Below are 274,634 nucleotides of genomic sequence, written 5' to 3'. Positions count from 1 at the left end.
TGGCAAGAGGCCTCAGTTCCTTGCCAAGACGGCCTCTCCATATGGCTGCTTGAGTGTCCTCACGACACAGCAGATGGCTTCCTCCGGAAGGAGTGACTCAAGAGAGAGGGAACAGGCAGAAGCCACCATGTTTTTATAACCTAGCCTCGGAAGTCAGATACTATCATTTCTGTCCCATTCTATTGGCCACACAGACCAATCCTGATACGCTGTGGGAGAAGACTACACAATGGCACGAATAACAGGAATGAAGGATCATTGGAAGATGGGTACCGCATGCAGTATATGCATGTGGGATTGTGTGTGGGGTTGTGTTTGTGCATGTATATATGTGTGTGTTTGTGTGTATATGTGGGTTTGTATGTCTATGTATATAAGTTTTGTGTGTATATGGATGGATGACTATGTTTGGATATGTTTTATGGTATGTATATTTATTTGTGTATGTGTGTGCCTATGAGTATACGTTGTGCATGTGGTTGTGTATGTGAAGTTGTGTATGTCTGTGTGTATATGTGTGTACCTGTGTATGTGTCATGTTCATGCATGTGTGTGAGGTATGTGTGTGTGTAGGTACATGAATGTGTGCGTGTGCATGTACATTTTTGTGTATGAATGTGTGCTCGTGCACACATGCAAGAGTAGAAATGTCCCCTCCGTGGAGGAAAGCAGGAGCCAGGAGTAGGGACACTCAGGGGAGGAGTGCCTTTTATTACTGAGACAGTACATGGACCATAGGGATCTAGAGCCCGGAGAACAAGCTTTTGCTCACATCCAGAGTGTGCAGAGTCACGGTCCTCTCTGCATTTGGCTCCCCTCTGTCAAGGCTTTCTTTTTGGTTCATTTTTGTTTGAACATTTCAGTCTTGCCTGAGCTGTGCCCTAAGGGAGCAAAGGAAGGGCTGTCTCTATTCCCTGGAAGCTGAGTTCAGTGGAGAGTAGCGCCTTCTGGGGGAAACCAAGGGAGAAGGGCCAGGGCAAGGAGATTTCCCTGAAGAGCCCAATTGACTGTCTCATCTGTTCTATGCCCAGGGCTGATCCTGAGCTTCTGGGGTTGATTAGGCAAGAAGGGGGCATTTCATGACTTCTAATAATGGAATCATATTAGAAGCAACTCCTCTCTTCTTTTAATTTAAAATGTTTCTGGTGCTAACTTTTGTGTTTAGAGGACTTTGTGCTATTTTCTTTTCCCCTCTTTAAAAAAGTATTTTTACCTTATGATTGTGAAAAGTAATACAGATAAAGTGGATAAAATATAAAGGTGCAGCTCAACAGATTATTAGAGTGTGAGCGACCATGTCATAATCTCCAGGTAACAGAACATTGTCAATACCCCAGAAACATCTCCTTGTCCCTTCCAGATTATAACCCTCCCTCTTCCGTCCTTACTCCCAAAGTTAATAATTGGTAGGGTTCCAATTTCATTTTTCCATATGGACATCCAATTTTCAAAGCACAATTTATTGAAAAGACCCATCTGAATTGCCACTTTTTATCACAAATCACGTATAAGATATTCAGTTGTCTCTACTGGTTTTATTGGTCAGTCTACTCTTGAACCAACAATATGCTGTCTTAATGACTACAGCTTTGCAAGAAGCTTTGATAACTGGTAAGGCAGCCATCTTCTTCAAAGATGTCTTAGCTATTTCCATATAGTATATTATATATATTGTAGAATCAGCTTGTCAACTCACACAGAAGAAGAAAAGCAAGGAGGAGGAGGAGAACCCATGACATTTTTATTAGGGTTGCAGTGAATCTGTATATCAATTTGGAGGATAACTTATATTTTTACAATATTGAGTTCCACATCCACAAATAACACACATCTTGCAAACGGTTTGGACCTTATTTAATTTTCTCTTTAGAGATCCTGCATATTTTTTATATTTATATGTAGATGCTTGATTTGTATGCTCTGTAGAAGTCATCCTTTGAAAATTTCATTTTATAGACATTTACGGCTGGTATATAGAAATAGAATTGATTTTGTACATTGAGTTTTCAGCCAGCTATCTTGATAAGCTCTCTTATTAATTCAAATAATAGATCTTTTGGATTGTTCTATATAACACATCATATCGAAAGGAAGTTTACGCCTCCCTTTCCAGCCCTTCTACCTTTTATTCCTTTTCTCACTTTATTACCTCGTTAAGGACCTACAGTACAGTGTTGAATAGAAATAGAATAGCGGGCATCCTTGCCTTATCTCAAGAATTCTAACTTAATTTAGGTTTCCCCAGAAGCAGAGCCTAGACAAGAATCTGAGGGCAAGGAGTTTATTTGGGAGGTGAAGGAGAACACTGGTAGGGGTGAAACGAGGAAGAGAGGGTGGCCGATAAATGGGGTGTGTTACCAGGCTTGATAACTGGAGCGTAATCTTATTGGAGAGACTCTGCAAGCCAGTGTAAACTACACACATCAGAGTTATCTCACCCAAGACATGTGAGAGCTGGGGTGTTCACACACAAAATCTTGCCAGTCACCGGTTAGAGCTGCTCTGGGGTAGAGAGCATCAGTTCCCAGCATTTCCAACTGCTGTGTGAGTGGGAAACTAGTCAAGCAGCAAGAGAAAGCCTGCGGGCAAAGAAGTGCTGATATTGGCAGTTGGAAGTGGGACCAAGTACACTGAAGTGGGAAAAGTGAGAGACACAGGTGGGTTACCCACAGTGTCTTCTATAAAAACCTTCAATATTTTATTTTACTCTGTTGTATTTTATTTTTTAATGTCCTGTCCTAGGGTTCCAAATGTCCTTTGTTTAATTCAACAGTTTATTATTACAAGTAATAGCTGCAGTCCCCATAGGATATCACCAGCTGCCTAGTTCCAAATCTCTCTATGCATCCTCCAAAAATCATGCAGTTCAACAGGAGAAAGAAGGAAATAAAAATACTCATTACTGGGATTTCCCTGGTGGTCCAGTGGGTAAGACTCTGTGCTCCCAATGCAGGGGACCTGGGTTCGATCCCTGGTTGGGGAACTAGATCGCACATGCATATGCATGCCACAACTAATAGTATGCGTGCTGCAACTAAAAAAAAAAAAAAAGGATCCCGTGTGCCACAAGAAGATCCCACATGCCTCAACCAAGACCTGGCACAACCTAAATAAACAAATTTTTTTTTTAAAAAACTCATTACTCATGCTTACAGCGTAATTAGGAGACAGAAAATACTACAGACTTTGGTGGTAAAGTGCTACCACCTGGTCTCTGCTGTTCTGAAATCCCGTTATATCCACATCAACACTAGGGAGTTCCGTGCCGAAGCAGCCTTCCCTCCCCTCTCGTCAACCCTGCCTGCAAAGGACAGCTCACCACTGCCTTCCTCAGCCGGGGAGAGGCTTGGTAATTATGATACAACAGCATGTGCGCTTTATCACCAACACACTTAGCACTAACAAATATATACAACTGCAGGTACTTCGAAAAAAATCCACCATATCGGCAAACTACTAGCTAACTTAAGAGAAAAAAGGAGAAAGAACAAACACAAGAAAGAGAAGGAAGGGCTTCCCTGGTGGCGCAGTGGTTGAGAGTCCGCCTGCCGATGCAGGGGACACGGCTTCGTGCCCCGGTCTGGGAAGATCCCACATGCCGCGGAGCGGCTGGGCCCGTGAGCCATGGCCTCTGAGCCTGCGCGTCCGGAGCCTGTGCTCCGCAACGGGAGAGGCCACAACAGTGAGAGGCCCGCGTACCGCAAAAAAAAAAAAAAAAAAAAAAAAAAAAAAAAGAGAAGGAAGAGGAGGAGGAGGAAGAAAAAGAGAAAGAAAAAAGGGAGAAAAAATAGGGAGTGGGGAGAGAGAGAGAAGAGAGAAATTATAGGGAGAAATTATTAACCAGCGGGGGACAATGAATAATAACAGACTGCTTTAGAGAACTGTGCAAATAAATGTGAACACTGAGATAACATGACTAATTTCTAAAAACATAAAATTTACAAAAATTGATGCCATTAGAGGTAGAAAGCTTAAGTACACCAATTTCCACACAACAAAAAGAGAAAGTTATGAAAGAACTTTTCCACAAAGCAGCATCAAGTCCATATGGTTTTGCAGAGGAAATCTACAAATTTTCAAAAGTCAGATAATCCTAATGCTATTTAAATTGTTCAAAGCATACATAAATAAATTAATAAAACCAGGAAAACTTACAAATTATTTTTATGAAGCAAGGGTCACATTAATACCTAAACCTGAAAACACACCAACAAACCCTGCAAATCAATCTTATTTATGAATATACATGCAAAAATCCCAAATAAAGTGAAATAAAATGTTGTCAAACACAATTAATGACCCATTAAAAAATAATATGAAGTGACCAAATGGGACTCGTTCTGGGAATAGAAGTATGGCTTGATATTACGAAAAATCATCAGCATAATTCTCTATGTTAATAGGTCTAAGAAGAAACAATCAGATGATTATGTACCAGACACAAAAAGCACATACTGCATGATTCCATTTATATAAAATTCCAAAAAATGCAAACTAATCTATGTGACAGAAAGCAGATCACTGGTTGCCTGGAGCCCAGGGGTGGAGAGATTGATTGATTGCACAGGGAGTACAAGGAAACTTTTGGGGGGTGATGGAAATGTTCTACACCTTGATTGTAGACATGGTTTCTCAGGTGTACATATCTGTGAAAATTCATAGAATTGTATACTTTAAATGGGTGCAGTTTCTTGTATGTAAATTATACCTCAATAAAGTTGAAAAATATTTTAAAAATCAATAGCCTTTACTAGCTACACACTGGGGACAACATCTGTGATGCACATACCTAACAAAGGACTTGGATTCTGAATATATATGTACATACACAAACATTCAGAATATAAGTTCTGAGTGTGTGTATGTATATTCAATATATGAATCAGTAAGAATAGGATAAACAGTTCAATGTAAATTGGCAAAATATTTGAATAGCAACTTCACAGGAGGACATCCAAATGGCCAATAAGCTCATGAAAAAGTGCTCAATATTACTTATCACAAAAATGCAAATTAAAATCCAATGAATAGTCTTCTCACCTCACACTGGTCAGAATGGCCATCATCAAAAAATCTACAAACAGTAAATGCTGAGAGGGTGTGGAGAAAAGGGAACCCTCTTGCACTGTTGGTGGGAATGTAAATTGATACAGCCACTATGGAGAACAGTATGGAGTTTCCTTAAAAAACTAAAAATAGAACTACCATATGACCCAGCAATCCCACTACTGGGTATATATCCTGAGAAAACCATAACTCAAAAAGACACATGTACCACAATGTTCATTGCAGCACTATTTACAATAGCCAGGACATGGAAGCAACCTAAGTGTCCATCAACAGATGAATGGATAAAGAAGATGTGGCACATATATACAATGGAATATTACTCAGCCATAAAAAGAAACGAAATTGAGTTATTTGTAGTGAGATGGATGGACCTAGAGTCTGTCATACAGAGTGAAGTTAAGTCAGACAGAGAAAAACAAATACTGTATGCTAACACATATATATGGAATACTAAAAAAAAAAATGGTTCTGAAGAACCTAGGGGCAGGACAGGAATAAAGATGCAGACGTAGAGAATGGACTTGAGGACACGGGGAGGGGGAAGGGTAAGCTGGGAAGGAGTGAAAGAGTAGCACTGACATATATACGCTACCAAATGTAAAACAGATAGTTAGTGGAAAGCAGCTGCATAGCACAGGGAGATCAGCTCGGTGCTTTGTGACTACCTAGAGGGGTGGGATAGGGAGGGTGGGAGGGAGGTGCAAGAGGGAGGGGACATGGGGATATATGTTTACATATAACTAATTCACTTTGTTATACAGCAGAAACTAACACAAAATTGTAAAGCAATTATACTCCAATAAAGATGTTAAAAAAAAACCCAATGAGTTACCACTACACACCCAACAGAATGGCTAAAATTAAAGAGACCGACAATACCAAGTGTGGGTGAGGGTGTAGAGCAACTGGAACTCTCATACATTTCTGGTGGGTGTGTAAAATGGCATAGCCACTTTGTAAAATTGTTTGGCAGTTTCTCATAAAAACAAGCATGCATCTACCCTATAACCCACCAATTCTACTCCTAGGTATATATCCAAGAGTAATGAGTATTTGTCCACAAATATATAAGAATGTGCATAAGAGCTTTCTTCATCATAGCCAAACAGTGGGAGCAACCCAAATACCATCAGTAAGAGAATGGATAAGGAAACCATGGTATATAAAGGAATAATATTCAGCAATGAAATGAAAAAAAAAAACTATTTCCACATGCAAGCACATAGATAAATCTCAAAAACACTATGTTGATCAAAAGAAGCCAGACAAGTTGAAAAAAAAAAAAAAAAGGAATCCGAGAATCTGGACCAAAAAAGAGTATATATGGTTCCATATGTGAAATTTGTGGAATGCAAAAACAGACAAATCTATAGCAATGTTTTGTCAACCTTCTGTATCCTTTTGTTTTAGGTGTGTCTCTTGTAAACAGCTATAGTTTTTTATCGAGTCTGACAATCTTTGTATTTTAACTAAAATAGTCCACTTATTTTTTAAGTAACAACTTTGAGATATAATTAGTCCACTTATTAATGTTATAACTAGAGATATTTGGGTTTCAGTTTACCACCTTAAGTGATTTCAATTGCTTCACCTCTTCTTTTTTTTCTCATTTCTCCTTCTTTTGGATTGAATTTTTAAAATTTGTTCCCACATTTTTACTATAAGAATGTTCAAACAGGGCTTCCCTGGTGGCACAGTGGTTGAGAGTCCGCCTGCTGATGCAGGGGACAGGGGTTCGTGACCCGGTCTGGGAGGATCCCACATGCCGCGGAGCGGCTGGGCCCGTGGGCCATGGCCGCTGAGCCTGCGCGTCCAGAGGCTGTGCTCCGCAACGGGAGAGGCCACAGCAGTGAGGGGCCCACGTACCGTAAAAAAAAAAAATTGTGCTAACTGGTGTCTTTCCAAATTTTTGGATATCAATATGAAAATTAATTTTTATATAAATATGACCATTTAAGTTTTTAAAACAATATGATGCATAAAACAATAATATTGCTTGTGGGATTTAAAATATATATGATTAAACTGTATGACCACAATAGCACAAAACTCAGGAGAGATAACCTGGTTAAAGTGTGCTAAGTTTCTTGTAATGTCCAGGAAGAGAGTGAAGGAATCAATCAATACTATCCATTGACTTTTCCTATTTTGATTTTTTTCAGTGATAATTGTTTCTTGGTAATGGTTAACATAAGTAACACCAGTGGCTGCTAAGTGAAGTGGATGATGCAGGGCGATGCTGAAGGCCGGACTGTGTCCTTCTTTTGGCAGCGCCTGGGAAAGATGGGGAGGGACTGGGGGAGGGAAACAGCCTGGGCTGCACAGGGAGGCTCTGGGGGCATCTAATGTTGAGCACCCAGACCTCAGAGGGCTGAGCTGGGCTCCTGAACTACTCTGGGATGGGAAGGACTGGGGATGGCAGAAGTGACCTTCCCATAGTGAACCTACCATCTCCACCCACTCAGGCATGAGCTTAAAAAAGAGAAAAGAGATTTGAAGTCAGGCCTCCATCAGCTCCCAGGATTTGCAGGCTCCTCTACCTGTACCCCAGCTGCCCGGTCTGTTCTGGTTCCAGAGGTTTAAGCCGGCTGAACGCCCACGCCTCCAATCTCCAAAGAAGCACAACAGAATGAGTTTGAGTGAAAAATCCACTTTAATAATCCAGCTTCAGCTCAGCTGAGAACTTCCCGTCTCAAGGGCAAGAGAAGTCTTTCCAAGAGGCCTCAATCCACTAGGAGGTTACGGCTCAGAGAAGGGAAAAGCTCAAAGAAGCCCTAAAATAGAAGGTAACATGGAATTTGAGATTAGTGGAGACCAGATGGGGGTGCCCCACTGCTCACCGTCCACCAACATGGCCCCAGCTAGAGAGGAAGGCATAGCTGCCTCACGCACACTTGACAACTGCCCCAGGCTTCCCATCCCTGATCCCCTCTCTGACATTTCATTATCCTCTGGGGGCTGATCAGGGCCCCTGTGCCTTGAGAAGAATGGGGACCCTTCTTTTCCTACATGGTAGCACCAAGACAACCAGCCCCATGACGTAGGCCAGCCACTCAGTGACGGTGACGTTGCCCCAGCAACCAATCCAGGCACTGGATGGGGAAGGAGCCCAGTTGCTACGGTGACGGGTGGGGTGGGAGTCACCTTGAAGAGAGTGAGGGTCTGGAGCACTCCTGTGGTACAGGCTGTCTCCCGGATGGAGTGCATGGCCAGTTGGGGGCTGCCTAAATCCAGCACCCGCAGCCCCAGTCGAGAAGCCAAGATAGGTCCAATGGTGGTTCCGCAGGGAGAGTCATTCCGGACCATGAGATCCTGGGGAGGGGAGGAGAGGTTCATGAGCAACATGAGGTGTGTGTTTATTAAGGCCCAGGAGGAAGTCACCTTAGAACTGCAGGGCTGCAAGGGGTCTGGTACATCGTCCACTTCGACCAGCTCGGAGGGTGAATGTGACCAGCACAAAATCACAAAGCCAACACTAAACGGCAGGCCCAAAGGACAGCAGATTCTGAACTGGTCCCATTCTCTGCATCTGCATTACCACCACCCTAGTCCAGCTACCATCACATTGCCTCCCATGTAATCCACTCCCCACATGGTGGGCAGAGGGATTTGAAAAATATGTGTATCCTGTATGTCACCTTGTTCCTTAACATGCACCCCTCCCTACCCACACACAAAGAAAAATCACTCAACAATCTTAGTGGTTTTAAAAATATGGCTATTGGCATTTTTAAACTATTTTATTTGTATTCTGGTAAAAAAGTAAATAAGAAAATCACAATATGATGTTAGACATCAAGATTTTCCACATAAGGGAAAAGAGAATTACAAAACCAAACAGAGTAATAACTATTCTTTCTTAAAAAATGAGAATCACAGTATTAACTCACCTTTTTAAAAATACATATATTTTTTCCTAGCCATGTCCATAGAAATGGCTCCAAAGCATTTCCCCGCCCCCAATAACAATGAACACTCACGGTGCCAGACTTTGGTCTCTAACCTCAGTGTCCATCAAAAGCTACCAAGTCTGGGGAGAGAAATGAACAAGACGAGCCTGCGATTTCTTATTGTGCCAGAAAGCAAGACAACTTTCCGGAGTCATGACAAAGGCCACAGGAGTTATGCTGAAAGGGCCCCCACTGGTCAAAGTCATGATAATTGGAGCATGAAATAACATGATTACAGTGGACCAGGTTCACACTGAACCAACGAAACTGAACCACTGAAAATCTATGATTCTACGTAACGATCATCAAAAAAGGAAAAGAAAAGAAAAAATCCTCGTGTTTGCCAGCATCTGAGGCAGGCATTAAAACACCTCACCTTGAAAAGTGGTTATTTAAGGGAAAGAATAACATTTGTCCTGTCTTTCCAGGAGGAACCATACTTTACAATAACCAAATGGCCCTCCTGATGGGGGAAAGTTCTACTTCACAGAAGAATGACAGCTAATAAACGTAAAAGGAATAAAAGAATGGGGGGGGGGAATTTTTCAGTAAACTCTAATGAAATTATGGATTTAGGCAAAGATTATCAATTGGTGCTAAAACCAGACACCTTTCTGGTTGATGGGGAACTCATCACTTGCACAGGTTTACTATCCAATCAAAAGAGGAAAACCTCCAGATGGTGGAGGGATTTGGGGGGCACGCCCCCAAATCCAGTGATCAATCTTATTATCGCTAAGAGTGAATCACCAGATAATATGTGGATGACGCAACAGGAAGAACACACCAGTCACAATGACTTCTGGACAAAAATGTTTAACTTGAATCCACCGACCCTTTAGATATGAATTCTAGATTATAGGAGATACAGCGGCTAGAGGCACAAGCTCAATGATGCCAAGAGGAAGCAAATCCAGGAAGGAAATTATAAGGGAAGACCAGCCTGGTTTCTTCAACAAGTCAATGTTACTTAAAGAAAAAGAGAAAAAGAAAAAGGAGGCGGTGCAGCTGTGCTAGATTAGCAGTCAGATATAACTTGTGGTCCTGAACTGGAAACTAAAGTGGGACAAACAACTGTAAAGAAAGTTTTGGGGAAAACTGGGGAGAATTGAAAATGATCTGTACATTAAATGAGATATATATTTAGTGAAACAAAAATTCACTGAAATGGAAAGGTGGAGAATACTGAGTGAAAAAATAAAGCAAAAGATATATCTAAAATGATTTCATTTTTTTAAAAAACGTGTGTTAAGTATATACATAGGAAAAAATCTGGAAGAATATACACAGATCTCTGGGGATTGTTTTATTTTCTCATTTCCACTTATATTTTCTAAAGTATACATGTCCTGCTTCTGCTGTAAGCCATTAAAGAAAAATCCCCTAACATCTTCCTACTGCCTTAGAAGAAAATCCAAACATCCTTCCACAGCCTAGAAGGCCCTGCATGACTGGCCTGGGCAGGCTTCTCCCCCGTCTCCCTGCTGCTCTCACCCTGGCTCCACCACTCTGGCTCTGGCTCCCCCTCGTAGACCAAGCTCACTCCTGCGCCCCTGGGAGCTTCTGCCCTTGTTCCCTCTGGCAGGGATGCTACTCACTTCTAGCTGCCTTGTTCTCAATACTTAGGTCTCAGCTCAAGTGTCACCTCCTCAGAGAGGCCTTCCTGAGAATGGAACGACTCAGCTCTACAAGGGGGGCGTGGCCCTGTGCAGCAGAGAGAGCCCTAGGCTGGGGATCATTGCAGGGTCCTAGTCCTGACGCACCAGGACCCGCCTGCTATGTTTGTCACTGGAGCACCTGAGCCCCAGTCCCTGATATATGTATTATCCTAACATGTGTATTATATATTGCTTATCTCCCTATCTCGTTCTCTTCGACTAGATGTGCCATTGACGATGAGTTCCAGGTTTCTCGGCCCTGAACTTCTCTAATGGAAGCCGCCAGGGTGTGTAAGAGAGACACAGAGGAGCTGGGGGTGCTGGGTAGGGAAGAGGCAGGAGTAACCCACTATGTGCCATGAGCACACTGTACCTTGAATTCCATTTTACAGGTGTGAAAACTGGATATCAAGGCGTATTAGGAGATGAGCCCAAGGTCACAGACCAGCACCATGGCAGAACCAGCACTGATCCCAGCTCTGCCTATATCCAAACCCCAATGCTCCTCACTCTACTGGGACACCCACCCCCCACTAAAGACTATCTACAAGGCTTCCCTCATTGGGGAGCCATCTGCTTGTGCCCCCCCCCACTCCCTCCATCACCCCTTCCCAGGTAGGGCCCACCCTCACCTGCAGGGGCACCCCGACACTGCTGGCCACCTCTCGGATCAGGGCCTCTGAAACCGCATTTGAGGCGTAGCGTTGCTTGCTGTTCACCTTGATCACAGGGCCCTGGGGAGAGCAAAACCAGGAGTCAAGAGTGAGGCAGAGATGGGTGAGAGGCCCAGAGGGAACCAGATTAGGGCCCGGAACCAGCCAGGCCTCCAAGTCCCCAAGGAGAAGCAGGAGCCCCTCACCTTGTGGAATAAGGGCCGGTGGTTCTCCTCATGCTTGTCCCTGTAAGAGACAGAGAAGGGATGGGGATGGCAAACAGGAGCTGGGCCTGTCAACACCCACCACTCTCCCATAGCAGACATCACTAATGGATCACAGCATTCTTTCCCACCCAGCCCAGCAGGACCTGAGAATCATGCTAAACACAGTGCTCCAGGCAGCCTCCAGCTACAGATGGAGATAGATTTGCAGACAGAACCTATTTGGATTGGTTAGGCACCCATGACTTTGACCCAGCTGAGCCTTGGAGCAGTCAAAATAAAGTCCCCTCTGAACGTCCTGGCAGAACGAGGAGGAAGGGGAAGGGGAGAGGCCCAGGCCCAGGGCTGAGCCTGAAGGCAGGTCACGCTCGGGTCTCCGGCTGTGTGAGAACGGCGTGCCTGGCACGGGAGACTCACAGGTAGTTGGGGTGCACGGCGTGGGCCATGTCTGCACTGATCATGTAGGACTTGGGGATGGCTTCCTCAAAGGCCGTCAGGCGCTGGGGTGAGGCCGAGATCCGCCGCAGCACCAGCTCCGTCAGCAGTGACTGTGCACCCTGTGCGCTCTCCGACCCCACCTGGCGATAGCAGAGGCCTGGCTCTAGGGGTCCGGGCTCGGGGGCTGGAGCTGGAGGCCAGGCAGAGGGGCCCACTACCCAGACTGGCCCAGGACCCCACTGAGTCAGTGGGTGGGGAATGGGGACTGTTATCAGCACCTTCCCAACCCTGTGCCACCAAAAAGCTGATGGTGAGCTGGGGCCAAACTGATCCTTGGCCATCTCCGGGGCAGAACCAGCACTTTCCAGTCTACTTCCCTTCTTGGTTCCCTTCCTTCTGCCCTGACCCTCACATCTGGGGCTTAGCACAGGTGCCCCACCTAACTGGTCAATCTTCTTTCATGCATGTGACAGAGGCTGCTAACTGTCCACGATCCCTTCTATGACAGAACACCCGAGCTGTAGCTGAGCATCGGACCGCCCAGCTAGAGATGACATTCCCAGCTTCCCTTGCAGCTAAACATGGCTATGCCAAGTTCTAGGGAAAGCAGGCAGTGATGAATGCCACCTGTGGGTCATGCCCTTAGAAGGATGGGCGGACACTGTCCCTTTGCCCTTTTCTTCCTTCCTAACTCAGTACAGACACGGTAGCAGAAGCTGGACAGCCACCCTGGACCCTGAGATGGACACCATGTGTTTGGGGTGGCAGAGACCTGTCCTGAACTGCTAACTCTGACCTGTGTGGTTACTGGAGAGAACTGTGCGGCTGTGTGGGCTCTTCCATGGCGTCTGAGCCTGCACCCTAACCCAAGCACACAAGGAGAGGACCCAGCCTGGGCTAAGTCCTGGGGCCACCAGGGTGAAAGGGCAGAGTCCCTGTCCTCGAGTAGCTCACCACACGGCACACAGAGAGACGTGAGAGGTGTGGTCACGCTAAGAGCAGACACATGCTGATCCAGAGGGGACACTGAGCGCTGAGGAAGCACAGGCAGCATCCCACCTGTCTTTGCAGCCTCCAGTACAGCCCTGGCTCGCCGCGGCTGCTGGACACGGCTGGCTATAGAAGACTCTCCGGAGGAGACCCTCCCCAGACCCCCTCACGTACCTCTTCGTTGTCGTACAGGGCAATCATGCGCACGTGAGGATCCGCGGCCAGGGAGGCAGGGGCTGCGCAGGAATCGATCAAGGCCTAGTTTGGGGAGAGAACCAGAGCATCATCCTCCCCACTCCTCCTTCCATAACTCAGCCCACCAGCACCTCGGGGGTTCACACTCGCCTGCCGGCTTCCCACCGTCATGGCTGGAGTGAAGCGGGCTCAGCCTGTCACTGGCCTGCATCTCGCAGGGCGCTGCGTGGTGAGAAGACATGCAGGGCCCTTTACAATGGGATGGAGAAACCCCTCTCTGAGTGTTCTCCCCCACACAAAGGCAGGAGGATGTGTAAGACGGAGGGGAAGGGCTGAGAATCCTGGCAAGTCAGAAGGACCACACAGATCGCGTCAACTAATCGGCTTCAGTGAAGAGACTGAGGTCCAAAGAGGAGACTGTGACTCCGTGAAGGTGACACGACTGGCTGGCTGCACAAGTGGACATGGGTCCCACGTCTGGCTCTGGTCTCAATTACAGCCCACAGTGTGTCTCCAGGAACAGGATGGGGCACAAAGGAGAGTATGAAAAGGACAGAGGGAGGAACAGGGATGAGACGTGAGAAAGAGAGGGCAGTAACCAGGGTAGCAAGACGGTAGGGAATGTCAAGGTGACCAGGAGGAAGAGAGACCACACCACTGACATCGCAAGGCTCAAAGACGGCCGGATGGGCTTAAGCCAGGGCTTGGCGGGGAAGGCGAGCAGGGAGCAGAGACAGAAGGATGATATTGCCATGTGGGATTCGAGAGCCTTTCCTATGAAGCAAAGATTAGCTTAAAGGAGAAGCAACAGGAGTAGGGTTAGGACAAGACACTGTGATGCCCTAAACAACCACTCAGCCTTCCCCCTACCTCAGCCCCTGGCCCCAGGCCAGTGCAAGGATGGGGCCAAGAGGAGCGATGCTGACGCTGCAGCGTTTAGGCCCCTCCCCATGGTCCACCCTGCACCAGGGGCCTTCCTATGACCCACAGGGCTTGAGGCGGCCCCCCCGCCCCAGTGCTCCTGGGGGTGCCCCGGCTCCTCACCTGCAGGGCACAGAAGCAGCTGTGCAGATTATCCAGCCGAGGGGCAAAGATGAACTCCTCATAGGCCCCACCCAGGACCTAGAAAGACAGGACAGTCATCCTGACCTTCATCCCCTCCGCCGGACTCACCCTCTTCTCCCAGCCCCAAAGGGCCTGTGCTCGAGCGAGTCTCCTTGGTTCCTTGTGCAACCTCTCCCAGCCCCTGGCCTAGAGCAAGCATTAGGAGCCCGCTGTGCAGAGCTGAGCAGAGAATGGAGAAGCGCCGGGCTGGAGCTGAGGGATGGGAGGGTGAAGGCCCGTAGTTCATGACCAGTTCCTGTGGGACAGGAAAAGGGAGGGACTGAACAAGAAAAGAAGAAGGAACACCAAGGAAATAAACAGAGGAGACCAGCTGAGAAACAGAAGCAGCGCATGTTCAAACAAGGCCGAGCGTCCAAAGACACAGCAATCTCCTACTGTCGGCAACTGGGAGAGACACAAGGACCGGCTCCAGGAAGAGGAGGGCCACATCCAGGCCTCTTGTGCTCAGAGGTCTGGAACCAGCACAGGTCAAAGTGGACAGGGACCCCTGTAGCAGAAACTCCTGGGGAATCTGTGGAAAGCTGATGCCCAAACCTCACTCTACAGTCAAGTAGGTAAGTCTGAAGAGGGAAACCTGCCCTTTTTGAGACCCACTGCCCTGGAAGCAGAGCGGGGTGGTGTCTACTGGGAAAACACGGGTGAGAGTGATTGGGGGACTGGCAGAGGTGACGAGCGCTTGAGGGGACATGCTGGGAACCCAGAGGTCCCCACCCACGAGTTCCTGCAGCTGCTCCTCACCGCAGGCTGAGTGTCCGCAAGACACAGCTCCATCTCCAAGATGTCCTCGGGGCTCAGCCCCAGATGGGCACAGAGGAGGGACATGAGCACTGAGTGGTGCCGGTCATCCTGCAGGGCAGAAGGATGCTGGGAGGAGGGTCCGCTCCCCCCTCTCTCCCCTTCTCAGAGGCCAGTCTCTTCCCCCCTGCTCACCCCTTCCCATGGGCAGGAGGCTCTTACTACAGCACTGAGAGGGCCTGGCTCAGGAGTCCCCTTCTCCAGCTCTTCCTGGACGGCTGTAGCAAGAATGGGAACCCTGTGGGGAGACACGGAGTGGGTGTGTGTGGGGAGGACCGGAGGACACAGCAGGGCGGGACACCCCTGGGCTCAGGCATCCCCTGATGGGGAACTGCCCTGGTCCTTCAATTCCCAGCTCGCTCCCCACATGGCAGGGCTGTGAGGGCCCTTGGACATCAGCTGGGTCCCAAGAGTAGAGCCTGACAGTGGCCACCGTTAGGTAGTGGTCTCCCAGGTCCCAGCGGGGCCCCTTCCATCACCTGGTGCCACACCCTACCCCTCCCAGTCACCACAGCCTCCACTCCAGTCTCACAAGTGCATCTCCACGTTGGGGCCAAAGTTCTCATTGACATTTCGCTGCAGATGGATGGCCAGGTGCGGGATGCGAAGAATGGGCCGGTCCACGTGCACCAGCCGCTGCTCCAGCCGGCCTGAGGTAGGGCACTGTGGCCAAACAGGCGGGTCAGCCCAGGGTGCCCTCCCCCAACTGCGGCTGGTTAAATCCCCCACTTCACCCAGACTAACCAAGGTGGTCCTCTGACCTGGACTGCCCCTACCCCCCTTTCCCGGGGTGCTCTCCACAAGTTCCCTGAAGGAAAGTGACAGTTAATCTTCAGGCAGCTGAAGCTGAGAGCCTCCCAGATCCAACCCCAGTTCCCACCTTGACAATGACACGTCCAGCCAAGGTCAGGTCACGGTCAAACCAGGTGCTCCAGATTCCACCACCATAGGTCTCCACACCAACCTGCTGGAAGCCCGCCTGGCTGCGGCGAGACCGCCGTTTCACCTGGGTGGGACGATGGGGAATAAGAATTCAGCGAAGGCCACCCGACACGATTTGGAGATGAGACAGACAACTGACAAGCTAAGTGACAGAGAAGGGCCCCAAGTGTGGAGGAAGGGGGTGACAAGTCTTCCTCCCTGCTCACCCCCTGATGCCTCCCCTCCCCAGCACAGCCCCAGTTCCTTACCCGGAGGCAGGGGCTGTCCGTGTGGGCCCCAATGAGGCTGAAACCGTTGCCAGGAACATACTGGCCACCCACAGCAAATGCGATGATGGTAGAGGAGTTCCTGGTCAGGAAGTACTGGGGTGGCGGTTTTGAGTTGGATTAGCCAGTCAGCTGGCGCAGGACTTCGAGCCCCCGCCTAGGTTCCTGCTTCTCCCACCCCACCCTGGTACCTTGCTCTCGGGCTTGATATCCCAGCTCTCCGTCTCCTTGAGTTCATGGAAGCCAGCCTGGAGGAGGCGGTTGCGGCACTCGGCCACAGCTGTAGGGAAAGAACCCTCTCACAGCGATGGAAGCCGGTAGGAGGCACACCGGCCCCCACCTGCCTCGGCTGCCCTGGTCACTCACCGTGGAAAGGAGAGGGGCTCCGGTTCACGAACTTGATAAGTTCCCGGGCCGCTGCTTGCACCGCCTCCTTGCGGGCCCTGCCGCTCATGGCCACCTAGCGGAGGGGGCGCTCAGATTCCTACGAGGTCTAGGACCCCTGATCTATCTAAGCTTCGGGAACTCTCCCAGCCAATCCCCACGAAGTGACCGCTCCAAGGCTCAGACCTCTGCTTCCGACCCTTTCCTCACCGAGGGACGCAGATGCCGGGCCTCCAGCCAACCAACCAACCCCCAAAGTACCACAACCCGCGCTGCGCTCCCCGCCCAGCTCGTCCCGGACGGCGCGCCCCCGAATCCGAGCTTCAGCCCAGCCCCCCCAAGTCCCGCCCCAAGTGCCTGACCAGCTGGAAACCCCGGTCAGTTCTCAAACTCCGAGCTCGCAATCGGGCCCCTAACTCTGGGCCGGCCTGTACCAAGCGCGCGATCCCATCCCGGAACCAAAGCCCTGTTCTCTAGGGAACACCCCACCTCGGTGTCTCGCAGGCCACCCTTTAACAACCCCAGGAAGGTAAGGTCACCCGGGGCCGGACTTTCGGTTTCGTTTAGGGTCGGGCGGAACCCCCACGTCAGCAAGCGCGCTTCTGAGCTTGGGCCCGAGCGTGCGCCTGGCCGGGTCTGCGATCGAAGTTCGTGCGGGGCGAGCGGTGACCACCTACCTGCATGGCCTTACGCGTGGGCCTGAGTCCGCTCGCACGGCCCGCCCCCACTCCCGCCGCCCTCCCCGTCCCGCCCCGCCCCCGCCGCTCGCTCCGCCCGCCCCGCCCTCTCCACGGTGGTAGCGGGCGCCCTCTGCCGACCGGGAGGTGCTAGGACAGCCGGGAACCGCCAGCCCCCGCCCCTCCCCCGGGTCAGGGAGTCCAGGTAAAAACGTCCCTGCTAGCTCACCTGGGCCGAAGGGTGCTGTACAAAGTGCTCTCTCTCTCCACGGGCACCCTGGTGATAATAAAAGCAACGTGGCTAATGTTCATGGAGGGTTCACAATAAGCTTTATGATAAAGCTTAATGTGCTAGCCTGTTTAATCTTCACCACTGCCCTGTCAACTTTATATCTTTACTGTCCCCATTTTATACGTGACCAAACCGAAATACAGAGACGAGTAACCTGTCCAAGGTGGTAAGTGGCAGAGGTGGGGTTTGGACTCAATTAATTTGATTCCCGGGGCCTGGAATAACCCACTTTCAGACCTTCACTGGGCTTTTTTCTTGGTAAACGTTACGTTACATGGGAGGTCCCTAAGCAACAGAGAAATTAATGACTTGTCCAAGATCACATAGCTGTTTGGATACATCTGGAATTTGACTCTGACATCTGTACTCTTTGCCCTTCTTAAAACGACAGAAAAAAACAAACTCCATATGTTCTTGGAGGCAATTCCCATATTCCTGTGTCAAGAGTGGTAAGTAGCAATTTAAAAAACCCAGGCAGGGACTTCCCTGGTGGTGCAGTGGTTAAGAATCCACCTGCCAAAAAAAAAAAAAGAATCCACCTGCCAATACAGGGGACATGGGGTTGAGCCCTGGTCTGAGAAGATCCCACATGCTGCAGAGCAACTAAGCCCCTGTGCCCAACTACTGAGCCCGCGTGCTACAACTACTGAAGCCCACACACAGCAATGAAGGCCCCACACAGCCAAAAATAAATTAATGAATAAATAAATTTAAAATAAATAAATAAAACCCCAGACACACACCAGTCAGAAAGGCCATCATCAAAAGATCTACAAACAATAAATCCTGGAGAGGGTGTAGAGAAAAGGGAACCCTCTTGCACTGTTGGTGGGAATGTAAACTGGTACAGCCACTATGGAAAACAGCATGGAGGTTCCTTAAAAAAAACTAAAAATGGAGCTACCATATGATCCAGCAATCCCACTCCTGGGCATATATCCGGAGAAAACCATAATGCAAAAAGATACACGCACCCCAGTGTTCATCGCAGCACTATTTACAATAGCCAGGACATGGAAGTAACCTAAGTGTCCATCGATGGAGGAATGGATAAAGAAGATGTGGTATGGGCTTCCCTGGTGGCGCAGTGGTTGAGAGTCCGCCTGCCGATGCAGGGAACATGGGTTCGTGCCCCGGTCTGGGAAGATCCCACATGCCGCGGAGCGGCTGGGCCCGTGAGCCATGGCCGCTGAGCCTGCGCGTCTGGAGCCTGTGCTCCACAACGGGAGAGGCCACAACAGTGAGAGGCCCGCGTACCGCAAAAAAAAAAGAAGATGTGGTACATATACAATGGAATATTACGCAGCCACAAAAAGAACGAAATGATGCCACTTGCAGCGACATGGATGGACCTAGAAATTGTCATACTGAGTGAAGTAAGTCAGACAGAGAAAGACAAATATATGATACCACTTTTATGTGGAATCCAAAAAAATGGTAAAAATGAACTTATTTACAAAGCATAAATAGAGTCACAAATGTAGAAAACAAACTTATTGTTACCAAGGGGGAAGGGGGGGAGGGACAAATTGGGAGATTGGGATTGACTTATACACACTACTGTATATAAAATAGGTACCTAAGCAGGACCTACTGTATAACACAGGGAACTCTACTCAATACTCTGTAATGACCTATATGGGAAAAGAATCTAAAAAAGAGTGGATATATGTACATGTATAACTGATTCACTTTGCTGTACAGAAGAAAGTAAAACAACACTGTAAATCAACTATCCTCTACTAAAAATTAGTTTAAAAAAAATAATAATAAAACCCCAGGCCCCTGCCTAGCCATCGATTCTGATCAGGACTTTGGTGGCCCCTAGGTTCAAAACAGGGGCCAACTACCAGGGTTGTTATCAACATTCCAGGGATTACAGGTCGATGGAGCAATCTGCCGTTTATGTACTGGAGTAGGAATGTCAGGGGGGTGGGGAGTAGTTGGAAAGATCCTGCTGCCCTCAATTCAAAGGAGTAGATATTGCAATGGAGTATTCAGGAATATACACACTAGGTGATGGGTTAAATTCATGGCATTCCCTAACCATTCACTGCAATGCCATTATGTATAAAGTTTCACTGCTGAGCGGAACATGGAGAGAACATTCTTGTTCTCTGAGGAGCCAGAGGCTGGCTGCTGGGGAAGGGACACACTCAAGGACACGGGTAAGGGAGAGGGACTTAAAAATCTTTAACAGGGGGCTTCCCTGGTGGCGCAGTGGTTGAGAGTCCGCCTGCCGATGCAGGGGACACGGCTTCGTGCCCCGGTCCGGGAAGATCCCACATGCCGCGGAGCGGCTGGGCCCGTGAGCCATGGCCGCTGAGCCTGCGCATCAGGAGCCTGCGCATCAGGAGCCTGCGCTCCGCAACGGGAGAGGCCACAACAGTGAGAGGCCCGCGTACCGCAAAAAAAAAACAACTTTAACATTCTGATCACAAAAAAGAGTACATGTTCACAGCATTGCAAATCAACTATATTTCAATTTTAAAAAAGTGAAAATTAAAAAAAAAAGTGAAAATAAAACTTAATTCAAATAAAAGTGCATTGTCTGATAGTTAAAAAAAGAGTATATGTTAATGTGAGCAATTCAAATATCAACAAAATGCAAAACTTAGAAAGTGAAACTAAATGTTTGAAAAATGGAACAGCCAGTCTTAATAAAAACAAAACCAGGAATTCCCTGACGGTCTAGTGGTTAGGACTCCGCGCTTTCACTGCCAAGGGGGCAGGTTCAAGCGTGCCAAAACAAAAACAAAACAAACAAAAAAACCCAAAATCCTCTTAAGAGACCAGAAATCTACAGCAGACATTAGTAGGGAAATATAGAAGTGTCCCTGTTCAAATCAGAAGCAAGGTACTGATGAGCTATTATCACTGGTAGTCAGTGTGGACCTGCAGTCAGAGCCAGTGTCACAAAAGAAACAATTATATATAGAAAAGCACAGTCTGTCACTATTTGTAGATTATTTGATTAGCAAGAAAATAAAGAGACAAGCTGTTAGAACTGGAAGAAGGGGTGGCCTGATTGGAAAAATCATCGGCTTTCCTGTACAGTAATCAACCAGAAAATATAATAGTAAAAAGGTCTTATTTACAAGAACAAGAAATACTATTAAATTCCTAGGAATGAGCACATGCATGACCCAATCTCACTGTAACCAGGGAAATGCAAGTTAAAAATGAGATACCATTTTTGATTTGTCAGATTAGCAAAAATGAAAAAGATTGGTAATATCAAATGTCAGAGAAGGCTTGGAGTAATGGAGTACGCTTTTCTACCCAATTTCTGTGGTGTGAACGTTACCCGTGGCTGATTCTAAGCTACCAACGTGAACTGAATGTGGAGTTGGGAAGGAATGTGGAAAAGTACACCATTGTGTAGATTTCCACCAAACAGATGTAATAGACACAAATAACCTTAGGAACATAGATTTATAGTAAAATAATTAGGAAAGTGATGATTTTTGAGTATTTATTATCTCTGTTTGTAATATAATTTATTTAATTGTAAGTTTAAATAATTTCATTTTTAATGATTACTGTGTTTCACACTAGGACCACAAAATTCCTGGAAATTTGACAATCAGTTCTTATGAGCTGGTCCAAGTCGGTTCTACCACACAACTTCACCCATACTCTACACCTTTGTTCCTCAAGTTGTGATTCGTTGACCTGGGAATTTTTCAGAGATTCAGAATCTGAAGGTTTACCCCAGACCTACCGAATCAGAATCTGCATGTTAACAAGATCCCTAGATGATCTGAATTCACATTAAAGTTTGAGACACAGTGTTTCAGAGTACCGTATGGCAGTAAAAAACAATGTGAGGTCAATCTTTACGTATTATCATAGGAAAAAGGGCCAAATTTATTGAGTGAAAAAGAAAGTAATTTCCAGAATAATATTTATAGGACAAGAGTATTTTGGTAAAACTCTCACAGTGAGCTAAATTCCTAGATTTTATATAAATATGTATGTAAATTCATGGAAACGGGTTTGGAAGGAGAGTGGTCATCTCTGGATAAGGAAATGGTATTGGGTATGAAGTGAAGAGTCAAGGGGGGACCTCGGCTATCCAGAAAAAAGTCTCTGAGAATCATTCTTGCCCTCAGCCTCCAGAGAAAACCTTCCCTACCAGCCCTTAGTTGGTGTTTACAATGCTACCATTATTCATTTATCTTCTTGGTTTAACAACTATTAAAGTGCAAATGCCTGTGAGTTAACATAGCAGTAGGTTACACATTTCAGTGTGAGTTGATTTGATATGTGGGTCCTTTCTGATCCATCAGTTTATGAGAGAAGGTTCCTAAGTAGTAATTTGTCACATAATGCATTTGGGATACAGAAGACCAAAGCAAAGCTGTAAGGAAGAGAAGGCATGTGGAGTGTGTGGTGTGTGTGTGTGTGTGTGTGTGTGCACGTGTGTGTGTCCTGCCCTGTCTGCTAAAATGGATGCAGTGAGGAGCTGAATCAGATGATCTTGATTTCCTGATGCCAAGATAGCCCTGGGTATCTCATTGCTGGTAGATATCTTGGTTGTTTCAATAAGTAAATAATTTGCTTCTGGGTAGAATGATAGGCTCTTGCATAACACGGTACAATTTGTTCTCTTACGTTGTTGTTGGAAGGGCACTTTAGTTTCCAACACGTGTCTTCTGCTCAAGTCCTATTTTCCAAGTAAGACTCAGCTGAGTGAGAACTGCAAATCCCAGGATGCCTCGAGATAAGTAGCTCAGGCAATATTATAATTTTCAACCAATCATTTTCTAGGAGGGAGGTTTGAAAAGCATGTTATATAGTTACAAAGAATGAAGTGCCTCTACAGGTACCATTTCCAAGATATATTACTAAGTGAGAAGACAAGGTGGTGCAGAATAGCTGTTATGGCATGCTGTCATTCGTGAGTATAAATACACAGATACACACATATTCTTATGTGTTTAATGTATGTCAGGAGCCACAAAAAAATGGTAACTGACTCTGGAAAGGAGAACTGGGGTAGCTGAGGGCTGGGGAGGCGGGTAGAAGAAACACTTTCTTTATCCTGTAAAAAGGGTTCCTAGGAATCCTTTTGCACTTTTTGAATTTTTTTCCCTATGTGTGTACATAGAAAAACTTTAAAAAACTAAACTAAAAAGTAACAGGTGGGGGCTTCCCTGGTGGCGCAGTGGTTGAGAATCTGCCTGCCAATGCAGGGGACCCGGGTTCGAGCCCTGGTCTGGGAAGATCCCACATGCCGCGGAGCAGCTAGCCCCGTGAGCCACAATTACTGAGCCTGAGTGTCTGGAGCCTGTGCTCCGCAACAAGAGAGGCCGAGACAGTGAGAGGCCCGTGCACCGCGATGAAGAGTGGCCCCCACTTGCCCCAACTAGAGAAAGCCCTCGCGTAGAAATGAAGAGCCAACACAGCCATAAATAAATAAATTAATTAATTAAAAAAAAAAAAGTAACAGGTGGAAAGATGATCTTTAAATACTTTCTGTGACCATAATTTTTGTTTTCTTCTGTACCCTGAGTTGGTCAGCATTTGTTGGTTAGCATTTAACCCTAAAGCCTTCAGTTTAAAAATACCTACTCAGGGGGTTCCCAGGAACTGAGATCCCACAAGCGTGCGGCATGGCCAAAAATAAAAAATACAAAACCCCACTTAAAGCTGTATTATCATTATCGGGACTTCCCTGGTAGTCCAGTGGTTAAGACTCCGTTCTCCCAATGCAGGGGGCCTGGGTTTGATCCCTGGTCAGGGAACTAGATCCCACATGCCACAACTAAGATCCAGCGCAGACAAAGAATTTTTTTTTAAAAGTTACATTGTTTATTTAAAAAAATCCATATTATCCTCTGATATAGAAATTGTGTCGTTTGTGTTGGATGGAATGTTTCTTTTGATATTGATATTTTAAACAAAAAGTAAACTGCGAACGAGGTAGGGAAACCCTCAGAAAAGGGTACCCAACTCTATTACTTCCTCACCTACACGAGAACTGCAAAGTAGTGATCCTACCTCTTCCCCGTTCCTCACTCTTCTCGTCTCCACTCCCCTGCGACCCATCATAACTCATGTGTTCCATCTGTAATCACTCATTTGCACACACGTCCGTGTTCCTTGCTTGCTCTAGGTCTGCTTACTTGTCTGGCGAAAACCCAAACGCTGACAGCAACCAGTTCCCCATGCCTCATGTCTGCACCTGGCCCATAGTAGATATACAATGAATATTTATTGAATGGATGAAATTTCTTAAAGTGATTGTTATTTGTGAGAAATGGCCCTCGTAGAATACTCCCCAGCAATAAAAAGGAACAAACTATTGATAACCGCAGCAACTTGGATGGATCTCATAGGCATTATGCTAAGTGAAGAAAATGACAAAATTATAGACATGGAGATCAGAGGAGTGGTTGCCAAAGGCCAGGGAAGGTGGGGGAAGGGATGGGTGTGACTCTAAAAGAGCGGCGCAGGGAACATCTTTATAGTGGTGGAATGGTTCTGTATCTTGATTTTTTTAAAAACTCTTTTTAGATCAGACTATTTTTTACAAATATTTATTTATTTATTTGGTTGCACTGGGTCTCAGTTGAGGCAGGCGGGCTCCTTAGTTGTGGAATGTGAACTCTTAGTTGCGGCATGTGAACTCTTAGTTGCGGCATGCACACGGGATCTAGTTCCCTGAGCAGGGATCGACCCAGGCCCTGTGCATTGGGAGTGCGGAATCTTAACCACTGCGCCACCGGGGAAGTCCCTGTATCTTGATTATAATAGTGGTTGCGTGACTACACATGTGATAAAGTTAGGGATGCCTGTTAAAATACAGGACACCCAGGTAAGTTTGAATTTCAGATAAACAAAGGATAATTTCTTAATATAAGTGTGTCCCAAATATTGCATGGGATATACTTACACTAAAAATAAAATTTAACTGAGTGTTCTTTATTTTATTTTATTTTTATTTATTTATTTTTGCGGTACACGGGCCTCTCACTGTTGTGGCCTCTCCCGTTGCGGAGCACAGGCTCCGGACGCGCAGGCTCAGTGGCCACGGCTCATGGGCCTAGCCGCTCCACGGCATGTGGCATCTTCCCAGACCGGGACACAAACCTGCGTCCCCTGCATCAGCAGGCAGACTCTCAACCACTGCGCCACCAGGGAAGCCCTGTCCTTTATTTTTATTTGCTAAGTCTGACAATCCTGGATAACATGGCATAGAACTGTTCACACACATTTCACCAATGTCACTGGCCTGGTTGTGATACTGTACTGTAGTTGTGTAAGAAACCAGGTGAAGGGTACACAGGACCTCTCTGTACTATTTTTGCAACCTCCTGTGAATGTATAATTATTTCAAGATAAAAAGTTTTTTTTTTTAAAGGCCCTCAAAAGAAAACCAACTGTTCCTGTGATAAAAACAAAGAGATATAGGGAAGTGCTGGTTATTAACCTTGGGAGTTTTATGCAGCATTGTAAAACCAGCATGTCACATAGGTCTTAAGATGTTTCCCTCTCAAATGTCAATGACCTTGTGTAGTTATTGACAGTATAACAGAGTGGTTAAGCACGCGGGCGCAGGAGCAGACACCCCTGGGTTTAAGTTCTGGCTCCTTCATTGACTGGCCATTTGCAGTGCTGTGATGGAGCCAGCTCACACTCTCACCCTTTCCAACTCCACATTCAGTGACTTCAGGCTGGTGGCTTGAGACCGGCCTGGGAGTATTTACACCACCGCAATTGGCACATCCTACAAATCAGGGCTTTGTTCTTTTCCTCCAGAGAGCTGACTGTTAAACATTTACCGTCATAACACAGATATTGAGCCTCAGTTTACTCATCTGTAAAATGGGGGAAGATAACAGTAATAACCTTATAATGCTAGGGGAATTAAATGACATAATGCATGTGAAATGCTTATCATTGTTTGTCAAATAATAAATGATCAGTAAATGTTAGCTATGATTACACACTACTATATAGAAAATAGGTAAACAACAAGGACCTAGTGTATAGCACAGGGAACTATATTCAATATTTTGTAATAACCTATAATGGAAAAGAATCTGAGAAAGAATATATATATATATATATATATCTGAATCCCTTTGCTGTACACCTGAAACTTAACACAACATAGTAAATTAACTATACTTCAATTAAAAAAAAAAAGGTTAAGAAAAAGCTGTTATCATCTCTCAATCTTATCTCTCATACTAAACTGTGAGCAACTTGAGGGCAGGTTTATGCCTTACTTTGATACCTTTAGTGATTGGCACAGGGCCCGAAACACACTGAGTGCTAAACATATGTTTAGGAAATTAATGAATAAACCACAAATAGTAGTGACTTGAGGGGCTACACCTCCAGAAAAGGCACATTTCATCAGAGGCGTTTTAGGGCACACTCCTTGATCTTTAATCTTGGAGGTTTCAGGCCCTGTAGCAGGCAGCTGGGGAGTTCTGGGGAGCACTCACACCCACAAGGCTAGTGGCTACCCTTGCAGGCGTGGCCCTGACCCCCTAATGTGCCCCTGCAAAGCCGGATCATGCCCCCAGGTGGCAGGGAAAGACCCTCACCTCAACTTCTAGGAGCCAAGATGGGGCATTTCTGTCTCCGAACCTCCCTGACTAGAGGTCATTTAATCCTCGCTGGATTTGGCCTGTTTATTTTGGTGAACAGGGCTGTTTACTTTCAGTTCGTATTTCTAGGGGTGCCTGCTCATTTTTCTTCCCTATTATGTACTCTTTGCAAGCACTTGGGTTTGAGTAAATATGTCTACAAAGATCCAGGGACTGGCTTATTCTTTGTCAGGTATTTTAATGGCCTTTAAACAGTGTCTGCTCAGGTAAGCATTTTATAGATGAATCGAAAAGTTAGAGAATTCTGTTCTCAGTGGCTACTGACTCCTTCCAAGCTGACGGCTGGCCACCAGCAGCCTCTGAGTCACGGCTTTTCATTAGTAATAAAGTGTCAAAAGCTGACACCCATCTCTGGACAGAGAAACCGACCAACCCTGGTCAGCCAGATACGGGACCTGGGGACTCTGGTAGGTATTTCCACTCCAGGGCAGTGTTTAGGAGAAGAAGACCTAGAGTGCTTTTTAAAGTGCAGATTTCACAAGCCCCACACTTGAAAATTCTTCTTCGGAAGATTTGCACGAAGGCCCAGGGGATGTGCATTTTTAACCATGCTGCCAATAATTCTATCTTTAGACCATTCTGAGAAACACTGATCTAGATTCCCCAAACCACGAGTGCCAATGGGTGGGCTGCCCTGGAGCTCAGTGCCCTGTTGTGGGGTGACACGGAGAGAAGCTAGGGAACTAGATTGGGCTGTCTGGAGCATTTCCTTTTTTTTTTTTTTTTTTTTTTGGCCTCGCTGTGTAGCTTTCAGGACCTTAGTTCCCCAACCTCTCAGCAGTGAGAGTGCGGAGTCCTAACCACTGGATAGCCAGGGAATTCCCTGTTGGGAGTATTTCCATCACCACTTAGCACACTGTTCTGCCAAAGTTAACCAAGAGGATGATGAGTATGTTCTGGTGAGCCCCTTGCTCAGAGTCTAATTTCTCAGCAACTTGAGGACAGGGACGAAGTCTTGTTCATCTTTTTATCCCCCGAGTCCCTGAGACAGTGCATGGCTCACAGCTTGGCGCTCTACACTGTCTGGGACATTCCCACAGGAGAATACAGGCCTAGAATGCAGCCCTGGTTATCTCAGGGTAGCCTGGGAGCCAGTTGTTGGGAATGGATGTGGCGGAGAGGTTGAGCGTCATGGTCACCCCTGGCCGCCTCCTCCCGAGCTGAGGCCGGGTCTGTCAGAGGCTGAATGGACACCACCATCTCCTCCCCCTGCCTTGGCCCCTTTGCTCTGAACTGCAGGGTCCTGGTCTATCCCACAGGGCCCATTATGATATCATCAACGCAATTTGAAACAGTAAGGTCCTCACAGCACCCAAGGGTCAGTCTAGCCTACTGTGGCCAAGGGTCTACATGATGACCCTTGACCTGGGGAAGGCTGTCCTGTATTCCAGGAGGCTACAGCGGTCTATTTCCCCTGCTCAGACTGTGAGCTCCAGTAGGCACAGCCCTCGTTGGCTTTGTTCATGCTGAGTCCTTAGTGTCTAGCACAGTGCCTGACATGTAGTAAGTGCTCAAAGATTCTTTTGGGTGCACGAGTACATGAATGAGAGGCTTGGCTGGCTCCAGCCATCCATTCATTTATTCATTTGACAAATATGTTTTGTGTACCTGTTGCAGGTCAGGCTCTTGTCGATCTGAATAAAACTTCTTTTCTGTCCCGAGGAGCTCCCAGCCTGGTGGTGGGATGCCAGAGACACATCCTTTGTGTAATGCTCCCTGACAAGGGCTCTATCCAAGGTCTAACGGAGATGGGGTTGCAGGGAGGAGCACACGGTGGCAACAACAGGCTCTTAAGCCAGAGAAATGGTACGTGGTCTGGCAGGATTTCCCCGGCCTGGGTAGGTGAGCCCCATCGGCCCCAGGGCTCTGCCTGTGCGGACAACCAGGCTGCTTGTTTCTGCTACTACTGCAGCAGGGTGCATCTATAGAAGCAATCTATAGCACACCATTTACAGCCATAACGAAAACACAAAAATCAATCCCCAGCACTCACTCCCATCAACAAACGTGCTTGCAGAGCCTCGTGAGTGTGGCGCACAGCTTTAAGGTGCCACGGGAGATACAGGGATGAAAAAGTGAGGACTCTGACCCAGGGGACTTTGAATCTCCCTGGGGAGACAGGACACACGGAAATGAGACGATCAGTCACACAGAGTGAAAGAGTATATGCCAAGTAGTGAATGCAGGTTCTGGAACTGCACTGCCCAATACGCCAGCCACCAGCCACCTGAGCAGCTTGAAATGTGGTTAGTCCGAATTGAGAGGTGCTGTACGTATAAAATAATGTATACATTAGATTATGACAAAATATTCATATATCTCAATTTTTGACCATTGCTTACATGTTGAAATAATAATATTTTGGATACATTGGGTTAACTATATTATTGATCTCACCTGTTTCTTTTACCGTTTTAGAAGGTGGCTACTAGAACATTTGAAATGACATATGTGGCTCCCGGTTACATTTCTGTTGGACAGCACTGGTCTAGGAGTTGAGGGGACCCAGCGAGGGCCCAATAGCCTGTGCTACTACAGTTGGGAAGAATTCTGAGGAAATGGAACAATTAGGAGAAAGCAACAGAATACTGAAGAAGGGTGTGGAAAGACATTTGAGAAGTTTGATCATGAAGGGGAGGGGAGATGGCAGCTCAAGGAGGCAACAGAGTCCCAGGAACCATGTACACATCACCGACCCAGCCCTTCCTCCCGTTCCTGACATCTTCCAAAAACATGGTGGTACCTCCAGTCACCCTCCCATGCAATGACTCTGGAGGAAGGCTCCTTCCTCTCAGTCCTGGACAATGGGGAGTTGGCCTGTGAGCTGGGGTTAGATGCTAAGTATTGGCTGATTCGATCCCAGGGAAAGGGAAGTGGTGGGGGAAGGGAAGGGAGCTCAGGGACCCCCGTGCTGGTGGAGCTAGGAGTTCGGTCAGTGTTTGAAATGGGGAGGACTTCTCAGAGGAGCAGAGTGGGAGGGGGAAGTCAGCCCTGAAAGCCGGCCAGACAAATCATCCACTGTGGACACGTCTCATCAGGAGACATCAGGCAGCCTGGATCTGACGTTCCTGCCTCTGCCCTCCCACTCAGCCACACGGAGACGCCGTAAACACTCAGATACAAGGATTAACTCTGCATGTGGCGTCTGGGACACTGTGAACAACTCTCGGCAGCTGTGTTTTTGTCTGTGTTAAAATTGATCTTTCTAACCCCCAGCACCTAGGATGTGGGGCCTGGTACACAGCCAGTGTTCAATAAATATCGATGGATGGAGGAAGGAAGGAAGGAAGGAAGAGAGGGAGGGAGGGTGAACAAAATACAAATCTGTCACAGCCCAGAAGTAGATACTTGGAAGGGGCTACACTTGTTCTATGCTAGAGTTTTGGATGTGGGCAGCAAGAGGGGTCTCTCACAGGCCAGATCCCATAGTGTCCAGGTCAGAGGAGAACCGATGCCCAGCACACAGCTTTCCACCACCCAACCTCCCAGCCGCAGGGCCCTGGGCCCACAAGCTTTGAGAGACAGTGTATGTCCAGGCTGTAGCCTTCCTGGGTTAAAGCTCTGCTCCTAGTCTCGTATCCTATTAAGTACTTTTTAAAAGTCTCTTACGGCCTCTGTAAAAGGAAAGATGATGTGAAGAATTCCAGGAGGGTTGGATGAGCCTGTACAGGGCTGGGGGTGGCTGAGTTAGTTCCTGGACCAGCAAAGGAAGGACTCCCGAAGCACACCAGAAGCCTGCAGTTTTCCGATATGGCCACTGGAGGGCACTTCAACCATGTAATACCAGCTCTCCTCCACCTCTCTCGTCCTTGGAGAGCCCAGATTTCAACAAAAGTTTAAAAATCATCACAGTAATGATAGCTGTCCTGGTTGAATATCCAATAAGGGGCTAAACGCCTTAAACATATATCATCTCATTTAATATCCACTACAATTGTGAATTATTTTAGCTATTTAGGAAAAACTGAGGCTTAAAGGAGCCGAAGAATTTACTAAAAACCCCCTAGCTAAATACAATTTGGGAGTAAGAACCTGAACCCAAGCCCTTGGGCACCAACCATAAACAATGAATACACAAGAAGCTGAAAAGGAGACTGGATAGAAGCAGAGAGTCTGCTACACAAATATCATTACTGAACAATTTACCCATCTATGAAATTGGAAGACCGCTTACAGATAATTTGTACGTTTCATACAGTAAGGCTTCTTTTCCCCCCTGAAATGATGTAATTAAATAAATGAAGTGTTTCACAATTCATGGTGTCTTAACTTGGAGGAAATAAAGTCATTGTAATACAAGGCAGGAAAAGATATTTTCGTTTAACACTTAAATAGCACTTACCATGTACCCAGAACTGTTCTCAGCACTTTATGTAAAGTAACTCAATCCTCGTAGCCACCCTCTGAGGGATGCACTATTATGATCCCCATTTACAGATGAGCAAATGGAGACTTGGAGAGGGAAGCAACCTGCTCAAGGTCACATGGCTGGTGTGAGGCAGACCTGGGATTAGGGGCCCAGGCAATCTGTGGAATTTGGGAAACCGGGCTTAAGCTGGCCCTTGAGTGGGGAGAGGGTAAGAGTTTCATAGGAAGAAGTGCACTGTGGAGATGAGGGTATTCCAGGCAGAGGGAATTAGCATGGGCAAAGGCTCTGAGGAGGTGGGAAAAGACGAGGTGAGGAATCAGGGTCGTGTCAGGCCTGGGCTATGGAATCCACATGGCAGAGACTTGCGCAGCCAGAGCTCCCTGGGGCCTCCTAGGGGTGGGGAAAAGAAGAGGGGAACAGCAGGAGTGCCCGGGATGGGGCTAGGTGGGGCGGTGCTCCAGTGCAGGGAAGAGCTGAGGCCACCCTGCCTCCACCCTGCCCCTCTCCAGGGACCGGCAGTTTGGGAAGTGCAGTGTGTGCTCAGGAAACAGTCAGATTGCATTACAGGGAAGATTAAAGGAGCTAAATTGGGCCTGGGGCTGGGGGAGGTGTGCGAGAAGGTAAAAGCAAAGGGCCAGCAGCCGGAAGACCAGGAGAGGCTGCCGGGAGCTAGGGGTGGGGGCGGGGATCCCACATCGGGCAGGAAGCCCTCCTGACCCCAGTAAGGCTGGAATGTGGGGTCACCAAGCAAGGGCATCCTCACTTAGAGGGAGCTGGGGGACGGATGGGGGCAGAGACCCAGCAAACCCGGCTGGGGGTTGGGGGGCAGGGACCCTGGGGGAGGTGGAGACAGACCTGGAGGGGGAGGGGGAGGGGAAGAGGAGTGACCTGGAGAGGAGGGGAAGCTGTGGGCAGAGACTCAGCCGGAGCCCCGTCCGGAGAGGGTGTCTGGCACTCCAGACCCGTCCAGGCTGGGGAGTGGGGACACAGGCTGCCAGTCGGGTGTTGATGGGGAGCCCGTTGCACTACACTGAGAAGCCGCTGGAAGTGGCCTGGGGCCCTGGAGCACCCTCCTGCTGTCCCAGCTCCCCCTTCCCAATCCCCTCCCCCAGCCTGAGTGGCAGCGCCGGCTGTGGCCCCTCCCAGCCCCCAGGGCAGGTGGTCAGTGGTCTATTTTGGTACCCAGGATGGCTGGGGAGCCTGGGGAAAGGCAGAGGGAGAGCCTGGCCCATCTTTTTGAGGCTGGATGGGGAGGGGGCAATGGGGGGGGGCTCTCTGGGACAGTTGGGGGGTAGAGTTCTGAGCACTGTGGGTGGGGAAACAAAAACTCCAGTGCTCTCCGTTTTCAACAAATTGTATCTCTCAGGACCTTTAAAATTGGGAAGAGGAGTGTATCTGGGATGTCTTTAGGCTCTGGGGCCTGGGAGCTGGGCAGTGGGAATCCCCAGCAGCTGACAGTAGACCCCAGAGTTTCTTTAGAAACTTGAGGCCACAGGACCAAGCCCAGCCCCCAGTCCCAGTCTTCCAGGCAGCCTCTCCAGGACAGAATTGTGGGTACTGTTGCCTAAGGCCTCCTCCCAGGCCTGTTGGGGGCAGTCTGGGGCCAGGGTGCCCTGAAGGGAGCCTCTCCAGCCTGAGGGGGAGCCCCAGTGCCTGACTGGCCTGAGGGTGGCACAGGGCAGAGTGGCCCCTATATTCCCCAGACAGGAAATCTTCAGTGCCCTCCAGCTCCTGTGGGATGAAGGCCAGAGTCCTCTGCTGCTGGTCCCTAACTCCCTAAAACCTGCCCTTTCCAAGCCCAGCCCCCTCTCTGGAGGGCAGTGGAGTTGGGGAGAGGAGCTGGGCAGAATGTCAGAAGGGATTTGTCCACTACTGGACAAAGGACTTTTCAGTGGAGATTCCCAGGTAAGGCCAAGTTAAAAGGGGAAGGACCTAGAGCTGAGCCTGCCAAGTCAGTCTATGGCAAGGACTTAGCGACCACACAGAGAAATGAGCTGGGTTTCTAGCAGCCATGGACTAAGGCTCACAACCTGTTTTTACTTGCTGTGCCACCTTAGGGAACTTACCTAACCTCTCTGAGCCTAGTATCCATAACTGTAAAATGAGGTGAATAGTTACTTCCCACTGTTGTGAAGATCAGAGATGCAGTGATTTTATATGGCAGGTGTCCAGAAGACCATGCCTAGTATACGGTAAGTGGTAGCTACGTTATTATCAGAGGCAGCATAGCCTGTGATAGAGAGATTTGGAGTCAGGCAGTCTTGGCTGTGAATCTTGGCCCTCTACCTGCTGTTCTAAAGCAAGGACTCAAGCTAGTTCCTGGACCTCTATGAAACAGTTTCCTTATCGGTCCAAAGGGGATAAAATATTTTAGTAATGGCTGGCACCTACTGAACGCTCACTGTGTGCCAGGCACTGTGCTAAGTGCTTTACGGACAATTTCTCATTTAATCTTCCTCAAATCCTATGCTGCTTTATCATTTTACAGATGAGGAAACCGAGGCTCAGAGGGGTGAAGAGTGGTAGATCCTTGAACGCGGGCAGCGGCCCAGCAGCTGCTCCCCAAATTCCTCCCCTTGTCCCTACGTCCACAGAGTCAAATGGAACTTAGGCCATTGACTGTCTATCTGGACAGGTGTGAGAGGGTAGATGAGTGGGGCTATAAAAACACTGAGAGACCAAGAATGGGTGTCTTCTGGAACCCAAGACTCAACTTTCATTGTGTATTCGGATGATTCAGAGAATGAGCATTTGAGCCAGCAGTAAGAACAGCTCAGGGTGCTGTAATGGGCTGTGGTCTGGAGTGGCAGAGAAGACCCCGGGGTCTGAGTGGACTCCAAGCTGACTGTGACTCAGTTGGCTGGAGGAAGAGGCGGCTGAGCCTATAAGGCTATAGATAGCAACTGTGCATAGCGGCCCTGTGAGGTCATTGCCAGCCTGCTCAGCCCCTGTTTAAAGCACTCTACAGCCTCAGAGGATGTAGAAAACCTGGAAAGCACCCAAGACAGCAGCGATATGACCAAACTGGAGGGGCTGAAACCAAAAAAAGCCTATGAAGAAAGATGATAGGAATGGGGATAAAGCAGGGAGAAGAGAGGGCTGAGTGATGGCACTAAGAACCTGGCAGAGAATTCCAGGGAAGAAAGGAAGCTGCTTTTCTCTATCTGGGCTAAGGTCTAAGAAAGAAAGAAGGGGCTTACATTTCAGCAGAGGGATTAGAGTTAAGCCTTGAGTGACTCTCTAGGGTGTGAGTCTGTGGGTAGGTAGAGAAGCCCATGAAATTCCCTTCCACGGAGGATGGAGCAGGGCTCAGTGCCACCCTACACCTTCTCAGCTGCTCTCAGCTCACCCTGACACCTTCCCACTCCAATTCTCACACCCCTGCCCCTCTTCCACCCAGATATACCCTAGTCTGGTCAAAGAGAGTTTTCTCTTGTTCTTCTTGGGGGTTTCAGCTGAGGGGAGGGTGCGTGTTTGTGCTGGGGAGAGAGGGCTCCCCTGCCTCCTTAGGAAATGGCTCAGGACTGGGGGGATTTGGAGAAGTTCAAGGGTATCCTCCACAGATAGCTGGGGATCGTGGGGAGGTGGCTGGATGTGGTGGGGGGAGAGATGTGCGGGGACAACTGAGACTCCAAGAGCCCAGTAGGGGGTGGGGGGCTGCATCCATTTTGTTGGGCAGGACCAAACGCTCACACAGTCAGGATGGGAGCCAGGGGAGAGGGAGGAGGAGAGGCCGGGCAGTCAGGGGCAACCTGGGGGGAGGGAGAACGTGTGTCCATTTCTGCTGGCAGGTGTAGCCACGTCTCATCAACACATGGTGGGACTGGGTCTGTTCTGGGGATGCGCCAGTGTCTGGGTTTGGCTTGATGATGAGTCTATCTGAGCAAAAAGGCTTCAGAGGAGGCAGCCCAGGGAGGCAACTCTTCAGAAGAAAGGGTCTCTCTCACTCCTCTTTTGGGGGTCAGAATGGTGGGGGGCGATGTCCAGGATATTTCATTTTAAGCAAGGAGAAACTGAAACCCAGAGAGGGGATGCCGCCAGTCCAAGGTCACTCAGCTTATCCAGGGCTGCCCAGGACTCCGGCCTCCTGACTCCCGGCCATCTGCTGCTCCCAATGCACCAGGATGCCTTCCTGGGGACCTTCCCTTCGTGCTAGCAAAGCCCCCTCCTCTGCCGTCTCCATCCTCCCCGCCTCAAACCTCTTACTGATTCAAATAACACCTGAAATTTACAGGATGCTCAGAGTCCAAAGAGCACTTTCATCTCCACCGTCTCATTAGCTCCTCCCCTTGAGGCTCAGCTTCCCCCCACCTCCTTCTCCCCAGTCTGCAAGGCATCCTATTTGGTAGAATTTGGGAGCTGGGAGGAGGTGAGATTAGCCTCAGACTTCTCCTACTTTGGCAGAAAACCTGCAGCGCTCCATGTCTGTAAAAGGAGTGTGGGGCTGGAGAGTGTTGGAACCGGGCTGCGGAGCCTCCCCAGAGAAGGAGCTAGGTCAGGGGGGTGGGGTGCCGTGAAGGAAGGGGCCCAGGAGAGGGTCTGGGGTCAGGAGGTGGAGAAAATTGGGAGCGGGAGGCTAGGAGGCCTTAAGCCAATGAGATGTGGACGGTGGCAGATGAGAGGGGGTGGATTGCGGGCTGAGCGTGCGGCAGGGGGGTCAGTGCAGCGCGGGGGAGATGAGATTCAGGGAGAATCCTGACGCCACCCTTCCAGCTGGGCCCCCCAACTCAACCTCCCCCTGGTGATATCAGGAAGGAACAATTGCCTCTGGACATTCCTTCCCTTTTACAGTCACTCCAGGCTCCTCAGCCGCCTGTGGAGCTGAGAGGAAGATGGGGGTGGGGCGGGCAGCATGGAAGGGGACCGTCAGGGGGAGGGGCTCTGGGAGCACTGAGGCAGGGAGGGTTCAGCCAGGGACCCCTCCATGTCCCACCCCCTGAGCCCAAAGACTCAGGATGTCAGAAGCTGTGAGTGCTCCAGAGATGACCCAGCCTGATCCCTTTTCACATCTAAGCATGACAGGGCCAGAGAGGAAACAGGAATTGCCCAGGTAGTTCAGATGGTTAGTTGGTGAACTTCCAGGATAAGCACCCACATCTTAGCCTCTGGCTGACCACCCCACCTCCACACCCCCTTGCCTGGGCCTCCTACCTCCCCACAAAGTGCTAAAGTTGAGGCAAGAGCCAGGTCTCAGAGTTCATACTTGCTACACTGTCCCCAAGGCTCTCACGCAATGGCTGTCTCCTGGCCCAGCCCATCTTGGGATGGAAGCATGAGGATGCTGGGAAACAGAAAGAGGAGGAGGATGGGCCCTGGACAAAGGGACAAAGGCAACCCTGGAGGTGGGGGTCGGTCAGTGGAAGGAGGGTGCACCGTGGGGGGGCATCAGCACCCATCTCACATCTGGGATCCTGGAGTAGACCGGGGTGGATGAGATACTCCCTGACAGGGCCAGGTGGAAAAGTTACTTCTGGTTCTCTCCTTTTTGACCTCTTTCAGTTTTTTCCTCGATCCAAATGCCCTGTGCTGGCCAAGTCAGTGTCCCCATCCCAGCGATCTATCCATAACAGCCACCTGCCCCCTATCCATGCCATCTATGGGGTCTGGGAGGTCCTTTGGGTAGCCAGAGCCCTTGTCTTCTAGGGAGCCCTCTGTGAGGTTCAGTGATCTGCCCAGGCCTCCACAGCCCTCTAGTCACTGAGCTTAGGGGAAGGCAAGGGAGAGCTTGGCAGTGTCACCCAGCAGAAAAGAGGCTGTGTGGCTGAAGTGGGGTGAACCCAAAGGAGAGGTGAGTGAGCTGAGGTTGGCAAGATGGGCAGGGCCAGTTCTGTGGGGCCTTGGAGGCTATGATGAGTTTGGGTTTTGCTGGTTCATTAGTTCAGGGAAGGGAGAGAAATTGGGGATGGTGAAACAGGCAAAGTCTCCAAAAGGCGTGAGCACTGCCCCCAAATATTTGAAGACTGGATCTCTGAAAGCGGTTTCTTCTTGCTCTGTTTGGCTCCCAGGGCAGAATAATAGGCATAGCAGAGACATCTCCTGGGTTCAAATATAAGGAAATGTTTTCTAACAGCCAAGCTGTCTGCTATCCCATAACAGAGGCTTGTTAGGTACCCAATACTCTTTGTGGAATGGAATGGGCTGCCTGGAGTTCCCAGGCAGTAGAGGGGTTCAAACTAGAGCAGTGCTTGCTGGAGTCACAGTAGAAACTAGTTAAGCCTTAACTGAGAAGTGGGGGTGTGGGATTGGTCAACCTCATGACCTATGAAGTTACCTCCAACCTTAAGTTTCCAAGATTCTCCAAGGTCAGAGTAATCTGGGAAGATTTCAAGCAAACAACAAGACTGCCTTCCTTCTATAATTGATTTAACAAAATATATTGGTAACACCCATTGTACAAGGGACCATACCATGTACACACATTTATAAATTGTCCCCTTTTCCCGGCAAACCCTGAATGAAATGGTTTGTCTTGGTGGACCTTCCCATTTCCAATATTATTTAGCTCAGGTGAGAGGTGTGACCATAAAATAATGTGAGTGCTACTTTTTTTTTTAGACACCTTACCAAAATTTATATGTTCAAAAGTTTGTCCCAAGGATGTTCATATCAGCATTGTTTATAATAACAAAAGACTGGAAAAAATATAAATGTCTCTGAATAAAAAATTGGCCAATTGGCCATATAAATTATGGTAAATCCATTCAGTGAAATACAAATGAGGAGGGACTTCCCTGGCGGTCCAGTGGTTAAGACTTCGCACTTCCACTGCAGGGGCCATGGGTTCCATCCCCGGTCAGGGAACTAAGATCCTGCATGCTATGCGGCATGGCCAAAAAAAAAAGAAAAAAGGAAAATAAATACAAATGAGGATATTAAGAATGACTCAATACCTCCCAATAAGGATAAAAGTAGGACAAGACAGCTCTCTTGGTGAATTCTACCAAACATTTCAGAATTAACACCAACCCTTCTCAAACTCTTCTAAACATTTGAAAAGGAAGGAATATTTCTTAACTCATTCTATGAGGTCAGCATTAGCCTGATACCAAAGCCAGACAAAGACATACAAGAAAATAAACTACAAATCTATATTCCTTATAAATATTGATGTTAAAATTCTCAACAATATATTAGCAAACCAAATTCAACAGCATATTAAAAGGATTATACACATGATGACATGGGATTTTTTTCCTGGAATGCAGGGATGGTTCAACATATGACAACCAATCAGTATAATATACCACATTAATGGAATAAAGGGAAAACCCCTCATGATGAACTTCATTTACAATAGCAACAAAAAGAATAAAATACTTATAAATAAACATAACCAAGGAGACATAAGATTTGTACATTGAAAGCTACAAAATATTACTGAAATAAAGAAGACACAAAAAAATTGAAAGGCATCCAGTATTCACTGATTGGAAGACTTAATATTGTTAAGCTGTTACTAATACGCAAAGTGATCTGCAGATTCAATGCAATCCCTATCAAAACCCCACCAATGTTTTTTGAAGAAATAGAAAAATTCCTTCTATCTAAAACTCATATGGAATCTCAAGGGACCCTACATAGCCAAAACATCTTGAAAAAGAACAAAGTTGGAGGATTCACACTTCCTGATTCCAAAACTTACTACAAAGCTAGAGTAATCAAAACAGTGTGGTACTGGTGTGAGGACAGATATATAGGTCAATGGAATAGAATAGAGAGCCCAGAAAAAAATCTTCACATATATGGCTAAATTGTTTTCAACAAGGGGAAAAGGACAGCCTTTTCCACAAATGGTGTTGGGAAAACTAGATATTCACATGCAAAAGAATGAAGTTGGACCCTTACCTTATACTATATATGAAAATTAATTCATAATGGATCAAAGACATAAAACTGTAAAGCTCTTAGAAGAAAACACAGGGGATGACATTCTTCACATTGGATTTGGCAGTGATTTCTTGGATATGGCACCAAAAGCACAGGCAATAAAGAACTGGAGTTCATCAAAATTTAAAACTTTTGTGCATCAAAGGATACTATCAAGAGAGTGAAAAGGCAACCCACAGAATAGGACCTCTTGAATTATGTGCCAAGTACATTACCCATCCAGATAAATTATCATTATTTTTAGGAAGTCCAGTTCTAAGCAGTCCTCAGGGGAGTCTAAACTCTTACTCCAGTGGTGCTCCCTGCCTGGTTCAGAACATGGTTTGGAATATGCTCCTCTTTCACCTGCCTTCCAATCCTCAGAGTGTTGTTTCGCTGCCCTCCATGCTAGCAGATCCTCAGGGGTGGAACTGAATTTTGGAAGCAGCTCCAAGTGGTTCAGAGCCAAGTCTGGTAAATGTTGATTTTGACTAGAGAATAGATGGCGTAATTTATTTATTTGTTTTCTGCCTCATTTCACTAAGGAAGCAAGGCCTTGGGGTGGTCCGAAGGGCAATTTCCTTTTGTGGTCTGGAGACTATTCACAGAGAGGAGTCCCAAATATGTTCTGTCCTCCCTAGTGTTGTGGAAATGGTTGCACGGTCTCCTCTAGTCTATTAGCCAGGATTGTTTTGGTTACAAGTGACAGTAGCCAATACCAAGTGTCTCAAGGAAAAATAAAGGAAAAGTTTATTGGCCCCAAAGCCAGGAAGGACACTGGGGAAGCTCACAATATTGAGGGCAGAACTGCAGAACCAGGGCCCCAGGGGATGGAATTTAGGACTTCTAGCCCTGCATTCTCCTCCTCTCTAGGTGTCTCTGTTTCTCCTGGCATGCTGACCTCTCTTTCTTCCTATGTCAGAAAGAACTCCCCGGTGGGCAGGAAACATGGTTACCACAGGTTCCAGTTTAGTAATTCCAGTTCCATCTATAAATTCCAGGGTAGGTCTCTGATTGGCCCCGCTCAGGTCCAGGCCTGCCCCTTGAGCCAATCACTGCAGTCAGAGGGATGCAGTTATAAGACTGACTGGGAGCTGAGTCACCTGTTCACTCATGGTGTGTGTGTGTGTGTGTGTGTGTGTGTGCGTGCGTGCGTCTGTGTGTGTGTGTCTGTGTGTCTATGTAGCAAAATAAGGGGATGGGAAAGAAAGCTTGCAGTCTACTTTGAACTAAAACAAGGACAGTGTTGCCTGGGATGTGCTAAGGATTCATATGATCTCCAAAATTCTCCAGGAGCCTACAGTCTAGTTTGGGAGACAGACACAAAAATAACCAGAACACAGCAGCTTTCACCAACTCGAAGGCTGGATAAGAATACCTGGAACTCCCCACCCACCTCATAAGCTCGTCTCTAGGATAAAAATTAGAAACTGAATGTGAAAGGGCTTTGCAAATACAGCAGCAACAAAGCCCTTTGCAGTTCACCTGGCACATCCACACCCACTCTGGGGTCAGACTGCCTCAGCCTCCTGAGCTATAAAACGGGACTGGTACTACTTCCTACCTCATAGCGTTGTCAGAGAATTGGGGATCATGGGTGGGGAGTGCTTAGCAGAGTGGCACACAATGGGTGCTCAGAATACATAAGGTGTTATTATCTGCATATGGTTACCTGAGCCTCTTCAAAGCCCTAGACAGTAGACACAGCCAGGCTGACCACTCCCACTTTATAGTTGAGGACACAGAGAAGTGAAGGACCTGCCTGCTTGTAATTACATCTGCTGGTAATGGCAGAGCTAGGGTAAGACCAGTCCTCTATTTTCAAGCTTTGCCTTCCAAAAGGGTCAGGCCTGAAAGAGGCCTGTAGAGTGCCAGGTGGAGGTACAGAGAGACAGCCAGCATTCATGGAGAAATAGGGATGTCCTTAGGGGTCAGCCAGTGCCTTGTACTAAGGAGGAGGCCTGTGAAGCGATGGACAAGCCCTCTGCAGGGCTCCATTCCTGCTGGGGGCTTGGAGCGTTATGGGGGTGGGAAGTGATTGGGGCTCATCACCCCAAGCCGTGCTCCGCCATCTGACACCCTTGTCTCCTCAAGTACTTGGCCCTCACCCCGCAGAGCTCGTCTCCTGCGCACTTGTTTCCCGGACTGATATATTCTCCTCTATAAATACCAGCTCTGGTATTTGGGACTGGCAGGCAGCTGTTGCTGCCAGGGAGATGGCTGGGTCGACATGAGGCTCCTGACAAAACACAAACCCCTGGTGTGTGTGGGCGTGGGCGTGGGTGGTGTGAGGAGGGGGATGAATCAGAGAGGGGGTGGGGGAGGGCTCAAGGCGGGCAGAGGCAGCGAAGCTGGTGGTGCGGGGTTGAGAGTGTACAGTTATGTTATAATTGTTATAATTGGAAACTGAGAGCCTACCAGGCCCTTTCTGGAAGTCACCCTGTTGTTTATAAACTTGAGGCGAGGCCCTGCCCTCACCCGGAGTGGGGAGGAAAAGGGCCTTCACTAGTTCAGAGGGAAACTGAGGCTGGGAGCTGGAACCCAGGGGCTAGTGGACACACCTGAGCAGGCGGGCTCTGGCGGGGATGGCTGAGTGCCCCGGGCTGGTCCCCCCCATCCTCCCTGCCTGTCTAGAGACCCTCATCCTCTAGGCCTGGTAGTGGGCTCAGGGTCTTTGCCTGAGCCCTCCTGAATGTTCGCCACTTTCAGAGACTCTTTAGAAAAAAAGGTGATTTGGAGCCTTTCTTGGAAATAGGCCTTGTCCCTTCAGGAAATGACCCAAAGTATCTGCTTGCAGCAAAAAGGAGCCCCTCAAACTACATGGAAGCCTCTCCCCTGCTCTCTCCCCTGCCCGCAGGCAGGCGGGCCTACCTGGGGGCTCCAGACATGCTTGAGCCCTGGGTGAGGCGACTGGCAGGCCTGCCCATCTTCTGCCCCCCTAGGTCCACCAGCCTCTCCCACGCCCCTCAGGGGGCCCCCACCCGCCGGCTGAGGGGCGAAGCCTTCTTGCGGGGGAGCTGGCCTCCCTGCCCCCACGCCAGAGGCCGCCCTTTCCTGGCAGGACAGCGGGATCCTGCAGCTGTCAGGGGAGGGGCGGCGGGGGCTGATGTCAGGACGCATACAAATAGTGCCGACGGCCTGGGGCCCTGTCTCCCCTCGCTGCAGCCACTCTCCGGCCGGCCGCCCACCGCTTCCTCCTCCGCGCAGCGCCGCCCAGCCTCGCCCTCGCCGCCACCATGAGCCAGGCCTACTCGTCCAGCCAGCGCGTGTCCTCCTACCGCCGCACCTTCGGCGGGGCCCCGGGCTTCCCGCTCGGCTCCCCGCTGAGCTCGCCGGTGTTCCCGCGTGCGGGCTTCGGCACCAAGGGCTCCTCGAGCTCGGTGACATCCCGCGTGTACCAGGTGTCGCGCACGTCGGGCGGGGCCGGGGGCCTGGGGTCGCTGCGGGCCAGCCGGCTGGGGGCAACCCGCGCGCCCTCCTCCTACGGCGCGGGCGAGCTGCTGGACTTCTCGCTGGCCGACGCCGTGAACCAGGAGTTCCTGACCACGCGCACCAACGAGAAGGTGGAGCTTCAGGAGCTCAACGATCGCTTCGCCAACTACATAGAGAAGGTGCGCTTCCTGGAGCAGCAGAACGCGGCGCTCGCTGCCGAGGTGAACCGGCTCAAGGGCCGGGAGCCGACGCGGGTGGCCGAGATCTACGAGGAGGAGCTGCGCGAGCTGCGGCGCCAGGTGGAGGTGCTCACCAACCAGCGCGCCCGCGTCGACGTCGAGCGGGACAACCTGCTGGACGACCTGCAGCGGCTCAAGGCCAAGTGAGGACCCAGCGCTCCCAGAAACCCCCTCTCCATGGGCTGGGCGCGGGAGGCTAGGCCTGGGGCTGGGTCCAGCTGTCAGCACCCTGTCGTATGTACCCAGGGAGAGGGTCGTCTACCTGTGTCTCCCCAGGAGGGGAGAGGGACGCCAGGTCTCTCCCCTGTGCCCGCAGTCTGCAAACGAGGAATTTTCTTGGGGACATCATGGGGTGGAAACGGGAGACCTTGGGAGACCAGGTGCTTCTTAAAAAAGCATCTTAAGTTGCTGGGGGTTGGGCAGGCACATGAATGGAGAAAGGAGGCCCATGTGCAGTCAGAGGGAGAGGGGAGGTTGGTAGGAGACAAGGAAACATGGGGCCAGCAGTAGCTGTCAGCTCATCTGTGATGAGGCCCTGCGGATGGGGGTAGAGAGGGCATCTTGGCCCCTGGGCCCAGCTGAAGCTTTCCAGGGGGGAGCGATAAGCTAGAGGAAAGTGGAGAGTGGGTGGGGGTGCAGCCCTCAGAAAGCTTGGAGGACCAGATGGTGGGCTCCACCAGGCTCCCAGTATGTACAGGCAGCAAATGTAGTGAGCCGAGTCACTGGCCCACTACCCAGGTCACAAATGTTAAATGAACACCTGCGTGGGCCAGGCTGGGGCTGGGGCCTGGGAACGCAGAGGTGGATAAAATAGACATGGTTCTTGGACCTCCCTGGTGGCGCAGAGGTTGGGAGTCTGTCTGCCAGTGCAGGGGACAGGGGTTCGAGCCCTGGTCCGGGAAGATCCCACATGCCGCGGAGCAACTGGGCCTGTGCACCACAACTACTGAGCCTGCGCTCTAGAGCCCGCGAGCCACAACTACTAAAACCCGCAACAAGAGAAGCAGCCACCGCAATGAGAGGCCTGTGCACAACGAAGAGTAGCCCCTGCAACTAGAGAAAGCCCGTGTGCAGCAACAAAGACCCAATGCAGCCAAAAATAAATAAACATTAAAAACAAAAAATAGACATGGTTCTTAATCCCAGGGAGGTCACAATCTGGTGGGGACAGAGACTTCCAGGGTGTGGCTCCAGGGCAGAGATTGGGCCACTTCCTGTTCCCTCCCTGTGTGGGCGGGGCCTCCTGTCTCTATCCAGCAGCCAGGCCTCCTTTCTCTGTCCTGAGCCCACTCCCTGGACAGCCCCCAGTCAGTCTTCTCCACTGCCAGTTTTATGCCCACCAACTGTCTGTCCTGCCTGTCTCTGCCAGGATGCAAGAGGAAATTCAGCTGAAAGAAGAAGCGGAGAACAATTTGGCTGCCTTCCGAGCGGTGAGCCCTCTTTGGTCCCCCAGCAGCCGTACCCCTTCTGTCCCCTCTGTGTCGCCCTTGGTCTCCCTCTGCCCTGACCGGGTGATCAGTGACCCTCTCCCTCTCACTTGACCTTCACCAGGATGTGGATGCAGCCACTCTAGCTCGAATTGACCTGGAGCGCAGGATCGAATCTCTCAACGAGGAAATTGCGTTCCTTAAGAAAGTGCACGAAGAGGTATGCCCTTGTGAAAACAGCTGGAAGCGGGGTGGTGGTGCTGGGCTCTGGGAATGGGGGTGTGAGGATACGTGCGGGGCCTGGTTGGGGACTGAAGCCCAGCTGTACCCTGCAGGAGATCCGTGAGCTGCAAGCCCAGCTTCAGGAACAGCAGGTCCAGGTGGAGGTGGACATGTCCAAGCCAGACCTCACGGCTGCCCTCAGGGACATCCGGGCTCAGTATGAGACCATCGCGGCTAAGAACATCTCGGAAGCCGAGGAGTGGTACAAGTCAAAGGTGGGACTCTGGACCCTCTGGCCCCCTCAATCCCAGTTTGGAGGTACTTCCTATGGCTCCATCTTTGGGGAGGAGGGTGATCCGGGGGTCTCATGCTCCCTTGCCCACCCCTACCTGTGTCCTGGTCATCTCAGGAACCCTCTCTTTGCCCTTAGGTGTCTGACCTGACCCAGGCAGCCAACAAGAACAATGATGCGCTGCGCCAGGCCAAACAGGAGATGATGGAGTATCGCCACCAGATCCAGTCCTACACTTGCGAGATCGACGCCCTCAAGGGCACTGTGAGTCCCTGCCCACCTTGCCTGGTCTAGCCCTTCCTGTCTGCAGCTCACACTCTGTGACCTCGGGCCCATCATAGAGTCTCTGTCTGCTCAAATCTACCACAGGGATAAAAAAGATAGGTGGATTCCCATTGGGGCTCTCAGGAATCATGGGACTCCTGCATGGAGGCGAGGAGGCCAAACAGTCATGCTCCCTTGTATCAGTTCTGTTCTCTGAGTTTCCACATGAGACTTCATTTGAGTTCATAGTTCCCTGGCTCAGAAGAGTTTGACAAGTCCTAGACTTGGCCATCTGGGGTTGCCTCCCAGCCCTGAGGCTGTGCCTCTCTCCATCCTGGGCCCCGAGTGTCCCCCCACTACCCCGCCCCACTGCAGCCTGTCCTTGACCCGGGCGCCCCTCCCCTGCAGAACGACTCGCTGATGAGGCAGATGCGGGAGCTGGAGGAACGCTTTGCTAGCGAGGCTGGCGGCTACCAGGACAACATCGCACGCCTGGAGGAGGAGATCCGACACCTCAAGGATGAGATGGCCCGCCACCTGCGCGAGTACCAGGACCTGCTCAATGTAAAGATGGCCTTGGACGTGGAGATTGCCACCTACCGGAAGCTGCTGGAGGGCGAGGAGAGCCGGTGAGGGGCAAGGCAGGGGCTGGCCGTGGGCTCCTGGGGGGTGCTGGGGGCCCATTCCTGCCCTGAAGTGGGGCTCGGGATCACCTTCACAAGATCTGGAAACAATATTATACGAGTCCACCACTCTGCTAATTGCAGAGAATTAACCAAGGCCACCTGGGTAAAAAGTGATTTAATTAATAGCTTTTATAAAAAGAGAAGTATAAGTATTCCCACATCCATCTTCAGAATTAAGAACCAGCAGCATAAAACCATATTCAGCAACCAGTAATAAACCATTACTGCCAATCAAGAGAGAGATGGAAGCGCAGCGGGGAATGATGAGGAAGGAAAGGGAGGGGGCAGATAGAGACAAATAGAGACAGAGGGGCTGGGACACGATAGGCTAAGAGAGAAGGTGCGGAGACTCGTGCTCAGAGGGTGCACACACACGCACATGCACGTGTATACGCACACATATGCTCATAGGAAAAGACACAATGATACGCTCGGAGCAAATCACCTCTAGACACAGAAAACAACATACAACCAGAAAGGGACACGAGGGAACCTTCTTGATTGATGGAAACGTTCTATACCTTGATTTTGACTGGTGGTTACATGTTTGTAGACACTGATCAAAACTCACTGGATTGCACACTAAAGATCTCTGCATTTCACTATGTAGACTTTTTTAATATAAATTTATTTTATTTATTTATTTTATTTATTTTTGGCTGCGTTGGTTCTTCATTGCTGCGTGTGGGCTTTCTGTAGTTGCGGCGAGCGGGCGTTACTCTTCGTTGTGGCGCATGGGCTTCTCATTGCGGTGGCTTCTCTTGTTGTGGAACACAGGCTGTAGGCGCACGGGCTTCAGTAGTTGTGGCACGTGGGCTCAGTAGTTGTGGCACGCAGGCTCAGTAGTTGTGGTGCACAGGCTTAGTTGCTCCATGGCATGTGGGATCTTCCCAGACCAGGGCTCGAACCCATGTCCCTTGCATTGGCAGGCGGATTCTTAACCACTGCACCACCAAGGAAGCCCCTTCACTATGTAAACTTATCATCAATTAATAACAGGTCAATTACTCAACAAAATGATGCCCATTGATACTCACAAAAATGATAAAATCTGAAGTTTAAAAAGATTGGCAGACATATTTAGATACAGATTTATACAAAGAAAGATTTCAGATATTGTAGAATAACATCTGCATATAATGACCCCTTAAGTGGCATTGCATTTTCCCAGCACTAGGCATGAATGGGGGTGGCAGCTCCTGGGACTTGCCCTCAGATGAATGGGCCAGAGGTTCCCAGCCTGCCTGGAGGGTGGGCACACACGGTGGATGTCACCCACAGCTGCCGCTGATACACCCTGCAGTGCTGAGGGCAAGAAGCAAATCCTGGTGCAGTGGAGGGTGCAGTGGGGTCGGGGGTTCTGGTGTCACACCAGCAGGTCAGAGATGGAATGGGTGATCCTTCCAGAAGGGACAGTTCCTGGGACGGCTGGAGTTGGCCTTTGGCCCCATGCCGCAAGCAGTGTTGAAGTCAGTGGGACTGGGACAGCTGAGGATGGTGTTTACAGAGGACCAGGGCAAGCTTTGAGGGGTGGTCACAGAGAGAGATGGAGGGTCCTAACCCTTTGGGGGCTTGGTCTCTCCCCTTTCAGGATCAACCTCCCTATCCAGACCTTCTCTGCCCTCAACTTCCGAGGTGAGTGCATGTTGGCAAGTGGAGGCTGGGGTGGCAGGGGATAGGAGTCCAGCGTGGGCACTGCCCAAGGCCAGCCAGGAGGGGAGGATAGAACCGTAGGGACAGGGCTGGGGTTTGGGGAAGAGAAAGGGGGCTGCTACAGGAGGACGGGGGAGTTTAGGTAGAGGCGCCTTCTAACAGAGGGAGCTTTTAATTTTATTTTATTTCATGGTATTGTATTGCATGACCATGTCCCCTGCACCTTCTGGGAGTATTGAATGGCCACTAGTTTCTGTTTCCTAATATGCCCAAACTCCAAGGTACCAGGGGTGTCCTTGGGGACCAAGCATCAGGAGCAACTAGAACCATATATCCTGGGCTACAAGGCACCCACCACTCACTGTCTGTTTGGCAAGTTGCCAAGCACTCCCCCCCCCCCGCCCCCACCCCCAGCTGCTTGTTGAACACCTCCAGTTTGCTGGAGCAAGACGTTGGGTGCATGCTTTAAAAAAATGAAGCCAAACCTTAGCAAAGCCAAACAATTAAAAGAACGAACTCCTAGGGCATTCTGCCATTCTGATGTTAGTAATATGCAGATCGAGTGGTTTCCAAACCCCAGAGAGCAGAAAAACATGCTATAATAATACGTTAGGAAGCAAGCTGGAGTCCTTGGCAGCTTCGCCTTTCCTAGATCAAACCTTTTATGTATTCGATGTTCATTTTCATCAGGAAAAAATACACGCTGTGCTTCACCGAGTCACAATGTTCATCACATGCTGGTTGCCTGCCAAGGAGAGTCACCAACACCAAACTCATAATACCAAGGGCCTAAATTTGACCCTTCCCATAAAACTCAGAACATCTCTTTTCAGTTAGTAGTTTATCCAGACACCAAGTGTGAGCCTTGCATTTCAAATCGCTTAATGCTTTTACAAGCCAATAATTCTGGGGCATTATAGGGAAAGTACCATCGTTACCATTTAATAGTGGGGAAACTGAGGCACAGAGGGACAAGTGACTGGCCAAGGGCACCGTGAATCAGTCACTGACTCCTCTCCATCTCTCTTTCATTAAGACATCAAACTGCTCATCTGGAGTCTTAAGGGGGCTGGGTACCATGAGGTCCTCCAAAAGAGTATCTTGGTTCTGGGCTTTGGGGTCCCGTCAGGGTACAAATTCATGCAGGGCTCTCCTGCAGCCAGGGGTGTAGAGGGAGTGAGGAGGTGTGTGTGTTGGGGGGTGGGGGTGGGGGAATGCTGGGCGGCCTGGGCCTCGGGGATCCCCTGCCGCCCTGAACCCACTGCACCCGGAGCATATCTGTTGGCTCCTGACCTTATCCCAGCCCTGGGACAGGTCCCTGGGTCTGCAGAGCCACCTGTTGGGTGCTGGGCTTAAGGACAGGTGAGGACATTTTGCTGAAAAAGTAACAGACCCATCTTGAGGGGTTGGGCCTCTTCCGGGCTCTGCCCGGTGGGATCAGGGAAGGACTCCCAGCCACAGGAAGAGCCCAGGTGTGGCCTTGGTCAGGCTGAGTATGTGGATGGATCTGTTATAGAAACAAGCCCCGAGCAAAGGGGTTCTGAGGTCCATACCAAGAAGACAGTGATGATCAAGACCATTGAGACCCGGGACGGGGAGGTAAGTGGTCTGCCTGGTCCCCTTACCCTTGGCGGGGGCCTCTGGGGTGTGTCCCGGGGGCTGTCAGCCAGGTGCTTTCCACCAGCTGTGCTGGTTCAGGCTCCTGCCTGGGGGCAGAGGGGATCCTGCTGTGCTGGGGTGGAGGTGGCCCGGGGCCATGGCTCCGTTCTCTGGCCAGCACTGGGTTAGACTGGGTTTCTCTTCCTCTCCAGGTCGTCAGTGAGGCCACACAGCAGCAACACGAGGTGCTCTAAAGCCAGAGACCCCTCTGCCATCAGAGACCGTCCTCACCCCTGTCCTCACTGCCTCCTAAAGCCAACCTCCTTCTATCCCAGGGCACCACACCCAGACACAGCGCTCCCCTCACAGCCTCTGACCCCTGCTCACCGACCAGCCCTCCCCCACAGGGGATGTGGCCGAACCCTCCCAGGCACAGGGAGCCCCCCGCTGTATGAGGTGTGGATGTTGGAAGTGAGTGAGCCTGGCCCTCAGCTGCCCTTGTAGTGTGCTGGGCAGAGCCGGGATGGAGACAAGGCACAGCAGTGACCCTGCCCCTCCCACATCTGTGACCTCAGGCTCTAGCCCCTGGCTTTGGAGAGGACTCCAGCGCAGGGTGTAGGGACCCCGCAGGGTCAAGCTCAAGCCCCATGGACCTCCCCCACACCCCCTCCCCAGCCTGAGTCAGAAAGGGCCGCATCCTCAGCAAGCCGGGCAGGTGACTAGGGACACAGCCCTCTGCGGAGACTGTGGGGCTTGAGACTGACCCCGTGGTCCACTACTTTCCCAGGGTGGGCTTAGAAAGCAGGGGCTGCAAGAGAGAACCCCCGAAGGTGCCAGATGTGGGAGCAGGAGATGCAGAAGGAGAGAGGGTGGGCGAGATGCTAGAGAGAAGAGAGGAGAGAGGCAGAGAGCGGTCTCAGGCAGGTGGCCGGGGTGCCCACTTCCCTGTGCCTCCCCCTCCCCTGCTGCAGAGGCTCTGGACAGAAACAATAAAAAGAAAAGCACAAGCCTAGCATGGCCTCTGCTGTCTTGGCTGCCAGGTCTCCTCTGGGGAACCCCAGGGCCCCGTCGCACCACCTCGTGAGATGGACTGTGTGCTGCCTTCCTGCCCAGCTAGACTGTCCCCCGGGGCCTGTCACCCCTTCTGTCCCCAGAGCCTTCCAGCCTTGCTGTATGTGTGTAGCATATGGGGGAGGGGGCTGGGCAGGGGGCTTTGGTTGGGGAATCACAGATACCTCTCCTTAGGCCCCAGTTCCAGGACTGACCCCACAGACTGGCTCTGAAGTAGGGCTCCCCCGGTCCCTTTCCTAAAGAAACTTACACTTTCTTCCCACTAAACCTGCATCTTTTAAGCTCAAACCCAGATTCAGGAAAAATAACAATGTTAAGAAAAATAGAAAGCTCTATCTCGTTCTTGGAGAAGAAGACTCGATACTCTAAAGATGTGATGTCAAGTCATCCTATGTTAATTTATAATTTCAATGCAATACAATCTCAATTAAAATACCAAAGGGAAATTTGGGGAGAATTTGGGAAGATGGGAGGGGAAGGTAGGACATATTAAAAAAAAAAGGAAATCATGGAGTGAAACGTTAACACAGGTACGTTAAAGGTTTCTGTGGGGAAACCTTAATTATTCAATATAGGGCGTGGGGGCATTTGGGTAGCCCTGGGCAAGAGCAAGAGTGAAAGCTGTCTGTCTTTTCACTCCTTCCAAAACATAACTTCCAGGTGGACAGAGATTTAGGAAGCTGGATGGATCCACGTAGGTCTCAGCCTTCCAGCCACTCCACAGATTTAAGGGGTTACACTTTAGAGGTGGGAAGAGGGTAGAGATCACAAACATGATAAATTCGGACAGTCTGTAGGTGAAATAACTCTAATGGGGTTTTGCTCTTAAAGTCCCTGGTGTGCCATTCCTAACTGGCTTTTTCCAGAAGCTTCCAAAGCCTTTCTGGTGGCACTTTCTCCCCCTCCTTGGGTGTGGCCTTGGCTCACGAGTTGCCAGGCTCCCCCTCTAGCTTGTGTGGTCCCTCCCTCCAGGAAGGACGCCTTCTTTGACGTATGCTATCCTTCACCTTGCCCTGGGAGCATCTGGGGCTATACCCCATGTCCACACCCTCTGTCACTGGTGATTAATGTCCCTTTCTTTCCCCCCAATTCTCCAACGGAGTGAGCCCTGCAGGCCCCAGAATGCCCCCAATCAACTGGTGGTGGAACCCCAAATGAAATTAGAAGTAGCATTTTCTGTGTCTGCACAGTGGGATCAAGGAGGAGGGACGGGTGAGGGGCTTCTTAACCTCGAGCTTGTTGGGGGCGCTGGAATCAGAGCTAGTCTCTCTGTGAGAGAAACACCTGGGTGAGGTGGGCCCGAGTGGATAAGTGGTGGTGTGTGTGTATCTGTGAGTAATCTCCGGAGCCTCTCACTTCTTTCTTCTTTCCCCTGAATGAGTTCCATGCGCTCACCTACCCCACAAAGGATAAAGGGACACAGAGGTCAGAGAAGGTCTTAGAGTCATCCCTGCCTTCCCATAAAAGGCTTAGGTGCAGGGACTTCGCTGGTGGCGCAGTGGATAAGAATCCGCCTGCCAATGCAGGGGACATGGGTTCGATTCCTGGTCCAGAAAGATCCCACATGCCGCAGAGCAACTAAACCCGTGAGCCACAACTACTGAAGCCCGTGTGCCTAGAGCCTGTGCTCTGCAACAAGAGAAGCCACCGCAAGGAGAAGCCTGCGCACCACAAAGAAGAGTAGCCCCGGCTCGCCACATCTAGAGAAAGCCTGCGTGCAGCAACGAAGACCCAACGCAGCCAAAGATAAATAAAATTAAATCTTTAAAAAAAAAAAAAAGCTTATGTGCAGACTGGTCACTAAGAAGGAGAGAGTGTAGGACTTCTAGACTCTCAGATCCAGACCTCAGAGTCCCCCAAGCAATGACCTCTACAATGTAGAAATCCCCTCCCCAGCCTTGTCCCACACTTTGATGAGCAGTCCTCAGGCTCTGCTTGAATGTCTCTGGGTCCGAGAACACAGTGCCTCCTCGGTAGCCCCTTCTAGCTGGGACAGCTCTGAAGGTCAGAAAGTCCTTCCTTCTTGGCACACATCTGCCCCTGTGACCACTATCCACCTGTCCTCAGAGAAGAGGGGAGGCTCAGGCGAAAGCATTCTCTGAGCAGAGCCTTCCTGGGACTGGAGAGTCTGGAGATTCTAAGCCCTCTGCTTTGTCTTTCTCCTTAGGAGCTGAGCAGTGACGCAGGAATCTAGGGCAGAGGAGACTGATGTGGGGCTCCCAGAGAATGGACAAAAATAAACCAAAAAGGATCTGGGTCTCATGTGGTCATACACATACACCCAGACCTTCAGTGTGCCCTCACCCCGTGCCCACACATGCACCCCATCACTGCCGTGACAAAACCTCTCCCTGCTCCTTGGGACACTGGCATCTCCTCCTTCAAGACTCTGCAACTACCAGGTGTTCATTCACCCTTGGCATTGCTGGGTTTTACCTCCTTCAGCCATGAGTCATGGGGGAAGGGGAAGGGAGTTACAAGGTCAAAGTACTGGTGCTCCAGTGGGAGCATATGAGGTGGGGTTGAGCCCTCGGTCCTGTCTTCTGCTCCTCTGTACCCTACCCACAGCACCTCTGGACCTTCTGCCCTCCTGAGCCTAACCAGAAGACAGTGGGGTGTGTGATTAACCAGAAATCATGCAGTTGGAAGTATTTTATTTTCACTTTTTTTTTTTGAGGTATGCAGGGTTCTCACTGTTGTGGCCTCTCCCGTCGCGGAGCACAGGCTCCGGACGCACAGGCTCAGCGGCCATGGCTCATGGGCCTAGCTGCTCCGCGGCATGCGGGATCTTCCCGGACCGGGACACGAACCTGTGTCCCCTGCATCGGCAGGTGGACTCTCAACCACTGCGCCACCAGGGAAGCCCTATTTTTACTTTTGAATACAAGCAACAAAAGGTTTAATGCGGCATGATGTTTGTTTAATTGTAGAGTACAACCGTATAAATAGAGAGTAACAGATGAGGTCTTAATATGTGTTTGATTCAGTATTTTTTGAGCATATAGACTGTTTTCTAAAGTACTGTGGAGGAAAGTTAAGCTAAATAAAATACACCCTGCCCTCTAGCAGCTCAGAGTGAAATAGGTAATACAGTTCTTATGGAACAGAACCCAGTTGTTACACGTGTTGTTAAAAAAATGTGAAACTCCATGAGAAAAGCAAATAAAAATGCAATACCAGCATGATTATTTTTAAATCTGTAATCAGAATATTGCAAACTCTTCTTAGAAAATCTAGGAAATACAAAATTTATTAAAAGAAAACCAAAATCACTCTACTCAGAGATTAAAAAAAAAAAAAAAAGACCGAATACTGAGAAATGAGAGGGCTCAGGGAGCGCTAACCAGCTTCGCACCGGACCGGTGGGACCAGTTCCAGACCAGCTCAGGCCCCACTTGAGGAGGTGGAGTGGGAAGGATTGTGGAGGCAAATAGGTCCCTAAGCCAAGAACTGAGGTGTCAGTGGGTACTTTCCTACCCTGTCTGTCCACTCTGGCTACCCTGCCACCCCTCTCCCTGGAGACAAATCATTCCACCCATTCACCGCCTCCCTCATTCCTCCTCTGACCACAAGCCTGACCAGGGCACACATGCAAATATATCATAGACCTTTAATTCGACACCTAAAATGTCAGCTACCCAAGGGCAAGATTTTCATTCATTTTATTCACTTCTACATTCCTGGTACCTGGAAAAGGGCTTGGTCCATAGAAGGTGCCCATCAAATATTTAAATACTTGTTGAGTGACTACCCACTGGGCCCTTTTATTTACTTTTCTCTAAATTAAGTGTTTATCAGAAAGGCTGATGGTCCCCACTTCATTCACTGATTCAACAAACAGTGTGCTTTTACCATGTGCCAAGCACATGGTGCATCATTGTGACTTGGAGGAAACTCCCCATGGCCCAGAGAGGTGGGGTGAGCTGTCAAGGTCACACAGCGTATCATTGGCAGAGGAGTACTGGGGCCCCTGCTCCTTGGCCTCCAGAGCGCGGATTTCTTTCCATGACACCACAGGCTTGTGATTGCAAGGCAGGGCAGACTGGCAGTACACACCAGCTCGGTGCCAGGCCACAGGGCACTGTGGGGCCATTCTGAGGGACATATGAGCGCCTTGCAGCCAGCTGCTCTGGGTGAGAGCCCTGGTTAGGGCCTGAGGGCTTCCAGTGTCACAGCTAGTGCAGGCTCCTCCAGGAGAGGGCGTCCGCGACTTGCAAGGGCCTGTACCCTCCCTACCCACACACTCCTGCCCACACCTCAGTGAATGCCGCCATTATGGACATTCAAACAGAAGATGCACAAGCCATGTTCCAGGCTCCGTGCCAGGCCCTTTTAAATAGTTAATATTCATTTCAATATTTAATATACTAATTTAAAGCCATCACAACAACCTACGTCAGATCATGTAATTCCTTGGCTCACAAAATTCTCTGAGATGACTTCTGTTTTCACTAGGAATAAAAAAGCCATGGCCAGGCTTCCCTGGTGGCACAGTGGTTAAGACTCCACCTGCCAATGCAGGGGACACGGGTTCGAGCCCTGGTCCGGGAAGATCCCACATGCCGCGGAGCAACTAAGCCCATGAGCCACAACTACTGAGCCTGTGCTCTAGAGCCCGCAAGCCACAACTACTGAGCCTGCAAGCCACAACTACTGAAGCCCGCATGCCAAGAGAAGCCACCTTAATGAGAGGCCTGCGCACCGTAAGGAAGAGTAGCCCCTGCTCGTTGCAACTAAAAAGAAAGCCCGCGTGCAGCAACGAAGACCCAATGCAGACATAAATAAATAAATAAATTTATTTTTTTAAAAAAAGAAAAAGCCATGGCCTACAAGATTCTAGGTTATCTGACCTCTGCTGCTTGTCCGACCTCTTGTCCCTCCAGTCTCCCCGCTCACTCCCTCCAGCCCCGGTGGCCTCCTGGCTCTTCCAGAGCCCACAGGGCCTATCCCACCTCTGTCTGAAGCAGTCTTGCCCAGACTTCTACCCCGTTTGCCTCCCTACCCCTTCAAGATTGGCTCAACTGCTCCTAGCCAGGCCAATTCCCATCATCACCCTGTTTGAAAGTGCAAGTCCCCCACTACACTCCCATCTCCCTTATCCTGCTCCATTTTCCCACAATACTCATATTCTTCTAATGATCTCTATCATTTCTTTATTTCTTTATAGTTGTCTCCTTCCTCGAATATAAGCAACATGGGGGCAGGAACCCTCGTCTGTTTTGTTTGCTGCTATTTCCCTAGTGGCTAGCACAGTGCCAGGCACACAGTAGGAACTCAAAAATGTTTGTTGAATGAATGAGTAAACCCTGAGTTGGGCTACCCCCAATTTATAGATGAGGAAGCTGAGGCTTAGAGATGTTAGGTGACTTGATCAAGACCATACAGTTCATTTATTCAACCAACCAGCCAACCAGCCAACATTTTATTTGCAGACCACCTACTGTTTTCCATGCAAATTTTTGAGGTACTGTGGCAGGAAGTTTTGGATTATTGGTTTTTAAAAACAGTCTTGAATCCTTTGGTCTTGGTGTTCCATCTGCTTACAATGTCTTCCCCCACATTTTTACTTTTTAGAATTCAATTTACATTTAAGAATTCAATTCAGCATCAGTGGTTGCCTGGGTTGGCGGAGGGGGCGAGGTTGATTACAAAGGGGATGCTCCAGCCAATCTTTAGGGTGATGAGACTGTCCTGTACGGTCCTGGGGTAGCAGATGCACAGTTGTCTGCATATGTCAGAACCAGGAGACCTGCACATCACAAAGAGTAAAAGCTTTAATGTATGTAAACTAAAACCAAAGATTTTATTCCTCCAGGCTCTTGGTCCCTGTAGGCATAATTCAGTATTTAAATTGTTTCTTCTCTGCCCTCTCCGTGCACACACAGACACAAGCACACTTTGACTTGGGCCTCCCAGAATGACGGGGTGGGGGGCGTGGGGGGTGAATAAGTACCTTTTTCCATCTAATGACTCCCGGCTCCTCCTTTGACTCCCCCCTACCTTTCCCAGGCTTCATCCCTCAGGGCTCAAGGTCGGGCCTGGGTCTCTCACCTAAACATTTTTAAACTTTTTATTTTGTGATAATTGTATATTCACATGCAGTTATGTGAACTAGAAACAATACAAAGGGACTTCCCTGGTGGCCCAGTGATTAAGGCTCCGTGCTCCCAATGCAGGGGGCCCAGGTTCGATCCCTGGTCAGGGAACTAGATCCCACATGACGCAACAAAGAGATCGTATGCTACAACTAAAAGATCCCACATGCTGCAACTAAAAGATCCCACATGCTGCAACTAAGGCCTGGCGCAGCCAAATAAAAAAATAAATAAATATTTTTTTAAAACCCCAATACAGAGAGATCCTGTATATCTTTCACCTGTTTTCCCCCAATGGTAACATCTATAGTACAATATCACAACCAGGAAATTGCCATTGATATAGCCCACCTTCTTCAGGTTTTACCAGTTTGCGCACTCAGTGTGTGTGTGTGTGTGTGAACACGTGCATTTAGTCCTGTGCAATTTTACTGCATGTGTAGATTCATATGACTACCACCAGTCAAGATACAGACTGTCTCATCACAAAAGTCTCACTTAGACTTTTAAAAGCAGTAATGTCCTATCTTTTTTTTTTTTTTCGTGGTACGCGGGCCTCTCACTGTTGTGGTCTCTCCCGTTGTGGAGCACAGGCTCCGGACGCGCAGGCTCAGTGGCCATGGCTCATGGGCCCAGCCGCTCCGCGGCATGTGGGATCTTCCCAGACCGGGGCATGAACCCGTGTCCCCTGCATTGGCAGGCAGACTCTCAACCACTGCGCCACCAGGGAAGCCGTTTTTTTTTTTTGTAATGTCCTATCTTGATGTTTCTCAAGGTACAACTCTTAGATGCATCAGAGTCACTGGGCTACTGATGTACCAATTCCTGAGCCCTCCCAGCACCCCATGTTGAACCTGCACCTCTGGGAGTGGAGCCTGGAAATCTGTATTTTTAACAGAGGCCATATTTTGAGAACCATGGGTCTAACTGCCTTCCACATCTCCCATCTCAAATCCACCCTCCACAACTGTGGCTGCTAGAGGGATCCTTGTAAAACACAGCTCTGACCACATTAGCCTACTGTTTAACGCCCTGCCGTGGCCCCCATCAGCCATCAGGATAGAGACCTTAGCAAGCAAAGGTCCTCTTATCAGGCCCCACCTCTCACCTCCACTCACCTCACCCCACTGCGGTTCAATCCCTCCAAACTCCTCTGATTATTTTTTTGGCTTCGCCGTGGGGCTTGCGGGCTCTTAGTCCCCCAACTAGGGTTCGAACTCCGCGCCCTCGGAAATGAAACCGCCGAGTCCTAACCACTGGACCGCCAGGGAAGTCCCCAAAGTCCTCTGATCCTTGGCACACGTCATCTACTTTCATCATGCTCTGATTTTGGTCACGCGGTTCCCTCTGCCTGGAACATCCTCCCCACTCTTCTCTGCCTGCTGCAACTCTATACAACTACCCATTTTTTACAAATGAGGACTTGGAGGTTGAGAGAGGTTTGATGTCACCCAGTAAGTAAGGGCAGGGAGCCAGTCCACCTGACTCCCTGCTCCAGGTCTTACTGTTCACCACGGCTGTCCTGGAGGCTGGGGGAGGCCACTGGTCCCTCTTCCCCAGGGTCTGCTCACCTCCACTTGGGCCTGCCTGCCCATCTGCCTCTCAGAAGTCTCACCCAGGACCTCCTCTCCCTCTCCCCCAGCCGCGTGGGGCTGGGAATCAGGGGCCTGAGAGGAGGGAGGAAGGGAAATGGGAATGAGCCCAAGGGTAACCCGACTCCATGAGTGGGTGGCTGGAGGGGGTGGGGCACACCACGGGAGGGGGCTTGGAACACGTCCTCGGGCACCCCGTTAAGCCAAGGCGGGCGATGGGGGCTCCTAGAGGGGGAGAAGGAGCAGAGTGGAGTCCAAATCCCCTCCTCTGCTGCCCCCTCCCTCCACAGCTCCCTCGGCAACCCGAGCCGGGGGGCCTAAAAATAGCCCCCGAGGCGCAACCGCGGCCGCCCTGGTGACCTTCTGGGTAGCACAGGCCGAAGGCGGGCGGGCAGCAGGAAGGCAGGGCGCCGGTTCCCCAGGACTCATCTCCCAGGGCAACATCCCCCGGGTGGCCCAGTGGCCGTCTGGTTCCAGCGTCCCCCCAGCCCAACTCGCAGAGACCATGCAGAAAACCCGGGGCACGCGAGGCGAGGACGCGGGCACGAGGGCACCCCCCAGCCCTGGGGTGCCCCCGAAGAGGGCCAAAGTGGGGGCCGGCGGAGGGGCGGGGGCCGGGGCGCCAGTCTTCCTGCGGCCCCTGAAGGACGCGGCGGTGTCTGCGGGCAGCGACGTGCAGCTCCGGGTGGTGGTGAGCGGGACGCCCCAGCCCAGCCTCAGCTGGTTCCGGGATGGGCAGCTCCTGCCCGCGCCGGCCCCTGAGCCCAGCTGCCTGTGGCTGCGGAGCTGCGGGGCGCGGGATGCCGGAGTGTACAGCTGCAGGGCGCAGAACCAGCGGGGCCAGGCCTCCTGCGAGGCTGTTCTCACAGTGCTGCAGGTCGGAGGTAATGGGGAGGTGGGGGCCCAGCCTGGCAGGGAGGGCCGCCCACAGGTAGAGAAGGGGTACCTGGGCCACACCGGGGAGGTACCTGTTCATCCAGCCTTCTCGCATTTCTGGCTTCTCAGCTGTGCTGACCCAGGAGTGCCCATCAAGAGAAACGTGCAGGGAAAGGGGTGTCAAGGTAGAGAGGCTCCCCACAGAAGGTCAGAGGTTAAGGGTCAGCATTTGGTAAGCAAAGCCTGAGCCCTACCCAGGCGTTTCTGGGAATTCCATAGTGGGAACCCTCCTAGTTTCCCTGTAGAGGGAGGCTTCCTGGGAAAATTGTTTTCATCGGCTCTGATAATTTAGACTGGAGACTCCTAATCAGCCTCTTACAGGTGCGCGCATGTCTGAAGGATGAGGCCAGCTCCCCTGGTGTGCTGCGATGTTGAGGGCATGGGTCAGAACCCCTCACAGTCCACTGCTAGGGCAGGCTGGTGTGGTCAGCACCAGGCCGGTTGGAGGAGGCCAGTGGGTGGACAAGTACGAACAGGGTGCAGAGCATCAGGGAGTAGAGCTAGGGCTGGGGGCTCCTAGGCATGTATGGAGGTGAGTGCTTGAAAATCCACACGCAAGCACGCCCGTGTGCATGTGCGTGTGCACGTACGGGCTGTGCGGGGGTCTGGTGGTACCAGCAGTTGAGAGGTTTGTGGAGTTGGTATAGAAAGTGCATGGGCCATGTGTGTCTGAAGTTCAGAGGGCATGGAAGGGGGATGCTTAGGCCAGTGTTGGGGCCCCAGCCTGTGTGTGTGAAGGGGTGGATTATGCCCGCATTCCGGGCCAGAAGGGGAGGGGTACAAGACTCGGCCTGGTGCTCAGGGTCCTGCTGGGGCAGATGTGGGTGCAGGCCAGGGCGGAATCTCCTTGGGTCAGTGTTTGGGCTTCCTTTTTGACTTCCTCAGCCCCAAGCCAGTTCTTCTCTAGGCTGAAGACATAGCCTCAGCAGACTGAGTCTTAAGAAATAGAATGCTGGGCTTCCCTGGTGGCTCAGTGGTTGAGAGTCCGCCTGCCGATGCAGGGGACACGGGTTCGTGCCCCGGTCCGGGAAGATCCCACGTGCCACAAAGCGGCTGGGCCCGTGAGCCATGGCCGCTGAGCCTGCGCATCCGGAGCCTGTGCTCCGCAACGGGAGAGGCCACAACAGTGAGAGGCCCATGTGCCGCAAAAAAAAAAAAAAAGAAAGAAAGAAAGAAACAGAATTCTGAGGAAGTAGGCTGCAGCTGGAGGAGATGGCAAAGAGCTTGGGGTCACTGAGTCTGTCCTGGATATTTTCAAGAGGGAATTCTCATTCCAGCTGGGTAGTGTCATATAGGGTACATCCTTGGGGGCTTAGGGGGAGGCATACCATGCCACCCGGGTTACAGTGGGACTTGGGGGCTCTAGCATCCTGAAGGAACTCAGAAGCTGGAGGGAAAAGAAGGCCGCAGGGTGCAGCTGTGTCAGGAGCTGGAGCAGGGGTTCAGCCTCCCTCTGTCAGCATCTCCACTGTCTCTCTGGCCCCGCCCTGCCCACCTTCCTCTTCAATGACACAGAGGGCCAAGGCTGGTTCCTCTTGGCTGCCTTCGCACCTGGCCAGGTAAAGGCTTTCCTTGCACCCTTCTGGGGTCAGGGGCTGGGGCCCATCCTGGCAGAGCTCTGAGCTGGGGAAGGATTGGACTCCTTGGGGGTCTTTGCTCTGATGCCCTCGGCGGCAAAGGGGACTGAAAATAGAACATAAATAAAGGCACAATAGATAGATTGATGAGAATACAACTTGGAGGAAAGAGATATTGGGCAGAGAGAGGAAGCGCTGAGAAGGAGCTTGGTGTCATAATGTTTGTTTAGAGTCAGAAAGGACCACAGAGAACCGCAGGTACAAAGGCTGCCTTTTACAGGTGAGGACACTGTGGTCCAGAGCAGAGGGAGAGGCCATCACTAGCTAACTAGCTGAAAGACGAACAGCTAGTTATGTCCATCCCAGAACTCAGAACCCAGTCCTTTTGGCTTGGGCTCTGGGGGCATGTTACCTCTTAAGTTCTGGAGGGAGGAGAGAGAAAAGGGAAGGGGAGCTGTCCATTGTATGGAGGGTAGCCCAGCCCTGGCCTTTCTGAAGATGAGAGGCTCCTAGCCTGTTCTTGTCCCCCAAAGTGGGGAGAGTGACATCATGCTAGATCTCCCCAAACCCTCTGTAATCCGGGTGGCGTGGTCGGCAGAGCTGAGCCCTGGCTGGGCATACCTAGCCAGAGGCCGGGAGGACGGTCTCCAGGCTGCTGTGGCAGAACAGCATGTTTGAAAAGCTGGGGTGAGGAAAAGACCCTGGGTGCTGGGGGACTGGATTGGGGGCCTTTTGCCAGTCATGTTAAAACAAGAAGAGAGTTGGGCTGCAGCAAGTCACATTTGAGAACTTTTTCATGCTGGTAAAATCTTTGCCCCAAGAGCAGGTTTATAATTATGATTAATTGGTAATAATTCTTAGTAGTATTGATAATTCGTAATAATACGAATAGCTACTATGCCGCTGTGTGGTAGGCAATATGCTATTGTATCCTTTGATATATCATTTAAGTCCCACAGCAACCCTAGGGAAACTGAGGCCCAGAGGGATTAAATGAAGCATCTTGGTTGTACTGATAGGAGGTGGCAAGGCAGGGATGGAAGCCTGGGTCTGTCCCACTGCAAAGAACCACATGCTTAACTACTATGCCCCTCCAACATGATTGGCAAGGGAGGGGCTTTGCTTTGGTGATGTTGGGGGACTGACTGGGTGAGTCTGTCTTCCTCTTCTTCCTATTGCCCGCCCTCCACCAGTCCCTGCCTAGTGACAGGTCCTGGTCAAGGTCAGTTGGGCAGGCAGCTCAGCATTGCTCAGACTTACTCATGGAAAACTTTCTTGGTTGGGATCAACAGCAGGAGGACTTCAGGGTTCTCGAGGAAGTCCAGCCAAGACCTGGCTACAGAGGGAAGAAGGCTGTATCCTGGCTGGGATTGCTGTCTGGCTCGGCAAGACAGGGTGAAGCTAAGGTTCCTGGCGCTCCTGAAGCCTGAGATGTTAGCTCAGGGATAGAGGGATGTTGGCACGGCTGGGGGAGGCTGGGGCCTTGAGGAGACAAGAGGGCTGCAGGCAGGAGAGTCTGGAGGATGGGAAACAGGAGGGTGGGATTTGGGGCGCAGAAATGAGGAAAGACCAGAAATAGTGAAGACGGCAGAGATGCAGGATACTTGCAGAATATGTCACATGTGTAAAGCACCCTATCTCATTTTGGTATTTAAACTTCTAAGCTTCAGGTTACTGTTATGACCATTATATGTAGAAGAAAACTGGGGTTCAAAGAGGGAATTTACCCCAGGTCACATGGCTAGTGAGCTGGCAGGACCAGATCTGAAAGCTGGGTCTCTGGGTCTAGGTCCACAGTGCCTGTCCTCAGAAAGAGAAGTGTGGGAAGACTGAGGCAGGGATCTGTCATCCTGACCATCCTTCTGTCAATATCCCCAAAGCCATCTTCTGCCTCAGTCTCCAAGATAGGCAGGCATGCTTCTCTCTCAAAACATCAGGCTCCCACTTGCATGGGCTAAGGAGCCATGTGCCAATCAAGTAACCAGAGCAAGCGCCGCCATTAAAGCTTGGGGCATGTGTGACCGGAGCAGGAGGCCTGCACTGAAGGATGGGGGGTGAGGAGGAGAGAGCACAGCCAAGGGAGGGCCCAAGCTGACGATGCTCACCGTGTTTGGCAGTTGGAAGTCTCATAGCCAGGGCCTGGGAGACCCTGGTGCCAATCAGAAGGGCCAGAGGTCAACAGATGGTAGTGAACCACGCAGGGGACTTGAAGGCATGGAAAGGAGAGATTAGAGAGAAGGAGAGAAGGCCAATTAGCAAAGGAAAGGTGGTGAATACACCAGGAACTGCATGCGGGTAGATTGTGCAGTGTCATCTTTTTCACCTACAGTGTGGAATGTCCGGATGAAAAGCCAGGAGGAAACTAGTATGGAGTTGGGAACGGGTATTTACAGTGGCCCCCTTCATTCATGCCAAGCCCTAATTAGGGAGAGAGGAGGGGCCAGACAGAGAGCCGTGAGGAGTCCTGGGAGGGAAGAAAGGGAAGAACAGAGAGCGCATGAAGTTAGCCAAAGCCCGTGCAGGAGAACTTTCCTGAAGCTAAGGCAGGCCCTCCCAGGAAGATGCCGAGTGGAAAGCAAGATCGTCACTTCTCCAGTTTCTGGAAAAGGGTCTGCGTCAGAACAGAGGAGGAAGGCTGGAGAATGAGCTGCTCCGGGAAGATTTACAGTCCCCATCCCCCCATCCCCATCCTGTCCACCGGCAGCTCTGTCGTCCCTTCCCATGTGTATTGAGTGCCCACCGTGTGCCAGTCACTGTGCTAGGTGCTTGAGATTTATAAGTGGGGGGGCGGGAGGGGGAAGACCAAAATTCTTGTCCTCCTAGAGATGACATTCTAGGGAGGGGACACAGCTTATATGCAATAAACAATAAATATGTGAAAATGATATAGTATGTCAGAAATACAGAGCTGGGTAAGCAGGAGGAAGGAAGGGAGAAGACCGAAGCAAGGCAGGAGAGAGAGGGGAGTGGGGGTCTGGCTCAGAGGAGGGTCTGTGTGAGAGATGAGGCACGGCATGACGACGGGTTTTCTCTGGTTAAGGAGTAAGGCTGGCGGGGCAGAAGTTGGAAGTCTGGTTTGGGGAAATGGCGGGGGAGCCCAGCTGCCCAGCCTTGGAGGGAAATGGGACATTCTGGGGCCAGCTGGGGCCCCGAGAGCATGCCCCAGGCTGGCCTATGTCGGTGAGCAGTGCAGGCCCAGAGCAAGAACCCAGAATCTCATGGGCCTCTCCTCGGCCCAGCTGTCCCGTCACTCACGCCTGCTGCCCATTGGTTATTTTTGCTATGGAATGTGCCAGCCCCTCGGATTCTCCTGGGCAACAGGGGCTCAAGTTACTCCCTCTCCTCACTCAGCTCCCCCATCTGTGAGTGGGTGTGTTTGGGGGTGGGCAGGGAAAGCGCCTGTGTGAGTCCAGGGTCCTCTGGTTGCAACTGATGTGGACATGCACATGTACCCTCTCATTGCACGTCCTGTGCGTGTGTCTGTAGGCGCAACCTCTGCTTCTGGGGGTCTGGGAAACAGGACCACCTGTAGGCACTGAGATTGTACAAGACATGACCTAAAACTTTAAAGGGCCACAAACTCAAATAACTTCAGGAGCCAAGCAGAAACTGAAAAGGAGCGAGCTGCAGTTGTCAGCAGCTGAATTTGAGCGTGTTTGCCGTGCAAAATATTGGGCAGGCTGAACAAAACTCATCAGTTGGCTCTGTATTTATTTTGGACCCATGCTTTAAAGAAAAAAAGTTAGGCGTCCCACTGACCAATCAGCACATGAGGCTTTATGGGACAGTGGTCAGTAACTCAGTCACAGTGCCTGGGTTAGAATCCTGGTCTCCCAGTTACCGGCTCTGTGACCTTGGGCAAGTAACTTCTCTGTGCCTCCGTGCACAGATTAAATGAGTTTATTTATATCAAGTGCCTAGGACATTGCTCAGTACATACTAAGCATGCTGTCAGCATTAATGATGATGACTTAGTAGTCACATCTCAGAAATCAGATTGGCATTACTTGTGCAGGCTGGGGTGGGAATTTGGATCTGGGGACCCATGGAGGCACAGAACCTGTGTGGCTTTGGCTAAGTGATAGGACTTCTCTGAGCCTTAGTCACTTACCAGTTAAATGGAGTCAGTTACATGTTCATAAGGGTTTCAAGCTCACCGTCTTGTTGTCAATAAGGTAACGTTTATAAAGTGCCTGGCATTTAATAAATGCTTAAGAAACTTAGTTATAATGATTGTTGGGGCGGGTAGTTTTGTGTAGGCAACATATGCATGGTACCAAATAAGAGGAGGACAAAGAAAATTTGGTGAGTGTGCTCACCTGTGAATGAGAAGGTGGGTTATATGTGTGAATAATAGGAGCATCTCTGGGCACCTTAGCTCGTGTGTGTGTGTGTGTGTGTGTGTGTGTGTGTGTGTGTGTGTGTGTGCGCGCGCGCGCGCGTGCGCGCGCCAAGATGCACAAAGTACCTATCATCACGGAACTCGAGGGCCCTCTCTGGCTTTCCTAAGCAGCCTGGGGGGGTTCGCATTCTGGGTACATGTCACTACGAGGATCCTTGCCCTGTGTATGATCTGAGCGCCCCCGCCCGGCGCCACTGCCCTGCGGCGTGTTGGGTACTGCCTAGAAAAGCGGACGCGTGCGCATGTTTGTGGAGTGAGCCAGTGGAGATGCGGCTGACCTTCCGGAGCAGCCCCGCGGGAGGCGGGTGGGGGTGGTGTGGACGCCGCGTTGGGCGGCCAATGAGAGAGTGGCCCGAACTCTCCTAGGGGCCACTGCACCCCTTTCTGTGCCTCAGTTTCCCCAAGTGCCGATGCGGGGCGGGGGGGCCGCGAGTCAGGTGATCGTCGCCCCAGGGGACGCAGGGGAGCAGGCGAGGGAAGGGGCGTCCGGTGGGGGGGGTGCGGACTGGCGGGGGAAGGGCCGGCTCCGGCCGCCGCCGCCGCCGCCGCTGCCGCCTTCCCCCCGTCTGGGCTCCCGCGGCCCCGAGGCTCCTTCCGCCACCGGCGCCGGCCCCCGCCCGCTCCCTGCCTGCTCCCCGCCTCGCCCCCGGCCCCGCCTCCGACTCCGCCCCGCCCCCGCCCGTCCCCTCCTCGCCCGGCCGCCGGCCCGGCCCCCTCCCCCGCCATGAAGAAGCTGTGGGTGAAGAAGCGTTTCCAGGTGAGGGCTCTGGGGGCGGGCGGCGCAGGGAGGGGGCAGGAAGGGCTGGGCGCCCCGGAGGGAGGGCGGGTCGCCGCGGCCGGGCCCGGGGAGGGGGCGCCGGAGCCGCGCCTGCCCAACCCCGGTCCCCGGGGCCGCGGGCCGGGCGCGCTCCGGGGGGCTCCCCAGCCTGCGTCAGGCCCCTCCCATCGCCCAAGCGCAGACCCCTTCAGCGCCCGCGACCCCCGCGACCACCGGGGAGGCCCCCGCAGCAGCCCTCGGCGTGGAGCGCCCACGGGCTTCTGTGCCGCCTCTCGTCTCTGTCCAACCCCTGGCCCCCGCCTGGCTCTCCCCAGCCCCCAACTCCGGAGCCTTCCATCTTCCGGTGCTCCTGAAAGCACCGCGCAGGGATCTGCGCTGAGCTCAATGCATTCCCCAAACCCTGCCCCGTCCTCCGCGGACCCGGGCCTCCTTTCTGCTTTCGTGAGGCTCCGGCCCTTTGGGAGATCTTGCCCTCTGCCCCTTCATCACCCTCCCTTGCCCTCTTGACACCTATCCCAGATGTCTGTCCTTGCCCCAGCAGGAATCTGTGTCCTGGTCCCTCCATCTCTCAGTCATCCAAGCATGTTCCCCCCACCCACCTCAGTCTCTTCCTTCACATCAGTCAGCCTCTGTCTCTGGGGGGTGTCGCTCAGGTCCCCAGTCCTCTGTCCAGCCTTTGGCCCTTAGTCCTCTCTCCTTCCTCCCCGCTCCTCCCCAGAGGCATGCTGGAGCTCCAGCCGGGAGGGCTGATAGGCAAGGAAGAGTGGAGACATTCCATACGGGGGAAGCTAGCTGCCCGGGGTCTCTTCCACTTCCCCCACCCACATTGGCCCCTGGAATGACTTTCTGTTTGATATAGAGGTTTGGACAAGACGCATAGGGAGGTCAGGAGTAAGCCTTCCCCTCAACAACTCATTCTGGCTTTTCTCTTTCAGAAAACCGGCCACTCCCGCCGGGCCTTTGGCCGACTCACCCATGGTGCGTGGACCATGAGCTGCCTGCTGTAACCCATGAGCACTCCTCCTCTCGGTTCATGTCCCTTCATGAGGCACCCAGGCCTTGAAGATGGCCCATGAGATGCGGGACCCCCCACATGCCCACACTCACCCACTCACCCAAGAAGGCCCCTTGCAGCTGAGAGAGGGCCTAGCAGTGGGGGTGAGGGGTTAGCTAGCACACCCCATCATGGGCCTGGGCTTACTGTTCTCCATCTGTGGGCCCTGTGGGGATGAGTTCAGTGCCATGCTCCTATAACCAGTACACGGCTCCTGCTTGTTGTGGCACCCGGGGAGAAACTGAGGCACAGAACCTGATAGAATTTGGGGAAGTTAAAAAATGTGCCCAGGAAACTTTGCTCCTAGCCTGACTACATTTCTGAGGACCATTCAGCAGTAGAAGAGAGAGATCGGGAAGAGGGTGTCTGTCACATCATGATGCAGAACAGATGGGGAGGTTGGTTTGAAAGGAGAGGTCACATGCAGATGCACAATGCAGATGTTGTAATAGAGGGTGGGCCTGACCCTTAATGGGGGGCCTGGGTCTGTGGCTGGGCCGAGCACAAGTAGGTGTGTGTATGTGTGTCCATGTGTGTGTGTGTGGCCAGTGGGAGCACCAGTGAAAGTGCCAAGGATGCCAGGTCGCTTGGGTAGTTAGTCGAAGAATCCGCCGAAGCACATGGGCTCCCCAGTGCGGGGCCCCGTGGAGCCTGCAGGCAGTCAGTGGATGAGAGATGCTTTGCCCATCCCAGGTGTCTCCCTCCCCCCACTTCCATCCCAACAGGGCAGCTCTGGGCACTGGGTAGCCTCATGGCCCCTCTGTCCTGCCTGCCCACCGTGCCCTGCCCCACAAACCCTCTGATAACAGTCTGTCCATGTCTCTCTCCTGCTGCTCCTATGGAAGCGAAGTTTTCCGCTCCTGCAGAAAGCAAAGTTACGGTAGGAAACTGGCTCCTGCCCTAGCCCTCCACTTCCCCACTTCCCTGCGCGACCCCGGCCTCTCCTCACCCTGCCTCAGCTGCACCCTGATGTGTTCCGGCTGGTTTGGGGTGGAGGACAGGCTCGCCCTGCGGTTGGTCGAGTGCCCTGACAGTACGACTCTGAGGTGACTCCCCTTTGTTCCTGGGGTGCCAGGACCCAGAATTTAGAGCCTTGGAACCTAGGACCTTATTATTTGGGGGGCTGCACAGGAACTTAAGTTATCACTGGCAGGGGAGGAGGGAGAGGGGCTGCAGCCCGCAGTCCCCTAAGTGGCCGGGAGGGGGGACTGTAGGTAGCTTTGAGGGCACCACCAGGGAGGCAAGGGTGAGGAGCCAGGGCCCCAGAGATGGAGCCAGGGGACTGGCATGGGAGGGGTCACCCTGCGCCTCTCAGGATGGGCAGCGGGATGTGGGGAGAAAAGGGGGGGAGGAGATAGATGCTGGAAGCCCTGCTGGTGGCGATACGGAGCCTCCTGTGGGGGAGGCAGGAGGTGACAGAGGGAAGAGTTGGAGTCGGAGGGAGGGAGCCCTGCCCACACAGACCCCTTCTGCTCCAGACTCGGAGACGGGCGAGGATGACATCAGCGACGTGCAGGGGACCCAGCGCCTGGAGCTTCGGGATGACGGGGCCTTCAGCACCCCAACGGGTGAGCTCTCTGGGGCGCTCACAGAGCCGGCAGGCGGCCTTCCCACAAGAGGTGCCTCGCTTCACTGTGCTCCTTTCTCTAGGCGGCTCCGACACCCTGGTGGGCACCTCCCTGGACACACCCCCGACCTCCGTGACAGGCACCTCAGAGGAGCAAGTGAGCTGGTGGGGCAGCGGGCAGACGGTCCTGGAACAGGAAGCGGGCAGCAGGGGTGGCACCCGCCGCCACCTGGGCAGCCCAAGGCAAGCACAGGCAACCGGGGCCGGGCCACGGCACCTGGGGGTGGAGCCGCTGGTACGGGCGTCTCGAGCTAATCTGGTGGGCGCAAGCTGGGGGTCAGAGGATAGCCTTTCGGTGGCCAGTGACCTGTACGGCAGCGCATTCAGCCTGTACAGAGGACGGGCGCTCTCGATCCACGTGTAAGTAATGGCCTCACCTGGGCCCGCACTGTCCCACCTTACCATGCCATCCTGCACTGCCCCTCACTGCTCATCAGCCTCCACCCCCCCATCCCCTGCACCATCCATCCCTCTGTGCACTTCTCCACCCCCCCCACCCCGACTGCTTCCACTCCTGGCCCCAGCCACCCACTCTTGTCTTCCCACACGGCTCCATCCTCCTCCTGTGCCGTCACCACCCACACCCTCCTGCTGCCACCTGTCCTGGCTCACTGTGCCATCTCCATGGTCTCGTGGACCCCTCTCTGCCTTCCTCGTCTCCTCCAAAATCTCCACTCTCCCGGGGGCCCTCTCCTGCCTCGCCCATTCAGGCTCCAGTTGTCCCCAGGATCCCCCCCCACCAGGGGCCCCCTCCGTGCCTGCTGTCTCAGCAGCTGCTGCCTTTTCATCTCTCTGCACATTCCTGTTCCCATGTGGGCCTTTTTCTGGGAGGAACTGAACCTTTCCGCACGGCAGCTCCCGGGAGAGCAGGAGGGAGCAAAAGAACACAACCAGGAGACAGAAGCGAGCGAGGCGGTCAGGGGGTAGTTGGGGCCAGGGGCCTGGGAAAGCAGGGGGATGTGAGGTGCGTGGAAGGCAGGGGGCTGGGGCAGGGAGGAATGGCGGCGATGGCGGGGGCCTAGGGTGGAGGCAGAGGGCTGGAGTGATGGAGGTGGCGGCATGTGAGGATCTTGCGAGAGACGCCCAAGGGTGGGGTTGAAGGTTGTCCTGGTAGGCGGGCGGTGAGGAGCAGAGGTGTTGAAGGCATTGCAGCCATTTTTGGAGATTTGAGGCCGGCAGATACAGGAGGGAGTGCTATGGTAGAAGAGGGGAGTGGCTGATGAGAGAGGTATTAGGGGGCATTTGGGGAGCCGATGGGGGGCCTGATTCGTGATGGGTATGGGTGTGGGGGGGAGGTACCATCACGGAGGAGAAAGAAGGGGCCTGGTGGGGGGAGGCGTCTGTGAGAGTGGCTGAGCTTGCTAGTGGTAGGCAGGGGAGAGGTCTCGGGCAGGCGCAGGGGAGGCGCCCTTGCTTTATCTGGTTGGCGTTAGCCAGGCACTCCCGTGCCCTGGACTTGCCTTTTCCTTCCCTGCCTTTCTTTGCCAGGCCCCAGCCTGAGCCTGGAGTTGCTATGGCAACTTCGGAGGAACCCATTTCCTTAGTGATATCTGTGGTACAGAGGCTGGCCTAGAGCTCAAAACTGCCGGCAACAGGCCTCCTCTGCTGTCCCCAATTTCTCTCCATGCCTCACCCAGTTCCCAGAGGCCATTCCTCAGGGACTTTGTTGTCCCTCCCCCAGAGTAGACTCTGCCTCCCTGTAGGTGGCTGGCTGAGGTTCTGCTCCCTAGGGCACTCTGGATTGCATCCCCGCCCCCCATCAGAGGTGAGGTCTGCAGTGTAGGTGGCTGACCCGGGTAGTTTAAAACACTCGGCCATCCCTAGAACTTCTGCTCTTGGCCAGTACCGTACTATTTCTCCTCCCTTCTGTGCTGCCAAAATCCCATTTTGCAGGGAACAAGGGCTCAGAAGCCAGACTACCTGGGTTTCAACCTAGCACCAACCATTTACTAGCTGTGTCACCTAAGTAAGGCACCTCACCTCTTTAAGCCTGTTTCTTCATCTGTAAATGGAGATAATAACAGTCCTGTCGCAAAGGACTGTTGTGAGGATTAAATGACTCAGTGCATTTTAAGCATTCAGTACATGCCTGACACATGACAAGTACTCAGGGAGCCACTTCATAAGTTTTTTTGTTTGTTTGTTTTGTAAATTTATTTATTTATTTTTGGCTGCGTTGGGTCTTCGTTGCTGCACACAGGCTTTCTCTAGTTGGCGGCGAGTGGGGGCTAGTCTTCCTTGCGGTGCGCGGGCTTCTCACTGTGGTGGCTTCTCTTGTTGCGGAGCACGGGCTCTAGGTGCGCGGGCTTCAGTAGTTGCGACTCGCAGGCTCTACAGCACAGGCTCAGTAGTTGTGGCGCACAGGCTTAGTTGCTCTGCGGCATGTGGGATCTTCTTGGACCAGGGCTCGAACCCGTGCCCCCTGCATTGGCAGGTGGATTCTTAACCACTGCGCCACCAGGGAAGTCCCCATAAGTTTTCCTTAAGCTGTCTCTTATGTGTTAGGTATGACGCTAATATCTCAGATTCCTTTTCTTGCTAATTTCTATGCTTGATGTGCCCCTAAGAGTCCAGATGGGGGAAACTGAAGCCCAGCTCTTGGGCATCAAAGCTCTGCAGGTGAGAGGGGCACTCTGGGCTGACCAGCTCCTTCCCTCCTCCTCTTCTCCCACACCCACTGTTCAGGGCCACGCAATAGTTATTCGGGAGCTGAGTTATTCCGGAGCATACCCCTCCGGCGACTTTCTGTGTTTCTTAGGGGGGTTTCCAAGGGCTCAAGGTAACTTTCCCAGGGACAGGACAGAGTCAAAGCCCTGTACTGGGGGCAGATTTATCAAAGGGAACAGGAACCTGGGTTTCCCACTCCAGGGACCCCAACTGCCTGCCACCTGCTGTTAGCACTGCTGAGGGGCTCAGGTCTGAGGAGGTGCTAGGCAATCTCAGGGATAAGGGCATTGCTCCTGGAAAGCTTATGCCTGTTCTTCCAGGGGCACGGTGAAGGGGGTATGTCCTGCTGAGGATGGGCAGGGCTGTGGGGGCCAGCTGGGGGCAGGAATGAGTGGGAGGCTGCATTCCTGAGGGGGCCCCTCCCCATCCAGCCCTCCTGCCTTCCCTCACCCACTTCATCCTTCGGGTCCTAAGCCTCATTCTTTTCTCTCCCACCACTCAGTTCTGTTTCTGCTGTTTCCCAGCTTCTGGGGCTGGGGGGAGGGGGCTGGCCAGAGCCCCTGGGACTGAGTCTGTACCTGGACCCAGCCACCAGCCCAGTCTTCCGGTGCCAGCCTCTCCCCAGCACCTGCTCTGGCTGTGCCTTCCTCTTGGGGGGGGAGGAGGAGGGGCTGGCCCATGTCACCCCCAAGCCTTCCCAGCATGCCCACCACCGATTCCTGTCACGACCTGAAGGTCTAGGAGGGGAGGCCCCTGAATCTTCTGCCCCTCTTCGTCTTGGTCCTGCAGCAGTCTCCCTCAGAGCGGATTGCACAGGGAGGAGCCTGACCTTCAGCCTCAGCCGGCCAGCGAAGCCCCCAGTCGCCCGGCCCTCCCGCCTCCCTCCAAATCCGCGCTGCTGCGCCCACCGTCCCCTCGGGTGGGTAAGCGGCCCCCACCGGGACCCGGAGCCCAGCCCCCAGCCCCCCCGCAACCACCCCACCGGCGCACCCGGGAGCCGGTGCCGCCCGAGGACGCCACCGCGGAAGAGAAGCAAGGGAAAAAGTCCAAGTCTTCGGGGCCCTCGCTAGCGGGCACAGCGGAGTCCCGGCCCCAGACGCCCCTGAGCGAGGCCTCGGGCCGCCAGTCGGCGCTGGGCCGCTCGCCGAGGCTGGTGCGCGCCGGCTCCCGCATCCTGGACAAGCTGCAGTTCTTCGAGGAGCGCCGGCGCAGCCTGGAGCGCAGCGACTCACCGCCGGCGCCCCTGCGGCCCTGGGTGCCCCTGCGCAAGGCCCGCTCGCTAGAGCAGCCCAAGTCCGAGGGCGGCGGGCCGTGGGGCACGCCCGGGGCCTCGCAGGAGGAGCTGCGAGCGCCGGCGGGCAGCGTGGCCGAGCAGCGACGCCTGTTCCGGCAGAAGGCAGCCTCCCTGGACGAGCGCACGCGGCAGCGCAGCCAGGCCTCTGACGTCGAGCTGCGCCTCGCCCAGGAGCTGGGCCGCATCCGCCGCTCCGCGTCGCGGGAGGAGCTGGTGCGCTCGCACAAGTCCCTGCGCGCCACGTTGCAGCGCGCTCCGTCCCCTCGAGAGCCCGGCGAGCCGCCACTCTTCTCCCAGCCCTCCATCCCCAAGACCCCGCGGGCCTTGAGCCCCGCCGCCGCCCAGCCGCCCCCTCCCAGTGTCGCGGGGAAGCCCGGGGATGAGCCAGGGAGGCCCCGGAGCCGCGGGCCAGCGGGCAGGACGGAGCCGGGGGAAGGCCCGCAGCAGGAGGTTAAGCGCCGGGACCAGTTCCCGCTGACCCGGGGCAGAGCCATCCAGGAGTGCCGGAGCCCCGTGCCGTCCCCGGCCGCCGATCTCCCCGAGACCAGGACGAAAGCGCCCCCGGGTCGGAAGCGGGAGCCCCCGCCACAGGCCGTGCGCTTCCTGCCCTGGGCCACGCCGGGCCAGGAGGGCGCTGCTGTGCCCCAGACCTTGGAGAAGAACAGGGCGGGGCCTGAGGCCGAGAAGAGGCTGCGCAGAGGGCCGGAGGAGGACGGCCCTTGGGGGGCCTGGGACCGCCGAGGGCCCCGCAGTCAGGGCAGAGGTCGCCGGGCCCGGCCCACCTCGCCTGAGCTCGGTAAGGCCTCGGGGAGGGTAGAAGAGGTGCTGAGACCTGGGTGGAAGCGTGTCTGGGAAGAGCGAGGCTGCTAGGCAGCTTGCAAGGGTGCGGTGTCCCAGGGTAGGCATGGACCCAGGTTCGAGTTTGAATGAAGGATTGTGAAGGCCCCTTGTGTATAACCTGCCCGCTGGTGAGGCAGTGTGAGAGTGTTTTGTTGGAGGCTGGGCGGAGCCGAGGTGTGAGTAGAGACCTGGTGCCCAGTGTTTGCTATAGGCCCCCTGAGTCCAGTGGCCTGCTGGCCCTAACGGTGGACCTAATGGTGGGGGGAGGTACTGTGGGAACCTAAGGAGCCCCTCCACCCCCCACCCCTCTGTGGGGGAAGAGACAGAAGCCCGTCTCAATAAATAATTGGTCATGTCCCTATTACAGGTGAGCTTTGGGCCAACCAGTTCTCAATATTTACCTTCCCATCCCAGCACCATCTCCTGACCCATCATAGCTGTTGAGATCTGACCCAGCCTGCCTTCTAGCCGCCTCCTCTCTCCCATCTTTGAGTCCCTGCGTGGCTGAGCTGACTGTGTGTTGTCTCTCAGTCTTCCCGTGGGTGGTGGCCAGTAGCCAGAATGCCCCTGCCGCCCCTAACTCTGCCTAACTGAACATCAACTTGGGGCCATTCCTGGAGCGAGACAGAGGAAGCCGTCCTTCGCTCGCTCCCACCTCAGCTGCTTTCTCAGGCCAGATGCCTCCACCCCCTGCTCCTAGGACGCCCTGTCAGTGTCTCTTTCAGTGCCTGTACCACCCCTGGTTGGTTTTTTTTTTTAATCACGTTATTTTTCATTTTAGTATTACTGTCTCAAAATCTTTAGAGATGATTAGGAATCTGTTCATGGTCCTGCTAGCCACCTAGTTGCATATCCACAGCCATGTCCCAGGCATTGTGTTAACTGGGCACTGAGGGGTGTTACTTTATTTTAATCTGTATGTTAGCTCTGCAAGATGTTGGGTGTTATTTATCAGCTCTATCTTATAGATGAAACTGAGGCACAGAGCTTATCTAATTTGCCCAAGGTTATGTAGCCAGAAAGCAGCATAATTGGGATCCTCTCTGTTCTTCTGGCTACATACGCTGTGCTTTAATCTAGCTTATAGAATGTCAGAATTAGAAAATACCCAGAGAAATCCACAACAGTGGAGTTTTATGATCTCTGTGTGTACAAGCTTCCCGTAAGCAGGGACTGTGTCTTATTTCCTGTCGTGTCCCTGGTACCTGTACAGAGTAAGCAGCAAGTGCAGTGTTACTGTTTGATGAATGAACACAATCTAAGCTGATCTTCGTGAGTCCTCTCAGATGGCTACCGGAAGCACCTGCCACTCCCTCTTTTGAATCCAGTGGCATCACTAGTTTGATAGTTCATCACGTGTGGCCCTGTGACACTGTCATTGCTCAAGTCTTGGTTTGCTGTTGGTTTGTCTTCTGTCTGTTTGGAAGCTTGTGAAGTCTTGTGCCCCTGAGAGCACCTTACACAGGGCCTGATCTGCCATCCCTGATGACTGATTTGTGTAAAGACATACACAGCACAGTCCCTGTCGTCCTCCAGAAACCAGCACTCTAACTGTGGCTGAAATTGAGCAGCCAAACCACTGTAGAGTCCAGGCCGCCCTGTCCCGTTTAAGAACTCCCTTCTGTCTTCTTTTCTTTTCTGTCTCAGGACATTCAGGAGAGAGACCCTTTGCTCCCTAATCCTTGCCTTCTAGAAGCCCCTCTCTCTGCGTTTGCCCTCTCTCCCCGAGTCATCCCCACAGGGACCGTGTCCCCTTACCCTGTCACCCATGTCTCCGGCAGAGTCTTCGGATGACTCCTACGTGTCTGCTGGAGAGGAGCCCCTGGAGGCTCCAGCCTTTGAGATCCCCCTGCAGAACGCGGTGGTGGCCCCGGGGGCGGATGTGCTGCTCAAATGTATTGTCACCGCCAACCCCCCACCCCAAGGTGAGCTCTAGGCCTGGAGCCAGGCTAAGATTGAGAGAGGGAGGGGAGATCCCCCCCTCCCTACCCCCCACCCCAGTCCTCAGAGGGCGGGGTAGGGTGGGTGAAGAGGGGAGATCATCTGCTCCATGGGGCTGGCTGGACTCCTCTGTGTGTGTGTTAGGGGAGCTTCTCCAGAATCCCTTGAGAGAGGGGAGGGCAGGCCTGGGCTTCTGTGACTCAGGGGCATTCCTCGGGTTTCCCTAGGGTGGGAGAGGAGTGCCGTGGGCTCTGTGTGGGGTGGGGCGAGGCCTAGTGGGCCCGTTTGGGCAACGGCAACCTAGTTATCCCGCTGCTTCCGCACAGTGTCCTGGCAGAAGGATGGGTCCTCGCTGCGCAGTGATGGCCGCCTTCTCATTCGGGCCGAAGGCGAGCGGCACACCCTGCTGCTGCGCGAGGCCCGGGCAGCCGACTCAGGGAGCTATACAGCTACTGCCACCAACGAGCTGGGCCAGGCCAGCTGTGCTGCTGTGTTGGCCGTGAGACCTGGTAGGGAGCCTGCGGGCCCTGGGGCCGGGTGGGGCGAGCAGTGACCCTTCCCATTCCTAGCCTGGAGCTTGGGTTCTCAACCAGTGTGCAGTCTCTTCCCGCGTGTTGGCTGCTCTGGTGGAAGCATTTTAAATGGCCCTGGCCTCAGGGCAGGGGCCGAATTCCCAGGGCACACACCAGATGGGCCAACTCATGAAGTCATTGAAATTCGTCTTTAGCATCATCTAAATGCCATCCTCCCATGGCATTTTCCTGATCAGGGTCCTGTGGAGAAAGCAAATTATTCTTCAGTCTCAGAGAAAAAGAGTCTCCCAGCTCAAAAGGCTTAAAAGCCATCAGGAGTCTTCTGAGGCCATTTCCTGTCTACAACGGTCACCCTCCCCACCCCCACCCCCGCAGTAAAGAGAGATGCTTTTAAGTGCCACAGCCCTCCCCCACTCCCTTGCTCTTTCTGTGGAACCCAGAGCCCTAAAGAAGGTGCAGCTGAGAGCGCCTTTCGGGAGGTGGCAGTGGCTGAGGCTACCTCGTTTTCTATTTTTATGAAAGTCCTTTCTGGGTATCAGACTACTTCCTTTGGATTTAAGCCCATTTTATTTCAGGTTGAGGAGTGGTGTCAGTGTGCATGGCCAGTTCAAGTCATTCAGGTTGCTGGGCCTGACAAGGTGCTAGCCCTGGGCGGGGAGTGGGGGGGGCGGATAGGTGAGGCTGGGTGGGGGGTGTTCCAGGAGGAAAAGTCTCAGACTCAACCCTTAAGGATATTATCACTGGGTAGTGAACTTAGATCAGAGGACCTGGGTTGGCGGACAGTGCAGGGCAGATGAACTCAGTGCCTAGGACAGCCAAGTGGTCGGTCAGTGTTGTGGGATGCTGGACTGAGAGACATCAGAGCCCTGAAGGGGCCTGGGAATTAGATGGGCAGCGGGTGGGGCCGGGCATGCCTGGAGAGGGAACAGCACGTACTGTTCTGTCCGCTTTCACTCAGTGCTGCAGGAGGCAAGATTACAGAGCCCGATCTGCTGTGGTCCTGGGGCCTCAGCACCTTCACGATTGGGGAGTTCTTGGTGGCATCTGACCTGAGTCCCAGTCCTGCATTAGATCCTTTGGGCCGCACATGTCTGGCTCTGCAGGACTGCAGGCCTCCCTCTTCCTTAGCTTATGTACACCTCCCAGGAGCCCGTGTGTTAGGCTTTCTCCTTCTCCTCACCCCTCCCGCCACGCTGAATCATACCCATCCCTCCACTGCATGCTTCCGTCCTTCCATCACCTCTGGGATCTGCCTTCTGACTCAGCTCCCAGCTCCCCTTAGGTGGCTCAGACCTGGCTCCAGGACTCTGGTCAATACCTGGCTTGGGCTGAGATTTGGCACGGGGTTGTGAGCGGGTTGCCCCAATACTGGCTTGGGGCCATTTGGGAGCCTTTTAAGGTTGGGAAGGAGGCTTGGGCAAGGCAGCTGTCAGCACTTGACTGGGAGTTCTGCGTTCGCCACGCAGAAGCTCCCTGCACTTCAGTTTCCTCATTTGTAAACCAGAGATAATTATACCGTCCTTACGAATGAAAGCAAATGTGTGAACGAGCTTTATGAACTGTAAAACTGTAGATAAATGTTAGTTGTTAGCGTCATTAAGGGGTGGTGTGCACAGGAGCATGGGTTTGCACGAGGCTGCTGGGAAACTGCTTCTTCCTCTTCTGCCCTTTCTTCAGACTGTCTGTGCCTTGGGGACTCCTCCCCTGCCCTTGCCAGGCCTGCAGTCCCTCCATATTTCCCAGTCCCTGGGTCTTCAGCCCATCACAGCATCTCTGTGCCTCCTCCACCCCGGGGAGCCAGAAAGCTTCATCACGGGAGTCAGCTGTACCAGGCATTGCAGCCAGGGAACAGCTTCTGTAAGTCAGGCTGGCTGGAGGGCCCCAGGGCTTGAGGGGCAGGCATGTGAGTCTAGATTTGGCTGTCGTGGAAAAAGCAGATTTTCTTACCCTACAAGGCACTGTTTGGTCCAAAGCAGCTGGACGGGGGCCAGTGGACCCAGAGAGCAGCAGAAATGGGCGGAACCGGTGGGTGGCACAGACATTAGGCAAGGGAGGGGGTCCCACGCCTGGAGTCTGTCTGTCGGGAGTGAGGGGGCGGAGCAAGGGAAGGGTGTGTGCGCCGTGGCTGGGAGTGGAGCGGGTTGGGGGAGGGAGTGTATAGCGTCTTGTGGGAAGAGGCCTCACGGAACCACCTCCCTTTCTTGCTCCTCACAGCCCCCACTGCTAACCAGGGCTGGCTTCCCAGTGACCTCTTGGGGTTCCCCCCTCAACAGGACCAGCTTTTGAGATCCCACAGATCTCAGTTCCTGGTTGGAAACTTCGGGAACAGGGAGAACTGAAGAGGTAGTTCCCTGGGTGCTGCGATCTGGGGGGCAGAGCCTGTCTTCACTGCCTCTGACCGCCCCACCCCAGCCCTGGCTCCCTCCCAGCCTGCTCTACCCCGCTGGTAAACTGCGGAGACCATGGTCATGCTCCCAAAGCGGGTGTGTGGATTGGGGCGGGGGCTTGGGGAGTGTGGGAGGTGTGCTTAACCAAAGCTAAGCATTCTCAATGCTGCCCGCACCCATCACACAGGCCTTTAGTGAGCACCAATTGGGTGCTGAGTGCTACATCTCTCTAAGTAGTTTCTTGTGTTTGGAGAGTGCCAGATACTTTTTTCCAAACCCTTTCACATTTCTTCCCTTACTTGAGCTGCACCGCACCATGTATACCCCTTGAAGAGGGACATCTCAGGTAGTAATATTACCATTTTACAGATGGGAAGATGAAAGCATAAAGTGACAGAGTCAGCACAAGGCCAGCAGCCTTTACGGAGCATCTATGATCTGCCTGAGAATGTTAGAAGCACCAGGTGATTTAGGGTGATGGAAGCAGATAAACTTAGTACGGATGGCAGAATAAGATGACACGACTCCTTAGCATCTACTGCATGCTTCGTGCATATCAGGCCCTGTGTTGGCTGGGTTATCACGTTTAATCCCCCACTGGGAGGTAGCCTCTATTATCACGCCCATGTTACAGATGAGGAAGCTGAGACTTGGAAAGCTTTAGCAAGTTACTCCAGAGCATCACTAATCATAGAACCGGTGATAGAAATGTTCTTACGTGCACTAAAGGGTAGCCACTGGCTACATGCGGCCGGCCGTTGAGTACATGAAGTGCGGCTAGTGTGACTGAAGAGCTGACTTTTCCATTTTCTTTTAGTTAAAGTGCACTGAAATAGTCTAAGGAAGCTAGTGGCTACCCTGTTGGTGTGCTCAGCTCTAGGAGCGAAGGCCACTGGGAGGCCAGGTCGTGAAATGAAGCCCTGTCCCTGGGTCTCCCAAACCTGTACTCCTAACTACTGTGCTGTACCATCCCTTTTCCCACTACTCTGAAAGGGTTCAGGGTTAAGGTAGAATTGTGAGCCTGAGCTCCTGGGGCAGGGGTGGAGAGGCGGAGACTATCGATGCCCTCTGTGGGTGGGTCAGCCTGAGGGGAGGGTTCCTCTCCTTCCTCTCTGAGTCCCCACCCTCCCCGTGGCTCTGGTCCTGCTTTGTTTCCCTGAGTGCCTGGTGTGCCCATCCTCGGCTCACCCCCACCGCAGGCTCTGGTCAGGAGTAGGGGGAATATAGAGGATTCGTGCACCCGGGCCTCCATCCTGCTGCCTTCAGTCCTCCCCTCAGGCACAGGTCTCATATATTTGAGCCCAAGTTTCTAGAATTGTCCAGCTGAGACCTTGGCTTCTATGCTTCCCCTCAGCTGGCCACCGTGTTCTCATCTAACTCATTGTAACTCCTGGGCTACTTCCTTGATAAGATTTGTGACGCTCTGTGGGGCTAATGATTTAGCTAAGGACATTTTGGCCAGAGGATGAGGCTTAACAAAGCTCATTCTGGTCCCACCTATAGGACCAACACCACCATAACAGAAAAGAGGTGGTTTATTGGAGGTCATGAGTATGAAAGGAAAGGAAGAAGAAATCACGGCATCAACATCTGCCCGCCTCTTTTCCTGGCCCTGGTCTTGGCCGGCTGCTGCAGAATTACAGGTTTTCCCTTGGGAAGGCAGTGGCTGCCCATGGAGAGGATCTTGAAATGCCACACGGCCCTTTTGTCCATCCTTGATGGGGGTTTGGACAGCATCTAAGAAACCAGTGCGGTCCCTTGACCCGACTCAGCCCTCCCTCCCCACTCCTGTCTACCAGAAGCAGGTCGGCCCCAATCGGTGCCCTTCCCCAAGGCTGTTACCTCAGAATGGGGGTCCTCACGCACAGCTGTCAGAAGAATGAGGGTGGGGAATTCCCTGGCAGTCCAGTGGTTAGAACTCAGCGCTTTCACTGCCGAGGGCCTGGGTTCCATCCCTGGTCGGAGAACTAAGATCCTGCAAGCTGTGTGGTAAGGCCAAAAAAAAAGAAGAAAAAGAAGAATGGGGACCTAATCTATCATGGGTGCCAATTTATCTAAACGTGCAGCAACCCCAAGTAACACACGTAGGGAGTTAACCACTTCCATGGCTGGGTCAGGCTGCCCAGGTGAAATGCTCTCCGCTTCGTTGTCCATTTTAAGCTGAAACGGAAGCATTCTCAGCACAGCCCTTCTCCTTTTCCAAGGGGAGATACTCACGGCAGCACCTGCGGAAATTCCCAGCTGCAGGCCAGCCCTGTGCATTCTTTTCCCTCACTTCCGTGGTGGGATTGCACAGCAGACATATATAGAAATCCTGAGACGGTGCGTGTGGAGAGCCGGCTGTGAGCCGCCAGACCATTTATGTACGTGCTGTGAACCTCCAGCACGTTACTCCTTCCTCAGAAACCTCACGGAGCTCCCCTTCGCCTTCAGAGTGAAGGCCACACTCCTGGCCTTGACCACCTGGACCTGAGGATGACCCAAGGGTGGCTGGAGGCACCTGCTCCAACACTCCATGTCCACTTCTTTCTTGTTTACCCGGTTCTGAGCCAGAAGGTTGAGCTACAGTTCTCTGCACACACTTTCTGCCTTAGAGCATTTGCTCAAATGGTTTCCTCTGCTAGGAAACCTGCTTTTTCCTGCTTAAACCAAACTCTTAATTCTAATACCACCCTTCCATCAGTTTTCCCTTCTTCCCTGAGCCAAAAGCAATGTCCTGCTCTCTGTACTTGTCTGGCCCTTATCTGCCCCTCTCTTGCCACCTTATTCGTGCTTGCTGTTATAGTCATGTGTGTATCTGGTTTGTCATCCCAACCAGCCAGAAGGTTCCTGAGGACATCACTGTGTCTTCACCCCTGCAGCCCTTCCAGCCATACCTGAGGCCCTCCTGGACAGTCAGGGGCTGAGTGGACCACAGGGACTGTGTGTGAGGTGGCAATGGGGGTAGAGACTTTCACAAGGCCCTGGAAAAACCTGGGTCCCATGCAGAGGCTGGGCGGGACTTGCATCTGCAAAGGGTAACGAGGATCTGCCTGAGAGTGGAGGTTGGGATGGCAGAGGAGACCACAGAGTAGTGGTCCTCGAAGTGTGGTCCCCAGACCAGGAGCGTCGTCAGCACCTTGGGAATGTGTTAGAGATACGTGATATCAGCCCCAGCCGGACCTACTGGATCAGAAACTCTGGGGCTGGGGCCCAGCGAGCTGTGATTTAAGGAGCACTCCACGCGATTCTGGTGCCAGGTGAACTTTGTGCAGCACTGCCGTGAGGCAGGGACCTTACGCCAGGTGGGAGGCCAGGTGGTCAGTGCGAAGCATGTGGGCTGTGGAGCCAGGCCTCCAAGGTTCGGAGCCTGGCCTTGAAGTTTGTTAGCCGAGTGAGGTGAGACTTAGTGATACTACCTTTTTGGGTTGTCCTCCTCCCATGAGGGTCCCTAAACTTTTGTGTGCATAAGAATCACCCTGGGGGGTGCCTTTTAACAAATTTCCCATGTTTCTTCAGGTCAGAGTAAGGCCCAGAAATGTATAGTTTAAACAGGCTCCCAGGTAGTCCTGATGTGGGTGGTTCAGGGACGACTCTGAGAAACCCTGATGTAGAGGGCCCTGTGTGACGCCTTTCATGTAGGTGGCTGTGACTATATCCATCCTGGGGACACCTTAGGGGATGTTGAGATGCACTGGTCTGGAGATGAAGGGCTTCCCAACTTGTGGGCTCCCCAATGCCATTATTTTCATTAAATGAATCTGACCTGGAAGCAGCGTTGAAAGGCGAGACAAGGGCACAGAGTGTGTAGGGGCAGCACATGGCGGGCATATGTGCATCTTAGATTTGGGGGGCACCTGCTGCCGTCTCCTTGGCTGGCGTAACTGTGTTTCCCACAGTGAGAGCCAGGCTTGTGGGTGGAGCGGGGCTGGGATATAGGGACAGAGATGGTTTTGGCAGTGGGGCCAGTGAAAAGTCGGGTGGCGCCAAGGCCTGATTTGGAGCCCCAGAGGCTCTGCGAGCTGGAGACAAATCCTTGATCAGCCTCCTTGTTCTTGCAGTTCTGGGGGTACAGAGGGGTGAGGGGCCACTGCCTTGTTTTGAAGAGGCCTAGTTATGACTCCTTTGGGGCCTGAGCGTCCAGCCTGGGCTGCTCTAACAGTTCCCCTCTCTAAGGGGCTTGAGAACTCTTGAATCACTTGGTCCCCTGATGCCCCTAGGGGTGCTATTCCCCCAGACACCACCAGGGGTCTCTGTCTGGCTGCCTGCAAACCCTGCCCATCCAGCTCTAATCTGCGCAGTCCCTCCCTGGGCCCTTGAGCTGCTTCAGTGCCGTGCAACCTGGAAGTGACCCCAGAGGGGGAGGGAGTGTCTTCCTCCAGGGACCGTGCCGGTGATCTCAGCATCAGCTAGTGGCCCAGCCCGGAGCAGAGGCCCATCAAGCGCCATCCTGACTTCCCTTTCCACCCCTATGTCAGGACAGACGACCTGAATGGTGCCCCCGCCCCCGCCCTTCTTCACTGGGAGTGTTGGGAAACACGGGTCACAGCTTGGGAATGTGGCCCTGGGGCATGGGTGATAGGAGGCGGGAGAAGGCCATGTGACCTCTCCTCAGCGGCTCCCCTGCTCTGCTGCTCTTCTCCAAGCCCCATCGCCACCAAGTCCAGATGGGTGGTAGTTGTGAGGGGTCACTGAGGGGAGCAGCCCTCATCCTCCTGACTGTTGGCTCTGGTGGGGCTGACGGGGTGGGGGAGCGTTGCCAACAGGTCCCTGGTAGAGCCTGTAGGAGGGGGGTTGGGTGCAGACCCAGGAACGGGGGGCGGGGGGCGGAGGGAGGGTTGCTGGGCCAAAGCTGCCGTGGCAGGAACGGGGAGGCAGAGGTGGGATTCCGGGCCTCTCAAGTTGAGGGGCCAGCATCTCTGGGAAGGAGGCTGAACAGCTCTCTGATTCTTAGCACCAGAGTAGACCGGGTATGGCCCGGCGCCAGAGTATTTGAGGCTTGTTGGTGTGGATTGCAGCATCAGGGATCTTGGCAGTTTGGTCAGGGAAAGGGGCACCACAGGGGCCATTTGTCGTCAGTACCTCCTCTGGTGGACACATCAAAACAAATGGGTCATTGCGAGCACGTTGGCCGCTGCAGTAAAGTACCACCGCCATCTTCCCCGGGGACTGAGGCCCCCGTCCTTTGAGTGGAGGTGCCACTGAGGGGGCTTTGTTTGTCAGGGTCCAGGAGCTGTAAGGAGAGAAAAGGCAGATCCCGCTGCCTGGGAGTGAGCAGGGTGGCTAAATACAGCTGGCTGCCCCTCCCCTCCCCTCCCCCCCCCCACTCCGGGGCCCAGGCTGCCTGTGGCCTCGCAGGCACCACCTCCCCAGCCAGCTGCCTGCCTGCCGCCCAGCCTGTCCCGGCCTGGCCAGCCCTCACCTCCTCCTTCCCCTCCTCAGGCTCCTTCCCCTCCCCCAGGACCTAGTGCAGAGCCTCAGCAGAGTGAGTGGGGCCAGGCGGGCTGGGCTTCTGCTCCCTGGGGAGCGGCCGGCGGGGGGTGGGCAGTGGGCAGGCAGCCGGAGGGCCTGGTGCCAGGACAGAGCCTTCGGGGCAAGCGCAGGCTGGGGTCCGCGTGCAGAGTCTCGGGGTGAGTTGGGGTGCAGCCCTGCCCCTGGCATAGCCAGAGGGGCTTGAGGTGGGGGGTCAGGAGGAGGGCCGGGGGCTGCGGCAGATTCATGTCTGTATTTGGCAGTCAGATAGGAGCCAGCTCAGTGAGGCTGGGCCCCTGGCCAGTTGCAGGGGAAGGCATCAGGGCTCTGGGGACACCCCTCCCCCAAAGCAACGCTGGTGCCCCCTCCTCTTCCCCAGGCTGAGCCGCCCTTCTCTGTGGATGAGTCAAACTCTGCTTTCCCAGCGCCTGAGAGTTCTGGGGGCTCTGCTGTAGGGATGGGGCCAACAGGTGTCCCTGGGGTATCTGGGGCAGGAAGCTGAGAAGGGAGCGGGGGAAGGGCTGGCTGGACAGTGCCGCCTCATTGGCCCTGGCACTGAGGTCAGGATAGGGCTTGTCTGAGGTGTGTGTTCCTCTGCACCAGGCCCGGCTCACCCGAGAAACAGGTGTCCTGGTTGTGCCACTCTGGGGTCCAGAGACATGAACTGCTTGCATTGGGAGCCTGCAGTTCTGTGCAGGGAATGTGGGTTCCCTGCTCCAGTGGAATTCCAAGTCTCCCACGGCCCCTCTGGTGCCTGAATCCTTTGCCCCAGGCTGTTCCCTATGGTTCCATCACTCAGGAGGATCAGGGTCAGGGTTCGGAGAGTCTGTGGTAGAGCACGAGTCAGGGACTCAGGGACAGGAAACTCCTGGGCAAGGTTACTCAGCGAGTGAGTAGGAACCCCGGGGAAGTGAAGTCAGGGCAGGGCTGGCCTGTGGGAGCTGCCTGAGCTCCTGGGTTCTGGGATATTGCAGACCTTATCAGGACCTTGACCCCAGGCTGTCCCATCCAGTTCTCTCTGTCTCCCTGCCCCCCTTTCTCCCCTGGCATCTCTACGCCACTACCTCTCCTGTGTCTCTCCTCCAGGCGGGTCCACGTCCCCTTTCAGCAGCCCTATCACCTCTGACGAGGAGTACCTGAGCCCCCCAGAGGAGTTCCCAGAGCCTGGAGAGACCTGGCCCCGAGCCCCCACCATGAAGCTTAGTCCTGGCCAGAACCGCCGTTCCTCCGACACTGGCTCCAAGGCGCCCCCCACCTTCAAGGTCAGATCCCTGAGGCCAGCCCCCAGATCCCTGGGTGCCCCTATTCCTTTGTGTGGCCCCCTGGTCTTGGGGCCACGCCAGGCTCCGGCAAGGCCTGGAGCCTGGTCCCGTTAGCCCTTCTTATCCAGAGCCAGCCTTAGACTGGTGTGGAAGAGGCCTCTGTCCCAGATCCCCCTGCCCCTAGGAGCCAAAGCTGGGCCTTGTCTCACCTGACGCTTTGGGGTTCCCCTTCAGGTCTCACTTATGGACCAGTCAGTGAGAGAAGGCCAAGACGTCACCATGAGCATCCGTGTGCAGGGCGAGCCCAAGCCCGTGGTCTCCTGGTGAGTGGCAGTCACTGAGCACCGTCTGCCAGCTTCCCCCGCTCCAGGCTGGGCCCTGTGAAGCCTGGCTTTGGGTGGAGGGCAGTGGACCCTTTGTGGACTTCCCAGTGATCTGCCCTAGGGGGCCTCATCCCAGGTGCAGTGGTGCCGCTGCCCGCAACATGCTGCTGCCGCCCCTTGCCTGGCGTTCATGCTCATTCAGGGCTTCCCCTCTGGGGAGGGGTTTGGGTAACACGTGGTCTCCTGTCTGTCTGCTTGGCATGACTAGCCAGGAGTCATCTCACTCCTGAAGAAGCCTGTCCCCTGCCATTCCCACCTCAACACCCATCCTTAGACAATAGGGTGATTTTTGAGGCCTGTTCTGCGCCCAGCCCTGTGCTAGGCCCACACACGACAATTTGTGTCTGAGCTGCCAGAGTCCAGAGTTAAACTCGGGCCTCAGCTGCAGCGCTTCATCCCAGGTGCCGTTTGATTACTCAGTTTACTTAGCTTTCTGTTGGTTTGGGTTCTGTTTTTTCATTTTTAATTGATTATCTAGTCCCCAGTGTGATCTTTTAACATTCATAGTCCTTTTGGGAAGTGGGAAAGCTATCTGTCCATTAAAATAAATAAAAACAAAACATGAAATCTAAGAGTTGTTAAGATCTGAATAGCTTTGGTGCTGCTCTGAGTGCAGTTAGGTTCCAAGAGGGGAGAGACCCAGGTGGGCAGAGGGGCTGGAAGTTCCTGGAAGGGGTGGGATGGCAGAGTCAGGGTGAAAAGCTAGCCCCGTAACCCAGGGGTGAGGGGTGCCCACAGTCAGCGGGATAGGTCTGAGGAGTGGACAGATGATGTGGAGGGAGGGGAGGCCTGCAGCCCCACTCCCCCACGCCTGCAGGTCAGGACCTTGGGCCCAGGGACTGAGTTCTAGCCCCTCTGACAGGCTGAGAAACCGTCAGCCCGTGCGCCCAGACCAGCGGCGCTTCGCCGAGGAGGCAGAGGGTGGGCTTTGCCAGCTTCGGATCCTGGCCGCTGAGCGGGGCGACGCCGGCTTCTACACCTGCAAGGCGGTTAACGAATATGGCGCTCGGCAGTGCGAGGCACGCCTGGAGGTCAGAGGTGAGTACCTCACGCTCTCTACGAACCCCCTGCCCTGGACCCCGCCTTGTCCCTGCCCAGTTGTCAACTTTGACACTAGCTTAGTTATAGCATGCCACAACTGAGAGGGCCTTCGAGGTCCGGAAGTTCAGCTGCTTATGCTGTACTTGAGTAAACTGAGGCCCAGAGAGGGTAGGTGATTTGCCCAAGGCCACACAGCAAATTGTTCAGTGCTCAGCTTCCTACACAGTACTGCCTTCCCTACACTCAATCACGCCTGCCCTGGTGCCAGCCAGAGAGACCCTGCTTCCTGTTGCCGGCCGCCCTCCTCCCACACTCTTCCAAGCCTTTGTCACCTTGCCCTTGCCAGGCCCCTTCCTCACACCCACTCCCCACTCATCTCTCGCCTCCTCTGTCCATCCCACGGCTATGCAGAAGATACTGTGGTTGGGGGTGGCAGTGGGGAGTGTCTGATAGTTGGACCCGTCCGGAGGGACCCTTGGAGTGACTTGGGCATGGAGCATCGCAGGGCCCCGAGGGGTGTCAGGGTGAACAGAGCTGGGAACTGTGGAGAGGGCTGGGCCCCCGGACTCGGGGCATAAAGGCGGGCGGCCTTCTGGGCGTCAGGGACGGCAGGCCCTGGCCAGGCTGCCCTCGGGGGTAATGGTTTTCCTCGTGAGGGCAGGCCGTCTGCCTCACATTCTACTCACCCTTACCTGTGGGCAGTTCAGGGCCAGGAACTCCTCGGTAGCTCCACGCTCAGCCACCACTGCTCTCTTCCTGGCAGAGGCCAGCTCTGAGAAGACCCCCAGCCCCCTGTTGGAGCCTGGACGCTGAGAGTCATGTTCAGCTCCCTGGGCCCCCCAGCCTCAGTTCCCCTGCCCTGTGCCTCCGGCTCCTGTGGTTGCCACCTCCTCTGTCTCTGAACTCTTCAGCTCTCAGCCCCCCGAACCCAGCCCCACTCTCTGACCTGCTCCTTCCCCTCCAGGGTCTGGCTCTGCCTTGCTTCTCTGTGTTAACCCACATCTCGGTGCTTCTCTCTCTTTGGAATTCTTCCCACTATCCCCCAGGCTTTGGGGTGCCCCTGACGCCTAGGAATGCCTCTCCCTTGGTTGCCCAGGGCTTCTGCCTGCCCAGGAACCCCGGAGACCTGGCTGACTGCCAGCCCTCACCCCAGGGCTGACCTTGGGGGAGCTGAAAGTGGCAGTGCCGCCCTGGCCGTTTTAGGGGGGCCCTAGCCAGGTCTGCGTGCGCGTGCGTGCCTGTGCTGCGTGGGTGTGCGTGTGCTGCACTAACCTGCCGCTTGCTGACTGAGGTTTTTGTCTGTACACAGGCGAGTGAGCTCAGGGGCCGCCTGCGCTCCCCCCGCTACCCTCCGAGCCGCGCCCCTGTCTCAGGCACCTCTCGGACCTCGCTGTGTTTCACTGCCTCCTGCCCACAGACCCTGCCGGCCCGGACCCTGTCCCAGCCTCCCCTCCCCTCCCCACCCACGCAGCATTCTGGGATAGCTCATGAGCCCCTGTGGACCCTTCCTCCCCCAGTGGACATATGGCTGGGCAGGCTGGGAGCCCCCCCACGGACTGAGTGCCAGGAGGAGGGCGGCCCTGAGGGGTATCAAGACCACCCCCCAGTCTGTCCCCAAAGGGGAGCACCCAACGAGTGCATGTGCTGCCGCTGCTACAGGCCCTGTCTGTCTTCCCGTTTGTCTGTCTGTGTGTCTGTGACAGTCAGGGAAGGATGCCTCCGAGCTGGTGTGGGGTGAGGCAGAGGGGGAGAGGACAGGGCATGGCATCCATAGGATGGAGGGGGCCAGAGGGGCAGGGGGCTGTGGACAGGGGGATCAGGGGGCACTGACCATTCCCGAAATGGGTTTCAGATGGCACAATACTTTTTATTTCACAAGAGACCAAAAGCCAGAGGCCCCTGGGCCTTGTGCTGATGAAGAGGCCTGGCTGAGTTCTGCCCCGGGGCAGGCCTAGGGCCCATTTGGGGCTCCCTTGTTCACGGCGAGGGCCAGGGCTGCTATGTCTAGGAGTGAGGGAGTTAACCAGGCTCGGCGCAGGAGTCGGGGCCTGCTGTAGTGGGTGTGGACGTGTTCAGAAGTACCTGTTTCTTAGCTCAAATAAAGTCCAGTTTGTACCCAGCTGGTGTGCTGTGTTTTCTTTTTCCGCCGCCGTCTCTGCCCCTCTGTGGCCCTCTCAGTTTTCATGCCTTTGATTCCCTCCCACTTCCCCTGAGTTCACCCTCTCTGTCCCACGTGGGATCGCCATCCTGAAGCCAGGCCTGGGAGCTCCTTGCTGTCTTGGCCTGCTGGGTGGGTGGGCTTGCCCTGTCTCCAAAGGAACAAAATGCATCTCTCTCTCTGTGTCTGTCTGTCTCTCTGTGTGTGCGTGTGTGTCTCCCTTGCCCCGTGTCTCTCTGCTCCACGTGTGCCCCTTGTGGCTGCTTCCCCCAGCACACCCTGAAAGCCGGTCCCTGGCCGTGCTGGCCCCCCTGCAGGACGTGGACGTGGGGGCCGGGGAGATGGCGCTGTTTGAGTGCCTGGTGGCAGGTCCTGCCGACGTGGAGGTAGACTGGCTGTGCCGAGGCCGCCTGCTGCAGCCCGCACTGCTCAAATGCAAGATGCATTTCGATGGCCGGAAATGCAAGCTGCTGCTCACCTCTGTGCACGAGGACGACAGTGGCGTCTACACCTGCAAGCTCAGCACGGCCAAAGGTAACTGCCCGCTTGGGCCAGAGGGCTGCCGCCGGCACCCGAGAGCTGGAGGGAGGGGAGTGGAGGTGAAGGACCGGCGCAGAATAAGACGCCCAGGAAAGGGAGCTCCGTCTCCTGGGAGGAGAGCAGTGGGGTGGGAGATGGTGCTGTACACCTGCCTCCATAAATCAGCACTTGTTGTCGCACCTGGCACACAGCACGTTCTGTGTCCGCGTTCGCTGTGGTTCCTGTTAGGGAGCCAGCTGCTGAAGTGTGGTGACCACACCTGCGCTTGGGTTCCAGTTCTTGCCCTGCCACGTACCAGCCGCGTAACTTCGGACGAGTCACTTCATCTCTCTGAGCTTTAGACGGTTCATCTGTAAAAAGGGATCATAATACCTATCTCATAGGGGGATCGATAGGACTAATGAGATAACGTATGTAAGGAACAAAGCACGGCACCTGGCAAGGTGTGGACCTAACAAATGTCAGCCATTATTATTATTAACGACATCTCTGACCTGGTCCTCGTTCTCATTTGAAGAGCTGAGATAACACCTCATCTTGTTGTGGTGTTGAGCACCTAAGGTGACACTAGAGGGGCTTTGTAAGCAGGAAAGGATCAGGTCAGCGTAAGGGGCTCTTATTTCCCCCAGAAGATTCTGTGTGGGGTGGTCGAGTGGGGCACAGGGGCATTTGCTCTGGGTCTGGGGTGCAGGTGAGGGAGTGTGTGGGCATGACCCATGGACAGAGGAGAGTTCCAAGGGTAGGGGAGAGGGGTGTGGGGGAGGGAGTGGGCTCAGCTTCTAGACCCTTCTCCTAGAGCTGTGCTGAGATTCATCCTGGGTGGGCAGGATGAGGTGAGGGGAGAAGAGCCAGGCCAGGCCCTGGACTCCTGCCGTATCCCCAACCGCCGTGGCAGCCTGCCGCCCACCCTTGCTGACTGCCAGCCTCCTGAGATGGTCCGCTCTTTAGATCTTAACCATCGCCTCACTCGGGTGCCCTGGGACCTCGCTGGGCTCTTCCCAGGCTCCAGGTTCTGGCCCGGCTCCTTTTTCCTGCCCAGCACGAGGTCAGGACCCACGGGTCGGGGTGCCTGGGGCTCTGTGGGCTTCCCTGCCCCAGTGCTGACCCCTCCTCACCAGATGAGCTGACCTGCAGCGCCCGGCTGACAGTGCGGCCCTCGCTGGCGCCCCTGTTCACGTGGCTGCTGGAGGACATAGAGGTGCTGGAGGGACGCGCAGCCCGCTTCGACTGCAAGATCAGCGGCAGCCCACCCCCCTCTGTTACCTGGACTCAGTTTGGTATGGCCCTCCGCCCTGCGATATTGGGGGACCCCCAGGGCCAGAGGGGAGGGCCCCTGGCTGAGGCTGCTCTCATGCCCGCCCCTCCCTCCCAGGCCGTCCCGTGGAGGAAAGCGAGAACTTGCGACTTCGGCAGGAAGGAGGTCTGCACTCGCTGCACATCGCCCACGTGGGCAGTGAGGACGAGGGGCTCTACGAGGTCAGTGCCACCAACGCCCACGGCCAGGCCCACTGCTCAGCCCAGCTCTACGTGGAGGAGCCTCGGACGGCTGCCACTGGCCCTAGGTACCGCCCGGGGCCCCCGGTGCTGCCAGGGCTGCCTCTGTGGGGCCCTGGCCCTGTGGTGGGAGGTGCAGCTCCGGGCCTCTGGGCAGTTGTGTGGTTCTTACAGCTCGAAGCTGGAGAAGATGCCGTCCATCCCTGAGGAGCCGGAGCAGGGCGAGCTGGAGCGGCTGTCCATGCCCGACTTTCTGCGGCCGCTGCAGGACCTGGACGTGGGACTGGCCAAGGAAGCCATGCTGGAGTGCCAGGTGACCGGCCTGCCCTACCCCACCATCAGCTGGTTCCACAATGGCCACCGCATCCAGAGCAGCGATGACCGGCGCATGACACAGTGTAGGTGTCCGGGAAGGGACCCTGCGGGTGTCCCCTCCAGCACCGTCTTTGCTTGCAGTGCCCGCCCCCTCTCCCCACCCTCGGGCCTTCCTTTCCTCACCTGGTCAGGGATGGGGCGTCTGGGAGAGGGGAGCCCAGAGAGGCTATGGGGTCACTGCCTCCTTCCTTGAGCCCACATGGCGCCCATCTGCTGGGTCACCACTCTGGGCCTCGGTGTTCTGTTAGCACTTACTGGACTGGCAGTCCAGCCTGCTGCTGACCGTGGGCAAGTTACAGAACCCCTTCAGGCCTCGGTTTCCTCATCTGTGGTAGGCTTGTGGGGAGAACTGAAGCAGTTAATACACAGAAGCGCTTAGAGCAGGGCCTGGCAAATAGCGCGGGGCCAGTGAGTGTTAAATCTTAGTGTTACTGCTGTTACTGCTGCTACCGTCGTGATCCGTGTTGATAAAGTGATGCCCCTTGAGAAATTCCAGTGAAAAGCCTGATGTGGGTCGTGTCTGGCATCAAAAGGATGCTTGGTCCAGGGTTGTTCAGTAGTAAATAAAGAAGACAGAGCAGGGAAAAATACTTTCTCACGGTGTATCTCAGTTCCATCCTTGAAGGAGTCTGAGTCTCGTGTGAGAAAGTCTACCTGTGCCTCATCAGACAGTGCCACCCCATGACCCGTGGTGGGCTCCTCTTACGGCTGCCACGTGACAAAACTCCCCTCTCTTAAGCGTTTCCTGAGTGCCAGGCCCTGAGCGCTAAAGGCCTGACGTGATGATCTCACCTTCCTCACCATGGGCCTGTAAGGCAGGTACTATGACCCCTGTTTACAGATGGGGAAAGTGAGGCTTACAGAGGGACAGGGGTTTACCCAAAGGCAGACGAATACTGTCTGACTTCCTAACCAGGATGTCCCCTGTCACCCGTGCCCCACTCTCCCCTCCCATCTCCAGTGTCACCACTGCGGCTCTGCCCCTCCCCTTGACCCCCTCTGCCACTGTCTTTGCTCAGCCCACAGGCTTCCTATCTCTCAATCTGCTCTGAGGCCCCTGGTGGGTGTCTTTCTTAGGATCTGAGCCGGCGCCTCTGCTTCTGTCTGTATCTGGGGTCAGTGGCAGCCCTGGGCTTCTCTTCCTTTATAAATAGTGTCAGCAGAGATGAATGAATGGGTGGGTGTTCCATGCAGAGATAACCGCTAAGAGAAGGGAGGGGGTGTTTGGGGATGGCCCTGACGTCAAGGAAAGAGGACAGTGCAGATCTCTTCCCCTTCACCTCCCGCCAAGGATGGCCTCCTGACCATCATTCAGGAAGCACGGTGTAGGGAGAGGGCTTTGGAATCAGAGGGAACCAGGTTCAAGCCATGGCTTCATCATTTATTAGCCGTGTGACCTTGGGACAAGTTCGTTAATGTCTCTGACCTCACTGGTAAAACGAGGATACTCTTGCAGGGTTGCTGAAAGGATTATGGAGAAAAAATGTATGTCAAGTATCTGGCGTGGGCTGGGTACAATGCAAACAACTCTTACCGTAATTTATAATCTAATATATTTGCACTTACTGCATGCAACACATCCAGTTCTGGGCCTGGCAGGACATACAAGCTCTGTCATTAAGGAGCTTACAGGAGGCGTGATGTGTGCAAGAAAAGAGGAAGGACCACCCAAAGCACCGTGGGCTGGGCGCTGGAGGTCCCGGGGAGGGAGTCAGAGATGGAGGTGCAGAGGGGACCAGGGGTGTGGGGAGGAGTTCCCAGGGCTGACACTCACTTGAACTGCATCTTGAAGGAGAAAGAGGCCTTAGGTAAGAGGAGAGCTGTCCAGAAGGGAGGAATTTTGTGAGCAAAGGCCTGGAGAAAGAACTCATGTGGCTGTTCAGGGACCTTATGGTGGGTCAGGGTCAGGACGTGTAGGAACAGCAGGAGGAGGCCGGATGGGAGTTTAGGCAGAGGGCTTTGGAGACCACCTGGTTAGCAGTAGATGCCATTAAGGTCCCCAGATCGAGAGATCACGTGCGATGCTGCTGGTGGGGTGTGGACCGCACGCAGGGAGGCTTTCATGGGCTCTGAGCTGGAGATGGGACCGGCAGTGGCTGTGAGGATGGAGAAGAGGGGGCTCTCCAGGGCAGGAACCCGCAGAGAGTGAACTGGCGTGGGAGGAGGATGAGAAGTGGCTGGGCCTGTAGTGCTGGAGGGACAGGCAAGAGGTGCGGGGCTGCAGGTGTGCACTTGGTAGCCTGGGCCTAGAGTGTGCTGCATGATGGACACCCTTCTTGTGTCTGCCCCACCCTTCCCTTCCACCTGTAGCGGGTGGGAGTGAAGGGCCTGGCCTGGGGGGCATGGGCCCACCCTCCAAAGTATCCTCCTAGCTCAGATGCGGTATCACTGTCCCACCCCGCCCACAGACCGGGATGTCCATCGCTTGGTGTTCCCCACTGTGGGACCTCAGCATGCTGGCGTCTACAAGAGCGTCATTGCCAACAAACTGGGCAAAGCGGCCTGCTATGCCCACCTCTACGTCACAGGTGAGGCAGGTACCCTCCCGGTCAGCTGTGTGCACAGCCTAGCCTCTGGCCCACCCAGGGGCCTGGGTGAGGGCAGGGCCTCCACACCAGCTCCCTCCCCCTCGGTCCCCCGGGGAAGCCGGCTGGCCTTGCCTCTGCCCCCCGTGGCTGTGCCCCCGGCCCCCAGCCCACTGCCTGGAGGCCTGGTGATCCTGCGGGGCCATTGAGCCCAAAAGGACCCAGCGGATGGCGGACCTGTGGCTTTCAGATGTGGTTCCAGGCCCCCCAGATGGCGCCCCACAGGTAGTGGCTGTGACCGGAAAGATGATCACACTCGCATGGAACGCCCCCAGGAGTCTCGACATGGCCATCGGTGGGTCCCAGCCACACAGGGCTATGGGTGGGGGCGGGGCCACTGAGGGCACCAGGAGAGGAGGGCAAGGCCCAGGGGGGCCTACAGGTGCGGGCCTCTTCCCCACGGTGGACAGAGCCCTGGCTCTGGGTCAGGAGAGGAGAGAAAGGGGGGCTGCCACGTGCCCTTCTCTTCTCAGAGGGACTGGGTGCTTGGGTCGTGGTCCTGGGGAACGCCTCTCCTTCCCTGTGCACGATCTCCTGCTGCTCTGTGCCTCAGTCTCCCTACCTCAGGAAGTAGCAAGGAATCGGGACTAAGTCAAGGTCCCTCCATGCCTGTAACTGGATCCCATGCCCGACACCTCGTGGGCTCTGAGCCTGGACAGGCCTGTGGCTGGGCAGGAGCAGATAGGGGATGGGCAGAAGCGACAGGAGAAACTGAGGCAGGTCCTCAGAGCAGACTGATGATGAATCCCTGAGTCCCGAGCCAGCTGAACGGGGGCGGGGGGCACCCCAGCAAGGCCTGCCTCTAGCAGCTGCCTCCCCACCAGACCCGGACGCCCTGACCTACACTGTGCAGCACCAGGTGCTGGGCTCAGACCACTGGACGGCGCTGGTCACGGGCCTGCGGCAGCCTGGGTGGGCGGCCACCGGGCTGCGTAAGGGGGTCCAGCACGTCTTCCGGGTCCTCAGCACCACCATCAAGAGCAGCAGCAAGCCCTCGCCCCCCTCTGAGCCCGTGCAGCTGCTGGACCGCGGTGAGCCTGGGGTTCTGTGGAGCGGGGGCGAGAGCTGCTGGGCCAGGGAACTGGGCGTCCGTGGAGGAGGCTCCAGGGCCGGTGTGGACGTGATAACTAGGGCGGGACTGGCGTGGCTGGGCGCGACCCCTACCTGTCAGAGCGCTTCCTTCTTACTCCTAAAAGGAGCGCACGCAGTGGGCAAGGCTGAGGCTCTGTGTCCAGTCCCAGCGCTGCCGCTTGCCTCTGGCTGAGCTCCCTAGACAAGTCGCTAAACCTCTCTGGACCTCGGCTTCCTCGTCTGTAAAAATGGAGCTCGCGTGGCAATTGGGAGGGTTCAAGGAGCAGTGGGTGCTGAGAATCTGGTGTCGAGCCCAGCATAGAGCCAGCCCTTCTGCTCCCAGGCCCGCCCCTGGAGGAGGCGCCTGCCGTGCTGGACAAGCCAGACATCGTGTGCGTGGTGGAGGGACAGCCTGCCAGTGTCACCGTCACCTTGAACCACGTGGAGGCCCAGGTCGTCTGGAGGAGGTGGGGCCCACCTGGCATGCCCTACTCCTCACGTGAGGCAGTCCCGCTCCAGCCGGCCAGGCCGACCTCCCTGGGGCTGGATCTTGGGTGACCTCCCTGTGCTGTGTCCCTTAGCTGCCGAGGGGCCCTCCTAGAGGCCCGGGCGGGTGTGTATGAGCTGAGCCAGCCAGACGATGACCAGTACTGTCTTCGGATCTGCCGGGTGGGCCGCCGGGATGTGGGGGCCCTCACTTGCACTGCTCACAACCGCCATGGCACACAGGCCTGCTCGGTCACACTGGAGCTGGCAGGTAGGTGACAGCCGCCTCCTTCCCTCCCCTTCCTCTGAGGCCCACAGCCCTCTCCTCACACCCCCAGGTGAACACACCTACCTGCCAATCCTAGGTCTCCCCTCTCAGGCCTGTCCAGCTAATGGCCATGATAATAGCAGTACTAGTAACAACAGCAGTACTAATAAGATACTTATTGAGCACCTCGTATGTGCCAGGCTCAGTGCTAAGTACCTTACGTGTATCACCTCATTTAATATTTACATCAACCCTGTGAGATGGAGTCAGTTATTATCGCCATTTTACAGATGGGGAAACTGAGGCCCAGAGAGTGTGCTAAGTAAGAGGCCCAAGGTCACACAACCTAATAAGTCAGGAGCTGGGATTCAAGCCTGGATGCCCTACTCCAAAGCCAGACAGTGTTCTTCGATCCTGTGTTAAACACAACAGGAAATAGTACTTCAAATGAAACAAACTGGGAGGAGGTGGGGGACCAAGTCAATTTAAAAAAGAGAAAGGCCCAAGTGAGGCATCTTATCCCCAGACTCCCAGCTCTGGGGATCCTGGCTGCTGCCCTTTCACACAAGCCTGTTTGACAAGGCCTTCCAACCTTTGCAGTGAGGACCCTTTTTATAATTTCTCCTTTCGAGATGTAGTCTCTCAGACTGTAACATGCATGAAGTAGTAATTGTCTTGTTTTCCGGTTTGTTAATTAACTCTAGACATATGTAACTGCCACTCCGAACGTCAGATCAGCGTGAGCTAAACAGTGTTACCTGCTGAGTAGATAAGATTCCAAGCAACTGCAGAGAAAGTGACGTTTTAGTTAGCACAGGCCATCTTATCATGGGGTAAATGTACACATCCTAGTGCTTTAAAAAAAATTGTTGAAGTTCACTTGAAGCCTTCTGATCCTTTGACCTTCATAGACTGACCTCTGTCACTGCCCCCATCCCCACTCCCAGCAGACCAGGGACCAGATTCCTAGAGGGCAGAGCAGGCAGCCTTAAAGTAGGAGAGAGGTGGCAGTAGGGTGTGTGAGGAGGAGATACGGGGACGCTACTGGCCCCGCGGTAGATGGGGTACTGGTTTCCCTTTCATGTGTCTTCCCCCTTTGCCCAGCTTCCCCCCACCTCATCCCGGCACTTCCTACTCAACCACCACTTTGCTCCTTGGTTGTGTGTGTGTGTTTGTGTGTGTGTGTGTGTGTGTGTGTGTGTGTGTGTTGTTTTGTCGGCCGCACTACGTGGCTTGAGGGATCTTAGTTCCCCAACCAGGGATTGAACCTGGGCGCCCCGCCCCGCCCCGCCCCGCCATGCAGTGGAAGCCCGGGGCTAACCACTGGACCACGAGGGAATTCCCAACTGCTTTGCTCCTTGACAGTACCATCTGCAGGACTCATCTTTCTTCCCAGATATAGGAGGAGCCTTGGGGTTTGGGGAGGCTCTGGACACTGAGAGCCCTGCAGCCAGCCTGGCTGGGACAGTGACTGAGGGAGACTGAGTCCCAGCTGGCCAGGGCTAGAGCAGGCCTGGGGCTTGGAACCACACCCCCTCCTGCTGTGCCCCACCCCCTACCCCCCAGGTGGGTGGAATGGCCTCTTCCCCCCCCCCCCCCCCCCCCCCGACACCTGCTCCGCTGTTGCATCTTCCCCAGGATGACCTCCCCCTTTATCTGTATAAAGGCTGAGCTGTGTGCCTGTGGCCGGGTAGTGCTCCTTGCCCAGCACCCCTGCTTTTCCCTCAGGGCCTCTCTCTCCCACTCCCTTTAAAGCCCAGATCCTCAAACGTTCTCAGAGGAGAGGGAGGGCACCAGGAAGTCATAGGCTTCTTCAAAAAGCACAAGCACATTGGAATATGTATTTAATTCCATCGTGAGAATTAGAAGCTGCTTTACCAGGAAATAACACAACCGCATGATATGTGCAGAGAATAAAGTCAGTCACATGTGGGAGAACTAAACTGAGAATCGGTTCCCGTGGATTCATCTTGCCATCTCCCAGATGGTTGAAGGCCCCTTAAATATTTAAATAAGATTCAGAGAGAAAACTTCAAGATAGAGGCAGTGGCCTCCATGAACTTGATTCAGGGTCATAGACAGCCGCCTGCAGGGCCCAGGACGGTTAGAGTTCGAGAAGCCCACGGTAGGACTGTGCTGAAGGGCCACCACCCACAGGGGGCAGTGTCGGCCACTCCTCACCAGCCCATTAATGCAGTGAGGGAAGCAGCTCAGGACAGCCAGTCCTGATTTTCCAAGAGAGGCAGGAAGTCCAGATTTCTTTTGTGTGTGAAAATCTCCTAATTTCAAAGCTGGCAAATGAATACTGAGCCAAACAAAGCAAGCCTGCGCCCCCGGCTTGGGTTTTCTGGGATCTGGAGAACATCACGTTTGGATTTGCAGGGACAGCGTTTGGTCCAGGCCAGGAACTCATGTTGCTGGGGGTGGAGTTTGAGAGCCCCAGGGTGGGCTGCTGGGGCTCGGGGGGGGGGGGGCAGGGGGGGTCTGGTGTTTCGCCTGAGCCAGTTGCTGAGGGAGGGCTTAGAGAGGCAGGCCCCGTGACCCCCATATTCTCTCCCCTCCCTCCCCCACCCTCACCCCTGTGTGTTTCAGAGGCCCCTCGGTTTGAGTCCATCATGGAGGACGTTGAGGTGGGAGCTGGAGAAACCGCTCGCTTCGCCGTGGTGGTTGAGGGGAAACCACTGCCGGACATCATGTGGTACAAGGTCAGAGGCTGACGAAGGTGTCCATGGAGTCCGAGCTGGGGCTGGCCAGGAGCCTAGGGGGAAGGGAGGAGTGATTTCCTGGGGGCGTGGGAGGGGTCAGGGGAGCCTGGACAGAGAACAGAGCAGTTGCCAGAGGTGTGATAAGGAGGAGGAAGTGGGACCCAGAGGTGCTGGTGAAGCTGGGAAATAAGGGTGGAGCTGATCCTGGGTCTGAGCAAGGCCCCTAGGGCGGAGATAATGGTGGGCCCTAAGGTAGGGATGAGACTGGGTCTCTGGCGTGGAGGTAAAGCCGGGTCCCAGGTGGAGGGGAAGCCAGGCCTGGACTGGAGGTGACGGCCACCTCTGCAGGACGAGGCGCTGCTGACCGAGAGCAACCACGTGAGCTTCGTGTACGAGGAGAATGAGTGCTCCCTGGTGGTGCTCAGTGCGGGGTCCCAGGACGGAGGCGTCTACACCTGCACGGCCCGCAACCTGGCTGGCGAAGTCTCCTGCAAAGCAGAGTTGGCTGTGCACTCAGGTGGGCTGGAGTTCAAGAGGAGTAAGGCCAAGGGCTCACCCAGGAATCCCATGTGAGCGCCCTCCCACCAGGAATCACTCACCCGGCCCTTCACACCAGACCACCACCTGCTCCAGCCCCAGCAGCGCTGCCTCGGGCGCCAGCATTCTCGCTTCTCTTCCGTGTCTTCCACCTGCCCTCCCTGTCCCAGTCTCTGCCCTCGTTCCTTCTTGCCCTCTCCACCTAACACCAGGCATCTCTCCTCAGCTCAGACAGCTATGGAGGTGGAGGGGGTCAGGGAAGACGAGGAGCGGCGAGGAAGGAGACTCAGCGACTTCTATGACATCCACCAGGAGATCGGCAGGTGTGGGGCTAGGAGGGGGTGTGGTGTCCGGGGCCCAAGGGAGGCTGGGCCTGAGGCTCAGCAACTGCCTGAGCCCTGTCCTCTCCCCATGTCCTCACCCAGGGGTGCCTTCTCCTACCTGCGGCGTGTAGTGGAGCGAAGCTCCGGCCTGGAGTTTGCAGCCAAGTTCATCCCCAGTCAGGCCAAGCCAAAGGCATCAGCGTGGCGAGAGGCCCGGCTGCTGGCCCGGCTCCAGCATGACTGCATACTCTACTTCCATGAGGCCTTCGAGAGGCGCCGGGGACTGGTCATTGTCACCGAGCTGTATCCTGGGACAGGCTGGGTGGGTGGGGGAAACATGGCCTGAATGACTGGTCCTTGTAACAGCCAATTAGCAACACGTTTCACACTTTACAAAATGGTCCCATTGACAGCTGGGAGTTCTGAAGACATCTTATAAATACTTCACAGAGTGGAGTCTGGAGACTTGTGTGAAAAACAACGTTTTTTAGCTTAAATTTACATAGCGCTTGATGTGTGCCTGGCAGTGTTCTAGGAGTTTTACAGATATTAATCTATTTAATCATCGCGTATGCTTATCTCTTGGAATTTTATTATCCTCATTTTATAGATGATGAAACTAAGGTATAGAGAAGTTAAGTAACTCACCCGAGGTCACACAGGTGGCAAAAGGCGAGTGATTTTTATCATGAAATGCTGTACAGTATATCTGAACATTTGCAGTGACCCCATTAATACTTGGCTTTATTTGAGAGGCTCTTCTCATAAAGAATGGATTTTATCCTTTCATAAGAGCTATGGTTAAACAAAGTCACACTGAGGTAAGGATGCTGGATGGTTGGCTTGTCACTGCCACCTGCAGGGTGACCGTGTCCTACATGCTGGCCTCCCAGTCTGTACTGTTCGAACCCAAACCTCAGTAAAATGACAAATTATTATGTGTCGTGGGCCTTCTGGGTCAATCTCAAATAGAGTCAAGGAGTTCCATCCACAGTCAACAAAATGCTGCTCTAACTTGATCCTTATAGATACTTCACAAGGTGGGTGAGAGGAGTCTTATCCCTGTTTGACACCGGAGGGAACCTAGGCTCAGAAAGGTTACGTGACTTGCCTGAGATCCCACAGCAAGTGAGAGTTCAAGCAGGGTTGTCCCATCTAAGCACCCAGAAGACAGGGGGAAGAGGGAAGGTGCGGTTGCTCACTGGTAGCAGATGTGCTTTTCGGGGAAGGAGGACCCTGTGCTGAGCTGGGACCCAACTTGAGCTCTGGGGGTGGAGGGCACTGCCTAAGGCAGGCCCAGCAGTTGGCACTGGTCACTGTTCTCCTTGATCCAGGACATAGCTGCACAGAGGAGCTGCTGGAGCGAATGGCCCGGAAACCCACCGTGTGTGAGTCTGAGGTGAGGGCAGTGGGTGGTAGGGGACAGGTTGGGCACCAGTGTTCACCCACCTGAGCTCTGAGACCCGAGGGGTGCGTCCTGGGCATGCCATCTGTGCCCACGAATAGGCCAGGGGTGGTGTGGAGAGCACTGTTAGGTAGGCAGCAAAGCCCCCTTCCCCCATCAGAGCAGACCCCCACGCTGGGACTTAAATTGTCTTCTGAAAACTTCGGCACCCACCCTGGCCCCCAACTCTGTTGTTTCCCAGTATTCCTCACATAAAGGCTCCTCAAGCCTTACCCCAGAAGGAGCCCCATGTAGACTCTGTTCAGTCTCAATGCTGTCCTGCCATGTAGGGAAGTACAAGTTGTGCACTGCACAATTCTTTTTATTATCATGCAAATGGCATCCTCCTATAATGGTGCTGTGCCCAACTTCTACAGCTGTATATGGAAGCCCTGAATCTCAGTAACCCCAAACCTATGTTTCAGCCCCCTCCACCAGCCACCTGAAGGCCACTTCCCAAGCATGGCCTGGCTTCTTGCTACAAGCCTGGTGGTGATCAAACATAATACACCCCCCCTCGGACTCTGGGCCTCCTGTTTCCACAGATCCGGGCCTACATGCGGCAGGTGCTAGAGGGAATATGCTACTTGCACAAGAACCATGTGCTGCACCTGGATGTCAAGGTGAGATGCAGGTGTGGGGTGGGGAGCAGGCAGCACCTGTGGGAGCCAGGCACTGGGGTGTCCTCCCCGCTGCACTCAGCTCCCATGTCTTGCCTTGTGTCCTGCAGCCTGAGAACCTGCTGGTATGGGATGGTGTGGAGGGTGAAGAGCAGGTGAGGATCTGTGACTTTGGGAACGCTCAGAAGCTGACTCCGGGAGAGCCCCAGTACTGCCAGTATGGTACACCCGAGTTCGTGGCACCCGAGGTTGTCAACCAGACCCCTGTCTCTGGGGTCACTGACATCTGGTAACGTTGGCATACTGGGCTGCTGGGACGGGCCAGGGCAGCTTCCCTCAGTGCCATGCTGAGGGCTCGCTCAGTGGCACAGAGGAGCTTTACTAAGCCCGGATGCCTACTGTGACAGTTGGCTGGTGGCATTGCTCATGGGGGTCTCCTGCCCACGTCACTACCTCCCCCTCATCCATCAGGGCTGACCCAGTCACTCAGGGCCTCAGCCCTCACAGTCCTGGGTGCTGGGCCTCCACACCTACAGCCACCTTGTCTCCCCCAGTGAGGCAGGCACGGTCTCTGGGCTTCCTAGGCCGGCCCTGCCATGACCCTTAAGTCCTCCAGGCATGTCGGGATCTCTGGGTTCAGGGTCCTCCCCCAAGGAGGCAGCCCTGTGCCCATTTGTCCACGGTAGTGTTCACAGGGAGGACCTTTCCTCAGTAGATCATTGGTAGCAAGAGGACTGCTCACTTCCGGTGGGAGCTGGGCTGTCCTCTTACCCATCCACTCTCCTTTCCCCTCAGGCCGGTGGGTGTCGTCGCCTTCCTCTGGTAAGGACCCCTCTGCACTCAGGACCCCGTCTCCTAACAGTCTCGTAGCAGGCCCACCCCTAACGTTTGCAGAGCCTGGGGCAAGAGAGAAGTTGGGGGCCTGCAGCCTGCCTCTTCTCTTCCGCACCCTGGTTCCTTCCTGCACTGGGAGGGGCCTCACATGCGTGAATGTGGATACCCAGACTGAGTGTCCAAGCTCTGTCCGCCACCACACCCCTCCATAAGGGGTGGGCACACGTGGCGTGCTTGGGAGGCCAGTGCCGGCTCAGTGCTATTTAGGCAGGGAACTAGTCCAGAACATGGGCTACGAAGGGAAGGCCCAGGCTCCGGGGACATATCCCCTTGGCACAGGCTCCTCACCTCAGGGACAGGCCGTGGCTGGAGGAGGGCTGGAACAGGTCCTCTAGAGCACGGGCCTGGGATAAGGACCTGGTGGCCCAGGTCTCAAGGCAGTACTGCCTCCTTGCCCATTCAGGGGATTGAGTAGGGGCAGGACAGGCCAAACTCTGCAAGATTCTGCCCAGATTCACCCAGCCTCCGCCTGTCCCCGGCCCTGTGCTCCCACTGGCACCCCACTTTGTCTCATCTCAGCCCCGGGGCCCACCTCTCACTCCAGCCATCTCCACCCCTGCAGCCTGACGGGAATCTCTCCGTTTGTCGGAGAGAACGATCGGACAACATTGATGAACATCCGAAACTACAACGTGGCCTTCGAGGAGACCACGTTCCTGAGCCTGAGCAGGGAGGCCCGGGGCTTCCTCATCAAAGTGCTGGTGCAGGACCGGCTGTGAGTACGAGGCCCGGGGAGCCTCCCCCATGCAGAGTCCCCTCACGCCGCCCCTACTCCTGCCCAAGCCTCTGCCCATAGACAGTCAATCCCCCAACTCCTTAGGGGCCCCGCTTTCCCAAACATTTATTGAATGAATGAATGAATGAATGATAAATCCCTTCTAATTCTCTTTCCTTTGCAGGAGGCCTACCGCAGAGGAGACCCTAGAACATCCTTGGTTTAAAGTGAGTCTTGTCTTGCAAAATGGTGATAGAAGAGGTGGAAGGAGTGAGAACATTATTAACAGCTCCATTTTATTGAGTCCCTAGTGTGTACAGTAACCATGATATACATTTTATTTACATATGATCTGTTAGCCTGACAATAGCTCTACAAAGGAAGGTATTATCACTCCCCTTTTGCTGATAAGGAAACTGAGGCTCAGCTTGGGGTATCATGGACTCCAAGGCACAGGTCTGGACCCCCACCCCTCATCCTAGGATGCACATCAGTGTTCTCCCTGGCTCTCGAGAGCAGCCCCAGTCCTCCTCACTCCTGTGGCTCGCCTCCATCCTGCCCTGGTCCCACACACTGTGCTTCGTGGGTGGCCTGGCTGTCTTGTCCTCTTGGCTTTTTTTTTTTTTTTTTTGTGGTACGCAGGCCTCTCACTGTTGTGGCCTCTCCCGTTGCGGAGCACAGGCTCCGGACGCGCAGGCTCAGCGGCCATGGCTCACGGGCCCAGCCGCTCCGTGGCATGTGGGATCTTCCCAGACCGGGGCACGAAGCCGTGTCCCCCGCATCGGCAGGCGGACTCTCAACCACTGCGCCACCAGGGAAGCCCATCCTCTTGGTTTTGAACTCCCTATGGCAGAGTTCTCACTCATCTTCAAATTCCAGCACTGCAGGGCACAGCGCCAGGCAGAGGGAGAGGTTCAGCAAATGACCCAGAAAGAGCGACTGAGCAAACCGTCCAGGGAGCATTGTGCTGGGTCAACAGAAGGCTGAGGTCATTCTGGTATCTGTCCTTGGAGTACAAGCCTGGTCTCTCAGATCAGAAATGAGCTCTGAAAAGGTGGCTGAGGGAAGCATCTGAGGTCTGGCCCCGCAAGGCTCCAGATAGATGTCTGGGGCACTGTCTCTACATGGAGACAGATGGTGAGCTGGGGAGCAGGGTTCAAGCTGGGGGCCTGAGCACGGGCCTCCCAGGGCAGCCAGTGTACCAGGACAGGGCCTTGAGCCCTGGCGTAAGCTCTGAAGCCTGGGAGCCGCTGATTTCCTGCCTCACCGCTTAGGTTCATGCAATTCGTCCACACGTGGACCTTGACTGTGGGAGTTATTGTGACAGATCCCCTGGGAAAGGGAGCCCCGGGAGCCCCAGGGGCCCAGACTCGACGCTGCTCTGTCTGCTGTCCCCTCCTGTGGACGTTGTCTCTCCATTGCCAAACCTGGAAGCTTAGGGTTGACAGAGGACTTTCCCTCAGGCCCTTTCTTGGTTTACAGGCACAGGCAAGGGGCGCAGAGGTGAGCACGGATCACTTAAAGCTATTCCTCTCCCGGCGGAGATGGCAGGTGAGTTTGCCTGGGCCCTGCTCTGTGGCTTCATCTTCTCACTCTACAGCCTCCTCTCTCTAACCCTGCTTTTTCTATCAGGTGCCCTCACTTCTACTCATCTGTCTTCATCCACCTTTTAATTCTCTCAGCTCCCACTTCTGCCTGCCGTAGGCTTTCTCCCCCGGGGATGAGGTGGGCCTGAGTGGGTCAGTTTGGCCCCATGGGTCCCTCAGGTCTGACTCTAGTACCCTGTCTCCAGCGCTCCCAGATCAGCTACAAGTGCCACCTGGTGCTGCGCCCCATCCCTGAGCTGCTGCGGGCACCCCCGGAGCGGGTGTGGGTGGCCGTACCCAGAAGACCACCCCCTAGTGGAGGGCTGTCGTCCTCCTCCGATTCTGAAGAGGAAGAGCTGGAGGAGCTGCCCTCAGTGCCCCGGCCACTGCAGCCTGAGTTCTCGGGCTCCCGGGTGTCCCTCACTGACATTCCCACTGAGGATGAGGCCCTGGGCACCCCAGAGGCTGGGGCCGCCACCCCCATGGACTGGCAGGAGCAAGGAAAGGCCCCTTCTCAGGACCAGGAGGCCCCCAGCCCTCAGGTCCTCCCCTCCCCAGGCCAGGAGCCCAGCCCCCGGCGGGGAGAGCTCCGGAGGGGCAGCTCGGCTGAGAGCGCCCTGCCCCGGGCCGGGCCGAGGGAGCCGGGCCGGGGCCTGCACAAGGCAGCGTCTGTAGAGCTGCCGCAGCGCCGAAGCCCCAGCCCGGGGGCCACCCGCCTGACCCGAGGAGGCCTGGGCGAGGGCGAGTATGCCCAGAGGCTGCAGGCCCTGCGCCAGCGGCTGCTGCGGGGTGGCCCTGAGGATGGCAAGGTCAGCGGCCTAAGGGGCCCCCTGCTGGAGAGCCTGGGGGGCCGTGCCCGGGACCCCCGGCTGGCTCGGGCGGCCTCCAGCGAGGCAGCGCCCCACCACCAGCACCCGCCCGAGACCCGGGGCCTGCAGAAGAGCAGCAGCTTCTCGCAGGCTGAGGCGGAGCCCGGGGGCCGGCACCGCCGAGCTGGGGCGCCCCTCGAGATCCCCGTGGCCCGTCTGGGGGCCCGCAGGCTGCAGGAGTCTCCCTCCTTGTCCGCCCTCAGCGAGGCCCAGCTACCTAGCCCGGTGCGGCCCAGTGCCCCTAAGGCTTCAGAACCTCCTGTCGCCACACCCAGTGATGCTGCACAGCCCTTGGCACCCCAGCCTGCCCGAGAGAAGGCCCCAGAGTCCACGCCAGAACCAGCCCCCAAGCCTACACAGCCCCCCCTAGCTCCGCAAACCCTAGCGCCCCCCCTCACACCCTATGCCCAGATCATGCAGTCGCTCCAGCTGTCAGGCCACGCGCAAGGCCCCCCGCAGGGCCCTGTCGCATCGCCGTCGCAGCCCAAGCCCCACCCGGCTGTGTTCGCCAGGGTGGCCTCCCCACCTCCGGGAGCCTCCGAGAAGGGCCTGCCTTCAGCCGGGTCTCCGCCAGGGCCAGCCGAGAAAGCCCGGGTCCCTACGGTGCCCCGCAGGCCAGGGAGCAGTCTCAGCAGCAGCATCGAGAACCTGGAGTCGGAGGCCGTGTTCGAAGCCAAGTTCAAGCGCAGCCGTGAGTCGCCCCTGTCGCGGGGGCTGCGGCTGCTGAGCCGCTCGCGCTCCGAGGAGCGCGGCCTCTTCCGCGGCGCGGAGGAGGAGGACGGCATGTACCGGCCCAGCCCAGCGGGAACGCCGCTGGAGCTGGTGCGACGGCCTGAGCGCTCCCGCTCCGTGCAGGACCTCAGGGCGGTCGGGGAGCCGGGCCTCGTCCGCCGCCTCTCGCTGTCGCTGTCCCAGCGCCTGCGGCGGACCCCACCCGCGCAGCGCCACCCGGCCTGGGAGGCCCGCGGTGGGGATGGGGAGAGCTCAGAGGGCGGCAGCTCGGCACGGGGCTCCCCGGTACCGGCGGTGCGCAGGAGGCTCAGCTCCACGCTGGAGCGGCTGTCGAGCCGCTTGCAGCGCAGCGGCAGCAGCGAAGACTCCGGGGGCTCGTCGGTCCGTAGCACGCCGCTGTTCAGCCGGCTGCGCAGGGCCACGTCCGAGGGCGAGAGTCTGCGGCGCCTGGGCCTCGCGCACAACCAGCTGGCCGCCCAGGCCGGCGCCACCACGCCTTCCGCGGAGTCCCTGGGCTCCGAGGCCAGCGCCACGTCGGGCTCCTCAGGTGAGGAGGGGCCCAGCGGGAGAGTGGAGGGCGAATGTGTGAACGAGTGTGTTTGGAGTGCGGGTGTGGGGCTGGGATGACAGGTGCGCTGGAGGGACGCTCTGGGAGAAGGAGAGGGCCGGGGACACCCACCGCAAACAGGCTCAGGCCTTTCTGGAGGCCCTGAGGACGGAACTGGCAGGGCTGGGCTGACGCAAGGCCGAGGGGCAGAGGCTGGTGTGGGAACAGGCTAGGGTCGGGGCCAGAAGTTCTCTGTTCTCTCGTACCGGCTGGGCAGGTGCTCATGGGCCTGGTTCTTAGCAGCTCCTGCAGAAAGCCGAAGACGCCTGCGCTGGGGCCTCTCTCGGCTGCGGAGGGACAAGGGGTTGTCACAGCCAAACCTCTCTGGCAGTGTCCAGGAGAATTTGGGTCACCAGTATGTGCGCAGCGAGTCAGGTAATAGAGGCCTGCTTGGTGAGTAGTCCCCTTTGAGCCGCCGGGAAGGTGGGGAGATGGCCCACGTTGGGGGAGCCCTGGCAGCGGTGGAGGGAGCCTGGAGTCAGGAAACGACAACAACAACAGTAATAGCAGCAGCTACTGTTAATTAGCAATGCCAAGCGTCCTATTAAGCACATTACAAGCATTGCCTCACTCAACCCTCCCACATTGCTTAGGAACTATTCTTGTCATCTCCCTGTCTTACAGGTGAGGGAACAGAGGCTTAGCCGTGCTAAGTAGCTTGTCCAAGTCACAGAGCTGGTAGGGCTGGACTGTATGACCCTCTGCAGTCAGAGCCCACAAGTCGCTTCGCGACATCGTACTAATGCCTTTCTTCGGCCAGCCTCCTCCCCAGAAGGTCTCCGTCACTGGGGTGTGGTACTGACAGACCTTGGGATAGGGCTCCCTGCCTCTCAGCCCCCCTGCAGATGTGTGTATGCGTGAACATGCTCCCAAAGACACCCTTTCTCTCCCAGCCTAGAGGCCCGCAGTCTGGACTGTGCCTCCAAGCTTCCATTTCTCTGTAGCCCCAAACACCCGATCGCCCCTCCCTGTCCCCTCTGCCCCTACACAGATAAGCAGCCTCCAGGGCTCTTTGCTGGGGGGAGGGACACCTGAGATATGCCCTGGTCCGTTCCTCTTGCCACTTGTCCTGGGGCTGCAGGGAGGGAGGTATTCTCCACTTGGGTCACCTCAGTCCTCTACCTGAAAGGGGGGTGTTACTCAAGGACGACAAGCAAAGGTTCAGGAGGCCAGGGTTTCCAGACCAGCCTGCAGAAAGCAGCAGGCCCACCAAACCTGCTGCGAGCAGGACCTTTATCAGTCACCATCTGTCCTCCTCCAGTTTCCGATAAAACTCCTCAGAGCTGTCCCAGACGCGCCTCAGCCAGGCTTGCTACTGGACACGTAACCGTGTCTCGCCTTGGTCAGGGGAGCCAGGACATCTCACTCGAGGCAGTAGACGGTGGGGCTCTAGTGAGGGAACAGGAGGGAGGGAGGCCAGCTGGTGGGGGCAGTGGTGGAGAAGGAGCGGGGAGAGAGAGGGAAGCCAGCACTGCGGCCTGGGGACAGCTGATCCCTTCCCACCTGGGGCCTCCCTCCCACCTCCGTTTTGCTTGTGCTGCTGATTTCTTGCCGAGGCGAGGCCGTGTCCCATTACTTCATCCTCTCCCCCCTCCCCGCAGGAAGAAGGCCCCATGTCCGCTTTACCAACTAGGGCTGGCCCCTGGGGAGATGGGGGTGGGACTGGCAGAGCTGGGCCAGGGTCACCTTTCACCTCTCCTCCTCGGCTTCCTCTCTCTCCCCCCTACCCAGTACCCTCACTTGGTCTGAAGGCAGCCCACTGACGAAACTGTATTCACTTTATGTTATTGGAGCCTCGGTGTGGGACCCCTCCTTGGGGAACACTGGGGTACAGTGGGAGAGGGGGCACGCTGCTGTCCTGATCACCCACTTCTGCAGATCCTCTTCGGCCCAGTTCAGCCGTACCCTACTCCCTCCTGATTCCGCAGACAGGCAGCAGCTGGGGCTCCCAGGGGTATCTACCTCTCAGCTCTTTCTGCCCACGTGAAAGAAATCCACCCCCACCCCCACCCCACCCCGCCATCCCTGGACCAGAATGGGATTTTTCTAAAAAGACATTCCCGGGGAGCAGGAGTGCAAATCCTCATAGCACTAAGAAGCCACAGGCCAGCAAAGACATTGGCCATCGCAGCCCTGCCGTGGGCCCATTCACCAGCCAGCTGTGAAGCCAGCTTTGCTGAAACAGCCTCTTCCCACGGGGGTCTGTGCCTGGCTTCTCTACTGGGCATAGTAACAAGATAATAATCAACAACAACAATAGGCGCTAACACCTTCGAGCATTTATTATATGTTAGACATCTGCTAAGCGCTTTACGTGCCTCTTTGAATTCTCATAACAACCCTCTGAGCTGGGTGTTATTATTTTCCTCAATTTACAGACAGGGTCCAAGGCCATGCAGATATTGTCTCTTTCCCCTTCAAAAGCTCTCACCACTTAGCTGACCTGAGGGAGTGCGTAGAAGGTCTGGGACGGGCTCCCCAGACCCCAGGGGGCGTGAGGGATGGGGGAGACGGACACACGTTCGGGGTCTGCCCCGGGTTTGCCTTGGCTTCAGGTCTTTTGAGATGGCACGTTTTGACTGAACACTTGTTCACTCCTGGGAGTCTCAGCTCAGGTCACCAGCTCCTGTCACTTGCCCTACGGTACCCCAGAAGTAATAGGCATTGCAGGAGCTTAACCACTGTAGTTTTTCAATATTTGGTTTTGTTTTATCTAATAAGTGCTTACAGAGCACTTACTTAGTGCCAGGCCCTGCTCAAAGTGACTTACAAACATACGAGGTAGCAGCTACCAAGCATCTTCAATAGTCAGTAAAAGATAATTCTGCACACAGTGAGTGCCTGGGAAACTGATGCTTGCCCCAAAGGCGATTCTCAAAGGCAAGGCCTTCTACTTCCCCCCTCTGACTGGGAAGAGACGGCCTTTCAGTCTGCTCCCCGAAGGCAGCGCCAGCTCTCACATGCATCCATCCTCCCGTGGGTCAGCAGCGAGTGAGCCAGGGGCCCCGCGGACCCAGGGCTATCTTTGCTCTCCCTCCAGACTTCCCCCCGGTCTTCCACATCAAACTCAAGGACCAGGTGCTGCTGGAGGGAGAGGCAGCCACCCTGCTCTGCCTGCCGGCGGCCTGCCCTGCACCCCACATCTCCTGGATGAAAGGTGAGGCGATCACTTCTCCCCCAAGGCCAGGGGATGTTCAGTGGGAAGTGGCAACTGGGGGTGCCCAGAGGGGGGCTTCGCTCAGCAGCCTCTTCCTGCTCCTCCTTTGCCCCCAGACAAGCAGTCCCTGCGGTCCGAGCCCTCGGTGATCATCGTGTCCTGCAAAGACGGCCGGCAGCTGCTGAGCATCCCCCGGGCAGGCAGGCGGCACGCCGGCCTCTACGAGTGCTCAGCCACCAACGTCCTGGGCAGCACCACCAGCTCCTGCACCGTGGCTGTGGCCCGTGAGCCCGGGGCAGGGACCAAGGGGGCTGTGATGGGAGATGGGCCCTAAGCTAAGGCACAGGGGCTCACTGTGGCTCCCTTTCTCTTGCCAGGCATCCCAGGGAAGCTAGCTCCTCCCGAGGTGCCCCAGACCTACCAGGACACGGCGCTGGTGCTCTGGAAGCCAGGAGACAGCAGGGCACCTTGCACGTACACGCTGGAGCAGCGGGTAGATGGTGAGGGACCGGCAGGCTGGTGGGGGCGGGGAGGGAGGGCGGGTGGAAGGCAGAGAAGCTGGGGAGACAAGTGCCTTCCCTGGGCACAGGTCCCCAGGCTCCTCACAGATGGCACTGGGAGCTTGGGCCACCCCTTCTGTGGCCTCAGCCCCTCCCCCATGCTGCCTGTAGGCGAGTCTTCCTGGCATCCCATGAGCTCGGGCATCCCTGACTGTTACTACAATGTGACCCACCTACCAGTTGGCATGACTGTGAGGTTCCGTGTGGCCTGTGCCAACCGCGCTGGGCAAGGGCCTTTCAGCAGCCCTTCTGACAAGGTCCTCGTCAGGGGCATGCGAGGTCAGTGGGACAGGGTGGGGCATGTCCAGAGAGGGCAGGGGACCCTGAGTCCAGGGTCCACCCCCTCCTTGGAACACCCGGTTTTGCCCTTGGGGCACCACGGTGATGATTTTCTCTGTCTCCACTTAGACGCCTCAGCTCTGCCATCTGCTGCTCACAGAGACGCCCCTGTTACCTCAGGGCCAGCCAGGGCCCCGCCTCCTGACTCTCCTACCTCACTGGCCCCTTCACTGAGCCCCTCCCCAGCTCCTGCCCCCCCAGGCCCCCAGTCAGCCCTTCTCAGCCCCTCATCTTCCCCAGCACCCCCCAGCCAGGCCTTGTCCTCACTCAAGGCTGTGGGTCCACCACCCCAAACCCCCCCACGAAAGCACAGGGGCCTGCAGGCTGCCCAGCAAGTAGAAGCTACCCCACCCAGTGCCCAGGTCTCCCCGAGTGAGCCCAAGTCTTCCGTCCCCGACACTGGGACCCCGACCACAGCTTCCACCTCTCAAGGGGTGAAAACAGCATCTTCCTCAACTCCCCTGTATATGGTGACCTCCTTTGTGTCTGCACCACCAGCCCCCGAGCCCCCAGCCCCCGAGCCCCCTCCTGAGCCCACCAAGGTGACTGGGCAGAGCCTCAGCCTGGCCAAGGACGTGGTCAGCTCCCCTGGGGGTGGTCCCCCCAGTGCTCCCAGGCCAGAGAGCACCACTCTTCGAAAGGGCCCCCCTCAGAAACCCTACACCTTCCTGGAGGAGAAGGCCAGGCAAGCAGGGCCAGGGCTGGGGAAGGGAAGGAGGACAGAGGCGGGGAGCGTGTGGAACTTTGGCAGCACAGGGATTTGGAGAGGAGACCAGCCTGCTGGGGCCTGGGGAGGGGGCAGGGAGCCGGGACAGGGGACGGGATCTGGGTCCTTAGCATGATTAAGTTCAGATTTTCTCTGTGCCAGGCCCCGCGCTAAGCGCTTTGGCCATATGATCTCATTTAATATTGACAACTGAGAGGGAGACACTGCATTATTCCATTCCACAGATGGGAACACTGAGGTTGGAGAGGTTATGGGATTTGCCTGAGGTACTGAGCCAGTTAGTGGCAGAGCTGGGGCTGAAACCCAGGTTCCTGGGATTGAACTCCAGAGCCCACCCTGGGAACCACAGCATTCTTGCCCCCAGCAGTCGCTGCTACTCCCTGCTTAGCCCACAGAATGCAAGTGTTCCCCTCTCTCCTCTGAGCCTATGATATGCCCCCCAACACACAGGGGCCGCTTTGGTGTAGTGCGCGCCTGCCGGGAGAACGCCACCGGGCGAACGTTCGTGGCCAAGATCGTGCCCTATGTGGCCGAGGGCAAGCGGCGGGTCCTGCAGGAGTACGAAGTGCTGCGGACGCTGCATCACGAGCGGCTCATGTCCCTGCACGAGGCCTACATCACCCCACGTTACCTCGTGCTCATCGCTGAGAGCTGTGGCAACCGGGAACTCCTCTGTGGGCTCAGCGACAGGTAGCTGGGCATTCTGGGGGAGTAGGAATCAAGGATGGGGGGAGCTGAGCTGGGATATCACCTGACCCACCCCCGCCACCCCTCTAGGTTCCGGTATTCAGAGGACGACGTGGCCACCTATGTGGTGCAGCTGCTACAAGGCCTGGACTATCTCCATGGCCGCCACGTGCTGCATCTGGACATCAAACCAGACAACCTGCTCCTGGCCCCTGACAACGCCCTTAAGATCGTGGACTTTGGCAGCGCCCAGCCCTACAACCCCCAGGCTCTGCGGCCCCTTGGCCACCGCACGGGCACGCTGGAGTTCATGGGTGAGGGCACCATGCCAGCCGGGGGGGAGGTGGGGTACTGCCAAAGGGGCAGCAGCCAGGGCTCACCCCACTTCACTCACCTGTGTGCCATTTATTGAGTGCTTACTGTATGCAAACAATGAATTAAGTCCTTTCCATGGACATTTTTCAGTTTCTCTTTATAACAGCCCTGGCGATTGGCATAATATTACCCCTGTTTTACAGATGAGGAAACAGAGGCGCCGTGAGGTATTTGTTCAATATCAGATAGTTATAAATGGTAGTGCCAGGACTCGATAAAGCTAGAAAGATGGGAGAATCAATGATTAATTTACGTAAAAAAAGGAAACCAGCTACCATTTAGCTACCTGCTAGATACTTTCTGTTTGTCATCTCCATTCGAGTAATTCTGCAAGCCACACTTTACAGATGAGAAGATGGAGAGCCAGACAGGTTTCGTACATTGCCCAGGGTCCTGTCGCTAGAAGGGGCAGGCTGGGATTAGAGCCAGCCAGGCTGATTTCAAAGGTGCTTAATCTTGGTGTGGGCCACACCCTTTGTGAATGGGCGCCCACCTTCGGAGCTGATCCAGGAGAACTTGTGACCCTGGTTCTTAGCTCCTCTGCAGTTCTGGGGACCGCCCACCATTCAGTGCCTGGGCTGATTCCTCAGGTGCCCCACATCTCCCCTGGGGGCCACTCTGCCCGCTGGCATCCAGGGCCTGCTGCTCTAATGTACCCATGGTCTGGTGACCTGGGCACTGTCCTGCTCCTCAAGCCCCCAGGGGCCTCCTCTGCCTCTCCCTGGTCCCTTGCCACCAGGAAGCTCGTTCAACTTGGCCTCTTGTCTCCTGTCAGCTCCTGAGATGGTAAAGGGAGACCCCATCGGCTCTGCCACGGACATCTGGGGAGTGGGTGTGCTCACTTACATCATGTGAGTGCCCCCAGGACCCACCCTCTGCCTGTACCCTCCCCCCCGCCTCCCCAGCCACACATGCATGTGCACACTCGTGCACGCACACACACACACACACGCACATACACACACGAGTACCCAGGTGCGGGTAGCCTTGTGTCCAAGCGCTGTGCCCCTGAGAACCTCCACACTAACGTCCCCCTGGACCTGTGAGTTGACCCTCAGTCTGCATCTGTCAACTGAACTGTCTCCTCCACAGGCTCAGTGGACGGTCCCCGTTCTATGAGCCAGACCCCCAGGAAACGGAGTCTCGCATTGTGGGGGGCCGCTTTGATGCCTTCCAGCTGTACCCCAACACGTCCCAGAGCGCCACCCTTTTCTTGCGAAAGGTCCTCTCAGTACATCCTTGGTGAGTGGGTCCCACACCTGCCAACCTCCCAGCATTACGTGCCTCTGGCCTCAGGCTGCCCTGGCCCCGCCCATGCCTAAGCCCCCACCTCCTCCCCCGCCCCAGTAATACACTGCTGCTGCTGCTGCTACTACTTTTCCTACTCCTACTCCTCCTAAGTGGCTGCACTACCACCATTTAAAGCCCGTAACAGGGGCTTCCCTGGTGGCTCAGTGGTTGAGAGTCTGCCTGCCAATGCAGGGGACACGGGTTCGTGCCCCGGTCTGGGAAGATCCCACATGCCACGGAGCGGCTGGGCCCGTGAGCCATGGGCGCTGAGCCTGCGCGTCCGGAGCCTGTGCTCCGCAACGGGAGAGGCCACAACAGTGAGAGGCCCGCGTACTGCAAAAAAAAAAAAAAAAAAAAAAAAAAACCCATAACAGCCCTATGATGTAGGCAGAATCACTGTCCCCATTTCAGAGACTGGGAAACTGAGTCCCAGAGTTGTCTAAGCTCACTCACTAGGAGCAAAGCCCTCTGGGAGGGTGGGGCCCCCTCCCTGCTCTGGGAGCCGTGCCTGCAGGCTCACTGTCCCTGGCTTCCCCTGGCAGGAGCCGGCCCTCCCTGCAGGACTGCCTAGCCCACCCATGGCTGCAGGACGCCTACCTGATGAAGCTGCGCCGCCAGACGCTCACCTTCACCACCAGCCGGCTCAAGGAGTTCCTGGGCGAGCAGCTGCGCCGCCGGGCCGAGGCTGCCACCCGTCACAAGGTGCTGCTCCGCTCCTACCCAGGCAGCCCCTAGTGGCTCGGACCACAGCCCGGCCTCGGGCTTCGACTCGGGGTTCCTGCTGACGCCCCCTGGACATTCCAGGGCCCACGCTGAGCCGGGTGGGCCCGGGGCTTTGGACACCAGCAGCAGCAACATCCGGCCGGGCTATTACCTCATGGACCTGCGGGGACAGAGACCCCGGGCTTTGGCCAATGCCACCCGGCCAGAGCCAGAGTGGGAGACCCGTTGTCCAGGCCTGGTGGGGTCAGGAACAGGAAGAGGGGCAAGAAGGGAATGGGCAAGTGACGAGGAAAAGAAGATGAGGAATAGGGAAGGGGAGACTCTTGGAAGGTTCTGGGGGAGGGAGACAGTGCATCTGCGGGAGAACCAACCCAGGAGGGTAGGAGTGGCTGAAGAGGAGGAAAAGCGGGGAGACCAGGCTGTCTACAGGCCATGGGCTGGGAGTGTCAGTGAAGCAGGAACAGGACATGTAGACGGTGCCAGGAAGCCAGAGCCAGTATGTGAGAGAGGGCAGTGAGGTGGGGGAGGGAGAGGAGAGCCGACTCGGGTGGGGCTGGGGTGGCCAGCTGCCAGCACCCCCAGAAGGAGAAGCATGGAGGGCTGGAGGCTGGAAGTAGTGGTCTCTTGAGCCAGCGCTCTCCTCCTGTCCCAGTGGATGCAGCTCTGGGCACTGTGCTGGCCCGAGGATGTTCTCATCACCTCTCCGTGGCCTTCGCCCCTCTGCCCATTAATATTTATTTATTTATTGACTTTTATGAAGTCTCTCTGCCATCCAATCCCTACCGCCTATGTTGTCCTGACCATCCCCGAAGCCATTCAGCTGTCTGTGCAGCTGTCTGTCTGTCTGTCTGTCACAAGGAAAATAAAAACGGCAAGCAGCAGGACCTATGTGTGTGGTCTATGGGGAGGGATGGCTAGGGGTACGGGGGGTGCACGATGCTGGGGATACTGGGACAGGGGCATTCCAGCCTTCTCCGGGCCAGTGAGAGCCAAGGTATACTAGCTATAGCACTTGGGACCTTCCTGCCCCACCCCTTGACCCTCCTGGCCCCTCACGTCTCCCTTATTCCTAGAGGGAGGAAAGATGTAGGTCTGTATCTCCATCTAAAGTTTCTGGAATCCCGGCAGGACCACTGAATCCCCACCACCGCCCTCTAACCAGGCTGGCGGCCCCCACCTCTTCTCACATGTTCCATCATCACAACTGGGAGGATGCTGGGCTCTGGAATAGACCAGCCCACACCCCAATCCAGGCTCAACCTTCTGCACTCTGCCCAGGAGACAGGGCAGCTCTGGTCCTGACCCCTGGGGCAGAGGGGGTTTCATCATGATGATTGGTCAGAGCAGGATGTGTAAAGAGCTCTAGAGGAAACCAGGACAGGCCCACGTGCCCACGCTCTCAGTGTTGGAGCACCGATCTGGACACATGGGGTACCAGCAGCACGGGGCAGCTGTGAGCGCTCTGGTTGGCGTGTCTGCTGTGATGGGGCTGTAGATGAGCATTTTCCTAGGGCCCAGGGACACTCAGTCTGGACCTTCTTAGTCCCATGGCAAGCCAGGGTTCCGCTGGGGCTAAGGGGCCTTGACTCTAAGTGCCCCCTGCGGTGCCACGGAAGGGTCACTGGGTCCTATAACTGAGCTGCCCTGCCCTGAGGTGGGGGGAGGGGGAGCCAGTTCTTGTGTCCAGAGGGACTTTTCCCCACGCCCCTCCTCCCATTGCAACTCTGCTCTTGGCAATGTAAAAGGAATAAAGGCTTTCACCATGAGCAGAGGGACCTGGTGCTGGTGTGTTGCTGATTGAGGTTGAGGGCCTCTTGGATGTAGCCCAAGCAACCCTTTGCCCAGCCCACCCCAGTCTCTCTGGCTTCCCAGGACCCCAGGGAAGAGGCAAGCCCCACCATCATAAAGCCAGCTGGAGAGGCCAGAGGGACACCTTTCCCACCTGCCATTTTAGCGATGAAGATATGCAGTTTGCCTGTGAGAAGCTCTAATCCCCTACACACTGCAAATGTTTTCATATAAAAATCAGGTGCCTGAACTCATATCTTGATAAACGGTAAAATTCTTCTCCCCTCTCTGATCTTGAGCTTCCTTCTCATCTCCATTGGAAATGGCATGTGAACTGCTTGTTCCAAACCCGGAGGAGCAAAGGTAATTTATGTCAGCAGAGCCATGTCAAAATTGCTCTGATCAAAAGGTGACAGCGCTCCAGACCTGGGCAGGCAGTTACAAGGAATAGAAACAAGGCTTACCTGGTGCCCTGGCCTGGGCAGACTGGACTCCAGGCAAGTCTCAGAGGGATTAACCCCTTCATCCCAGGTGCTCTGATGCCCCTATGCACCAGCTGATGCCCAGAGAGGGAGCTTGGCTTGGGCAGACCTAGAGTTTTAGAGTCAGTATTAGTGCCAATCTCCAGGGACAGTGTAGCCCAGCCTGACCGACCATGTCACATGGAGGGGAGTGAGTGGGAATGGGGTGGCAGGAGAGGATGCTGTTCCCCAAAGTCTTTAAGGTCCCCTCTAGGTTTATCTCAGTTTACCACCAGGAGGCACAGTGTGGAAACGACAACCCTAGACTCCTGGGGTGGGGGGAGTAAGGCGCTTCCAGATTGGTTCTGACTGCCACGTGACCCTCTCATAATTGGCTAGATGGACAGTGAAGTCCATCGCTATTCTGGCTTCAGTCAAGGGCACCTCCACAAACACTCGCACCCCTTCACTGACTGTGTCCAGGAAGGACACGTTGTCCCACTGTCCAGGGACTGACCTGAGTATAAACTACCCCAGCAAGGAGCTGAGTCTCTTGTCGACCTGAGGCCTTGTCTGTTCCTCCTGGGAGTGGGATGGCTACCTCCTGCTCTGGGAGGGCATGGGGCCACATCCAGCTGCCCAGCTGTCAGGGCACTGACGTGTGAGGCACCCCAGAGCCGCTCAGGTTTCCCCCCGGGGCTGCCCCTGTGGCTGAGTTAGCATCCCAGGCATTCTCAGGCTAAATAAGGAGCCTGTCTGGGTCAGGGGGCGGGGGCTGGGGTCCCCAGGGGCTTGGGGCAACCACGCCAAACAAGGCAAGGAGAGGAGAGATGTATAAAACCTGGGCCTGGGGCTGAGCACCTGCCCGCGCCCTTGCTGTGCCATCTGGAAGGGCTCGGAGCCTCCCGCTACACAGCCAGTGGACCCGAGTCCCGAAGTCAACCCCTCACGGTGAGTTCAGATCCTCAAGTCGGCCCTAGACACTCCCACGTCAGGAGATGTTCTGAATCTGCAGGGAAAAGGCTGAAGTTTGGAGTCTCTGTCAGCCTAGACCCCTTTGTTTTCTGTTCTCCAGATGTCCAAAGCAGCTCCTGCCAAAAAACGAGTGGCTGCAGCCCCGCCTCCAGGATGTACCCTGGATATCAAGGACCCCCAGGTCCAGAGGGCGGCCATTCGCATCCAGGCCTCTTACCGGGGCCACAGGTGAGAGGGAGCCCTGGAGAACCTCTGGAGGAAGGGAGCTGGAGCTGCAGAACGCTCATGACTGCATTTGGGGGGATGGGGGCTGAGCACAGTGTCATGGACCACTAGGGTCACTGGACTTAGGGGAGAGCAGTTACTGAGGTGTGGAAGGGTGGCTGACACAGAGTAGACAATTTTATTAGGGTAACAATTCAGTAGCCATCACCTTCCCTACCCACTCCCATGTTTAAGGGTCTAGTGGGCTGAGGGGGTGGGCAGGGGACGGTGTACGGATGGACAGGACTGCAGGCCGGCCGGGGCCGTGTCATGGGAGCTCTGGGCCCTGACCTGGGCTGCGGGTAGGTCCCGGAAGGAGCTGCGCGAGAAGGGGCCGCCGCGAGTGCTGGAGCCGCTGAAGGATGTGGTGCTGATTGAGGGCAGCGCGGCTAAGCTGACTTGCCGCATTTCGGCTTTCCCGGACCCATTCATCCGCTGGAGCAAGGACGGCAAGGAGCTGCGCGACGGGCCCAAGTATCGCTACGTCTTCGAGGACCCTGACGTAGTCGCACTGGTGGTGCGCGACGGCGAGCTGGCAGATCTAGGCCAGTACAGCATCAACGTAACCAACCCCTTCGGCCAGTGCTCCGACTCCGCACGCATCCTCGTGGAAGGTACGCGCGCCCTGGGTGCAGGGCCACCGTGCAGAGCAGCACCACACAGCGGGCGGCCGCAGCCGGCTCCAGCCGCCTTTACCTCTGAGCCTTGCCGAGTCCGGATGCGGATGTGACCCAGCCCCGGCACAGCCTAAGGCACGGAACAGGGCGCAGCGCCGGCCGCGCGTAGTCCTTTCCTACCCCAGAATTGTGTCCCATACAGCCTAAGAAGTCCGCTATGGGCTTCAGTCACTCGATTCCAGGGCCTCAAGGTCACGGCGAGCCAGAAGCAGAGCCAGGGTTAGAGCCCTGGTCTTCTGGCTCTCAGCCCAGGGCAATTTCCAAGGCGCCGGGAGATGTGTGAACATTCCCGGACTTTCACCCCTAGAATCTCTTTTGATCCTCCCTTCACCTCTACGAAGGGCAGGGTTAGTCCCGTTTGACAGTTGACGAGATGATGCCCCAGAGAGGCTAAAGACTTGCTCAACGTCACACACAGAGCTTAAATCCATCTCCTATTTAGAGCCGGGTATTAGCTGGGGAGGTGATGCCCCTGCCCGCCTCACCTCTAGGTTCCTCACTGGGTGGCCCTTTCCCTTCCTCTAGTACCGGCGAAGATTCAGAAGGGACCGAGTAACACTAAGGCGCGCAAAGGCACCACGGTAACGCTGACTGCCGAGATCATGGGCGAGCCTGCGCCCGACGTGGGCTGGACCAAGGACGGGGAAGACATCGATGAGGACGACAGGTGTGGGGGGGGCGGGGCTTGTAGCAAGGACAGCGCCTGGAGCAGGAGCTTGGGTGGGCGGGGTCCAGAAACTGGAGGGAGTGGGATGGGGGCGGGGAATTTGGGAGGCGAAGAACAGAGCTGGATAGTTAGCCCGACCCGACCAGGGCGCGCGTAAACTGACCGCAGGCCTTGTCCTCCCCTTCTTCCCACCTAGAGTGTTCTTCGAGATCGGCAGTACCACCACGACGCTGACTATCCGCCGGGCCACGCCTGAGGACAGCGGCAAGTACGAGGTGTACGTGGAGAACAGCCTGGGCATGGACCAGAGCTTCGCTCGCGTGGACGTGGCCTGAAAGGGACCCTCAGACACTTCACCCTGGCTGGAGCCCCGGGTGGGTGGGACAGACAACCCTCCTTCATCTTGCTTAATAAAGCTGCTCTCGCTGACCCTCCGCGTCTATTCGGTTCTTTTGAGACGCCATTTCCCCTGCATTTGCACCCACGCTTTATTCCCAGACCTACACCCCGAGGTCACAGAATGTTGAGGTCAGAATGTTTGGGGAGTGCCTAGTCCAGTGCTTCATTCTGCAGACAGTAAATCTGAGATAGAACTTCTCTACGGTCAGAAGTTCCTTCACTTCCCAGACAGACTGGCAGAGGAGTCTACGACTCCGCCTTCTCTTCATTTGTATGCCTCAAGCCCCACCCTCTCCTGGGGGTTTGCACTCTGGGCCCTCCCATTTCAAGGCTGGCCACACACCCCTCAGGACTCTAGCCTCGCTCTTCCCTGTGACCCGGCTCTAGGCTTTGGCTGGTACCCCTGGGCCCTTTCCTAGACAATTTAGGTCCTAATCTTAAATTCCAACCTCTGCTTCTCAGGCGCCATCCCTCTTATTTATAGCCGCCCCTAGATTCCTTGGCCACGCCCCCGTACTTTCCCATAAATCCACCTCCTCCCTCGGTTAGAAAGCAAGGAGATAGTAAGAACTACAATTCCCGGCAGACTCCGCGAAGGAGTTCTCGCGACTTGCGCGAAGACACGTGCGCGGAAGGAGCAAGCAGTAGTGGGCGACAGATCTGGCAAAAGGGAACTAATGGTAAAGGGAGCCAGTGGTAAAGGGACCAGGTGGAGGGGCGGTGTAAGGGGTAGGGGGCAGAGGACGGACGGTAGGCCGAGAGAGGCTCGGAGGCCTCGGCTGGCTCTCCGCACTTCCGCTCTTGTGTTGGTTCCACAACCCCTGGCTACGTGAGGCGTAGTAGTTGTGGGGTTCAGAGGGTCAGCAATCAGTTCTCCGAATCCAGAGATTCAGTACTTGTCGTCAGTATCGGTACTCAGGGCTTGGTAGGTTCGGTGTTTGGGATGCTAAAGGAATCTGTCTCTTGAGTCAGGGTCCATCACCTAGAGATTGGTTTTAGGATTCAGGTTCAGCCTATGTAGTTTTTTTTTTTTGCTAGGATTTGGGATGCATCAGATGCGGATCAGTATTAGTTCAGTACTTGGGATTCATTCTTAGGATTGTAGTTAAATATTTGGGGCTCACTCAGGGTCTGGGGTTCAGTATTCAGGCTTCACTATTGGGGTTCAGGGCTTAACATCTAGAGTGAGGATGCAACAATTGGGAATCGGTGGGTTTGGGGTTTTGGTTTTTTGAGGTTTGGGGTCTGAGAAGGGCTTCTCTTGCCGAGTTTCTGAGTTTGCTGAATTTGTGGCCAGAGGGAGGTCTGTTAGGGGTCAAATTGTGGGGTGTGAATTTCAGAATTTGGGTGAAATCCCTGTGGGATTTGAAGACCGCCTGGAGGCTGGGCTAGGATTTGAGTTGTGTGGGATTTGTGAGGTGTTGTGTCCGGGGCAGGTCTATATTGAACTTCGGATTTACATCCTCCGGGGGGACTAAGTGTTGCTATTTGGGTTTTGGGGGCTTGGTTGGGGTATGAGTCAGGTTCCTGGGTTGGGGTGTGAGATCTAAGCCTGACTTCTCTGTTGGGATTTGAGGTTTAGGTAGCAGTCGCCATCATGCTCAAAGCTGTGATCCTGATTGGAGGCCCTCAAAAGGGTGAGGAGCCAGGGGAATTGGGGGAGGAGGTTGGGCTGGAGTGGTCGGTGGGGTGGGGACAGAGGGAGGCAGGAAGCTGAAATGTGCTTCTTTCTCCTCTCCCAGGGACTCGCTTCAGGCCTTTGTCCTTTGAGGTGCCCAAACCACTCTTTCCTGTGGCGGGGGTCCCTATGATCCAGCACCACATTGAGGCTTGTGCCCAGGTAACCCCATAGGCTCCCCTCTCCCCCCTCACTTCCTGCTCATCTCCTTCTTGCTGTATTTCCCCCTTTTCCAACCATGACCTTCCCACAGGGACCACCATTTACAAGTGAAAATGTGAATGTCGCCCCCTGGAGTTGTGCGGTACAACTGCTCTGCTGTCTTCCTCTAACCTAGTGTCTCCTCTGGCCTCCTGCTCAGATTGCACTCCTATTTATTTTTAAAGCATGGAATGTGAGATCAGGCAAGACTCTTAGAGACAATTTAACACTGCAGCAGGGGGAACCTTAATGATAGCAAAGCACAGAACTCATACCTTTGCTCATTGTGGAGCTAATTTCTTTATTGCTTTTGGTATTGAGGCAGGCATGGTTTTATTTGAATCCAGTCTCTGCCTCCTGTAAGGACTTGAGAGCAAATTTCCCATCCTTTCTGAGCCTTAGTTTCCTTATTTGTAAAATGGAGGTGATTAGACCTGCTTTGCGGGGTGGCGAAGCTTGCAATGATGTTTGTAAAGTGCCTTGTACAATGTAGGCGCCTGATAAATGATATCCTCATCTCAAGCTCAGATTGACACATAATAAATATGGGGGGAAAATTATGGGTTATTCTTTTTTTTTTTTTTTGTGGTACACAGGCCTCTCACTGTTGTGGCCTCTCCCGTTGCGGAGCACAGGCTCCGGACGTGCAGGCTCAGCGGCCATGGCTCACGGGCCCAGCCGCTCCGCGGCACGTGGGATCTTCCCGGACCGGGGCACAAACCCGTGTCCCCTGCATCGGCAGGCGGACTCAACCACTGCGCCACCAGGGAAGCCCTATGGGTTATTCTTTAACGCAGCTTGGTAGGCAAAATCTTCCCTAGGGTGAGCCCCAATTCAGATGTGAGGGGGCAGGGGATAATAGAATAATAAAAGGTTAAAAGCTCAGGGACTGAGACTTCCTCCAACTTCCTCATTGTCCAGAGGAGAAAACGGGCCAGAGTGGGAAAGTGAGTGCCCAGGGGCCCCATAGCTGAGAATGAAACTGGTCTCTCCAGACTTACGGGCCAGTCCCAGGGATTTCTCCCTCCTATCAGATATTTTTTTCTTCCAACCTCTTCCCTTGTCCCCAGGTCGCTGGGATGCAGGAGATTCTGCTCATTGGCTTCTACCAACCTGATGAGCCCCTTACCCGGTTCCTGGAAGCTGCCCAGCAGGAGTTTAATCTTCCGATCAGGTGTTTGTGCGCACATGCTGTATGGGGCTGGGGGGTCAGGGCCTCACGCCTCTGGTTCTCGGGAGTGGAGTGAGTCAGCATTCGCCAGACTTCACCCTCACACGCTAGGAGGGTTCCTATTTGGGCATCTTTGAATCCCTGAGTATATTGCCTTCTCTGTGGGCCTCGGGCAGGTATAACCCTGGGAACAGGAGTCGTCAGGTGCCCAGGCTCCTGGTATCTGTCTCCTCTGATCTCACTGAGCTGGCCCTGGGGTCCCTGGGGACAGGTACCTGCAAGAATTTGCCCCCCTGGGCACAGGGGGTGGTCTCTACCATTTCCGGGACCAAATTCTGGCTGGAGGCCCCGAAGCCTTCTTCGTGCTCAACGCTGACGTCTGCTCCGACTTCCCCTTGAGCACTATGTTGGACGTCCACAGACACCAGCCGCACCCTTTCTTGCTCCTTGGCACCACGGTGAGGGGGCCAGGGGGGCAGAGGGGGTGATCCAGAAAGGTTTCTGGAATGCAGGATGTCAGGGAGGCAGGGGCAGCCCAGGTGGTGGGATCAGGCATCAGATGTGCCTGAAACCCCAGCAGCGGTGGAGGTGGTGGCGGAGACCCCAAGCCCTTTGGCTGCTCAGCAGTAGGGAGCGGGCAAGGAGTGGCGGCAGCTGTCAGTTCTCACCCTTGCTGAAGCCCTGTCCACAGCAGCAGAGATGCGTGCCAGGTGTTATAGGAGAGGGAAAGAAAGAAAGAGAAAACAGACCTTGCTGCCGTGGAGCTGGCAGGTCACTGTCTCGGTGTGTCTGTCTTTCAGGCTAACAGGACACAATCCCTCAACTATGGCTGCATCGTAGAGAATCCACAGACGCATGAGGTGAGAGCAGGGAGGGGGCTGGCTGGGCGCTTGCTCTGTGTATCATCATTCCCACTCCGCCTCTAGAGAATGCTGGAATGCTTTGGGATGGGCCCCAGTCTTCTCAGGCAGGTGGGGCATACCCTCAGTTCATCCTATATCCCTTCTAGAGAGATCGTTGAGAGTGAAGAGGTAACAGTGGATGAATGATCAGGGTGCTATGAGAGCACAAAAGGAGGCCCAACCCAGCCTTGTCTGGGTGGGGGAGGGGAGAGCTCCCTAGAGAAGGCAAGGTCTGAGCTGAGTTTTAGATTTGTTTAGATGACGGAGACAGGAAGGCATTGCAGGTAGAGGGACCAGCATGTGCAAAGGCCAGGAGGCAGGAAACAGCAGGCCTCCAGAATTATGGAGGGAGGCACATAATCAGCAAGGCAGAGCGTCTCTGTCCTTGTTTGTGAAGCTCCCTGTCCCTGAGTCTGACTGACTTTCATGCACCCCTTTTATTTGTTCAAGCTTTAGTATTAAAAATACATATAAACACACACACACACACACACGAATTTTTTTTTTTTTTAAGTTTTGTGCTAGGCACTAGCTAGGTGTGAGGGAAACACAGCCAAACGACAATCCCTGCTTCTCAGGAACCCTTGGACTAGTGGGAGAGACAGTCAAAAACCAACCATCGCAAATGATACAAGTGCTACCGGTGAGGTGTGGCCAGAGGCCAGGGGTGCCCGGACCTGAGAACCCAACTCTGGGGCAGAGTGGACTCATAGAGGAAGTGACAATGCCAGCTGGGTTTTGAAAGCCGAGTTTTCCAGATGAAGAGATGGGAAGGGACATTTTCGGCGCAGGCGTGCAATAGCATGGAGCCGTGTTCTGGAAGCTCTGGGAGGTGGGGAGGAGAAAGGCCTGTAGTTCAGATTTATCTTGAAGGTGAAGGCCAGCCGCAAGATGCGATGCAGTCTGCATTTTAGGAAGACCACTTCGGCAGCAGGGAGGACCTGGAGGTCAGAGGGTCTTAGGGGGTGATGGCAGTGGCCTCTCCTCCACTGATCCCAGCCCACTGTGTCCTCAGGTCCTGCACTATGTGGAGAAACCCAGCACTTTTGTCAGTGACATCATCAACTGTGGCATCTACCTCTTTTCCCCGGAAGCCCTGAAGCCCCTTCGGGATGTCTTCCAGCGTAATCAGCAGGATGGGCAACTGTGAGGCAGGCCCCGTGGCCCTGAGACCCCAAGTGCCCCCGGTCGCAGACCGCCCCCCCAGTCTCTGCAGGCTCCTTCTCCTGAGCCCCCGCTCACCTTCCTTCCCCTTCTCATCTCTATTTGTCCTCTCCAGCTGAGCCTCCAAGTCCCTCCCTTCCTAACCTCATTCTGTCCCTCTTCTTATCCATCCCAGTTCCTCTTCTGTCACCGCCTGCCCACTCCCCTTCTGGTCCATTTCTCTCAAGCCCTGAGTGTCCCAGAGATGCCTTTTAGAACAGACGGCAACACACACAGTTGGGTGCACACAGGCTTGAGTGAGAGACACACACACACACACACACACACACACACACACACACACAGACACACACACACTCTCTCTCTCTCTCTCTCTCTCTCTCTCTCTCTCTCTCTCCCCCTCCCTCCCTCTCAGGCTGAGTGCCCCAGAGCCCTGCTGGCCACAAGCCAAAGTCCAGGGTCATCCTCCTAGGCCTGCAACCTGTTCCTTTCTGTGGATCCTGCCTTTGCTCCCTCCTCCCCCACCCGTCTCCCCATCTCAAGCCTCATTCATTCATCACCATCTTCTCACTCCCACCCATCTCTCTGCTTCTCTCTCCATTCTCTCCCGGCCTCTCTGTCTGTTTCTGCTGAGCTGGCATCTCCACCATCTCTCTCTTCTCTCTCTTTCTGTGACTGTCTCTGCCCCCACCAGCTGCCTTCCTCTGGGGTGAGTCTGTCTGTGTTTCATTCCATCCAGTGAGTGAGAGGGAGGGTGACCAGAGGCGGGGTTCAGAGGAGTGGATGGGGTGGGGGAGAATGGGAAAAGGGGGAGAAGCCAGGTCTGGTCGAACTCCATGTGGATGTGGGGCAGGATGAGCAGCAGGTCTGTGCATGGGGACACAGACAGCTCAGGGAGGAGAGGAGGTGATGTGTATGCGGGTGATGGGAGAGCTTCCTGGCATGTGAGCATCCTTGTGGAACAGATCTGAGCAGACCTGGAGAGGTGGTGGGATTCACTCTCATTCCTATCCCCAGGAGACTGCTGGCCCCTGCTTGGGCTCAGCTGGGGAACTGACGTCAGCATCCCTTCCTCTGTGCCAGGGAGGACTCGTCAGGCTTGTGGCCTGGGGCAGGTACCATCCGCCTGGAGCAGGATGTGTTCTCCGCCCTGGCCGGGCAGGGCCAGATCTATGTGCACCTCACTGACGGCATCTGGAGTCAGATCAAGTCTGCAGGGTATGGGAGGGGCCTCTGATGGGGTGGTTGGGTCACCTGGGGGTTGAGACTTTGGGGTGGTGGGCACAGGCCCTGCTGGCCCCTGAGCCCCTGCACCACTTTCTGGCCCCCAGCTCAGCCCTCTATGCTTCCCGCCTCTATCTGAGCCAGTACCAGCTCACTCACCCAGAACGCCTGGCCAAGCACACCCCAGGGGGTCCACGGATTCGAGGTACCCATCCGGCCACAATTCCTAACCTTTGCCCCCAGCCCAGCCCCCCTCCCCTCTGAGCTGTGACTCCTGACCTTAGATCCAGAGGTGAAGTCTCAGTCCCTGCCCTCCCTGAACCAGATGTGGTTTGGGGTATTTGCCCCCAGGTCCTCTCTTCTGCTTCTAGGAAACGTTTACATCCACCCAACAGCTAAGGTGGCCCCGTCTGCTGTGGTAAGTGATGGCCCAGCCCAGGGGAAGCATGGGTGGGGCAGTGCTCGGAGTAGCGATCTCTCCACTTTGTCACAGCCTGTCCTATGGCCTCACGCCTTATCTGTTTTATGAGGGGATTGGATTGGGGGCCCTCCAAGGCTATGGTTGTGCTCTTCTCCACAGCTGGGCCCCAACGTCTCCATCGGGGAGGGGGTGACCATGGGCGAGGGTGTGCGGCTCCGAGAGAGCATTGTCCTCCATGGAGCCACACTGCAGGTAGGCACCCAGGCACACACGGCAGCCGTGGCACCCCGAGAGGCTGAGGGGAGGGGTGAGCCCCTTCTCACCCCCTCACCTCACATCGTCCTGTTTGGCAGGAGCACACGTGTGTTCTGCACAGCATCGTGGGCTGGGGGAGCACCATAGGGCGCTGGGCCCGCGTGGAGGGTACCCCCAATGACCCCAATCCCAACGACCCCCGAGCCCACATGGACAGTGAGAGCCTGTTCAAGGATGGGAAGCTGCTCCCTGCTATTACCATCCTAGGTATGCTTCCCAGGGCCCTAGGCTGTGAGAAACCTCCACAGGTGATGGCCATGCCCTGTGGGAGCATTTGTGTGTGTGTGTGTGTTTATTCCTTTAGCAAACATTTACCCAGTGTCTGCTCTATGCCAGGTCCTGTGTGAGTCACAGGGGGCATGAGGCCAGGGCACAGATGGGCAGGGAGGGATCCCTCCTGGATGGCGGTGGCCCCCAGCTCTTTGCCCCTCGCCTCCCCTCCCCACGGCCTCCCCCTGGTGCCCTTGTCCACACTGCAGGCTGCCGCGTCCGGATCCCCGCCGAGGTGCTCATACTGAACTCGATTGTTCTGCCACACAAGGAGCTGAGCCGCAGCTTCACCAACCAGATCATCCTCTGAGGGGGGCTGCCTGAAGTTCCCCCCAGCTCTGATCCGCTCCCCTTGAGGCTCCTGCCTGCATGGCCAGCCTCTGTCCAGGAGGGAGCGGAGGAAGCCAGCCAGGCTCTTCCTGTGCACGCGCACGCGGGGAGCAACGTGGGTGGCCGGGGGACTGGTGGCCTCCCTCTCCACTCCCTAATAAACCCGGGTGAACCTTGGAGCCGGTAAGGACTCCGCTCGTGCCTGGGCTGGGGGGTGAGAGTGGAAGGGGGGCAGCTGACTCAGTCCCCCCCAACATTAGCATTTAAATTGGAGTCGTTGCTTCGGGCTCATGAATAATGAATCTGGAGCCCTGGTAAATCTCCCCCTCCCACTGCCTCAGCCTCTCGCGCTGCTCTGGAGGAAGGCCCTCAAGGCTCCAGCCGGCTGGCCCCCGCCTTCACCCCTACCCCGACGCCGCCTCCCTGTTCCTCTTCGTTGGGCCTCGCTCAGGCTCCAGAGTGGAAGGATTCCGAAGGGAAGTGGGGAGGATTTCGCTTGGGCAGTGGGGTGCGGGCTGGGAGCGCTGGGCCTGAGGTTGGATCCCCCGGAGCCGCCCTCCCCGGGTGCTGCCGAGCCCCGGCCCGGCCTGCTTTCTGCTCTGCCAGCTCCATCTGCTCCCAGCCTGGCTTTTGGCGGGGTCGGGGGTTTCTCTCCCGCCCGAGGCCCCGTATCTGCCTCCTAGTCCCTGGCAGGCAGGGTGGGCCTGAGCTGGTGCCTTTCTCTCCAGAAGCACAGTGGGAGCTACTCCATTCTGGGAGGGGAGGGGCCCTGGCCACCTCCCACCACCCTGGCTCTGCTCTTTGGGGGGGTCTCAGTCTTCCTTTCATATTCCTGAAGCCCCAGAGATACCCAGCCACCTCTCGTGTTTGCCCACGACCCCCGTGTGCCCCTCCCGGTGCCCCCTTTCCCCAGCTGTGGGTGCAGAGCTTAGTTGCCAGATGAGCGGGTAAAGATGGTAATCTGCTAATTGAGAGGAATCTAATTACCCGAAGAGAATGGGGGGGGCAGGGCATGGGTGGGAGGCAGGAGGGGGTCCTGGCAGCAGGCAGGGTGGCAGGCAGCAGGGTGCTGGGGCCTGGTTATCAGCACCAGGGTCTGGGACAGAGCCCAGGATTTCAGAGCTTCAGGGCTGGGCTGTTAGGAAGATGCACTTTCTCAGGAGCTGGGCTGACGGTGGCCTGGGGATTGGGCTAGGTGTGACCACCCAGCCCCTGGAGGCTCTGCAGGCTGTGTCAGAGCGTGTGTGCATGTGAAACAACCGGGGGTTTTAGCGGTCCTGACCTACAACCTGCCTGGACGCAGCCCTTCTGGTTCCCGTTCCTGGTCCCTCCAGTCTCTGCCTCCAGCCCACACCTTCCGTCACCTCTGTATGGGGTCCGGAGGGGTCTGCAGATGCCTCCTCTGGGCTGGGGTCAACCCCCTGAGGTCAGGGCTGGGAGAGGGGTGGGCTGCAGGGCCAGGGGCTGGGTCCCTTCCTCTCCTCTCCCCAGTCCTGACCCTTCTGTTCCGAGTGGTTGGCAGAAGCCATGGCAGCTTCATCATAAATATGATAATTTAATTATTTTCTCAGCAAAACACCGTGAAATCCAATAAGTCTGTGTCAGGCCCTGGCCCCCGGGACCCCCCCTCCTGGGCCCAGTGGGGGTGGGGACAGGCACTGGACAGGGACGGGGTCAGTGTTTAAAGTGAAGGGGGGCTGGTGAAGCTGAGGTCTCTGTGGAGCCCCCCACCCACCCCACCCCATCCCCGCCACGCGGAGGGCGTTACTGATGTACGCGTGCTCAGGTGGAGCGGGGTCTAAGGAGAGAAGTTCCGATGCCCCCCACTCCTCTCCAGCCTCGTCTGCCCTGGGAGGGCCTAGCATCCCTCCACCTCTGAGGCCACAGCCCAGAGCCCAGGATGTGGGAGTACCCTGTCTCTGGAGGGGAGAGGGCAGGGAGCCCCCTTCACCACCTCTGGGACCTCACTGGCCCTGTAAGGGTAGGAGGGTGCTGGCCCTTCGAGAACAGAGGGAACTGGGGTGGGAAGTAGGGGATGAGGGGGGAGGGATGCGGGGGAGGGGTGCGCTCCTGCCATTAGTGCTTTTTTCGGTTTCCATAAAAAGATTATTCTGTAAAATCAGCGAGGGGGAGCGAGCTGGGGGCCGGGGAGTGGGGGCGGGTCCCTGGCACTGAGCTGGATGGGGTGACAGAGGAGGAGAGCTGGGGACCGACCGGGACTGAGCGTGGAGAGAAATTTGGATGGGCTTCGGGAGCCAGCTAGGGGGAAGAGGCCGAGCCAAGAACGCAGACTGGGGGCAGGATGGGGCGGGGGGAGTGCCAGGGCCCTCATCTCCCTCCTGCCTGGGCCTCCTTCCCACCCCCATCCCCATCCCCTCCCCCTGGCACTTAGCAGCCATCATAGGGGAGCAGATTGCAGCCCCCTCCCCCTCTCCGGGAAGCAGGCACAGCTGGGGCCCTGCCACATCTGCCGCATCAGCACGGAGCACAGCTGGGTGTGCCCAGAGCCGCGCTCCCCAAAACACAAAGTTGGGGCGGGGGCCAAGGAGAGCCCAGACCCCTGAGACAGACGCACTGACACTTCTGCCAACAGACACAGACTCCTCGAGGCGAAGCTACACTCACCACCACACACGCTCCCTCGTGTGCAGAGACAGGAGAACTGACAAACATGCAATTACTCTGCCCCGCCTGCCGCCCCCACCCCTTCCTCCTCCTTCCCTTCCTTCCCTCCAGGCTCCCCTCCACCGCCTTGGCCACCTCTGAACCGCTCTCGCCCTCGTCTGGAGGGAACAGGGGCTTCACCCTCCCCAGGCACACGCTTCTGGGAGGCTTGGAGAACAGGAGAGCAGCGGGTGGTAAGGGGCATCTGAGTCCGAAGCTTGAGCCTGGGGAAGCCAGTCCCCCGCTCCATGCCCATGCCCCTTCCCACAAAGAAACCCCCTCTGAAGCACTGGTCCTTGCCACCCTGGACGTGATGGGGTCTCCATACCAGGGCGGACTGGCTGGGCACCCTGGAGTGTGGTCAAGGTCCCCGTGACACTCTGTGTTCCACTGGCCGCCTCAAGGAGGTGCTGTACGTCCAAGTTCTAGCCAGAGGTCGGCTCCCAGGGCCGGGCCCTGGCACTCCCGTCCCCAACAACCTGCAGCACCGTCCACTCAGCAACGCACCCCTCTGCTTAGCTTTGCTACCCCAAAAGGCGCAGGGTATGGGGCCTCCGTCGGTGGCGGAAAAGTCCCCCCTCCTCAGCAGGGGTGATCAGGAGTCCCTTCTCCCCGCCTCCACCATCCCGCTTCCCAGGCGATGACCACCTCTGGCCTCTGATTAAATCCTGCCCCTTGGCAGCCCTCGTTTCTCCGCGCTCATCTCCTTGGCCCCGGTGTGTTGCCCTCAACCCTCTCCTCCTGCCTGCCCCCACCCCCGTGTCCCACGCCTCGTCCCCGCCCCTGCCCCTCAGAGCTTTAATCCCTGCTGCTGCCGTGCCGCCTTATCTGCTCTCAGCAGCTTTCCCTGCTGCAAAGCCCTCTCCCCCTCCTTCTCGGGATCTTCTTCCCCCCTCCTTCCCCGGTTCTCTCTTCTCTCTGACCAGCACCCCCTGGCCTGTCTCTGCCTCTCAGGCCCCCCATGATGACTCCTGGCTGACGCCAGATCTGCACCCCAGTGCCCTTTGCTCTCTCTCCAGCCTCAGCCCCGAGGTTGCAGCTGCCCACCCAGTCCCACACTGATCTCCTTCCGCCTCAACCCTCCCCCGCAGGCCCCACAGACTTGGTCAGTTTCTGACCAGCCAAGATTTTCCATCTCTCTTCCTTCCCTGCCCTCCATCTCCTGGCCCCCTCCCCCGGTTCTTCCAGCAGCCCCTCAATCTTGGACACGGTCCCCTTCAATCCCAGTAACCCACGGCCTCGGCTTGGGTTGTTGGTGCCTGCCACAGGAGAGGGCTCAGGGCTGGGCAGGGCTGGGCTGGTCCTTGGACAGGGTAGGGTGTGCAGAGTGCTGGTGGGCAGTGGGGGCAGGGCCTGGTGGCGGGACGCTAACCCTCTTCAGTTGCCTCAGATCACGTCCGGGCCTCCCCACCCCCTTCGCTAGAACTCTCATTAACCGCTTCTCCTGCCTCGTCCGCAGCATAAATAACCCAGATAAATCAGCCGCCGTCCGCCCCCCGCCCCTCGGCCCCCGCACAGCCCGTTTGTCACCGCTGCTCACTCACCAGCCAGGCCTGGCCCAGTCCCGGCCTCCGCACCCCCCCATCCGTGTCCCTTCCCGCCCACGCCTGTCCCACGCTGGCTCATGCCTTGGTCCGCAGCAGAGCCAGGCCTGGGACAGGTGTCTGATCTGGGCAGGGTGGCAAGGGGTGTACTCTGCGAGCAGGGGGAGACTGGGCCCTCCCCCTAGAATGCTATCTAGGAGTTTGGGGGTCATGTCATTTAGGAGTGGGGCCACCCAGGCTGGGAGTCTAAGGCCCACAAATGGGGGAAAGGGGCAAATGCAGCTCAGCTTGCGGGTCCCTGCTGGGAAGAGGGAACCCCAGAGCTCGGGGTGCGGGATGCGCCTTGGAGCCCCGCAAGCAGGATCCTGGGATGTCTCCAGGTCTACCTTTTGGAGCATTTTGCCCAAAGATAAACCTCCGTGCCCCCTACCAGGTGCTCTGAGTCAGAACCCTCCTGCCCTCCCTACCTCTCTGCCCCCCATTCCCGTGCCCTGCCTGGGCAGGCTGTACAGATGGTACTCTAATCTCTGCCTCTCAGTCCATCCACCGTTCTCTCTGTTAGGAAGCCTAGTTCAGCCCCTGGGGGGTGGGTGGAGAACTGGACTGCGAACAAATCTGGGGAATGGGGACAACTGGTGGGCAGAGGATGTCTGGCTGAGGCTTCACATCCTGACCCTGCACTCCACACTCCCCCCCGCCCCCCCCAACCTGCACCCACATTCCCACCCCCAGAGTCCTTGGCAGCCCCTCCCCCTTTGCTCACACCCAGCTTGGGTCCTGGCTAGCCACACTTGGCCCTGATGCTCACTGCAGGGGGCAGCTGGTCCCCTGGGAGTGGGTGGGGGAAGCAGGGAACGGATGGGGGAGCTTGGGCGCAGGGCTGGGCGTGGGGGTGGGGAAGAAACTGGGCTGGGCCCCAGGGACCAGCTGGGCAATGAGCCGGGGAAGCAGCCGGGAGGCTAAATGAGGGAGATTATCACCCAACTGCAGCCGGGCAGAGAGGGAGGCAGGCAGGGAAGGGGGGGGGAGGGAGGGGAGAAAGGACGGGGGCCAGAGGGGAAAGGGGTGTAAGGGGACAGGGTGGGTGATAGAAAAGGCTGGAGGAGTAGAGGGAAAAGGCCAAGGGATGGGCTGAAAGGACATGGTGGGGGCTCCCACTGAGCACAACCATATTCCTGGGGCCTGGGAGACTGGAGGATGAGGGCTTGGGGACAATTGAAGACAGCTCGCTGTAGGGCAGCGGGGGGTGAGGGGCGGAAATGCAGCTAACTGCTGCTCCACTTCCCGCTGGCCTAGAACTCCCCTCACCATCCTGCCCCTGCCCCGCCCCCCAGCACCGGCTTACCACCCAACTTCATTCCTTCTAGAGGTTGAAGGCTCCCCAACATGCCCTCAGGAGAAGAGGGCGTGCTTTGGGCTCGTGACGGAGGCCAGTATGTTGGGGAGAAAGACCCTGTGATCTCATTGGATGGCAGGACAATTTAGTGACACACACTGAGTCCTGGGCGGCAACCAGTGCTGGGGAGAGCTTGGGGGGCAGTTCCCCGCTTTCCTGGCAGAGCCCCAGACTGAAGTAACCTTAAAAAAGCAATTAAATCACCTTTAAAAAAAAAAAACCCAGTAAAGAAAAATCAATACCAGGAGAAAGGGGAAGAGAGAGGCTGGGGACGATAAGGAGGTGGGGGAGGAGGTGCTGGAAGGGTCTGGTAGTCTAGCAGGGAGGGGTAAGCGTGGGAGGGGGCTGCCCCTGGGCAGCGGGCAGAGATGGGGACAGTCTGTCATCGCTTGGGGGCTCCAGGTGCCAACCCCTTTCCCCTCTGGGATGCTGCCAGATGCAGCCCCTGAGACCCCAGGGGTCTCAGCTCCCCAGCTTGGGGGGGACGGCTGGTGGGGAGGCCCAGCCAAGGGGCCGCTGGAGACAAACCCCAACAGGGTGCCCCAAAGGGCCAGGGTTGGTGGGCGGCTGTGTGTGGGTGGGCTCCGTGCTGGGGTGACCTGTGATGGACGGGGCCTGACCCGGCCTTGCAACCAAGGGTGAGCAGAGTGGTTCCCTGCTCCCCAGGGGAGCCATCCCTGGGCCCCTTTCCCAGGCTAGGCGCAGGGGCTGCGACCGGCAGGGCAGGCCCGCCGCAGGGGAGAGGTGGCCACTGGGCAGCGGGGGGACCTCGGACTCTAATCCCCAGCAGCTGCTGTTTCCCTCAGATCGATTCCCTTCTCACTTTTTTTTTTCAGCTGCCGGTTCCGCGGCTCGGATCGATGGAGCTGCCTCCCCCACCCCTCTGAGCTTCCTCTCCCTGCTGCTCATTAGTGCCCCGATTAATCAGCCCCCCACCTTTCCTCTAGGGGATGAGTACTTCCTGTCCCATGAGGGCTCTCGTTCTCACACGGGCACCCACCCCCAGAGCACAAGCTGCTCACGGTGACCACCCCCACCCTGGGGGCACCCAGGCATCACCTCCTCTCCGCCGGCCACCAGGGGCCCCATCCCCGCCTGTGATAGCAGCCCGCATGCCTGCTTCCCCTCCGCCAGGCGGCAGCCACCCCAGGGCTCCCCTGCCCCTCTGCCAGGCCCCCCCCCCCCGCCGTATCCGTTTCCCTAGGACTGCGTTCCTTCCCATTCAAGCGCAGCACCTCTCTGCTCCCTCCAGCACCCCCATGTGGGCTCTTCCTGACCTCCGTTCCACACCCTCTCACCACATCACACCTCCTCTGCTCCCTGGCCTGTCCACCCAACACGCGCCCCCAACCCCCGGCCTGGCAAGGGATTTGGGAAACATTTGGCGAAGCAAAGCGGCCACAGATGTGCAAGTCAGCCAGGGTGCCCTCTGTCCCAGACACATGAGACACTGAGTTTCGGGGGTGGAGGTGAAGTCGGGGAGAGGGCGGCCAGCATCCCAGAGGGGGCGGCCAGCATCCCAGAGGGGGCAGGGGTATGGTGGGTGTTAAGTCGGGAGCAAAGCTGCAGGGAAGCCACGAATCTTGGTGGAACCACCATTGTCCCCTTGTCTGTCTCGCCTGCCCTTCTCTGCTCTGCCCTCCCCTCCCCTCCCTCATTCAAACAAGTGGCTCTCCCAAGGAGTTTCTGGAAGCCGCCGTGAGTGGGGTAGTGGGGTCAGGTGGTGGCTGGGTGGCTGCAGTCAGGAGTCAGGGAGGCCAGGAGGTCGGGGATGGAGTCGGCTGGCCCTTCCTGGGGTGCGGTCCAGAAAAGTGGCAGAATGAGCGAAGGACTCCGGGTGCAGCCCTCCTCCCCGGGTGGCCTGGGAGTGGGGCCATGCGGGGACCCCACGAATGGCTAGGGTGTAGAAAGAGTTTGGGGCTATCCCGACGAGGTCTCAGGCAGCAGGGACGGGCGATCCCTGTCCCGGGCTGGGGGCTGCCCCCTCCCCTGGCCTGGCTCCTGCCGCCCGTGCCGCCGGTGAAACGCTGTTGACATGTCCTGAATTATTAAGCACGGGGTGGGCTCCGGAGCACATGCTGAGCGGAACGGCTGGGGCTGCGCGGCGTGGCGGAGCAGCGCTCGCTCCCTCGCTCCCTCGCTCGCTCGCTCGCTCGCAGGGACACACGCAGGGGCTGACAGCTGTGCCGGTGCTGATAAGGGAAGCCACAAGGAGACGATCGAGGAGAGAGACAAGCGGCGGCAGAGGCGTCAGCGGCAGCGGCAGCGGCAGCGCCAGGGCTGCGGAGTCGCCGGGAGTGGGAGTGACTCCCCCACCTCAGGCCCCCACCCTGTCCCCGTCCTCTTCCCGTTTGCCCTGAGTTTAGAAGAGCAGCCGCTGCCCCCGCAGCCACTCCGGAGGGCACCGGGGGCTGCTGGCCAGGGAGGGACAGGGGCAGGTAGGCTCCAACCAGTCCCAGCAGCTGGGCACAGATGCCGATCGAGATTGTGTGCAAAATCAAATTTGCAGAGGAGGATGCGAAACCCAAGGAGAAGGAGGCAGGGGATGAGCAGAGCCTCCTGGGGGCCGCGCGGGGGGCATCAGCCCCCCGGGACCTGGCCACCTTTGCCAGCACCAGCACTCTGCACGGGCTGGGCCGGGCCTGTGGCCCAGGTCCCCATGGACTGCGCAGAACCCTGTGGGCACTGGCCCTACTCACCTCGCTGGCTGCCTTCCTGTACCAGGCGGCCGGCCTCGCCCGGGGCTACCTGACCCGGCCTCACCTGGTGGTAATGGACCCGGCTGCCCCAGCCCCAGTGGCGGGCTTCCCGGCCGTCACCCTCTGCAACATCAACCGTTTCCGGCATTCGGCACTCAGCGACGCCGACATCTTCCACCTGGCCAACCTGACCGGGCTGCCCCCCAAAGACCGGGACGGGCACCGTGCCGCTGGTCTGCGCTACCCGGAGCCCGACATGGTAGACATCCTCAACCGCACTGGCCACCAGCTCGCGGATATGCTCAAGAGCTGCAACTTCAGCGGGCACCACTGCTCCGCCAGCAACTTCTCCGTGGTGAGTCCTGCCAGCCGGCCCGCCCAGCCTGGGGTGGCCAGAGGCTGGCGGTGGGGGAGGGAGTGGTGCGCAGGGCATCCTCATCAGGGCTTCCCCTCCTGCCGCCGCCAGAGGCTGGCCTCGTGTCGCCCCCATGCCCGGTGTTGCCCTCGGGCTGCCCAGCATGGAGCAGTGGACGCTCGTGGGGGCTTACCGTGCTGCTGCTGCCGCCACTCTCTTCGGGCTCTGCCGCCGCTGCAGAGCCTAGGTCTGGGGGCCAAGGGTCCTGGAGTGGGCCCGGGGGCCCAGAAGCTGGTCAGCTTGCAGGGGGGGATGCACCATGCTACAGCCGGACCAAGTGACCCCGCTTTTCTCTTGCTCTCCTTTTCTCCTGTGGCCACTGGATTCTTCTCCCCACCCAAAAGGGCGATGGGGAGAGGGTGTTCTGGGGGCTCCAGCAAAGGGGGGACTCAGGGCTGCCTCTGGGGGAGCTGGCCCGGCAGGCAGGCTGGACAGAGCCGATCTTCGCGTACACTGGGTGCCAGTGTCTCTCACACACACCCCCTTTCACTGACTCGCTCACACATCCCTCTTTCACGCTGCCCCTCCAGCTTCTCCCGCTTTGCAGGCCCTCCCTCTGTTTCCTGGTTCTTGCCCGGCTCTGGCTCTTACACTGAGGGTCACTCATTCACTCTTAGGTGCATGGCTCACCCTCACTGCTGCCCAGCGCACACACACACACACACACCCCTACCGCATGGGGACATAGTTTCCTGCACACTCTCTCACACAGTGTCCCTGTCACTACACTCACGTGCACACCTGCACACCCACGCACCCAGAGAGCTGCTCATCCCCGTGCCCACATCCCAGCTCTTACTAAGCTGCTGAGGACAGGGTCACACCGTGGATGCTGTCCCCTCTTGTGACACCCCCACCTGCCTCAGCCCCTGCTCCCCGTCTCTCACATATGTGCAAACACACACACACACTCTCACGAGGAGTGGAGTGGAGTGTTGGCTTGGGCTACCCTCCCATGCACACCTCCCACAATCGGGTGTGTGAGGTGTGTGTGAAGTGTGTCTTGTATGCTGTCTGTCTGTCTGTCGGTGCTCCGTTCACCCATAGTCACAGGCTGTCTATTATTCCTGGTGCTTGAGTTGCTGTCCCCAGTCCACAGTTTACCCCCGGCATTGTGTACGTGTGGTGTGTGTGGGGTGTGTTTTCATTCTTGTGACCACCGCCCAGCGCGTGTGCAAATACATGGCATCGACGTGGTGCCCATCCAGCCCAGCCTCCAGCTCCAGCCCCAGATGGGGACCTTTTCCTTCTCATGGCCCGGTGCCCGCACGCGGGCTCTCATTCACTCACTGCCTCAGTAGCACCAGGAAACATGCTCCACCCGTGTTCCTGCCCCCACCATGCCTGCAGCCTCGGGGTCCTCCTGCCATTGGATGGCGGGAGTTGCGTAGAAATGGAGGAAGGGAGGAGAAGGAGGATGTGCTGGGAGAGGAACCGGGGCGGGGAGGGGATGGCGGGGGCCTGTTGTCCAGCTGCACGCCCCTTCTTCCAGGAAAAATTCAACGCTCTCAAAGCGATTGTCCCTAAGGAGCAGTGTGTGAATGTGGCCTTTCGGGTCCGTGGGGCTCCTCTGTGAGACATCGTCACTCCTGAGTTTTGGGGGTGGGGACAGAGCCCGTGTCAGCAGGTGCTGTTGGGGCAGAAATCAATGGGGCCTTTGTGTCCCTGAGTGGGAGTTTGTGTCCCAGGCCCCGGTGAGGGGTGGAAGGGCAAGAGGAAGAGTAATGAAGCCTCAGGGGGAGGGGAGGGAAGGAAGAGATAGAGGGGCAAGGAAGCAAGGTGAGGGAGGCGGGGGGTAGCTGCCTGGCCTCCAGGAAAGGAGGAGGTGCCTGGAGGATATGGGAACAGGGAGCCCCCGGATTAAAGCTGGCGAGTCCCTGTGGATCTGGGGATGGCCAGGCAGAGGTGAGGGTGGACATCCCACAGGCCCTTTCGTACCCTGAGGATGGAGAGAAAAGGACAGAAGTTTGTGGGTCTCTGCTCTGGGGCTGCAGCAGGACAATGAGGGGCAGAGGAGCAAAGCAAGCACGGGGGGCCAGGGATTCCCCTTGGATCCACCTGTCCCCCCACTCAGCCTAGTCCCCATGCCCTTCTGCCCAAACCCCACCCCCCATGTGCTGAGTGTAACTCTCCCTTGGACCTGGCATTCCAAGGCTGAGTCTGCTGCCAGTTTACAAGGGTCTGGGATTATGGTTGGGATGGGATGATCCACGGTAACGGGGAAGATGGGGGTGTATTGTGTGGGCAAGACTGGAGAAGGGGTATGGAGACAAAGACATCAGGGGTCTCTGATGAGGACATGAGGTCCACAGTAGACTCCGTGGTGAGAATATGGAGCCCGTGATGGGGATGTGGGATCGATGGAGGGGTGATGGGTGCAGGAATCAGTGGTGGGAACCTGCCAGGGCACGTGTGCTGAGATGGTCAGAGACAACGACGCGCTTTGGGGAAGGTATGTGTTTTCTGTTGCTTTCCCCATTTCCTCCTTCCCACTCCCCACTCTGCTGTGACCTTTCTTCCGGAATCCAAGTTAATAAATGTCACATTTTCCAGCCTATTTTTACTCCGGGTAAAATGCCCTCCCCCAGTCCCCTCAGCTGCCGCTCTTGCTTCTGTTACCACTGCAGTCGCTCTCACCCCCACGCTCCCTAATATCCCCTCACTGATTCCCAATCAGTCCCTCAATCAACACGGAGTTCTGAGCACCTACTGTGTGCCAGGCTCGCTGCCAGGTGCTGTGGTGGAGAACAAAGAAGGGGAGCCCTGGTCCCCAGTCCCTGTCCTCAAGCAGCCTCCAGTCTTGTGGTGGAGCTGGGATGGGGACACTTAAAAAGCTTTACCAATGGAGGAGTTAACCAGCCATGCAAGCAGTGTCAGGAGGTGCCGGGATTAATTGCCAAACGAGGTTACATGGATAGTAAGAGCCTGGGTTCAGAGAGAGGGGCCATTCTGGGCTGAAGAGGGCTGGGAAGGCTTAACGGATGAAGCAGCCTGGGCGAGGTTTGGAGAGGAGGGGAGGGGAGAGAGGCGAGAGAGAGGAGCGATGCTTCCACCTCTCCACCCATATGCCCCTCCACCCAGCTCACCCCATCTCTTCTCTTTGCCGCCCCCCTCCTCACCCAGTCTCATACCAACCCACTCCCACCTCCACCACCACTTATATGTTCTCTCTTCCTCCTCAATTCCTACCGCCGTCCGCTCCCCCAGCCCAGCGCGCCAAGCCCCATCTATACTTTCCCCCCTGCGGCTGCTCTCAGCCTGCCCACTTACTAGAAGGCAGAAATCACTCTTTCTTCCTAGGCTTCGTCTCTTCAGCTGTAAAATGTGGCTCTAAATTCCAGCGTCTCCTCTCAGCTGGGGACTGTACGGTGGAGTGGTCAAGTGTGTGGGTTCGGGAGCCAGACGGTCTGGACTCAAACCTTGGCTGGGTGGCCTTGGAGAAGTTAGCTTCTGTGAGCCTCAGTTTCTGTATTCGTGATATAGAATATTTGAACCTAAAAAAATTCGGGTGGTTGTGAGGATTAAACGAGGTGGCTGTAAAGGGCGTAGCACACTGCCTGGCACACACACCACGTGCACTCAGAGTGTCAGCTGTTAGAAATGCCACCACCCCAACTCCTGGCTCTCTTTAACCTGACTGTTCCCAGCACCACCTGCTGTTTTCCAACCTACGTGCTGGCATCTTCGCTAGTCTCCATCACCTAGCCTTCCTCCTCTCTTGACCCTCAAGCCTCCGCCCCCCACCCTATTATAGCATCCCCATGCTTCCCAACCCTCCCCAGGTCTCAGGCACGCGTGTGCATGTGTAGTAGTGCATACACTTGAGATCCGTGCTGTCCCACAGAACACTCTGTGATGACGGAAATGTCCTGCATCTGCGCTGTCCAGCGTGGTCATCACTAGCCACACAGGCCAGTGAGCATCTGCAGTGTGATTAGTGTGACAGAGAGAATGAAGGTTCTATTCAAACAGCGGGGTGTGGCCAGTGGCTGCCATATCAGACAGTGCTGCTCTAGGTGGTCCTGGGGACGTGGTTTAGGCTGCCAGGTTGGTCAGGGCTAGGCTTTCCAACGGGCATCAAAGGATATAAAGTGATGGTGGTGGGCCGTGATCAGAAGTCCGGCCATCTCCTCTCCGGGCTGAGGTCCCCGGTTGAGCTGAGGATGGGGCCTGTGTCTGGGGACATCGAGGTGTCTGGAAACACCACCGAACAGATACACCTTTCTTCCCAGGTGCAGGACATGACCTTGGTCTTTTCCATTCTATTGTCTGGAAAATCGAGGCATGGGGAAGGCAGAGAATCCACGAGGAGGCAGGGGGAGGGCCAGCCCCTCTCTGTGGGGTCCTCCGGGGTCCAGGCAGCCCCCGGAGGTGCAGGTGACCAGAGACCTGTGGGCACTTCCCTGTTTCTATCCCCTCTCGGGCTGTCAGCCTTCCCTCCCCGCCTCCCAACCCTCCTTCCCCACACGCTGGTGGCTGCCGTGACTATTAATCACTCGCCCTGTTCTCTTCCTCTCTGCTAATCAGGCACAATTAGACAAGGCCTCTTCCAGCTGGGCAGTCCTCCTCCCTGCCCCCTTCCCTCCTCTCCCAGCCCCACCCCAGCTCAGTCGGGACGGCTCTGAGGCAGAGGGAGCTGCGTGCCAGCCCTCCCTCACTCTCTGGCTCCCCCAGCCCACAATTCCAGGCTCCTCCGCCATCCCCGGCCTTCTATCCAAGCTTCCTCCTGAGCCCGCCCCTTCCCTGGTGTGGTCAGGCCGGTACTGACAGTCTCTGCACCCACTCCTTGATTGTGGGAGGGGCTACTCCACAGACGTCCCAACTCCAGGCCTCCGCCACTGGCGCCGAGGGCCTGAGGGCTGCCCCTTGCCCCCGCGACTCCGGAAGGGAGAGGATTCCCACTGCGGCCTCTCATCTACCGGATGAGCTTACCTCGGACCCTCACTCCCAGCCCAGCCCTCCGTGCCCTCCGGCCCCACCTTCTCCTGAGGCGTGAACCTGGAGAACGTTTAGTTCAACATCTAGTTCAGGGGTGGTCCTGCCTTCGGGAGCCAGGCAGATCAGGTCTGAGGAGGCACACAGTAGGGAAGGGTGGGGTATGAGGGGAAGTGAAGGTCACTTACCCTTGAAGGGAGCAGCTGTTTCTCAGCCCCAGCTAACTGTTGCCCTGTGGTCAGGGATGCCCGGTGTTAGGGGGTCTTCCAATTTGTCCAGAGAAGCCCCGAGTCTTGATTATTTTAATTAAAAATTTCCTGAGTAAAAAAAAACATTCAGAGGTCTAGCTACAACTCCGACTGCAGGACCCAGCGTGCCTGCCCTCCCCACTGCCTGCCCCACTGCTGGCTGCTGCCCCTCAGGCCCTCCTGGGGGGGCGCTCTCAGCCTGGCCGCCTCCCATTGGCCGGTGGAGTTGCTGGAGGGGGATTTGAGCCCAGCAACCAGCGGCAGGGACTGTGACTGTTACCGGGGCTGGCCTGCAAGGGCAACGGGGAATGCCAGGAGGGACGTGCCCCACCTGGCCCTGCTCTGCAGCCCCGTGGCCTCTTCATTAATCAGGCATCAGCCCCGAGCTGGGCTCATTATCAGCTCAGCTTCTCGTGGCACTGCCGGGAGATGCTGATTAGCCTTTGAAGAAATGGCCCCCGCGTTTCCCTCTTGTCCTCCCTCTTTCTGCCCGTGCTCCTTCCTGGACACCCACCCCGGCCCTTCTGCTTCTCGGGAGGAATCTGCTCCCTCTCGCGGCTGGTGGCAGGCCTGTCTCTGCCAAGCCCAGGCCAGGGACAGAAAGGACCAGGACCAGGGGGCAGGGAGGCAGGAGCGCCCCAAGGAGTACTCGGAGTGCAGAGTTTCGGGACTACTCAGGCTGAGGTCACTGGGCGGAGGAGGGAGAGTGAATGCGGGGTGGAGACTCAGGGTGGCGGGAAGAGATGGACAGCCTCCCTGGAGGAGGGAATGAGAGGGCAGCCTCAGGCTGTTATCAGTGTTTCCCTGTCCTTCTCCTGGCAATGCCACCTCCTTGGAGCAGCTGGGCAGAGGGGGTGGGGACAGCCAGAACCGTGGACAGGAGGCCTGAGGGTTTGGGGTTTTTGTTTTTTTGTAAATCCTGGTGGAGGCTTAGGGTCTTGGAGCCATCCCACATGAATGGCGGGTGGGAAGGCAGGAGGAGGACAGAGACCCCGTGGGTGGAGATAAGAGGCTTCAGAGTGCTGTGTGTTTTCCAGAAGAGGGAGGGGGTATCTGCAATTCTTCCCCGGCGCTCAGGCCCCGAGGAGGCCGGGGTTGGCAGCGCTGAAAATCCAACCTCCCCCCCCCCCGCCCCCGCAAATGTTCACCATGCCCTTGGGACACCCATTTTCAGTCAGAGGGGGAACAGTTCCAGAAAGACAGGCACAGGCAGCAGCAAGAGAGTTCAGAGAGGAGCCACGGGATGATTAAGGGGAAATGGAGGATTGATTTAGGAGGAAAGATTAAAGGAGCTAAATCCGTGGCGCTTGGCTCAGCGGTGACTAAGCGTGGACAGGATAATAGCTTTACAAATGTGTGAAAGGTGTAAATACCAAAGGGGGGGAGGGGAGGCGGCTCGGCGGGCCAGGAGAGCGGGGCTGGGGGCTGAGGAGGCCCCCGGAAGAGCTGGGGGCCCTTGGGCGACTGCCCGGTAGGGCTGGCTCCTCTCCAGTAGGGGTGCAGGGGGAGCAAACGGGGTGTCGGGGAGCCCCGGGTTCCAAGCTGGGGTTCCATTTCGGGGCCGCAGCTTCGCTGGCCTGTGCTGACCTCCACGTCCCACTCCCGCCCCGCTGAGGATCTGAGGCCGCGGGTTCAAATCCCATCCGAGTCCCTCTGCGTCCTTCGGCACCGGGCCTTTCCCTCTGCATCCATCCGCTGGGGCCCGGGCCGCCGTCCCGCCGTGCCGGCTCGCGCCCCTCGCTCCTCCCCGGCCGCGGAGCGCGGCGGGAGGCGGTGTCTCCCTCCGCGGTGGAAGCCTTTGGCGCGGCTGTGTGCGGAGGTCACTTTGCCGAGGAGCCGGGAGCCGGAAGAATGCAAATGAGGCAAACCCCGGGAGGAGAATGGAGGAGCCCGGAGGAGACCGGAGGGAGGGCGCCCGGGCGCCGCGATGGATGCCTGCCCCGCGGGAGGGAGGAGGGGGGCGGCGAGGAGCACGAGGCGGTGGGTGCGGCCTTCTGGGTGCGGCTGGGCCCAGCCTGGAGGCTCGGGCGCACTCACCCACCTCCTCCATCTCCTCCACCTCCTGGGTCTCGGTTCCTGAACTCCCTCCTGGACACGGATGCGATCCACTGTGTAGGCAAGCTCTTAACGAATAACTTTGCATCGAGGGCTGGAACGTCAGGGAAGGACTTCGTTACAAATTAAAAATATTCCCGTCTGCAAAACTGACTTTCTAGGGTTTAAGGCCTATGCGGTCGCTACCTGGGAACAGGTTTGGCTGTTTACCTGCGTCCTGGAGACCCCGCTCTCTCCTCTCCAGTGGAGACGCGGCGCTCCCTGAGATCACCGTGTTCTTCCACGGCCCCAAGGGCTCCGGGCTCCCAGCTCCAGCTCGGCCTCAGCCTGGCCTCAGCCTGGAGTCGTACGGCCTTGACTGTCTCCTACTTCTCCACTACTGCCCACGCGTTTACATTTGCTCAAACGTCGTGCCCATTTCCTCCTAGACTCACAAGCACTTCTACCTTGGAGAAGAAGTCGCCTTGAAGAGCACCTGGGTGGCTGGGGGCTGGGGGGATGCTGCGTTGACCCTGAGGGGGAGGGCAGGCGCACTAGGGCCGGGGTGGGGTGGGGTGGGGGGTATTCTCCCTGTGTCTGACTGTGGTGTGATCGGATGCCCTTCCTGGGTGGATGAGTGCGCTTGCTCTGGGAAGCTTTATACTCTCCAACCCAAGTCGAATTCCCGTTCCACTCTCAGGGGACTTGGATTGGTCTCCCTATCATACCACCTATCCCAGCAGTAGTGATTTGCCTGTCCCTGGGATTGTTGGTTTTGTGTGCTTTGTTCACCACCGCTGTATACCTGGCTCCCAGCCTAGGTGCTCAATAAACACTTTTGGAGTGAATGAATGCCTTTGGGGCCAGATAGCCAGCTCCCTCAGGGCAGAGACCAGTGATTTTGTTCTCCGAGTCATCCCCAGTAGCAGGCATAGTACCTGGCGTATTGTACAGGCTCAAGGAACGGTGTTGGACAAGTAAGTGTGATGTGAACACCCACCATTTCTTTTTTTCTTTTTTAAATACATTTATTCATTTATTTATTTATTTTTGGCTGCATCGGGTCTTCGTTGCTGCACGTGGGCTTTCTCTAGTTGCGGCAAGCGGGGGCTACTCTTTGTTGCAGTGTGCGGGCCTCTCAATGCAGTGGCTTCTCTTGTTGTGGAGCATGGGCTCTAGGCGCGCGGGCTCAGTAGTTGTGGCATGCAGGCTCAGTAGTTGTGGTGCACGGGCTTAGTTGCTCCACGGCATGTGGGATCTTCCTGGACCAGAGCTCAAACCCGTGTCCCCCGCACTGGCAGGTGGATTCCCAACCACTGCGCCACCAGGGAAGTCCCCACCCACCATTTCTTAAGCACCTCCTATTCACTGGGGCTGTGCCAGGTATGTTTCAGCACGCAGTGGCTGTTAGCGCAGAGTCCAGTGCCAGATCACCGGGTTCCCTCCTCTGCCACGTCATGTGACTCTGGCCAGCTCCTTACCCTCTCTGGACTTCCACTGTCTTGTCTGTAAAATGGAGATGTTTAGAAACCTCCAATAGAGGGTTTTTGTGAGAATCAAGGAGTTAATTGATATAAAAGGCTTAGGACTATGCTTGACACAGAGTAAGCACTGAATAAATGTTAACTGTGGCTATTATCTGTGTACATTATCTCTTTCCTCATAACACCTCTGACATGCCTATTATTATTCCTGTTGTACAGATGAAAAGTGGCGGGTCAGAGAGGTTAAATGACTGAACCCGAATCCCACAGACAGTAAGGGCAGGGCTGCAGGCCTGTGCCTTCCTCTGATAGGACAGCCAGATCTCAGACCCTGGGGGGTTTGCTCTGACAGAATTCCATCCTCTCCCACAATTGCTGAGAGGGCCTTTACCAAGGTGCATGACGCCGTGTGAGAATGGGCCCAGTGGGGAGCCGAGGTCAAATGGCCGCACCGTCTTGGCAAGAAGATTCCCTAAATGGGCTCCCCTGCTTTCTTGAGCACCTTGCACACATCCCTCTGGACTTATCTCTGATCTTCACTACTAACCTTAGGAGGAGGAATTACCATTCCCCCTTTTACTGATAAGTAAACTGAGGCTCAGAGAGGTTAAATCGCCACCCATGGTTGTTTGTCCAAGGCTGGGGGCAGAGCCAGGACTTGAACCCTATTCTGTCAGCTCCAAAATGTGCACCCATTTTTCCATGTTATGAAGCTTAGGTGGATCCTTTTCCAGCACCAGATTCAATGGCCGATCTCTGCCCCAGTTTGGGCCTTACTGGTCTCCACAACACTCTTATTACTAATATTGAGGCCTCATGTATATGATGTTACCTTGCAAATGCCTTTCACCTACTTCATTTCTTTTGAGACTTATAACAAACCTGTGAAATAAGTCGAGCAGGAATTTCTATCCCCACTTGACGGATGAGGAAACTGAGGACCAAAGAAGTAAAAAAATCACTTTACTAACCAAGGTTACACAGCTGTCACTGGTGGAGCCAGAGCTGGGATCAGGGTCTACTGACCCCCAGGGGGGTGATGGAGGTTAGTGGAGAATGCTGGGGCCCAGTGGGGGGTGGGGGACTGGGCTCAGGTTCTGAACGTGCCCTCTTTTTTCTGTATGTCTTTGGGTATGTCCCTTGCCATCTCTAGGCTTCCAATTTGGCCTTTGTACAGTGAGGGTTTGGACTGAGTTACCTCCCGGTTCTGACCAGCGCAGACACCTTAGGCATTCTGGGTTGGTACTATCTTCCCTGGCGAGGACAGAGGAGGAGAAGGCTTGGAACCTGGGTGCTTGGGCCACCCCTGAGTGAAGCTGGGGCCCCAGGACCATCTGAATTGGGATGCCGGCCACAGTCCAGGGCAGATGAAGAGGTACCCACTTCCACTGGCCCACTCTGGACCCCAGGGCACTGCAGGATTAAGGGGAGTTCGCTCCAGGGGCCTAAGTGAGACGCATGGGGCCGGACCACATCAGGAGAGGGCTGATGGAATTTGGAGGGATAAAGCAGCCATGGAAAAGAGGGCTGGGGGGAGGTGCCAAGGCCTCGGCAGAGGCAGGGTGCCCAGAAGGCGCTGGAGATAAAGCCCAGGCTGCAGATTAGCGCTGGGATTAGCCCAGCCTGGCTGTTCCTGGCTGCTTCTTATCTCCTGGCAGCCCGGCGGAGGAGCCCTCTCCCCCACCGCTCTGAGCCCTGGCCCTGCTAATTGCCTGTTAACCCTGTGGGCTCCTTGACTGCAGGGAGGATGAGGGGTTGGGGAGGGGTGGGTAAGAATGCGAGGAAACGGGAGCTGTGGACAGATGGAACTCAAGGGACTGAGAGAGAAGCCACTGCTCAGAGGAGCAAGCTCTGGACTGATCTCTCCGACCCTGATCATCGTCTAGGGCAGACCTGGAGGGGAGGGAAGGGCGCCTGGGGAGGGGTTCCTGGCTTGGGGAGGTGGCTTCAGGCCCAGGGAAAAGTCAAGAGGAGGAATACAAGAGTCAGTGACTGGACACCTGGACTGGAGAATAGAGAGAAAAGGAAACAGTATAGAGATGCAGCGGGCAAAAGAACAGAGAGGCTGGGGGGCAGCCAGGCCAATGGGAGAAAGACGAGGCCAGGGGGACGGACAGGCTGACAGAGGGCAAGGGACAGAGACACAGACCAGATGGATAACTGATCAGATGCTGAGGACAGACAGGCCAGGAGGATGGAGAAAGACCTGAGAGAGAGACAGATCAGGCGACCGAGGCTAGGGAGATGGACAGACCCAGGGCAGAGTCCAGGCCAACACTAAAGGGGAGGTGGTCTGAGAGGGACAGGCAGAGGGCTGGCAGGAAGGAAGCTGGTCCACGGGTCTGCCTGCAGCATGGACACAGACCTATCTAGAACCCGTCCAGCCTAGGTCTGGAGGGCTTCAGCCCAGGGCCAGGGGGATGGACCTAGGAGTGAAGGCAGAGAGCAAGGGAGGGCCGAGAAGAGGGAGAGCCAGACGGAAGAAGAAGGTGGGCTCTGAGATGGGGACAGGGCCCAGAGGCTGAGGCTGGTGGTGGGGGGGGATCTGGAAATAGCCCCTTGGCCCATCAGGGCACATCCTAGCCCAGGAGCTGCCCCTTTCCGTGGCTGGACTCTGGACCCTCAACTCCTGTCCACACACCCTCCTCTGGGGCCATTCAGGAGAGAGCAGTGGACAGCCAGTGGGACCCTGTGGCAGAGCGGCCGTGCCGTCTCCATGGAAGAAGATGTGGGCTGTGCTGCTACCAGAGTTCTGCCACTTAGGAGCTGGTGGTTCCACCTGCTGCTGCCTGCCTGGCCCAGGGACCGTCTCCAGGGCAATGCTCTGCTCTGCTCTGCCCCACAGTCGGGCCTGACCCGGGCTGTGCAGGTGTCCTGGCCCTGCCAGTCTGGCCTGTCTACTCCCTGCAGACCATTGTCCATCAGCAGACCCAGAGTCCTTCCACCCATCTCCCTTTGTCACCCCCACTCTACACAGTCGCCTCAAGGGCAGGCGTACCAGGTAGCCACCACCATCTGAAGCCATTGGAGCCAAAGCCTTCCCAGTTGGCTCTGCCCTGTACAGGGAGAGTTTCAGTGTCAGGTAGCCCGTGTCTGTGTCTATGTGGTGGAGGTATCGAGCAGGGAGGCTGCCCCAGCCCCACCCAGGTTCAGGAGGCTACCAGACTCATTCATTCACTGAACACCTACCAGGTGTTTCATAAGCACTAACTCTGCTTTGGCATCAGGCTCAGTTCTGCTCGAATCTCTGCTGTCATTTACTTGCTGTGTGCCCTTAGCCAAGTCATTTTCCCTCTCTGAGCTTCCTCAACATGAAATGGGGGCTACAATGCTTACCTCATGTGGTTTTCTTGGAGGCTCAAAGGAGAAACTAGATCAAAAGTACAGGACCCAGTACAAAGTGGGAATGTTTGATAATGTCCACTTTGCATTCCTTCCCTCGACCTCACTCCTCCTTCTGCAAATTGCACTGGGCTCTGGGGATACCAAGATGATGAAACGGGGCTCCCAGCCTCAGGGAGTCCATGGTCCCATGGGAGAGACCATGACAGTGCCCAGCGGTCAGGGTCAGCCGCTGCACACCGGGGGGCGCGAGTGAGCAGCTCACTACTGGGATTCCCCCATGCAGCCCATGCCTTGTTTAGCCTCCCAACTGGAGCACACACTGAAAAACGGCTGCAGCAGCAAGAGCTGATTCCAGCATCTTCTTGGCCCAAAATAGGAAGGGGATGAGTGCTTTGAGATTTGGGAGAAATACTTACATATTCCCCCCATCTGCCTTTCCCCCACCACTGAGGACACAGGGATCTTGCCCTCAGCCCTCTTCAGGGCTCTCCTCCCTCCAGTGGCACATAAAAGCACAGGTCTAGAGTCAGGCTGTCTCGCTGGACTCTTGCCCCTTCGACTAGGGCCTTTCTACTCACGGTGCGGTCTGCAGACCAGCAGGTTGTTAGAAATGCAGAATCTCAGTCTTGCTGCCCAACACACGTTTACTGAATCAGAATCTGCATTTTAGCAAGATCCCCAGGTGCTTTGGGTGCACATTAAAGTTTGAGAAGCACTGATCTTGGAGACCTTGGCAAATCAGCCAACCTCTCGGAGCCTCAGTTTCCTCATCTGTAGGATGTAGGATCATTGTGAGATTCGATCGGAAAGACCATATTAAGCATTTAGTGCAGTGCCTGGGGCAGAGCAGATGCTCTGGGACTGTCAGTGATGCCTACTCCTGCCCCCAGATGGACACACAACAGGGAGCTGCGGCAGGGGTGATACAGACAACGTCAAGGAGTGGAACCCAGAAGGTGGCGAGGGCGCAGAAGGAGGGGGGAGGGACAGGTGAGGAATTGAATTGAGAGGCAGCAGATATGGAGAAGAGAGTAAGGAAGGTATAGAGGAGTGGAGTGCAAGGGAAGGAGGGATGGAGGAAAAGGGGTCGAGCGTTGAGACTCCAGTCTTATTTCAGCTGGATGGGGTTGAAGCAGGAGCCGGGGCTTGGGGTGCTGTAAGCTTGGGTTGGGGGAGTTGCCAGCAATGGATTGTGGGAACACCTTGGGTCTTGCATCTCAATGAGTTCCACCTCTCCCCCTAAGCTGTGTGACCTTGGGCAAGTCACATCACCTCTCTGAGCTCTGGTTTCCTCATCTGTATTAATCAGGCTAATTAAACCTACCTGATACCAGAGTGGCTGAGGAGATGAAATGGGGTGGCAGATGCTGCCATGTTTTGTAAACTGTGCAGTTCTTGTTATTTGCGCGCTTTTGTTTTGGGAATCTGAGGCAGGGTGTTTGGGTGATAGAAGAACTGTCTTGAGAGGGGAGAATCAGCAGGGCAATTAAACTAGGGGGATGGGGATGGGAGACAACCCTGCCTCACAACGAGGGCACCCCCAGGCCCCCAGTTCTTAGAACTCCTCGCTCCTACTGCCCTCCACCCAGCCCTCTCCCTTCCACAGCCTCCCTCTGGAGCCAGGCATTTAGGAGTCTTTTCCCTTACACTGCCTCATGCCTTTTCTCCCAGCTTTCACCAGAGTGAAAACGTTCCCAGGGACAGAGGCCGGGGAGAGAGAGAGTGATTGAGTGCGCTGACCTCCTTACCCCCAGGGAAGGTACCGCCTGTGATGGGTTTGACCCGGGGGCTGGTCTCTGTGGGGTGAGCCTGGCAGGGGGGAACTCCCATCTGCCTCTCCCTCAACTTCCTCCCGACCCCAGCTGCTCGCAACTCCCATCGGTAGCTCTGTCCCCGCCAGAGCCTCGGCTTCCATCTCCGGGGCTGCAGCGCCATCTGGTGTTCACATGGGAGGACTCTCTGCAGAGGAAAAGCGAGATTGGCTGCTTCTGCGCCGGCGGAACCGCGTATTAAAGTATTCCTTGTGCCCCGCCCTGGAACAGGTGCTGGACTCATTGCCCCTGTGCAGCATGAATTCTAGTGGGGGGAAGATGAGCAATGAACACGGAGGCAAACAGATAAGCAATATCATCTCAGGTCTTGATGAGGACTTTGAGCAAACCAACAAATGCTTTTGATGAGGGGAGGCTGACACTGGGAACGTGTGTGTGGTATAGGAGTGTGCATCTGAAGAAGGGACACTTAACCTCAGGCTTAGAAGATGAGCAGCTAGCCATGCCAACTGGGGGCAGGGGAGCATTCCAGGAGAGGGAACTGCGTGAACAAAGGCCTGGGCAGGGAACTCGCTCCGAAAGTTTGAATTTGTCTCAGAGATCTGGGAGTGGAAAGGCAGGAGACAGAGGCAAAGGTTACCTCATGTGGAGACTTTCAGGCAAGGGAAGGAATTTGGCTTTATGCTCTGGGATATGGGAAGCCATTGGTGGACTTCAAGTTGGCAAGTGGCTTGATTGGATCTCCTCAGTTTAGAATGAACACTCTGGCTACTGTGTAGTGAATGGCTTTGGAGAGAGAGGCAAAGACCGATGAAGGGCACCAGTTAGGAGCCTGCCGCCGTGGCCGGGGGGGAGATGATGGTGAAAGGGGAACATGAGATGGAAGGAGAGTAGATGGATTCTAAATAGATATTGCCTGGGACAGCAGCTGCATTGTATGCCTGGTCACCCCTGTCCCATATCCCAGCAACCAACCTACAGGGAGAGGGAGAGTTCAGGGATTCTGACTTGAGAAACTAGGTAGGTAGTGGGGCCCTTTACTCATAAGAGGAGAATGGGTCGGGGACAGGATTTGGGAAGACATCAAGAGTTCTGCTAATTTTTAAAATTTTATTTATTTTGGCTGCGTTGGGTCTTCGTTGCTGCACGCGGGCTTTCTCTAATGGCGGTGAGCGGGGGCTACTGTTCGTTGCGGTGCGCGGGCTTCTTATTGCGGTGGCTTCTCTTGTTGCGGAGCACGGTCTCTAGGCACGCGGGCTTCAGTAGTTGTGGCACGCAGGCTCCGCAGTTGTGGCTCGCGGGCTCTAGAGCACAAGCTCAGTAGCCGTGGTCCATGGGCTTAGTTGCTCCGCAGCATGTGGGATCTTCCCGAACCAGGGCTCGAATCTGTGTCCACTGCATTGGCAGGCGGATTCTTAACCACTGCGCCACCAGGGAAGTCCAAGAGTTCTACTATTGATATGTTAAGCTGGAGGTGCCTTTTAATCATCTAAGAGAGGATGTCAGTAGAAATGATGGAGCTCAAGGGAGGCTGGGCTGTCGGTTGGTTGCTGGGATATGGGACAGGGGTGACCAGGCAGGTCTGGTGGCCGTCACAGGGGACAGGGAACCCTAAGCCTAAGGCATTGTCTTTCATCTCCCCCTTCCACACCCCCGCCCCTCCCGCTCCTGTCTCTTATTCCCAGGTCTATACTCGCTATGGGAAGTGTTATACCTTCAACGCGGATCCACAGAGCTCACTGGCCAGCCGGGTGGGGGGCATGGGCAGTGGCCTGGAGATCATGCTGGACATCCAGCAGGAGGAGTACCTGCCCATCTGGAGAGAGACAAGTACGCAGGCGGGAAAGGGACAGGGGCTCCGGCCTGGGTCCTCTGCCTAGGGTGGGTTTCCAAAGGTGCCCATCTCTACTGTGCAGACGAGACGTCGTTTGAGGCAGGCATCCGAGTGCAAATCCACAGCCAGGAGGAGCCACCCTACATCCACCAGCTGGGCTTCGGCGTGTCCCCAGGTTTCCAGACCTTTGTGTCCTGCCAGGAACAGCGGGTGAGCACCTCCAGCTGGGTCCTGGGTCAGGCACAGGGCCGGGCCTTTGGGCTCAGAGGGGATGCTGACCAGATCTGCCCCCCAGAAGCTCACATCCCACCAGCCCTCATATGGACTTTACTGGGGCTGTGGGCGCCGGAGGGCCGGGTGGGACGTCTGTGCGTGACCCCGTCATGCCCCACCTCTGCAGCTGACCTATCTGCCCCAGCCCTGGGGCAACTGCCGAGCGGAGAGTGCGCTCAGGGAGCCTGAGCTTCAAGGCTACTCAGCCTACAGTGTGTCTGCCTGCCGGCTGCGCTGTGAAAAGGAGGCCGTGCTTCAGCGCTGCCACTGCCGGATGGTGCACATGCCAGGTGGGCACCCCACCCCCTGCCAGCTCTCTGTGTCACCCTGCCAGGCTCCAGAACCTCCAAGGGCAGAACACTGCTCATGTGCAGGGGGGCAGGCGCACGTGTATGACAACATGTGTGCATGTCTCTGCCCACGTGAGTGTACATGGTATGTGTTCGGGATTTTATGCATGTTTTCACGTATGCATATGGGATGCACACGTGCATGTCTGTGTGCCTGTTAATATGGATTTATGCGTACATGTACTTGTGCATATCTGTACTTTTGTACTTGAGGTTGTGTGCATGTGCTTGAACACGTGCATGCAAATCCATGTGCATATGTGTGTGTGTGCAAGCACGCATGGATTTACGTGCATATGTGCATGCGTACATCTCCATGCTTCTATGCACAGGCATGTATAAATTCATGTGCACACATTTATGTGTGTGCATGCATGTATGTGCCCACATTTGGGAATATGGGGGGGGAGAGTGGATGGAACTATAGACTCCAGGAATAATCTTCTCTCCTTTCAGGCAATGAGACCATCTGCCCGCCAAATATCTACATCGAGTGTGCTGACCACACACTGGGTCCGTGCTGCCTTCTCCCCTCCCCACCTCTCCGGCCTCCTCCTCCTCTTCGTCTCTCTGTGCACCCTGGTCCTCACTGCCTTGCCTCCCCTCCTCCCAGTCTCTTCCTGGGTGTTTTTTTTCCTGGGGGTTGAGCCTTATCCCGTACCTCCAGGGGTCTGAGGACCTTTGCAGTTGTGGTAGAGAGAGCAGGGTAGGGGGTTGCAGAGAACCGGAACTGAGAGTGAAGGGCGGGGCTTCTCATCTTGCTTCAGCCAATGAGCTTGCCTCTCTGGGAAAGTGAAATGTCTTCTCCCTTGGTATGAGAAAAGATGTATTGCTGGCTACCGGTGTGGGTAAGGCAACCCCATCTGTCCATAGGTCTCGCCTGATCCACACTTCATTCATTCATTCATTTATTCATTCTACAGGTGTTTACAGCCTGCACTGGGGCCAGAGGTAAAAGTGGGAACAAGAGCTCTGCTCTTGTAGCGCTTACCGCCTGGCGGGGCTGTGGACGGGCATCACAGCACCGCGTGTTAGTCCTTGTGTAGGGGAACCTCAGCGATCCTACAGGGCCCCAGCAAGGGCATGCAGCCTCACCTGGGCAGGCAGGGAGGATTCCCAGAGGGAGTGACATATGAGCTGAGACTGGAAGGATGTGGAAGAGTCAGCCAGGTGAAAAGGGGGGACGTGTTCTAGGCAGTGGGAACAGCTCGTGCTAAAGACCTGTGGCCAGAGAGAGCGTGTGTGTCTGGAGCCCAGAAAGGTCAGTGTGGCTGGAGGTCAGAGAACAAAGGAGGGCTTGGGAAGAGCGGGGGAGGCTCTGGGAAGCCAACAATGGCTTAAGGCAAGGCAAGAATGTCTTCTGATTTTCGGAAGGGGACCCTGATTAGATGTGAGGATGGATAAGCGGGGAGGAAGACTAGGAGCAGGGTGACCGGTCAGGAGAGCTCGGCGGTAATCCAGACGCTGGGGCTACGGGGGCGGCTTTGAGGTGCTGCGGCAGTAGAATCACACCTTCTCTGTCCCACACACCAACTGCATCTGCCAAAGGGGTGATTGACGCGTGTTTAATGAAGGAACAGATGTAAGTGGGGATAAGGGAACCACAAGGGGTGGTGAGACTCCACAGAACTAAGGAGCCTTTCTTGCCCCCGCGCCTTAAGGGGCAAAGGAAGGGGTTGCTACTGGCACCCAAAGAGAGACCTGTGGCTGTCTGAGATGGACAGGAGCCGGGAGCCGGGACCACAAGCGAGGAAGCCTGGCATCTCTCCCCTCCTTGCCCTGTGATCCTGACGGGGCCTCCCATTGGCCAAACCCAACCCAAAGCCATAGGACAGGGAGTCCAGGTGATGCATTTGGCAGAGATCGGCATCCTGGGACAGAGCAAGGTGGGGAGAGTGGAGAGTGGATCTGTGGGGGCGAACATACTGAGCATAATAACCCTGCCCATTTGTCCTTCTGTCCGTCCATCCATCCATCCATGTATCCACTCATCCATCCACCCATCCGTAGGCATACGTGAACACATGCATACATCCCATTCATCCCAGCATCCTCTCCAAGCCCCTCATGTGTCTGAGGCCTCATGTGGTTAATTAGCTCTGGTGGGTGGCCCATGCCCTCCCTCTGAGCCAGGAGGACCTCTCTGTCCCAGGGGGCTGGGCAGCAGAGGGATGAGCCTATAGGAGTGTGCTGGGGGTTCTGCCTCCGCCCACTTTCTTGGATGGTCTGAAGCTGGTCCAGGAAGGGACTCCCAGCCAGTCTCCCCCAGGGAGTGCCAGTGCTGGCCAGACCGGGCCCCTGCCTCAGGACAGCCCCTAGGCTTCCTCCCTGCAGCTGGTGTGCCTCTGGGCCATCCCACCCCGCACAGCAGCTGGCGCCTCTGTGTTGCAGATTCCTTGGGTGGGGGCTCCGAAGGCCCATGTTTCTGCCCTACCCCCTGCAACCTGACCCGCTACGGGAAAGAAATCTCCATGGTCAAGATCCCCAACAGGGGCTCAGCCCGGTACCTGGCAAGAAAATACAAGCGCAATGAGACCTACATACGGTATGTATGTGTGTGTGTGCGTGCGTGTGTGCGTTTGTGAGTGTGTGTCTGTGTGTGGTGGAGGCCACCCTCAACAGGCCTGGTGCATGGTGGAGGCTGGGAGTGGGCTGCATCTTTGTCAATAATGAGTCTCCTGCCAGGAATGCCTTTCACGATCTTTTTCTTCTAGCTAACCCCTACCCATCCTCCAAGTCACATCCTGTGTCTCCACCTCCAGGGGAGCCCTTCTTAGCCCAAACACCTTTCATCTGCACCCCCACAGCACCCTGTACATACTTCTGTCATTGCATTTACCCACTGTTTTGTGTTTGCATGTCTTTTGCACGTCTGTTTGTGCGTCTTTCTCCCCCAGCAACCTGGAGCCGTTAGATGCATGTCCAGTGAATGCTGTGCAGAGGGAGAGGAACTGGAAGGGATGGGGGAGGAGCCAGGTGGCCCACAGGAGGGGTCCCACTGAGCCTTGGGCCTGGTACCCTGCAGCCAGTCTACCAATGCTGAGCATCCTCTGAGTGCCAAGCCCAGCGCTGGCTCCTATGGGGACAGAGATGATTATAACACAGAACTCATGCCACAGTTTGCGGATGGGGCCGTGTTTGAAGGTGTGGGACTGATTCTTAGGCCCCAGGAGAGATGAATGTGCATAGGGGAAGTAGAGGAGGCATGAGCTGGGCCTCTGAGCACGCCGGGTTTGGGTCCGTGAGAAGAGGAGAGAGGGGAGGCATCCCAGTTAGAGATCTATGGGCTGATGTCAAGACCAGCCTGAGCAGCAGGGAGGCTGTGTGGAAAGAAGCAGATAAAAAAGCGGTTTGGATAAGAAGGTACAGTGCAGCTGATCATGGGCAGTCTTGAAGGTCTGGAAGAGGAATTCTGGAGTAGACTGTCAAGCAATAGGGAGGCACTGAAGGTTCTAGAGAGGTATGGGGATGGGTCAAAGTGAAAACTATTTGCTGCTTTAGAGAAGGCGGGGTTGGGGCGGGGAGCGGGAATCTTGCCGGCCCAGGAGTTTTGTTTTATTCTCCCAGGCCCTTTGCTAGCCCTCAAAAGATGAAGCTGACAGGCATCTGGGCCTGTCTCGCCTCACAGCTTTTGGGAGCTTCTTGGCACAGGGGGGCCTCAGATCCAGATCTGCTGGGCCTGGGATGTCCCGCCAGCCGTCTCCTCAGGAAGACGGCCCCTTAAGGATACCCTGCTTCCTGTCTCTACAGGGAGAACTTCCTGGTCCTAGATGTCTTTTTTGAAGCCCTGACATCCGAGGCCATGGAGCAGCGAGCAGCCTACGGCCTGTCAGCCCTGCTGGGTGAGCCCCAGCCCCGATTCCACGGGGGTGGACCGGACCCGCCTGCCCCCTCTGACCCTGCTCTCATGCTCCCCAGGGGACCTCGGGGGACAGATGGGCTTATTCATCGGAGCCAGTGTGCTCACGCTGCTGGAAATCCTAGACTACATCTATGAGGCAAGGGATGGGGCCCTGGTGGGGGCCACCCAGATGGGGAGGGGCAGGTAGGAGGAGGGGCTGGGGGGAAAGCAGAGGGGCAGTGCAGGCTTCCTGGTGGAGCTGGACTGCCGGAGGTCAAGCTCAGGGTCATTTACCAGCGTCCCCTGACTGGTGGGAAGGCCCGAGCGTGCTGAGGAGTCAGGAGAGGGGGATGGGTGAGGAGGACTGGGGCGTCCTAGGGGGGGTTTGCTGGGCCAGCAAGTCCTGAGGTGGGCCTGGTGGGGCCCGTCCTTCTCCTCTAGCGAGTTTCCTGAGCCCACTGCTATCCCCCCACCCCGAACCCCCAGGTGTCCTGGGACCGACTGAGGCGGGCATGGCGTCGTCCCAAGACCCCCCTCCGGACCGCCACTGGGGGCATCTCCACTTTGGGGCTTCAGGAGCTGAAGGAGCAGGTGAGGGTGAGCGCTGTATACAGCCAGCGTCCTCTCCCAGGACTGAATCCCCCCATAACTTCTGAACTAGCCTGCGGGAGGGGGTTCCTGGGCTCCCCTGAGGCCTCTGCCCCAGGGGACAGGGTAAGGCTGGCTGTGTGAGGCCTGGGGGTACCACGTGAGCTCTCCCTGTCCCACCCGCTCTTCGCCTCGCAGAGTACCTGCCCAAGCCAGGGCCGCGCTGAAGGCGGAGGCACCAGCGGCCTGCTCCCAAACCACCACCCCCCGGGAGGCCTCTTTGAAGACTTCGCTTGCTAGGATGGTGCTGCGTCCAAAAGGACCCAGGAGTCTGGGACTCCAGCCCAGATCCCCACCGTAGCCTCCCGCTCTTAGGACCGAAGTCTTGGGGGCAGCCCAAAGCTGAGGGGAAGAGGGCGGTGCTCACTGGGAGGGTGGGGACTCGGTCCCTGCTCTCACCCACCCCAGTGCCACCTGCTTTGCACAAGGGTCCCTCTTGTCCACACCCTCCACCCCCAGGCTAGTGCCCAGGGAGGGCTGGGGACCAGGCCGTGGGCCCCAGTGGAGGGGAGGAGAAAGGGAGGTGGAAAAAGGGGCCCACCCCAGAGGGGTGGAACGCTCTGTACATTTGTATATATTTAGGGAGGACAGGGCGGGGGTGGGGATACAGATGCAGCAGGTGGGTGGGGCTATGAGGGTCGGTAATTTAGAGACAGCCGGGGTCCCAGCCCTAGAGTGTCAGCAGGAGAGGGCAGGCCCCCAGGACTCAGGACTGCTGGGCTGGTCCTGCTTCCTGCCCCTCTCCAGGCCCAGCATCCCTTTTGGCAGGGGGAGTGTGTGGTCCAGCAGGCCTGGTCCAGCTCCCAATTCCCTCTGCCCCAACCGCACTCCCAGAGTCCCCTCCACAGGGAGAGGCAGATCCTTCAGAACTTGGCTGAGCTTGGGGGTGGGGAAGGGGGCCTTCTCAGGCCTCTCTGCCTCCAGTCTGGTTTTATAAAGTGCTGACAAAGTTGGGAATAAAGAGGCATAAAGAATTCTCTGTGTGTGTATGTGACTAAGCTGGGAGCTGGGGCGGGGCTGGGCATATGCATGACTTGGTCCCTGGGAAAAGGAAATGCAGGCCCCAGCCAGGACAAGGAGCCTCCGTCCTCAAAGCCCTCCCTGTCCCCATGCCTGCCTTTCAAAAACTCAGGAATCACTAGCCGGGACTTCCTGGTGGTCCAGTGGTTAACATTCCGTGCTCCCAACGCAGGGGGCCTGGGTTCGATGCCTGTTCAGGGAACCAGATCCTACATGCCACAACTAAAAGAGCCCGCACGCCATGACTAAAGTCCCGCATGCCACAATGAAGATACCATGTGCTGCAACTAAGGCCCAGTGCAGCCAAATAAATATTAAAAAAAAAAAAAAAAAAGAACCACTAGTCCACACTCAGCCAGTTTATTAAAGGCAGGGAGCTTCATCAGGACTGCCGAGGAGAGAAGTTGGGAGACACCGCCCCTTCTCTCTCAGCTCCCCCGCTTCTCCAACAACTCATCTACAGCCCAGCCCCCCAGGGGACCCTAGGAGGTGGGGCTGGCGTCAGGCAGATTGCACTGCATAAATACTCGGAGGCCACAGCCTGAATCAGCAGCGTCAAGAGGGCAGGGAGACCGGGTTTGGGGCAGAAAGGGGTGGCTCCAAGGGTACCTCTTCCAGGGCTTGCTCTAAGCCCAAGGGTCCCCCAAGCCACAGAGAGGGGGCCAGCGGGCTGCCCTGGGGTCTGAGGCTGCGGCCAGCCCTGTCCTGCGAGGCTGGCAGGTGGCTCCGGGTGGCTGGGGAAGAGCGGGGCGGGGCACCGCCTTGCCAGGGTTCAGGGGCGCAGGGCGGGGTCAGGTGCTGTTGCCCTGCTCCTGCTCGAACAGCAGCATGGCCAGCTGGGTGCGGGAGCCGAGGCCCTCGAGCGCACTCTGGCGGCAGCGGTGGTACAGGTCCTCGCTAAGCCGCGCGCTGCACGTCTGGGCCCGATAGCGCTGCAGCAGCGCGGGCTCCACCGCCCGCAGCACGTGCAGGCTGGAGAAGCGCAGGAACAACTCATACACATCCAGGCTCTCCAGCAGCTCCTCCTCCTGTTCCGAGGCCGCCGCCAGCCGCGCTCGGGCCGCCACGTAGTCGGAGTTGTAGAAGCAGGCTTCATTGGCCGCCTGGCGATCAAAGCGGCCTGTGTCTCGGCCTAATTCAGGGGGTCCCGGGCCCTGGGGTGGGGCCACGGCCGGGTGGAAGGCCTGGAAGTGCATGGGAAAGAAGGCTTGCCAGCCAGAGATGGCATGCATGCGGCAGCGGTTCAGGAAGTCGGGGGTGAGCACCGTGTCTGGCCCGGCCAGCAGGAACAGCGTGTCCAGTGGGTGCTTCTTGGAGAGCAGATCCATGAGGCGCAGCGGTGAGGGTGTGGCTGTCTGCACGCTGAGCCAGGGCACCCGGGCACCGGGGAAACGCCGCTCCAGCTCTGCCACACGGGCCTTGACAGGTGCAAAGACATCGGCGTGGGCCGCCCGCTGGGCCTGTCGTGGCTCATACAGTAGCAGCAGGGTCAGGGTTGCTGCAGAATCGCCAGGCTCCAGTGCGGCCACGGCGAAGGCCTCCAGGAAGCCAGGGGCCAGGTCACACTCGGCTGCAGCCAGTGGCAGTAACACGGTGAGACGCGAGGCCTCGGTGACATAGGGCACGGGCAAGATCTCCACGCGACTCAGTGGCCGTAGCAGCTGCACTCGGCGGGTGAGGGGCCGGCGGCCACCCTGCGGGGTCAATGCCTCCAGCTGCAAGTCCAGCGTGTACTCCATACCCCGGGCAGGATCGAAGCGTCGGTAGCCATTAACCAGCTGCTGCTTCTGGAGCCGCAGGGCCGGGTGGTACCGGCGGTTGAGCTCCTCCAGGGCTGCCCCCAGAACGTCGGCCACATCAGCCTGGTCAGCCCCACGCAGCGGGCAGCGGGGCGAGCCATCAGCGCAGGAGAAAGCATGCTGTTCTGTGAAATAGTCCCAGCGCAGCACCTCAAAGCGGGAGGCCGGGCGGGACGGTGCTGGAATGCCCACGGGCCAGGTGGCTGCCCACTCCCCATCCGCTGCCAGACGGCTGGTGTTCTGGATCTCCCACTGGGTTGGAGGAACAGGCCATGAGCGAGGCATAGACCACAGGGGCCAGCACACAGCTGGGGGGCTGGGCAGGCAGAAGGTGCCACTCAGGACAGGTTCCCAGTCCCTTGCCAACCTCTGCCCGCCCAGGGCCCCCCCTTATTCTTTCCCCAGATGGAGGCAGCCTAAGAGTTAAACGGGGGTCTCTGGAGAGGCTCCAGAGAAAAGGTAGAAGCAGACAGGGACTGGGAAGCAGGTTTGTTCTGTGATTCTTGTGCTAATTTTGTATTTCCCTGGGATCTCTGAGACCTCTCAGGATGCCCTCACCCCCCCACCTCCAGCCTAGACCATACCTGTAACTCCTGGATCTCCTGGTATGTGCGTTCCAGTTCAGCTCGGGCAAAAGCCTTGTGCAGCTGGTACATGTGTACAGGGTCACGGACAGGGTGAGCTGTCAGGGCACTGCGGAAACGAGGGTCCCCCTCCTGCACGGGCTCCCCAGGGCTCAGCTCCAGGTAGCTATAATGGACTCCCTGGGGAGAGGAAGGGAAGTGGGAAACATGAGGGGACAGTCGCCCCCCCCGACCCCACCCCACCCCATAGTTTGTGTCTCATCCCTCTATCCTATGACCTGCTGTGGACTTGGGGTCAGAATTCTGTGGGCTTCAGTCTACCGTGACCAGTTGTGAGCTTGTGTGACCCTGAGCAAGCCTCTGCTAGCTCATCTGTGAAACGGGCATGCATCCTATCTCAGAGCTGTCCAGGGGCTCAAATAAAATAATAATGGCCAACACCAAACACCTACTGTGTGCAAGCCTCCCTTATTGTTTCTAATCCTTATAACAACCCTGAGAAAAAATTATTTCCATTGGTATGGATGAGGAAACCGAGGCTCAGGAGATTCAGTAATTTACCCAAGGTCACAGGGATAGAAGATGACAGAACTGCATGGAAACCCAGGCCCATATCTCCAACCACCCCCTCTGCCTCTCAGGGAGAAGTGCACACGTCCAGACAAGAGGCACCAGTGGGGTGGCTTATCTTCCTACCTCGTGGCCGCCAGTGCAGCCCACCCCGGTGGCATCGAGGATGCAGCGGCCCAGCCACTCATCCGGGTGCGCACTGACGATGTCGTTGCGGCAGGCCTCCAGGTGGGGGCGCAGCTGCTGCAGCAGCGTGCGTGACAGCAGCACCCCAAAGCCACCGTGGCAGTAGCGGCCTGGGGCGGGCTCTCCACTAATGAAGTCCTGGGGCCGGCCCAGATAGAGGTGGGCAGCGGCTGCCAGGCTGAGGTGGCCAGCTAGGCGAGCCAGTCCGTGCGCCTCCGTGTAGGTGGCATCGGGCACTAGGAAGAACCAGTCAAAGTCGTTGCCGTGCTGCTCCAGCAGGTGGCGCAGTGCCAGGTGCAGGTGCCCAATGGGCCGCTCCTCGCCTAGCGTCACCACGGCCATCCCCGATGGTGCCCGGCGGCCCCGCGAGCCTGTCAGGAACACCACACGCTCTAGCCGGTGCCCCAGCGTGCGGTTCACAGCCACGCCCAGTGTGGGCAACGTGGCCTGTGAGGTCAGCACCGCCACGAGCAGCCTCTGCCTGATGCCCAGCTCTGTGCTGATGTAGCGGGTCCTGGGGGTGGGGGAAGAAGATGGCACAAGGTTACTAAAAAGACAACAGGGCAGGTAGAGGGCAGCATACACAGGTTCCGGCAGGTCATGTCCTCTTTGGGCCTGTTTCATTTAAGATAGAATAACAACTCTCCCCCAGGGATCACGAGCATTTAAGTGAAATACTGGCCTTACCATAGTGCTTTTGGGAGATGGCATTATCCATGCAGATATGAGAGATATATTTGGGGTCTGATTCCCTGTTTCATTACTTAGTGGTTGAGTCCTTGAGCAAGTTATTAAACCCATCCGAGTCTTGGGTAGCCTCATCTGTAAAATGGGGCTGATTGTATCTCTTTAAAGCACTTAGCCAAATGCTTGGCATATAGGTGCTCCACACATCATGTATACACTAATTTCTAAATAATATGCCATTATACCACAAATACATCACATAAATGATGTAACAGAATAAACGGCATAGAGATGTAGTGAATGTGTTTGGGGGGGGTCGGGGTTGCAGTAACTTACCCTCCGTAACACAGAAGGTAAGTTGCAGAACTGGAATTTGAACTCGGTGTTACTTCGGAGAAATTATTTCAACTCAAAGGCAGAGAGGCATTAATGGAATGGGTACATCACCCTTTTCCCACAAACCTCCGCCCCCCCCCCAGGTGCCCACCCAGGAACAAGAGATACAGGTAATCCTAGTTCTCTCTTTTCTCTTTCCCTCTCTCTGTGCACCCACTCTATATACTAGTCATTTCTCTAAACCTAACACTGAGCCAGGGAGCTATGAGGACCTTTGGCGGGGGGGGGGGTCCATGGGGTCAAGCAGGTTTAGGGCAGAGGCGGGCAAGTTCTGCCCGGGCCTGGATGGGGCCCAGAGAGGCCTCAGATGGGCTCCAAACCTCCCTGGGAAGCAGGGCCGTCGGAAATTATCGGGGCCCAACGACTTCCTGGCCGGTCAGACCCTTCCTTCCGGGGCCTGACCCAGCCCCTGGCGGCCTCCACTGCGCGTCCGTCCCAGCCGGTTCCCAGCGGGTGGGGCTGGCGAGTCTGATCCCTACCTGACGGCCTTTTTGGCGGCCTGGCCAGGCTGTGCAGGGTGGTAGGGCAAGACACGCGGTTCCCAGTTCTCCCCGGCGCCTGCACCGGCCCCGGGCTTCTCGCGCTCCGCTCCGGGCTGCACCGAGTTGGGCCGGCGCGCCGCGTTGGTGTTGCCGCGCGGCGGCAGCTCAGAATCTCCGGGTTGGGGCGGCCCTGGGCCACAAGGCTCCTCCACCCAGGTGACGCTGAGCAGGCTCAGAGTGAAGCCCAGGGAGATGCCCACGGCCACGGGCCCTGCGGGCCGCAGCACCGACAACAGCAGCGATGCCCGCATGGCGCCCGGACCGCGGGCCCCCGGCCCTGGAGCAGCCCCAGAGCAGCAAGAGGAGGCTTCGAGGGGGCGGGACCGGGGAGGGGGCGGATCCGGAGGGCCCGAGCCAAGCGGGCGGGCCCCCTCCCTCCCCGCCGAGCAGAGCCCGCGGCCCGAGCCGAATCTCCTGCGCCTCGTTCCGATCGCCCTCCAGCCGCCGCTCGGTACCGCGCGGGTCCCGGCGCTGGGCGCGGGAGCCTCAGCCGAGGCCGCCGCTGTCCGACGTGTCACTGGGAGGGCCCCGCCCCCGGGGTGGGGTCTCGGGCTCCGGCTACCGGAGAGGGAGGAGAAGGGGGAGGTTAAAGGGGAAGGACCCCCGGAAGTGCCCCCTCCTCAGTGCGGGAGAGGCAGACGTCGGGGGCGGAGTCCCCTACCTCCCCCCGGCGTGGTTGGTGCGTCCTGTGTGACGTCAGAAGCAGCCCGCCCCTGCCTGGATGGTGCGCCCTGAGTGACGTAAGGAGCAGAGGCCGGAGCTGTCCATCAGCACCAAAGGCCGCGGGCGGGCACAGGGCATGGGGCCGCGGCTCTGGGGCAGCCCGAGCCCCTGCTCCTGCTCCTTTCCCTTCCCCAGGCCCAGCCTAAGTGCCCGGACGTCGCGGGACTGGAGTGCCAGCCGGTGTCGGAGGCGGAGCGGCGTCGCCGCCGCGCAGGGACCGGTCCGTCCGGCTCAGCAGCCCCCTTCTCCTCACCGCGGACTTTTACCGGACACCAGTCAGCTGGAGCCTCTGGCGCCCGGCAACCCCGGCCGGAGAGCCTCCTTCGCTCAGAAGCTCAGGTCGCCTCCAGCCCAGGTAGATCTTGGACAATCCCAGATTTAGCCGCCCACAGACCAGTCTCCTGGCTGCCTCCTCACCGGCAGCACACTGCCCTCATCTCCCCCCAACCCCGTCCCCCTTTTAACTTCTTCATCCCAGCTCCCTCTAGCCAGGCACTTTCCCCCCTTTGTCTTTTGTCCCTTACTTCAGGGATGCTTCCAGAGCTGTGTGATGTGTGCACCACTCCTTTGTCCACTGTGTCCTTCCCTAGTTCTCCACTCCTACTCTCACCCTCATCCTGGTGGAGACCCAGGACTCCTCCTTGACCCCAACTTCCTCTCTGTCAGGCTGACGTGGGAGGGTGACTCCCTACTGTTCCCAGCACTATGCCGGGCACTGTGGCGACACTTCGGTTCCAGCTGCTGCCCCCCGAGCCAGATGATGCCTTCTGGGGTGCACCCTGCGAACAGCCCCTGGAGCGCAGGTACCAGGCACTGCCAGCCCTCGTCTGCATCATGTGCTGTCTGTTTGGAGTCATCTACTGCTTCTTCGGTGAGACCCCATCTCATTCCTCACTCGGGCCCCCCACCGTTTCCTCAAGTTATTTTCCTGAGGTACCCCAAACCTTCTTTAGAACTTTACCACTACCATGAACTATGTTTCGTTTCTCTTTTTTTCATCCCACACGTTTGTAGATAATTTAGACTGTAGATCCTGGAGAACACAGGGTTTTGAATTAGGCATGCGTGAATTTGAACCGGGTTCTGCACTTTACTAATTATGATGCCTTGGGCACATTGAACTTTCTAAGCCTCAGTTTTCTCATCTGAACAGTGGGAACAAAGATATTTCTCTCACACGGGGGGCGGGGGCGCTGTGAGAATTAGTAAGCACTCAATAAATAATAGCTATTGTGGTGAAGTGTGTTTAGGTCACTGTGCTAGGTAGGCATTGAAAACGTTTAGGAGGGTGAGTTAACATGGTCCCTTACCACAGGGCATATTGTCTGATGAAGAAGAGACTTCTGGAACATTCACATCTGTGATACATATTAGAGGAAGCTAAATGATACATATCAGAGTCACACACATGGAGATGTGTGTACGAGTCAGCCTCCAGTAATTGGGGCTGCTGTGTGTCCAGGACGCACAAGGGAGTTCACTTGGAAAGGCAACTGGGGGCTGAAATCCAGCCCATGCTCTACTTGCCAAACTCTAGACCTTGGCACAAGGCTGTTTTGCCTAGAGGAAGGCACAACTATTTTATAATTTGCACCAAGGTGCCAGATGGTCTAGTGGAGTAAGTGCCCAGTGACTCTACAGCAAGAGGTACAGAACTTCAGGTAAAAGAGAGCTTTATGGGCTGGGCATCCAAGGGACGCCTCCAGGCAGGGCATTATAGGTGACTGGATGAAGTGAAAAGGAGGCTTGGAGGTCTGAGTTCCAGGTTGAGCAGAAGTGGGGCAGGACTTGTGCTCGGCAGCCTTTACATCTCCCCCTAGAATGGCTGGATAGTAGGCAGGGATGGGAGCCAGATGGTCCCTCCACTTCCACCCCCAGACTCTGGACCAAACAACTGCAGAGTGGGCAGGGGGAAGAGCCCCTCTAAGGGTTCAGGACACATTCTGGGTCTCCAAGGAGTCTGTGTCACCTCGCCCCCTCCACTATTCCTACCCACTCCCTCTACAGTTGCTCAGTGCAGCCTGCCATTCCCTCTCCTGGGCTTCCCTGACAACCTACCCTTCTTGGAGGCTCCCATTCTCGAGCTCTTGGACTCTTTGAGCCCTTGTGCAAGCCCTACTCCTCTTTCCAACCCCAGAACCTCCTGGACTCCAATGCTTCCCCTCATTCTTAGAACGGACTCTGCTCGTTATGACCTTTCTCTTTGGCTCTCCCTGACCCTTTGACCCCCATCTCTGACTTCCATCTTCTCAGCTTTCCAGGATCTACAAGTCCCTCACACTTCCAGGTACCCTTAATGGGCCTAATGGCCCTATAACCTCCATTTTTCTGAAACACCACAACCACTATTTCCCCCGATAATCCTCTCTGACCCCCTATGACTCCTTGTAAGGCCCAGTGACCCCTAATTACCCCCCAGCTATCTCATTACCTTCCATCCCTCTGACTCCCTCTATTACTCCTAACATAGGGGAATCCCTATGACCCCATTGTCTGTTTGCCCCCACCACGATTTCAGTGATTCCATTTCTCTGGCTTCAATATTACCCTCGCTCAGAAACTGTTTCATACTCTCAGTGATTCCACATCTGTCAATTCCCCTGACCTGAAAAGACCCCATCTTTCTGAACCCGTGTGACCTCACCTCTCAAGTTCTTTCTGACTTCCAAATACCTCATCGCTCTGAACAATCTCTCTCTAAGGAGCCCAGTGACTCTACTGCTGATCCACTTGTGACCCCAGTGGCCTCTCTCTCTGACCTCTATGATCCCAAAGACCCCAGTGACCCTATTACTGAGTCACTCTTGACTCCAGTGATCTATTTCTATCTCAAAAATCCAACACTCATCTCAATGACTGTCTGTTTTCCCGGTGACTCCCGATGACCTGTTTCTCTGATCTTCCTTGACCCCAGTGGTCCCTTCACTGCCGCCCTCAGGACCCCAATGACCCCCAATTCTCTGATCTTACTGTCCTGCCTCTGGTTCCCCTGGGATTCCTTGTCCTTGACCCCTCTGACCTCCTACCTCCAGCCCAGTGACCTCATTTTGGTCTCTCACTAGCCGCTGTTCGCTTCCAGGTTACCGCTGCTTCAAGGCAGTACTCTTCCTCACTGGGTTGCTGTTTGGCTCGGTGGTCATCTTCCTGCTGTGCTACCGAGAGCGGGTGCTGGAGACGCAGCTGAGTGCCGGGGCGAGTGCAGGCATCGCGCTGGGCATCGGGCTGCTCTGCGGGCTGGTGGCCATGCTGGTGCGCAGCGTGGGCCTCTTCCTGGTAGGGCTGCTGCTCGGCCTACTGCTCGCCGCTGCCGCCCTACTGGGCTCCGCGCCCTACTACCAGCCAGGCTCTGTTTGGGGCCCCCTGGGGCTGCTGCTGGGGGGCGGCCTGCTCTGCGCCCTGCTCACGCTGCGCTGGCCCCGCCCGCTCACCACCCTGGCCACTGCCGTGACGGGTGCTGCGCTCATCGCCACGGCTGCCGACTACTTTGCCGAGCTGCTGCTGCTGGGGCGCTACGCGGTGGAGCGTCTGCGGGCCGCCCCCGTGCCCCCTCTCTGCTGGCGGAGCTGGGCCTTGCTGGCACTTTGGCCCCTGCTCAGCCTGATGGGCGTTCTGGTGCAGTGGCGGGTGACCGCCGAGCGGGACTCCCACACGGAAGGTGAGGAGGCACAGGCCAGGGTGGGTGTGAGAGAAATGGGTGCTTGAGGGGGGTGGGTCTGAGTGACGGTGCATGGGGGAAGGAGCTGTACACACCAGCAGCGGAAGGCCTCAGCTGAGTTAGAGAGCTGACCGGCTCTGGCTCTGGGAGCTTCAGTGCCGGGACGGGAGCTTCAGTGCCACCATTCCTGCCACAACAACAGATGGAGCAGCGGCTCTGCGCCAAGCCCATTCCAGGCACTGGGGATGCAACAGAGACAAAACAGAAGAGGCCCCTGCCCTGATGGGGTTGCATTCAGGGTGGGGGAGACAGACACTAGACACGCAAGTTAACAAGATAATTCCCATTGTGTGGAGTGATATGAAAGAGACGTGCAGAGTAATGTGAAATACAGACAGGGTGGCCAAGGAAGGTCACTTGGAAGAGGTGACATTTAAGCAGAGACCTGAAGGATAAGGGGCCAGCCATGCAAAGAGCTCGAGAAGAGGGAATAGCAAGGGCGAGGGGAATGAGCTTGGCCTGTTGAGGAAGTCGGGCAGGAGTGGTGGGTGAGGGATGCCGATTGTGTGGGCGCCGTGGGCCGTGATGAGGACTCTGGATTTCATTAGATGGGTGGTGAGATGCCACTGGAGGTTTAAAGGAGGGAGGATATAATCTAATTTAGCATTTGGGATGCTCATTCTGGCTGCTGAGTGTAGAAAGCATCAGGGAAGGCAAGCATAGAAGGGGAACCATGGAGGAGGCAGTTTAGTTGTCCAGTCGAGAGATGATGATGGCTGGTCTAGGTGAGTCACCTATGGCTCCAGACTGGGAGAGGGGTAGCAGCTGGAAAGCAGGCACCTAGAGTCTAGGAATCTTCCATGAAGACCTTTGGAAGAAAAGAACTGTGGGAAGTCCCATCTGGGAGGTGGGACACCAGGAAAGTAAAGGAGGAGAGGTTTCGGATGAGGGGAATCTGGGAGCCTGGAGCCCTCAGGTTAGAAGGGACAGGGAGGCTTGGGCGAGATGAGGCACGTGGGCCTCTGAGACCCTGCTCCGCCCACCCCTTCACAGTGGTCATCAGCCGGCAGCGCCGTCGTGTGCAGCTGATGAGGATTCGGCAGCAGGAAGAGCGCAAGGAGAAGCGGCGCAAGAAGAGACCCCCAAGGCCTCCCGCTAGAGGCCCGCGGGCTCCTCCAAGGCCTGGGCCCCCTGACCCTGCTTATCGGCGCAGGCCAGTGCCCATCAAACGCTTCAACGGAGACATCCTCTCCCCGGTGAGCACCCCGAGTGGGGAGAAGGGAGTGTTGTAGACTCTGTCCAAGCAGGACTGGGCCTTCCCCAGGGGCTGGTCACTGTCTAGAAGGCCTAGCGCTTGTCCACCCATCGTAACCCCTGTACTGGGAGCCTGATGGGTTGGGGAGAGGTGTCCTGAGCGTGAGTTTTAATGAGGTATAGTAGGGGGTAGCATCTCAGTGCTGTGGACTCTGGGTGTGGTGAGGTCCTGGTCCGACAGCAGACCATGACACGTCTCAGGCTCGTGACAGTATAGGCTGAGCATGTCTGCCTGGGTGGCTTTCAGGGCAGGGGTCTGCAGCGGCACTCTCACACCTGTGTTTACTCTCCCACAGAGCTACATCCAGAGCTTCCGGGACCGGCAGACAGGGAGCTCGCTGAGCTCCTTCATGGCCTCGCCCACAGACGCGGACTATGAGTACGGGTCCCGGGGACCGCTGACGGCCTGCTCTGGGCCCCCCATGCGGGTATAGCAGTCTCTCTGCTCCTGCCCGCCTACACTCATCGGTCACCAGCTCTGCCAGCTTGGGGAGGCCCGCTGGGCCATGACTCAGCCCACCTGGCCCTGTGGCCTTTGGCTGTCTCCTTCCCCCCCCCGGAGAGGGATGGCCTGGCCGCCAGAAGGGAGGACCTATCTCAGGCTGCCTGGCCTGAGGGGAGAGCCTCCTCCCAAGCTCCCGAGGGGCTCCTGAGGGACGCGAGTGTGAGCCCCGCTGGGGTGTGCTCAGGGTTGTGAGTGTGTCGCCTGTGTGTGCGTGCGTGAAGGGGTGGGCTTGGAGAGGACACTGGGACCCCTGCCTTAGATTTCTGACTGGTAGGGCTTCTCCAAGGGTGACCCTGCCTCCTCTCCCACTCCTGGGGTCCCATGGGCTACTCTCCTGCATGTCTAAGTGGAGGAGGTCTACCTTCCTCCCCCATCGCCTCCACCTCTCAGCCAGACTCATCTAAGACTTCTTGTCTTTGTCCATGGGGCAAACTGCAGCAGCCCTCACCCTGGTCCCCTGTCCTCTGCAAGCCACCAGCCTGAGGGCAGTGGCAGGGAATGGGGGTGGGCGGGTGCTGCTCTGGGCTGGGTCAGGGCAGGGGGCTGGGGGAGGGGCTTCAATGCACGGTGCATGTCTGGTGTCGGTCATGCCACCCTGGACACCTCATGCTTCTGTCTCCCCCCCACCCCACCCTGTTTGACATCTTTTATAAACGTGCCAAACTGTGAGGCTTCTGCCAGGAGTGGTGGTCTTTGATGGCTGGTACTTCCATGGGCCAAGATGGAAGCACTGCAGCCCTTGGTCCCCTGTGTCACTCACTACACAGGGGCTCCAGGCAAGTTCTGCCCTCCCACGTCACACAGAGAGCCAGGAAAGGGGCTGCACCACTTTTATTGTCTCCCAACACCTCTGGTTCCCCTCCCTCCCCACCCCTTCCCAGGGTAAGGGCATGCGCCTTCCAAGCTGTCCGAGGGCACCCGCCTGGCCTGGTTCGGTCCTCCTAGCTACCTGCGGAGGAATGACTGCGAGTGGGGCTGGGGAGACAGTGGGCACCACAATCCTCTCCCCTGGCAGAGCCTGGGCACCCACACAGCAAGAGCTGGGCCCTCACCCTCTGAACCACTCTTTCTAGGCCTCTGTCAGGGCTGTCTGTGGGGGCAGGAAAGTGAGGGTGGCCAGTCAGAGGTGGGGAAAGGTAGGCACCTGAAGGGAACACAGGAGTTCAGGTGGAGAGGGGGGCACCTCCTAAGTGGAAGAGGAAAGAAATGGGACTAGCAGAAGCCCTCTGCCCGGGCGGAGCGCAGCTTGCTGAGATGGGCAGGAGCCAACTGGGCAGAGAGCAGGAGAGGGTGAGGGACAGGCGGGGGGCACAGACCAGGGGCTGGTAGGTGGGAAGGAGAGGAACTTGGTTACAAATGGGGCATTCAGGAGAGATGAACATGGTCCAGAGGCAGGAGGGAGTAAGGAGAAGCTCGGACAGGAAGGGGTGTAGAAAGGTGGAAACAGCTGCCCTGAACCAAGTGGTTCCTGTTGAGAACATGGGACTCCCTCCTCTCCTCAGCCCTGGCTGTGAACTCCCGCCTCCCCATTCCACACCTCCAACACATCTCAGAACCAGCTTGCCGTCCCAAGTCTTGGAAAACCTGCAGGAGGTGTGTCTCAGCCCACCAGCTCCTAGGAGATCCCTGGCCAGCCGGCCTGCCTTTCTGACCTCTGCCCCGTCGGCTTTACTCACCCTCTACCAGCAGCCGCGTGTGGGCGCTGTCCTGGCCGGCCTGGCAGCAGTAGGTGCCCTGGTCCTCAGGTCGCACGTCACGGATGACCAGGCTGTGGGTGTGGCCATGACTGCGCAGCTCGTACTTGTCTCCCGGGCACAGCGCGACCCCCTCCCGCAACCAGCACACTTGGCCCCCCGAGCGGGACACAGTCACCTCCAGCACCGCCCGGCGGCCGACCAGAACTGTCTTCTCGCGAGGGGGGCGGCGGCATATCTGGAGAGGCAATGCTGGGGGTGGAGGATGAGGGCTTAATAGGGACACGCTGGGTCCCAGGAGGAGAGACGCATCTTCCCTCCCGCTGTGGCTTCCACTCCTGGTCTTAGACCTCTATGCCACCACCCCGTTTCTCTCTACCCTCAACCCAAAGTCTCCTGGTCCCCAGGAAATACACTGCTCTCTGTGATCCGCCCCCGGAGAGCCCCGGGAGGAAGGGGTGGGGAAGGTAGGGTTCCTCGGACCAGCCGCCAGCTTGCCAGTTCCAGGGGTAGACAGTGTTCACTCCAGGTCGTCCATGCCCCAGTTGCTTACCCTCCACCTCCAGCTGAGCCACGGACTGGGCGGGTCCCGCCTGGAAGCGGACCTCACCAGTGTCCTCCGCGCGCAGCACGCTCAGCACCAGAATGTGTTTCTTCCCTGGGGGTGAAGGGGGCGCTAGCGAGGCCGGAGCCGCCTCTGGGGAGGGTTCGGGGATGAGGGTGGGGCCAGAGTAGGTCCCCGGGTCGGTTCGGACGCGGTAAATGTGCGCTGGGCGGGGCGGAATTGAGATGCCGAGGGGTAAGAGGGGAGGTCCAGGACCGAGGGCTCAGAGCTGGGGCCCAGGGAGAGATCGAGAGACTGCTCCTTGGGCCGTGGGGCGGGGCCCAGTTGACCTGGAGGTGGGACTTATCCTGGTAGGGCGGGGCAGCGAGGGGCCAGAGCGGGTAGAAAGTCGGTCAGACCTTCCTGACGGATGCGGACGCGGCCTCCGGGTCTCAGCGGGCGGCCTCCGAGCTCCCAGCTCCCGGTTGGCTCGACCTCCGACACGGTGCACTCGAACGTGGCTCCGTCGCCTTCGCGGGCGCGCACCGACAGAAGCTCGGAGAGGACAGACACCTTGCGCTCTGGGGCGGAGCCGGGGCCGTGAGGTGGGCGGGGCGGAGCGGAGGGGGCGGTACCCTGCCCCGCCCTCGCCCCCCGCTCCCCTCCTTAGACGCCCCAGAGCAGGACCACGGGGCAAGTCCGGTCCGCAGACCCCGCACCCACAGCAGTGCCCCGCCCGGGCAGCGCCCGGTACCCACCGCAAACCACCAGGTGGACGGCCCCGGCTCGGGCCATCCCCACCACGCAGCTGTAGGTCCCGGCGTCCAAGGGACCGCAGCGCCGCAGCTGGAGAAGGCGGCGGGTGCCGAGGGCCTGGAGTCTGAGCCGAGGGCTGGGGGTGAGCGGTTGCCCGTCCTGGGGGCGGGAGTTGCAAAGGGTCGCGGTGAAAGCTCGTCTGGGCACAAACGGCCCCTGTCCTCCTCGTAGGCGGCCGCTCCCTCTGTTTGTGCCAAGCGGTTTCGAGGCACGTTTATGCTGTGGAGCAGGGCCGTGCTGCGCCTTCCGGGACCTCGCCAGGAGTCTCATTGGGAAGGTGTCACCCTTTGGGGACGTTAGGGCTGAGAAGGGAGCCACGGGTGTGGGAAGCCTAGAGTCATGTACTGCTTATACCAGCCATGCGTGTGGATTCTGGACCAGGAAACCTGGATTCAAATATGGGCTCTACGTCTGCCCCTGGGCAATACTTCACCCCACGGCGCATCAGTCTCCTTATAGATAACATGGAGATAATAAGACCTGCCTCATAGGGCTGCTGTAAGGTTTAGAGGATTAAATGTAGAGTAAATCTTAGCACAGTGCCAGGCGCATGGCTCAGGGAGTATTAGTTATTTCTGTTGGGGGTTGTTATTGATGTTATGATGCCGAGGTGGGCTGGGCTGGGGCTGGGCTCTGACCTTCTCCCAGGTGACATCAGCCAAGGCCTGGGAAAGTTCACACTCGAAAGTAGCTGTGTCACCCTCGGTCACTTCCAGGTCCTGTGGCCCCCGCACAATGGTCACTGGGGCCTCTGGGAGTGGGAGAAGGCAGACACATTGGGCACAAGGGGTCACTGGTGGGCACATTTAGACAAGGTGATCAACAGAGGCCACCAGTGAGTGGAGCGCATGCTGGGACAAAGTGGTCCAAAGGGGATGCTGGTCAGTGGGGGGGACATGCTGGGGCTAGAGGGGCATAGTGGAAACTGGAGCAGAGATGCCAGTGGAGCTACCCATAGGCAAACGTGGTCAGTGGGGGCCACACTGGCTGGAATGGACAGGAGACACTGGCCAGGGGGGGACACCATGGGCTCACAGGAGCAATGGGGGAACCCTAGAGCAGATGTGGTCGGTGGGGAACAGACCAGGGCTGCAAACAAAAATGGGGGACACTGAAACAGAGTTGCCAATGGAGTCACCCTTTGGCATAGTCAGTGGATTGTTGGGACTTGGGTGGTGAGAGGGGCACACTCAGACAGGCAGAGGGGGCTGCAGCAGGCAGGCGTGGTCAGTGGGCTCACACTCAGAGTGGCCAGCAGGGCCATGGTCAGGCAGACAGACACCACACCGGCACAAGCACCTCACAGCAGCACAGTCAGTGGTCCATTGGGACGGGGGGGTTGGTGGAGACACACTCAGGCAGGGCACTCACTGGGGCCACACATGGCCAAAGGGTCAGGGGAGTCAAACTCTGGCAGGGAGGTCAGTGAGGGCCACACTGGGACAGGGTCAGTGGGGGCCACACGGGTAGTAGGATCGGTAGAATCACACCCAGAGCTGTCAGCAGGCAGGCAGCGGTTCCAGAGGCCGCACCTCTCACAGTGAGTCTGGCTGCACAGCGCAGGGCATCCGCAGTGAAGGAGATGCAGCCCGAGTCGGCCAGGCCCAGGCCACTGAGTACCAGGCAGTGAGCGTGGCCCTCTGCGTGAATTTGGCACGTGGTCCCCGGCTGCAGCCGGACTCCACCCCGGGCCCACTCCCCGGTCACATCCTCCTGGGACAGCTCCAGCTGGAAGGTGGCGCTGCCCCCCTCGATGACGGTCACATCCTCCAGAGGCCGCAGCACCCTTAGCTGCCTTGCTAGTGGGAGGAGATGGGGGAAGAGGGAGGATGAGGGCTCCAAATCTGGGCGGGGCTTTCGGGCCCCCCTCCCCACCTCCCCCCCCCCCGCCCGCCACACACACCTTGGCTCTGCCGGCACCACCCCTAACACCCAACCTTGTAAGGCCTTATAGAACTAAGTTCAGAACCAGGGTGCAGGAAGAAGGGAGCAGAGCCATTCAGACTTGGGTGAAGAGAGGGGCTTACTAGGGTTAGGAGAGGAGATACATGAAGGGGGTGATGTGTGGTTAGGGGGGTGAGGAGTTTGGGTGAGGGGTGCTGTGACACTGGAGGAAGCACAGAATTTGAAGTCAGACACACCAGGACTGGACCCTGCCGCATAGTTTGTGTGCTGTGTAACCTTTGGCAAATTGCTTGACCTCTCTGGGCCTCAGTTTCTCCAGCTATACAAGGTTAATAGCATTGAGACATGGGTTTATTGTGATTAAATGAATTAAATAAATTAGAAGAGTATACACACCACCAACAACCATTTACCAAGCTCTCTGTGGGTATTTCTCATATTATCCCAATCAATGTTCCCAAAGACCCTTTTTAAAGAAAACTTGGCTCAGAGAGGTAAGTAATTTGCATGAGGTCACACAGTTAATACCACACCATCTTGGGGGTGTGGGTGCTATTTGCCACCCATCCCTACTTCTCAGCTGGGCCTATGTATCCCGGTGCAGGTGACTGAAGGATAAACACGGCAAGTCTTTCTGGAGTATAATATTTACGTTTATAGCAAAGCCAACTTGGACATACGAAATGGAATGCAAAATCCACATGGACTTCTAAGGTAAATAGAAAACATTAGAAAAAGAAGAGTTTTGCTTTGGGCAGGCTGCTTCAGGTCACACTCCAGGGGGTCAGCCAGGGCTGACTTGCCTTGTGGCGAGGGGCACTTTGGTGGGGGTCTGAGGGGCCCTGGGCCAGCCAGGAGAGACTGTGCCACAGAGCGGGCGATGTGTTAGGAGAGGACGGGGCACTCACGCTTCACGCTGAGCCTGGCCAGGGTGCGATCGTGGTGGCTCTCGCAGCCGTAGGTGCCCTGGTCGGCCAGTACGACGCCGTGGATGAAGAGGCGGTAGATGTGGCCATCCTGGGCCGTGGACAGGCGGGAGTCGGGTGGTAGGGGTGCCCCACCTCGCACCCAGCGCACGGCCCCTGCCGCACCCACTCGGCCTGTCTCTACTTCGAGGCACACGTCCTGGCCTTCCTCTGCCCGCACGTCCTGCAGCCGCCGCAGGAACAGCAGCTCCGTCTCTGGGGAGAAAGAGAGAGGGGGCCGTGGAGCCTGGTGGGCTGACCCCCTGCTCCCTCTCAGGGATCTGTCCCCTGTCATGGCCGGGGCTGGGAGAATAGGTTCAGGAACAAGACTATTGTGTCTCCATCAGGACCAAACCTCGAACGTGGAGCCGGGCACTTGTGGATGTGCCCCCTGCTTGGGCAGTCACGGTCCCCGCGTCCTCAAGCTGGCAGCCTCGCACGGTCAATATGCGGCTTGACCCATTCTGGGCCATCTCTAGCTGGGGCCCTGGGGTGACAATGGCCCCATTGTGCAGCCAAGTGACGTCGGCGTCTGGTGGGGAGACTTCACACCGGAACGTGGCATCATCACCCTCGTGGACAGTGAGTGGTGTCAGCTCTGAGACCAGCTTCACCGGCGGTGGTTCTGGGGGGTGGGGTCAGGCAGTGAGGTGGGCTGGGTCTTTCCGCCTCCCTCCTCCTCATCCCCTTTGCATCCCCTCACCTCCAGTAACAGGCCCTCATCCTCCAGTTATTGAACAGAACCTTCCTGAGGACCTACTGTGTGTCAGCCATGAGGTGTTTCAAAGGACAAGACGTCAACGCCCTGCTACTCCTAGCCACCTCCGCCCAATGCTGGCCTGGCACCCACCTCTCTGACTCCCTAGTAATAGTAGGTCATTTACTGTGGACCCAATTTATCTCATTTAACTGTCACAACAGCCCTATAGGACAAGCATTATCCCTCCACTTTGGAGCTGGGGCTCAGAGAGTTTAAGTAAGTTGCCAGTGTCACACAACTACTGGGAAGCAGAATCCAGATTGGAAACTGGTGTGGGTGGCGCTAACTCCAGAGCCCTGCTTCTAACCACTGGTCCGTGCCCCTCCTGTTATTTGAGGGTTCCTGGAAAAGGGAGCCCTGAGCCCTCATCCCAGGAATAGTCACGCATGCATGGGTTGGAGCCAGAGGCAGAGAGGTGGGGTCGGGGCGCGGGGGCCCAGAGTGGTTCAGGCGTGTGGCCCTTGGGGTGTGAGTGGTGCACTGTTACCTTCCACGCTGACGAGGAAGATGCGGCTGTCCTGGGGCGTGTCGCACAGGTACTCCCCGGCGTCCCTGCTCCGGGCCCTCTGCACCCGCAGCACCTGCCTCGCCCCGTCCTGCTCCAGCTGCACCCGCCCCTGGCTTGCCAGGCGCTCCCCGTCCTTGTACCAGCGCACAGGGCCTCCCGGCCCGGAGAGGTGCACCACCAGCTCCAGGTCCCCGCCTGGGGTGCTGCGAACCCTCGTCTGGGCTGCCTCGGGGTCCACCACCCGCACGGGGGGCTCTGTGGGCTCAGAGCCGGAGGTCACCAGGAGGGAGTGGCTCGTGGGCTGGGAGGAGGGCAGTGGGAGGCAAGACAGGGAAAGGGACCGAAAGCAGTGGGGCAGGGGGTGGGCCAGGTGTGCTAGAGAAGGGGGAGACTCATGGGTTTCGGGGTGCGACTCTCAGGCTTCCTGCCCGGGCTATACTCACCAGCCACTTGGACGGTGAAGCTGAGGCTGGGCGCCCCCGGGGCTGCCCCTGCCTGGCAGGTGTAGAGGCCTGCGTGGACCGGCTCTGCAGCCCGGATGCAGAGGATACGGCGGGGGCCCTCGGCTTGGAGCTCCAGGCCCTCGCCCTCCTGCACCGGCCTCCCGTCGTGGCTCCAGAAGACGAGGGCGCCAGCCCGGGACAGTTCACAGCTCAGCACCAGCGGCTCGCCGGCGGCCACGCAGAGCGGGCTGGGGGCCGCCTCTGGCGCAAGGAACTGGACGGGGGGCTCTGGACAGAGAGGAGCGGTATCAGCTCGGTGATGCTCCCACCTCCCGCACCTTGGCTGGCCGGGAGCACCCACCAGCCAGGCTGACGTTGAAGGTGACGGCTTCATCACGAGTCTCGCACACATACTCCCCGGCGTCCTCAGGCTGGGCGTGGGGCAGGGTCAGGGTGCGAGCGGGCCCCTTGGCACCCAGCTGCAGGGCATCTGACGCGTCCACCTCCAGCCCATCCTTGTACCAGCGCACCTGGGACCCAGCCGGGGCCACCTCGCAGCGCAGCTCCACGCGCCCTGGAACCCCGAACTGCAGGTCCAGGGAGCGGGCCGCCGGGTGCACAATCCTCTCTGGAGTGGCTGGTGGGTGGATAGAGAGAGGGGAGAGTGGGCTCGGCCAGCAGGCCTCTACCTGCCTCCCCACTGGATTCTCAGCCCTTTGCAGTGCAGCTCTCGGGAACGGTGCCACCTACAATCCGTGGGCACTCACCGTGTGCCAGGTGTTGTGCTAAGCGCACTGCAGCTCTTTGCTCAGCTACTCCTGACATTCCCTATTGTTGGCTTCACTTTACAGATGAGGACCTGAAGCCTCTTTATAGAGAACTGACTTGCTCTAGGTCACACGGGAAAAAAAGAGGTAGACCCACACTCACAGCCCATCTGTCTGACCCCGATGCACATCCCTCCCTACCCCACCCGCACTTCCTATCCCCTTTGCCTGCTCTGCCTCCGATCACCACCTGAAAACCCCTCTATTTTCCTTATTTGCTGCCTGTCCACTCTCACGAGAAGGCAAAGCTCCATAAAGACAGGTTTTCTCTCCCTGGTTCACTGCTGTAACCCTCAGCATTCAGAACAGTGCCGAGCACATCAGCATTTGCTGAATAAGTGAATGAATAACTCTCCTTGGTTCACTGCTGTATCCCTCAGCATTCAGAACAGTGCCGAGCACATCAGCATTGGTTGAATAAGTGAATGAATAACTCTCCCTGGTTCACTGCTGTAACCCTCAGCATTCAGCACAGTGCCGAGAGCATCAGCATTGGTTGAATAAGTGAATGAATAACTCTCCCTGGTTCACTGCTGTATCCCTCAGCATTCAGCACAGTGCCGAGAGCATCAGCATTTGTTGAATAAGTGAATGAATACGTGCTCCTGGTTGCTGGGCTCTCTCCATCAGGTCTCTGGTCATTGTCCTGGTATGATTTGGGCAAGTCAGGGCTCTCTAATGGCTGAGAATGAGGAGGCTGGGGGAGGGGGAAGGCTGGACAAGGGGAGAGCCGTGTGCAGCAGTCAGGGACCCTGAAGGTGCAAGAACTGGGAGGGTTGGGTGTCTGTCCCTCAGCCTCCTGCCTCTTTTCCTCCCCAGGGTGTCCCAGAGACCGCCCACCTGTGACGGTGACAGTGAAGAAGGCTGAGTCGTCTCCAGCGTCGCACACGAACTCGCCCCCGTCCTCGGGCTGGGCAGCAGGCAGCACCAGGCGGCGGCGGGGCCCATCACTCTCCAGCACCAGGGCCTCATTCTCCTCCACCTCCAGCCCATCCTTGTACCAGCGCACGGGGGCGTCCTCCCGCGACAGCTCACACATCAGCACCACACACTCCAAGCTCACGGCGACCAAGGTCACCTCGTCCCGGGGGTGTATGACGCGCACCGGGGGCTCTGTAGAGTGGGGACAACCACAGCCTGTCACAAACTCACCGTCAGTCTCCCTGGAGCCATCTGGCAGCATGAAGTCCCGGTCACCCACAATCATAAGAGTAATAAGGATAATAATAGGCCCGAAATCTGTTCTCTGAAATCCCTGGGGCCAGAAGTGCTACAGAATCCACAATGCTTCCGATTCCAGAAATGGTGCGTTCATCATACATCACCTACCGCCCTCAGCCCCCACTGTGGTCCCCCCATAATCAATCACATTAACATTTCTGCCGTGTAACATACAGATTCACCCTAAGCAGGCTACTTAAAAAGTACAAATAGCTTCACAGAGTTAAGTTCAGATTTTACTGAAATGACTTTTAATACCAAACTTACAAAAAGCGTTTTGATTTTGAGCAGTTTTTTTTTAAATTTCAGAATTGTGGATAAGGGATGGTGGATTTGTAATAGCAAGTACTTATATACAGCTTGCTAGAGTTCCAGGAACAGTCATAAGCACTTTACACCCTCGTAGCAATCCTAAGGAGTAGGTATTATTTTATACCCATTTCCCAGATGAGGCAACTGAGGCATGGTGTGATTAAGCAACTTCCTTATGGTCATAGCTGGCTATACCTACTCGAGGGCAGGAGGAAGAACTACCATCTGATAAAGGGAGGGTCAGACTCTGCAAGCAGTGGTAAGGACTCCAAGCCAAGGCTTGCAGGAAACAGTAATGAATTTTGCATCTGTGCATGAGTTGTCAACACCTAAGATTTCCCCAGGGATATTAAATGCTGTTTCTAGGAGTTCATCTCCAGCTGCTCTGGAGTGGTCAGTCTTTCACAGAAAGGAGCCATGGCAATATTGGTGGTGACCAGTGCACTGAGCCCGGGCCTGCCCATGCTTTCACGTACCTTGGAGGTCTCCCAGAATCAAGTCTCCAGGACACACACTTTCGTGTTCCTTTAGCATTTGGCCCCCTTGTGGCTGGGCTGGGGAACTGCTAGCTTCCTGGTCTAGGTCTTTGCAGAGGCGTGTAAGGGCAGATGTGCCCACCAGTGCACACTGAGCCCTTGCCTCCGCCTCCTCCCTAACTGGGCTTATTCTAAGAGTCTACAGGATGCAGGCTGGTTTTCTGAGGCCCAGCACCACCAGTAGATTGCAGAGTGCGGCTGCCTGAGTGGTGGGGGAGGTGATGGAGGCAGTGGATTGAGAATGGGGTGCAGCCATGCGGCTGGGGTGCCTGCACAGCTGTGGCCCACAGCTTGGCATCAGACTTGATTCTCCTGGTCCACACAAGGTGTGTTGTGTGAGCCTCTCACGAAGAATCTGGTGTTTTGCGGGGAGGCCAGTTATGAGCTGCAATGTGTGTGTCTGCGGCCATTATGTCTGGCCAGGGGTTGGGGCGGGAGAGGTTGAAGGGATTCACTACGGGACAGAATATGTGCAGAAAGGCCTCTTCGGCTTTGAGACTTGTGTGCTTCTGGGGTGCAGGGAGTCGGGGGGCCCTAAGTAGCTCAAGCCTAGGCTGAAGCATTGTTCCTAGGGCAGGGCAGGGACAGGGCAGGGTAACCAGATGATGCCAGCATCAGGATGGTCGCTCCAGTGCAGCCAGTGGGTTCTTCTGTGCCGCCCAGAGCTGCCTAGGTCCCACCCTCCCCATCCCCCTCACACACGCTGGGATTGGCGCTGTGGGCTGCAGTCCCAAAGTTTCTGGCACTGAACCGTCACTTCCAGAGTCCTCCTGTGCTTTCCCGATTGGAACATTCTCCCCACACCTTCAGCCCAAACCCTGACCCCCACTTAGCTAACTCAGCCGCTGCTCCAGATGGCCACTTCGAAGGCACTTCCTGCCTGCCAACCAGGTCAGCAGCCCCCAGCTTTGGGTACCCACTGCACCCTATCACGACACCTGGCAACCCTCACTCTGAGACCCTCTAATGTGCCCGGCTCTCCTGCCAGTCTGTGCACTCCCGGAGGGACGTGCGCGCGCGCGTCTGTGAGCTGCTGAGTGGCCGTCCGGAGCCCACCCCGGGTGGCACGGCGACCGACTTTCCCCGAGGCCCTCCCTGACCTCCTGCTCTCTTGAGACCTCACCCCTCACAGCACTTGTCACGAGGTGTCGCTGTACATTTATTTGTGTGTTTATTGGTTAAACACAGGGGTCGCAAACTCAAATGCCCACGGGGGCCAGGTAAGGTAAGGTCAGTGGCTGAAGTGGTCTGGGGGGAGCAAAAAGGAACAGCGGGCAGGGTGGGACAGAGGAATGTGGGCCCCGTGTTACAGGGGCAGCTGCTACTCAGCGCCAGCTGTTCGTCGCCAAGGGGGGAAGCGGGACCAGAGGCGCCGGGTCTTCGGCTTTTTCAAGAGGACGCATAACTCCGGGTTGTTATTTGAACTGTCCTGACTTTGGTAAGACTCTGCAGGCCAAACAAAACATATCTGTGGGCTGTATGGGGCCCTAGGGACTGCCCGTTTGCGACCCCTGGTTAACGGCTGACTCCCCAGCTCTCTGGCAGCTGGGAGCAGGGACCACGTCTGCAATACGCACCAGTGACCTGCAGCACCTGGCCCAGTACCTGGCACATAGAAAGTGCTCAGTGAACGAGCCGGTGGAGGATAGCTATTCCTGGCCTCGGGCGCCGGGGAGGAGCCTGCTTATTTGAACACAGACCCTGGGGTCTTCCGGGCAGGGCCCCCCGGTCCATGCACCTGCAGCCCCCCTCCCCCCTCCCCCACATGCTAGCTAGGGGCTATGTGGCCAGCTCCCGCAAGGGCTCAGGACTGTCCTCTGGTGACCGCGGGCAGCTGGGGTGGGCCCACACCTGTGACAGTGACGGTGAAAGAGGCAGACTCGTCATCGATTTCACACAAGTACTCGCCCGAGTCCTCCAGCTGGACGGCGGGCAGCACCAGGCGGCGGACGGTGTCCTCCTTCTGCAGGAGCAGCGCGGGACTCTCCACCACCTCTTCGCCATCCTTGGTCCAGCGCACCTCGGCCCAGGGCCGGCAGAGCTCGCAGGTCAGCACCACACGCTCCAGGCGCACGGCTGCCACGTACACCTTGCCGCTGGGATACACGATCCACGAGGAGACATCTGGGGGACAGGGACAGCTGTGGCCGGGCGTCAGGGGCTGGGGCCGAGGTGCCTGGCTGCCCCAGCTGATCCACGCCTGTTCCCTACTCCTGGAAGGTGGGCTGTGTGTTGAAGAAGAGGGTCTTCCCTCGGACCATGGCTCACAGCTGCTCGGACAGTCAGTCACAGTTGGGGCACAGTGGCACAGTGGGGACTGTGGTGTCGGCCTCGGCTGTAGAAACTCTTTACATTCTCTGGGTTGGGACAGGGACAATACGAAGGGTAGGACTGGAGAGAGGAGGGTTGGGCGCCCAGATGGAGCTGGGGTCTCCTGCAGGCCTCAGACCTTCTGACCCCTCTAGTGCCTGGGCGCACCCACCCTAGACCCTGCCCTGTGGTAGCACTGCCACCCCTAAAGCTCCCCTTGGAAGATCTTCAGAACAGAGAAGGCAGGCTTTCCTTTGACTGATGTAGCTGTGACTGGTGTGTTTATGACAATGCCTTTTCTGCGGGTGACTGAACCTCAGGGTGCAGAGCATGGTTTGGGGAGAAAGCTAGGGGAAGGGAAGCAGGGGCTGGGAACAGTGGCCCAGGAGTGTACCAGCTGCCCAGGCAGGGGCAGGGCACACCGTCCCCCTCCTGTGGACTGCCTGGAGCCCCACCTGTGATGGTCACGGTGAAGTAGGCGCGCTCGTCCCCAGCGACGCACTGGAACTCGCCCCCATCTGGAGGCTGGGCGGCGGGCAGCACCAGGCGGTGATGGGGCCCCTCGTTCTCCAGCACCACGAAGTCGCTCTCTTCTACCTCCTGCCCGTCCTTGTACCAGTGCACGGGGGCGTCCTCCCGGTCCACCTCACAGGTCAGCATGACGCACTCGGAGGTTATGGCGTGCACAAACACGTGCTCCCGGGGATCCAGGATGTGCACGGGGGGGTCTGGGGGGAGCAGAGATGGGGTCACACAGATACCCCAAAACAGGAGACATGAGTGCACACTGGCTGCTTGGCTGGGGTGGGGTGCTCTGGGGCAATGACACGGATGACTGAGGGCGTGGCAGGTGAGGTGTGACAGATCACATGGCACTGGAGGGCTCTGTGAGTTCCCAGAGGATCAGAGGGGGTTGGCTGGGGACACAGAGGGCTTTGTCTAGGCTGAGAGGAGGTCACATCAGGGCCGTACTTGCTGCTTTTTCAAGGAAGCCCCCGGAGGGCTGATCGCAGGACCGGGAAGAGGTGGGAACAATTTAGTGGTGATACCGTGGGGCAGCGCTCCCTATCACTGGTACATTCAGGCAGGGGCCAGAGGACCTTCTGGCAATGGGGCCACTCAAAGTGAGAAGATGGAGCTGGATCAGTGGTTCCTGAGTTGTTCTCCCAGAGTGGATCTCCAGGCTCTGTCCTGGATATTCTGGCTCTGGAGGCCTGGAGGAGCCTATGCACTTACGGCTTCCAGGGTGGTTCCGAAGCAGCCAGACATGTACTGGCTTCTGAGAGCCTCTGGACCACTGCACCTAAAACTTCCTTTTGACCCTGGCCGCCTGGGGCAGTGGGATAGGCAGTCCTGGGTGTGAACCCAGCTAGGGTATTTGCTGCCGTGTGATCGTGAGCAAGTTGCATAACCTCTCTAAACCTCAGCTGCTTCATCTGTGAATGGAGAGGTACTGCCCCTCACATAGTTGTGAACACTGAATGCAAGTGTACATTTGAAGTATACAGCATAGGAACTGGCTAGCAGGTGCCTAACAAATGTTAGCTCCCACCTCCCTTCCCTTAATTGAACTGAGGCCCCCCCACTTTCCCACCCGCAAAGGCTACATGGGGGCCAAGTGTGCTGGAGGGTGGTGCATGGGCAGTGTGATCTGCAAACATGTCCCCTTGCCCCCTAGGGCCCTTCGGAAGGGACCCCCGAGCAGGCAGACCAGGGGGGCAGGGTTTACACAGCCCCCAGGGTCAGCCTCAGCTTGGGGGAGCCCAGGCCGCCACGGTCCCTGACCTTGGACGGAGACGCTGAAGAAGGCTGAGACCCCTTCCGTTCTGCACTCAAACTCGCCACTGTCCTGGACCTGGGCCTCAGGCATGATCAGGCGGTGTTTGCGCCCATCCATCTTCACCACCAGCGACTCGCTCTCCTCCACCTTCTGCCCGTCCTTGTACCAGCTCGCTGGGAAGTCCACCCGGGAGAGCTCACAGGTCAGTACCACCCGCTCCGAGGTTGTGAAGGTCAACGACACCTTGTCCTGGGGGCTCAGGATGTGCACCGGGCTCTCTGCTTGGGGAGAGGTGTGGTCATGTGCGGCACCCTAGTTGTGCTCTGCTACCCCAATAAACACCCCACTCCAGGGTATGTGCTCAGGGTAGGGGGGTGGGCACATCAGGCTGGATGATTGCCATCGATGCATTTGCTGGTTTTAAAAATTAGTTTTGGGCTGGGACTTCCCTGGTGGTCCAGTGGTTAAGACTCCACGCTCCCAATGCAGGGGTCACGGGTTCAGTCCCTGGTCGGGGAACTAAAATCCCGCATGCCGCATGGCGCAGACAAAAAAAAAAAAAAAAAGTTTTAGGCTTAAGACCAACTCTTAAGAGCAGTGGTTTTAGTGTGCATAAGAATTCCCAGGGAGCCTGCTGAAAATGCAGATTCTTAGGCTCCTCCCCCCAAGCGTGCAGGGGCCCGGGAATCTGCATTATAGACCAGCCTCCACATGACTCTGATGTTAGTGAACCTGGGTTGCACTTTAGAAACGCTGCTCTGGTTGCTGGTTATTTCTCACTTTGTCCTCCTCTTGGGATGCTGGCAGCTAACCACCTCAAGGCCCTGCACTTGGGCACTGAGGAATTCCTTGACTGGCCGTACAAACTCCAGCAATGGTGCAATGGCAAATGCCAGCATGTTCCCTGCACTTTCAGACCCCCACCAAGATCTGTCGTCCTCGGGGAGGCCTCATTCCCTCTCCTGCCCTCTTTCCCCAGGTGGCAGAGTGTGATTCTGAAGCCAGACCGCCTGGGTTCATAATCCAGCACCAGCACTCGTTAGCTCTGTGACTTTGGGCAAGTCACTGAACTTCTCTGTGCCTCAGTTTCCCCACTTGTAAAACGGGATGACAAAAGAACCCATCCTGTAGGGCTGTTGAGAGGATTGTGCTAATTAACATATACAAAGCGATGTAGGATTGTGCCTGGCACACAGAGAGTTGCTCCGATAGCGTCAGCCGTTACGCGATAGGCCAGGAAGCAGTCAGGGACCCGGAGCCGAGGTCTGTGTCTCTGAGATAACACACATGACAGAACCCTGCACAAAGTGCCCCAGAGAATTTCGCTATGATGCTGGATAACCAGGGGTCCCCCATATGTTGCGCACGAGTTGAAACTGAACCTCGGGATCACTGAGCCCTCTACCTGAGCTAGCTCACCATGGATGCCCCTTACTCTCCTGGCCCAGGTGTGAGAAGCAGCAATAGCATCTGTCTCATTGTGCTAACGGGACTTCTGTGTCTTGACCCTCTCTGCCCACCCTGGTCCCCACCTGCACGAACCTTGGATGGTGAGGGCAGCCGAGTCCTGCACACCTGGGCAGCTGAAGCCAACCAGGGCCCCGCTGTCCTGGTGCCTGACAGCTTGCAGGATGAGTCTGTGCTGCAGGCCCTTGTGCTCCATCCGGTACCGCAGGGCCCCAGGCTCTACCTGGCCCTCTGGCTCATTACTCTTGAGCTCTTCCCCATTAAGGAACCAGGTGCCCTGGATGATGGTGGAGAGATCGAGGGAGAAGACGGCATCTTCCCCGTCATATACCTGCACGTCGTCCAGACCGGCCACCAGGCGAGCTGTGGGCACTGAGATGGGACAGAGTTCGGCCATCAGAACCAGGGGGCAGAGGGCAGAGACTGGCAGGTAGAAGGCATATAACAGGACAGGGACTGAGGGCCAGGGAAGGGAGGAAGGTGATGGGGAGGGTGTGACTTGGGGTGCAGCGGTTGTCAGCCTGGGCTGGCGGGACCGACTCACCGAGGTGAGCAGACCCATGGAACACGACATGAGAGCTGCGGCCGTGTTCGCTGACGGTGCAGACGCGGAAGCGGTAGTCGCCCTCGGAGGGCACACAGTCTCCCGGCACCTCCACGGCCCCAGCTTTCTCAATGCTGAAGCACTGGATCCAGTCTTCTGAGCCCACCTCCTGCCGTTCCAGCCGGTAGATGAAGGGGGTCTCGGGAGCTGGCTCGGGAGGCTTCCAGGTCAGCAGGACCGTGTTCTTGTGGCCCTTGAACATTTCTGCCAACACTGGGGGTCCCGGGGGATTGTGCTTGACGCCTGAGACAAAGGCAGGGTTTGCGTCCGAGCCCTGCGCCAGCCTCCCACAGCCCTCTGACCTTAAGTCCACTTTGCCAACCCAGACTGTGGCATCTGATCACCTTCCAGCCCTGACCCTCCTGTCCAGCCCTTGAGGAGGCTGCCTAGGGATTTTCAGGCCCTCACATTTGACTCTGAGCAGAGTGGTGGTACGGGAGTTGCCCAGGCTGAAGGTGACCTCGCCAGCATCTTCTCGGGTGACCCCTGGCAGGACCAGGGCATGCATGTGGCCGGAGCTGCTCTGGCAGGTGGCCGGCAGGTCCTCCCCATCTCGACTCCAGCGCCCTTCCACCCCAGCCTCGCGGGTCTCCACCAGCAGCACCGCGTTCTCTCCCTCAAAAACATCGAGCTTCCGGGGCAGCCGCTTCAGGATGGGCCCTGAGACACGGATGGGAGTCCGTCAGCCCGGGGTCTGGGCATCTGCCTGCCTCGGTCTCGGCCTCCTCCCACTGGCCAGCCGACCTTTGACTGTCACATTGGCCACGGTGCGCACCCGGCCGCGCATCTCGCACAGGTAAACTCCATCGTCATCTGCCTTCAGCCTGTGGATGATGAGGCGCCGGACCGTGCCCTCCTCGATCTGCTCGTACTTGCGGCAGGGCAGCAGCCGCTGGTCCTCGCGGAACCAGGCCGTGGGAATGCGGGAGTTGGGGACTTTACACTCCAGCACCACAATCCCATGCTCCCGGCCCTCGACGTCCTGCAGGGGCCTCGTGAAGCGGAGGCGAGGCTCTGTGAAGAAGGGAGAGACCAGAGAAGGTTCTGGAGAGGGCCCGACCAGGAGAAAGACTCTCCTCCCATCACCTACTGCCTAAACCCACATTAGCTCCGGCCATTTGCTCTTCTCCCAGAGCCAGCAGTCATTGTGAAATCAGAGAAACCCCCAGAAGGGAAGTCAGGGGACCCATATTCTCATCTGACCCTGACACTCGCTAGCCACATCACCTTGACCAAGGCCATTTTCATGATCCTGGATCTCAGTTTCTTTCCTCGTAAAGTGGAGAAAGGGATGGAAGGGCTTGGACCACATCAGTGATTTTCAGATTGTTCCCTGGGGCCCTTCACAGGCACCACACACAATTCTGCAAAGGTCTGAGTTGAATTTCGTTTTGAAAGTACTTTAACCACGTTCAAAACTGCATTTAACAAAAAGAAAGCAGGATGATGGAAGCGGCCAGTGGGCTCACTTGGGCTGCTGGGGAAGCACGTCTGTCTTGTCATGCGGCTCTGGGAAGCTGTGTCATCATGTGGGGCTTTTCTCTCCTCGGGGGGTTAGAGTTCAGCCCTGCCTGGCCAGTTTGTGCGCCTCAAACTGTACCCAAGAGGCCATCACTGTGGCACAGGTGCCACACGCTTCACTGCGTGCCAGGCAGGGGTCAGGAGATTTGCCAACTCTTTTTCCTCTGAGGGAACAAGTTGGGTAATAACTAGTGAGGGTATAATGTCATGAGTTGTGATGAACTCCTATTACGGAGAGCTTTAACTTCCAGTGTGAGTTTGGGGTGTTTTCCCTCCCTGAATTTTCTATTTATGAGCAATGTAAGCAGTTATTAAATACTGTTGGGGACTCAACTTTGATATATAAATTTCCTCTCCTTCACCTTCTTCTTCTTGCAAACCTGAGAGCAGTCTAATGAGTGAATAGTCAAAAATTGCGGGGCATTTTTTTTTTCTCCCTTTGGTGCGAATCAGGAATTTCTCAATGTGACACCTGCAACCAGGCCTTCCCCATAGGGCTCACAGACTAGACCCAGTTATGTGTGGTTAAAATGTGTATATTCAATAAAATAGACCCCTTGTTCTCACTGACTGACTTTATAAGTACATGTTATAAATTTGGATTTAGAAGTTTACACCCACAAAATGATCTTTTTATCTGTCTTATTTATTGGGGCCCCAGATGGGATTTCCATCCGGGGACAGGTTGGTGAAATAACAAAGAGGTTGAAAAACAGTGAACTACAGGAGTTGTAGGTCCCTCTGGGTCTGTACATGAATCATTCCTTAAAGCCCTTTATCTAAGAGTGGTTTTCCACCATCTGCCTTAGAATCATTTGGGGAGCTTGCTAAGAAGTTCCTGGAGTAGGTACCCTGCAGACCTACTAAATTCGAATCCCTGGGGGTTGCGAGGTGGGCGGGAAATGGCATTTTAATACTTAGCCTCCCTTACTCCCCACCGTCTTCTGGACACTGAGTGGGGCTGGAGTTAGGAGGGTCTGGGAGGGCGCTGGAGGCCCCTCCCCAGGGCCCCGGCCGCCCGGGGGCGCCGCGGTACCTTTAACATGCAGCTGCACGGCACTGAGCGTCTGGCCCGCCGAGTTGCGCGCGGCACACACGTAGAGCCCGCGATCCTTGGCCTGGCAGTAGAGCACCTTGAGCACGAAGCCGCCATCGCGGTCGCGGTACATGAGGCGGCGGCGGTCAGGGAGCAGCGGGTGGCCCTCCCAGTGCCATTCGATCTCGGGCTCGGGCTTGCCCATCACGTAGCAGCGGAACTTGGCGTGCTTGCCCTCGTTCACCCAGAAGGTCTTGGGCGCGCACTTGAGCGGCTCCACCACGGGGTTGGGGGCCTCGTCCGGGTCCTCCGGCGGGCTCTCGGGGGGCTGCTGCACTTGCAGCAGCGCGCCGGCCCGCGCGTGGCCGTGCGCGTTGCGGGCGTGGCACACGTAGACGCCGGAGTCGGGCAGCCGCGCCGCCAGGATGCGCAGCGCCAGGCTCGCGCCCGGGCGGCCCTCGGCGCGGCCAGGTTCGAGGGAGAAGTGGCTACTGTCCCACACTTCGTCCAGCGCCATCCCGTCCTTCTCCCAGTACAGCGTTGGCACGGGGAGGCCCCCCACCTGGCACTCCAGCACCACCTCCGCCCCCCGCAGCACCCACTGGGACCGGGGCCCCGTCAGGAACACCGGGGCGCCCTCCCCGGCCCCGGGCGGCGGCCGCGGGCGTTCGGCAGGCTGGGGCTCGCGCTCGGGGGCCGGCGGCTCCAGCACGGTGACGGCGGCCGCCGCGTAGGCCTCTCCGGCCGCATTGCGGGCGCGGCACACATAGACCCCCGCGTCGGTGGGCAGCGCGCCGCTCAGCAGCAGGCCGTGCTCGGCGCCGTCCGCCGGGAAGCTCAGGCGCTCCGAGGCCGCCAGCTGCTGCCCGCCCTTCTCCCATACGACAATGGGCGGCGGCTCCCCCAGCACCACGCACTTGAGCTCGGCCTCGGCGCCACTGACCACCCGCACGGGCCGCGGGAAGCGCAGGAAGCACGGGGGGCTCCCCTGGTCCCCCGAGCCCGCCTTCATCGCGGCGGCGCGGGGGAAGGCCGGGAGCGGCGGCGGGGCCCGGGAGGCGGGGCGCGTTTGGGGACCGGGCGCCGGGACTCGCGGAGCTTTCCCCTGGCCGCCCGCTCCCGGTTCCCCTCCTTACCCTCGGCCCGGAGCTGCGGCTCTGGCGGCGGCGATTCCCGGGCCGGGGCCCAGGGCTCAGGGGGCAGTCCTTCCTGTTTGCCTCCCCAGCGAGGGGCCCCTCAGACTCCCCTGCCTGCGGCCTGGCTTCCTGCTCCGGAGAGCCAAGTCTTCCCAGCCCCCTCCCACAGCCAGGGCCTCTTTCCCCTCCTCCCTCCCACCTCCAGCCGCCAGGTCCCCAGCCGCCCGCCAGGCTTGGGCCTGAGTGGCAGAGGCGCCTGCAGCTGCCAATCCCCAAAATATTCTCTGATGACACAGCTGGAGGACGAGAGCCCAGACTGGCTCCTCCAGGCCAAGTTTAGAGCAGGCGGGACCACCTGGCCCCCGCCCTAGCCCCAGTTCCAGCCCCCGCCCCAGCCCTTCCCCCCAGGACTGGCCCAGCAGCTACGTGGTTGAAAGGGGCCCCAGAAGCTCTGAGGGGCTGGCGCGCTCTGTCTCCCTGACAAGGAACGCTTTTAGGAGCTGGCAGACCCCCAGCTTCCAGGCTCCTGTTCCACCTGGTGTCACCTCTGCGCTGGGTGCTGGGTTGTGACTCTGTGTGTGTGTGTGTGTGTGTGTGTGTGTGTGTGTGTGTGTGTGTGTGTGTGTGTGTGTGTGTGTGTGTGTGTGTGTGTAGCGGGGAGGGGTTGTACGTGTGGGTCAGGTCACTTGGGGTGAAAGCCCTCGCCAGCCCCTCCCCCACATTCCTGGCGGGAGTGGGAGATAAGGCTCAGGGCCACAGACATCTACGTCAGAGATAGGAGGTCTCAATGCCATGGGCAGGGGCAACTGGACTGCGGGGCGTGGGAAGGGCTGGGGAAGACTGGGGTGAGAAGGGTAGAAGAGGGCGGGTGGTGGGATGGGGAGGGCAGAGTGGGGAGGCCCTGGGCAGACCCTGGCAGAAGGGGCACGGGGCAGGGTGTGGGTTCACCGTTGGCAGGGCCAGGTGAGCTATGTGGCCTCAGCTGCTTCTCTTGCTGCTGGCCCCACGGGGTGGGCATGGCTGCCATGGGCCGGAGCTGGACCGCGAACTTGTCCTGGCCAAGGTGAGGGCCCTGTTCCTGGATGCGTTGGGAGCCCCAGCAGTGACTGGGGAAGGTGGGAAGCCTGGAGTCAGGCGTCTGCCCCGAAGACATGCTGTGAGGGGCTTCATGCGCAGGGGCTCTGAGCCCGAGGAAGAGGATGTCTCCCAGGCCATCCTTTTCCCGGCTACAGGTAACGAGGGTGGGGAGCTGGTAGCTTGACTTTGGTAAACAGTGTGGTACTGCAGGGGCTTGGGAGCCAGGCAGGTCTGCGTTTGAATCCCAGACCTGCGACTCAACTGGCCTTGCAGTAATGGACCAGTTACTGAACCTTCCTGAGCCTCTGTCTCCTCATCTGTAAAAAGGGCAATAATGCCTGCCTCTCAGGATTAAGTGAGATGGTGTATCTAGCGTGCATGGTTCACAGGAGGCATTTGGGAGATAGTCGTCTGGGAGGCCAAGGGTCTCTAGGGACAGAGATATCTGGGCATGGGCCCCTTCCTGCCATCTTTCCTTCTATCTTTGCTTTTGTTCCCTGCTCCAAACACTGTTTCTTTAGCCCCAAGTAGCTGAGACTTGAGAAGATATCAGGGATGCAGGAGAAAGATTAGCTGGGAAACTAGTCTACCTTCTCTTGAGTTCTCTCCTCATCTCCCCATGTTGCACTGACTCAATGAGTAAAGCCCTCCTGTGGCTAAACTTTCTTGTAATCTGGCCCGCTTTGCTCTGAGAGGAACCCTTGCCTCCCTGCACTTCGGGCCCCGTGCAGCACAGTGAGTGTGGCTTTGGGATCAGGCAGAATCCCAGCCTGGCTACTTAGCAGTTAAATGACAGTTCATCTTTCTAACCCTCAGTTTTCTTATCTGCAAAATGGATCAATTGTGAGGTTTATATTGAGATAACCCACATAACCCTACAGCCCAAGCTGCCAGTTCTTCAGCTCATGCTGGTTCATGATCGTTTGGTGCCATCTATATACCTGTCAGGGTAAGGATGCCAACTGCATTTTCTTAGAAAGCACTGTCCTCGTTCTGAGTTACATCCTTTCTCCTCCCCGCTCCTCCTTCTCCTCCTTCTTCTTGGTGTTAACCTGCCTTTTTAAGGTGGAATTATTTTAAAGACTTTCTCATGCAATATTTCTGACACATAAAAAGACATAAAGAGTAATATAACGAGTGCTTGTGTACACAGCATTCAAGGTACCATTTCATAGTATCACATGAACAAAAATTTAAATATAACTATCAATTCTAGGCCTTGGTGAGGGGAGAAAGTGCAGGCCATCTTACACGTCGCTGATGGGACTATTAATTGGTAAAACCACTTCAGAGAGAAGTTGGCAACGTCTGGTATTTTTGTAGTCCTTTAATGATGAAATAACAAACGGGGAGCCTCTGTCAGTTCCCCCTGAGACTGAGGAGAGTCCCGCTCTGGCAAAGCACTCAGTAGGGCGCTTGGCAAGCTTATGAGTGGCAGCCACATCCCTCCTGCTGAGGAGGAGGGTCCCGGGTTCTGCCAGTCAGGGCTGCTCTCTCCCTTCCCTCTGCCTCCTACAGGTGCCCGCCTCGGGGACAAGCCAGCTGCCGGAGAGCTGGCCCAGGAGGCCAAGGAGGGCCTCTTTACATATGTGTTCCGGCCATCCCAGCACACACGCAGCCGCCAGGTGACGTCGGCCCAGCTGTGGTTCCACACGGGACTGGACAGGCAGGAGACAGCAGCCGCCAATAGCTCTGGACCCCTGCTCGGCCTCCTGGCACTGTCGTCCGGGGGTCCCACAGCTGTGCCCATATCACTGGGCCAGGCACCCCCTCGCTGGGCTGTGCTGCACCTGGCCGCCTCTGCCTTCCCTCTGCTGACCCATCCCGTCCTGGTGCTCCTCCTGCACTGTCCTCTCTGTTCCTGCTCAGCGCGGCCCGAGGCCACCCCCTTCCTGGTGGCCCACACTCGGGCCAGGCCTCCCAGCGGAGGGGAGAGAGCCCGCCGCTCCACGCCCCCGCTGCCCTGGCCTTGGTCTCCTGCCGCGCTGCGCCTGCTGCAGAGGCCTCCAGAGGACCCCGCCGCGCATGCCGACTGCCACAGAGCGGCCCTCAACATCTCCTTCCAGGAGCTGGGCTGGGAACGGTGGATCGTGCACCCTCCCAGTTTCACCTTCCACTATTGTCATGGGGGCTGTGGGCTGTCCACCCCGCCGGACCTGTCCCTGCCAGTCCCCGGGGCACCCCCTACCCCTGTCCAGCCCCTCTCTCTGGTGCCAGGGGCCCAGCCTTGCTGCGCTGCTCTCCCAGGGACCATGAGGCCCTTACGTGTCCGCACCACCTCGGATGGAGGTTACTCTTTTAAGTATGAGATGGTGCCCAACCTGCTCACGCAGCACTGTGCTTGCATCTAAGGGGGTCCATCTAAGGGGGTCCTGCTGGTGGCCGAGTCGCCACCGTTACCAGCCTGGAGGAAGGGCAGGGTTCCCACCTCCCCGCTCCTTCCACCTCTCTGCCTGGAGGCTCCCCTCCCTATCCCGTCCCTGTCCCACGGGTAACGTGACAATAAACAGCATAGTGCATATGACTCGGTGTGTATTCTTAGGCTTCTCTGACACGTTGTGTGTGTCGGGGTGAGGTCTGGGCCCCGGGAGCATGGGATTGTGGGATCTCAGGTCACTCAGCCTCACTTGACCTCAGAGATGTGGGGTTTACCAGCTGTAATTGGATGTGTATCTGGTAGGAAGCTACAATGCTTGGGGATGACAAAAAGGTGCTTCCCAGCTCAGGACAGCCACTCTGGAGCCAGAACTGGCCGTCATACAAGCTGGACCTGATGTGTCGGTTGGGTGGCCTGCTGTGCACACCTCATAGTGCCTACGCCCAAGTGGCCTAATCGCCCCCTCCTTGCCACACTCTGCCCTAGCTGATGGATGCCTAGCTCAAGGTCAGGCGATTTATAGATGTGCCCTGTGTATCTTTACATAATCCCTTAACTCAGCCCTTAATGTCAGACGGTGGAAAGGCAGAGAAACCATTTGCTCTTGTGTGAACTTGTGCCCACACTGAGAGCCCAGAGTGCACAGAGTCCTTTTCTTTTCTTTTCACGTTGCATCTCCTATCAGTCCATTCTGCCCCACCTTGACCGGGCCCCACTTCCCTGGCCTTCCTGCTTTCTTTTTCACTCCCCTCCTTCTCCCCTTGGTCTTAGTATCCTCCTGCTCTGCCCTAGGTCCTGGCTCTCAGCCAGTAGGTTCCATCCAGTCTCCCTTTAAGGGGTGTGTGTGTGTGTGTGTGTGTGTGTGTGTGTGTGTGTGTGTGTGTGTGTGTGTGTGTAGGGGGAGGGTTGGGGATGTTCAGGTCCCTCAGATCGAAACTCTAGAGCACTTTCTGATGTTGACTGCACAACTGCAATGTGTAGTTATGCTAACACAAGACTCCCTCCTACTAATCCAGATCCACGGGGTGTGGAATGGGCCGGTAAGTTCCTGTCCCAGGAAGGGGTGTGGAGGGGGGAGAATCCCAACCTGTCACCTTAGGCTAATGCCTTCTCGATACTTGAGCTGAGCTGGGTGAGCTATTGTTCCTCACAGCACCAGAGCCCCCAAGGCAGCCCACTCCGACTGCATGAGGCCCGGTCTCAGTTGATGCTGCTGCTAGGGAGTTGGGAACCCGCCTGTTCACAGGCCTGGGTCTCTCCAAGCACCTTCATCGACACCCAGCATTGCAACTGGTACGCTCAGGGCCCCTGGGCTCCCCACTCAGGCGGGGGACTGGGGAGAGGGCTGGTTGGGCTGGGCCAGTGGTGGGAATGGGAGATTTTCCTCAAGGCCATCTAAGCACTGCTCTCTCCCTGTCTGGCTTCCCTTGCCTGGTCACCCCTGCCCTGAGCGGGGCTTGTCCCTGAGACCTTCAATCCTCTTACTAGGCTTAGGATGCTCCCTCGTCCTGCTGGGGCCATCTAGGACCCTGTGATGTCCAGACTTTCCCTGTGCCAGGGATGTGGATGTCATCTGAGGGCTGGGGACACTCTACCTAGGGCCACAGGGTTCTCTACTAGGCCAGTTAGCAGATGGGTGTTGCTAGGGAAGTGTTTTCACATATCTGATACAGAGTGAGAGAAATGAGTGCCACATAGTAACTTTCACAAAGCCAAAGGTATTCTTTCTAAAGGGCTGCCCTGTATTCTAAAATTATCCTTCCTGTGTATGTGTGTCAATATGTTATTTCTTTTATGATATCATAGTGATGGTAGACGGTAGGGGTTTGGTTTGTTTGTTTGTTTTTAAGTTTTTACTTAACAAAATTAAAACTTGGCAATTCTAATTTGGATCCTAAGATTTTTCTTTGTAATTTCGCTGCTGAAATCTGTGAAATCCTAAAGTCTGGGAGTCACTGGGATGGGCCACCCTTCCAGGGTCTCTAAGGCCTTTGATTCCACTAACTTAGCAAGTCAGGAAGAAATGTCCACCCCTCCCTAAGAGGGGCCAACAGTGGCTAAGAAAATCTGTCTTCACTCCTGGCCATGAGACTAAAAGCAGTAGACTTCAGAGATTTTCCCTGTTCCCTGTGGTAATCATTAGAGACATTTTGAATAATCTTCACTCAGAGACAAATTGAACAGAAAATTCAACTCAAACTGGCTTAGACCAAAGAAAAATAGAATTAAAAAAATCACTGGCTTATGACAAGTCCACAGGCATAGCGGGCTAAGGTATGGCTTGATTCTGGGGTCAAAAGACACTACTGTACCAGGATCCAGCTATAGGCTCTACATCCCCTGAGTGGGCTCCATCCCAGGTCCAAGGCAGCCTGGGCAGTTCCAGGCTCTCATCATCACACCACTTGGTCTAGCAGGAGGGAGTTTGCTTATAGAAGTCCCAGATTGGGTCTTGGTGGCCTGACTGTCCTGATTAGGGTCATGTGCTCCTCCAGGAAAGGTGGCTGAGGGAACAGAATGAGTTAATGACTTAGATCATGTGTCCTAGCCCTGGAGTCCAGAGCCTAAAGCACAAGGTGAAGTTATTACCTGCTTCCCCAAAGTAGAGTGCAGTTACCACACAAAGGTGGGATCGATGCTGAAAGAAAAGTACCGCTGGTTCCTCCTCCTAATTATGTCTCAAATCAAGCCCTTTCTCTCTCTCTCTACATAGACACTATTTTGCCATTTAAAGGGAACTTCTTTTTTTTTAATTGAAGTATAATTGATTTATAAAAATTGTGTTAGTTCCAGGTGTACAGCAAAGTGATTCAGTTATATACATATTTTTTCAGATTATTTTCCATTATAGGTTATTACAAGGTATTGAATATAGTTCCCTGTGTTATACAGTAAATCCCTGTAGCCTATATAATTTATGTATAGCAATTTGTATCTGTTAATCCCATACTCCTAATTTATCCCTCTCCCCCACTCCCTTTCCCCTTTGGTAACCATAAGTTTGTTTTCTATGTCTATGAGTCTGTTTCTGCTTTGTGTATAGATTAATTTGTATTACTTTTTAGATTCTACATATAAGTGATATCATATAATATTTGCTTTTCTCTGACTTACTTCACTTAGTATGATATTCTCTAGGTCCATCCATGTTGCTGCAAATGGCAATATTTCATCCTTTTTTATGACTAATATTCCATTATATATATAATATTCATATATATATACACACACATATATATGTGTATATATATACAACACTACATCTTAAACCAATCACCTGTTGATGGGCATTTGGGTTGTTCCCATGTCTTGGCTACTGTAAATAGTGCTGCTATGAACACTGGGTACATGCATCTTTTTGAATTAGAGTTTTTGTCTTTTCTGGATATATGCCCAGGAGTGGGATTGCTGGATCATACGGTAGCTCTATTTTTAGTTTTTTAAGGAACCTCCATAGTGTTTTCCATAGTGGCTGCACCAATGTACATTCTAAAGGGCGATTCTTGATTGAGCAATTCAGCAGCCTCCTTAACCAGTCTCTAAGCAGTCACTCCCTACCTCTCCAGTCTATGTCACACCTGGTGCGGAGAGGATAACTTCTTTGGTGATTTTGTCCCTTAGGTGATGAAAAACTTGTCTACCCAAAGTTCAACTTGCTTTGTGTGGTATAACAGCCCTTTACAATAGACCCTACACCTATCCTTGCAGACTTGGAGTGATACAGTCATGAGCTAAGGGATGCCAGCAGCCTCTACAGGTTGGAAGAAGCAAGGAACAGATTCTCTCCTGCAGTCTCCAGAAGGAGCCTGTGATTTGTTACTTTACATGGCAAAGGGGACTTTGCAGATGTGATTAAGGTTACTACAGACCTTAAGGTGGGGGGAGATAATTGTGGATTATCCAGTGAGCCCAATCTAATCCCATGAGCCCTTAAAGACAGAGAATATTTCCTGGCTGCTGTCAGAGAGTTGTGATGATAGGGAAGAGTCAGAGAGATGCAATGTTGCTAGCTTTGAAGATGGAGGAAGGGGGCCAAAAGCCAAGGAATACAAGCAGCCTCTAGAAGCTGGAAAGGCAAGGAAATGATTCTCCCTCAGAGCCTCTTGAAAGGAATGCAGTCCTGCCGTCACCTTGATTTTAGCCCAGCGAGACCCATACCAGACTTCTACATAATCGTAAGATCATTAATCTGTGTTCTTTTAAGCCACTAAATTTGTAGTGATCTGTTACGGCAGTAACAGAAAACTAACCAGAAACAGTGACCAAAGATGAGGTGGTGTCTGGGAAGAAGAAAACCCTTTTCTATCATTCCTGATGTAGTCTGCCTCATCCAGGAAATACTTGGCTTCAGTACAATTCAGAATATTTATGCTGGTCATTCTTTGGATCAAGTATGTTTGACAAAAAATACATTCCTGAATTTCTACACTAGTTTTGTCTTGGAGTAGAACATATTCTGGGTTGAGCAGTTAGAATAGTGTTAACATAGGGTGTCCCCTAGAAAAATGTGTTGAATGAAAAAATGAATGTGATCAAGACAGGCTCTGAAAGGGATTGTAATCATTTGAATTTTTTTTTTTTGCGGTACGCTGGCCTCTCGCTGTTGTGGCCTCTCCCATTAAGGAGCACAGGCTCCGGATGCGCAGACTCAGCGGCCATGGCCCACGGGCCCAGCTGCTCTGCGGCACATGGGATCCTCCTGGACCGGGGCATGAACCCGTGTCCCCCGCATCGGCAGGCGGACTCTCAACCACTGCGCCACCAGGGAAGCCCCTCATTTGATTTTAAAGTGCTGTTTAACACATATTCCCAAGGATTGCTGACCTTAATGTCTTTTTGTTTCGAGTTTATGATGGTCATAGCTCTATAGGTAACAATGCCAAGCTGTATTTTTTTTTTTTTTTTTTTGCGGTACGCGGGCCTCTCACTGTTGTGGCCTCTCCCTTTGCGAAGCACAGGCTCCGGACGTGCAGGCTCAGCGGCCATGGCTCACGGGCCCAGCCGCTCCGCAGCATGTGGGATCCTCCAAGACCGGGGCACGAACCCGTGTCCCCTGCATCGGCAGGCGAACTCTCAACCACTGCGCCACCAGGGAAGCCCCAAGCTGTATTTTTTTGATACTAGTGATATAGCTAAATCAATAAGTCAAAAAATGCATAAAATCTTAATAGAAATAATTATTGAATGATCAAGCTAGTTCAAAATAAGAATACAAATACTTTTCAGCATATATCAAAAAAACCTTATTTGACAAAAAAAAATGTTTCTTAATGGCTGTTGGTCAAGGCAGCATCGAGAAACTTGAATGCAAATTCTACCAAATGATTTATCAAAAAGGGGTTTTGTTCATTTTTTTTTTTTCCTGCAAACAAATGTGGTTACATTAACACTGAGCACATAACAAACTGGTTTGCCTGGATGTTTAAACGTTATCAACATAAAACTAAAACATATTTATCTCAAGATCTATTACTAGTCCAAATGTATCTATACTAAGGCTGGAAGACAGAATAAGAATAAAACCAAAATGTATCTGTAAAGTAATAAAAATAATTTGATTGTGTTTATGCTGGAAGTATGTTTCTTGTTAATACAGCACATCATCTTTCTGATCTGCTACTGCTTGGATATTCTTAAGAATATCTGTTTCAGGCTCTCATCAGTGAGCTCTATGGAAATGAAGTCCAAGAATAAAGTCAAGAGTTGCAAGTTCAGGATGGGACTGTACAATAAAGTCCGGAACATCCGGGATCCTGTGTGTAATGTATTGAATGACTCTCATTGGCTAACCTGATTGGAATTTTTGTCATTGGCACGGAATCGTCAACAGGAACAACTGCATTAAGTACTGACTTCTCTTCTGGGGAGGAAGGTGTATTGACTATTTCAGGTGTAAGGCTTCCAAGTTTTTGCTTTCTCTACTAAACCTTATTTGAACCTTATTCTAGGTTGTATGTATTCTTGATCTTGATGATCCTCCATATCCAAATTCACTTGGCCATTCTGAACCAGTTGCAGAAGCGCCAGAGGAATTTCTTTTGCCATCTTCTGCCAGCAATAATGCCACTTTAAAGGATTTCTAATATTAGTTGCTGAATTTCAGGTATACATGCAAAGAGAGTCACCGTTCCCTTAACAGACTCAAGAAACTGAGCATTTGTTGGGTTCGTTGTAAGGTCTCAATTCTCCATCATCTAAATGGAAACTGTTGCTTCACAGTTTAAGCAGAATCTGATATCTTGAAGCTGATTTTCTCCACTGATGCATTCAGATCGCTTACGAAAGGAATGACCCGATCTGTATCCTCCACCTGTAGATGATTTAGATTTGTGATCACCCGAAGCTCTTGAGGCTTAATTCAGAGGGACAGTCCCATGTTCCCTTGCCTCTTTGAAAAGTTCATTCACAATTTTCCCAGTAGAAGGTCAAATTATATGTAATCCACTGTACCCATGTTCACCTCAATAGAACCTTACTATGGAATGATGTGGTGGTCAGCACCTTAAACAAGTGAACATCTCCCCAATAGTGGGAAAACATTTGGGGTGGCATTTGTGGGCTTTTAAAGACTGTAATTTTAGGTCTATCAGATTAGGAAGATTTGCATTTCACTTCATACAATTCTGCTAAGGCCAATTTATTTCTTGATACATCATCGCTTTGATTGTTTTCAGTTTTTTTTTTTTTTGCAAGCTCTTCATATTCTTATTAAATTCTGCAAATCCTGTGCTTTTGGGGGCCACAGCCCTGAAGACCTCCTCTCCCTACTCTGCGGGCTAGGTGCTGCCTTGGCCATTTTCCACCAGCTCCCTGGCTTCTTACCCTTTTAATGTTTCTCTCCATCCCCTCTCCCCCATTTTGTCCTACTCTTTAGTGTGAACAAATTTACTAAAGTCTTTGCTCACCATTGCTTTTAGCCTCTCACTTCTTTTTTTTTTTTTGCGGTACGCAGGCCTCTCACTGTTGTGGCCTCTCCCTTTGCGGAGCACAGGCTCCGGACGCGCAGGCTCAGCGGCCATGGCTCACGGGCCCAGCCGCTCCGTGGCATGTGCGATATTCCCGGACCGGGGCACGAACCCGTGTCCCCTGCATCGGCAGGCGGACTTTCAACCACTGCGCCACCAGGGAAGCCCTCACTTCTTTTTCTTGGGCTCCTTTTTCTTGGTACTGATCTATCCTCTTTTATTATTTATTTCAGAGCAAGTCTGTAGGTGATAAACTTTCTGAGTCCCCCACTACAGAAAAAGTCCTTTTATTTTTGCACTTGAATGATGGGCTGTGTATGTAATTCTAGAGTCAAAGTAATTTTTCCTCTGAATTTTGAAAAATTCTCTCCCTTTGCTTCTTGTATCCTGTTTTTCAATGAGACTACATGATTCTCATACCTTTGTAGTTCATTTTTTTTCCCTCATTGGAAGTTTTCAAGATTTCCTCCTTACCATGGCATCTGAAATTGCATCACACTAGATCTCATGTTAGTTTGAAAAAGGGATCCTAACTGGCATTTGGTGGGCCCTTTCAAACTGAAGATTCATGTTTTTCTTCAATTCTAGGATATTTTGTTCTTTATTTGACTCTAACTTCCTCTCATATTCTTTCTATTTTCTTCTTCAGAACTTTATTATTAGCTGATACTGAAAGTGTTAGATCGATCCTCTGTGTATCTTAGCCTTTAAAAAAATAAAATACTTTGCATATTTGGTGTTGTGCTATGTGATAGAAAAACATATTTACTCAGTCCTCCGGGTCACACATGTACCCTTTAGCTGTGCTTATTCTGATCATTCTTTTGAGGATTTTGTTGCTTCAGAATCATGTTCAATTTTTCAGTTGATTTAAAACAATCAGTGTGATATCCTTTTCCACTCAAGAATGCTACAATTATTCTAAAGTCTTGGTCTTGCTCTGTGATCTATTTCACTGCATGAAAGCTCCTCTATGCACTGATATCTCTTTTAAGATGTTGACTTTCTCCCAATGTTTGGTAATTATTGGTTGGAAGCTCATCCTTTACCACAGATTCCAGTCTGATTGTTTGTACCCTCCTTGGCAAAGGGGGTATGAGATAATGTCATGGTGTACATCAAAACCTTGTCAGTTACCGTTGGCAGGGGCATATGCTGTGAGGTAGGGTGTTCTGGCAGCTCATCTTCTGCAAATGGGTGCTCCCTTTACCTCCTACGTGCCACCAGTCACCAGGAACACTGTCCTTTCTCTCCATCTAATGATCTTATATCCACTGCTCCTACCTGAAGGCAGATAATCCTGCTGGAATTTCTTGGCCCCAGGAGACAAGAAGGGGGAGTGTGTGTGGAATGGCTGACGTGCTGTGGCATGCTGAAAAATCAGTGCGCTGTGGATGGCCCCTGAGCCCAGGACCTCTCAGGATCCGCCCTCTCTGGGCACAGAGCGCTCTTGCGGCTCCTATGGCACTCTGCTGCTATGCACATTCTGAGCTGTGGTTTTCTCCTCTGACCAACTTGCACCTGCCATCCTTCTTTCAGGGATTCCTCATGATTTCTGGCCCACCACGGGCTCTCCTTTTTGTCCAGGATGATTATGAATTTATTTACTTATTTTTATATGTTTTCTGTTATTTCTAACCATTTGGGATGGGAGGTAGAGGCTGCAGCATGTATTCAGTTGGCAGTTTTGGACAGGAACCATCTCCCATAGCACTGTCTCTACCATAACATGCATCATGTTTGTGATAGACAGCATAATGGCCCCTTCCCCCAACGATGTCTATGTCCTAATCCCCAGAATCTGGGCAAATGTTATACCTACACTCTAAATTTACACAATGTTATATGTCAAATTTATTTAGTTAAAAATGTTATGTTATATGGCAAGGGAGAATTGAGATTGTGGATGGAATTAAAGTTGTTAATCAACTGACCTGAGAATAGGATGATTACCTCGGATTATCCAGGTGGGCCCAGTGTAATCACAAGGGTCCTTAAATGGGGAAGATGGTGGCAGAGTCAGTGTCAGAGTGATGTGATGTCAGAAAGACTCAGTCAGTCACCACCGGCTGTGAAGATGGAAGGGGGCCATGAACCAGGGAAGCAGGCAGCCTCTTGAAGCTGGAAAAGACAAGAGAACAGATTCTCCCCTGGAGCCTCCTGAAAGTAACAAAGCCCCGCCGACACCTTAATTTTTAGCCCAGTGAGATCTAGTTTGGACTTCTGATCTTCAGAACTATAAGATAATAAATACGTGTTGTTTCAAGCAACTGTTTGGTGGAATTTGTTACAGCGGCAATAGGAAGCGAATACAATGCTGAGATGTTATTACAGGAGTCTCTCTTCCACCACACTGCCAGCCCTTGAGAACAAGAGCCATACTGTCGTCTCCAGTGTTTACCCGGAATCCAGCACAGGATCTCACACATAGTCAGTGCTCAGTAAATGTTGGTTGAACGAATGAAAGAATGAAAGACTGCTCTGAATTTGAGGTTCTACAGAGGCTCTGAGATTCCCAAGCAGGCTCTGCCTTTCCCCTTCCCCTGGTCCTGGAGACCCTAATCCCTCTGATCTCGCTTGTCTGCAGGTTTTATTGCTATTCCATTTGCAGCTTCTTCCCTTGCTGTGGACCATTTCTCTTGTCTCTTCAGCCCTGCGTGTAGGCAGAATTGAGATGGAAGACACTTGGCACATAAGTACCTGACTTTACCACAGGCCTTCCCTGGGTTATGCCTGAAACAGTGACTTTTTCTTCCTCTCCGAGACTCTGCCTGCTTTCTTCTCTTCTCCATAGCTGCCTCCATTCACATTTCCAATCAGGCTTTTGCTGTTTTCCCACCAGCTGGAATGGGGAATGTAGTTTTCATCTCATCTTTTCCTTTCTGTGTTCTGAATTAAGCACAAGGCCGATCTTTCTTATAGCCCTTCTTAACCCCCTTCTCAGATGATTCCATGGGTTTCCAGGCTAGGTAATGAAAAGAATTAAAGGCACCCTCAGGTGACCTCAGGTTTTCTATAAAGCCACTCAGGGAATCCCTCAATATATTTTGTGCAGAACTGCAAATTCCTCTTGGGCTGGGTGACCATGGCTGCTGTTGGGTCACTGAAATATTGTTATTTTGTGGCTTTTCAGCCAGCCATTCTCAGGCTCTGGCTTCTCTGATTTCGCATTGAGCTTGGCTTCTGCCTCTCCAGCTTTCCCTCTGTGCGCCTCACATTCAGTCTCTCCTGGAACCAGGCAGGATGCTTGGTCACGGTCCAAAGCAGAGTTCTCATGCCAGATCTCCTCCAGTACTGCTTATTTGTCCCATATGTTTGATTTTGGTGACTCGATCAATGCCTGCACCAGTCTTTTGTGGCTCAGTCTGGCAGCAGAGCCAAGAAACATGGTATGTGGTTACTAACATAGAAAGAACTGCCTCCGACCACTCAGTCCTGGGGCTGAGGGGGCCAGGCGCACAGACAAACTAGTGCAAGCTCTTTTACTAAAATCTATTTTTGGAGGTGATATGCACCTCTTCATTCCTTTCCATTGTGCCCCCCTCCCCTGCTGCCTTCCTGATCCATGAAGATACCTAGTTGAGGAAACAAAGAAATCATGCAATTTCACCCTCCCTACCCACAATGCAATTTCAAGTGTGAAATTTTCATTATGGAGGAATCCTTAGGTTTCGGTTATCCGATCTGCTGCAGGAGTCTGTAGCACCAGGGTGGTGAGGTCCAGATCAGAGACAGTGGCTCATGTCCTAAAGGTGAACTTCTGTTCCCCCGTGGGCAACAGTCCAGGGAATTGCCTGCTCCAAGGCAGCAGAAACAAGCAAGCTTTGGACCGGGATGCTGAAGTTTGTATCCTCCGGTAGCTGACTTTGTTATTCTTGTATGAAGATACCCTCTCTTTCCTTCTCTCCATTCCTGCTGCCTAAGTTATAACCAGCACACCTTCCCTTACCCCTTTGGTAACAAGCATTTTGCAGATGCCACCCTAGGGAACTTAGGGGTGGCAGGGAAGCTACCAGTGGCAGCCGCTTACAACTCACTTTCCTCCTCACACAATAACATGGGGCTGAAACCTGATGCACATTTCTGATTTTAGGTGGAGTGTTATTCCTGTGGAATAAAACTCAGAAGAGTGTTTGTCAATTAAGAGCATGATGTCATGACATTTCTTTGAGGAACATAATTTCATTCATGGTAACATGAAATTATGCAGTAGCAAGCCCTGTATATTACTTTCTAAGGATAATTTTTTTTGAAATGGCATTGCATGTTTTTTTAATAAAGATAATAATTCTTTAAGAGGTGAATTTGAAATTTGAACTTTAAAGAGTCCTTAGATTTAATTGTTAAAATAATGTTTAGCTCTTTAATCCTCCTGGAATTTCATGTGTGTGGTGTAAGGGAAGGAACTTAGTGTTTTTCAGATGGGACAGCTAGCTGTCCCAAAACTATTGAACAACTCACTTTTTTTTATACCATTAAAATCAATTTTATCATGGATAGTAAAAAAAAAATCCCCATGTAATCTTTGTTGTTTCTGTCAATATTTGTCCATCTTTTTGTCAGTATCATGCTGCTTTGGTTACTGTGGCTTTATAGGACATTTTGTTATCTGGTAGGGCAAGTCCCCTCTAAGTGCCTCTTATTCTTTTTTTCCCTCGAAGTTTCTTGGCAGTGCTCATATGTATAGTCTTCCAGAGGAATTTAAGAATCAACTTGTCAAGTTCCAAAATCTTCCCACTGAAATTCTGATGGAAATTGCATTAAATTGACATCATTATAATACTGAGTCTTCTCATCAGGAACATGTTATCTTTCAATTACTTAGGTCATTTCTAATGTCCTTAAAGTTCTCCAGTTTTCTTCATATATATATGGCATATTTCTCAAAATGTTCTAGGTCCTCTCTTTTTCTGTTATGGTGAATGGATAATTTTTTCCCCTTTCAGACTTTAAGTTTTTGCAAAGGTTTTGTTTTAGTCCAGGTCCTTATGGTAGCACTTTACAGAAATACACTCAAACTAACTTAGGGAAAAAAAAAGGGGTGGGGTGGGGAGAATTCTTTGGAAGGTGGCCAAGGCCTGCCCTGCAGGCCAAGGGCAGAAAGGGGAGTGGGCCTCACACAGGGCTGGAGAAAAGAACTGCTTGGTCTCTTCTTGTTGCTTCTCTCAGGAGATGGTTTCCTCTCCCTCTGTAGTTCAGCTTTCTTTGCTGCTTTTTGTCCCCCTTTTACATTCAAGGGGATGCAGAACAAATATGGCTATAGGAGCTACCCACGTGAATGGTGAAAAACGATGTGGGCTGGAGAGGCACCTCTGAAATTGATTTCAAAGCACTACAATGTCACAAACATCAAAAGAATCTGTCTCTTCTTGTCTAAAAAGGATAGAATTAGCAGTAACAGTATGGGAGAACCCGCCCTCCCGGGTTCCAGGCAATTGCTAAAAAGGGACTGACAATCATCACCCTTATGGGATTAATAATTCAACAAAAATATATTGAAACCTACTGTAGAACACAGGGAACTCAATGCTCTGTGGTGACCTAAATGAGAAGGAAATCTAAAAAAGAGGGGATATATGTACAGGTATAGCTGACTCACTTTGCTGTTCAGGGTAAACTAACACAATATTGTAAAGCAACTATACTCCAATAAAAAATATATATATATATATCGAGGTCCTACTTTTACTTCATATTTTTATACTGCTTCGCTGATCATGACGTGCTTCCTCGTAGTCCCTTTCACTGCCTTTTAGGGTTTGGGCTCAGACCACACAAAGTATGCCATAGTCACCAAACTGTGTGCTTTAGTGGCATAACTTGCCATTTCAAATAATTTGCCTTCAGAAAAGAAGATCCTTCAAATTTTGCAACTTGGGATAAAGATGCCTATGACCTTATTCCTTATTCCTACTCTCAACTGGCTTACGATTCATTTTGAAAATAAATCAGAAAATTGGGCACTACATTAAAAAAACCCAACCAACCAACCAAACAAAGCCTCCTTGAAAACAAGAAATTCTGTTAAGAGACATTATTCTTAATCTAATTCTGTAGTCGATGTCTGTTATTTGACCGGGAGCCAGGTGAAAGCTACAACGGGAACTTGGCAGTCTCAGCAATATCGGTTACTAATTGAACGACCTTCCCAAGTAACCTAAGCTTTGTGAATCCGTTTTCTCATTTTCAATCCCGAAACAATAACAACTTTTAAATTCAGGTGTTAGAAAACAAAGTAAAAACAACAACAACAACAAACAAAGGACGAGGTGCACGTGGAGGGCTAACAATCGCTAATGAGAAAGCCCGATATTGATGAAAGAAAAAAGAAAAGCAAGTCTGGAGCGAGATTAAGTAAAACTGTCAAAGAAACCCCAGAGATGGCACCTCCGCCAGCTCCAGCTCTTTCACACAGATGTCAAAAAAAGTCCCTCCATGGCGGACATGCTCTCCTTTAATTGAAAAAGGAGTGTTCACGTTGGACGAGTCTTTTTCTTACTAACAGAAAACTCCTTTTCTCTAAACTCTGCTTCCCCACCCAGTCTGCAAACAAGGAGTCAGATTTTCCTCACTGGCTCGGAGGAGCACCGCCGAGCCCAGCGGGCGTCTCAGGACGTGCGGAGCCCACAGCTGGGTGCGGTCGACGGAGGCCCAACTTGTAGCAGTGGTCTGGGCTCAAGCAGCTGCCGCCGCAGAAGCCCCGCCCTCGACAGAACCAGCGGGCACCGCCCCCCATCCGACACGTTCGCACGACTTAGGGCGTGGTTTCCGGCAGCGGAGGCCTGCTTTACGGCCGTCCCTCCCGCGCGCCTTTCTTCCGGGGCGGGACTTCCTGCCCATTATTGATAGGCGCCGGGCTGCAGAGCTGGTGGCAGGATTATACAGAAAGCTCAGTCTGGCTGGCCAGACCTTATGCTCCTTGAAAGGGCAGCAAGGAGGAGCTCTTACTCGCCCTCTTTTTTGTTTGTTTTTCTCTCGGCGAGGCCTCGGTTTGCGCGGACGTCTTGGCCTTTTGGCACTACCACCCACCTGAAGCTCTTCCGCTTCCTCTTTGTTCAGGCTCCGCCCCCAGCGTCCTGTGGCCATGACTACCGCCCCGCGGGACTCCCTGGTGTGGAAGCTCGCTGGGCTGCTGCGTGAGTCCGGTGGGTAGACTTCTGGTTGGGCTGGGGCGAGATGGGGTACTTCCTACCTTCCAGAGACACGCCCCGTAAGAGTCGTGGGGTTACAGCTGTTTAGGGTTCCGAGGGTTTGGGTGTCGAAGAATTCATTTCTTTACTTCTCTGGGGTTTGTTCGTTCTGTTGTTCTTTGTCTTTGACAGTCTAGACCTTAGCCATCCTTCGAGGCCAAACTCCAGTGCCACTTCCTTCATGCGTTCTCTGATACTCTCAGAGGGAAGTGATGGTTACTTGGCCGTAAGCCCCTCGAGACCAAGGACTGGTCATAATCCTCGTTCTGTGGCAAAGCACTAAGTTTAGCATAATTAAAAGCAAGAGATTTGAAGTCAGACCCACCTGGGTTGGAATCCCAAGTCTTTCAAACTTGACCAAATTGTTTAAGTTTTCTGAGCCTTACTTTTCCTCACCAGCAGAACGACATAATGATTGTACTTATCTTAAAGGTTGCTATGGGGATTAATTTTAATTCACATAAAGCATTTAGAACAACGATTGCATATATAGTAAGTGCTCAAAATTGGTAGTAATTATTATAATTTCTTTCCTCGGAGCCTGGGCACAGTGGAGCCATAGTCGTTGTTCAGTAATGGATGGCATTAGTTGTGGTAGAACAAGTCCTGGCTTTGAAATCAGATGGACAACTTCCTACCAGCTGTATGATCTCAATCGAGATTCTTCTTTTAAGTCCAATTTCCTTATTTGTAAGAGAGTGTTAGCAGTGCTTCTTAGGAGATTCTGATGACATTTAAATGAAGTAACATATGTCTGGCACATATTACTCAACGTTAGCTGCCTTCCATCACTCTGCACTCCTATTGATGGTATCTGTGGAATCTCTATAGCATTTTTACTTTCTGGCTTGTAGTATTAACTGTGCACATGTCTTATCTCTGCTTGTAGACTGGGAGGCTCTTTGAGGGTGGGGAGAATCCTTGAACCTTGTCTGTATCTCCTCAGTGTTTAGTACATAGAAAATCCTTCATACAAGGTTGTAGGATTTGATAATTCAGCAGAAATCTGACTTGGTTCCAGGGGTTAGGGCTGATGGTGTGTGTGTGTGCGCGTGCACGCGTGCATGTGCAGGGACACAAGTGACTAAAGAGGTAGCAGGAGGGAGAGTGTGGCAGTGATGGAATAGATTTGTATCTTGATTGTAGTGGTGGTTACGGGAATCTACATGTAGCAAAATAGCATAGATCTATATATACACATTGTACCAATGCCAATTTCCTGGTTTTGATATTGTACTCCATATAAAATATAACCATTGGGGATTAAATTTTAAAGGTATGAGGGACCTGTCTGTACTATTTCTGCAAAATTCTTCTAGTCAATCCTTATTTTTTCAAAAAACTTTAAAAAAATTCCCTTCGCCTACCTTGTAGTTGTACTTTTTTAGTTGCAGTAATGAATACCAAAGATGCCCTCAAGGATGAGAGTCTCATTGGAGAAAGCAGTTTTAACATGGAGAGCAATAACAATACCTTAGTGCTGTAGAGTGGTTATTTCCATGACATGCATTTTAGTGTTGTTTGAAAGTTTCTGTAAGTGTGCATGTTACTTTTGCAATCAGAAAAAAAATACAGATAAAGCAATCAACTTTAATGTAAAATGAGTGATTATGGGAAAAAGTTCAGCAGTGTTGTGTGTTGAGAAAGCTTCCGGGAGAGAAGGTACATCTCAAGCTGGGCAGAGTGGAAGGGGGTGTGTCAGAAAATGAGGAAGCTGGGAACCAAGTCGACTGTATTTCCAGCACTGTGAGTAGGCCCGGCTCTTTTGAGCAGAAGGTGAAGGAATATTTAGAAAAGTTGGAGTCTTGTAGCGAAGCAGTCTGCTATATCAGGCTGAAAAGTTAGGAGTTTCTGAAGGTAGAGGGGAGCCGTTGAAGACTTTTGAGCAAGGAAGAGGTAAAAATTTGATCCTGTAGTGGAGGATCGACAGTACGGGTTGGAGTGGGTGTATGCTGGGGTCACAAGTCTTAGAATAAAAGGAAAGAGCCTTTTCTTATGTGCTCCTCCTGTCTGCCCCTCTCCCTGCAGGGGATGCAGTCCTGTCTGGCCGTAGCACCCTGAGCCTGCTCACTGCCGCACTGCAGCAGCTGAACCACGTATTTGAGCTGCACCTGGGGCCATGGGGCCCTGGCCAGACAGGCTTTGTGGCTCTGCCTTCCCACCCTGCCGACTCTCCCGTCATCCTCCAGCTTCAGTTCCTCTTCGACGTGCTGCAGAAAACACTTTCACTCAAGGTTCTGGGGTGGGAATGGGGTAGGATATACAAAAAGCCCAAAAGAGCAGTGGAGGCGGGGCTGGGGGTACGGCCTAAGTGCACGAAGTCTGCAGGGCCCGGATTCAGATGAGGTGAGAGCTGTGCTTGGCCGTGCTAGGGAAGAGAGGCCAAGGAAACGGACATGTGCTAGACCTCAGTGACCTGAGTGTTTTTTTTTTGTTTTTTTTTAAGCTGGTCCATGTCCCAGGTCTTGGCCTCCCAGGGCCCATCAAAATCTTTCCATTCAAGTCCCTTCGGCAGCTGGAGGTATGGGGTGTTGGGGGATGTCGGTGCACAAAACCCAGCATGAGCAGCCATTTGGGGCAGAGAAAGAGATGTGGCCTCTTTTGGTGGGGTGTCGGGGGCAGACCTGAGTGTGCTGGTTGCTCTGCAGTGCTGTGCCACCCACTCTCATCCACTTAATGCTGCCCTGAACCATAGGTGGCTTCGTCATCTTTTCCTGCCTCCCTGTTGGGAGGCGGGGATGAGACCTCTGTCTTCTGTGAAGTTCAGTCTTCCTCCCTCCCTCCCTTCCCTTGCCCCAGCTCCGAGGTGTCCCCCTCCACTGCCTCCATGGCCTCCGCGCCATCTATTCCCAGCTGGAGACCCTGATTTGCAGCAGGAGCCTCCAGGCATTAGAGGTGAGGAGGGTGAGGGGTGAACGTGGATGCCTTGTCCTGAGAGATGTGGAGGACCAAGCTCTGGGCTTCCCCCTTCTCTGCAGCCTTCCCTGCCTCCTGCCTCCCACCTCCCTCTGGACCCAGTGTCCTTGCTTCTTCTGCTGTGTTCCTGCAGCACTCTGTGCCTGTCCGTATGTTTACAGTCACACCTAGCATATTGTATGCAATATCCTCATGTCTGCCTCCCCGCTCTGCCCACGGTGAACTCCTTGGGGACAGGGCCCTGGGCGTTCTTTAAGTCTTCATCTCCAGACTGAGTTTAGTGTATAAAGAGTGAATGAACGGCCGGCTGATAGAGCGTGGTCTTGGCATGGTAGGGAGGGGAGAGTGGAGGTAACAGCGCCTGCCTGCCTGCGCAGGAGCTCCTTTCCGCCTGCGGTGGGGACCTCTGCTCCGCCCTGCCCTGGCTGGCTCTGCTCTCTGCCGACTTCAGCTACAACACTCTGACTGCCTTGGACAGCTCCCTGGTGAGTGAGCCTCAGAAGGGGCTTTGGGGAGCTGGGGAACGACAGGGATGGGTCCTTAGGGAGGAGGGCCAGTTGGCTGCCTGGGGGCGTCCCATTTTCCACTTCCTTTCCCCATCCTCCCTCAGCGTCTCTTGTCAGCTCTGCGCTTCTTGAACCTGAGCCACAATCAGGTCCAGGACTGTGAGGGTTTCCTGATGGTGAGTAGGAACAGCCTGGCTGGCCCCAGCCACTGGGGCCTCTGATTGTTCCGCTCTGACCCTCTCTCCTGGACTCCTTTTGCTCCCACCTTGCCCTTGCCCTTGCCCCCAGGCCCCTAACCCCCTTGGAGCCACATTCTGGGAGGTGATACTGTTTGGAGGCACAGATTCCAGCATAAGACAAAGCAGTGTTCAAATCTCAACTCCTATCCCTGTGTGATTTGGGACAAATTAGTTAGTCTCTCAATTTTTTTATCTGTAAAGTGCACATCCTAGGAGTATCTACTTTTATTGTATTAAAATGATTGTGAACGGTATCTGATGTTACTTAGCCCAGTGCCTAGCTCAGAAAAGGGTAGCTTTCGTGGTGAGGATGAAGGACACTTCTCCCATGTCTCCCTGTTAGATAAAGCTGGATACTAGTTAAAATGGTAATAAACTATTTGTGATATTTGATTAGTAGTAAAACTATTTTAATCAGTAATAAGCTATTCAGCGTGAACTGAACTCAAGTTTGATTTGTGCATCGGTGGGCGTTCTCAGCGGAGAGTGAGCTAGTGGAAAGGGGGACGATGGGGGCCTTGAGCAGATTCTCTCCTTGACCAAACTCTAGACGAGTTCCTCTGAAGTCAGGGAAGTGGAAATTTACAAAAAGCAGGAAACGGGCATTGGTCTGTGTGAAACCTGTCTGGTCTGCTAACTAGCACTTTTCGAAGTCCCATGGAGGCTGGGAGACCTGGGCCCTATCTTCAGGCGTTGGCTGGAGCAAACTAAGTCCTTCTGGCAGCCTTGAGTTTTTCTGGGCAGCAGTGTAAGGGGACTGGAGTTGTCATTCTGGAGCTATTGGAAACTGGTAGATTTGTGCAAGCCTTAATGTGGAGGGAGGTGGGGGGGATGAAATCATTTGTGCTGACAGTCTTTATAGGCCAAGGTTGAGGCCTAGCTGAGAAGAGGGTTCAGAGGAGCCTGACTAGAGTTTGGTCAAGGAGAGAATCTTCCTCACCCCCACCCGCTCCCAGGACTTGTCTGAGCTCTGCCATCTGGACATCTCCTATAACCATCTGCGTCTGGTGCCGAGAATGGGACCCTCGGGGGCTGCTCTGGGGACCCTGATACTACGAGGCAATGAGCTCCAGAGCCTGCACGGTGAGTGGGGGAGATGGGGCGGCCAGGCTGTAGGGGAGGACAGGGCAGACATGGAGGGGAACGGCGGCAGTGTGAGACTCAGGGCGGCCTGGGACCCGTGTGCCCCCAGAGCCTCTCATGCGGCCTTCGGGCAGGTCTGAGGTGCCCAGGCTGGCCTTTCTGCTGTGCCCCCCACCCCCTCCACTCTTGCTCACCCGCATGCCCCTCCTCCCCTCTCACCCCTGCCCCAGGCCTGGAGCAGCTGCGGAACCTGCGGCACCTGGATGTGGCCTACAACCTGCTGGAAAGACACAGGGAGCTGTCGCCACTGTGGCTGCTGGCTGAGCTCCGCAAGGTGAGGACCCAGGAGCTAGCTTTGCGCCCCTCCTTCCTTCCCTCCCTTGCCCCCATGCTAAGCCGCTCAGCATCCCTCCTCACACGGGGGTGCCCGAGGCCTGCCTCAGCCTCCTCTTCCTGTCCCCAGCTCTGCCTGGAGGGGAACCCTTTGTGGTTCCACCCTGAGCACCGAGCGGCCACCGCCCGGTGCTTGTCGCCCCGTGCCAGGGACGCTGCTGCTGGGGTGAGTGGTCTTCCCGCGTCTGCTCTGCCTTCCCTTTCCTGCCCAGGCCTCCCCAGCCCCTGCACCCTCTTGCCTCTCCACCCCCATCCCTAGGCTAGGGACCAAGGCCTCGGACCCCCTGCCTATCATGCTGTTCCCCCTCGCCGACCCTGCTGGTGCTTACAGGGCTAGGAGGACCCCCAGCCCTGGCTTGGGGCTCCCCAGGGCGTGTGCTCCCCACCGACACTACCCTCCCCTTTTATCTTCACTCAGTTCCTTCTTGATGGGAAGGCCTTGTCACTGACTGATTTTCAGGTTTGTGTGGTGGGAATGATGGCGGGATCGACTTGGGAGGATGTGAAGGGAGGGCACTGGCTGAGGAAAATAGAGGGCTGTGCAGGAGGGGGCTGCCTGCTCAGCTGCAAGCGGGTCCCGTCTCTCAGCGAGCTCGGGCGGGACAGAGGTGCTCCCTGGCTCTGACCTCTTTCTCCTTCCTGTTGCCCCACGCCAGACCTCCCCATCCTCAGGCCTTGGCCCCATGGCCCCACCTCTGCCCCGGCCGGTGGGGAGTACCACAGAAACCTCCGGCGGCGCTGACTTGAGTGACAGCCCCTCGTCGGGGGGCGTTGTGGTCCAGCCCCCGGTTCGTAAGGTTAAGGTAAACGGTGTCCTAGGCTGCCTCGTGCCCGGGGTTGGGTGCCTCAATGGCGGCTCTGGTTAGCCAATGCACTGGGAGTAAGTAAGGGCTTATCCTTGCCTGTGGGTGTGTATCTTGGGCAGGTTGGGTGTCAGGCCCCTGGCTTTCATAGAATGTGGTCCCTCTACCCAACCTCAGAGCCGAGTCCGTGTGAGGCGGGCGAGTATCTCGGAACCCAGTGATACGGACCCGGAGCCCCGGACTCTGGACCCCTCCCCGGCTGGTGAGTTAGCCCCTTGCCAGCCCACCCCCCCCCGCCCAGCGCGCTCCAGTCTCTGGCTGGGAGGACTTTTAGTTTTGGTGGAGTGGAGCATTGTGAGGGGCCTCGTCGTCCTTCCTCTTTCCTTTTAGTCTGGGGAAAAGAGAAGAGACTGCTCCTGGGCAGCAGTTATCAAAGGGTTTTTCAAAGAACACTGTTTTTGTTGGATGTCAGAGGTCAGGTGATGAAAGGATTCCGTGGCCTGATCAGTCTGGGAAAAGCTGTGTTAAACGAGACTTAAGTAGTTTCTTCAGGATGCCTTAGGACCTTAAATGTGCTGCTCGGTCTGTCCAGTCTCCCAAAGCAGCAGGTGCTGCGTGCTTCTGAGTCGCACGTGACCACGGTGTCCCACAGAAGGCGCTTTGGGCCGTGCTCCTTCTGACCTGGCTCTCCCCCTGCCGTCGCAGCCCCTTTTCCTTCACCCTGAGGGGCACGCTCAGAAGAGGCCGGGACCGCCGGGGACTGTGGCGGTCTGGGCTCGCTAAGCTGCTCTCCCCCGCCTGCCCAGGGTGGTTTGTGCAGCAGCATCGGGAACTGGAGCTCATGAACAGCTTCCGGGACCGCTTTGGCCGTGACTGGCTGCAGTACAGGAATCACCTGCAGGCCTCCGGGACCCCTGCCCTAGGCACCCTGCGTCCGGGCACCCCGAGCCCAGAGACTGTATGCAGCCCTCCGCCCCCTGAGACGGAGTCTGCACAGGAAGAGGCAGAGGAGGTCGGGGTGGAGCCGGAGCCACAGGAGGAAGAGGAGGGAGGGGAAGAGGAAGAGGAGGAGGAGGAGGGGCAGCAGCCACGCGGAGTGGAGGGTGAGTGCGCGGTGGGCGTGGAGGCTGGGGCCAGTGGTGGGGCGCGTCTGGGAGTTAGGAGACCCCAGGTGCGGGGTGGCTGACCCCTTGGGAATGGACGGCCACCCCACGGGGGGCAGAGTCTTGGCTGCCTGTCTCTCCTTACAGGGTCCCTCTCTTGGTCTCTCCTCAGTGGAGCTCTGCCACCCCATGTTGGTGTGTCCCCTGGAGGGGCCCGAGGGCTTGCGGGGCAGGGAATGCTTTCTCTGGGTCACTGCTGGCCACCTGTTTGAGGTGGAGCTCCAAGCAGCTCGAACCCTGGAACGGCTTGAGCTCCAGAGTCTGGAGGCAGCTGAGATAGAGGCTGAGACCCAGACCCAGAGCGAGCCGGTGCCCGAGGTGAGCGACGGGAGCCGGGCTTCTGGAAGCGGTGCTGGGCTTCTATGGGAGCCGGCTCTGACAGCATGGCGTCGGGCGCCAGGCACTGGGCGGCGTGCTTCCCACACTCTCTCTGAGCTTAGAGCCTCGGAGGGGCGCTGAGCGGGGCAAGGTGGGCCCCAGGCGGCCTGGGAGGCTGGGCTGAGGAGCAGAGCTTCTGGGCTGGAGCATGGCGGTCAGCAAAAGCATTTTGACGGAGTCCAGAGCTTTGTTTTCCTCCACGCTCTCAGTATAACCCTCATCCCTCCGACCCCCTCTTCCTGCGCAGGGCTCAGATCCACGCCCTGGGGGCCCCGTCCTCGTTCTCCGCTTCTCCTACATCTGCCCCGAGCGGCAGTTGCGTCGCTATGTGGTGCTGGAGCCAGATGCCCAGGCCGCTGTCCAGGTGACGGGGCCTGGCGTGGGGCCCAGGAGGCTGCGGGAAGTTGGAAGCCCGAGGGCTGGGGTCCTGCTCACGGCGCTGTTTGGCCTGCCCTGTTTCAGGAGCTGCTGGCTGTGTTGACCCCAGCAGCCACCTTGGGGAAGCATCAGCTTGGGGAGGCGAGGGACCCTCCCGGCGGCAGACTCCAGTGTCTGCGCTGTGGCCACGAGTTCAAGCCAGAGGAGCCCAGGTCGGGACTGGACGGTGAGGAAGGCTGGAGGCCTCTGTTCCGGAAGACAGGTACCAGCCCTGCCCTTGACCTCCCTACCCACGCGCCTCCTGCTGCTTCAGGGAAAATGGTTTTGAGGTGGGAGTGGGCAGGGGGAGCCCTAGGGCAGAAAGGAGCGGGGACCAACTTTTCTGCCTGGAGGAAAAATTAAAACCAAAAAAAGAAAGAAAAGAAATTACATCCTTTTTCCCCCTTTAAAGTCAGGAAATACTGTCTCTGTAACTGCTTAAACATACCCATTAATTTTTCATAACTTGGAGCCTTTCCCTCCTTCTTTTGACTAATATGTCAGAAACTACATAAAACCTCCTGAGCCCCCACTGCAGTGCTGGGTTGTCTTGCCGCTGGGTAGGATGCTGTGGGAGTTGGCTTAGGCTGTCCTTCCCTGACTGACCTTGTGAGCTACTTGATACCCAGTAGTGCCTCGTGGCATCTCTTCACATCCTGTTCTCTAAGACGAGAGGTTTTTCCATTATAGACCAGTCAAAAGCCATGTCTTTGAAGACACTGAAGAAGAAAGAAATATGTTTGGTAATACCTGCGTTGAAATGTATGATTTTTTTTTTTTTTTTTTTTTTTTGCGGTACGCGGGCCTCTCACTGCCGTGGCCTCTCCCGCTGCGGAGCACAGGCTCAGCGGCCATGGCTCACAGGCGCAGTCTGCTCCGCGGCATGCGGGATCCTCCCGGACCGGGGCACGAACCCGTGTTCCCTGCATCGGCAGGCGGACTGTCAACCACTGCGCCACCAGGGAAGCCCTCAGGAGAGTTTTGATACAATGTCAAAGGGTCTAGCACGTTCCCAGTGCGTTGTAGCTCCTCAAAGAATGTTTCCTTTCTCATCGCTGATCTGTGTCCTGGAATCTTTACCCGATTCCATTCCCTCGTCCTGACCACCTTCTAAGATAGATACCATCATCATCCCCGTCTCACAGATGAGGCACCAGGCACAGAGCGCTTAGGTGGCTTGTCAGAGTTGCTTAGATGACAGCCTTCAAGTAATGGAGCCTGGAATCGGACCCTTATCTGTTGATTTGGGGCTTTCAGACATCAAGTGTATGCCCAGCCCAAGGCTGTGAGAGGGACCCAGAGCAAGGCCTGGCTGAGTTTGGCCCTCTCTGAGACAACCTGAGATGAGAAGGCAGGGTGTGTTGAGGTTGTGGGCCGAGGCTCCGGGCTTGCTCATCCCTCACTGGGGCGGGGAGCGATTGGTCAGCAGCCGCTCCTGCAGAGGGCATCAGGTGGGTTGGGAGTGCCTGGAGCTAGCATGTGAAGCTGGAGATGGGGGAGTGGGGAGGGAGTGCTGTGAGCACAGCAAGGGGGTGTGGTGCTGTGTGTGTGATTCACGGGACTGTGCCCATCCTCCCTCCAGAATCGCCTGCTGTGTGTCCAAACTGTGGCAGTGATCACGTGGTTCTCCTGTCCCCTGGAACCCCCAGTGGGAAACAGAGGCAGGGAGAGCAATCGCCGGCCCCCTCGCAGTCTCCAAGCCCCGTCCATGGCCCTCCTGGCCACAGTGCGTACGGCACCAGGGCCGGCAGTGCCCCATCTCAGGCACCGGCCTCCCGTGACCGCCACAGTTGGAGCCTCAGCCCCCGTGAGTCTAGGCGAACAGAGACGGGGATGTTCGGGGGAGGGGCACTGGAGCCAGGGTGGCCGGTGCAGGCTGATGGCCCACTGCTTGCCGCCAGCCCCTGAGCGCCGTGGCCTCCGCTCTGTGGACCACCGACTCCGGCTCTTCCTGGACGTTGAGGTGTTCACCGATGCCCAAGAGGAGTTCCAGTGCTGCCTCAAGGTCTGTGCCAGCCTGGCTCTGCCCTGTGGCCCCAACTGACCAGGGTTTCCGCCTGTTTCCACCACAGCAAAGTGTGTCCAGGCGGTTGTGCTGGAGCCTCCAGGTCTGGCTTCTGGTTTAAACTCCGGCAGCTGCTCTCAGTGTGGCTGTGAATATGTTTCTTGGTATTTGAGTCTCCGTTGTCTCCCCTCTACCACGGGGAGGATACTGCCTACCTCACGGGGTGTGGAGCACACGTGAGAGCCGATGTCTGCAGGCTGCCTGGTGCAGCCCCTGGCGCTTAGTAAATGGGGTCTCCAGCCATTATTGTATATCCCCCACGCCATCAGACCCTCTCTGTGGAGCTCTGAGCCCTGCAGGACACTAAGGATCTAGAGTACATGGGTCTCGCCCTCCATCTTCTCCTCTGGTGTGAGGAGCAGTCAGTCATGACGCGGTGTGAAGGTGCTGGAATCAGACTCAGGCCGTAGAGGGGCATCTGACCCAGCCTGTGTGGGCCAGGGAAGCGTCCCCTTCCTGTGGTGGTGGCTAAACTAAGTCTTGAAGGATGAGTTACAGAGGAGGGAGGAAAAGAATGTTCTAGGACAAGGAAGCAGCAAATGCATGGAGGCCTGAGAGAGTAGCTAGTGGGGAGAACTGGCTGTGATTGGGACAGCCACAGGGTGGGGGTCCTGAGAGGAGTCTGAACAGGCAGGCAGGGGTCATGCAGGAGCATTGTCTTGTGTCGGCCACGGAGTTTGGACTTGACCCTGAGTCTTGCGGGAGCCACTGCAGGCCTTGGAAGCAGGGGAGCGGCAATTGGTTTTTTGTTTGGGCACAGTTGTTCTGTCAGAGGGTGGATTGGAGGGGGTGAGATGACAGGCAGGGAGACCTGCTGAGAGCCTGCCGTGGGTCTGAGTGCAGGCGGGGCTGTGGGATAGAGAGCAAGGCTGATGGAGAGCCTGGGATGGACGCGCAGGGTCACCGGTAGCTCGGCCCTCAGCCTGGCAGCCGCCTCTCTAGTTCTCTCTGTTTCACATCAACTTCCTCTTCCCCTTAGGTGCCAGTGGTGTTGGCAGGGCACCCTGGGGAGTTTCTGTGTCTCGCGGTTGTGTCTGATCATAGGCTCTACGTGTTGAAGGTGACAGGGGAGATCCAGTGAGTGAGCGGGGCCATGGCCAGGGAGGGGTCCGTCCGGGGCCCCCATGCTCTCACTCATTCCTGCCGCTCTGCCCTCACTGTCTCCACAGCGGGCCTCCGGCTGGCTGGCTGCAGCCGACCCTGGCCATTCCCCTGCAGGATCTGAGTAGCATAGAGCTGGGCCTGGCAGGACAGAGCCTGTGGCTGGAGTGGGCGGCCGGGGCAGGTGGCTGTGTCCTGCTGCCCCGAGATGCCAGGCACTGCCGGGCCTTCCTGGAGGAGCTTACGGGTGAGAGAGGGAAGGGGGAGGAGGGAGGGTGGGGTGGGGGCCGAGGGCCACAGCGCCAGCTCTGGTGCCCGCAGCGGAGACAGCCAGGTAACGGGACCCATCCCTCTTGGAAGTTCCGCAGTGCAGAGGATGGGAAGGTGTTGAGAGGTTGGGATGGAGTCTTTGAGGGATCCCTGTCCCTGGCTGGCTCTGTCCAGATGTCTTGCAGTCTCTGCCCCCCACCCGGAGGAGCAGCGTCAGCGCCACGGAGGAGGAGGTGACCCCGAAGCATCGGCTCTGGTGAGTCGATAAGGAGGCTGAGGCCAGGCTGAGGCCCAGACGCTGCTCGTGGAGCACAGGCCCTCTCTCCACAAGCCCCTGGTCGGGCCCTGAGCGCCCATGCCTCCTGACCCGGGCCTGGCCTTCTCCCCACTCTACCCCGTCGTGGTACTTCCCATCCCCTGGCTGACTACTCCTTCCTGGGCCTGCCGCCTTCTCCCCAGGCCGTTGCTAGAGACAGACCCTTCCTTGGAGCCTCTGCGGTTCTTCTATCTTCGGGCATTCCTGGTTGAAGGTGAGGCCACCGCCCCGGCCCCCCAGCCCCCCCAGCGCCTCTCCGTGCCTTTGTAGCAATTCTCAGTGCTGGGATGTGGACTTCCCACCCAAATAACAGCCATGGTGTTCCCGGCCCCTCTGGGAGGGGCCAGGAGGTGCCCTGGGGCGTCCGTGGCTCAGAGACCTTTGCTTCTGGGCCCAGATCGTCTGGGTCTGCTCCACCTCTTCCTTGTGGTGAAGACAAGAGCTGGTCCTTTCCGACGGGGAGGTGGGGTGGTCAGGCAGGTCCCCTTCGTCTTGGGCCTCAGCGGTCTTGGAGGCTGGAGAGCCCTGGCGTTTGGGAAAGGGGGGGCCTTGGCCCCCAGAGGCACAGGCCGCGTTGTGGCTGCCTCAGTGTGGTCACTCCTCTTCTGAGCAGCGCTGGGACGCTGCCCGGGGGGCCTGGGCTCTTCCATGGCCTTCACCTCCAGGCCTCACCCTGCCTCTTTCCCTCCAGGGCCTTCTACCTGCCCTGTGTCCCTGTTGGTGACTCTGTCCACCCTGTACCTGTTAGAGGAGGACCCTATAGGGTCCCAGGCAGAGCCCCCTCTTCCAGCGGCATCGGGCGAAGCCTCTGAGAAGGCCCCACCCCCCGGGCCAGGCCCTTCAGTGCGTGTCAGGGAGCAGCAGGCACTCAGCAGCCTGAGCTCCGTGCTGCTGTATCGCGTGGCCCCAGAGCACCTGCGGCTGGTCTTCTACGACGAGGTGTGGGAGCGTGTGAGAGGGACAGGGGCAGTGCGTGTGCGTGTGCGTGTGCGTGTGCGCGTGTGTGTGCGTGTGCGCGTGTGCGTGCGTGTGTGCGTGTGCGTGTGTGTGTGCGTGTGTGTGTGTGCGTGTGTGTGTGCGTGCGTGTGTGTGCGTGTGTGTGTGCGCGTGTGTGTGCGTGTGTGTGTGCGCGCGCGTGCGTGTGCGCGTGTGTGTGCGTGTGCGCGTGTGCGTGCGTGTGCGTGTGCGCGTGTGCGTGTGCGCGTGTGCGTGTGTGTGTCGGGCTGTATGGAACTTACCACGGGCAGTCAAGGTAGGGGGGAACACAGAGGATTAGGGTGCAGGGAACCGGGAGGCTGTCACGGGGGGGTTGGACAGTAGGGAGGGAGGCAGTTGTAGGCAGCAGAAACACCCTGGACTTGAAGCCCAGCCTTGTGTCAGCTGGGAGGCCCTCCGGAAGCACCCGGCTACTTGGAGTTCGTGTCTGCTGGGGCCCGTGTACCAGCCGTGTAATCTTTCAGCCTCCACGCGAGGAGGTACTACGATTATTAGTCCAGTGACAGTTGAGGGCACTGAGGCTTGGGGATGTTAACCAACCTGCCCAGGTCACAAGTGGCAGAGCCAGGACTGAAGCCCAGGCGGTTCCTTGGAATTGACTCCAGAACTGATGATATTCTGGAAACAGGGAGGATTAAAGAAACCAGGTGGTAAATACGAAAGCCCTTTTGGGGCCTTCAGTCAAGGCTGGTTGGGTTCTGTTTAAAAAACTCAGAGTCAGGATCTTTTATGGGGAGTGACACAGGCTTGGGGATGAGAAGAGGCCATGAACCAGGGAGGGGCAGTGGGTCCTCCTGAGGCCTTCCCTGCCTCCCCTGCTCTGGTGTGGCCCTTGTGAGTCTTACCTCACTACCGGTTGTCTGCCAGGTGTCCCGGCTGGAGAGCTTTTGGGCACTCCATGTTGTGTGTCCGGAGCAGCTGACGGCCCTGCTGGCCTGGATCCGGGAGCCCTGGGAGGAGTTGTTTTCCATCGGACTTCGAACTGTGACCCAAGAGGCTCTAGACCTTGGCCAGTGAGGCTGCCATGCTGGTCCCGCCCCCGGCCTCAGGAGCCACGGCTACAGATGTTCTCTCTCCAGACTCCGCTGCGGACTTCTCTGGCCTTTGGGCACTGGTCAGCAAGGCCCCAAATGACCCAAAACTCAGGGGCAGGGTGAGAGGACTGGTCCAGCCTCCAGATGACCTGGCCCGAGGGAGCGGGCTGAGTGGTCAGAAGGAGTGTTTCTCCTGCACTTTTTCTCAGGTATCAATAAAGTTGTTTCCATTCCGGATGCCATGGGTGCAGTTGGATGTGTCACTTGTGAGGCCTGCTGTTCCCCTACTACTTCTAACAGAAACTGCCCCGCCCATGGCTCTTCCCCAACGGACAGGCCAAGCAGCCTGTTTGAACTGTGAGACCCCATCTTCCAACCCTGCTTTTTGCCCCCTCTGATGGGATCCAGTAGGACTCCTACCTATGGGCACCAGTCCTCAGCCAGCAGCACCTGTCATGAGGCCTGGTGTGGAAATCACTGCCTAACAAAGAGCTGGGACACTCACATTGTCACTCTCCTGAGTTTCAGCTGGGAACTAACGAGACTCTCAGGCCATTGGCAGTGGGAGCTGAATACGAGTGTGACTGGGGAGCGGGTTCGTGGAGCCGGGCTGTGGAGGGAGGGCAGCCACCTGGTGGTTTCCGTTCCTGCCTTCTTGTCAGTACTGCCTCACTCAGCCCAGGGGCCTGGTTGGGTTGACCCCACTCCTCTCCCTGTGTCTCTGTGGCTGTGGTGATCGGTTCAGGAATTCCCGTGTGGCCCAGTTTGGCCTCTACCAAGGCCCAGTCCTGGCCTTTTGCTGGAGCAGCCGAGAAAGACGCAAGTTTCCCCCAGGAGGGCTGAGAGGACGAGCCTGCAGCTGCTGGCCCTGAGGGGAGGTGGAACCATGCCGAGACAGGGAGGCAGAGCTGAGAGGTGGGGCAAGCAAGGCCAAGTCTGGGTGGTGTCCGTGGAGTCCTTGGGTCCAGAGTGACCGCGGGCAGATAGCCCTGGAATTTTAGGTTATGTGAGCCAAAGGGGAGCCCCTCCTTTTTTCTGTTCGGCTTAAGCTAATTTGAGCCGAATATGAGCCGCTGAAGGGTCCGAACTACATACACCCCTATTCTGACTTGACCCAGCCTGAGTAGGGATCTGTTTCCTGCACCCAAGAATGAACACAAGGGGAGTAGTGGCTCCCACACGTTCGTGTAGAGAGGTCCTGGTAAAAGGGCTTGGGAAGGGAGCGTGGGGATTCCCGCTGAGCCCCAGAGCCTGGCTCTGGTTGAGTGTGTGTGTGGTTTTGAGAACTAATGGGTGGGCCTTATTTTGGGAGCAGGTACGTGCCAGGCACTGAGTTCAGTGTTGACAGTCTGCTCCACGCAGGGGTCCTGGGAGGTGGTGGCATCTTGTTACAGGTGAGGAAACTGAGGCCTAGAGGAGGTGGATGATTTGCCCAAGATCTCGTCAGTAAGGAGACCTGATGAGTCCAGGCTAATATAACTTCAAACCTGCGCTGTCAGCAAACCACTGGGCGCCCTGCCTGCCCCTTCACTGCAGTGCGTGGGCCTCTGTGCCGGCCCCGCTTAGAGCGGGATCACTGCGCACTTTATCCTGCGCTGGGGCTCTCTGAATAACCGTACACTTGTCTAGGACGGGGAGGCCCAGATGCACCATATTTGAAGTTTTTCTTTCCTCCAGAGTGTGGTGAGATGTTAGGAGAAGTATTAATTCATGGGTGGTTTTCACCCCTCCCAGCTGACTGGAGAGAACAAGATGCTGGGTCTTGCAGTTTTAAGTGAAAGGGCTAAGCTGTAAGAAGAGATGTGAAAGGGACCTTAACTAGATAAGAGGTCTGGAGCGGGAGAGGGGAGGGTTTTTAGAGAAGAGCATTAGAGGCAGTGTCGGTGCAGCTCCCCTGACGTTGGGGGGCTCTCGGGGCGGCGGGCCCTGTGCCTTGCTCCCTGTTTGGAATTAGGAAGGACAGTGACCTGTCAGATGCTCCCCAGGCCACCGGGGCAGATGGAGATATGGCAGTTGGGAAGGACCTGGAAGAATAGGGCTGGTGAATAAAAGCAAGAATAAATAAATGAGACCTAATTAAACTTAAAAGCTTTTGCACAGCAAAGGGAACCATAAACAAAATGAAAAGACAACTCTCAGAATGGGAGAAAATACTTGCAAACGAAGCAACCAACAAGGGATTAATCTCCAAAATATACAAACGGCTCATGCAGCTCAATATCAAAAAACAAACAACCCAATCCAAAAATGGGCAGAAAATCTAAATAGACATTTCTCCAAAGACATACAGTTGGCCAAAAAGCACATGAAAAGATGCTCAACATCACTAGTTATTAGAGAAATGCAAATCAGAACTACAATGAGGGGCTTCCCTGGTGGCGCAGTGGTTGAGAGTCCGCCTGCCGATGCAGGGGACACGGGTTCGTGCCCCGGTCCGGGAAGATCCCACATGCCGCGGAGCGGCTGGGCCTGTGAGCCGTGGCCGCTGAGCCTGCGTGCCCAGAGCCTGTGCTCCGCAACAGGAGAGGCCACAGCGAGAGGCCCGCGTACAGCAAAAAAAAAAAAAAAAAACTACAATGAGGTATCACCTCACACTAGTCAGAATGGCCATCATCAAAAAAATCTACAAACAACAAATGCTGGAGAGGGTGTGGAGAAAAGGGAACCCTCCTACACTGTTGGTGGGAATGTAAATTGGTACAGCCACTATGGAGAACAGTATAGAGGGTCCTTAAAAAACTAAAAGTAGCGCTAACATATGATCCAGTAATCCCTCTCCTGGGCATATATCCAGAGAAGACCATGATTCGAAAAGATACAGGCACCCCAATGTTCACTGCAGCTCTATTTACAATAGCCAGGACATGGAAGCAACCTAAATGTCCATCAACAGATGAATGGATAAAGAAGATGTGGAACATATATACAGTGGAATATTACTCAGCCATAAAAAAGAACGAAATAATGCTATTTGCAGCAACATGGATGGACCTAGAGATTGTCATACTGAGTGAAGTAAGTCAGAGGAAGACAAATATCCTACCACTTTAATGTGGAATCTAAAAAAATGGTACAAATGAACTTATTTACAAAACAAAGTCACAGGTGTAGAAAACAAACTTATGATTACCGGGGGAAAGGGGTGGGGGGGGATAAATTGGGCGATTGGGATTGACATATACACACTACTATATGTAAAATAGATAACTAATAAGGACCTGCTGTATAACACAGGGAACTCTACTCAATACTCTGTAATGGCCTATATGGGAAAAGGATCTAAAAAAGAGTGGATATATGTACATGTATCACGGATTCACTTTGCTGTACAGCAGAAAGTAACACAACACTGTAAATCAGCTATACTCCAATAAAAAGTAAAAAAAAAAAAAAAAACTGAGCAAGATCAAAAAAAAAAAATGAATAGGGCTGGTGACATTTGCTCAGACTTCTCTTGACTGGAGAAGGGAGGTGGCCCAGAAGATCCTGCAGGCCTGCAGTGGGGCCTGGAGATCAGCTGAGAGAGTGCTGCGGGGGTCACTTCAGGAGAGCGGGATAGGCCTGGCCCCCATGTGGGGAAGTGACCAAGTTAGACTTGAATTGATTGAGTTTAAATCACTGATTGGGCTGAGTTTATCAGAATGTTACCAGCCTGACTTTTCTGTCAGTTAGAAATGGGGACTCATCACGAAGATAAAGTTGAGTTTTAGAGGAAAAAGTTCTAGTTTTTTGCACACCTGAATTTGGGAGACCACTATGTTTCTGGAATTCCTATCTGTTACCTTTGGAAAGGTCAACACTGAGTGTTTGGAAGGTGTGGCCCTAGAGGGCAAGGGAAGTGGTTCTTTCACAGTGGTCTAGAGGGTGACTCCCTACCCCTGACTAGAGGCATTCAACTTAGGGTTCCCCAGGGAGGGATGTGTTCTGATAACTTAGGCCTCACTGTAAAACTTTGGGGGAAGTCCAAGGCGGGGGGTGGCTCCTGGGACTGGGGGGCGGGGAGAAGACTTAAATCCTCCTGGGATCTTGTTCCACCCTTGACCCAGCCAGCCCTCTGCAAACCCTGGGCCCCGGCAGGATGGAACCGTGTGGGAAAGAATCAGTGCCACTGGAGGACAGTTAGCCTCAGGCCCTCCTCATGAAGGACTGAAAGTCCCATATCGAGGTCCCTGGATTCCAGGGAGGGAAAAGAACGGCTGGGCCCCAGCGGGGGAGAAGGCGTTAGGGTGTTTAGGGCCACTCTGAGCAGCTGTGCCTTTCCTGACCTCCATGTGGGTCGGCTTTGTTCTTCTCCTGAAGCATGTGCATTACATACTCATTCATAAACCCAGGGAATGGATGCATTTATTCATTCCTTCACTCCACAGAGATTAATAGGACACAGGCTCTATCGCAGAGTCCATTAGAGCATATGTCAGGGCCAAAGGTGTTCCCCAGTGGCTCATAAACTACTCCCTCGAAACAACTACATTCTCTGGGCCAGGACTGCAGGGAGGATGTGGTGGGGCCAGTATTTGAGGCTCCGTTAGAGATTTATAGAGGAACACCCCTAAATACTGATGAAGGTAACAACCTAACAGCTGTGGCTTAGTGAGCCCTTACTGTGTTCCATGCATTGTTCAAAGCATCTGATCTTCTCAAGTGTTTCTCCTGTTCCTCTGGTTGTAAGATACAGAGCCAATAAGCTCAAGAAAAGAACCCTGAGTGTATAGACATGACCCAGACCTGGAAGGCTGGCGCTGAGGCCCCAGAGACAGGTTTTTCCTGTCTCTTGGAGCCAGGTGGTTTCTCTCTCCCATCCCCAGCAGGGCCCAGGTCTGATCTGGCCGGAGAATGGGGAGGAAATTGTGTGAATCTTGGAACTGGCCAGTTGGGAAAAGCTGGCTGGGGTGGAGGTTCTCTCAGCGACAAGCCTCCTTCTGCAGGGGTGGAGGGGCCCAGAAAGGATGGTGCAGAGTTTCAGGAAATAAGTTCACCTACTTCTGTTTTGTGCGGAGCTGGCCTGAATTTTTAATTGAAGCAAATTAAAACTTCCCAAAAATATTAGTCCACTTTCTTGGCAGTGTGCACACCCCCCTTCCCCATCAGTGATTTTGCACCATCTGCAAACAAGAGCCTGTGCTGGTCCTGACAAAAGCCTTCCCCAGCCTCTGGCCCAGAGCTACCTTTCATGGAAGCCGGGCCCGTCAACAAGCACATTCCCAGAAGCCCCATCAGGTCATGGTCCGGATGGAGCAGAATAATCTCCGGTCATTTTAGGGTCATCTGAAAAGCCGTGTGAGGCTGGGGGACTTGAAAGAGGAGCTTCTTCCATTTCCTTGTGCTTAAAATCTCTGGGCACATCTTTGTTTTCTGTAACAATTCAACGAAGTCCTCTGCGCCCTTTGTCCTGAGGACGCTCTTTGTTTGGTGAGCCAGAGGACAGAGGTGCTGGTGTTGCCTGCCGAGGTCATTACCACTCCTGGGAGCGTCTGACCTTTAGCTCTGCACCCCACCTGGAGGAGTTGCCGGGACGCACCCCACCTGGAGGAGTTGCCGGGACGCACCCCACCTGGAGGAGTTGCCGGGACACACCTCCTCCTCAGACCCTGCTACATTCTGAGAAACTGGGGCTGCTTTGCCACTGACGCTTGTGCACAGATGTCAGTCTGCAGGACTTGCCTTACACACCCTGGACTGACACCGGAGATCGATTTGTCCGCTCAGTCTGGCCTTTCCCCTCCAACGAGTGCCTATCAATTGCCTGTCTGGCCTTGGGCTTGCTGGCAGTGGAGGCCCAAGGCAGTGGAGGGAAAGGATTCACTCCCTGAAATTGCACATAACAACATATGTAGAAATAAGGTGGGAGGGGATAAAATATACATTCCTGTGTGCTCCTATTTGTGTAAATAAATTCTGGAGGGAATAAACAGATATCTGTGGTAGGGGATGAAGATGAGAACGAGGCAGAAGGGGGAGAGGGGTGGAATTGACTTTTATGTTTTATTTACTTTTTAGCTGAAAAGTATTTTAAAAAACTCTCAATGTGTTATGATTCAAAAATTATATTAAAAATTTATATGAAGCCCTGGGGGGCGGTCAGTGGCCCAACTGAGTGGTGTAAGCTTTGATTCCTAAGACTTTGGAAGAGGGGAACAGGTCAGCTTGAAGACCCATCCCTCTTTCTCAATGCGAGAGGGTCCATCTTTGCTGATGAATCATTTCATGAGGAGTGAGGGGTGACGTCCTTCTCTGTTGCCAAGATGCTGCGGTAGCTTCTAAGAAGACCCCGCCCAGATTGGTTAGCTGTGGCTGGAATTTCACGCGCCGTTCTGTGTGGCTGCTTTGCCCATCTCTGGGTGCATGCAGCATTTTGCATCCACCTAATCAAGAGTCAGTGTGTGTGATGGTCATATGGGAAAAGGCACAGGGGATTTAGATCCAAAAGATCCGGGATTATGGTTTAGTTTTGCATCTCACTATTTAACCACAAGCAAGCAACTTGCCCTTGCTGCTCTGTGGCTCCTTCATCTACAGTGAGGAGAGGAGACTAATCAATATCTTATCCAGGTCACCAAATTGTTGAGTGCAGTGATGTACATGGAAGCACTATGTGAATCATAAAGCAGTAAATAAATGCTGTTTTTAAAAACCCTGCCTGGGGGCTTCTGTGGTGGCGCAGTTGTTGAGAGTCCGCCTGCCGATGCAGGGGACATGTGTTCGTGCCCCGGTCCGGGAAGATCCCACATGCCGCGGAGCGGCTGGGCCCGTGAGCCATGGCCTCTGAGCCCGCGCGTCCGGAGCCTGTGCTCCGCAACGGGAGAGGCCACAACAGCGAGAGGCCCGCGTACTGCAAAAAAAGAAAAAAACAAAAAAACAAAAAAACGAAAAAACCCTGCCTATTTGTTATTACAACCTGCTATGTTGCCTAGAAATGCCCTTTGTAAGCGGAGAGGGAAAGCCCGCATCTTCCTGCCTGTGTGTTTATGAGTGGCTATTTCTCCAGTGTGCTTCAGAGGGAACCTCAGACACTGCTGGGGACGTAAGCAGACCATGGCATGCTTTCTTCTTGGCCCATCCTCAGTCATTTGATCATCTTGGACTCAGTGACTTCTACGCCCTCCACAAAAACATTCTTCAGTTTATTAGTTACTATAACTACTTGTGTACTCGCCTTCAATGCCACAGACATTACCGAGCTCCTAAAGTGTGCCAGGCTCTCTGTGAGAGGAGGGGGTGGGATATGAGGATGAACCAGACATGCTCTGGCTCTCAAGGAGGTGGAGGGAGTCCGTGGAGGGAGTGGGGGAAAAGCACCTTGGAGCTGGGTCATGAGGACAGGAAAGATTATGGAAAGAGACTATCATCCTAACAGCATTTTGGAGCATCTACTTTGTACTAATCATTTCATTGACATCATTGCACTTGGTACAACCTTGAGGGAAAAGTGTGATCTCTAGTTTACAGGGGAGGAAGCTGAGACTCATGTTAAGCAAGGTGATTCTCACCAAGGGGATGCTGGATCTCCAACGCCGGCCCTTCTTCTCTTTCTCTGAAACCTTATTGCCTCTTAGACCTTCCAGGGTGCCTACCCTCTAGTCCTTTTCAATCTGCCCCCTTGTGGCACCAGGTTCCAGGGATACCGCATCCTACCACCATCCAGACCCTCAGCACCCAGATACCTGTGCAGATGCCAACCTTTCCTGCCACGGGGCCTTTCCCGAGCTCATCCTTCTGCCCGGGATGCTTCTCCTGCTTCCCCAACTCACCCCTCTTTGCATGGCTGATTCTTTCGTACCCTTCAGGTCTTAGCTTAATTGTCTCCTCTTTACAGAGCACGTTCTTAACTCTGCTACATGAATGTTCCCTGTAAATGGGCTTCCCCCCGTGGCGCTTGCTGCATGTCATCATTATGATTTATGTTTTTGCTTGTTTGTTGTCTGTAAGCTGCCCCAGGGCAGGGACCATGTCAGATTTTCTTCACTGATGTATACCCAACACCTGGAGTAGAGTGTAGAGTGAGTGTGTGGGTCTCAGTTTACACACTTGGGAGTGAAAGAAACATTACAAACATTTTCAAAACAACCTTTTATTTCAAGCCCCCATTCCATGGGGTTGGCAGGACTCACTGACCTCCCCCCATCTCGGGGAACGGGGGGTAACCTCCTTCTGCTTTGCTGATCGGGGAGGGCAAAGGGTGGCTCCTCCACCCCTCCCTCCCCTCCCCAGTTTCTGGCCAAGACACTGAGGGTCTTGCTAACCTTTTCTTTTTCTTCCTCTGCGAGCCTCCCTGGGTTTCCTGAGACTTCGGCTCTGTATGAGCAAAAGGCAAAAAGGCTTGCTGGCTTTCCGTCCCACCCATTCCCCCCAAATGACAAAATCCAAAGCAGGCTAACTGTTTGGGCGGGGTTAGGGGAGAAGAAAGGACCTAGACTCATATGTCAAAATGTCACCCTAGCACAGATGAATCCATTCCTCTGGAGCTGAAAGGTGGGCTCCGCAGGGCGAGAGAAACTTCAAGGGCAGGCGGTGTTGTCCTGGGATTGGGTTTGTTTCAAAACTGAGTCCAGGCTTACTGATGGACACATGGATTATGACAGGATAAACCACTGCAGAGTAACAACAATAGTAAATAAGAAGAATGACATTTATTGAGCACATATTCTGTGCCAAGCATTGAATTGGCATTTATATACGGTATCTCTAACTCCAGAGTCTAGGCTTTTTATCAAAGCCACGTTACTTCTCTAGTAAAAATAAAATAAGGTCTTACTCACCATGAGGCCAGTCAACAGCATACGGCACTGGGTGCTCTCTTCTGGGAAACAGGGAGGAGGTACCGTTGGCAAGAAAGAATTCCAGGCCAGTCTCAGTGACAACCTGGGGCTACCTGAACCCACACCCTATCGTCTTCCAGAAACTCTTCAGCCTGCCAAGTTAGGATTATAATTGCAAAGATTGGTTCATTGGCCAAGAACTGTCAGAATCTACCCTGATGGAGTTAGATCTTGGATCTTTCTGTCTTCTTTGAATTGGCGTGGTTGGTATCTTCAGTTTGGCTGGAAGACTTACTGCGCTTTGAGATATAAGCCAACTTCTACTTATTTCAGGTGTGTACATTTCATCATTTTTCAAATCTCAAGTTACCTGAGGCTTTTGTGTCTCTGATTTGTAGTAATACTGAAACTAGCTTAGCGTTTATTGAGCACTTACTATGCGCCAGGCACTGGTCTGAGTGTTTCACACAGATGAACTCATGTCATCCTCTCAACAACTCTGTTCTTACTGCCATTTTGCAGATGGGGAATCTGAGGCCCATAGAGGGTGAATAACTTGCTCCAGGTCATGCAAGTATCAATGGCAGAGCTGGGCTAAGAACTTGTGCTGCTTGATCACTCCCCTATATGGCTTCTAGTAGCAAAGAGGAAGTCTCTTTAAAAAACTCATCCGCGGAGCGAGTGGTATATTTCAGTTTGTGCTCATGGCACGGAAAGTTTAACACTTGTGGGAAGGCACCAAGGCGTGGTGGGGGTGGGCACGGGGCGCTGTGGGTGTGCGGATAAACACAAGACATGAAGCCAGAAGCCCTTGGGTTCGGTCCTCCGTTATGCTGCCTATGAGCCTTGGACCTTGGCCAAGTCACTTAAACTTCCTGAGCCTCATTCTTCTCACCTGTCAAATGCGATTAAGATGCTCTACCTTAGGCTTCCCTGGTGTCGCAGTGGTTGAGAGTCCGCCTGCCGATGCAGGGGACATGGGTTCGTGCCCTGGTCCGGGTAGATCCCACATGCCGCGGAGCGGCTGGGCCCGTGAGCCACGGCCGCTGAGCCTGCGCGTCCGGAGCCTGTGCTCCACAAAGGGAGAGGCCACAACAGTGAGAGGCCCGCGTACCGCAAAAAAAAAAAAAAAAAGATGCTCTACCTTAGAGGGTTGCTGTGAGCTCATGAGAATATGAATATTAAAGTGGCTTGTGCCGAAATTTAAGGTAATAAGATGATCATGGTTGTTATCTTTAGGACTGAAGGATGGAGTTGGTGAGGAATGACGTCGTAATAAGAGAGGCAGGGGTTACCCGGGCCTGCTAATAGGATATTATTCTCTCTCTTGCTCTCCCCCAGCTCCGTGACATTGGTACCATTAATGCCTGGTGCCTGTACAGCTCGTGCCCTGGACTCAGACCCCGTTTCTCTGATTCTATCAGTCAGGACGCCGAGCTGCAAACGGCAGCTACTCTAAGCTGGAAAGGAATTTATTAAAGGGAATAGTGAATATTAGGTGGTAGTTTGGGGAGGAAGAGAGAGCTGGGAATAATGAGCAGCCACATCACCAGAGCCTCTGTCTCCTATCATTGGGCAACAAAACCTCCACCACACACACACACACACACACACACACACACACACATGACATGCATACAGAGTGGCCATCCTTTGTGCATGCAAGGAGCACTCTTTTGTCATAGGAATGAAGACCTCATCGGGCACTTTCCGCAGGGGACTGACAATTACAGATGCACAGTGAAAAAGCCTCCCGGATGCCAGCAGATCTGAGTGGGAATAACGAAGGCACACACTGCTGTCTAATAGAATGAGTTGGTATGAAACAACTGGGGCCATCAGCATCTCTTTCTCCACCCTGGAAGGAGAGATGAGCATGGGTGTCTAGAGATCCTTTGAGGGGAGATTTCACTCCATCTCACTCCCCAGGGGTTAGGGGATAGAGGAAGGGGCTTGCAAAGCTAGAGATCAAAGCTGCTGACTGGGCATGGGGTGGGGGGACTCCCCAACTGGGAAGAGAATGGGACTCTGAGGACCCCAGGAAGACGAGGCTTGGGCTCAGGCTGTTTCCTGGGGAGGGTGGGGCCTCAGAGGGATGAGTCGGGTGGTAAGGCATCAATGTCCAGGACCCAGGCTGGCAAGACCCTCCCCAGGCTGTCTTGGTATTAAAGCAGGTGCTGTCCGACTTTACAGGCTAGAAGACAGGGACGGGGGCCATGAGCAGGACAAAGGTGTCAAAGGTAGACTGAAGGTCAGAGAGCCCTGGGAAAGGTTCCCAATCGGGGAACTCCAAGTCTCCTGTGTGTCTCTGAGCAAGGGCATGCCCTGCCGAAACACTCAAGGTAGAGACTTGGAACCGCGTTACCTAGCTCAGAGCGATAAGGGATTGGGCCGTGTATTAGTGTGCTAGGGCTGCTGTAACAAAGGTCCACGAACAGAGCAGCCTAAACAACAGAAATCTGTTGTCTCACAGTTCTGGAGGCTGGAAGTCTGAGATCAAGATGCCAGCAGGGCCCTGTTCCCTCTGAAGGCCCAAGGGAAGGATCTGTTCCAAGCCTCTCTCTCAGCTTCTGGTAGTTCCTGGGCTTGTGGCAGCACAACTCCAATCTTCACATTGGTGTTCTCCCTGAGTATGTCTGTGTCCATATTTCCCCTTTTTAGAAGGATACCATTCATATTGGGAAAGGAGCCCACCCCACCCCACCCCAGTATGACCTCATTTCCAAATAAGGTCACCTTCGGAGGTACTGGGGGTTGGGATTTCAACCTATGAACTGGTGGCGTGTGTGTGTGTGTGTGTGTGTGTGTGTGTGTTTGTGTGTGTGTGGTGGTGGAGGGGGACACACAATTCAACCCATAACAGATGGGTCTCACATCCTGAGTTTTGGGGCACAATTCACACACTCTACTTACACACAGCTGGCTCTCAGGTGGGCCTTATGGTTCATGCTCTGCACACCCTTTGAGACGGGGAGGCCGAGCACATCTCTTTCCCTGAAAGAGGCTTGGAGCGGTAAACGGCTGTGGCTGGGACATACACCCATGATGCCCTGTCAGCAGCCTGCTTCCCAGCTGTGACCATGGCAGGGTAACAAGGCTCCATGAATCTCTGTTGTGGTGAAGCCAGGATGAGTATGGAGAGGGCCCAGCACGGGGCTGCGGGTGCAAAGCCAAGGGCTCAGCAGATACTAGCTGCCTTCCCCTCTTCCCCCTGACGGCTCCGAACGTAGAGAATCTTCCCTCAGGTTGAGCTGAGACCCAGGTGAGGACAGGGCTGGGAGAGGGTAAATTACATGCCCAAGGTCACAGGGTTAAACCTCTTCCCCACACAGAGACCATCGTGTCCAGCATCCTGTCATCCCCTGCCCCTCCCCCCCCGCCCCCACCGGGGCAGGCGTTGGTTTCTCTCTCCTGGGCCTGGCCCCTCTCCTACCCAGCAGCTCCACCCTGGGTTCTCCCCCAGCATCCTCCTAAGTTCTCCTCAGGATTCAGGGACGTGACTCCACCAGCTATTAATGAGGGGTTGTTAGACATGGCATTGTGCTAGGTGCTCAGTTTCAGCGAGACCCCCAGAGGTCAAATTGGGATCCAGTCGTTCCTTCCAAACACCTTTGCCCTTGGAAAAGGAGATGTGACCTAGGGGGGTGGAGGAGGGGGAGAGAGGGTGTAGAAACTGAGGTGCAGAATCTTAGAGCTGGATGGAACTTCGGAACACCCCGTTTCCAGGCCCCTCTGGCTACGTTGAGGAAACCGAGGCCAGGGAGGTAACTGCCAAGGTCAAATGTTGGGCGCTGCCTGGTGGCAGAAGCCCGGCATCTGAGGCTATACCGGAACCGAAGGGACAGGTGGTGGGTGTTCCCGTAGGCCTGCGTGCTCAGTTCCCAAGATTGGAGGGGCTGGCGTCTGCGGAGGGGTCGCCTCCACGGCTCTTGCGGGGAGAGGAGGCTAAAAGGAAGGTGGTGCGTGCATCTGGGGATTGTGGGAGTGGAGGGCGGCGCACCCGCCTTCGGCAACGCGTGGGGCGCCGGAGAAGGGATTGCGGGGCAGGTGGGGTCCTGCGGGGGCCCACGCGTGGGGGCCGGGCCGGCCGGGGCGGGGTGAGTCACCGCCCGCCCGCTCCCATTGTGCGGCCCGGCGGCGGCGGCGGCGGCGGCGGCGGAGCTGCGGAGCAGAGCGAGAGGAGGTGGAGCCGCGGGCTGCGGGCTCCGGCGCCTGCGTCCGCCCAGCCCGCCAGGCTCGCTGCCGCCGCGGGCGCCCCCAGGCCGTCCGGCCCTGCGCAGCGACAGGCCCCGGGGCGAGCGCGGGAAGGAGATGGGGCGCGGCGGTCGGCCCGAGCCCCGCACGCTCCGGAGCCCCGAGGTACCGCAGGGCGGGGCGGGGAGCGGCGGGCCGGGCCCCGGGGGCATCCCGGGCGCGGCGGGGCCTCGATGGGCGCTCGGGCGGGCGGGGGATCCAGCTCCGGGGAGGGGGAGGGGGGGGCGGCCGCGCGAGGCTCCTGACCCCGCCCTCCTCCCCCAGGGCTCCCCATTAGGTCCGCGCAGCGCCCTCTTCTCACCCGGGTCACGGGTCCCTCAGTGAGTCAAAGTCCCCCCAAGCCGCCTCTCCGGACATGGCCAATGGAGTGATTCCGCCGCCCGGGGGCGCCTCCCCCCTACCCCAGGTGACTGACGCTCGCGGGGGTGGGAGAAGAGGAGGGGGAGGGACCTCAAGGAGGATAGGGGGGTCTTCTGGTCGACCCTGGGACCCCCAGATCCAGGGATAGAGCTGGGCGGGAGATACGGAGAAAGAGGGGGTCTTTTGGTATTTCTCGGGTCTGTTGCCCCCTCTCCTCCCAAGCCCTGGAAGCCTGGGAGGTTGACCCCAGCCTGGGCCACAGGGAGTAGAAGACGAGTCTGCTGGTCTCCCCCATCTCCACCTAGGGCTTGGAGTTGGGGTGGGTGTGTGGCGTTCATGCGTCAGGGTTCCTTAGAAGAGGCTGTTGGGTTTGCAGGTCCGGGTGCCCTTGGAGGAGCCCCCTCTGAGTCCAGACATGGAGGAGGAGGATGATGACTTGGGCAAGACCTTGGCTGTGAGCAGGTTTGGGGACCTCATCAACAAGCCCCCGGCCTGGGACCCCAAGAAGCCCAGCCGCAGCTACAGCGAGCGGGACTTTGAGTGTGGGTAGCCTGGGGACCCCTAGTGTGGCCGCCCTCACCGCCATCACCTTCATTGCCACCATCACCGTGCTCACCACTGGCTTGGTCACCCGGTGTCATCTTATGCTGGATGCTGTGCTGGATGCTGTGCTGGGCCACCATGCCATGTTAAGTCATCCTGCCTCACTTACCCATCACCTGTCTGCCTGCTAGGGGAGCTGAGCCCCAGACACAGGGGAGATGTAGGGAGATGGGCCTGAGGCCTCCCTTGGTGACCTTCATCTTCCTCAAGGCTCTGTCATACCTCTGGCCCTGCTCTCGTCTCTCTGCCACCTCTCCTCCCCTCCTTAGCTCTGCTGACTCTACCTTTCCCTTCCTTGCTGTGTCCTGTCCTCTCATTCCCGCATCCTCCCTGTCACAACCTCCCCTCTCCATCACTCCATCCCCCCGACTCTACCAGGCCTTCCCAATGACAGGCTATGGGTACAGGTGTTGGGGGGAGCCTGACTCTGGAGGAAGGACTAGGGTGCCCTTGTTTGAGGCCTTGAGCTAGAATAAGGCATGCGTCCCTAGGGTGGTGAGGGGCCCCCTTCTGCTGTGGGGGCCCCAACCAGCTCTCCTGCACCCCCAGTTCACCGGCACACATCCCACCACACCCACCACCCGCTCTCGGTGCGCCTGCCTCCACCCCACAAGCTGCGGCGACTGCCCGCCACCTCTGCCCGGCAAACCAGGAGGAAGAGGAAGAAGGAGAGAACCTCTGCTCCCCCCTCTGAGGGGACCCCTCCCATCCAGGAGGAGGGGGGAGCCGGAGTGGATGAGGAGGAGGAAGAGGAGGAGGAAGAGGAAGGGGAGTCTGAGGCAGAGCCTGTAGAACCTCCACCCGCAGGGTCCCCACCCAAAGCAAAGGTAAGGTCTGTCCCCAGGGAGGGCTGGCTGCTCAGGGAGAGGAGGGGAGGCCTGGAGGGGGGAGGGGAGGCCCGGCAGGGTTGGGGGAGGCGGGGCTGAGTGGGGTATTGGGGCTGAGTCAGGGCAGGGACCCAGGTCACACGGGGTTTATCCACAGTTCTCCATTGGAAGTGACGAGGACGACAGTCCCGGCCTCTCGGGGAGGGCCGCCTTCACCAAGCCCCTGCCCGCGGTGGGCCCGCGCTCCGACAAGAGCCCCCAGCACTCGGTCAGGTACTGGCCTCCAGCCCAGCCGAGAGCAGGTCCCAGGCTCCTTCCTGACCCCAGTGGAGAAGCTAGGAGGAAAGGAGGCGGGGCGGAGGAGCCGGGGAGGGCGTGCCCCTTCTCTGCATGATTGGCAAGGAGGAGAGCACCAGAGGGCGGGCAGGGAGAGTCCTCCAGGAGAGAGAGGGTGTCTGGGTGAAAAGGAGGATGGGGACAAAGAGGAACTGGGGACCAGTGCAACGGGGGCAGGAAGGTGGAGGTAAGCTTTTCTCTCTGCTCAGGAGGAGCCTGTGTGTAGTCCCCAGGGGGCCTCTCCAGGCCCTGCCCCAAGCTGGGGGAGGGCAGAGGAACCCCCTCTCCTGGCCCACCTCCACCGAGGGTCCCTGCCAGTTTCAAGGCTTCCGTGTTGCCTCCTCAGCTCCCCTAGTCCCCGGGCCCGGGTCTCCCGAGTCGCCGGAGAGAAGAGTCGGCCACGGAGCCCGTCAGCCAGCTATGACCTGCGGGAACGGCTATGCCCAGGCAGTGCCCTGGGCAGCCCGGGTGGCCCGGAGCAGCAGGTGCCCACTGATGAGGCGGAGGCCCAGATGCTGGGCTCCGCGGACCTGGACGACATGAAGAGTGAGTGACACCCACTTCCAGGGGTGCCCAGCCTGTGAGGGACCTTGGAGAGGCTCTGTGTTCTCCCCCACCCAGGGCTGAGCTCCTCTGCGGTATCCCTGTCTGCTGGAATGTGGCCAGTGATGGGGAACTCACTACCTAACCAAGCCATGCCTCGGGTGCCACAGCTGAGACTTCCCCTCATGACGCCTTTGCCCCCCGTCCTGGTTGTGTCCTCTGAGTCACCCCTGGAATAAGGCAGCCCTTTTTCCACACGACGTTTGGAGACATCATTGTACCCCCCCTCCTCCGACGCTCCTCTTCTCGGGGCAAACTCTTTTCACCCGCTTGGAACCAGGGCCCTGAGTCCCAGCCACTCCACCAGGCCCTGCCTCTCCCTGTGTCAGGAGCCTCCTACTCCCATCACACCACCCTCAGCCGGGCCTGGCTGTGATCTCGGCACGTTCCTTCCGTCTTATCAGTGCCCTGGTTTCTGTGCCACCTGTCCGCACCCATGGGGCTCTGTGCCCAGCCAGGGGCATCACCGACCCCGCCCTCCTCCCCCTTGGAACCACAGTATGTGCAGGGGTGGGGTGGGAGGGGGGAGGGCTCTGAGTGCAATACGTCATGGAAAGTTGCCAGGGCCTGAGGACAGGGACAGGAACAATCCGATGGCAGCAGCAGCAGCGGCGGCGGTGGCAGCAGCGGTGGGATGGGGGGTGGTCAGGGGGAGGGCGTGTTTACAGACCTAGGGTGCAGGCTGGAAGCAGCAGGGAGCAGGCCTGGGGACCCGGGGAGTCGGGGTCAGGAGGCCCGGCCATCTTCAAGCTCTGGTTGGACCAAGACCACTGCTGTCCAGGCTCCTGCCTCTCAGGAGAGCCGGGGCTCTAGGAAGGAACAGGAGCTGAGGCCTTGGCCATCTGGGGAATGATGAGCCCGCTGGAGGAGGTCACAGAGCCCAACAGGGCACTGAGCCCTGGGCCCGGGGACGCTGAGGGTCAGAGCCCTCAGAGGGCTCCAGCCCCCAGCCCTCGAGACTCGCTGGCCTCAGAGGACTTAGAGATGTTTGTGCTGGACCTTGAGGACTATGACCTGTGGGAATCCATCAGGGGCCAGCTGAGCCCCATGGTGGGCGGACCAGCTTGTGAGTAACTGGGCTGCTGGCCTTCCCCCAGCTGTGGGCCTGGAAGGGGCAGATGGGAAGGAAGGGAGAGAAGCTCTGCCTGAGTCCGTCTGGATGTGTACCCATGGGGGAGTACACATGGGTGCCGAGGGGCACAGGGAAGGTGCCGAGGGCGCGGGGCCTGGTGACTTAATGTGGGTCCTGGCACTGCCGAGTAAGAGGCAGTGGCCGTGACCGGGGCTGTGGACTGAGTTGGGAGTCTGCCTTTTTACTGTGGCTTAGCCAGTCTCCCTGTGTGACTTTGGACTAGTCCTTTCCCCTCTCTGGGCCTCAGTCTCCTTATGTATGAAATGGCCCAGCTGGACGATATGGTTTTGTCGGCATGGTCCCTGGGTGACTGTGGCACCCCCCCCCCCCCCGAGTAGAATGGCTGGGCAGAGCTGGAGGGGCTGGCAATGACCCCGAGGCCCTGAGCTGGAACCCTGGGACCGCCAAGCCCATCTTCTCCGCAGGTCACCGGCTGGAGGACAACCCTGGCGTGCGCCGGCACCTGGTAAAGAAGCCGTCTCGGACGCAGGGCGGGAGGGGCAGCCCCAGTGGCCTGGCCCCCATCCTGCGCAGGAAGAAGAAGAAGCAGCAGCTGGACCGGAGGCCTCATGAGGTACCGGGCCCCGAGGAAGTGGGCCTTTGGATTCTTCTCGCCTCTCCTCCCCCCTTCTCCCTCCCTCCCTGCCTGGCCCATCGCCATGTCCCCAGGACAGCCGGTCCCACCTGGCGGCTCCCAGGCCTTCACCCTTGGCGCCCACCCCAGGTGTTTGTGGAGCTGAATGAGCTGATGCTGGACCGCAGCCAGGAGCCCCACTGGCGGGAGACGGCTCGCTGGATCAAGTTTGAAGAGGACGTGGAGGAAGAGACGGAGCGCTGGGGGAAGCCGCACGTGGCCTCGCTCTCCTTTCGCAGCCTGCTGGAGCTCCGGAGGACCATCGCCCACGGTAGGGGCCCTGCAGGCCTGTCCCGAGAGCTGCAGGCCCTCTTCACAAACCACAGAGCTCGGCCTGTGCTGGGCTGCCCAGCTCCAGGGACTGCTCCCTGGAGCCCTGGGGCCAGGTGAGGTCTGGCTGCCACTTAGGGGACGTGGGGTCCAGCTGCCTGCACAGCCATAAGCTCTGAGGGGTGGGACTGTGCCCAGGTACCTAGCACTGTACCTGGGGCACAGTAGGTATCTGCCCACATGCAGTAAATCAACAGATGACCCCCTCTCTGGGCAAGGAGGGGCTGTGCCCTCACCCCGTGCTCTCTTTTTGCATCCTCTCGGGCTGGGCTGTGGCCACATGGAGCTGTGTATGCACCTGGGCACATCAGATGCTTGGCTCACCCAGCATGTCTGCCTGCCCCTGGGGAGCAAGCCGCTGGGGGGTGGTTTTTTTCTACCTGATGGGACCGTGCTCCCTCCCCTGACTGTGCCCCCAGGAGCTGCCCTCCTGGACCTGGAGCAGACCACTCTGCCAGGCATCGCACACCTCGTGGTGGAGACCATGATTGTGTCTGACCAGATCCGGCCGGAGGACAGGGCCAGTGTCCTTCGCACCCTGCTGCTGAAACACAGGTGCCAGGGTGGGGCGCCTGGGAGGGCGCCTTCAGGTTCAGCTGCCTTCCAGGAGCACAGACTCTACTGAGTGGCTCTCGAGCCTCTGCTTGAATACCCCAAATGATGGGGAGCTCATTCCTTCTTTATCTTTGGACAGTACCAACCGTTAGAAAGTTCCTTCTTACATTGAGGCAAAAAGGATGGAGGCCCTGACCCTCCGTTTCTCATTTCCTCATGACCTCAGGCCACCAAGGGGCTGTCTTCCTAACCTGCCTTGCCCCCTCTGCCCTCTCCCCAGCCATCCCAATGATGACAAGGACAGTGGCTTCTTTCCCCGAAATGCGTCCAGTTCCAGCGTGAACTCGGTCCTAGGGAATCATCACCCAACCCCCAGCCATGGCCCCGATGGTGCAGTGCCTACCGTGGCTGATGACCTGGGGGAGCCAGCCCCACTCTGGCCTCATGACCCTGAGGCCAAGGAGGTCAGTCACCTTGCTCTGACCTGGGCTGGGGGATGAGGAGGGCTTCCAGTTTCAGTGGAGGCCACGGATGGCTTCATTGAGTGGGTCAGGAAGGTTGGTTGCCGGGCACCATACTAGGGATGTGGGGGACATACATTCAGGAGGGACCCCTGCCCTGGAGAAACAGAAATTTTAAAGGGGATGACGGGGCAGACCCAGGGGAGCCATTTAAACAAGGTAAGGCTGAGATGGAGGAGGGTCCAGATCCTGCTGTGGGGCACTTCACCAATAGTCTCCACCCTGGCTGGGGACGGAGAAAGCAGGGCCCAGATCCAGGGGTTGGTGGGCAGAGTCCAGGCCTGGAACAAGGGATGGGAGGGCCTGCCATGGCCTCCGGTCTGGGTCCCAGCCCTATTCCAGTTCTGCGTCCTCAGAAGCCCCTCCACATGCCTGGGGGAGATGGTCACCGGGGGAAAAGCCTGAAGCTGCTGGAGAAGATCCCTGAAGATGCTGAGGCTACTGTTGTGCTCGTGGGTAAGGAGGGCTGGGCCCTGGGGGCATGTGGGCTACAGGGCGTGGATGCCCCCACCATGGTCTGCTTGTCTTGAGCTCTGGCCTGCAGGCTGCCTCGTCCATCCCCAACCAGGCCCCCACCTTGCCCCTGGTCTTTCTCTCAACCCATCTTCCCTAATCCTCTGCCTGCTTCCCATCCAGTTTTCTGCTATCTTGGATTGCTTCTAGTCCATATAACACTGTTGTGAGAATTAGGAAAAGCACCCCTTCCTCAATACCCTTGATTTCCATCTGCTGGTAAATTGTAATAAATGTACAGACGTATAAGCAAATAGGGCTTCTTTAGATTGGGGTTTCTTTGTGCAGTGCACAACCTGCTCAACCGTACATCATGGCCCCAGATATCCCCCCAGGGCCTGCCTTGACTGCTCCCCTTTGCCCAGCACCCTGTGCCTTTCTGTCCCCCCAGGCTGTGTGCCTTTCTTGGAGCAGCCAGCGGCAGCCTTTGTGCGCCTGAACGAAGCTGTACTCTTGGAGTCTGTGCTTGAGGTCCCCGTGCCGGTTCGCTTTCTCTTCGTGATGCTGGGGCCCGGCCACACCAGCACTGACTATCACGAGCTTGGGCGCTCTATTGCCACCCTCATGTCTGACAAGGTGGGTCCGGCAGCCCCCAGGCTGGGCGTTCTAGGCCTGTTCCCCTGAGCCCTGCTTGTTCTCTGTCCCACGCGCTGCCCCCAGTGGTATCCATGGGTACAGGGGTGCTAGTGGCCCTTCGGGGTGGAGGCAGCGCTCTGGAGTGGTGGAGGGAGGGGTGAGCTGAGGGGGAAAAGGGAGCCTTGGGCTGGGGCTATGGGAGGGGACAGGGAGGTGGATGCCGGAACGAAGAAGCCCAGACGCTGAAGCTTTGGATGTGACATGAGACTCGAAAGGGAAGCTGGACTTGGACAGGAGGGTCCTCTAGCCAGGGGTGATGTTCGAAATGTTTCCCAACCAACAGGATGTGGGCACTCTCCAGTGAGGATGGAGATTGGATTGGTAACGCTATGCCAGGCGTCATCCCTTCAGTTGTTGCATTGTGGAAAAGTCTGGAGGCTCCCAGGGGAAGAGCGCGGGCAGTCATGGGGGTTTGGGAGGTGTTCAGGGCCGTGGCTGCCTGCCGGCCAGCAGGGACATGAGCCAGAGTTTTGACAAGTGGACTGGACCTGTGGATGTGGCTGAACGTCCACCTTGCCTCTGGGTCTCTGATGGCCCAACACCTCCTCCCCGAAGCGCCCCCTCCCAGGGCCTCCCTGGGCTGTGGGCTCAGTCCCTGGCTTTCCTGCCTCCAGCTATTCCACGATGCTGCCTATCAGGCGGATGACAGGCAGGACCTCCTGAGCGCCATCAGCGAGTTCCTGGACGGCAGCATCGTGATCCCCCCGTCCGAGGTGGAGGGCCGAGACCTGCTGCGCTCCGTGGCTGCCTTCCAGCGCGAGCTGCTCAGGAAGCGGCGGGAGCGGGAGCAGACCAAAGTTGAGATGACCACCCAGGGCGGCTACGTGGCCCCTGGGAAAGGTCAGACCCTTTGGGGCCCGGAGCCCCCTGAACCTATGCCCCCTCCGCGGCTCCCACGGCTCTGACCCCAGCCCCATCCCGACTCTTGAGCCCTGCACGTCAGCTTCCAATCCCTGACCCAGGTCTCTGCACTGCGTCCCAGGCTGGGAAGGATTGGGCCCAGGGCCTGCTCCAAGCACGAGGTTCCAGCAGCCTCTTGTTCCCCCAGAGCTGGCGATGGACTTAGGGGGCTCCGAGGTGCCCCCTGACGACGACCCCCTGCTGCGCACTGGCTCGGTGTTTGGGGGGCTTGTCCGGGACGTGAAGCGCCGGTACCCGCACTACCCTAGCGACCTGCGGGACGCCCTGCACTCCCAGTGCGTGGCTGCCGTGCTCTTCATCTACTTCGCTGCCCTCAGTCCCGCCATCACCTTCGGGGGGCTGCTAGGTGAGGGGCGGGAGGAGAGGTGAGGGGGCTCACTGTCATCTGCAGGGTTGCTGGGTCAGAGTGTCCCAGTGGTCACTTCTGGGATGACAGTAAAGTGAGAGGGGGTGGGTGCAGGGGTGGGAGATCCGGGGTGGGGGGCTGGTGGTGAGAGGCAGGAGGGCTGAGAGTGGTGAGGGTCCCTAGCTACCACTCTGGGGAGCTGCTCCATTTTTCTTGGGTCCCCAGGTTAGGGGAAACTAGACGAGAAAGAGGGGCCAGGTAGAAAGAGCCAGGCCAGGGCCGTCCCACTGACCCTCGCCCGCCCCAGGGGAGAAGACAGAAGGACTGATGGGTGTGTCTGAGCTGATCGTGTCCACGGCTGTGCTTGGTGTCCTCTTCTCTCTGCTGGGGGCCCAGCCGCTGCTTGTGGTCGGCTTCTCGGGGCCACTGCTCGTCTTCGAAGAAGCCTTCTTCAAGGTGACAGCCACCCTGCCCCTCCCCAGGGCTCACCTGCTCCACCCTGTGCCCCTGGCCCAGGGCATGGGCCCCTGCGGTCTTTCCCCCTCCTCTCCCTCGGGGTGCACCTCCTGCCCGTCCCGTGGGGCCCCGAGGGCCGGGTCAGATGGCTGTGGTGACCGCCTCTCTCTCCCGCCCTCCAGTTCTGCCGAGCCCAGGGCCTGGAGTACCTCACAGGCCGGGTGTGGGTTGGCCTCTGGCTGGTGGTCTTTGTTCTTGCCCTGGTGGCCGCGGAAGGCAGCTTCCTGGTCCGCTACATCTCACCCTTCACCCAGGAGATCTTCGCCTTCCTCATCTCTCTCATTTTCATCTATGAGACCTTCCACAAGCTCTACAAGGTGGGCCCTGAGAGGTCTTGGGGGGGGTGGGTGTAGGTGGGGGCTGGGCAGCACCCTGGGAAGGAGAGCCTGGGGGGAGGAGGAACGAGGAGGAAGGCTCTGTAGGCTGTGGGCATGGGGGTTGAGGACGCTCTAGGGCTACGTCTGAGCTGAAGGGCAGGGAGTCAAACCCAGAGGTTTGAAGTCCAGGATTCACCTGAACAGGTATGGGACGGAAAGGGGGCGTTGTCAGGGCTACGGGTCTGGGGTCCTTGGGTCACTGTATGTAGAGGAAGGGCGTCTGTGTGTGAGATGGAGCTGCATGTCCTGTGTTATGTTGCCCGGTCAGGTGTGGGAGGGGCCCGCCCTCTCCCTCACAGGTGTACTGATGCTATGAAATCAGGCACCTGCCCAGGTGAGCACTAGGGCAACCTCGTAACCCACACAGGTGTTCACGGAGCACCCACTGCTGCCATTCTACCCCCCTGCGGGAGCCCTGGCTTCTGAGCTGGACCTGAATGTGAGTGCCCTGCCCCCCACCGAGGGGCCGCCGGGCCCCAGGAACCAACCCAACACGGCTCTGCTGTCCCTCATCCTCATGCTCGGGACCTTCCTCATTGCCTTCTTCCTGCGCAAGTTCAGAAACAGCCGCTTCCTGGGTGGCAAGGTGCGTGGCCGGCGGGAGTAGGGCCTGTGGACCCCCTGTGGGTGTCCCTCGGTTCCTGCTGTCTCTGCCAGGCTCCGCTCGAGAGAGGGGCTGTCCCCTTCTCCCGGTCATGGGAGACCTCATCCAAGTCTGTGCAGCCTCTGCCCCTGTCTGAAGCCTCAGAGAGGTGTAATCAGGAGAGGAATGCTCTCCTGGGCTGGGCTGGGCTGGCACCTGTGGGGTTTAAAGGGACAGGTCAGGGGACCTCTGGCTCCTGCTCAGGCCCAAGAGGGGTCCGGGTAAAAAAACCCCCATGTTAGTTTCCTGACCCTCCGCTCCATCCACCTTTTGCTCCCTTCCCCTCATTGGCCCCTCTCAAGGCTCGCCGTATCATCGGGGACTTCGGCATCCCCATCTCCATTCTGGTGATGGTCCTGGTGGATTACTCCATTACAGACACCTACACACAGGTGAGTGAGTCCCGACCCCCTCTGGCAGCTGGTTCTCACCCCAGGGCCTTGAGAGGCAGGCCATAACATGTCCCCATGGCGCCAGCAGCCGGTCAGGGCTGGAACCCAGCTTTCCTAGTGGAATGGCTACGTGCTGGGGCTGCACAGGGGTGGGTGGGCTGGGGGTTTCAGAAGCAGCTGTGTGGTCCAGCTGAGGAGGCCGGCCAGGGAGTCTGGGGCTGTGTGTGACGCTTAGTCAGGACTCCTGGAGGAGCAGGTGTGGGACTGGGGGCAGAATGACAGGTGCCCCTGCAGCAGGTCTCCTGGCAGCTCCGGGGCTCAGGGAGAAGGTATATCATTTCCTCATTCGCTGCCAGACCCCTTGGAAGAACAGTGACTTTGGAGGATACAAAACTGATTTTCCCCAAACCTGTTCACACCCACATTCCCTGGAGTCCTGGTACTGGAGACACAGAGCTGGGTGGGAGCAGCTGCTACGTGGAGTTGCTAGCGGCCCTGAACCTGGTCTTCCTTCTGGTCATGCAGAAGCTGACGGTGCCCACGGGACTCTCAGTGACCTCCCCCCATAAGCGCACATGGTTCATCCCGCCCCTGGGTAGCGCCCGTCCTTTCCCGCCCTGGATGATGGTGGCAGCCGCCGTGCCCGCCCTCCTGGTCCTCATCCTGATCTTCATGGAGACACAGATCACCGCGTGAGAGGGCTGGGGGCGGGGCGGGGAGCCGTGGGATTGGCGGCCAGAGGGTGTCCGTGGGCCTGGGGCGTGGTTTCCCCGTTGTGCTTTTTTTTTTTTTTTTTTTTTTTTTTGCGGTACGCGGGCCTCTCACTGTTGTGGCCTCTCCCGTTGCGGAGCACAGGCTCCGGACGCGCAGGCTCAGCGGCCATGGCTCACGGGCCCAGCTGCTCCGCGGCACGTGGGATCCTCCCGGACCGGGGCACGAACCCGCGTCCCCTGCATCGGCAGGCGGACTCTCAACCACTGCGCCGCCAGGGAAGCCCCCCCGTGGTGCTTTGACATGATATCTGTCTGTTACCACCACCACTTGCAGGGTGGCACTTGACAGTCCTCAGAAAACCCTGGCAGCATTTTCTCTCAGTGACGCTCACATGTGTCTCATTTTGGTTAAACCACAATGATGTGGTGAGAGCTGGCATCTGGCTTTTGTGGTGTTTTAAGTATCCACAGTATGGGAATTTGCCTCAGATTTGCTTAAATATGAGAACTTCAATTTGAGAACTTGAAAGAGGAAGCGGGCAGGTCCTGGGAGAGTTCTGCTCTGCATGTCCTGTCCCCTCTACACCGTCCCTGCTGTGAGTGCCTGACCCTGTCGCTGGCCACCCCCCCGCCCCCGACTCACCCCCGCTTCCCATCCTCTCCCCGCAGGCTCATTGTCAGCCAGAAGGCGCGGAGGCTGCTCAAAGGCTCCGGCTTCCACCTGGACCTGCTTCTCATCGGCTCCCTGGGTGGGCTCTGTGGCTTGTTTGGGTTGCCCTGGCTCACGGCCGCCACCGTCCGCTCGGTCACCCACGTGAACGCGCTGACCGTTATGCGCACTGCCATTGCTCCCGGCGAGAAGCCCCAGATCCAGGAGGTGCGGGAGCAGCGGGTCACTGGAGTGCTCATCGCCAGCCTCGTGGGTGAGAGCGCCCACCTTGCACGGCCCCGGTCCCCACCCCCCAGACTTGCGTTCTTGGACCTTAAATCCTTTCTCCATCCCAGGCTTGACCCAGATCCCTTCTGAGTTTCCAAACGCATCGTGACTAGCCCCTGCTCTGACCCCCAGACCTGCTTCTTGACACTCCATGTGCCTTTTTGCTTGAGCCCTTTCTTGGCTCTCTGTCCTGTTGCATCTTCTCTTGGTCACAGTGATGAGGCCCGGCTCATCTCCTCCCCACCAGGCCCTTCCATCCTCACGGGGGCTGCCTGAGGGGTCACGTAGGTGTGTGTCACCTCCTCCAGGCCTGTCCATTGTCATGGGGGCTGTGCTGCGCCGGATCCCACTGGCTGTGCTCTTTGGGATTTTCCTGTACATGGGGGTCACATCGCTGTCTGGCATCCAGCTGTCCCAGCGTCTGTTGCTCATACTCATGCCAGCAAAACACCATCCCGAACAGCCCTATGTGACCAAGGTAGGGCCAGGAGGCACAGAGGTGGGGCGACGGGGTGATGGGGAGCGGCGGGAGGGCCGAGGGATCTCTGGGCTGGAGATGGACTCTGAAGGATAAGCTGGGACCTGGGGACCTGAGTTCCTAGAGATGTGGTGAGACCTGACGCCTGTTCCCCAGGTGAAGACCTGGCGGATGCACCTGTTCACGTGCATCCAGCTGGGCTGCATCGCGCTGCTCTGGGTGGTCAAGTCCACGGCGGCCTCGCTCGCCTTTCCCTTCCTGCTGCTGCTCACGGTGCCCCTGAGGCGTTGCCTCCTGCCCCGGCTCTTCCAGGACAGGGAGCTACAGGCGGTAAGGGAAGGCGCTTGGGGCAGTCTTAGGGGCTCGGGCCCTGGGTGCCAGTCTTTGCTGTTGTGTGACCACAGACAAATTACCTAACGTTCCGAAATCTCATTTTCATCTGTATGACGGGGCTACTAATAGATTCTCCCTTATAGGATCGTGGTGAGGATTAAACACAGTTCCAGGTAAAGCAATGAGAACGGTGCCTTGGTGTGAGAGAGGCACAGGGCTGCTGTAGACAGCTGTGTCCTGAACAAAGGCACACAGCTGAGGGATGAGCGGGCGTGGGGTGGTGCTGAGATCCATTCTGAGCCCTGTTTTTGTCAGCTAGAGGAAGGGACATCTTTTTGAAAATCCTCCGCCCACGCACGGTGTACAGAGGTACCACAGGCGCTCAGAGCCCCAGGAAAGTGCTTCTGTGTGGTAGCTGCTATCATCATCATTATTGGGAGGGATCGCTGGGGGGTGACCTCAAGGTTGTGGCCAGAGGGAAGTGCTTCAACCTGGGGCCACAGTCCCTGTAGTCAGTGAGGCTTGGAGAGGTCTAGGGGCAGTGAGGGCTGCCGGCCCAAGGAGGAGCTGGGGAGCGGGAGGCGGTGAGTCCGCTTCCCGGCCTCTCCCAACCTTCTGCTCCCTTTTGCAGCTGGACTCTGAAGATGCTGAACCAAACTTTGATGAGGACGGCCAGGATGAGTACAACGAGCTGCACATGCCCGTGTGATCCTCCACCATGGTGCCCCTTGGAGACCCCGACACCTTAGTGATTGACACCAGGCCCCAGTCAGAGCCCAGCCCTAGGGCCAGCGGGCTCGTCATGACCCAGAGATGTGCCTGGAACCACTACTGATGCCACGACTAGAGTGGCCCCCTGACTCTGCCCTGGGCACTGACCTCGTCTCACCCAGGCCCTTTCACAGACCAGACCGGCACAGGCTTTGAGCTCATTATAACCACACTCCTTGTCTTGTGTCCGCCTCACTTTCTTGGTTCCATCTCTGGTTTCTCGGGTCATACTTATCCATCTGGAATTGGAAGAATTCTATTTTCAGGGTCGTCCAAATCAGGGAGAGTTTTGAGGCAAGGACAGAATTCTTGGAGGAAAGGGAGAATCAAGACCACAGAAGGTCAGAGCGGGATCTTATCAGCACCCCCTCGAGCCCCCCCCCCAAGTACAGTTGAGGAGCTGGAGGCTCAAGGTCTGGCTCAAGGTCACACGCTGTTAATCCAGCCCCTGCTTAGAAGGGGGAGGTTGGGGGATGGGAGGGGGAGGAGGTTGCTCTGCTTTAGCCACTAGGGAAATCAGAGCGTCCCAATGGCTGTGGGGCTACAGAGGGGAATGGAAAATGTTTATTTTCTTTTCCTGATCCTTGGCAGTCCAAAGAGCAGGGACAGGAGCTGCCCAATCCCCTAGACGCCAGGGTCGTGCTGGCTTTGGGGTCCCTGGACCATTTTAGAGTCTCCAGGCTTAGAAGAGAGGCAGTTCTGGGATTCCTGAGGCCACTCCTTGCGTGCAACAGTCTTTGTTACGCCAGAAATAACCTGGGAGGCCTTGCAGAGGGTGCAAACTGGGAGCCCATTTCGTCACAGTTGCTAGGCAACCAGCTGCGTGTTGAGCGTCTGTCCCTGTGTTGCCCTCTGGTGGCCGCTCTCTCACTGCAGGCTCTGTCTGGACTGGGCCCGGGTAACGCTGCCACCTGGTGGACCCGCTATGATCAAAGATCCCATTCAAGCACATTTAGTTCCTCATTGGGATGCAAGCGGGTGGGGCAGAGAGGTTCCATGGACTTACAAAGCCCTGGGCAGCTCTGAGCATCCAGTGCCAGGATGCCTCAACCCTACGTTACCCGTTTACTCTGGAGGTGGCCCAAGTTCTTCCTTACCTTTCCCCAGTTTCCTCCCAGGTGTTCAGGCCAACAGCTAGAGCCCTGAAGTTGGTCAAGAGAGAAGGGACAGATTGCTGTGAGGCTATTTGTTTTGTTCATAAGGAAGAGAGGTGCCCCTCCAGCTGTCCTGGATTGTCATTCAGATTTAAGTATTTCAGTCCAGTCGGCCGCTTCGGTCTCTGGCGCCGCGATAGCCTCCAACTGCATCTGGCCTCTGACTGATCCTCCTGGCCTACATGAAGGCAAGATTCCTTTTCCCTTAGATTGGCCAAGGCCAGGTGGAATTTCAGAGGAACTTAGCCAAGGAGCAAAGTGAAGGTCAAACACAAAAAACTAGAATACAGACGTGTGCAGAGCAGATTCCAAACGCAGAGATGGCAAGGGCCACACGTGTAGATAGGCGTGGCTGAGAAGCTTTGCACGCAGGACTCTGTTCCTTTTCTGAGCCCTAAATCAGGTTGCCTGGCCCCCCCCCATCGGGGCCTTGGTGTGGGCGGACTTCCCTGTTGGGTCTGTGGGATGCTGAGACCCCACGGGAAAGAACCTGCTTCTTCCAGAGCCCCTGAGAGAAAGTAGTGACCTGAGCCCTGAAGACTCGGCTCTTCATTGGACACAGGTTGTGTCAGTCATCTCTGCTTAGCGAATAGCTGAGAAGTATGGGTGTTGCTCAGCTGGAAAGTGAGAAACAAGAGGGCGGGGGCTTTTGAAACTGAATGAGTCTTGGTCTTGGCTAGTGGGTCAGGGCGGCCTCCGGTATGACTGGGCCCTGAGGCCAAGTTGGAACAATAGGTGAACAAATTTCAGTGAAAGATCGAGCCAGACATAACCTCGGGCTATCAACATGCCCCCTCCGCTCCCGCAATGGGAAAGGACATGAATAAGCCCTAAGAGCTTGGAGTCTTAAAGACCACCGCCTGTAAACCACCCTCCCCCGGCCCCGCTCCCCAAGGGAAGGCAACTGCAGTTCAGTGCAGCACAAGGCTGTAGTTGACCAACACACGCGCTAGGCTGGGCCTGGTTAGGGGGGATTCTTTCTCACCCAGGGTGGAGTCCTGTGGAGGCTCTGAGAGCACTGAGCACTTAGCTCAAAAGAACCCAAACTTTTGCCAGGGATGGGTCCCTTGAAGGAAGGCAGGGGACAGAATGACAGTGGGGGCCAGGAAAAGACAGGGGTGATGGGACAGTGGCAAACCCACCGGAAGACAAGTGGCCTGGCCTTTCAAAGATCATCACATTTGGGGATATTCAGAGTTTGTCCTGAAGCCTTGGTGTTTTCTCTTTCTCTTCACTGACACTTCAACCTTATCTTCCTGGGGGGCTGCAGCTTGACCGAGGCTGCCTTCTTCCAGGTGTGGAGGGGAGCCAAAGGAGAGGATCCGCATCCGGGCCTGGTGGCACAGCTCTGGGGGACTGAGGGAGGGTAGAGGCCATGGTACTTTTGAGTGACAGGTGCTGCTACCGTCTGCTTTACAGTGGAAGCAGCTTGGCGAGCGGGCACATCCCAGGTGGCACAGGACCCTTCCAGTAAGGAGGATAGTGGGCCCGTCGCCATCTTAGCCTTCTCCTTGTGGCTCTCTGTGTGGGGTTAGGGCCGCATCCTGGGCAGCTGCCCCGAGCTTTCAGTATCCTTGGTCTAGTTCAAGCCCACTTCAGGCCCAGAGAAGTGCTAATTCATTCTTCTGCTTTGAGCAAAGACAGCGGCTGGCATTTCCTTGTTCTGTGCTGAAGATTCAGCTCACTCGTGGTCTGATGCCCCCGTGAAAACTTCTGGCTGTCAAAGCTCACAGACCATCTGCTTGGATTGCCCCTGCCCTCTCCCTTAGGGCACGGAACCTGGCAATAATAGGTCCCGTTTGGCAGCCGGTGTGACATCTCTTCTTGTATCAGGTGACTCAAATAATGATCGTGCCTGTTGACACTTAGAGCTCTCAAAGGGAATTCTGAAAGTGGAAAGACGACACGGAGCTCAAGGGCACTTGCACCAAATGCTGCCCGTACAGCTGACGCTTAAGCCGTCGCTGGAAATAACAATCAAACAGGCTCCGGGCAAGCATCGAGCCAGGGATTGAATCCAATGTGGCAGATAGGAAACTCAGAGTGAGGAGTGTGGGTTCTAGATAAATAAAAGATATAATTATCTGAGAGAGAACTTGATCAGTTGTGTGGTTCACCACTTGTGCCAAGAGCAAACTTCAATATTTGTAGGGTTTATGTTCTAGAAGGAAGATTTAATATTTGAAGCCTCTGCTTGGATTATTTTTAATTTAGTTAGAAATGTTTGCCTTGAACAACGCTTTATCAAGTGCTGAGTAAGCACACAGCTGTTGGGATGTTCTCTGGGTGGTGGGTGAGTCCCACTTGGATCTGGGGGCCGAGAGGAGGAGCAGGGAGCTCCGGGGACAAGGCTGCCTGGACCGTGGGAGGGGAGGGATAGAGAGCAGGTGGGGCACAGCTGGAGATGGAGCAGGGGCTGGACGCTGCTGGAATGACGGAGGGGGACGGGAGCGCTGAGGAGCACGCGAAACAAGACTTTTTAAAAAAAATTTTATCAGAGTATGGTTGATTACAATGTTGTGTTAGTTTCGGGTGTACAGCAAAATGAATCTGTTATACATATATCCACTCTGTTTTAGATTCGTTTCCCATATAGGTCATTACAGAGTATTGAGTAGAATTCCCCGTGCTATACAGTAGGTCCTTATTAGTTAGCTATTTTATATATAGTAGTGTGTTTGTGTCAATCCCAATCTTCCAATGTATCCCTCCCCCTCCCTTACCCCCCAGGAACCATAAGTTTGTTTTCTACATCTGTAACTGTATTACTGTTTTGTAGATAAGTTGATTTGTGGCCTTTTTTAAGATTCCACGTATAAGCAGTATCATATGACATTTGACAAGACGTTCTTTAGAGACTCTGTTGACATGCCTGCCAAGGCGCCGCTCCGGCCGCACCCCCGTGACTTGTACTTGTCTATCTCCCTTCTCGGCCGTAAGATGGGCAGAGACCCAGCCTGTGCCTTTTTTGTACCCTGAACAACAACAGAACAATGCCTGGGCACAGGGTGCTCAGGGCCTACGGCTGAGCAGGTGGCAGAGGAGGAAGGGCCAAGGGGTCAAGGACACTGCCCCGCCGAGGATTCAGTGACAACCAAGGTGACAGCAATAGAACTTTTAAAGAATTCTGAGAATGTTTCGGTTTTCATGTTTGTTAGTTTCAATTACAGCCGTCACTTTCTCTGTGTCTGTTAGTAAAAATCTCCTCAAAACCCAAAGAGGCATCGTGGGTTTCTTTCCCAGCCAGCTGGAGGGAGAGATGCTGGCGAGGCTGCATACCAGGCTGATGAGTAGACAGTGGCCGGTGGGAAAGAGGAAGCGTCATCAGAAGCCCCAGGAGCCGTAGGAGACAAGATGGGACATGGACGGGAGCCTGGGAGATGGCCCTGGGGTTCCAGCCGGCAGGAAGGTTTGCGTTCTCTTAGCTGTCCTGTTCCTCCTCCACCAGTGGTTCTTCGAAATGCTAATGATGGAGGGACCAGAGCATCATCAGTCCGGCTTTTGGAGGGCCCGTTGTGTACAGGGCTTTTTTGGTAAGAGTTTTCCCCAAGGATGGGACCCCTGGAGGCCACTCCTATGCCTTGTTTTCTCTCCTCCAGCCTCTGCTCATTGGGACCCAGCCCTACCCCCTCTTCCCACTATAGCTGACAGTCATTTCTTATTGTCGCTTCTCCCTAGTGTGAAAACACAAATACATGGTATGTATATTTATTTTAGAGAGGGCAGGAACCATGCCTATTTCTATGCTGTTTACCAAGCAACTGAAAGGGCTGTACGCAGCACACTCTAATGTTTGGGCTGGTTGGCTGGGGTTGTAATCTGTGAACTCCTTCCTGGCTCTGCTGACTTTGCTGTTGTTGAAGGCATTGTGGTTGAGTGGTCTTAGTGCGGGGCTGGGAGATGGGAGTCCTGGGTTGTAACCTTAGTCCAGGAACTGGTTGGTGACTTGGTTATGTCCTCTCATCCTTCTGGGAGGTTAGGGATTTGCTCCAGTGCCTCTGATGTGGACCTTGTTCTTCCAAGAGACCTTGGTCATTGTAGTGCCTGCTTTGGGTGGGTGGGAAGCAGGAAGCTGTAGTGCCATGGTAACTCCAGACAATCTCTGGGAGAAGGTACTAGGCTTAAGAAGTTTCTTACTTAGCCTTGCCAGGTAGAAGGGAGCATAGATCTTGGAGGGACCCTGCTCTTCCATTCCCAGGGGAATTAGGAACTCAGGGACCACAGTGGGTAAAGTAGGGTGAAGAGGTGGGGCTGAGCAGTGACCTTGGAGAATGACCTTGGGAGTTATGACTGAATAATCAGACAAAGCTCTGAGACATAACCAGAATTAAATTAGATAGAAGTTTAACATCCATAAGAATTGTGCAGCCCCAAGGGATAAGAATCATATGAAAAGAATGCAGGATTCTTTAAAGTTATATGGGAATAAACATAGCTACATACTTTTTTTTTTTTTTTTTCCGGTACGCGGAACTCTCGCTGTTGTGGCCTCTTCTGTTGCAGAGCACAGGCTCCGGACGCGCAGGCTCAGCGGCCATGGCTCACGGGCCCAGCCGCTCCGTGGCATGTGGGATCTTCCCGGACCGGGGCACAAACCCGTGTCCCCTGCATCGGCAGGCGGACTCTCAACTACTGCGCCACCAGGGAAGCCCCATAGCTACATACTTTAAGAATCAAATAATTACAAAATCAGGTATGGGTCTTGGATGGGGGTTATGGACTGGGCTCTGGTTCGAAAGCCAGTAATCAACCACTTGTATCTAAGGGAGTGATCTCTTTGGCCACCTCCATCTTTAAGTCAGAAAATTAGAGACTGCAAGTAGGGCTTGACTGGTCCACAGGGTCACCAGTGAGGATGCAGTCAGCATCCCACCCAAAATCTCATGGATTAACAACTTCAGAGCAAAGGAAATTATCTCCCTTATGCATAGACATTTCAGAAGCCTAGGGAAACTTGAAAATTCAGCACACAACTGTTTAAGGGAATCAAAGCTGTAGTTTTAATATTTTCAAGTTCAAAGAATTTGTGCATATATTATTATTATTGAAATTAATTAATTAATTAATTTTTGGCTGTGTTGGGTCTTCGTTTCTGTGTGAGGGCTTTCTCTAGTTGCGGCGAGTGGGGGCCACTCTTCATCGCAGTGCAGGCCTCTCACTGTCGCGGCCTCTCTTGTTCCGGAGCACAGGCTCCAGATGTGCAGGCTCAGTAGTTGTGGCTCACGGGCCTAGTTGCTCCGCAGCATGTGGGATCTTCCCAGACCAGGGCTCAAACCCGTGTCCTCTGCATTGGCAGGCAGATTCTCAACCACTGCGCCACCAGGGAAGCCCTGTGCATATGTTATTATCTTAGCCCATTCAAGGTGCTATAATAAAATACTGTAGACTGGGTAGCTTATAAACAACAGAAAATTATTCCTCACACTTCTAGAGGCTGGGAAGTCCAAGATCAAGGTGCTGAAGATCTGATGTCTGGTGAGGGCCCACTTCCTGGTTCATAGATAGCAATTGTCTTCTTTTTTTAAAAAATTGAAGTATAGTTGATTTACAATATCATATTAGTTTCAGGTGTGTAGCATAATGATTCAATATTTTTATAGATTATACTCCACTTAAAAGTTACTCTAAAATATTGGCTATATTCCCTGTGCTGTGCATTACATACTGATATCTTTATTTATTTATTTATAAAATAAATATATCACTCTCTTTTTTTTTTTTGGCTGTGCCATGTGGCATACAAAATGCAGGATCTTATTTCCCTGACCGGGGGTCAAACCCTGCCCCCTGCAGTGGTAGCATGGAATCTTAACCACTGGACCACCAGGGAGGTCCCTCTTATTTATTTTATACTTACTAGTCTGTACCTCTTGATCCCTTTTCTCTATCTTGCCTCTCCCCTACCCCTGGGGAGAGGTAACCACTAGTTTGTCCTCTGTTCTGTTTGTCTGTTTCTGTTTTGTTATATTCATTCATTTGTTTTATTTTTTAGATTCCACATATAAGGGAAAACATACAATATTTGTTTCTGTTTGATTTATTTCACTAAGCATAATACCCTCCAGGTCCATCCACGTTGTTTTAGTTGGCCATCTGTCTTTTTGCTGTGTCCTCACATGGCAGAAGGGACAAGGGAAATCTCTGGGGTCTTCTATAAGGGCACTAATTTCATTCATGGGGACTCCACCTTCATGACCTAATCACCTCACAAAGGCCCCACCTTCTAATATCATCACTTTGGGCGTTAGGATTTCAACATATGAATTTTGGTGGGGGACACAGACATTCAGTCAATAGCAATGATACTTTATGTTCATACAATTTTTTTTTAAATTTATTTTTGGCTGTGCTGGGTCTTTGTTGCCGCACGCGGGCTTTCTCTAGTCGCGGCGAGCGGGGGCTACTCTTCATTGCGGTGCACGGGCTTCTCATTGCAGTGGCTTCTCTTGTTGAGGAGCACGGGCTCTAGGTGCGCAGGCTTCAGTAGTTGTGGCACGCAGGCTCAGTAGTTGTGGTTCGCGGGCTCTAGAGCGCAGGCTCAGTAGTTGTGGCGCATGAGCTTAGTTGCTCCACGGCATGTGGGATCTTCCCGGACCAAGGATCGAATCCATGTCCCCTGCACTGGCAGGCGGATTCTTAACCACTGCGCCACCAGTGAAGCCCCAATGTTCATACAGTTTTAAAGAGAATTTGGCTATTAGAATAATAGACCACTAACATTCTTCTTGTGCTTTCACTTGAATAACTGATTGAGATTTGTGATTTTAAGTTGAAATCTAAGTTTACATATAGATTGGAAATTTAAGAGAATTTAAGCTTGACTGTTTTTTGTATGCTTAATTTATTAAATCTATGAGTCACTTTAGTACTCGGGAAGGTTTGTCAGATGAAGTACTTAAAAAGGAATTGAATATGTTACATTTATAAAAGCTGCTTAAAATGTTAAAGAGGTTTAATTAGCTAAGTGTATAAATGGGACTAAACATTAATCAAAAGCCCTCTCAAAGTGATTGTTAATATTTGTTAGACTTATAAATAGTATAATAAGCTGATTTTTTAAAGCTTAAGGAAGAGCCATATATTTCTGAATCTACACATTTAGTAAATCAAATTCTAATTTTCAAGACCCAAGTAAAGCTATAAGTGGTCTTTTTCACGCACAAAAGCCACCCTCAAGGACATAAAAAAACAGTGATCAGGTCTTCAGCAGTGTGGAAGCGGGGGCGGGATGAGTGGGAAGTGCAGAAGGGAGAATAAGATTTTAGTGTCATCTGGATTGTCTTGTTCCCAAGGTCAGGCTAGTTAGTGCATTCCACCCAATGGCCACTTGCTCATCTCACAGAGAGAGACTATAATTAAGTCACTGTGTGGGCGGTCAGAATAGCCGACGGGGGCATTTGGCCGCTAAGACAGTGAGTTGCCTGGTTGTGGCTTTGGGCTCCTAGCAGCCCCTCTCAGCAGCCCCTTCTAGGTTGAGTTCCACTGCTCTGTTAGCTGTAAGTTACTCCCCAAATCATTTCCCCTAAGTAAGAATAAAGATGTTTGTGGTAGAGGCTGAGGTTTTTGTTTCCCAGAGGGGTTTGCAGCTGAGAGCCAGTGCAGTGTGCAATCAGTCAGAATGCTTATTGGCACCCGATAGAAGCCAGACCTAGCCAATTTAAGCAGAAACAGAGCTGTTGAAAGCCACTCGTAGAACCACTGGGAAAGTAGGAGAATTCAACTCAGAAGTGACATTGGCCAGAACCACAAAGACATGTCATAGAAAAAGTTTGGCGAGAACGCTGCTGTCACCACTGAGCATGAGGTGCCGCGGTTTGAGCCCCTGGTGGTGGATGCCATCCCTGGTACTGCTGTCATGGCTGCCCCTGGAATGGCCACCAGAAGGATCCTCCACTACCCTGTTGCATCACTAGTGCCTGATCCACGGTCCCAGGTGGATGCATCTCCTTGGCCAAGCTGACATCATGTGTCTGTGCCCAAGCTGCAGGGAAGTCTGGGAATGAGAGCATGTGGCATCTTTAGCTTCTGTGGTGGCAGATGGTCTCTGACTCCCTCTGAAACTCATAGCAGTGTGATGTTGGAGCCAGCTTACAAGAGCCAGTTGTTAAATTTTAGGGACTCGTGAGCTGGTTGTTGAATACAGCTTTTATTAAAAAATAAATGACAGTAGGTATACTCTCCCCTACTCCTCCTGAAAAGTACAACTAACCCCCTGGATATTATATGTAAAAGAAACACAAGAAAACTGAAAGGAAAGAAGGTGGCAGACCAGGAGGGACCTTGGGACCTGAGGAAGAACACATCAATGAGTTCCTTGGGATTTTTTTTTTTTTTTGCCTCATATTTCCCAAATTTGGAGCTGAAGTAACTGGCAAGTCAGAAAAGTCAATGAGCTTGAAAAAAAAAAACTCCAGCAAAGTCTGCTTTTTCTAGCCAAAGGACCAGGAAAGGAACAACACAGCAAGACAGAAAACTTTCATACAGTAACCACCAAACACCATAGAAAACTGTGGCCCCATTCCCACCCATGCCAAGAAAGGATAAGTGGGGAGCCCTGATTTCCAACTTTGAGAGACTGTGACAAGGCACTTCAACAGCCCTGCTGGGGTGGTATCATAGAGGCCAAGTAGGGGGCCTGGATTTCCACCCCACATAGCAGTGATGAGGCCTCTTCTCCCTCCCATCAGGGTGGTTTCAGAAGAGACCTAGTGGGGAGTTGGAACTTTCACTGTTTCCCAGCAGTAGGAGACAGAGAAGAATATGATATAATGATAAAAGAGTCAATCCACCAAGAAGGCTTAACAATCCCAAATGTGTATGCACCAAACAACAGAGCAATGAAATATGTGAAGCAAACACTGAACTGAAAGGAGATGAAGACAAATCACAATTCTAGATGGAGATTTCAACACTCCTCTCTCAACAATTGATAGAACAATGGGTAGAAAGTCATCAAGGATGTGGAAAAACTCAACTACACCATCAACCAGTAGGATCAAATGAGCCTTATAGAACAGTAACCCAACAACATAGGAATACACGTTCTTTTCAAGTGATCATGGAGCATATACCAAGATAGACCATATCCTGGGCCATAGAACAAATTGTAACACACTTAAAAGTATCAAAATCATACAGAATTTATTCTCTGACCACAGTGGAATTAAACTAGAAAATCCACAACAGGAGAATAACAGGAAAACTTCAAACTTGAAAATTAAATAACACACTTCTAAATAATCCATGTGTCCAAAAAGAAGTCTTGGGGAAGTAAAAGAAATATTGAACTGAATGAAATGAGAATACAACATATGAAAATTTGTGGGACACAGATACAGCAGCGCTCAGAAGGAAATTTATAGTGCTAAATGCATACATTAGAAAAGAGGGAAAGTCTCAAATTGATAACCTAAGTTCCCACTTAAAGAATCCAGAATTAAGATGAGCAAAACTAAACCCAAAGCAAACGGAAGGAAATATTGGGTTGGCCAAAAATTCGTTTGGGTTTTCCATAAGATGTTACAGAAAAACCAGAATGAACATTTTGGCCAACCCAATAATAACGAGCAGAAATCAATAGAAATGAAAACCAAAAAAAAAAAAAGGAGAAAATCAATGAAATGAAGAGCTTGTTCTTTGAAAAAGTCAAAAAAATTGACAAATCTCTAGCAAGACTGACAAAGAAAAAAAGAGAAGGCACAGGTGTGCACTATCAGGAATGACAGGGGGTATCATTACCAACCCTACAGACATCAAAAGACCGATAAGGGAATACTGTGAAGACGTCTGTACGTATAAACTTGACAACTTAGATGAAATGTACTGTTTCTCAAAAAACACAAACTATCATAACTCACCCAATATAAAAGAGATAATTTGAATAGTCCTGTAACAATGAAGGAAACTGAATTCTTTAACAACTCCAGAATAAGAAATCTCCAAGCCCAGATCATTTCACTGGAGAATTCTACTAAACATTTAAAGTAGAATTAACACCAATTCTACACAATCTTTTCCAGAAAATAGAAGAGGAAGGGACACTTCCTAATTCATTTGATGAATTATTTCCCTGATACCAAGACCAGACAAAGATAATACAAAAAATGAAAACTGAAGACCAGTATCCTTCATGAATACAGATGCAAGAAATATTTTTTAAAATTAACAAATATAAACCACAAATATAAAAAAGAGGGAGTTCCCTAGGGGCCTAGTGGTTAGGATTCCAGGCTTTCACTGCTGTGGTCTGGGTTCAGTCCCTGGTCGGGGAACTGAGATCCCGCAAGCTATGCATTGCTGCCAAAGAAAAAAAAAAAAAAGAGAGAGAAATATAAAAGAGAATTCTACATTATGACCAAGTGGGGTTTATTCCAGAGATGCAAAGCTGGTTCAATATTCAGAAATCAATCAACGTAATCCACTATGTTAACACATGATTGTATCAATTGATACAGAAAAAAGCATTTGACAAAATTCAACATTTATTCATGATCAAAACTCTCAGAAAAATAGAAATAGAGGGGAATTTCCTCAACATAATAAAGCGCATCTACAAAAAATCTACAGCTAATCTGTACTTAATAGTGAGAGATCGAATGCACTCCCCCGAAGGTTGGGAACGAGGTAGAATGTCCTCTCCCACCACTCTTAGTCAACGTTGTGCCAGTGAAATAGGCAGGAAAAAGAAATAAAAGGCACACAGATCAGAAAGGAGGAAGTAAAATAGTCTTTGTTCACAGGTGACATGGTTGTCTACATAGAAAAGCCTAAGGAACCTATAGAAACAAAACAAAACAAAACTCCTAGAACTAATGAGTGAGTTGACAAGGTCAGAGGATACATGATAAACATATAGAAATCAATCACATTTCTATATCCTAGCAAAAACACGTGGACACCAAAATTAAAAATACAATACCATCCATAGCCATGCAGAAAAACGAAATACTTAGGCATAAATATAACAAAAATGTACAGGACCTACATGCTAAAAAACTATATAAAGTTTATGAAAGAAATCAAAAAAGACCCAAATAAATTGAGAGACACACTGTGGTCACAGATTGGAAGACTCAACATCATAAAGATGTCAATTCCCCCTAAATTGATATATAGTTAAAATTTTTTTATTGAAGTATAGGTTGAATTACAATGTTGTGTTAATTACTGCTGTATAGCAAAGTGACTCAGTTATACATTCTTTTTCATATTCTTTTCCATTATGGTTTATCACAGGATATTGAATATAGTTCCCTGTGCTATACAGTAGGACCTTGTTTATCCATTCTATATATACCAGCTTGCATATGCTAATCCCAAACTCTCAATCCAGCCCTATCCCACCCTCCTCCCCTTTGGCAACCACCAGTCTATTCTCTATGTCCCTAATTCTGTTTCTGTCTCATAGGTGGGTTCATTTGTGTCATATTTTAGATTCCACATATAAGTGATAGCATAGGTATTTGTCTTTCTCTTTCTGACTTACTTCACTTAGTATGATAATCTCTAATCTCACCCAGATATATAGTTTTAATTCATTTTTATTAAAATCAAAGCAATATTTTTTGAAGATATATACAAGATTGTCCTAATATTTATATGGAAAGATATAAGAACTAATAGCTAAAACAATTTTTAAAAAGAAGAATAAAGTGGGATGAATCAGTCTACCTGATTTCAAGACTTATTACATTGCTACAGTAATCAAGGCTGTGTGGTATTGGTATAGGGACAGACACATAAATGGAACAGAATGGAGACCTCAGATATAGACCCACACAAGTGTGCCCAACTGAGTCCTGACAAATAGTGCAAAAACAATTCAATAGAGGAAAGATAGTCTTATCAACAAAAGAGAATGGAGTAACTGGACATCCATAGGCAAAAAGATGAACCCTGACCTAAACCTCACACCTTATATAAAAATTAACTTGAAATAGATCACAGACTTAATTGTAAAACTTAAAACTATAAAAATTTCAGAAAAATATAGGAGAAGATCTTTGACATCTAAGGTTAGGCAGAGTTCTTGGACTTGAGAACAAAAGCATGATCCATAGTAGGAAAAATTAATAAATCTGACTTCATCAAAAATTTAAAATTTTGCTTTGCAATAGACCCCAAGAAGATGAAAAGATAAGTTACAGAGTAGGAGAAAGTATTTGCAAACTACATATCTGATGAAGGAGTAGTATCTAGAATGTATAAAGAATTCTCAAAACTCAACAGCAAAACCCAAACAATCCGATTTGAAAAAATAGGCAAAACACACAAACATTGCACTAAAGAAGATACACTGATGACAAATGAGCACATTAAAAGGTGTTCAGTGTTATTAGCCTTTAAGGAAATGCAAATTAAAATTGTAAGATTCCACTACATACCTATCAGAATGGCTAAAATAAAAAATAGTGACAATACCAAAGGCTGATGAAGATGTGGAGAAACTGGATCACTTATGCATTACTGGTGGGAAGGTAAAATGGAGCTGCCACTCTGTTTTTTTTTTTTTTTTTTTTTTTTTTTGCGGTACGCGGGCCTCTCACTGCTGTGGCTTCTCCCGTTGCGGAGCACAGGCTCCGGACACGCAGGCTCAGCGGCCATGGCTCACGGGCCTAGCCACTCCGCGGCATATGGGATCTTCCCGGACCGGGGCACGAACCCGTGTCCCCTGCATCGGCAGACGGACTCTCAACCACTGTGCCACCAGGGAAGCCCGGAGCTGCCACTCTGGAAAACAGTTTGTCAGTTTCTTAAAAACTTAGACATGTAAGTATCATATGACTTAGCAATTGAACTCATGGGCATTTATCCCCGAGAAATGAAGAATTATGTTCCTACAAAAACTTGTACACAAATGTTTCTAGCAGTTTACTCATAATAGCCAAAAACTGGGAAGACCCAGGTATCCTTTAATGGATGAATGGTTAAACAAACTGGAATAATAGTCAACAATGAAAAGGAATGAACTTTTGATACACACACAACCTGTGTTTATCTCCAGAGCATAATGTTGAGTGAAAAGAGCCAGTCCCCAGAGGTTACACAGTCCCCAGATTCCATTTATATAATATTCTTAAAGTGACAAAATTATAGAAATAAAGAACAGGTTAGTGATTTGCAAGGGTTAAGGAGGGGATGTGGGTAGGAAGGAAGTGGGCTGTTATAAAAGGACAGCATGAAGGGTCATCATGGTGATGGCAGTGTTATATATATTGGCTGTGTCAAGGTCAGTATCCTTGTTGTGATATTGATATCAGCATAAAAAAACAATTAAAAAAAGTAAATCATATAAGCTCAATTGAATACATTATATTAAAAACAAAGGTATTAAATACTCAAAAGTCATTCTCAAAAGTTGTCACTTCCTAATTATTTTATTGCTTTTACCATTATTGTTGCTCCTGAAGATTTTTATGCTCACGGGCCCAGCCGCTCCGCGGCATGTGGGATCTTCCCGGACCGGGGCATGAACCCATGTCTCCTGCATCAGCAGGCGGACTCTCAACCACTGCGCCACCAGGGAAGCCCGAAACTGGGTTCTTCTTAAGGATACTTCTTCTCTAGTTCATTGCCACCCTCATTTTATACAAGGCAATTGTGGACTGCAGGTGAGGAGGGCTCTGGCGGAATGAAATCGTTACTGTTGATTATCTTGTTCTTTGAATATTCAGTAAAGAAATGGCAAGATGGTGGAACTACAAAAAAATGGAACTGTATGAAGGCTCAGGTATCTTTGTACATTTTCCTAGGCAATATCCTCTCTACTCTCTATCATATTATGATTCTTTCTTTAGCACCAAGTATAGGACCCATGTAGCTATTGGTCTTGCTCCTCCAGCAAACTTTTCCTTCCCATGCTTCTCCATTTGGCTATATGTGGCATGGTAGTCGGCGGCAGTGGGCCTGTGGATAGGGATCCAATCAACCATCCTATCCCGTATTTTGGCCACAGTGACTGGTCCAAAGTGTCGGCACACACGGACAAGGGGATACATGGACATTTGGTGTGAGTTCTTTTCATCCACTAGGATTGCTAAATTGGCACTTGCAGCCTCCATGCCCCCCGCCACACAGAGAGGACCTCTCTGCAGCCCGAGTGTGGCCAGCACAGAGCTTGGCAGAGGTGAGAGACAGACAGACAGACAGGCAGAGTACTATTTGGGCTGAGTTCCGGGGAGTCCCTGAGGCTCTGTTCCCGGCAGCTCATCCTTCCCAGGCAATCCCACTTTTTGCAGAAGCAAATTCTAGTAGAGTTTTTTGGCACGTGCACCACCCGAAATTCCAGATGAACACATATTCCTTATAGAGTTTTCCCTGGTCTCCATGGCTTCTCTTCCCTTTTCCTGTTCTTGATTTGGAATTTACTTATGTGATCTAAGACTGACAGTCACAACCTGAAACCCCGGGAAACACTTTTCCACCTAGGGATCTGGTGAACTTAAAGAAAATCTTCAGAGGGCCCCTGAGTAGGCTGCTTCTCTCCTCTGAGTGTCTTTGGATGCTTCAGCCAGCCATGGAGTTGAGTCAGAGGCAGGGTAACAGCACAAATCTGCTGGTTTATATAGCCTGAAAGAAATATTTGGGTAGGAATACACTTTTTTTTTTCCAATATAGAAGAAACCTCCAAGAATCAAGCCAAATGGTTTTGAGAAACATTTTGTGGTGGTACACTGATTGGGTGCTAGGACACCTCCATCTTTGGCTCCCATATTCCCTGATTTATTTTGACACCAGAACGTCTGTAAGTGCCGCCCGCCCAGCCACATGCTAACTTTTTTGTCTATGCAAGGGTGTAAACTGCATATACTTTATTTCAATTAGCTTAACTGTTTTTGGTATTTAGTACTAATTGTCTTAATTAGCTTCCAAAGCACAACAATGCCGACAATGGTAATGACTACATCTTATCCATATGGTTACAGAAGACGGGATGACTTAATTTCCCATCCTCAGGCTGTGTGAGTCCCAGGAGGAGGACTGAGCAGATGTGAGAGGAGGAAGATGTAAGTCTTCCAGAGAGCTGCTGGCTTTGAGTGCAAAACCTGAACATCAAGAAGAGATGAGGAGGTGATGGACAGGGGAATAAAACAGGAGAATGAAGGATTTACGGAGAACTTGGGTCATCTGTTTTCTTTTTCTTTTTTTTTTTTTTAATAAATTTATTTATTTATTTTTGGCTGCATTGGATCTTTGTTGTTGTGCGTGGGCTTTCTCCAGTTGTGGCGAGCGGGGGCTACTCTTCGTTGCGGTGCACGGGCTGCTCACTCTGGTGGCTTCTCTTATTGTGGAGCATGGGCTCTAGGTGCACAGGCTTCAGCAGTTGTGGCACGTGGGCTCAGTAGTTGTGGCTTGCCGGCTCTAGAGCGCAGGCTCAGCAATTGTGGCACATGGGCTTAGTTGCTCCGCGGCATGTGGGCTCTTCCCAGACCAGGGCTCGAACCCGTGTCCCCTGCATTGGCAGGCGGATTCTTAACCACTGTGCCACCAGGGAAGCCCGGGTCATCTATTTTCTTAATGTGCATATCATGGAGTGATCCTGGGTGAATAATAATAACAAAAAATTTCCCAGTGCCAGCAGGCTATATTGGCTCTGATCTGAAGAGGCAATGTTTGAAGACCAAATCGTAGGAGGCTGAAAGTGAGAAATACCCCATAGCGCAATCTGTCTTGGGAAAAGTTGGTACCAGTCAAAACCTGGGTGACATTTCTTGGGGAAATCTGGCTTAGAAGAAGTTCATAGCTAGTGCCTGGCATTTATTGGGAGCTTAATATATGTTTTAATCAGCACCTGTCAGAAAATCCTTTGGGGTCAATCTTCAAAATATATCTAGACCCTGACACTTAGCACCTACTTGAACGGCTGCTCTCCAGCTCTGATCCACCATCCTCTTTGACCTGCCTGCCCCTACCAGCCTCTTGCCTTGTCTTCCTGCATCTACCCTCAGCCCCTACAGTTTATTCTCAACAGAGCAGCCAGAGGAATCTTTTAAAACATAAATCATAGCATTTCACTGTGCTTCTCAGAACCGTCTGATAGCTCCCATCTCAGAATAAGAGTCGGAGTCCTTGTGATGACTGGCAGCGTCCTCCTACCTGACCTCATCTGCTCCTGCTTTCCGCCACTCTCTCCACTGAGCCTTCCCTCAGTGTCCCTGGCACGCCCACACTTGACGGCTGCATCACCCAGTTCTGTACCCACCAGCCCCATGTGGCTAGTGACTCTCATATTGGACAGGGCACAGATGGAGTATTTCCACCATCACAGACAGTTCTACTGGACAGGGCTGCCCTAAGACTTTACCTTGGCTGGAAAGCTCTTTCCAAAGACATCCACATGGCAAACTCCCTCAAGTCCTGACTCTGCTCAAATGCCACCTTTTCCAAGAAGCCTCCCGCTGAAACCACCCAATTTAAAATCTCACCCCACAACCTAGTTCCCTATCAATCATTCCTGCTCCCCTCACTCTGCTCTATTTTTTCTATAGCACTTAACACCTTATAGCACTTTATATGGTTTAGTTATTTATTATGCTCGTGGATTATTGTCAGTCCCCCCATGAAAATGTATGCTCTAAGAATAGGGTTTTTTGCCATTTTTGTCCGCTGCTGTATCCCCAGCATCTAGAACAGTGCCTGGCACAGAGTAAGCACTCGTGAAATAATTGTCAAAGGAATTAGTCAATGGGTCAACATATTTTTTGATCACCTGCTGTATCCCAGGCTCTGTGCTAGGCACTGGGGATACATAGAAGAGTGAAATAGACCCTGTTCCTGCTGTCATGAAGTTTCTAGTCTAGTGGGAGAGATAAGTAAACAAACAAGTACCTAAAACAAATTCTGGGGAGTTCTATAGAAGAGACGCACAGGGAGCAGAAATAGATAATATAGTGTGTGTGTGTGTGTGTGTGTGTGTGTCTGGGTGTGTGTGTTGCGGTGGGGAGACTTTTTGATGAGGACAGGCCAGCTATGTAATGAAGGGTGGAGGGAGGGGTCATTGCAGGGAGGGGTTGAAGAGTATTTTAGAGGAAAGAGCACGTGCAGAGGCCCTGACACAGGCAGACATTCATGCAAAGGTGCGTGAATAGCGCATGTAAGATGCCCGTGAATTAGGAATCGTAGGTCAGTCACTGTCATCACAGGCCTGCCTTCTGTGGCAACGCTACTCAGAGTGTGATCTTGAATGACCGGTGTTCGAATCATCTGGCATCTTAGAAATGCATTCACAAGACCAACCCCATACTTGGGAATCTGTTTTTAACAAGCCCTTCAGGTGATCCTGACTCTCACTGTTCTTTAACGTTGTGCCTCTTTATAGAATCCAAGCACATGGCGGGCATCCATACCCATTATTGGAATGAATGGATGAATGAATGAATGAAAGGATGATGAGGGGATATGTGTAAGCTGAGGCTCAGATGATAATTAACATGAAACACAAAGAGATTCTTTCTTTATTGAGCCAAAGGTCAATCATTAAGTGCAAGAATGAAAAAAAAGGAAATAACCTAAGTGTCAGAGGAACTCAGAGATTTAGATTTAGAGAGGAGGGTGAAAGGTATGCCTGACAGGGGAGAGCAAAGCTTTGAGGCTGGCAGGAGCATGACTTGATCATGGCAGAGAGGAGGCCACCGGCCGGAAAGGACAGTTTGTGTGAGAGGAAGTGGGGAGGATGCTGGAAGATGGGCAGGTCTTTACTGCTGGGGTAGCAAGTACACAGGAGGCAAGCTGGCCTCCAGATGTTTCAGGAAGGTAGTGTTGTCATTTGCAAGGTGATTGGAGTGACAAAACATAGTGGTCTTGGCGTTACTTACAGAATGACTTGGCTATGCATTCAGTGCTGAGAAGAGCAGGAAGGTACTGCCACCACCTAGCATTTTCTACACGCCACACTGTTTTAAGCCTTTTACATGCATATGCTGGTTCAATCCTTGCAATCCAGTGAGGTAGCTACTCTTTTATTCGACCAATGAAGGGACTGTGGCACAGAGAGTTCAGTAATTTGCCCAAGGTCACCCAGCCCATGTGTTCGAGCCGGTATTGAATCCAGGCGGTCTGGTTCCACTGGACGTTGCTGCCTGACTACACTCTGAGTCCAAAAGACCTTGGGAAACATCTCTGCCTTGCTGCTCACCAGTCCCCTTGGAGGCTATCTTGGAGTGGGGGAGGGGCACTTCAGAAAGCCCCTCTTTCCTAGCTCCTTCTTCCTCCCCTGGTGGTCCTGCCCCTGGTCCCACTCCTCACCCCCTACCCTCAGGTTCCTGTGGTTGATGGGTGGGATGGTGCAAGTAGGAGGAGGGGCTGGGGGCCTGGTCCCGGGTCTGGACAGGGATGGAGTTGGATTTTATAGGGCCTGAAGTTTATGCTATCTGGGGAGTCTCCTTTAAGAAAACAAAATACAAAAATGTCTTGTTTTGTAAATTTTATAAAATCATTGACCTTGTGAGTTCTTGTAGAACCCCTCTCTCCCCACCCGGGGCCTCCGAGGGGGCCTCATTAGCTTCTCAGAAAAGCTGCTTCTGCTTCTGTGCCTGTTTTTTTCCAGCCATCCCAGAGTGGAAAGACTAGTGTCTTTCTCTTGCTAATGTCCATCTCCTTTGAGAGCAAAAGTCAAGTGCATGAATACGTTCCTGGAATCTCTTTTTCTCACCTCACCAAAGCCCTGGGGTGGCCTTTTATCATCCTAGCTCGGGAGAGAACAAGGAAACCCCATCCTGCCACCTTTAGGAGAATAGGGGTTTATCAAGAGGGCAAGGCAGTAGGTGGAGGCCCCTGCAGTGTTTGAGTCCAAAGTTAGGACCCCACTGCTGTGAAAAAGGAGCTGGCATTCTCCCGGCTGGGCTCCAAGGGACAGGCTGCCATCGGTTGCAACAAATGACCCCAGTTCCTTCCCTTGCGCTGGTTTCGTACTTATTTTAGCTTGTTTCTGCACATGTTTGATAAACACAGTCCAGTCAGGGAGTGGTCTTGCTGTGGCCTCATCAGGGACCTGGCCTTTTGCATAAGTAATTTAACAGGTAGCAAAGCTAGATATGTAGCTTCTAGAGCCTTTTCCTGGGCCCCTCGGGGCTGGCAGGGCTATGCCAGAAACTGGTTCTGGGGTGTTCTTAAAACAGGGAGTGTCAGTTGAGGGATTTGGACAGGATTGAAGCCAGGAGAGGCAGTGAGACAAGCCAGGGGGTGGGGTAGGGACCTGGCTTGAGGTGACGGATGAGGCATGAATCTGGGAGATGTGGGATCAGGCTCAAACATTCTCCACCATCAATACCCACCATGGGAGATTCTAAATCAAAGAATGTGTCACTCCAAAGGGTGTAACATGTGGTCTCAGCTAATGTGCTGTCAACTTCACTGTGGTTCTCCTGGGACTCCATTGAAAGGACTCACTTGATATTTAAATATTCCCCTTTTTCATTTCCTCCTCTCTCTTTCTCTCAGGAAATTGACTGTAAATGGCAACTTTACAGACAGTCCTGATCCGCAAATTAAGCTGAACCAGCAGTCCTGGGATTTACAATCATAACCTCGTGGAATTGAACTATTAACTAATCCAAGCACACGTATATTTAGTCTCCAACCCTGGTTTTAGCAATTTCCAGCGGCACCTCGTCCGTCAGTAATTCTAAAATGGCTGGAATTGCTGCTGCCTCTTTAATCAGGTCTCAGGACCGAGGAGGCTGAGAGGCTCCTGTTTTCTGCCTCCTTCATGTTTTCTCTGGAAGAATTGCAGAGGCCTGGATTGGATGTCTTTTTTTTTTTTTTTACCATCCCTTGGGGAATCATGTGATAAGAATCAAAGTCTGAAGATGGTAAAACTGAAAATTAAGTGCTAAATGTTCAAGTCTCTTGAAATGTGTCCGTTCCTTTTAAGAAGGACCACATCATTTGAAAAAGAAGCAGAACAACAGGCAGAGCTCACCTAGAAACGGAAACGACCAGTGAGTTGTAAAAGAAATACTTGTTCAAGGTAACATGTCAATAAGGCAGATTGACCTTGAGAGCAGGAGTTGTTTTTTTTATCAGGGTCTCCGTGGAGCTAATACTAGTCCTGACTCTGAATGTGTGGACCTGGGCTGGGATGTCTCCCTTCTGATTCAGGTTGCTTTTGCTCAGCGGTTGCTAAGGGATGGGGATTTTAGGTGGTGGACGTACAGCATTAAGTAACATCATGAGAAAGGGATTCTGATTAGAGTCACACTGGCTTGAATCCCAGCTTTACCATTTACTTAATCTCTCTGTGTCTCACTTTCCACATTTCTCAAGGGGATGAGGTTGATTATCTGCCTTTTGGGGTTGTCATGAGAACTGTGTCTGGCACATAGTTATATAAGTGTTTATTGTTATGAGGATGAATTTATTTTCAATGATTCTGGTTAAACAGAAGGTCTCAGTATGATGCTAACATGTCTTTAACACCCTTTCTAGGCATTTGCTAATTTCTCTTTAATAGAGAGCAGGGCTTAGTTTCAGAGTTAGCTAGACTGTAATGGTACTGTTTTTCATTATATTTATTTTTATGGTTACCTCCTATTTATATGGCGAGTGAAACTGGCTTTCTCTTTATAACAGTGACATAACTTTAAAAAAAATTAAAAAAATTAAATTGAAGTATAGTTGATTTACAATATTGTGTTAGTTTCAGGTATACAGCAGAGTGATTCAGTTGCCTATATATATTTTTTCAGATTATTTTCCATTATAAGTTATTATAAGATATTGACTATAGTTCTCTCTGTTGTAAAGTAAATCCTTGTTGTTTATCTATTTTAGGTATAGTAGTTTGTATCTGTTAATCCCATACTCCTCATTTATCCCTCCCACCCCCCCTTTCCCCTTTGGTAACCATAAGTTTGTTTTCTAGTGACATAACTTTACCTAAATAAAATGTAAGTTGATTTAAACAAAAATATTAAGAAAATGGTAGATATAAGTGGAAAATGAAGAAGGTAAAATGATTACGGTGGGACATAACTGACGGAAGTAGTAGACTAGGTCACTTTGTCTAAAAGAATTTCCAGCACAAAAATATTGAGATTGGTGACATCTTTGGGCATTTTTACATTCAGGGTGAGGGTGCTTAGCAGGAAGTTTCCTCTGGCTTCCTCCTGGCTTCTTTTTTTCTTTCACTTGTGAACGGCCACAGAGATGAGTCACTGGGTCAGTCGAGTGACTGCCCCATCCTATGCCCACGCCCTCCCCATGACCCTACCCCCTCCAACCTCTGGGAGCGGGGCTCCCAGGGGAAACAGGCAGACTGATCCTCAGTGCAGGGCACTGGAGTGGGGCTGTCACACTATACGGGAAAGTGGAATTTTGAAAAACTGATTATTTTGATCGATCGTGAACAACTGATAGATACGGCCTGGGTGAGCCTGAACCCATGGCTTCCCTCTCCAGACACTAGACTCCTCACTCCTAAGTGAGAAAGAGCAGATCTGCCAAGTCTCAGGAAAGCAAAAGGAATGAGCATCTGCTATTTCCACTGAGGGAGAAGGCTGGGCAAAATTGAACCGAGGCAGAAAGACCTGAAGAACGTGTTTTTAGATACCATGGACGAATTGATTTAAAAAGATGGAAATGTAAAAGTTTGGAAATGACGTGATGTAACTGAGTTATTACAGAAAGGCAGACTGGGGGCTCATCTAAGGAAAATCTGGGTAACATAAACCATAAATTAATGGATAATATGAATGGTTGAATTATAGGCCTTTAATGAAACCCCCAACTGTGAGAATTTCTGTTTCTTTAACTATAACTTGGACTTTCAGAGTCCTCCCCCTGGGGCTCCATCCCAGGGCAGTTTGCGGCAGCTCTGGGCTGGCCTTATGTGAGGAGAGGTAGGCTACATATTTCCACTAGAATGTCCTGCTGTTACTGTAAACTAAAGTATCCTTGACTTTTCCCCTCCAAATCCTGTATTTGCATCCATGGTATTCCTGTTATATAGGCCCCAAGGTTCAAAACCTTTGGGGCCAGAGTTCAATTTCCCCCTTTATTTCTCCATCCAACCACTGATTAATTCCTCAAATTTTTTTGTGTGTAATTATTATGTGATTATTATGAGCTCAATGTCTTTATGTTCATTCTTCTGGTTCATACTGCCATCCTCCTCAGTTGATTCATTCAATAAACACCAAATGCTTAATGTGTACTGGAACATGACCTGTGTCGTCTTATGCCTGAATCCTTTTTTTAAAAAAAATTATTTATTTTAAAATTGAAGTATAGTTGATTTACAATGTTTTGGGTATACAGCAAAGTGATTCAGTTATATGTATATAACTGAGTATATGTATCTATATCTGTCTATATCTATCTACTATCTAACTATCATCTATCTATCTATCTATCTATCTATCTATCTATCTATCTATCTCATCTTCTTTAACCATTTATCTGTCGATGGACATTTAGGTTGCTTCCATGGCTTGTTTGGCTATTGTAAATAGAGCTGCTATGAACATTGGGCTGCATGTATCTTTTTGAATTAGAGTTTCTTCTTTTCTGGATGTATGCCCAGTCGTGGGACTGCAGGATCATATGGTAACTCTATTTTTAGTTTTTTGAGGAACCCCCATACTGTTCTCCATAGTGGCTGCCTCAATTTGCATTCCCACAAACAATGTAGGAGGGTTCCCTTTTCCCCTCACCCTCTCCAGCATTTATTATTTGTAGACTTTTTGATGATGGCCATTCTGACTGGTGTGAGATGATAACCTCACTGTAGTTTTGATTTGCATTTCTCTAATAATTAGCGATGTTAAGCATCTTTACATATGCTTGTTGGCCGTCTGTATGTCTTCTTTGGAGAAATGTCTATTTAGGTCTTCTGCCCCTTTTTTATTGGGCCATTTGGGTTTTTTTGATATTGACCTGTATGAGCTATTTGTATATTTTGGCAATTAATCCCTTGTCGGCTGCCTTGTTTGCAAATATTTTCTCCCATTCCATAGGTTGTCTCTGAATTCTTGATTACAGTTCCGGGTATATAATTGATGCTTAGGAGGTACCTATTTAATTAATATAAAGGTGTCTCAGTCTTCTCTCTTTTGCTGGGGATGTTTTTGTTGCCTTGATGGGGAGAAAAATGCTCTCATGATACCCTGATCCAGTCTGAATCTCTAGGACTTCCCTGACACTGATGTCCTCTTGGGGACCAGGTCTAGGGACCTACCCTTCCTTGTCCTCCTAAAAATCCTATCCCGTGTTTATGAGAGGGTAGCTGGACATCCATGGAGCTTAATTCACTGGGTGTCCAGATGGTCAAACAAATGAAGGTATGAATCTGCAGGCAGCTGAGGGGTGGAGCTGCAGGTGGACATCACCAGAGATGCTCTGCCTTAGGTCCTTGAACTTTAAGTTAACCTGCCCTCTGCTTTCATTTCCAATTAGTTTTAAGAGAATCTTTTTCCACTGGGGGAACCTAAGTTAGCACTTTTTATTACTAAAGGTAATTGACAAACCATATGGAAGTATTTATATACTTAAACTCAATCCCTGTTTGGAGAAACACCTTTTTGATATAAGCTGGGTGCTTTATTATAGATAGATTTGTCCCCTGCTCATTGAATAAATAATCAGACTTTAATGCTGGGGGTGCATGTTGGAGTTGAGAGGAAGATGGCTCTTAACATTTCATTACACATTTTTCAATAGAATCCCCTTGGGGTAAATATTTCTTATTCTGGAATAATATGTCACTGTGTATAAAGAAAGATTTCTTATTCAACAGTAAAGTGGTTTTGTTATTTTGATTACATTCTCACTCCTTGGTAATTGTCTCATTTTCCTTTTGTAAAAGGAATTCAGACACCTAACACAATTGTACGTTGACAACCAATTTAGATCACCATGAAGAATTTTGTGGATAGAATTCAGCGCGTTGTGAATACCCTTTTTGTCCACATTTGGTTTCCTCCAATCATCCGTGATTCATAGGTAGCAAAGATGTTCCCAGCTGCTGGAAAATGAAGCTTGAAGTTCATGCTGATAAGGAGAAAAATACCTAATTCAAATTCCAAAAATTATTTGACCTAAATCAATTTCAACTTGAGAAAATAGGGTCAACTCTCTCTACTCCAGAAGAACCACCCCAGTGATTAAAAAGTAAATCTTAAAGAATTAAATTATGCTGTTGTTCAGCTTTCATATGCACATGTAGGAAAAAAATCCCAGAGCATCAAAGGCTGTCGGAATAACTCAATTTAGTGATGGTGGCAAAGCACTGCTGAAAAAAGGCTTTTCTAGACAGTGAGCTTTGCTCCAGGGAACTGCTACGCACTTCAGTTGGTATCCAAGAGAAAAGGAGAAGTCTTTCAAATGAATAATTTTATGACTTTCAACCACACACATACTCCTTGAATATCAAATTATTTCAAATGAGAATTTCAAAAAGATCTACCTGTTAAATGAGTAAAAAGCCCTAAACAGCTGCCTAACAGAACAAAGAGATTTGGATAAAAATACCAAACGGAGAGGGATCTGGCAGGGGGACACTGTTTTGCCAGGAGTCCCAAGACATGTCCTAGTTAGAGTTTACCATCTGATGGAAGGGGAGCATTGACCCCAGGATTTTAGAGATAAGCGTACAATTGTGTTAGGTGTCTGAATTCCTTTTACAAAAGGAAAATGAGACAGTTGCCAAGGAATGAGAATGTAATCAAAATAACACAACCATTTTACTGTTGAATAAGATAATCCAGCCCTCCTTGTTTTATAGGTGAAAACACTGAGGCCAGAACACAGGTGTCCTGCCAGACCCCGTCCCAAGCCTATTCAGTATCTAGTCCAGACACGTCCCAGGTTCGTGTTCTCTGAGCAGCATGGGGAAAAGCTAGTGATTAAACTGGTCTGGGATGTAGGATTAACGAAAGATAGAGGTTTATGTGTCCACGGTCCTAGATGCTATTTGTATTTTAAAAGGAGCTTCAATACCTTTAACCCTTAGCTCATTGCTAAGGCAGGGATTTTCAGGCACCCCTCACCCATCTTTTATATCAACAAGTAGATATGTATGCATGAAGTTGTCTATTGAGTGTTATAGAGGAAAACTATGTTGGTCTGGTAGTTGGAAGATGCGAATTCTTGTCCTGACTCTGCCATCAAAGAGCCACATGTGACCCTGGGTAGTTGGTTTATCCAAGATGAGCTTTAGAAAACTGGGTGCGTAGATTTTTTTTTTTTAATAAATTTATTTATTTATTTATTTTTGGCTGTGTTGGGTCTTCACTACTGCGCACAGGCTTTCTCTAGTTATGGCAAGCGAGGGCTACTCTTTGTTGCAGTGCACGGGCTTCTCGTCGCGGCGGCTTCTCTTGTTGCAGAGCACAGGCTCTAGGCATGTGGGCTTCAGTAGTTGTGGCACGTGGGCTCAGTAGTTGTGGCTCGCGGGCTCTAGAGCACAGGCTCAGTAGCTGTGGTGCATGGGCTTAGTTGCTCCATGGCATGTGGGATCTTCCTGGACCAGGGCTCGAACCGGTGTCCCCTGCATTGGCAGGCAGATTCTTAACCACTGTGCCACCAGGGAAGTCCCAAGGCGCATGGATTTTGCCCCAGGGAAGTAGTGAAGAAGATACTGGCTCCTGAAAGTGAAAATGCTCTGTGAGCTGGGAGATGTGACAGGAGGGTGTATTCATCATGTCTTTTTTTTTTTTTTTTTTTTTGCGGTACATGGGCCTCTCACTGTTGTGGCCTCTCCCGTTGCGGAGTACAGCCTCTGGACACGCAGGCTCAGCGGCCATGGCTCACGGGCCCAGCCGCTCCACGGCAGGTGGGATCTTCCCGGACCGGGGCATGAAGCCGTGTCCCCTGCATCGGCAGGCGGACTCTTAACCACTGCGCCACCAGGGAAGCCCTGTTTTGTATTTTTGATGCTTTGGTATCTTGGGGCCTTGCTGACTCTGGAGAGACTTCCCCTCCCAGGGAGAGCTAATTCCTAGAGATAGCAGATGACTCACCTGTAAGCCCACCACTCCAGAGCCCATACCCTCAACCACCTCCCGCATCAAATTCGTACACTCTGGGCCACTATTCTCCCGCCTTAATCACATGCGGGCCAGGTACCACCCAACTGGGGACAGCCCCTCTGCCCCAGCGCCCAGTGACTCATTCAAATTAGCCAATGCTAAGCCGGCTTACCCTGCCTCACCTCTTTCTTCACGTGGAAACCACAATAAAGGCTCTTGACCCCCTTTTCCCCTTGCTCCTTCTGCCTCCTGACTGGCCCTGGTGCTTCCTTGTGTGTCCTGGGGTGTCACGGCGTGGCGCCTTTCTTTTGAGACCTGTGAGTGTAACAGACAATCTTTAAGAATGAATCAACTAATTATTATATTAAAATTAAGACTTTATTTTTTACGAGCAGTTCAAAGTCCACAGCAAAATTGAGGGAAAGGTACACAGATTTCCCATGTACCCTCTGCCCCCGCACATTTATAGCCTCCCCCACTGTCAACATTCCCCCCACCCCAGAGTGGTACATTTGTTACAGTTGATGAACCTACAGTGACCCAGAGCCTGTGGTTTACATTACTGTTCACTCCGGGTGTTGTGCATTCTGTAGGCTTGGACAGATGTATAATGATAAGTATCCACTATTATGATATCACACAGAGTATTTTCACTGCCCTAAAATTTCTTTGTTGCTTAATGTATTCATCCACCACCAACCCTTTGTAACCACTGATCTTTTTATTGTCTCTGTAGTTCTGCCTTTTCCAGAATGTCATATAGTTGGAATCTCACAGTATGGAGCCTTTTCAGATTGGTTTCATTCATTTAACATTCCTCCGTGTCTTTTCACGGCTTAATAGCTCATTTCTTTTAGCATTGAATGACATTCCGTTGTCTAGATGTACCACAGTTTATTTATCCATTCACCCACTGAAAGACATTTTGGTTGCTTCCAAGTTTGGGCAATTATGAGTAAAGATGCTATAAAAATCCATGTGCAGGTTTTTGTGTGGATGTAAGTTTTCAACTCCTTTGAGTAAATACCAAGGATCTTAAATGCTGGATCATATGGTAAGAGTATGTTTAGCTTTGTGAGAAACCACTAAAGTGTCTTCCACAGTGGCTGTACCTTTTGCATTCCCAGTGAGAGTTCCAGTTGTTCCACATACTCTCCTGCATCTGGTGTTGTCAGTGTCCTGGATTTTGGCCTTTCTAATAGGTGGATAGTAGTATCTTTTTGTTTTTATTTACATTTCCCTGATAAACATATGATGTGGAGCATCTTTTCATATGCTTATTTGCCATCAGTATGTCTTCTTTGGTGAGGTGTCTGTTGAGACCTTTGACCCATTTTTTTTTTTTTTTTTTTTTGCGGTACGCGGGCCTCTCACTGTTGTGGCCTCTCCCGTTGCGGAGCACAGGCTCCGGACGTGCAGGCTCAGTGGCCATGGCTCATGGGCCCAGCCTCTCCGCGGCATGTGGGATCTTCCCGGACCGGGGCACGAACCCGTGTCCCCTGCATCGGCAGGCGGACTCTCAACCACTGCTCCACCAGGGAAGCCCCTCTTTGACCCATTTTTAAATTAGGTTGTTTGTTTTCTTATTGTTGAGTTTTGAGTTCTTTGTATATTTTGGATAACAGTCCTTTATCAGATGTGTCCTTTGCAAATAATTTCTCCCAGTTTGTGGCTTGCCTTCTCATTTTCTTGACATTGTCTTTTGCAGAGCAGACATTTTAAATTCTAATGAAGTCCAGCTTATCAATTATTACTTTCATGGATCATGCTTTTGGTGTTTTATCTAAAAAGTTATCATCATACCCAAGGTCATCTGGGTTTTCTACTATGTTATCTTCTAGGAGTTTTATAG

At 54.5% G+C, this 274,634-nt stretch overlaps 12 protein-coding genes, 2 long non-coding RNA genes and 1 pseudogene across 51 annotated transcripts; 9 read left to right on the top strand and 6 right to left on the bottom strand.

Moving 5' to 3' along the window:
* Positions 1–7,704: 7,704 nt before the first annotated feature.
* Positions 7,705–17,431, bottom strand: DNPEP (aspartyl aminopeptidase). Of its 4 annotated transcripts, none has more exons than XM_060152040.1 (15): positions 17,368–17,431; positions 16,673–16,766; positions 16,498–16,586; positions 16,289–16,402; positions 15,979–16,104; positions 15,631–15,761; positions 15,261–15,336; positions 15,042–15,149; positions 14,223–14,300; positions 13,158–13,241; positions 11,973–12,133; positions 11,538–11,577; positions 11,311–11,412; positions 8,215–8,382; positions 7,705–7,844 (listed from the first exon to the last, which is right to left on the bottom strand). In XM_060152040.1, exons 1-15 carry the CDS (start codon positions 17,371–17,373, stop codon positions 7,794–7,796), a joined length of 1,428 nt encoding a protein of 475 aa, XP_060008023.1. In that variant the 5' UTR covers positions 17,374–17,431; the 3' UTR covers positions 7,705–7,793. The 4 variants fall into 4 exon arrangements, with proteins under 4 accessions (XP_060008023.1, XP_060008024.1, XP_060008026.1 ...); XM_060152041.1 differs by lacking the exon at positions 17,368–17,431 and adding an exon at positions 17,230–17,252; XM_060152043.1 differs by lacking the exon at positions 17,368–17,431 and adding an exon at positions 17,180–17,238.
* Positions 17,432–41,667: 24,236 nt separating this feature from the next.
* On the top strand, positions 41,668–49,347 carry DES (desmin). The gene is made up of 9 exons (XM_060152039.1): positions 41,668–42,335; positions 43,562–43,622; positions 43,744–43,839; positions 43,955–44,116; positions 44,272–44,397; positions 44,806–45,026; positions 46,675–46,718; positions 48,253–48,335; positions 48,548–49,347. Exons 1-9 carry the CDS (start codon positions 41,758–41,760, stop codon positions 48,587–48,589), a joined length of 1,413 nt encoding a protein of 470 aa, XP_060008022.1. The 5' UTR covers positions 41,668–41,757; the 3' UTR covers positions 48,590–49,347.
* Positions 49,348–54,777: 5,430 nt separating this feature from the next.
* LOC132522075 (uncharacterized) lies at positions 54,778–57,066 on the bottom strand. Its single transcript, XR_009541062.1, has 2 exons — positions 56,620–57,066; positions 54,778–55,155 (listed from the first exon to the last, which is right to left on the bottom strand). It is a non-coding gene; the product is annotated as an uncharacterized LOC132522075 (long non-coding RNA).
* Positions 57,067–57,338: 272 nt separating this feature from the next.
* On the top strand, positions 57,339–114,017 carry SPEG (striated muscle enriched protein kinase). 12 transcript variants are annotated; one of them, XM_060152031.1, is made up of 42 exons: positions 64,684–64,765; positions 65,722–66,720; positions 67,319–67,408; positions 67,491–67,827; positions 70,924–72,224; positions 74,050–74,193; positions 74,536–74,718; positions 83,667–83,842; positions 84,077–84,165; positions 85,088–85,263; positions 87,698–87,958; positions 89,083–89,241; positions 89,337–89,526; positions 89,633–89,856; positions 92,242–92,361; positions 92,609–92,713; positions 93,243–93,449; positions 93,833–93,956; positions 94,071–94,246; positions 96,836–96,948; positions 97,297–97,465; positions 97,712–97,808; positions 97,911–98,111; positions 99,150–99,207; positions 99,798–99,875; positions 99,983–100,161; positions 100,668–100,694; positions 101,329–101,481; positions 101,666–101,708; positions 102,964–103,032; positions 103,274–105,215; positions 105,516–105,650; positions 108,316–108,432; positions 108,549–108,716; positions 108,810–108,932; positions 109,104–109,271; positions 109,401–110,016; positions 110,509–110,748; positions 110,836–111,059; positions 111,896–111,971; positions 112,213–112,362; positions 112,953–114,017. In XM_060152031.1, the coding sequence occupies exons 2-42, from the start codon at positions 66,657–66,659 to the stop codon at positions 113,143–113,145; spliced, it is 9,465 nt and encodes a 3,154-aa protein (XP_060008014.1). In that variant the 5' UTR covers positions 64,684–64,765; positions 65,722–66,656; the 3' UTR covers positions 113,146–114,017. The 12 variants fall into 12 exon arrangements, with proteins under 12 accessions (XP_060008020.1, XP_060008021.1, XP_060008012.1 ...); XM_060152030.1 differs by lacking the exon at positions 64,684–64,765 and having other exon boundaries at positions 65,722–65,764; positions 66,691–66,720; XM_060152032.1 differs by lacking the exon at positions 64,684–64,765 and having other exon boundaries at positions 65,722–65,764; positions 66,686–66,720.
* Positions 114,018–116,179: 2,162 nt separating this feature from the next.
* On the top strand, positions 116,180–118,394 carry SPEGNB (SPEG neighbor). The gene is made up of 5 exons (XM_060152024.1): positions 116,180–116,333; positions 116,458–116,585; positions 116,928–117,235; positions 117,824–117,965; positions 118,162–118,394. The coding sequence occupies exons 2-5, from the start codon at positions 116,458–116,460 to the stop codon at positions 118,298–118,300; spliced, it is 717 nt and encodes a 238-aa protein (XP_060008007.1). The 5' UTR covers positions 116,180–116,333; the 3' UTR covers positions 118,301–118,394.
* A 383-nt stretch (positions 118,395–118,777) lies between these two features.
* GMPPA (GDP-mannose pyrophosphorylase A) lies at positions 118,778–126,217 on the top strand. Of its 10 annotated transcripts, none has more exons than XM_060152014.1 (14): positions 118,804–119,044; positions 119,941–120,001; positions 120,107–120,204; positions 121,314–121,417; positions 121,686–121,872; positions 122,215–122,274; positions 123,332–123,462; positions 124,175–124,189; positions 124,564–124,698; positions 124,812–124,909; positions 124,989–125,122; positions 125,285–125,377; positions 125,479–125,647; positions 125,920–126,217. In XM_060152014.1, exons 2-14 carry the CDS (start codon positions 119,962–119,964, stop codon positions 126,018–126,020), a joined length of 1,365 nt encoding a protein of 454 aa, XP_060007997.1. In that variant the 5' UTR covers positions 118,804–119,044; positions 119,941–119,961; the 3' UTR covers positions 126,021–126,217. The 10 variants fall into 10 exon arrangements, 9 of the variants coding, with proteins under 9 accessions (XP_060008004.1, XP_060008006.1, XP_060008005.1 ...); XM_060152017.1 differs by having other exon boundaries at positions 118,875–119,044; positions 125,076–125,122; XM_060152015.1 differs by lacking the exon at positions 118,804–119,044 and adding an exon at positions 119,097–119,289.
* A 7,884-nt stretch (positions 126,218–134,101) lies between these two features.
* On the top strand, positions 134,102–155,867 carry ASIC4 (acid sensing ion channel subunit family member 4). The gene is made up of 10 exons (XM_060152025.1): positions 134,102–134,698; positions 150,262–150,406; positions 150,493–150,620; positions 150,811–150,973; positions 151,490–151,546; positions 153,425–153,578; positions 154,784–154,875; positions 154,952–155,031; positions 155,361–155,465; positions 155,661–155,867. Exons 1-10 carry the CDS (start codon positions 134,117–134,119, stop codon positions 155,760–155,762), a joined length of 1,608 nt encoding a protein of 535 aa, XP_060008008.1. The 5' UTR covers positions 134,102–134,116; the 3' UTR covers positions 155,763–155,867.
* On the bottom strand, positions 137,314–142,269 carry LOC132522072 (uncharacterized). 4 transcript variants are annotated; one of them, XR_009541061.1, is made up of 4 exons: positions 142,207–142,269; positions 139,882–140,010; positions 138,029–138,224; positions 137,314–137,749 (listed from the first exon to the last, which is right to left on the bottom strand). It is a non-coding gene; the product is annotated as an uncharacterized LOC132522072 (long non-coding RNA). The 4 variants fall into 4 exon arrangements; XR_009541057.1 differs by lacking the exon at positions 142,207–142,269 and adding an exon at positions 141,529–141,769; XR_009541059.1 differs by lacking the exon at positions 142,207–142,269 and adding an exon at positions 140,456–140,607.
* A 1,019-nt stretch (positions 155,868–156,886) lies between the features above and the next one.
* CHPF (chondroitin polymerizing factor) lies at positions 156,887–161,875 on the bottom strand. 2 transcript variants are annotated; one of them, XM_060152010.1, is made up of 4 exons: positions 161,244–161,875; positions 159,622–160,195; positions 158,926–159,105; positions 156,887–158,593 (listed from the first exon to the last, which is right to left on the bottom strand). In XM_060152010.1, the coding sequence occupies exons 1-4, from the start codon at positions 161,555–161,557 to the stop codon at positions 157,334–157,336; spliced, it is 2,328 nt and encodes a 775-aa protein (XP_060007993.1). In that variant the 5' UTR covers positions 161,558–161,875; the 3' UTR covers positions 156,887–157,333. The 2 variants fall into 2 exon arrangements, with proteins under 2 accessions (XP_060007993.1, XP_060007994.1); XM_060152011.1 differs by lacking the exon at positions 161,244–161,875 and adding an exon at positions 160,705–160,792.
* Positions 161,207–168,024, top strand: TMEM198 (transmembrane protein 198). Of its 2 annotated transcripts, XM_060152013.1 has the most exons (6): positions 161,207–162,046; positions 162,165–162,384; positions 162,696–162,900; positions 165,109–165,684; positions 166,738–166,940; positions 167,295–168,024. In XM_060152013.1, exons 3-6 carry the CDS (start codon positions 162,735–162,737, stop codon positions 167,430–167,432), a joined length of 1,083 nt encoding a protein of 360 aa, XP_060007996.1. In that variant the 5' UTR covers positions 161,207–162,046; positions 162,165–162,384; positions 162,696–162,734; the 3' UTR covers positions 167,433–168,024. The 2 variants fall into 2 exon arrangements, with proteins under 2 accessions (XP_060007996.1, XP_060007995.1); XM_060152012.1 differs by having other exon boundaries at positions 161,207–162,384.
* Positions 168,025–168,299: 275 nt separating this feature from the next.
* OBSL1 (obscurin like cytoskeletal adaptor 1) lies at positions 168,300–188,054 on the bottom strand. Of its 8 annotated transcripts, XM_060152007.1 has the most exons (22): positions 186,753–188,052; positions 184,940–185,209; positions 184,604–184,855; positions 184,136–184,438; positions 183,667–183,963; positions 182,130–182,402; positions 180,800–181,072; positions 179,886–180,158; positions 176,806–177,078; positions 175,500–175,775; positions 175,139–175,426; positions 174,675–174,950; positions 173,783–174,052; positions 173,371–173,643; positions 172,090–172,356; positions 171,196–171,308; positions 170,500–170,656; positions 170,161–170,322; positions 169,751–169,855; positions 169,180–169,449; positions 168,648–168,689; positions 168,417–168,448 (listed from the first exon to the last, which is right to left on the bottom strand). In XM_060152007.1, the coding sequence occupies exons 1-21, from the start codon at positions 187,762–187,764 to the stop codon at positions 168,667–168,669; spliced, it is 5,706 nt and encodes a 1,901-aa protein (XP_060007990.1). In that variant the 5' UTR covers positions 187,765–188,052; the 3' UTR covers positions 168,417–168,448; positions 168,648–168,666. The 8 variants fall into 8 exon arrangements, 5 of the variants coding, with proteins under 5 accessions (XP_060007986.1, XP_060007987.1, XP_060007991.1 ...); XM_060152003.1 differs by lacking the exon at positions 168,648–168,689 and having other exon boundaries at positions 168,300–168,448; XR_009541054.1 differs by having other exon boundaries at positions 168,344–168,689; positions 169,180–169,435; positions 186,753–188,053.
* Positions 188,055–188,843: 789 nt separating this feature from the next.
* INHA (inhibin subunit alpha) lies at positions 188,844–191,477 on the top strand. Its single transcript, XM_060151271.1, has 2 exons — positions 188,844–189,120; positions 190,484–191,477. The coding sequence occupies exons 1-2, from the start codon at positions 188,859–188,861 to the stop codon at positions 191,314–191,316; spliced, it is 1,095 nt and encodes a 364-aa protein (XP_060007254.1). The 5' UTR covers positions 188,844–188,858; the 3' UTR covers positions 191,317–191,477.
* A 5,933-nt stretch (positions 191,478–197,410) lies between these two features.
* LOC132522467 (UBX domain-containing protein 2B-like) lies at positions 197,411–198,138 on the bottom strand (annotated as a pseudogene).
* Positions 198,139–205,141: 7,003 nt separating this feature from the next.
* STK11IP (serine/threonine kinase 11 interacting protein) lies at positions 205,142–219,414 on the top strand. Of its 3 annotated transcripts, XM_060152001.1 has the most exons (24): positions 205,146–205,452; positions 207,526–207,731; positions 207,944–208,018; positions 208,297–208,392; positions 208,791–208,898; positions 209,024–209,095; positions 210,115–210,241; positions 210,472–210,575; positions 210,705–210,800; positions 211,053–211,094; positions 211,291–211,437; positions 211,615–211,699; positions 212,244–212,540; positions 212,713–212,918; positions 213,226–213,342; positions 213,441–213,618; positions 214,978–215,202; positions 215,297–215,400; positions 216,440–216,537; positions 216,630–216,808; positions 217,006–217,087; positions 217,291–217,361; positions 217,839–218,086; positions 219,011–219,414. In XM_060152001.1, the coding sequence occupies exons 1-24, from the start codon at positions 205,392–205,394 to the stop codon at positions 219,158–219,160; spliced, it is 3,174 nt and encodes a 1,057-aa protein (XP_060007984.1). In that variant the 5' UTR covers positions 205,146–205,391; the 3' UTR covers positions 219,161–219,414. The 3 variants fall into 3 exon arrangements, 2 of the variants coding, with proteins under 2 accessions (XP_060007984.1, XP_060007985.1); XM_060152002.1 differs by lacking the exon at positions 212,244–212,540 and having other exon boundaries at positions 205,147–205,452; XR_009541052.1 differs by lacking the exons at positions 217,839–218,086; positions 219,011–219,414 and having other exon boundaries at positions 205,142–205,452; positions 216,922–217,087; positions 217,291–217,357.
* A 12,758-nt stretch (positions 219,415–232,172) lies between these two features.
* SLC4A3 (solute carrier family 4 member 3) lies at positions 232,173–245,848 on the top strand. Its single transcript, XM_060152000.1, has 23 exons — positions 232,173–232,292; positions 232,452–232,593; positions 232,924–233,089; positions 233,700–233,977; positions 234,135–234,250; positions 234,660–234,859; positions 236,474–236,622; positions 236,773–236,953; positions 237,432–237,567; positions 237,848–238,031; positions 238,445–238,544; positions 238,993–239,177; positions 239,852–240,077; positions 240,286–240,504; positions 240,812–240,960; positions 241,143–241,337; positions 241,765–241,983; positions 242,343–242,432; positions 242,958–243,124; positions 243,815–244,068; positions 244,391–244,560; positions 244,717–244,890; positions 245,525–245,848. The coding sequence occupies exons 2-23, from the start codon at positions 232,543–232,545 to the stop codon at positions 245,600–245,602; spliced, it is 3,687 nt and encodes a 1,228-aa protein (XP_060007983.1). The 5' UTR covers positions 232,173–232,292; positions 232,452–232,542; the 3' UTR covers positions 245,603–245,848.
* The last annotated feature ends 28,786 nt before the right edge of the window (positions 245,849–274,634 follow it).

Source organism: Lagenorhynchus albirostris, chromosome 6 (assembly GCF_949774975.1).
Source record: "Lagenorhynchus albirostris chromosome 6, mLagAlb1.1, whole genome shotgun sequence".
NCBI classification, from domain to species: Eukaryota; Metazoa; Chordata; class Mammalia; order Artiodactyla; family Delphinidae; genus Lagenorhynchus; species Lagenorhynchus albirostris.
The sequence above is the reverse complement of the archived record's forward strand: the minus strand, read 5'-3'. Positions and strand labels throughout refer to the sequence as shown.

Bases quoted from the DNA above. Each gene is read 5' to 3' on its own strand.
- SLC4A3 (XM_060152000.1), top strand. From the start codon at position 232,543: ATGGCCAATGGAGTGATTCCGCCGCCCGGGGGCGCCTCCCCCCTACCC. The intron at 232,594-232,923 runs GTGACTGACGCT...TTGGGTTTGCAG, and splicing joins GCGCCTCCCCCCTACCCCAG to GTCCGGGTGCCCTTGGAGGA. The intron at 233,978-234,134 runs GTAAGGTCTGTC...GTTTATCCACAG, and splicing joins GGTCCCCACCCAAAGCAAAG to TTCTCCATTGGAAGTGACGA.
- GMPPA (XM_060152014.1), top strand. From the start codon at position 119,962: ATGCTCAAAGCTGTGATCCTGATTGGAGGCCCTCAAAAGG. The intron at 120,205-121,313 runs GTAACCCCATAG...CCTTGTCCCCAG, and splicing joins ACATTGAGGCTTGTGCCCAG to GTCGCTGGGATGCAGGAGAT. The intron at 124,699-124,811 runs GTATGGGAGGGG...TCTGGCCCCCAG, and splicing joins AGTCAGATCAAGTCTGCAGG to CTCAGCCCTCTATGCTTCCC.
- TMEM198 (XM_060152013.1), top strand. From the start codon at position 162,735: ATGCCGGGCACTGTGGCGACACTTCGGTTCCAGCTGCTGCCCCCCGAG. The intron at 165,685-166,737 runs GTGAGGAGGCAC...ACCCCTTCACAG, and splicing joins GCGGGACTCCCACACGGAAG to TGGTCATCAGCCGGCAGCGC. The intron at 166,941-167,294 runs GTGAGCACCCCG...ACTCTCCCACAG, and splicing joins ACGGAGACATCCTCTCCCCG to AGCTACATCCAGAGCTTCCG.
- ASIC4 (XM_060152025.1), top strand. From the start codon at position 134,117: ATGCCGATCGAGATTGTGTGCAAAATCAAATTTGCAGAGGAGGATGCG. The intron at 134,699-150,261 runs GTGAGTCCTGCC...TCTTATTCCCAG, and splicing joins CCGCCAGCAACTTCTCCGTG to GTCTATACTCGCTATGGGAA. The intron at 154,876-154,951 runs GTGAGCCCCAGC...CATGCTCCCCAG, and splicing joins CGGCCTGTCAGCCCTGCTGG to GGGACCTCGGGGGACAGATG.
- SPEGNB (XM_060152024.1), top strand. From the start codon at position 116,458: ATGTCCAAAGCAGCTCCTGCCAAAAAACGAGTGGCTGCAGCCCCGCCT. The intron at 117,236-117,823 runs GTACGCGCGCCC...CCCTTCCTCTAG, and splicing joins CGCACGCATCCTCGTGGAAG to TACCGGCGAAGATTCAGAAG. The intron at 117,966-118,161 runs GTGTGGGGGGGG...CTTCCCACCTAG, and splicing joins GACATCGATGAGGACGACAG to AGTGTTCTTCGAGATCGGCA.
- SPEG (XM_060152026.1), top strand. From the start codon at position 57,599: ATGCAGAAAACCCGGGGCACGCGAGGCGAGGACGCGGGCACGAGGGCA. The intron at 100,695-101,328 runs GTAAGGACCCCT...CCACCCCTGCAG, and splicing joins GGTGTCGTCGCCTTCCTCTG to CCTGACGGGAATCTCTCCGT. The intron at 108,433-108,548 runs GTGAGGCGATCA...CTTTGCCCCCAG, and splicing joins CCACATCTCCTGGATGAAAG to ACAAGCAGTCCCTGCGGTCC.
- STK11IP (XM_060152001.1), top strand. From the start codon at position 205,392: ATGACTACCGCCCCGCGGGACTCCCTGGTGTGGAAGCTCGCTGGGCTG. The intron at 211,700-212,243 runs GTGAGTTAGCCC...CCGCCTGCCCAG, and splicing joins TCTGGACCCCTCCCCGGCTG to GGTGGTTTGTGCAGCAGCAT. The intron at 212,919-213,225 runs GTGAGCGACGGG...CTTCCTGCGCAG, and splicing joins AGAGCGAGCCGGTGCCCGAG to GGCTCAGATCCACGCCCTGG.
- DES (XM_060152039.1), top strand. From the start codon at position 41,758: ATGAGCCAGGCCTACTCGTCCAGCCAGCGCGTGTCCTCCTACCGCCGC. The intron at 43,623-43,743 runs GTGAGCCCTCTT...GACCTTCACCAG, and splicing joins ATTTGGCTGCCTTCCGAGCG to GATGTGGATGCAGCCACTCT. The intron at 43,840-43,954 runs GTATGCCCTTGT...TGTACCCTGCAG, and splicing joins TTAAGAAAGTGCACGAAGAG to GAGATCCGTGAGCTGCAAGC.
- DNPEP (XM_060152040.1), bottom strand. The intron at 16,403-16,497 runs GTACCAGGGTGG...CCGCCACCCCAG, and splicing joins ATATCAAGCCCGAGAGCAAG to TACTTCCTGACCAGGAACTC. The intron at 11,578-11,972 runs GTGAGTCTCCCG...TGTCTCTTACAG, and splicing joins GCCGTGCACCCCAACTACCT to GGACAAGCATGAGGAGAACC.
- OBSL1 (XM_060152003.1), bottom strand. From the start codon at position 187,764: ATGAAGGCGGGCTCGGGGGACCAGGGGAGCCCCCCGTGCTTCCTGCGC. The intron at 180,159-180,799 runs GTGGGGCTCCAG...CCTGTCCCCCAG, and splicing joins CTTCACCGTGACCATCACAG to ATGTCTCCTCGTGGATCGTG. The intron at 175,427-175,499 runs GTGGGTGCTCCC...CTCTCTGTCCAG, and splicing joins CTTCAACGTCAGCCTGGCTG to AGCCCCCCGTCCAGTTCCTT.
- INHA (XM_060151271.1), top strand. From the start codon at position 188,859: ATGTGGCCTCAGCTGCTTCTCTTGCTGCTGGCCCCACGGGGTGGGCAT. The intron at 189,121-190,483 runs GTAACGAGGGTG...TGCCTCCTACAG, and splicing joins CATCCTTTTCCCGGCTACAG to GTGCCCGCCTCGGGGACAAG.
- CHPF (XM_060152010.1), bottom strand. From the start codon at position 161,557: ATGCGGGCATCGCTGCTGTTGTCGGTGCTGCGGCCCGCAGGGCCCGTG. The intron at 160,196-161,243 runs GTAGGGATCAGA...CCCCACCCCCAG, and splicing joins GCCGCCAAAAAGGCCGTCAG to GACCCGCTACATCAGCACAG. The intron at 159,106-159,621 runs GTAGGAAGATAA...TCCTCTCCCCAG, and splicing joins GCTGCACTGGCGGCCACGAG to GGAGTCCATTATAGCTACCT.